The sequence below is a fragment of the Athene noctua genome, chromosome 13 (genome assembly GCF_965140245.1).
Source record: "Athene noctua chromosome 13, bAthNoc1.hap1.1, whole genome shotgun sequence".
Classification (NCBI taxonomy): Eukaryota; Metazoa; Chordata; class Aves; order Strigiformes; family Strigidae; genus Athene; species Athene noctua.
In genome coordinates, this window is record NC_134049.1 from 20,191,576 (window position 1) to 20,435,809 (window position 244,234).

Sequence of the window (244,234 nt, forward strand, 5' to 3'; positions counted from 1 at the left end):
AGTATGTATTTGCTGTTGGCACCCTGCTCCTAAGGAATGAAAATACCTTTCTGGTTATGATTGTAAAGATCACTGAGGTCTATGGAGGTAGCTGGAGGACATCTCCAAGAGATACAACATGCTCGCAGCAGAGCCAAATAGCAAATGAGTTAATTGGAAAGCAAGGGTGGGGTTTCTGCAGTATTCGGGGCTGAGAGGAGCACTGACCCAGCAGATCACTGCTGGGAGCGAGAAAGGAGGCTGTGGAGGTGAGACTTGGTTGTACTGGAGTCTGTTAACAATTTCTCATGGGCATTTAAGTCTTCACCAGGATGTGGAGCTGACCCCATAGGACAGGTGGTGGGTGCAGGCAACAGTGCCAGGGCTGTGTGGGCTTTGAAGGGAGGGAGCCTTTGCTCACAGCACCTGCGCTGCCACTTTAGCTGGCTCTTGGTTTCTTGCACTGCAGCTGCAGTATCCCTCGGCTATCAGCAAGCTCCTGGGCTGCAGCTATGCCTGAAAGGATAGTGCAGCCCTGAGTCTGAATTGGTTTTTTTGGTTTTTTTTTCCCCTCCCTGGAAGTTGCAGGGATAGAGAGGGGAGCAGTGTCCTTCACTCGCTTTCACCCTCGTCTGCTGAGGCCTTCCCTTTCTGGTCATGGGCTCTGTGGTTCCACAAAGACAGGCAGATTGATACACAAGGTACCTACAGGATAAACTAGGTCCGTGCCAGATGTAACAGTGTTCCTTTAAATCATAATCCTTCATGTAATATCACACTTAGTTGTCATAGAAACCATGGCATCACTAAGACTTACAGCTCTTGATCCAGCAAAACAGTTGAGCATTTGCTTTTAATATAAAGTATGTGCTTAAATCCAGTTATTTCTATGGCACTGCTTGTGTGCCTAGAACAAAGCTTAAACTTTAATTTTTTCCTAGATGAGAGTGATGTGGCCCAGTAAAACTTTCTAGTTGTTTTAGTTAAGTGAAAACAGTGTGCATGTTTCACAATCATCAAAATTGCCAGTACAGGAATGGTGTAAAGAGTCCAAACAGAAGTTTTTAAAGAGAATACATTGGAAATTGAATGCTTGATATCACTGTCTCTGCTTCTGCAACCTGAAGAAGCTTTAGAGTAATGCTTTTCATAATTCCTTCCAGTACTTAGGACATTGCACATATTTTAATTCTACTGATTCTTTGAAGAAAATAATTTTTTTAAATGACTGTAGAAAATATGGAAGCTTGATCACAATTTCAGTCTAACACAAGCATTCATGCTCCCAAATTAAATAAGTATTTTAATATAGCTGCTCACATGGTATTTTGCATTTTTCTTTAAAGACTCAGTTTATGGATTATGTATTTAGGAATTGCTGCTTTAATTTTAAGGTATGTTTTAGCACTCAAAGTGCCTGAGAAAAGTATAAAAATATCCTGATGTCTCCAAGAAAACAAACAAAAACTGGAGACAAATTAAGAAAATCCTACATGTATTTTAATTCAAAGATTTGGGGGCTTTAAAACATCTTTTAGTTGGGTCCATGAGTTATGGCTCTTGGAATAGGTATCAATGTTCAATATTTAATTCCTGTTGCAAATCTGTTTGAAAGAGAACATGTAAGATATTTCTCATTTACATTAACTATAGTCTTTTGTTCCCCAGATCATACTACAAACAAAATACTCGGGGTACCTGTTCAGTGACTAAATGTTGTCCTTCAGATAGAGCCTCATTCAAAGCTCACTGGACTTGATGGGCAGGTGTCCACTGGAGCTCAATGGGCTGTTTATCAGAATTAGGGAGGTGGTTTAGTCTATATATTCCCAGCTTGTAATTCATATTTATTGGTCCCATGAGTTTTATGGAGTTGTTGCTATTGTTCTGGCTGGCCAATTTTGGTAACAAGACAGTGAGAAGCATGAATTCAGCAACACCAGGTCCATTAAAAGTTAATGCTTTGACCATTTTAAGGAGATGATAACTTGACCTACCCACAACAGCTACAGCTGTTCTGCAAAGTTACGCAGTCACATCATCTGTGCCAAGGAGACCTGTTCTGCAGCTTTTCAACAGATGAAGGTGGTAGTAACTCCACAGTGAATTCAGTGCATTCATGATCTGTTCTGCCAGCAGAAAAACAGGAAGATCCCAAAGGCGTAAGCTTTTGTGGAAATGAAAGCAGAAGGTTAATAAATGTGGCTGAGTCACAATTCACTTGCAATTCAAGGAATGCTTGTGGACAAATCTTCCTGCTATTTAGTGAGCTCCAACAGCTGGTAAATGACTGTGTGTTTCTAAAAGCTCTTCCTGTAAAAAGTTGAAAATTTATGAATGGAAAAGGGGCTTGAAAATGTTACTGGCTCATCTCCTTGCCTGGAGAGGAAGGTATAAGCCTTTATATAACTGAAAAGATAAATCAATGAATATGCTGTTGATTTTGCTGATTCTAGAGTACAAAAAGACATAATCTCATCTGTGAGAACCTTTTATTACATGGCACGATTAATGTGAAGAATGAATAAGAATTTATGGTCAGCCGTATTCGTTCACAAGGCCAACAGCCACACAGAGGGACAGTTCCCCAGATGAGTTGTTTGGGTTAATATTACTGTATAAATTTACTTAACTTAATTCCAGGTCAGCTGTCAAGAAGCTGGCAATAGGACAGGGAAAGGGAACAGTAAACCACTTCTCTCCCCTATGGGGCTTATGCTCAGCTTTGACGGGGCTCACCTGAGCTGAAGAACTCGCACATTTCAGTGCATTTCCTGCAGTCCCTTGCAGGCGATGGATAAAATAGGATTGACTGTCCTGAATGCTTGAAAACCATTTCAGAGCATGGAAAAGGGCTGCTGCCTGCCTTTATCGGTAACTCTTATCTTCCGGGTTGTCGACATTACAGGGGCTTTCTTCCCTCGCTGAGCCTGCTCCTGCTTCTCCTCCCGTGTCGGGGCGGGCGGGCGGGCTGCCCGAAGGGCGCCGCTTGGCCCGGGAGAGCCCAGGAGCTGCAGGGACCGAAGTCCCTTTGGAGAATTGTTTTCTGTCTTCTTCCTGCAGGAGAATCGCTCGGCGCTAGGTGGTAGTGTGTGCCCACTGAAGACTGCCGGGGTTGCTGGCAGGACGTGACAGAAATGCTGGCTGAGCCCAGCCTTGTCAGGAGTGCAGGAGAAATCAAAACGGGGTCACCAGTGTGGCAAGACCTTGCTCTTTGAAACATCTGGGCCAGAGGAGGTTTCTAGGCAGTCTCTAATCAACATTTCTTTCCTACAGCTCACCTTATCCAGCTTGTCTTGCCACCACGAAATCACAGCCTTATCCCTTGACCTTCCCCATTGTGCCCACCTTGGGCCACCCTTTGTCCTTCTTTGGTGGCCACTCTTGGCAGCTCTTCTGCCCTACGGCGTTGCTTCGGCGTTGCCTCCTCAGAGATTTCTGTAGTCTCGTATGTCACAGTGGCAGGAAGCTTTGAGCTAATATTCAGGTTGTGTTTTCTTGTTCCTGGTTTAGTTTTATTTTTCTTGCTTTAATCCCCATCTTCCTCTGTATATCAGTGCTAAATAGTCCCTCTCTTTAGTGCTCGCAGCCTGCACATACTAGGAACCAGAAAACAAATGCAGGGCTGTGCAGCTACCTGTACTGTTGGTTATATAATACAGCCATGTGCTAATGCAGGAAGGGGATGATAAAGATCCTTTAACTCTTTCCCTCCGGACCTGCTCCTCCCCTCCTGTCCCTGTGGGAAGCTAGTGTATCCCTATTTGACTGTCCTTTAGTTAAAGTGCTTATATGAGACTGGTTCTTCAAGCCAGATAAATCTTCCTCAGCCAGGGTAGGGGACAAGTTAAGATTCTTGTCTAGAGAAAAAAATCAGCCCGGTGAGAATATTGCCACATGATGCGTGTCACACAGATGCTGTGTTGTTCTGAGGTTGCTCTGTGTTGTGACTGGAACGAAAGTGAGTCCAAGTCAGTTCTAGGATTGAGGGGTGTAAAGGAGGATCCTAATAGACATTGGCTGCATCTGAGAAGCTAGCTCTGGTGTTTAGTCCTCTTAAATTCCACCTCAGAAATCTGTCTTCCAAGTCCCACACTTTGTTCTGATTTTTTGATAACTTTCTGCCAAGATCACTGTTGCAGTATTCTAGGTGCAGTTTTCCCTTCTGTGTTTATCAAGGAGCTTTCCATTCTTTATGCAATGATACTGGCAAACACCACTTAATGTTATACTGACCTTGCTGTTAACTGCTTCTTGACCTTGTTGGACTGTTCAAATTTGATAGAAACATAGAGTAAAATATTATGTTCCACAAATTTTCTAAAAACCAGTGACTAACTAGGGGAAAGAAAGTATTCTCCCATTTTGAAATATTGGTAAGACCCCTGATCTTACCCTGTACACAAACCAGAGCTCATCTGCTCATACACAGAATATACTGGACAAAAAGACAAAATCTGATCTGTAAAAACGTTTTTTTAAATAGACAGATTGAAGTAAAAAATACAATAGAATATACCAAGCAGGATAGAATCTGAAAGCAGCTACAGCATCTGCTCTGTCTCCCCTAGCCAAAAAAGCCACGTGGTGAATGTGGGTGGAAATATGGAGAATCCTGTGGAACGTAAGAACTGTGGGGACATGGGGAGGAACTGGGAAAGGGTGAGGGGATTTATAGCATGAGACCAGGTGAGATGCAGTGTGATGGCGATATAAAAACATAATCTATAGGAAACCAGGATTCACTAGGTTTGTGGCTTATAGATGAAGGAGTTAGGGGTTTTTAATCCTTTCTGATTTTTGGCACCTCTTGGAATTATTTCTTCATCCTCATTGTTATTCAAAATGCCTCTTTGTACCATCTCATAATTTCATCAGTGACAGTCTCTTCTAGATCACTATGAAAGTCTTAATCTCAGCACTAACACAGCACTACCATGATCCATTTTAAGCACACTAATTACCTTTCCCTGCTCAGTAACTTCCATTTTTATTTCTTGTTCACAACTCTTAAGCCAATTCTCGAGCTATGTGGGAGCCATTATGTCAAGAAATGTGAATTGATGTTATATACAGACTTTGGTGATTCAGTCTTTCAAATGTTTGCTTAAAGACAAGTATGTTGGTTTTGCTACTTCCCTTTTACTCACTGATGTTGTAAATCTATAGGAGGTTCCCTTCCTTATAAACTCCAAGACAAATATAACTGCTTGTGAGTCTGTTATCCTTCATCTGTTTTAGTGGCTTTTTGTGCTTAGAATTTGCACAAAAAAGAAAAAGTCAGACTTACAGAACGGTAATTCTGGGATCATTCTTTTCTGAGGTTTAATCTTGCCTTTGATTCTCTAAGGCTGCTGTTTTCTGTGGCTTTTTCTTAGGCAACTCTTCATACTTCGTTTATATAATGGAAAAAATGTCTTATCTTTTCTGTCCTTCTTTCACCCATAAAGATACGTGGGTTAGTTTTCCAGATGTACTTCACTACTTTGGTTTTTTTCAGTGCTGTATTTTCCAAACTCGATTTTGTGCATTTGATATTTAAAAGTTATGTGAAAAATCCTATACCAGAGCTTGGTAGATCTTGACTAGTTGTCTATGGGCCCCTGTGACCTCCAAATCAGAGAATGATTGAAAATCGCTCATCTAAGTCACCAGTATTTTAATTCTTGTGACTACTGTGTGATCGTGGACAAGCATAGCCTGTCTTGTTGTGGTGATAGTGAGAAAAACTGCTTATGATCTGCACTAGGGAGCAACTTAAGATCTGAGATGAACCGATCGTCATAACAACCTTCAGCGTCAGCTCAAATGGATGTGCCACCTCTCACGCTGCTTCTCCAGGAACTGTGGGCCCTGAGCTGCCTTCCACCCCTCTGCTCCATGGCCCCTGTGAGCGTTCGCAGCATAGAGGGATGTACACCACCCAAAGTACTGGCTCTGACAGCTCCAACGGCACTTTGTCTGATCCCCTCAAGCAAGGCAGGTGTTAGGATAGGATGGAACATGGCTAGACACAGTGGAGTTGTGACTATTTCAGTCCATGACCAGGCTGTGAACAGGGCTGCTGTAGAATTGGCCCCAGACTCGAGGTGTCTTTTCTCTTCTCAGACAGCTGGGCTCTGTTGACAAACAGCACGAGCAGGACAAATCCCAGCACTGACACCAGCTCACTAGATAACTTAGATAAACTCTCTTCCTAGTCTGTGTCAGAAATAAAGTTAACTGAGTTACTGCAGTGCTAGACCATGTTTGGGTTCTAAGATTGTCTGTACACCCGGTTCTGCAATAACACTGCCTCCTAAAACGTGTCCAACTTCCCCACATACAAGATGAGGCTGCATCCTATGCCTGTTTTGGTGTGGCACTGGTAGGGTTAGTGTTTGTGCAGCACTTCAGACATTCTGTTGAGGGTTTGAACAGGGAGAGTACTGTCACAGGCACCGCTTTGTTCCCCAAAATCTAAACTTACCTACAAAAAGGAGTAAAAGTAAATGAGAAGCCCTGGACAATATGGTTGCTGAGATGGGTTTGATTTGTTTTCCAGGCTAAGTGATGTGGTGATGTCTGGCTGTGCTTGCAGAATGTGAAACAATAACTCAGACCTACCCAGTTCATCTTGGTGCCTGCCAACTCAGATGCCCAGTGCTGATATTTAAATATAGACAAAGTTAACTAATTCATGCCTATCAAAATAAAAAAGAAAGGGGATGAAGGGACTACATATTCAGCTGTGATTAAGATTGCATCTCAGCACTGTGAGTATCTGGCTGGGGGATCTGCCCATTTCCTTGCCTCCTGCTCCGGCCAGAAATGTATTTAGCAGGACCGAACCTGGCATCTGACCTCTGCTTCTGTACTTCCCTTTTAAGCTTCTGTGATGGCAAGAGAAGATAAGTTTGCTGAGCCCTGTAAGGCTCATGACCCTGTGTGGATCCCAAGGAAGGGGTGCAAGTCCTAGGAAGTCCAGGGAAGGTGTGGTGTTGTGTTCTGAACACTGTTCCATGCAGCAACCTCTTCCCTCACTCAGCTGGTTTGGAAAAATGATATCAAGTTTTCCTTTTTTTTCCTCTAGCTTGTTATGATATTTTATTAAATGGCATGCCTCAGATATGACTGCGTGGTTCCTTATTGCTTTCATAGATGTGTTTTATCTGTTTTTAAGAAGCTGTGTGAGCCATAAGGGAGAACACTAGGCATGTTCTCTCACTGTGCATTTTAAAGTTACGCACAAGGAGTTTAGTTTCTGATGCGTTCGTACGGTGGATTCTACAGGCTGCAGCGCTGCAAGGCTTTGATTAACATGGCTTTCCTTTCCTGTGGCACCCTTCTCCTAATATATTCATTCCCACAATTTTCATATGGAACAAACCCATCATTTAACCTTGTTTTGCAGACACTATTCAGCTTTTTACTGTTCTGAAATACATACTGTTCAGTAGTGTATATAAATATAGCCAGAAATACAAATCCACAAGGAGGAATAAAATCTTCACCAAAAGCCTATTGCTGTTTCCTGTATAGGATTACAGTGGCTGAGCAAAAACACCCTAAAGAAGGGACCTATTTGACTCAGTTGCTGACAGTCACAGGGATGGACTCAAAAGAATTGTAACTGAAAACTGTACTCTGACCATCCTGGGTAAAGCCAAGCTACTTTTTTTTTTTTTTTTTAAATTATTATTTTCTTAAAATGTTAAACTCATGGCCATATTATTTGAGTGCCTGCAGGGACACCTCTTTGACCCCTATCCCTGAACGGCTGGGCAACAGTATCACTATCTGTCCAAAGCTGCTCTAGTATTGTTCAGTTTTAAAATGCCATTCCTTAACTGTTAAAGCATTTAAAAGTAAAGAGGTATTTGAGGGACTAAGCAATCCCATGTCCACTTAATGCCATGCTTCTTGAAGCTGCATTGTCCAGCCATTTCACTTTATGCACTGCCATATGTTTTTTCTGAAATGCTTTGAAAGTTACTTCATTATTGAAGCAATGACTTTGATGCTCTGAGCTCAGAAGTTGATGTGAAAGCCTGGCTTTAGTGAGCAAGACAACTTAGATTGTATCCTGGAAAAGCAGGATCCTCTTGAATCTTTCTGCCTTTGCTCAAAATTTCAGGGGAGGTTCCTGACTTCTCCTTCTCTTTATGGGTGTCAGGTATTATTTGTCTTTTCTAGTCTCAGGTTCTGCTGCTACTTGTGAAAAAGTTAAGTATCTGTTCTACCCTGCGATCAGGTATTATCAAACTGCATCATCCATCACAAAAACCAATTTACACTTCCTCCTATCTCATTAACTTTATCATTTTCTTTCTCCTTCTGCTGGGGTTAGGGTTAAAAAGGATCTGGGCCTTCCTTATTTATAAAATGGCAGTTCCTTCTTTGGTGCCTGCCATTTCTCTCAGGAAAATGGCATCGGAATTAAACAGAAACACCCTTTCTAAGGGTTAGACTGTAAATGAGAGAAATGAGGTCAAAAAACAAAGTCACAAACCATTCTCAGCGAAACAAATTAACCCTCTGCTAGGCACAGACATTCAGTTGAACATACAGGAGCTTCACTCAGGGGTAAAGCTGGAAATACAGCCAACCTGGAAAAGGCATTTACAGGAAGAAAAAGGACTAATATAAACTCAAATTCATCTGTGCTCTGGAACATCCTTTCTTTAAGCCCCAAACAACTCTTGCTTTCATCAAAGCCTATTTATTCATTTGTCCAGAGGAGGCCACAAAGATGATTGGGGGCCTGGAGCATCTCCCTTATGAGGACAAGCTGAGAGAGTTGGGATTCAGCCTGGAGGAGACTCTGGGAAGACCTTATAGTGGCCTTCCAGTGCCTAAAGGAGGCCTACAGGAAAGATGGAGAGGAACTTTTTACAAGGGCATGGAGTGATAGGATGAGAGATAATATCTTTAAACTGAAAGAGGGTAGATTTAGTTTAGATGTAAGGAAGAAATTTCTCACTGTGACGGTGATGAGGCCCTGGCACAGGTTGCCCAGAGAAGCTGTGGCTGCCCCCTCCCTGGCAGTGTTCAAGGCCAGGTTGGACGGGGCTGTGGGCAACCTGGGCTAGTGGAAGGTGTCCCTGCGCATGGCAGGGGGGTGGGACTGGATGATCTTTAAGGTCCCTTCCAACCCAAACCATTCTATGAGTCTATGTTTTCCTTCTTAATGGCTCATTCTGAACTTACCTTTCCTTCAGTTCCCTTTGCCCCTTGCTGCTGGCTTTTTATCTCACCAGGGACAAGCCTAGCTGATATATTGGATACAGAACTGGCAGCAAATGCTAATGGGAAAAAAAATTTTGGTCTAAACTGCCTCCTTTTTTCTTGTCAGTTCTACCCAAGAAAACAATGAGGACTCTGCTGTTTTTTTCTGAGAGATTCAGCTGAGGACTCTTACAAAAATTGTTATATTTAAATGAAAGTGAGGGAAAAAAAACAAAGTAAGTTATGAAGCGTGTTATCTTCATAACAGAGAGGTTTGTCCAAAGTTCAGATCCCTGGAAGAGGAAATCTAGCTGTATGATAGATGGAGATAGGTTCCCATGATGCTGAAGATGTTCATGCAGGAAGAAAGGTTGAAAAGAACGGTGCTTACAGGCAATATAGATCAAGGGAACTTAAGAGCATCTAGTAATTACTAGAATATGATACAGTGCTCCTGAGGGTCTTTACCAGGATTGATTTCCTTTATTACCCAGAGATGTCAGGTCTTCCCCTGTGTGCATTCATTTTGGTCTTTGGGAGACTCAGGATTTCCTGAGTCATCTTGTGACCAATGTGAGATTCATGTCAAAGCACCATGGCAAGTCCATGAAGGGAAAAACAAGAATGAGTCAGACATGATGAACAACTCTGTACACCTCTGAAGCAGCTCTGGATTCCAGAGAGCAAGGCAGCCCCGATGTATTCTCAAGGTCTTATCACAGAAATGAATTCACAGGCAATGTCACAGCTTGCACAATGCCTACTAAATACAGAGGAGTGCAGTAGAATTTAAAGGAGTGGTGGCTGTGCAGCTGTGTGTCACGAAGCCTGTAACAAAAAGGCAGACTGAAGGAACTGGGGAAAGTTCTAGACCAGACTTAAACAATGTATGGCTTGCAGGGCACACCTGGCCAATTAAGCAATTTGTTTGGCCTGCCAGATGGTCAGGAGAAACCAGGTTTCGATCACTGGGTGCTTGAGAGGTTCTCATGCCTTCCATGCTTGCCAGCTAGCGCAGGCGAGGCGTCCCTCCAGCCAGCACATACGCACCTCTCCGCTGCACAGCTGCCAGAAAAAATGGGGCATCAGTTAATGGAGGGGCAGAGGAGAGGGAAGGCAGATGAGAAGACAGGGAGGACGAAGACCAGAGGTAGTGATAGATGCAGTTCTGGTAAGGTATGTCAAAAGGTGCAGTTTGAACTTGCTAAGCCTACCCACCTATCTGCTGCAGTGAGGTGTTCTAGGCCAAAATCCTATCGTATGAGGGAAAGAGGGCTGAGTCACCAAATTCATTCCTCTGTTGTTTCATGCATTGCATCATGTAATGCCTGACAAAGTCTGATTTGTTTAGTTTTGTCTCTGGTGTTCCCACAGAAAGGGTCTTCCAGGCCCTCCACTTCTAATAGGTATAGTCATAATTTTCTGCTGTTTAAGGGTAAATTAGCTATAAATATACTTAAATCTTGCCTTATCTCCCAAAGGTCTTCACCCTTCTTGTTGATGCATTGACAGACAAGTCATATTCACACTTTGTCTTCACTTTGCAGGCCATACAGTCTGAGCCAACACACAGTCCAGCCCTTCTAGGAAAGCCGAGTCGCACACAAAGCGTAACAGGAGCCTTTCAAATGATACCTGAAAAAAACAGGTCTTTCAACTCTCTGGACTTTCTGGTATCTTTCATTCAGAGTATTTAACCAGCGTCAATCCCTCCTGGCTTCTTTTGTAGCAAAGTGTGTTCTTTGCAGCTCTCTTTACTGGAAGGATAGGAGATTTCAAGCCTACAAATCAGTAAGACTTCCATATGCTTGGAGTTGGGCATGTGCATAACTGTTTTTCTGGATCAAGATTAGAGTTCTCACCACTTGACAAGATTCAGCTTGTGGTTTGTGAAGTGCTGCCAGTTTCTCTGGAATTAAAGATTTATATAAAATATCAATGTTAAAAAAAAAAGGCAAATCCCTATTCCAGGTTTGTATGTGTGTGCATGTGTGTACTGCATTAATTAAAAGCCGGTTGGGAAATAAGAAGGATACTCTGCAGCAGTATTGCTTGTATTGATTGAGGTAATCTCTTTATGCCATGTGGGAGCTGGTCCTTGTCAACTCTCTACAGACAAAACCAAGATGGAAAGCGACAAATAAAGGTGCAGAGCTAATTTTCCAGTGTCAGGAAGTGATAGAAACCGAGGCAGCATCTTTTGATCCCCGAATATAGCGAGACTTTACTCGCTACTTTACTCTGCTTTCATGCTTCGTAGTGCTTTTCCTGGGGGTAGAATGTTGTACAATTACAGAGGAACTTGAACGCAACGCTAACAATTTTTCTTGGCCTCTGTACTGCTGCTTTCCAGCCTGCAAAGATCGACACCAGGTTTTATTTGTATCGATCCGTCAGAAACGCCGGGACAGGAATCCCCGGTGTGCGCTGGCTGACCTCTAGGAGTACTGGAGGACTGACAGGACGCCGAGATGACAAGCGCAAACCCAGGCTGCGGTTTTTCTCAGCAGAAAAGAAGTGCGGTGAGGCAGGAGGACCGCGTGCCCCGCCGCGGGGCTGAGCAGGAGGAGGAGGAGGAGACACAGGGGTGAGCGGGCAGCGCGGCTGGGCCCCGGGCCGCCGGCAGCGGGGCGCCGGGGGCTCCGAGCGGCGGAGCCCAGGGCCGGGTCGGGGTCGGGGCGGGCGGGCAGAGCCGGGGCAGGTTGCGCGGCGCCCGCGGCGGGCGGGCAGCGGGGCCCGGGCCCCGGGGCGGTCACGGCGGTGACCGAGGGCGCTGGGGGCGGTCGCGGGGAGGCGGGCGGCGGCCCCGGGGGAGGAGCAGGGGGCCGGCCCGGCCCAACTGCGTGTGTCCCGGGAGCGGGGCCGGCCTAGCGGCAGGAGGGCAGGGCGAGGGCGGGGCGGCTGCGGGCCTGGCCCAGCCCGCCGGGGAGGAAGGGGAAGGGAAGGGAGGAAGGGGGAGCGGGCTGCGCTGTTGCCCTTTTAAGCAGCGCGGGGGTGCAGGAGGCTGGTACAAAGGCAGCTGCCGCCGCGCTCGCCGTCCCCCCGCCGGCTGGGGCTGCCCCGGCCTCCCCGCCCTCCCGCCATCTTCCGCCCCGCAGGCGCGGCCGGGGCCAGGGTCGGGCCGGGCTGAGGCGGAGGGAGGCGGCGGCAGAGCGGGCAAGGCGGCGCAGGCCCGGGCTCGGAGATGAGGCCAGGATGTCGGTGTCAGGGCTCAAGGCCGAGCTGAAGTTCCTCGAGTCCATCTTCGACAAGGACCACGAGCGCTTCCGCATCGTCTCCTGGAAGCTGGACGAGCTCCACTGCCAGTTCGTGCTCCTGCCGCCGCCGCCGGGCTCCAGCCCGCAGCCGCCGCCGCCGCTCACCATCCACTGCAACATCACGGTGCGGGGGCCGAGCGGGGCCGGGGGCGGCGGGGGGAGGGCCGGGGCACGGCCCGCCCTCGCCATTGTCTGCGGGGCGCGGGGAGGGGGCGCAGCCCCGCCGCGGGGGTGACTCAGCACCGGCGGGGGGGGAACACGACTGGGGCCTCCGCCTGCCGCCGGGACCGGGGGGGGGGCTCCGGGGCCGGCTCCCCACCCCGAGGCTCTGCGTTTCCTCCCCACCGCGAACGTAACAAAAGTTAGGGAGCGGGCGCCCCCGGCCGCCCCTCCCCGCCGAGGCCGGGGCCCGGCAGCCCCTCCGGGGGGCTCCGCCGGGGGAGCGGCGGGTGCGGGGGAAGGACGCGGGGCCGTCGCACCGCCAGCCGCCTCCTGCGTTGGGGCCGGGAGCGGGCAGCCGGAACAAAGGGCGTTCGGGCCCGGGGCAGCGGGGAGAGAGCCCCCGGGCCGGCTCCCCGCCGCGGGGCCGTCCCCCGGGGCGGCGGCGGGGGGAGCACAGGGAGGGGGGGCCCTCCCCGTCCGCCTGCCCGTCCGTGCGGCGTCTCGGCGGGGCACGGGGAGCGTTTCCCCCTTGCCCCGGGCGGTGGGGGCCAGCGCTTTAGTGAGTGCGCCACACCGCTGCGGCCTGGAGCCGGGCGGCCCGCCCTGACCCGGGCGGGGAAACGCGGCACGGGCGGGCCCGGGTGGCGGCAGGGCCTTCCCCGGGGGTCAGCCCCAGGCGCGGCGGGCTGGGAAGGACGGGGAAACTTTTCATTCGTGCTGTCATGGAGGGATAGCAGAGCGCCCCTGGTCCCCTGCCGAAGGGTTCTTTACAGTTGTTTTATCGTAATAGTGGCACTTAAACTTGGGAAGGGGCACGGGCAGCCTTGTCCAATCTGAGGATTTATACTTGCGGTTTGCTTCGGGACTTCTCCTTTCTGCGCTTTGTTCCCTCCCGCCCCCCCGACTTAAATTTGTCAAGGTTTTTTTCTTTTAAATGTGTGCGAAGGAAGCAGAATAAAATGGTCACTCTTGTGTGCCGCGGTAACAATCCTCTGTTTTAAAAAAAATCGAGGGCCTAAACTTGTCAAAGGATTTGAGTATATTGGTATCTGTGATTCATGTACATGAGAGTGCTGGAGGTTCGTTTTTATTGGACTGGTTGGAGTTATAAGTGAATTTAAATGCCTTACCGAGATTCAGAGGGTAAGAGTAGAGAATCAAAAAATTTTGCCTGGGTGAAAATGGGGTTAGTATGTTTGGGTTTGAGGAAGACAAGCTCTGAAGCTTTTTTGTCTTTTGCCTATAAAAGGATGAAAGTTTCAAACAGATAGCGTGGAGGTAGAAATAAGCATCTAAGTGTAAATATTTGAGTACTGAAAGGTGAAAGTGTTCATGCAAACCAGATAAATCCAGTAATCTTGATTAGATCCTTATTTCCCTTAAAACAGCTCTGTTAAATTTAAGGAGACTTGTTAAGAGGATCTTTCAGGTTTCACAGTTAATTGTCATGAGGAGTCAGTTTTGTGGTCATGGGACAGGTGTTTGTTTTACCGGACACTTGTATATGCTTGTAAGAGGTAAGATGTTTTCTATGGTAAAACAATCAAGACTCTTTGGTGTTCTTGTTTTCAGACATTATCTGTTAGACGATGGATCCTGTGACTTCCTTTAAATATTTTTTTTTTATTCAGTAGAGAGTGTTTCATTGCTGAGAAGTCTGGCTCTTTGTTTCCACATGAGATGATCTATTTCATAAGTCTTTCTCTAAAGAGTAAAATAAAAGATCTGATGATTGTGCACCTCTAGTTGCCAGTTGAATTTGATGGGTTATTTCTTTGTCAAGGGGCAGCTAGCAGGGAAGCCAGTAGTGAAGCCTGAAGTTTTTGGTGCCTTGGGTTTGTGCTGTCGTGTATGTCTACTTCTGAGGCTGCTTTTGACGTAGATGCTTTTGATAGTAAATCTTTCTTAACTTGCGAAGGAGTGTGCTCACTTACTTGCAGGTCTTTGGTGGAGGTGTGTCTCCTCAAGCAAGAAACAGGTTAAGGTCACTCTTGGCATTTTTATGTTATTAATGAGGAAACAGTGTCTGCAATCTGCTATTACAGTCTCTTGCCCTAAAGGTCAAGACGTCTTTCACATGCCATTAGAATTGTGGCATATGAGCTTGCAAAAAGAACAGGAAAAGAGCTGTTTCAGACCTCAGAGCTGAGACTTCTGCTTTGAAAAAAAAGGCTGTGTCTGAGCTTCTTGAAACTTCTGTTTCACAGTTGTCTGCGAGTAGCTTGGTGCTTTCCAATGTTGACTAATTTTTGGCTCTTTGAGGTAGGTGGCTATTTTCCCTACCTGTTAGAAATAAATGGTAGAAGGCAACCTGAAATACAGAGGTGGCTCTCTTGAAGCAAGTGGGCAGAAGATGACAGAGCCAAACAGAGAAAGCTGACCTCTGGGCTCCTGTCCTAGTTTTTTCACACGGGTATTAGAGCTCTTAAGTGTGACAAAAGTGGGTTTTCTCCGAAGTGAATTGAATCTCTTGGCTCTGACTCCTAATTGACTCTGTTTTGTTCTGTAGGTACTGTAAACTAGAAAAACATAAGTCTTGTTTACTGTGCTTCAGTGGATCTGCAGGTACTGTGGGAAGTAGAACTTCAAATGGCAGTAGTAGCATACAAAAGCTAGTAAGGATATAAAGTTGTTGATAAATATGTTTTCTTGGGGAGACTCACACTCTGCATCAGAAGCTGCTATCTTAGTGCTATGGATTTGCAGTGCAAATATGTAAATTCAGCTGTTTGCTTCTTCTAACCAGTTTAGCTCCTACAGTACTCAAGACAGGGTATTACCCTTGTTCAACTAAAGCTTACAGTAAATTGTACATCTGGAGACTCAAGAATCCTGTTAAGGGGAAGAGTAAGCACAAAGCTCAATAATAACTTTTTTCTTTGTGGTTCTGTTTACCTCAATACTTCACCTGAAGTGAAAGCTGTCCAGCAGTGTGTATAGATGCTGAAGTTACTGGATGGAGGAAAATCTGGTAGGGAAGAAAGCTTCCAGTAGCTTCTGCACTAAGTCTGAAAAAAGAGACCTGATAACTAAGTTGCTCTGATCTTCACAATGGATCTCTTTCTTTTCTCCAGTCTAGAGAGAAAGCAGAGGAAAGAGAAAACATTCTCCTGGAGAGGTGAGGGAGAATGTCTGCCTGGGAACTGCATGGATCTCCCCAAGTTTTCTAGACTAAATTCCACAGTTTGATCAGAAGTTTTCCCTGGAAATTCTTGTAGAGATGATTTTCTGATTGTCTCTGCAGTATGAGTTTGTAGAACTGTCGAAGTTAAGCATTTGCTGCAGCATCCTAGGAATGGTCTACCTGTGATACTGAGCAATGCTTGAAATAAAAGCAAGATACGTTTTTACTCAATAACTGTTTTGTTTCGTAAAGTGACAGGCAAGCTTTGTCCAAATCCTTCATTATTTCTGGTAGTCACTGATATTGGAATTTAAATGGTTAATCAGATTATTTTGAGAGACACTTTAGGGTGGAGTCATCCCTGTCAGAAACATTGCTGCTTATTCCTGAGAACTGTCTAATTATTGAACTTGTTCAGGCTGTGTACCTTCACATTCCCATTTCGTTATGCCAAGAGCAGTGTCTCTGTTCTGGAGTTTTATTTCTGTTTTTCTCAGATTTCCTTTTTATTTAGCAGCAGTATTCTACTTAAGTTCAATAAACCTTTACAAAGTATATGTATTTATCCTGGTCCTGTTCTCCATGCTTTTTGAAATACTTAGAGGAGTGTGTTTAGTGATTGTGACTTCAGGTAAGTGTCTTTCAATGCAGTTCATAGTTTCAGTTTGCTACCTTATGAGACTTAAGTCATAGTATTCAGAAGTGTATGTTAGAATAATTCGGTCTTTTCCTAGTTATTACAACAGAAAGGACTGATAATGGACTGCTGTAAAACATAGCGTATTTTTTAATATAATCTCTTCAGAGAGGAACTGAATATTAATATCTCTTCACCCATACACAGAATTACTACTGAAATTCTGTGTCCTCGGGTAGCACTTGAAGGTAGAATGGGGTTTGCACCAGGTCTGAGTGGGAGCAGATTTTGCCCCAAACAGCTACTGGGCTCTGATGTGCGGTGATATCCTTCATACATTAACAATTCAATTCAGGTGATATGGCTGACTCTAGTATACTCTTGCTTCTCTGCTGGAACGAAGTATCTTCTGCTTTTGCTGGAAAATACCCTGCTGCTAAATCGGAGTTAGAATCTGCTATGAAAGACTTGAAAACGTTACTGTCTACAGATAACTGCAACTGATGGGAGAAGACTTTATTTTCCCTTCTAAACTAGAATGGATGAAAAGAGATTACCTGTGAAGCTTTTGACAAGTTGGGTATATACAGAAAGTGAGTGTATTTGCACATACAGTAGTTCTTCAAAGGGATAAGATTTTAATATTAAACACACTCCTAGCTAATGCCTAGACAGCTGATAACCTTTCAAAAGGGTTATTTATTTGTACACAGAACTAACCACGTAATGAATGAGGCATTCCGTTCAAACCACAGATACCTTTTTTTTTAGATCACTAGACATTCTGTAGTGAGGTTGAGACTTTTGTCTTGCAGCATAAGAATACCAGGACTAATCAAAGCATACACAGCTTTATCTTGATAATATGTACTTTTCTAACTAAAACTGGATGTACTTGGTGTTTTAAAAAAGGCACTCCTGTAACCATTGTGAACCATAACTTATGCAGTAGAAATTGTGAAGTTTCGTGTTTTATGTAGCAAAAATAAAATATTGCAAAAAAGAGTAGGAGGAATCTTTTGTGTCTGGAAGACATAGGGCCTTACTTTCTGACACCACAACTTAGTTGTGCTATGTGTGAAAGGTTGTAACAAGTACTTCAGGACTTCGCAGGCAGTTGTTCTGTGCCCTCTATAATGTATGAAGTATTCCTAAAATATCCTAGAAAGCCACAGTGGTGGGCTTCAAATATAAACACTGGCTTATGTTGAGGTTTTAATGTACAGGAAATTGCACTTACTTCAAATGGGTTACTCATGTGAGTTAATGATACAATAATTTCAGAACTGGGACTATTTTGGTCCTCAAAAGAGCTCTCCCTGCACTTTGATAATTAAAAGAAGTTTATAAAAAGAATTGTATTCTTTATACTCAGCATGCTTCCTCATGTTAACTGTTCAGGAGGTTTTTGTAAAAGACTGAAAGATACCTGGTAATTTTTGTGTGTTTCCTCATATTCAGGAGACTAACTTAGAGCAGGGCTACTGTGTTACAGGCATTTATGGCGTGTGATGGATTCCTTTGTGTTGCCAGTGATACTTAACTTTGTGTCAAAATTGGAGGACTGGTAGTTGGTATTACAGAGACCTTTCTTACACTACAAGAAGCAAGAGTATGTACCACTAGTCTTGATTGGGGAGGGGAGGCAGATGTGCTAAGACTTTGGCTTTTCTGTCAAAGCTTTTTATCAATGAAATTAGAAGAATAAGAGAGTAGTGCAGAAAGTATTGTATTCTGGAAAATAAAGTTGCACTTGAAATTCATGTGGCATTCTGTCTACAATGGAACTCTGTAAAATCAGAAGTTATTAATGGAGTTGATCAAGTGTGTTCCCAAAAAAAGAGTAACTTCATTCTGTCAGATTTACTCAGTTTAGAATGAAACTACAGGATTTTTTTCTGTTATGCCAGGGGACATTGTATATTGATGACATGCTGATATCCTCAGCATGAATTAAAAATTGTAATTGCTAGGAAGAGCAAAGTATGTTTGTGTCCTGTGCACTCTGTAATCCTGCTGCTGCTTGCAGACCAGTAAAGGCTATGTGCCTTGTGAGGTGGCCAAAATTGAGTTTACTGGATTAAGGACCTGGCTGGCATGTAAAAATTCTTTACTGGGTTATTGTTAATCTGGATCATTTCCCAGTCTGGTTCACTGCATGGCTGCACAAACAGCTGTACCGTCACAACAGAGGGCACAGGAATGAGTGAGTGCTGGGGAAGACTGCTGAAGCCAGCACTGCTGACAGCACTGCTTGCCAAGCGCTGGCTGAGTCCTCAGCGGCACTTGGGATTGCTCTGTATGGAATACCTGAGTCGGCATCAGTCCAGTGGGCCTTTGTGAGTGTCTGCTTTTTTACAGTGACAGCTCAATAGAGACAATGGACCAGACTAACTGGAAGTAGTTTGTTTGTTTACTTGTAAAATTAAATTTCTTTCAGGGGAATGGAAGATACGAAGATGGAAACAGTTCTCTAAATAGTGTTACTTAAAAAAAAGGGGGGGGGGCAAAACTTCTGGGTAGGAACAAATGTTTGTAGAAGCTGATTAACAGAAATAACTATTTTAGTTATGCCTTGGTGTGGGCTACTGTTCAGTAGTGTCAGGTTGTTTGTCTTTATGTAGTTTTGAAAGGTTGTAAAACCCTGAATTCCTGGCTGAAGTTGATTTTTCTTTATAATATGAATGATAATATGCCATTTTTAAGACACGTGATAGTTCATGATTTAGGAAGCATTCCACTGTATTTCTTCAGCTGCAAGCTCTGTAGAAGTGAAAATGACCTGTCACCAGTGCATAGAAGACAACTGGAAAATTAAATGACTGATTATAGTAAGGGTGGGCTATTTAACATTTGGATCTTGAAGCTAATGTGGTCGGAATACTTCTCAGTTGATCTTTGCTGGAAACAAGCATACCGGTTAGTGTGTGATATGACTTACTGATTTCTCGCTTCCAGCTGTAGTCTTTTAAGTGTGGCATTAAAATAATAACCTTATGTGTTTTGTTTCTTTTTTGTTATCTCATGCATGCAAGACGGTATCCTGGTGTATTCAGTACTGTAGAGCAGTTAGTGCATGATTTCTTGTGACTTAGTTTGGACTGTGTTGTCCTTTTTCCTGGATCTCTTAAATTTTTAACACCTCTGAGAGAAAGAAGAGTTCAATACGATTGCAGATCTTGCAATAGCTTCTTCAGTGTGTATTCAGAAAGGCTGATGAAACAAAAGCTCTGTCAGAACTTGTATTAGTGGCATTAGAAAAAATTAAAGCGTTCATATGCAGTGGTGTTCAAGATACCACAGGCTTCCTTGAATTTTTGAAATAGGAAATAACTGTGGTAAGAGTGCGGTATTTAATTTATTAACGGTAAACATTGGTTGAAATCCGTGGTACTGAAATTTGGGGGGGGGGTGGAGAGAGAGAACGATTACAAAATTCCATCTAAATGGCTCTGATCTGAAGGGCAGTGGCTAAGCAGCACTCAGGGCAGCTGTGTACGTGTTGCTGTGAGGGCAGAGCTTGGGAACCAGGCGGGTGGTGGCTGGCGTGCTACTCAGGTGCTCAGAGCATAGAGCAGCAGGACCTCTGTTAGCAGTGGGTGAGAATGAAAAATCCTTCCATATGTGGATGTGTCTGGGGCACAGCAAATCTGTAAAGGGAAAAGGCAGAAAAGAGGAAAGTTGTTTTCAGAGAGGGGGCAAGGGGACAGTGCCTTTGGGGGGGGTGTGTGTGTGAATTTGAGTGCTTGGAAGACGTAAATTCCTGAGAGTAAAGAGAATGAGGAGGAGGGAGAAGCCTGGATTTTTGAGTGACAGCAAAAGTGACATCAGACTTTGCATGCTGTGGAGTAACTGTGTAAGTGATAAAGGCAAGAGCAGGTCCACTAAGAAACTTAATTTTTCAAGTTAACTTGGGGAGAGAGTGACATGTTGCAACTTATTTATAACTCCTTCTTCAGTTCTAGCTGTATTAGAAGCCATTTCTTGCTGCTGTGGCTCAGTGACACTAATGATACCTTTTCTGAATGTACTTATCTGTATAGTTGCAGAAGTAGGTAATTAATAACTCTTGATGGTTAAAATGAGTTGCTAGTTTGTTTCAAGTAACTGGACTTCCTTGAGGAATTTGGGCACTTAAGATACTGTGCTGCTGGTAAAGGAGTATTGCAGAATCAGATTTGCAAAATACCTTTCTCTTTAGCACATCCGTCTAGCTGCTTATTAGATCAACCATTGCCAGCTTGAGTGCATGTGTAATGCGTGCATTAAAGAGGAGAACCCCTTGTGGCTGAGGACTCCAAAACAACCATCCTCTGACAACTGTCAGGATGAGGGTACACGCACACAGTGGGGTTTTTGTGTGCGAGGAGCAAGATAGGTTGATCCGGCTGCTGTGAGGTGCTGTGGAAAACTCTTCAGTTCTAGTCTCAGCTCTACAACCTCCTTTCCGATAGGAAAAGTCTTCAGCAATGCTGTTCTTTGCTCAGTTTTCAGTGTGGATGATCTGTAATTTTGTTTCTGTTAATAGTATTGGCAAAGGAATGTTCCTTAGCTCACTTAACGGGGTTGGCCCTTAACAACAGTTTTCATTTTCAGAGACTGCACGCTTCTCTTGAACAACTGTCATTTGCTGTGCTGTTAGCTAGACCATGCCTAGTGTTAATTTAGGAGTTGTGTTTGAACATGAACATTTGGTGATTTTACTTGGGGTCCATATTAAAGAGTTCATCTTTTTTGTGAACTTCTTTGAATGGATAACTGGCATGCTGCATTATGACAGTGACCTGGAGAATAAAATATTGCATCCCAGTGAAGATCAATAACTATGTTTTTACCAGAAAGGTGCTGGTTTTGCTCTTATGCTCAAAGTTTGTATTTTAATTCTGTGTAGTTATGTTGTACTCAACAACAGATAGTCTGCTGCCTTCTGTTTGGTAAGGGGAGTAGATGAGGTTGTGGCAACTGGTAAGAGAGTCGGATAAGCCTATTTTTCCAAGAGTATTGTGCAGTTTCATATATTGGAAACAACAGTTGGGACATTTTGTGTAAATTAAATAGTTCAAAGAATGACTGGCTGTAAAAACTTATCTGAAAGAACTTGACCATAAGTAGTGTAGGACCTATGTTGCCATATCTTCATCCATGTTTGTGACCATTTGAAGTGATGTTTTGTGCCTTTGCTACTCTGGTTGTTGTGTTTTGTCTTACTCTAAGGTAATGACATTTGAGCAGTGAGAGATGTAAATGTGTGTACCTGCATAGAGACATGGAAGTAAAACAGAGAAGTAGCTTAGATCATTTAACTTGAAATTATTGGCCTCTTGTATGTGCCTGTTTGAAAGCATCATTTGCTTAAGTGTTTTCCAGGATTATTTTCTCTTAAAATGTTATTTTCTGTCTTAGATGTATCAAAGTAAAAAAACTGTAAGATTTTTCTAAGTTCAAGAGAATTCTATGGGCTTGGGTTGAACAAAAGAATTTTTGCAGATGAAGCTGCAAATTACAAGCTGCTTGGGTTTTGGGATATTTTTTACACAAGTGAATTGCCATTGAAATACTGTCCCTGTTCATACTTACTTAGCCATGCCGTGGTCACCATCATATGAACATTGACACTTGCAGATGCTGCTGAATCTGTATATTGCGAAAAGTGTTCTGTGCACTAGGCTTTCAGTTACTTTAAAAACATGCTGTAGTCCCTGTGCACTTGTACAGACAGTGGCTGTAGAAGGTGCAAAGTTGCAGACTGTTGCACGTGTGTCTGTAAAAAAAAAAAGTCTGATGTGACAGGAGGGGAACTACTTTGCTCTGCCCAAGAGGATGTCTGTTGTGAAGACAAAAGTAATGTCCATAACTGTTCTGTATGCTTGTAACAGAAACATTTCCTTGTGGTTACTTTTGTGGTAAATTTCTTCAATCAGCAGAACTTGCCTTACAGAGAATTATATTTTTGTTTGGGACAATTTGTGACTGTAGAGTGAATTTAAAGGCACCTGTAGAGCTGTGGTTTGTTATACTCTTTCTGTTCCGTGAGGCACATGCCTTTGACCCTGCCTTCTCTAACATGGCTGTATTTAATAACATAAATAATTCTGAAACAAGATACTCTGCTATACTTGTCTGATTCCCTGGAGAGTATGTGGGAGAGAAAAACCATGACCCTGTTAGTTGTGTTGTTTTAATGTGCTCCTGAAGGTACTCAGTTCTGCAGCGATGAGCTATCGGCAGAACCTACACAGAACAGGATTACAGGATTCTTTCAGCTACCTCCTGTAAAGGTGCAAGATGATTAAACTCTTGCAATCTCCAGGGGTCCAACCAAAGCGTGTCACTTCATCTGGAATTGTCTCAGTCATTAAACTTGAGGGTAGAATTGCAGTACTTTTCTGTGTTTGAGAGGTACATGTATTTTAGTTCAACAACTTGGTGCCTTAGCAAATGCGTGAGTTTTAGCAAGTATTCTCACTGAACTGAGCGTGTCAGGCTTCGATTTCAGGAGGAGCTTAAGAAAATTAAAGCTGATACAAACTTGCTTTCTGTTGTATAGAAACACTTAAAGATCTCCCTCTAACTGATCTCTAGTGAATAAAAGATGCCCTTCTGTTTATATGCGTTGAGCAAGTTAATAATGTGTTGTATACAAACTTAAAATTCAAAAGGAAAAGCAGTTTGAACTTTTCCCCTTGCTCATTAGAGGTGAGTAAAATTAACTTTGCTTCCTCCCTACCCACAATATTAAATGTATTAAATTTTATTTGTAAACCACCTACTGCATGCACTTCTCATATCTTTTAGAACTCTAGATCACTCAACTGTTAGATTTTTAATGAAATTACAGTTCTTTCGTATATAAAAGTGCAGATTTTTACTTGAACTTGCAAATTAAATGTTAGAATATTTGTAATATGTTCAATAACTCAGTCTGTACAACAGAGCAAATGATGACATCTGGATATTTGAAAATACAAATTTTTGGGGTTTTAGTAACTTGATTACTTGGATTATTTCCAATGAAGTTTCAAAAAACCTGAGTTGAAAGTGACCCTTCATGCTTTCTTTTTTAATTATAAAGAATGAGATGGGAAGGCAGGTGACAATCTGCTGACTTTGAAAGGTTCTTAGCCTGTAGATTTCACAGGCACTCAAGCACCTACTGGTAAAAAATGCTTACCTGCATTGTAAGCTGCCTTTAAAAAGTTTGGCCCCTCATAATGGGAAGCAGTCTGTCAGTTGTGCAATCACAACTAATACTCTTTTAAGAAGCTCTGAGTACTAGTGTTTTATGGTAAGCAAGCTAAACTTTAAGAATATCTTCTTAAGTCCTGATATTTTTGTTAATATTGTCTGGGGTTTTTTTTCTTTCCTCTAAAGGCAGATTAACACAGGTGAAAAATTCGCAAGTAATGAATGACTAACAATTCCAAATAATATGATATGTACTAAATTGTAGCTAATTGTGTAGTTTAATCTTCAGTATTTTTTGAATGCTTGTGTAAGACATGTATATGATCCCTAAACAGTGGGACCTGATTTTTTTTTTTAAGTATAATTCTGCTATTTAATTGAAATGAACAAATCTGGTAGTATCAAGATGTCTGCTGAGAGAAAGCCATTTATGATTTGAGGTCAGTTACTTGATGTGTGTTTATAGCTGCAAATGTATTCACCTTGAAAAGGCCTCTGAAATGGCTTGTTATTAGGATTTACTTCATTACCAAGATTTGTGTGAGCTAGAATGGTCTCTTGCTAGCTTTCTCAACACAGTTAAGCTGTTTAAAAGATCTGGGGGGTTGATGTTTTGTTGTTTGGAAGTAAACAAGGCTGGACAAAGAAACTTGGGGACTCAGAAGATGAAATGTAGAAGTGCTCTTATAAAAATCAGCTAAGTTATAGTTGTGTAAAAAGAACAGAACTAGGTTCTGTCAATTATAGAGATTTGGCAAAAACTTACAAACAGGAAAGAAATAGAATTGATTTTTTTGTTCAGTCAGTATGCTAAGGAGTTATAAAAGGAAAAACCCCATTTTTTCAATCTTAAGATGATCTAGAAATTAAGAACTGTCAGCATGTAATAACAATTTTAAATTATAACGCTGAAGATGTGTGCTTAAACGTGTTTTCCTCCTATTTGTCCATGACAAAATGGCTGTTGTGTACAAGGAGACGTGGCCACTCTTATCACCTCATAGCAAGCTGTGTGTACAGGTTGTTCTAATCTTAGGAATGTGAGCAAGATGGGTTGTTTTAATTTAGCAACTTCACAATATCAACAGTATTATAGTGATTTAGAAATAGCTCCTATAAAAATCTCTTGCATCAAAATTGCGTTGCTGTAGCTTTACAGAACAGGATAAAGATTGTATAACACTGAGTAAAACAGCCTTATTGTTAAGGATGAGAAAGCTTAGATAAGATATACTTAGATGACAGATTTCTACCCAGGAAGAGCTGTCTTTATGTGTTCCTGGTATCTTCTGTCACTTTTTGCCTTTTTTTTTTTTTTGATAACTAAAATTGTTAGTAAAATATAAGTAGACCCTCTTACAGAGGATGCAATGGAATGTCTGAACAGTGAGATCCCGTGTTTATTCTTCTCATACGTGGTGGTTTTCCTAAACGATCTGATAGGTTTTGAAATTGTTCCAGTGCCAGGAGTGCGGGGCTTTATTCTCTTTGTATTTTGTATGTTTATTAGTAGGCTAAATTCTTTCGCTGCATTCTGTTACAGAAGCTACAGAAGCATTTGTGTTGACAAAGCTCCCAATCTGTCCTGGTGTTAATACAAAGACTCTCTAGAAGCGATGATCCCATGAATTGTAATTGTATCTGGGTTGGCTGTAAACATTCAGCCTTTGTCCTCAGGCCTCAGTACATGCTAGGTGTGATGTCATCTCAGCCCGTCGTGTCTTACTGAGCAATTGCATTAGCTTTTCAAGCTGTACAGCGTGCATTAGCTTGTGAAAGCTGCCCAAATCTAAGCATTGTAGCCTTTGCTTTTACTTGTAGAGAGCAGGGAAATGTCATGTTATAGCAGTTACATAAAAGATCTCAAACGCTTAGTATGGGTGATACCTGTGCAGCTAAACTAGATTATACAAAACTGTTGTATGTCAGCTTTGTAGTGAAAGGCCCAAAATAATGTTGTGTTTTAGCCGCTGAGAATTAATAGTAAAATAACTGCTATTTTAGGGTTCCTCTTGTGAAATGTTGTCTTTGTATTTGGGAAGCTTGTGTTCCTTACATGAGTTAACCACTCAAATCCATCTCTCTATAGGATGCAGATATGGAAGAAAAAGCTGGCTTAATTCTCTCAACAGGATTAGCCTATGTGGAGTTCAGTTGTGTGACCTTACAAACCACAAGCTTAGTCTTTCATTGCATGCTATGGTGTTACAAACTCATGAGCTTGTTTATAGCTCAAGATCAGAATGTTTGAAGTTTGTGTGTGAATTCTGTATTTAAAAATATGGTGACTCATATCCGCGTGAAACTCAGCTGTTCCAAAAATAAGTATTACTTACAGATCTGGAGAAACTTAGTGCCATTTACTTTTTTTTAAGTTAAATGAACATACTTATTGGTAATTCCGAAGAATAAAAAGTGTTGCAGCAAAGTAGAAGTTTGATTGAACTTGTATTTTAATATTAAACATCTGTTGTGAAAAAGTTGGAATATGTGATTAAATATCCATATTCCAGAAGTCCAAACTTTGAAATATTTTCTGATACAGATGAGTGAATATACTCACACAGTATTTAAGAAAAGCCTTTCTGGTAAATGCATTGCTCCTATTCATGTTTCAAAAGCTCAAGCAGACTAAAAATTTGAATATTTAATCAATTTTAGGGTATAATAATTCATATGTGCTATACACTAATCATGCACGCAGTATCAAATCCTGGTATGTTTTCTCATGTACAGCAGGGCTTGCTTTCATTGCAAAATACGGAATGAGAGCAAAACATAAGGACTGTCATTCAGTGTAGAAGGCATCAGCACATTCAGGTAGCCACTGTAACGTATTTAAATACATAGTGGGATTGCTTGATCTTCAGATCTGCGCTATCAGTTGTGTCCCTGCCTGACAAAGGGTTTGCTGCAAGTTTTTTGGAAGAGATTTTTGTATAAGCCACCCAGACTGGATAGGTACTAATTGCAACCAGCAAATGTCCTACTGTGGGTTTGTTCATTAAATCCTTCATTACTAAATCCTGCTGGCGGAGAAAGGAGAAACAGAATTGTCAGGAAAGAATACAGATGTTTATCTTCTATAAATCACTGCAATTAATAGACTTGCTTAGACCTGGACTAACATAATTAACAAATGCTTGATCTAAAAAAAAACCAAACTAAAAATACCTGTTAGAAGAATGTGCATACACAGCCCAAATGTTGGCTGTATCTGGAGAATATTTTTATTCTAATGAATCTGAGGATTTTAACAAGCAGATGGCTCAATGAATCTTGGAAGGGATTTTGCTTGTTCTTTGTATTTGCTGTTGGGAATGTTGGTGTAATCTAAAGTCACAGTAGTAGTGTTTACCCTGTTGCCTTTCTCTTAACGTAATGAGCTGGCCAGAGAAGTTCAGGTCTCAAAAATAGCTCATTCAAACAAGTGTTCAGGCAGTAGGGCCAGTCTCCCTTCTGATGTTCCCTACTGTGCATAAAGATCCGGTGTTGCAGTGTAGAAGTCTTGATGTAAGAATATGGCACAATTGCCAGAGACTTTAGAGGCAGATTGAGTGAAAACTGTCAGGGATGTTATCAGTACAAAACCTGGAATATCTTTAATAAAGCGTAGCTCCTTAAAAAATAGTTTGGGAACCCAGGGGCAGCTGGGAATTCAACCATGTTTCTCCAGCAGTGATAGTGGTTAGTCTTTCAAGAGTGTCTTAAACTGAGGAGAAAATACACTTTTCCAAGGTACTGTATTTAGTAAAGGAAGAAAGTGATTAAATCACATGTAACTACGCATCTGTTTGCCTGCCTTAGCCTTAAAATCTGGGCAAGCTGAGCACTGGACTTTCTTGCCAGACATTTGAGATGTTAGGCCTTAGTTAATCAGGAATTAACTAAAGTCTCTGCTTTGTGTATGGTGTGCTTCAGAGCGAAGCTGAAGAATGTAAACAGTTTGTCTTCTCATAAAGATACTAGGAGTATCATGTATTCTAAGGTATTTTTAGCTGTGATTTTTAAGAAAATAAATATAAACTTAGGAGGGGATTGAGCTTGTTTAAAATTTAGGCAAAGGTTTCAGTTTACAGGTGGAAATGTTAGACTTCTGGAGCTAGAACTTCTTGGAGTGTGCTGCCAGGTGGGAACTCTGCTGTGGTAGTCTGTTTTGCCAAAGCTGATGCCTTTTGTCTAATCACATGGGTTCTTTGAGGTTCAGCACTTCAGCTAGAAGGTTGGTTAGAAAGTAAGCTTTGTATTACTAAGAGACAATTCTAACATGCTTATGTATTTCTCCAGTTTACAAATGAATAGTGTTCTGCATTCTAATAAATCTATGAAATGACAGAAGCTAGTTTAAATAAGGAAGGTCTGTTTTTTTTTTTTTTTCTTATGGGACTTGTACTTTGAGAGCTTGCTTAGGCTAAGTTTGCATGAGAACCACTAAAGACCAGACAACACTAACAGACAGGTATGATGTCTTCCTTGTCTGAAAGTTGGTAGTTGTCTTGAAAACTATAAAGCAAAAAATACACAATGCAGTCAAGAAAGAGTGTAAATTTGTAAGCATAGTGCACGTTTTGGAGTCGCCTATTAAAGTAGCAGTAGGAACCTTGACTCTTTAAGTATTGAAGGATGAAGCATGATTTGTTGTCTCTGGAATGAGAAATACGGAATTTTAAACTGCAGCGAGAGGAATGAATGAAAATTCCCTCATATTATTTTGTAATACCTGGGGATATGAAGATAATATCTGGGTGATAAAACTGAGGTTCAGCAATTTGTCCTCAGCTACTAGAATTTAATTGAATGGGTGAGAAGTGGAGAATGCCTCAAATAACTAAAACAAGAAAATCCAAACATGTCAGTGATACAGAGAGACACTTACTGCTGAGTTGGAAGCTATGTGGTTTCCACCATCCTTACAATGTTACCAAACCTGTGTTAGGAAAAAAATGGAATTGCTTGTAGAAACATCTAAACAAGAGGCAAGTGACTTTACCTTTCTGTAACAAGGCTCTTCCTAGCACATTTTGAAGGGCTGCATGCTGTGGCAGCTTAGTGACAGAAAAATCACTTGTCATGGATTATACGAGCAGTTGTGGGTCACATCTGTTCCGTATGTTGTATGTGTCCTAACCGTGGCTTGTTCTGGAAAATGGAGCACACTTCTAATCCTGTGAACCCATTTGATCTCTGTCACTAGGATGTGTTTGTGCACCTGCCTAACAAATCTAGGACTCCATTGATGGAAGAACGTTATTCTGTAAGCTTTCTTGATAGAGTTATATTGAGAAATCTTTCAGCAGTGGAAAGTCGTCTGTGAGCTGGGATGGTACAAAGATAAAATTGCAGATTTTTGGCATTGTGATCTGCCTAAATTAACTTGTCCTCCGAGGCAGGAGATTTGAGCCTTGTTGCTTCAGTCTGAGGGCCAGTGCTAGAACAGTTTGAATAATCCTATTTGAGGAGGAAATCTGAAAACTCCAGGTTTTGTTGTTTTCAGAGCTTAAATTTGGAAGAATCTGTATTTTTATGTTAAATTGGCATCAATACAGTTTTATTCTTTGACATGTACTACTTGTGATTACATTTTTTGGTAATGATCACCTGTACTGCATTTCTAGTTTTCTCCCTGCTCCACCTGCCCCCAGGGTTTTAAACTTCTCAACACTGTTTCTTATGTATGTCCATCATCTAATCAAGATGACAATAGGATGAAATACTAGAAGAATCAGCGGACTGGATTTCTTACAACTTCTTTTGTATTGCCTAAAAATGCTGTATTAAAAGCTTCTATGTTACCTGGCTTAGAAAGTAAGATAAAAGGTGATGTTAATACTGTGTTGTGAAATTTTTGGGGTGAATGAGTTTTAAAAGCTTTATGGGTTTTTTGTTTATTTATTTGTTGGGTCTTTTGTGTTGTTTTTTTAACAGGAGTCTTACCCCTCTTCATCACCAATATGGTTTGTAGAATCAGATGACCCAAACCTGACTTCAGTCTTAGAGCGTTTAGAAGATATTAAGAAGAGCAATACTCTGGTGAGCCAAGTGTTTTGGTTGTTTTGGGTATTTATTTAGCTTTGTCACATTAACAAGCAATTTAATTAGTTCAGTTTGGGTGTTATATGGGGGGATTTGTAAACACAAGTATATCTTCCAAAAAGCACGTGAACTTTCTGGTACTTAGAGGGGGCCTACGGGAAAGATGGGGGAGGATTCTCTTATCAAGGAGTGCAGGGATAGGATGAAGGGTAATGGTTTTAAACTAGAAGAGGGTAGATTTAAATTAGATATAAGGAAGAATTCTGTTCTTCACTGTGAGGGTAGACAGACACTGGCACAGGTTGCCTGGAGAAGCTGTGGCTGCCCCCTCCCTGGCAGTGTTCAAGGCCAGGTTGGACGGGGCTTTGGGCAACCTGGGCTAGTGGAAGGTGTCCCTGCCCATGGCAGGGGGCTGGAACTGGATGGTCTTTAAGGTCCCTTCCAACCCAAACCAGTCTATGATTCTGTGAAAAGTAATTCAAAAGATTTGAGTCAAGGAGGGGAAGAGTACTTAAATGCTTGCTTTTTAAAAGAAGTTAAGTTTCAGCCCCAATAATTACAGTTTAAAGTTTTCTGAAAATAATTAAACAGTGAAATGCATGAGAACCTAAAACTACTGAAGAAACCAGCTCTTCCAGAGTTTTCTTTGTACAAAGATCAATTACAGAAGCAAAAGTTTTCTGTTCTTGAATGTATGTTCTCCAAAACATGGTTGTAATGGTAACTGATACAAAAAATTCCTGGTTTCATTGAAGACAACTTGACCCTGATAGCTTCTGGTTCATCAGAATGTTCCTTAGATAGTGGTAAGTTTGAACAGTGTTGTGAGTTTGGATGATTGCCATTTAAAGTAAATTGTTGCACAGTTTCTAATGGTAGTTTTGTTTTTCAGAAAACTATCTGGCATTATATCTTACTTGAGTACTCTTTTGATGTAGTGGTAGGAGCTCTGTGTGTGTGTGTATATATATATAAATTCTCATTTTATATAGGAAAGTAAGTGTCTTTGAATATTTTTTGGACATAAGTTTCAGTACAAATATACTTTTTTCCATACAGAGCAGTATTGCGGCCTACTGACAAATTCAGTTGTTCCTCTCCAAATTCAGCTTGATGCATATTAAATAGCCCTTAAGAATAATCTTTATTTTAACTTTTTTGTTTATTTATGTATATAGGAACACATGCATGCACATGATGCATACAAAACAAATCAGTCTTGCAGAATACTGCTTATTGCTTGGATTATATGCTGGCCTTAGTATTTGCCTGCTTTGTGAAAATTGGGAATGTTCTTTCTCATGAAATCACTTACCTGTAATATTTACTGGGATAATGTTAAGCATATTTGACCTTAAATAAGGATGTGTAAATTTCTTTTTCTAAAGAGTATTTAAGATGCATTTGACTTCTAGCAGAAATAATTAGAAAACTAACAAGCAAGTGAGGGCCTTTATGGACCTTCCCATAATTAAAAACTAAGTGGCATTGCAGAGGAGCATTACTGTTTTAATGTATTGTTGTTGGATCTCATTACAGGAGACATACGTTATCAGTTGTGCATTTTCTGCTTAAAACCTAAACTTTAGACTAAACTACATGTAGAAGAATGTTACAGATCTCCTAGTCTTTGTGATTTCTGCCTAGAAAGACATACTACAGTATAGTAGCAGGAAATATGGCCAAATCAACTTTTTTCTTAAATACACTTTTCAGAAGGTTCTCCAGCTTTAAGCTGGTGTGGCTAGTAGCTTCAGACTAAAGGTTTTAAACAAGGTATTTCCTGTGTCTAACTACCTACAGGTTTGCTTGTAATAGGCTAGAAAGACTTATTGCAAACATTCATAGGATTTGCTGTCGTGAATTGCATATGCACGTAAACTGCTCACTGTAAGAAAACAGCTTCTGATATCAAGATTGTACTTGCCCATGTAAAAGCTGATGGGTTGATGTAATAGACACCTGTGGATGGCCCGTTGGTTTCTCAGGAATCCACCCTACATCATGTTATGCCAAGGTGAAGACAGATGGGAGTGGTTGAAGAGACAAATACTTGCATTACAAAGTCCGATTTCTCTGTTTTGTTCAAAAGGCTTGGTTTTGTGGGTTTTGGGTTTCTTTTTTCTCCCTACAACTTTTCCCTGTGCAACTCTCTCCCCTTCAAGGTCATTGGAGCAACACACACAGACTTCTTGGAATAGGGTAGGAAGGGATAAGGAACTACTTGTAGAAATACAGAGGTTTCTGATTTATCATGCCATGTCCTAGTAACTCAGTTCAGTTTAGACTTTTAGAATATTTCAAAGCAGTTTTAATTTATTGCAGCTAAAGTAGCATTTGTGCCATGTTGCTCTAAAGTCATAAAGTTATTGGAACAGTCAAATTTTGAATGGGAAATTGCATTGTACTCTTCCAGGAGCTCAACTGAGCACAGTGAACATCTGTTAAAAGCACTGCTAGCACGTGTACCCTGATGTAGTGTTCTTTGGTATTGCTCTGCCCTTTCTACTTGCTTTGTAACTTTAGCCAGGTGTCAGCTATTTGTGAAACTGAAGAACATGCTCTTCAGGCATAGAAGTTTGACAGGGATATATATATATATATAGATAGATATAGATATAGATATATATATATGGAAGCCTTGTCATTTGACATGGTAAAAGGAAAACTTTTACTATGTTGAAATCATGCACATGTTTACTGGAAAATTTTCTGTGGTTCTGAAACTGTGTTACCTTGGCATCAGCATGGTGCTATTTGCTATGAAAATTTGTCAAAACACTAAAAATGTTGAAAGATTGTAAAGAACATGATCAGCATTAGGTTTGGAGTCTTTAACTGCTTGACTGCTGATATTGAGCAAGTTCCAGTCAGCGGATGAAGGGGCTGCAGAATGTGACCCCTAGTGTCTCCTGAGCTCTTTTCCAGATCCTGAAAGTCAGCATCACATTAGACTTGGTAGGTGTATAGTTGCAACTGACAGCTGCCTTCTAGTGGTTGTGCCATGCAAAAGAGACATCCTCCAATTTCGTTGTTCTGTTTAATGTAATGGAAGTTATCCTTGCAAGTCTCAAACCTTACTTTCTGGGTTATTAAATACAGCTGCACATGATTTGGAGGTTTGCTTTTTAAAGGCAATAGTGAAATGAACTTAAATTCAAATGGGCAGTTTTAATTTTAACTCTCCAAACCTTGAAGGCTTAAATTTGATTGGAAGACATCAAAAGTGTAGGATTCCTGGCAGAAGTATGTGTACAGCATGGATAAGCTGCTGTCCCTAAGCACACTGCTTCTGTGTTAAGAATTTAGCTTTAGTCTCATGTGATGGTATTTCAGGCAAGAATGTTGGCTCTTGCAAACCACCAATGTGGCAGCAACTAATTTTGTACTGGGGGTCACGAAAGCAAAATGCAGGAAGAAGCTTTGCTTTATTTTCTGAAACCGTCCAAGGCTGCTGGATGTGCATGAGGCTAGTTACTGTCACAGACTACCTGATAGCTCAGTAGTGGTCACACTCCACAGGACAGTTATTTCTTCCCTGTTTCCTCTTATATTCTTCTTCAGCAGTTTCCTTCAGTGGTAGGCTAAGATTTATTGATTCATTTGTTTTTATATAGATAATAGTGTGTATATATAAGTAGATAGAAACATATAGAAAAATAAGTATGTGTATACTTACTGTACTTTGTAAATCCATGTTTCTTGGTAATCGGAAAACAAGGTGCTTCATAGCAAACCCGGCAGTATATTAATATCATTAAAGGTATCCTAAAATTGTTAATACTTTCATGCAGCAGTAGAAAGATCTCTTCATGCATAAAAAGGCCTCCTAATAAAGGTTTAGAAAATTTGTTCTAAACTGTTTTCAGATTTGTAAGATGTTAATACAGAAAATGTGAAATTCTAAGAGGTGTTTTTGTGCTCTAAAACAGCATTATGGTGTTCATAAGAGCAACCAAGTTCTTAGAACTCCTGAAGGATTAAAAGTTCTATTATAGATATATATATATTACATTTTAATGTTTTTGTTGTTATTTTTATATTGATTATAATCAATATCATTAGTTTATAAATTTGTCACTGTATTTGGTCACTTGAGCATTTACCTTATACAGGCTATTTATATTGCTCCTTTAATACCCTGTGGATTTTGCATTCTAGTTGCTGCTTAGTTTCTGCTTTAGGCAGTTTATATTTCAGGGCAACTATCAGTATACTGATAGCACACTGCAGCAGCAGCAAAGTGTGTGTTAAGCATTCATCTTACGTTAGCCAGGCATGTGAAATTAGCCTGGAAATACATTTAAATTATTAATACATGGCAGAAATCTGCTATCCCTTTCAATACAGTCTATTCATGTACCACTAACACATACCAAATCGTGCTAGGTCCTGCTTATAGCAGGGGGTTGGATCAGATGACTTCCAGACATGGCTTTCAGACCAAATTACCCTATGATTTTTTTGTACCTATGTTCAGTTCGTAAGGGATAATGGTGATGGTGATCCATGGCAGAAGGATCAAGGATATGAAATGAATTTCTATGGAGGAAAAAGCATAGCAATAAGGAGAAGGGTTGTAGAGATGGGGTCAGCTTCTCGCTCTGCCACCACGTTTGCAGGTTATGGAAACTGATGTCAAGTAAAACAACTTAGCTGTAAAAATGAAACTGCAGTTTGACAGTTGCATTAAGCTAACCCCAAAGTGTAGACTGCTGCCAAGGAAGGGGGTCCTTGCCCTCAACTGCACATTCCTGCCTTCCCCTTTATGAAAATTGGTCCTTATGCGCTGAAGCACATCAGGAATTGATCTGCCACGAAGCTTGTAAGCTGCTGCATGGTTGTGTGATCTCTGGTGCCAGTGCATATGAGAAGGTGGAAATGTGCTGCTGGAGGCAGGAAGACACCTCTTCAGGCACAGCCACTGTGCAGTTTGGTCCAGGTTCTTCAGGAGCTTGTTGCTTTCACAGTGCTTGTGTACCTCGCAGTGGTGCTCTGTTCTGAAGGAAGTGAGAGAAACTTGCAATGTGTTAGGTCCTGGATGCAAAGATTCCTTCTGAATTTCAATTCAGGTGACAGGACTTTTTATGGAGTAGAGGAAGCAGGGCAGGAAGCAGTTCTTAACTCTCAGCCCTTACTGTTTCTTTCTGAGACACATCTAATACTTGTGTTCATCTGCTTTTCAAAGCTTTGGACTAGCCAAATGCCAGTGGTGGTATTCTTCCCACACCATTTAGATTTTTTTGTATGCTTCACAACACTGGCTACACAAACAGATTACTGGCTTGCCTAGCTTTATATAGCTATGTGCGAAAAATGACAATTCCTGAAATTTTATGCTCCAACTCTCTGAGGCACTGTTAGTGCAGAGAAAAATTTTCTCAACAAAATGTGTAGTGGTGCACGTTTAAGCCTCTTATATGTGTTGAGAACAATAATTCTAAGACCTGTGACTTTATCTACCAACTAATGTATTGATTTATTAACCTGCTTTCTGCCTGCTAAGAGATTTCCTGATGTTTCAGACACCCAAGGAAGGTTCAAAAATGTGTAGAGTCTTAACACTGCTGAGAAACGTGATTGTTAGTGAAAGCGTGTGGCAACATAAACTATTACATTTGAGGTATATACTCACAAGAAATGTGTTGCTGATACACCAGTTCTTTTGGTATCATGTGCTTTATTTTTTGAGTTGAGGATGACTGTCACAAATGATGCAGAAACAGAAAAAGCGGTGTGATAGAGAACATTGTAATTCTTGTAATGCAGGCTGGTATGTTCATGGCCTCCAATGAGTAAATAACGTTTCTATTGAATGTTGAATTCTACTGGAGAAGGAAAAAGCACCAAAGTTTTCAAGTAGCATAAGGGCAACATTTTCTTATCACTGCTAGTGATATGGGCTCAGAAACGAGTTCTTAACCCTGGAGAGGCTGAATTTTCACTTGCAGTAAGGTAAGAGCATTTAAACTGGCCAATAGCAAGGCTTTAGACACGTAGAGTATTTTGGTGTGACTAGATTTTTCTTAGATGCTTTATTGTGTATTTTAAGAAATACAGTACACAAATGCCAAATAGTCTTGTAGAGGTGGTATTCTTTTGGGATAATATGGTCTATGCTGTACCTTGGGTGAGGCCACATTGCCTGAGTCTCCCTCCTTTATGGATAGGTACTTAAAGGGGAATGGGGGTTGCAACTCTTAAGTGTAACTACTAGTAGTGTGGAAGGATATGTGTACAGAAATGGCTATCTTGCATGCTACCTTCTACAAGTGGCAAGACAAGCTTCCTTTGGTATCTGGAAGAAAAGTCCATACATGGATATATAATTTTTGCAAGCTTCATCTAGGGTATTATTCTGCAAATAATGAAGTGTTGATAATTTTTCAAACGTATTGTGCAGTCCTTCCTTTGTTTTTCTGACACAGCTATGCAAAGACCTTGAAAAGTGAGGAAATGCGGTAGTACAGTCTTTTATGGTCTTGGCCTTAACTCGGAGGAATCTGAGGCTGCTTAGAGAAAACTAACAGCTATGGAACTCTACTTAATTAGCATGGTGATCAAGAGGCAAACAATGTTTCCCTGTTTTTGCAGAACTAAATTTAGTTTCTGGTTAGCATTACCCTGAATGAAAGGTGTTCCATATTTTAGAGTTAACAGAACACAGTCAATGTAATACTGATTTCTGTTTCCAACTTTCAGTGATAGTAACAGGTTGTGCCTCGACCTGGTACAAGATACGGGAAGCAGACTAATTGGGCTCTAGCTCAGAGCTTGGCTAGTTTCTGTGCCTTGTACAGTGTTTGTCTTGCTTCTAGTGCCTCACTTGTGTGCCCTAGAAAGGGATTCAGGATGTGAAAAATCAAGACTGCTCCTCCTTGTGTTTTTGAAGACATGATCTTTAACCTAGGAAACTGGAATGGACTACTTTGTCTCATGGAATATGACCATTTGATTATTCCTTAGTGATTCGTGGCTGAGGCACCTGTGCTGGGAATAGATGATGCTGCCATGGCAGATGATTCTTTTGCTCATGTTTTTTTGTGCTTGACATGAAGATGAATGGGAGCCATCTTTAATTCGCCATGTCCTTGGTTTCTCATTGTGAGGATTTTATTACAATGACTATGGAGAAAAAGAGGCATCTTTAAACTTTATTCCAATGAGTGCAGATTTAAATGCTATACACTGACTGAAAGGTCAGTACCAACATAGGAAGAAAATTCAGAATATATTGTTCTGTGCTTTGGCTTAAATGCATGTTTCCGTGTTTTCTTTTTTTTTATAGCTTCTTCAACAGCTGAAGCGATTAATATGTGACCTCTGCAGATTATATAATCTTCCTCAGCATCCAGATGTTGAAATGTTAGATCAGCCGTTACCAGCTGGACAGGTAAATTAAAATACTGTGGACACTTTCTTATGGCAATGAAGGTGTTGTTTTTTTCAAATCCAAGAAACATGATGGTGGGAATGATTAAGCCTTGGCTGAGATATGAAGTACTGTAGTGTTCTCAATTTGAATTTTGTTTGCAGAATCCATTTAATAATAGTGTGATAATATTACACAATTTACTTTGGAGTTCCTGTATCATTGAAAGGTGTATATGTGATACCAGTCCTGTCAATTTAATTCCCCCCTAAATGTTGTTCAAGCCAATCGCTGTGCATTCCTAGTGCTTCCCAAATTTTCATTTTTTCCAAAATGTAAATGTGATTAAACAATACTTGCTTTTTGTTGAAGAGTATATGTTTTACAGTGTGCACTTGGATGAACTACTGTTGATGTTTTCTTTCCTCTTCAATCCCTTGCAGAGACATGGGATACCAAGACCGTATGCTACTTTGGGTAGGGAGTATCTGAAGTGCCTTGTTTAATTTTTGTGCAATTGACAAATTAGGAGTTGTGAAGGGCTGTGAAATGTTCTGGTTAACTAAAATGTTTTGTATTGTGCTGAAAACAGAACTGGTAACTGGCGGTAACTGTTCATTTTTGTATTTTTAATAAGATTATAATACCTTCTTTTGCTTATACATGTTAAGATGACATGATTTCTAAAATCTCCTATAGTGTAACAGATGGTTTTCCTGTGGTGACAGTACTATAGTAATGACAAATAACTTGCTTAATTTTGGTCACGTGCCAAACAGTAATCCTATAGGTCTTTTCTCTCAGCCACCCACATAGCAGTGCAACTGTAAGGCAATAGGCCTGTAATATTAGGAAGCAGCCTCATTTGAAGAGCCTTGCTTATGCTCTGAAACTAAAAAACAAACTTGTGGAAGTTTTCTTAGCCTTATTATCAGATAATTTGTGGGTTAAGTAGGAGTGGCTTTAAGTCAGACTGAAGATCCATCTAGTCCCCTGTATTGTTTACAGCAGCGGCATTTCTTCTTTGCCAAAGGCAGAGTAAGCAGAGGACAACTGTATCAGAATGCTCCTGAGTCTTTATGCAGCTCAGACTTCCTGAGCTTGAGGTGGTATCCTGAAATTGAAAGCCATGAAAAATGAGCTCAATATATCATTTTGTATTTTATCAAATAACCTAACAACAGTGGCTATGTGATGACAGTAGTTGTTGCATAGGAGTTCCAGGTAGTGAGACAAAAATCCATTAAGTTTTAGAGGTCTAGAGTTTGTTGGGTTTTTCCTTTCAAGAGGTCTAGCATGTATATGGATTCTGGTCAGAGCTATGATCTGATTTCATGGTGAAGAGATCATGAGTTATAACCTGCTTGACTTGTTTATGGCGTTTGTCACTGTCTCAGAATAGGATATCCTTATTTGAATCGTAAGTTTCAACTTAGAACTTAATGTGAAATTAATTGTGATGCTCTATCTCTGCTTCATGCAAAAATCTCTTCACTGTTGTACTCCAGAAAAGCATCTTTGTATGTCTGTCATGTTAAACTTCAGTCCTCTGCAGACCTTGATAAGTGTAATGTTCATATATATACTGCTTTCTCTTATGATAGTAGAGTTCCTGGTTTTGAAAGAAAGGAACATATGCACAACTTATGCAGAAACCTCATTGTTGTATTGCAGAATGGAACAACAGAAGAAGTTACATCAGAAGAGGAGGAAGAGGAAGATATGGGTGAAGTATGTGTATATATGAGATAGTTGTCCTAATCTACTAGAATTCTGGCATTGTGCTCTGCATTTGCTGGCTAATTATTAAAGTAAACCGTAAAACGTAGTCTCTCCAAAGTTCAGTAGAAAAGATAATTAAAAATTTGGGTGGTTACCTTAATGTCAGCTTTCACTTCAACCACAAAACTAGTGAGATTTTCTTAAACCTGGATTTCAGTGTGAGCTTACTTGGATAGAGAGACCTGTACATCTGTTTGTGCTTTAGTCAAACAATACATAACACCGTGTGCCAAATCAGTAAGTTTGTGTTGTTAACTCCTATTTCAAACAGCATATGAACTGGCTCTGATATGGTTGAAAGTGCCTCCCAAATTGAAGCAGACTGGCTAAGAGTAAATTAGTCTGCTGATTCATTAAACAGGTGAGCTAATTTTTAACTAGGATACATTGAAGGAAATGGAAGGACATCCAAAACAGACATGCTAAACTTTAAGGGGTTTATGCCATGTCTGGCAACATGGTGCTTCTTTTAATGAGCTTTTTACTGTGTGAGAACCACCCCTTTCAATTACTTGTACTGCATGTTAGAATAGCTCTAAGATGCTTGCTTTTTAAACCACTACAGTAGCCTTGTTATAACAGACCTGACTACTTCAGATTTATATTTTTAATAAAGGAGGAGTGTAGTAAGAATGAACAACTCATTTTCTGAATAAAGGTCTTCCTTTAGAAAAGATCTAAATGTTGCCCCTGTTCTGGAGTTAGTTTGAAGCAGCCTATCTTATACCATACTTAGCCTGATCCAGACCATGTTTGTTGGAGCCAGAGTTCCTGTAAAGGTAGTATGTATTCTCCAGTATCCTGCTGCCACAAGGCTGTTGTTGCTTGTGGACTTGTAAGTAGCCTTTAGCACTCTGTTCAGGTTACTTAGACAAAAAAATTGTCATGTCATTATTTATAAACTGTCAGGTGGCATAGTGTGTGTGGCACTGGTATCACCAACTTGTAATCTAGTCCAATTTCTGAAGTGAAAAGCAGCTCACTGTTCCTAGGGCTGTATCACTATTTTGAGAAATATGAGCATTTTAAAGAACACTCAGTCTAAAATCTGTTACAGTTGGAGGAAACAGTATTGTCAAAGGCACCAGATAGGTGTGGTTTTTACTATGTAAGATATCCTTGAATTTGCATTTATGGCCAGGTTTTCCTGCCATGCAAACAGATGGTTCATAAAGAGTAGCCACAGGTGGAGCACTGCATATTGGAACATGTCTGATAGTTGTGTGCTCATAGCTTACTGGTGTGGCTGCTGTAGTGCTTCCTTTTTAATCTCAAGGCATTTACATCCTTCCCCTCCCCTCCACAAATAGCACTTGAATCACCTTACAGGCAGCTGTCTTAAGTTCAGAGTGCTCCTCTGCAACAGGAGAACCCCGTCTCAGAATACAGAGGGGAGGATTTTTCAGTGGCTTAGTCTAGAACTCAAAACTAAAATGTTGGCTTGTGCGATCAGAATACTTGATCACATAATTTTGTCTCACCCTAATTCCAAGTTGCTGCATCTAATCTTTAGCCGAAATGTTCACCTTGAATAAAAGTACATCTAGCTTTCTGATACATAACTTTCCTGAAGGGTTGCTGTAACCCTGCCAGATATGTTAATCATTGTTTGCCAGAAGTATAATATAGCTAGGATTCTAATTGAAAAAAGACTCTGCTGTTCAAAACATCTCGGAGACACCCTAACATTGGGTACTCTTGGATTCTTAAGCCCTGTTCAAAATGCCTTAACTTCTTGTTTCCTACCTACTTCAATGGGCTAATTCACTAGAATCTTAACTTCTTGTGGAGGTTTTATTGTGCTTGTTTCTGTAACCAGAAGCATGTTGTGAAATGTGGTCTCATTTGTATTATGAAGGCTCCCTACGCTTCCAGTGAATACTGCTGGCTGAGAGAGCGAAGTTAGAGCAGAACAGAAATGCCATCCAACAGCCACTAATACTTAGTGCTGTGCAGTATGCGACTGTATCCATAAATGCCCTTGGAGAGAGTTTCATTGAACGAAGATCACGTTAAGTTACTTACAGTGAATTTTCCTCTATCCTGTAGGACATTGAAGATCTGGATCACTATGATATGAAGGAGGAGGAACCAGTTGATGGGAAGAAATCTGAGGATGAAGGCATTGAAAAAGAGAACCTTGCAATCTTAGAAAAAATCAGAAAAAATCAAAGGCAAGATCACTTAAATGTGAGTTAATGATTTATGTTTTTTCTCTGTAATATTTCTGTCTGTAAAATACAAATCGTTTTCAGCAAATAAAGCCTACTGCTATGCACCTAGACATAAATTAGCATGTAGCTGATTTCCAACATATATAAGACAAACATCTCAAGTTATGGGACCTAAATAGCTCTTTTTGGTGAAGCTTGAATAGGCTAGCTAGGATTGCAAGGTCATTTAGTAACTGGACTCATCTTTCATCAAAAATCTTTGGCACAGGAAGTTAGTTGTCAGCCCACATCCCAGAGAGGCACAGAAACTACCTCAAAGCTCTCATCCTGGGGGAATGGCATCATAATTTTTGTCAAGCTGAGGTGGGGTATTCTTGGCATTTTAGATGAAGAAACATCTTTTAGTTTTTTCACTAGAGTCAACTCTTACATGCGAATCCAGGTGTCACACTTGTTAATTATATTTAACTGATTATCCAGAGGTATCTATTTGGTTGTCCCTCTGTCTCTTTCTCGATGCCTTTGTTACGAATAGTAGTCCTCCTTGCAGAATCAGCAGAAAGCATCTAGGTTATAAGCATGACTTTTGTTGCTGAACCCTTATTAAAATAAAGCCATATACAAAACAGACTGCATTAAAATTCATGGGTGACTTAACATACTTAGTAAACCCAGGAATTTGTGCTTTAAATCCACTTTATGCATGAGTTTGTTTTTCAGTATTATCTACACCATGTGGAAATTACTGACGGGTGTTGGGGTTTTTTGCCAGACATAAAGCAAGGGGCCTTCAGCAGCTCTACAGCTTTATTATCACAGTTTTGAGTGATCCTGCCAGCAGGCAGTTGTAAAAAGTGTTTGTTCTCCAGAGGCTTAGAAGTGTTTTGTCACAAGTGCCAAGTTTCAGAGAACCTTCTGCTTCTCAAAGGTGCGTGTAGGAGGGAATGATGATGTCACACAACCTTAATTTTATTTAGCCTGGCTTCCAAAGAAATCAAACTTTTGTTTCACAGAGGCTTAAAATGTGTAACGCATCTGTTCGTGACCAGTTTCAACCAAAAGTAAGGGTTCTAAAATTTCTGTAAGTCACCTGTACAGAAGGAAGGTGCTTGAACTGGTGCTTGCTACTGTGAGCTCATAAGGGTTTTTTTATATGTTGTTTGGCAAGTCAGCAGACATGTACATCGTGTCCAGGCACAAGATGTGCTATTTCTTATTAAGCTAATAGCTGAGGATGTGAGCAGTAGTTAGGTACAGGGGAGGGACCTGTATTTAGGGAAGGAATAAGATTTAGGGATTGGTATGTAGGGAACACCTGGATTTTTGCCTAAGGAACCACCTTTGTTCTAGTTCAAGAAAAATCTTGATGATTTTTCCAGTAAATAATTTCTAAAAAGCCTAAATTATATTTAAATTATATTAGATTCAAGAGAATTGCTGTAATGTAAACATCTTTTGATTTGTAGTGACAACTATGTATATTCAAAGTGCTCAGCGCTAACCAAGCCAATCCACTTCTAATATTGGATGCACTCCTGGTAGATCTAGTTATAAGACTTTTGGGAAAAGGCTCCTTTAATTAGTAGAATCTTGATTATTTTTTGTCATGAACTACTGACCCCAAATAACTAGTTTAGAAAAAACCTTCTTCCCTCTTAGTTACTGACACTTTAACATGGAAAAGAGTTTCAGTTTGTAGCCATCTGCTTTGCAAAGGAAACAAAATAGAAATGCTTTTGTTAGTTCTTCAACTACAAGTCTTCTGCTTCTGTCCCAGTGCTGTTCCAATATGACTTGAGTGCAAACCTGTCAAAAACACCTTAGACTTATGTTCTGCTGAAATAGGCAACATGAAATAGCTGGCTAGAGGAGACCGCTCTTTGATTTGTGTATGAATTCAGTAGTTACCTATCACATTGTATGATATTGATCACCTGTTTAAAAAAAAAAATAAAATAAAATTGAACAAAGCCAACCAGCCAAAAAAACCACCCCCAAACAAAAAGAAATCCAAACCTGATCAGTATTTCAGGCAAACATAAGCTGCCAAACTGCTTTTGCTGTATAGTCAAGTCTGTTTTAAGACTTGACTAATCATAAATACAATGGTCACTTAGTGGTTTCGTTTAAACTCAAATGTTTGCTCAGAGTTTGAGAAGATGCTTATTGAGATTCTGTATATTTCCATATTTATAACTCAGACCTACTGGTAAAGACTTCTTAATTGTTAAGAAAAAATAAGTCCTCCTGCAGCCTTGAAGACATGATCTGCTTTACCATCATTTAAAGATCTGGCAGAACTGAAGAAAGGCTTTTGTAATGTCAACATTCTTCCTTGGTGTGGAAAGCCTCTTAAACCTGCCGATTTTCTTTTGCTGTCTGTTCTTTCCCATTTGGCAAATACTGCCTTTCCTATTGCTTTTTCTGTCCACATCTAGTAGAGCTGAAATGAACACTGCTGTTTTTTTGTTTGACAACAGCAGATTCAACTTACATAATAGCCATTTCTCATGCCAAGACACTCTCGTTGACGCTGGTGCATAAACAAGGTCAGCTGAGTACAGGGAACAGGGTATTCAACTGCTGCTGAGGAACCATGGTATTTTTGTGGGTCACCAGAAATAGCTGTGCTGCTTAAATAATTTCTCAAAGGATTTGTGAGGGTTTACTTTTAAGTGCTTGAGAACTGGAAACTATAGCTGCACTACTGACCTAGGAAAGAGCTAACCTACTGGCACTTAAATGCCCCTTTATGCTGCCAAAACACAGGACTTTTAATAGAACCTGTTAAATATGATCTAAGATAGCGGAAGTTTGCTCAGTATCCTAACATAAAGCAAAATGTAAACTCTACAGCCCTTCATAGTGGGTTTTCTTAAAGGACAGTATGAGTTTCACAAACTTAAATGGAGTGGCTAAACGTAGTCTAGTTTTCACAGAAACTACACAGCACTTTGTATACTTCCTCTTGGTGTACTTTGTTTTCTCAACAGATGAAAGTAAAATAAAGCCATGCCACTTGCATGCTTGTTGTTGGATGAGAGAACGTGAAGCCTAATGTAGGGCTTTGACTAGTGCCTGATGCAACCAGAAGATTTTCAGTTTCTTCATATGTTTTTGGCCCAAATCCATGAGTCATCCTCTCTCCCCTTGGCTGAAATGCAGGTTGACGTTACGAATCATGCTAAAGGTTTTACCGTAGGAAAAGAGTGCATGCAGTCCCATTCTCGCATACTACTAACAGGTTAAAGACCTTTTTCTGCTGCTTAAGACTTTTGTCATAGGAGTTTGTAGGGTTTGTGTGTTTTATACAAGTTAAGAATATATATCTACTAATTTTGTAAATGAGTTTTCTTCCTTGGCAGTATCCCTAATCTTGCTGCTCTTGCCAGCATCAGGAAATAAGTGTGGCTTGCAGTACGGTATGTAACTTGGAGCAAGAGTTAATCCTCCTCTTAACATTGTAGTAACTGTAAAGAACCATTTGCTTACTGGGAGTAAAAAAAAATTCTTTGAACTGGAATCATTAACTTCAAATATTTAACAACTTGCTGCTGCTTGCTTTTCAGAGGTCTCTCCCCACATAGTCATTTTAGAGATTAATGCTTTTCTCATTAAGATAATGCTATTAGCTTTTTCTATTTCCGACTGAGGAGTTTATGCACTTTCCTTTAGAAGCCTCAATTGTCTCCACTTTCATCTTCAGATTTTATGAAGTGTAAGGTGTCACTTCTATTTTCAGTCTAATCCTTGAAGAAAGTATGAATCTCCTTTAACTTCTATGAATTAATGTACTTCCACACAAATACTGAAAAAGTTCAGTGGCCATAGAGTAAACTTGTTTTGGTTAGCTCTTTTTGGGTCACTTGACATTTTGTTATATTATCTTGGAGGAGTTTCCATTTTTTGTGTTTTGTTTTAGCAGGTAAATTTTGGTCTTGTGGCCGAATTTTCTGAAATGTATTGTGAATGAGGTTATTTACTGTACTGTTTTGACATGTGACAGTATTTTTCTGATCAGACAGAAAACAGACAATCTGGTCTTTGGATTTAAAACTGCAGTGAGCTGCATCTCCTACCTCAGATAACCCCTTTAAGGAGCAGACTGTGGTTATCTTTTGAGGAATGGTAGAGGGGGGGGAAAAAATCTCCAAAGGAGAAAATCTGAGGCTGCAAAACCTCCTATCTCTGGAGACTTAGTGCAGCAGACAGCTAGGGCAGTGGCATGTGCTGTGCTCACTTCTGCACAGTTAGGTGTGCCCTACTGACTTGTGAATGCAGAAACTCAGTTCTGAAGTCCTAGGTTTTTTTAGAAGTTGCTTAACTGTTGTAGAAAGTATTTTACTCATATTCATACAGTCACACTAAAATACTAGTTAAGGTTAGAAACACTTCCAAAAAATACAATGCCTACACTGACTTGGACCAAAGTTTCATGTTTCTGCCAGTGGCAGAAGCACATCCTTAGGGGGAAGAGTTTGAGAACAGGACAAGCTTGTAGTGATGCATCTCATGAATATTTTTCATGTCCAACAGTTTTGGCTCTGGGAATTCCTGTACCAGGTGTTTCTGTTGTTTGCAACTCTCAGCAATTGGCATGTTGTTCAGATAGATGTTTACTTCCTGTGGCAGGGATTTCTCCAGTTTAGCTGCTCATTGTTCTGGAGAACCACAAGTGTGCACAGGAGAGGATGATCAAGTGAGACTTTTTGTGCCTATTCAGTTACTTAATAGGAAAAAGCCATTTGGAGCTTGTCTGGCAATTCTGTTAACTACTTCAGTTTACAGATGAAACGGCTGTGTGTCTCTGCATTTGGCATCAACCCCACATGACAGATACCTGTCAGATCCCACCAGTTATTTCTAAGGCAGTTGTGACTGTAAGTCTTGATCTCACAACTGGAGAAATGGGAGCTCTATCTCCCTTGAAGTGGTAAGTCCCACTTTGCCAGAAGGATACTCAGTTATTTATATCTGAATTAAGTCTTTGAAATTATAACTTGCATATAGCAAGATATTATTGAAAGTTAAAGTTTTTAATTTTAGTGCTGTGCTAGTCAGAACTGAACTCACTGCTCTGCTATATGACACAGTGGTGTGATGCAAGTAGTACTCTCCTCTAAAATACAGTTTAACAGTAGTTATAAAAACCAGAATGAAAGCTTTGTGTTTCAGAGCAGTGGTGTTTGGTGTTAAGGTCACCATCAGGTATAGCAGTTAATCTCTGCGGGCTTCCTCTTCAGCTTCCTCCAAGGGTAGTTCAGAGCTTGTCAAGTAAACTCCTGTGCTAAACTCCTAGGTTAAGCTTGCTAGCCTCTTTCTCTTGATCAAAGATTACTGGCTTGCAGTCTATCAGTTCTTCAGAGTAGCAAGTCTAACTATATTTAATACTGCTCTATAAGGAGTGGGCAGACCAACTGGAAGCTCCTAGGAAACAAGGGTGAAAAACACTGTTACAGACCTAAAGTCTACAAAGGCTAGTTTACACACACTAAAACTAACCTTTTGGGATTTTTTAAATACCACTTCACTTTATCAGCAGTTATAATGGCACTGAGGAATAGAAGATACTCAAATTTTCATGTGCGAAGGTGAGCTGCCAACATTGTATACAGAATTTGGTAGCTTAATTTGGAAATAAAGATGTAATGAGGAAACTAGTTTTCCACTGGATGTCTTTAGAATTGAAGTTGTTCTTAAATTGCCTGTATTTAGAAATCGATATTCCAGGAAGAATGTAAGAAAAATCCTTTCTCTAAGAAATACAGGAGACGAGGCAAGGATATTGCATGGCTCTTCATGGAAAGCTTCTCTGAAGTTTTTCCTCCAGACTCAACACATTTATGAGTCTCAACCTTAACACTCACAGTATAGGTCTGAAAAACCACAGCAGTTGTACAGAGAATGGTGGTTAACACTGCGTTGTGTTAACTTTTTAAATGTATGCTAACTTTAAGTGTAATGCTTCCTTTTTCAGCTAATCTGCAAATAGTGGATATAAGTAGTATTAATCTGCAAATAATGTATATAAACAACCACTTTTTTTCCCATAAAACTTCATTCACTTGCTGTTACAGGAGGAGAAATCCCTTCTTTGTCTGATACTGCTCTACAGACAGGGGCTTCAGTGAATTGAGAAATGACTTGTCTGAAGCCCTATCCTTATGTAGCTTTTGTTTAATCAGAGGAAAGGAGTTGCCCTTTATTTGCATATTTAATTACAAAGTATGTTCTTCATACCGGTCCGTTAAGAAAAACTAGTGGAATTTCAGTAACCTGCAAATTAAATCCAGTGGAATATGGAAATGAATAGCCTGAAAGACTAATCTACAGATTATAGTGTGAAGCTAAGCATATTATATGATGCTACTGAACAGAGAAAACAAAGGAGTATATGGAGGCTTTAGTATCAAGTAACTATTACTGATATGTAAGACTTATTAAGAAATAATTTGATCCTACAGTTTAAGTCTATGTAGAGTATATAGTGTCACTGTTGACTTCAGACAAACAGGGATGATGTTTCAGGTATTAGACAATGATCACAGCTGCTTCAGATTCCTCTAGAAATACTTCTCTGACACTTCTGTCCAGAAAGGATCTGTCTGTAGATGTTCATAGGGTCTGAAAGGAAACTGCAGAAACAAATATCTTCAAATTTTTAGATGGAGTAGAAGAACAGACCTATAAACTCAGTACCTCATATAGAGAGGCTGAATTTAACTTTGTTCGGGGGGAGGGGGCTTTTTTGTGTTGGGGGTTTTTTGGGGAGTGATTCTCCCCTCCTCTTGCCCCAACCATACTTATGAGTGACATGTATTAGCCTGTATTTCAGTGGGAGTGACTGAAGTCCAAGCAGCAGCAGAGATCTGCACAGGCCTTATGAAAATAATCTACCTTTGGGAGACTGCTGGTGAAAGTCAAAGTTTCACAGGGCTGGTGTTCAGGGCGATAGCTTCCTTACCTTATTTCGAGTCCTTATTCCTTTTCCATATTTTAAATCTTGTAGCACTAATTTTTATCTGTATTCCAAAAATCTTGAATATAAAATGTTATTTCAGGTGGACTATATGAGCAGGGTAATTGTGTTAACATCTAAAGTTTAATATCAAAATCTTTCGTGCTAACTTTGGCATGGAATTGGAGAGAGTAATCTAGGTGCTTTGGGTGATCATATTATCTTAAATAAGTACTTCAGTTTTGTAAGAGGGGAAAGTTCTGTCCTCACTTTAAAGCTCAGAAAATTGGGACAAAATTTTATACCAAGGTCACAGAACTGTCAATGTTGGGAATGTATGCAGAGTACATCCAGTGCAGCAGTTGTTGATGTAAATTTTACTTGATAACTGGTGTGTTCCTTAGTTTGTCAGTAACTGGAGGTTTTTAGGGCCAGTCATATTTTAAATGCATGTCTCTTAAAGATCTTTTTGTTTTGCTTTAGTACTGTATCACAGGCTGAAATAATCAGGTTCAGAAATGGTATGCTAAGTTTTCTATCACTTTGAGATGCTGAGTAATACAGATTCTGCCCTGGTTGCATAAACCACAAGAACTATGACAAATCACAACAAAACATTTAGTATTTTAAGGTTTACTTACTTTAGTCTTCCTCTCTGTAGGTATTGATTTTTTTTCACTCTATTGCAATGAATGTGTTGCTTTTGTTCTGCATTTTCTAAATATTTTGCTTGGTCTTACTTCATCCAGAAGCTGCTGTTCTATAGTGGATGCTTCCCAACTCCTGTACCTTTTTTCATAACCAAATGCAAATATATTTCTGAGAAAACAGTAAAACCTTATGTGCAGAATCTTGTTCTTAGGATTAGTCTGCTCTTATGCACTGAAAAGAAGATTAAGAAGGTAAAAGGAAGTATTTCCCTATTAGAAATGTACTGTGGATGCATCTTGGAAATCAAGAGATTAAACTCCTTTACAGAAAAATGTGTGTTATACTTTGATTAAAAGTTTGTATCGCCTATACCACGTAGGAGTATATATTAATGTGCTGCTTTAGAGGGAGTGTCTTGTTTCTTTTGAGTAGACTTTGCTCACTAGAATATGTAACTTGTCAAAAACCTAATAGTAATATAGAAATTAATATATTTTTAATACCTGCTAGTTAGTGTAACTTTGTAAAGGAAATAAAGTTGTTTGTAAATACTACTTTTCACTAATTTGGAGTAATTTTTGTTTGTTACAGGGTGCAGTCTCTGGGTCAGTTCAGGCTTCAGATCGACTTATGAAAGAACTCAGGGATATATATAGATCACAGAGTTATAAAACAGGTAAAATACTTCTTATTTCCCTTAAAATACACTTTAAAAGAATTATCTTGGCAAATACTTCCTGCTAATCCCACTGTGTTTTGTTGTCATATATAGGTATATATGCGAGTGTGTATGCATGTATATGTGTGTACATATATATAAAAATACATAGATACATACATTATATATAATCTCATTCCATAAAGTAGTGTATTTGTGGAGGAAAAGGAAGTCAGGATATACATCCTCTAAAATGTTCTTTCTTTTTGTTATGCAAAGCTTCATATGAGAATTAACAGGATTGGTGTAACTAGGAGAATGCTCTTGGGGTGGATGACTACAAAGAACAACTCAAGATTACTCCTGTGGGACTTCTTGAGTTTTCAGAAATACCTGAAATTCAACTATCCAGGTATATAGGGCAAAAGCTTTCACCACTACCAGTGGGTAGTACTGCTCACAAGAATGTTTGCTGTAGAGGGATTTGTGTGCAACAACAGAAGGTTTTGTTATTATATAGGATTTAACCTTAATTACACTGCTGTTACTTTTATTATTTTGTGATGTTGTTAATCTCATTCTGAGCTCCATGTATTCCTTGGAATAAGGAATACAAATGGCAATAGAAAACAAGCTTGTCTTTTAGATTTGTTTGAATAACAGACACTGTTTAGCTTTAGGTAGGTGGTTGGCTGTTCTATTTGCTCTATATGAGGGCTGTATCTGAACTAGGTCAGCAAAGGAATCAGTATATTGAATTGTCTGTTATCGTACAAGAAATATAAATTACATAGGTTTCAGGCAAGTTGTATTCCTGTAGGTCAGCAGAGTAGAGAACTCCCATCACTGCAGCCAGGTATGAGGACCTGGTGCAAGCCAGGATGGGAACAGGAGGAATGCCCGATTAGAAAGTCAGTCTCAACTTTAATCTTCTATCCATGATTTTTCTGAACTTCTTCTCTAGTTTATTTCTAGTGGGCTTAAATTTCACTCAGTGGCTTTGGCATTGTAATTAGTGTGTAAAAGGACAGAGTTGGAGAGAACAGGCTGCTGTTTTGATTTCCCATATTTACCTTTTAGGTAAATAGTTTCACATGCTGAAGTACTGTGGACAGTGCTAAAATGTCTGAAGTATATATTTGATTAGGTAACCTAGTGTTGATTTAACATAGCCTACTTCTTTTAGGCTTTATTGCAACTGAGTGCTTGCTAGTATACCCTAATCACCATCTATCCAGTAAAGAATTAGTTTGGAAAGTCTAAGGTAGAGTCTAGAAATAGATGTGTATTATTTAATGAGGGATGCTTTACTACCCATGTATGGTCTTCAGGGTTTGTTTTTTGTGGTTGGAACAAAGATTGGGTATAACAAATCTACTTAACTATAAAGGCTGTATGGTGCTTAATCACATAGTGGTACTGCTGGAGGCACAACAAGGAGCCCCTATAATAGGTGTAGTTTGAAGTGAGGATTTGGGTTGCTTAATAGTGCCATATCTTGGCTTTAAGTTAATAACAAGTCTTAACTAGTTGCAGAAGACTGAACTCATAATGTAGGAAAACATACTCTAAATGAAAAGGAAAAGTAAACCTTAACTAAAAGTTGAGATACAAAAGGGTGAGTATAGTAAGTTACTAGCTTGTGACTCAGGAATATGTAAAAAGATTGCAATTGGATGCCTCCTGTCAATCTCTAAAATATGTTAATGAAGTGTCAAGTGGATGTTGACAGTATAGAACTGTTGGCAATCCTGGTTTGAAATCACTGTCCTACTGATATATTTATTAAATTTTGCCAGTAAATGATGCTGTTTGTTACAAAACTTACCTAGATTAATTCCTTATGGCTTCATGTAGTCTTAAGACTTGAATGAATTTAAATACCGGTTCTTCCCTGCACAAAACTACTGCTTTTATAGCCTAGTTCTGTCTTCTGTTGTTAGATAACTGTCACCATGTGAGCAGGTGCCTGGTTAGATAATTGGCTGCTTTTTTTTTTAATTTAATCTTATGTTATGAGTATTTGCTCCATGATCCATTTTTCCCTTAATTTAATTTCTTAGTATTAACACACAGAGTGAACCATTGTGAAACTTAAAGGTTCTGGTAACTGTGTTGAGGTAATTTACCACTCTTCATTTTTTGGAATATAAGCCAGAAAATCTAAGGCTGCTTTTTAGTTGCATAAGGATCTCTTTATTTAGTGTGTGTGAGGTTACAAGTTTTCAGGACTGACAGTAGGATGACACTGGGAATTCTGAAGTGAGTAATACTTTTAGTAATAGTGCTTTAAATTTTTTCTTTCCTGTTAAACTATTAAAAAACAGCATTAAAAAACACTGTCCGGACTTCCAACTATGGGTGTGTATTCAAGGTAGTATCCTTGTTTAGAATGAAGTTCCTTTAGAGATTGAAATACTGCTGTTGGAGGTCAAGCAACGGATGACTACAAGCTTGCTGTCAACAGGAAAGTTGCTTACCTACCTGGAAAATCTAGGTGAAGAACTACCCTTAAATACAAACAGAAAACCATTTTCTTATGAGCTAACAGAAGCAAAAAATACTCCAGCAAGTTTAGATATTCTGCTGTAAATTAGAGTGTCATTAACCTGTTTCTATAATAGGAGTCACAAGTCCACCAAATCAAGATGATCTCATTTCCAGATATGAAGTTGGAACTTTGGTTAGTTCATACGGGAGGATTCACAAATGTCTTAACATAATTTGGGGGGATAGGGAGGAACAAAGGATTTGGAGATACTAAATGAAATCTTTTCATATCTTTAGCGGTTGTATTGTTCATATACAGTGACTAACTCACTGCTTTTATCCAAAGGCTGTATGGCACATTTACTTCTAGTGTAATAAAGTTGCTATAAGTAAGACATTGACTCTATTTTGGAAGGAGTTGGGTTTTGTCCTACCTTCTCATCTCTTTAATTTTTTGCTTTGTTCATGGTTCTGTGTGCTTCCTTTTACTTCATCACCTCTATGGATGGCTTCTTAAAGGAATAAAACAAAAAATGTGTCTGTGAGGGGAACCTACCTTGATACCCTTCCCTACCTTATGGACCTCTCACAAACTGTTACCAATCAGATAAATTCTTCTTAACAGTAATTTTTTTCCTGTGCCTAAATTAAGAAAAAAGCATATGAGCTGCTTCCAAATAATGCCTCTTGACTATTAAAGAAAATCAAACAAAACTCCCCTCAGCTTTGAATAGTGTTGTTAAGAAGTGTTGTGGTAAGGCATTAGCTGTCTTTTTCTACCTGCCAATCCACAGAAATGTGGCGCTCAGATCACAGCTAACCCTTGCAGGAGGTTAAAACCTTCGTGGGAACAAAAGCACAGACACCAATATGATGGTTGCTACTTGTTCAACTTATTAGCTGTGCAGTTACTTTATATGTGCTCCTTAAAGGGATCCACCTTAAGCATGGCTGTGTTTTGGTAACGTTCTTCTTTGGCATGTTTGATCGGTTCCCTATTCTTCCCCTACATCGTGAGGTCTTCCAAGCACCTCTCCCTACATTTTCCCCTCCCCATGCTATATAGCTATATTTGTAATAATTGAAGAGCTTGTTGTTCTGTTTCTTCATATGTAGGGTTTTTTACTCCATTCCCTTTTTCCTTTGCTTTCTCTTTGTTCTTTTCCTGTATTCACCACAGCTGCTGTGTGATTCTCTAGTGCTTGCCCATACGTTGGGTCTGGGCGAAATGGTTCATCTAGTGAAAGATCCAAGTAGCCAAAAGCCACAGAAAATCTGCAAAAACTTTTAAGAAGAAATGGTTATTTCAGGTTTTATACATCGTGCAGGTATCCATTTAATTAAACCATCCTTTTCCACTGCGTACCCACGCCCAAACACTCTCAGCTACCAGCCCGATTCCCATGCCATCGCTCCCGGTTCCTTGATCTGAACCAAAGAATAGTTTTTGTTGCCTGGGTTGGCATAAAGTGTTTCCACAGGGGAGGTGTGGACTTGTCGCCTCTAACAAAATGATTTAAAGTATAAAGGGCGTGGGACAAAAAGAGTCTGCTGTTGGTCTATGGGTGTTGTCCCCTTATGACCTTCCCCCCTCCCCAGGCTGTTGTGGTTTTGCTTTTAGGGTGTGATGTGCACGTTCCACTATTGCTTTCCCTCTTGTACTCTATGACTGGTCCCGGCGTGGTGTCCATGCGCTGTTCTCCTGCTGGGCAAACATCTTGCTTTCAACAGTACAGGTTTCTTATCTTTTGCTGCGCACACTGTTTGTCAGCCCCTTGGCTTTGCAGGTGTTCTTCACAACAGCTACAGCCTGTTGTTACAGTGAGGCCATTCGGTTTGAATCGCTCATAACGTGTCCGTTGTTTTTTAACCAGTCCACGAATCCCTCTTGTTTTTGAGCGATCTAGACCCCTTTTATTGTTCAGTCCATCGTTTTCATAAAACACTTCCACACACAACATCACAAAAAGATTACAATGACCATTAAAACGGTTATTCCATATAAAACCAAATTCTTTAACCATCTAGTAACTGGTAACCTTTTAGCTGAATCATTATTAAATATTCTTTCTTCTTCGAGATGTAAACCTATCGTGTAAGCATCACTACAAAACCAAGTGTCATTTACTGGTACTGCTGAAGGAGTCGTGTTTTGTCATCCTAGCCTATATACATCCCCAGGCCTGATCTTGCATGCTGTTCCCAGCTACTGGGGGAAGAGAGCTCTCAGCTCTAACTCCAGTCAAAGAGGTCTGGGATGGGTCGGCAGCAGTTGCTAAGCCCAGGCAAAATGTCTGCTGTCCTGATTGATTTTTCCCTGCCACCTTGGCACAACTCAGCAGTTTCTTATCTATCTTACGAGGCCTGTTCTTCATCAAAGCTCAGCTGTTTGTCAGAGGCTGTGTAAGGCCAATGCCTCCCAGATCTCATCTTTCTCTGTTTTGCAGCGGCACCTGCAAGACTTGTTTGGGAGCTGTTATCAGTTAAGGGTTAGATAAACTTCAAAACACAGCATACTTAGAATAGTTCCACAGAAGGCTAAAACAATACAGCAGTTACAATTGCTAGTTAAAAAGAGTAGGCTAATTTCACTACCTATAAATAATGGATATGACTACTACAAAAATAAACAGTAAGGAAAATACAGAATAGCACAATTAATAGAAGTACTAACATTCAGATCTGCAATTGCTAGGGAACCCTGGATGCAGCGAGAATTTAGAGTACCCTTCCTTACAAACTGGAAATCCTATGTGGTGCATCCATCTGTAGGTGAGGCATCCAAAATCGCTGCAAGCAGGTCCAGCTCTAAATCAACAGGCCAAAATCACTGGCACTTTTCTTTGAGTGGAAACATCTGATTCCATCCTCCTGTTGGGTTCTACCCAGAGCCTGGCCAGCACTCCAGGGGGAAAACCAAGGGAGTTTCTAGAAATGTTAAATACTTAAGCTCTTAATATTGCTAACCAAAGAAAGTTGAATACACACATTCTTACAGAATTTCATCCTTATTAATAACTACATTCCATCTAAACTACATCTTTCACTAGTGACTAGTAAGCCTATATATCTCATTAAGGAGTTGCAATTACTTTTAACATTTTCTCTTAAAAGAATTGGCAACTGTAGTGTAGTTTGTTCTGTTGCAGTAGCAAACATTACCCAGACATTCTGCTTAAATGATCAGTTGAAGAGATCACAAACTGTCTGCACAGGGGCACTCACAGCACCCACAGCTGGCTCCTGAGTGCTGGCTGCCTCTCACCCTCAGGTGTGGTTGCACACACCTTGCTGTAATCACCAGGGACTGAGACCTGTGAAGACGCCAGCATCACCTCTTCCCCAGGTTATTAAGGAAAATGGTCCTTCCCAGTTACCCCTTTCTAGGTTTTTGTTAACACTTGAGCTTTGCTTTGGACTTCTTGTTGATCTGGTATCTGTGATGAGAAATGACACAATACTGGTGGCACCTGTAACACAGGGGAATGTTTAAAAGTTCATGACATATAACACCTTATTCAGCATTTTGTGAGGTGTAGATTGATACTGTGCATCTCTCCTTTTTTATTGTTGTAACAGACGCTTTAGCTTTAGTGAGAGTAGAGCATGCACCTAAATTCAAGACAACAATTAACACAGAATTACTGCCTCCCGTTAGAGGAGGTATTTTACATGTAACACTTAGAACCCTGAGCCCAAACCAACCGCAGCACCGATGACCCAGCGGGCGGGCAGTAGGACCCTGTCGTTCCTCCCCGGCCGCAGAGCTCCGCAGGTGCAGCGGCCGCGTCTCTCACACACACACACACACTCACACGGGCACACAGAGGCGGCCCCCACACTCCTTACTGACACAACACAAAGTGACAGATATTACAAATACGAAGACTCCATTAAGAACACACAAAGCCAGTGCTGCATGCCAGCGTCAGCACCTCCTCTGAAGAACCTGCCGCTTTTGCCGGGGGGGGCCGGGCCGGCGCGGTGCCGGGCTCAGCCGCAGGCGGCCGCTCCGCGGCGCGGGGGGCTCGGGGAGGCCCCGGGCCGCCGCCGCCAACTCCATACTGCGCCCTGACCACGGCCGGCCCCCGCGGACTCCTCCGTCTGAGTAGTCTCCTCTGAGAAGCGTTGCAGTCCCCTATGTGCATCCTTAGATGCATGCTGTTCGGCTTGGGTGGCGTTCATCAATGCATTTGCCTTATCCCAAGTCACCAAGTGCTCTGGATTTCCCAATTTTGCCTGCTCTGTTAAATCAGCTTTCATTAGAGGCCACAGCTCTGACTTCATGCGATCCATGGGCTCGGTCAAAATGCCGAGCTTTAATAATCTCTGCAGCATAGCTTTTAAAGCGCTCGACTTCATGGAAGTCTTATGCTGTCTTCCCCATATTTTAAGTACCTTGATTGTGGCCTCCATGGCACGCCGTGGAGTCTCCCGTCCTGCGTGGAGCTCCGTCACCTCCTGCCGTGTGCCGCCGACCACCGCTGGTCCGCACACCGAAATCACCACTGCCCTCACGTCGGGGTCACCATTTGTGGTGGTAAGGCATTAGCTGTCTTTTTCTACCTGCCAATCCACAGAAACGTGGCGCTCAGATCACAGCTAACCCTTGCAGGAGGTTAAAACCTTTGCGGGAACAAAAGCACAGACACCAATATGATGGTTGCTACTTGTTCAACTTACTAGCTGCGCAATTGCTTTATACATGCTCCTTAAAGGGATCCACCTTAAGCATGGCTGTGTTTCAGTAACATTCTTCTTTGGCATGTTTGATTGGTTCAAGCAAGCCACCCTAATGCTGCTGATGTTCATGAGGACATACAGGTACTATTCAGTTCAAAATTTGGGTGCTTGAAAGGTTAAGTAGTTTGCAGTTCTGTTTAGGCTCATTCTTGCCAGTTCTGAACTGTGCACATCTCTGAAGAACCCTTTTACAACTTCTGGTTTAAGTACAGTACAGCTCTTAAGACCAGCTTCAGGGAAGCTATAATATAAACCTTGGAGCTGAAGGACTGGTACATGAATTTTGGGTAAGAGCAGGACTTCTAGGGTGATGGAAGGAATGCAGGAATAGGGCTAGAGGCTTAGTGAATAAATAAGCTGATGGAAGTTCTTTTGTGATCTTCCATTATTTAGGATATTATCAGAATCCTTACTGTAACTTGTTCTGTTACCTGTAACAACTATTTTATACTCGTGTTAGGTGCCAAAGCTGTAATACTGAAAAGCTGCTTCTTCCAGTCTTCACTGCCTTTTGGATGTAGGTGGAAGAAGATACTCTGGACACGGTGGAATAGATGCATCATTAATGGGAGCTGACAATGAGCAGAGTTCAGAATGTCAGCTCTTTTGTTGTTACACCAGAGCAGTACAAGTTGAAATTCTTACAATTTGTGACTTCCATCTATACTAAGGGCAAGTCAGAAAACAGCGTCCTTGGATCTGGGAAATTGGAAACATTTAGTAGCTCCTTCTGTTCATCCTCAAACAGAAATGTGTGTTGTGTCTGATTTAGCTGCTGATTAAAAGGGACATTGAGAGCACAGTGAGTAAGTTTTCAGACCTATTTTGTTGTCCTAGACTTAGAAAAAATTGAAATCCTGATCTTGGCTGCAGTGCCCACTTGTTTGTGGCACTTGCATAAGGAGAAACAGTCATGGTTTCTTCACCTTGTTTACTGAGTTTTGGAAGGCTTTAGAAATAAAAGTGTCTGGACAGCTTGAAATGTCATCTGTCCTCCCAAGTACTAATGCTTAGAAGTTTCAACTGCAAGATAATGTATTCTAGAATAGTAAAACACAGAAATGGATACTGTAATTCCTTGGAGAGAATGGGGTGACTGCAGTCTGTTGGTTATATAGCCTTCAGAAATCTTAGGCAGATTCCCGATTTGCATATGTCTTCCAAATAATTCTGTCAGCAACGGATATGCTGTTAAATATTAACCCAGTAACAAGTTTACTCATAGTTTTTTAGTGTATATGCATGAATAGTCTGTGGGGGAAGAGATAAGACTTTGGAACATCACTGATACCATTTTTTCAATCTTGTCTGATGGTTAAAGATGTACTGCGTTTTCCTGGGCTGCTTGTGAACTTCTGCAGAGAGGAAGCTTGAGTATACAAGAAAATGGAAGATAATCTTTCATCCTTCCCTTTGATTGAAATGCGTAACTGTTGTTTAATGTGCTTGAAACAAATAGACTGCTGAAAATCACCAGCTGGCTTCCAGAGAGAACTGTCGTTTTGGTGTGTCTGTCTGGCACCTTTGGTCAGCTGTTGGGAATGGGCTTCATCCACTGTAGTATCTTCTCCTTGGGGGTTTTTAGTCCATACACTGTCCAGTGTCCTGTCGTGGTCTGCCAAGACTGACAAGAACCTGTGAAATATACTGCTGCATACTCACACTGTGTGTTAAGTGTTTTAAAATCGTATTGGTCATGTACTGGGTGTAAAATATACTGAGTACTAAGCAAGCTGGAGTTGTAGCTGTGAAAAGTTTGAAGGGGAACTGGGAGGAGGGAGTACTGGTTAGATGTCAGAAAAAACATTTTTATTCATGTTGAATTTTTTTTTATAGAAGTGAACGAACTTTTTTTCCTTGCAGTTGCTCAGAAGTGCTTCTGCTATTGGAGGAAGGATGTGCCTCAGTATCTCAGTAATCTTATCTATTGCTTACATCTACTGGCAGTATTTGTACTTAAAAGCAAAGAATGTTTTTGCTAAATTTTACCCTGTTACGCTTTTAGAGCATAATTAATTCTATTTAATATTTCTGCAGGGATATATTCAGTGGAACTGGTAAATGACAGCTTGTATGAATGGCACGTTAAGCTTCTAAAGTAAGTTATTAAAGTTTTTATATGTTCTGAAGAATCTATTTTATTATTGATGCACAGAATCTTATTTCTGATAAATGAGACTCTCTAGCCAGATCATACTAAGTAGTGGGTGGTGGCTACAATTCTGGTATACAGAAATGTGCACCAAGATTGTACTGTAGTAATTGAGCTGGCAAAAACCTAAACCCTCTTTGCACAGCCAATAGAATATGTATTACCTCACTTTCATTACTGTTCCATTCTCTTTCCAAAACTACTCCAAAATATGAATTATTTTTTTATTTGGTCTAGAATTTTTGTCTGTGTGGTTTTATTTTGGTTTTGTTTGTTTTTAATTTCAAGAAAATGCAACTTTTTGTTTCATTCAAGATACAAGAAGGGACAGAGCTGTCTTAGTGTCATTGGTTCTTTGTTTCTACAGTTGAGCAGACACGTAGGACCAAAACTTTTAGGTATAAAATAAATATGACTTACATAAGTACATAACTTGTCTTCTCTTACGTACTGCTTTTTCACTGTGTGTACTAGATGGTAATTCATCTCCTTGTGTCCATAGTCCAATAACTTTAATTGTGGAGGTATTATATTGAAATTATTCCTAGTAGTGGGATCGTCTGCCATCATCCTACACGATAACCTGTAGGAAGGAAAAGCCTATCCAAAGTAGGCTGAGTGGCTGCAAAAGGTAGCAATGGATGAAAGAACTTCCATCAGATCAGATATACCATGGTGAATAAGGACATAAGCTGTTTCAGCACTATAGTTGACCTGCTTGTAGGAATTCTTGCCTTGTCCTAGTGGTAAGACTTCTCACCAGCTGCTGAAACACAGTTTTGTTTCCTTCTTAGTGTAATCATAGGCATGTGAACGTTTTGAAGCTGAAAATGGCAGGAATGACGTATGTCAGAAAAATCTGTGCCATGTTACAGGAGGCCTTGTCTGTCGAGTGCTTCTGTACCAAAGTGCTCAAACCACTGTGCAGTGATGTGAAACCTCTTTTCAAGTGCTGTGAACAGGTCTGATTTTCTGCCTTCAAGAAAGAGAAAATGAAATGCATGCAGCAAATGGCTTCCAGAATGACTAAGAGAAGATAAGAAGTATTGTGTTTGTTTATCCCAGCAAAAAGTGTCTGAAAACAAATGAACTGTGTGCAGACTAGCTGAGGGGGTAAATGTCGGAGAGAAAAGGGCCCATTTGAATAAGGAACAGTATTGTTCCTAGAATTAAGTAACTCTGATCTGGCCTAGTACAAGCTGTGGCTGAAAGTGATAGGTTTCTAAGCTTTGGGAGATTTTCTTCTGAAACAGCATCCCATTGGTAGGATGGGGACAAACTGCCCAAGTAGTTCTGAAATGGGATCTGATAAGTTTTTGTGATTTCACCTGTAGCAGCAGATTGGATTTAATAGCCAGTCAGTCCCTTTTAATGTATGCTTTTGGCTTGCTGCAGGTCTCTTTTAAAAGCTGCTGGGGTGTCAGAGCCTGGGTGGGATTAACCCAGTAGTGTCTGAATTAATGTCTAGGCTGCTCACCACCAGCATTTTGCAATAAACAGTTGTTGAAATTCTGCTGAGCCGAAGCTGCTGGCTTTAGTACTTCTGCTGATGCAGATTACTTTTTAACAGCTGATACAGAACTAGGATATATATTCCATAAAGGATTCACTAACTGTGTACTGAAAACTAGATCACTGTAGTCTTCCTGTTAGTTCACCCCCCTCCATTTTCTTGAAATACACATTTTCGGTGAACTGCAGAGAATTTGCTGTTTTCAAATGAACAGGTTATTTTGTACTAACTATGTTCAAATAACACTTGATAGTTTTGGGAGTGTAGTGCGTTGCAGCAAGCTTTCACGCTGATCTTATGGCAGAGTATTTGCTTTGTAAAGGCAGCAAGAGTTTTCTACAGTCCACCTGAAATTACAGTTTGTAAACTACAAATACATAAAGGAGCTCTTTAAGAGTAATTACTATTTACAGGTAGTGAAAATATTAACTTCATCCAGGGTCTCCTCCCTGCTTCTTTTATAGGGTTGATCCTGATAGCCCACTGCATAGTGATCTTCAGGTCTTAAAAGAAAAAGAAGGTGTAGAATACATTTTACTCAACTTCTCTTTTAAGGTATGTGTCTGTGGGAAGAAATGCTGGGGTTAAATTTGAAGCTTACTGTAGAAAGTGACTGAGATGACCCTCAGCTGTTAAAGCTGGTAAAGATGGAGCTGTAGCATTAGAAAAAGAAAAAAATGCATCTTTTAAACTTGGCACCAAAGCTTCCCAAAAATTGCTTTTTAGTCAGTACTGTGGAAAAGTGATTTTTGCAGAACTGGAAAATTTTACCGCTTTAAAGTTGATTTGCCAAATAAGGCTACTGAAATACTTTCTGGTTAGGAAAACAGTATCACAGTATATTTCTTAACCTGTTTTTTGTTATGCCTTTCAGGATAACTTCCCTTTTGATCCTCCTTTTGTGCGAGTGGTATCTCCTGTGCTCACAGGAGGGTAGGTTTGAGTTGCCTTTATAGAAATTTTATTTTACGGTAAAAATGTTACAACATGCATTGGTTGCAGGGTTGGGTTTGCAGGGAACATTTTGAGGCTACCATGTAGACTTCAAGAAATTTCCTCTAAACATAGACATGAGCTGCTGTAGACCTTGAGTTTGATGAAGAGCTCAAAGTATGATGTGGAGACTTGCTTCTGAAGTTTTATGAGCTAATAGTAGGCAAACGGCTGGGTGCAATTCTTTGAATTGCTTAGTTCATGTCTAGCTTTAAAAAACTGTGCCTGCCATAATGTTTAAGAACTGGCCTCTTTGTGGATGGTTAACATCGTTGTTACTTCTGTTGTGTAGGGTGTTTTGAGTTGGTGCTTTGAAGGGGTCTTGGTGCCTGTGTTGCCTTAAAACTTGCTGTATATGTATAGTCTTACCTCTTGCTGGTAACACTGCCTTAAAGCTTTTGTCCAAAAACTCATCAAATGCTAATCCAAAAATACTAAATTTAATCAACACCGTGCTCCAAAAGTCATCTGAAATGTGTTTGAAGTGCTGTCCGTGGCACAGAACCTTGTATGTATCCATGGAGAGAAGATTAAATTCACCTTCTGTTATACCTGTACATTTGAAAATGCAGTCTGCGATAGCTTCTGCTGATTCTGATTTGATTTTAATAGCTGCATGTCTTTTAGCATTCAAGTAATAGTGCAGTTTAATAGCATTGATGAGGGTTGCTGTGATCAAAAAAGTAAACAAGCAGTACCAGACACCAGAAAACTCATTTGGATTCTGGTTTTGTTGTACTTGGACTTCTTTGTAGAATGAAAGTAAGAATGGCCCAGAAAGTTTTCAGTTGTCTGTTCCCTATGAATGTCATACAGATACATGTTGTTTGAATGACTTGATCGTAGGGGAGACTACATTTTTTGGAGTGGTAAATTCTACTCCCTCAGTCCAGGTTTTGTGATGACCGGGCATTCTGACTCTGTCCCAGTCAGCACAATGCATGATGAAGTGTTACAGAAATTATAAAGTGGTTTGTAGGAAAAGAGAAGTGAAGATCTGTTTTATCTCATTTGTCTACATCTTTGATTTATAGGTGCACCCACATTGTTAGGAAATGTGTTAAATTTCTTTACAGAAGTGAATTTGTTTGGGTGTTTTTACAACTACCTGTCAGTACTATGTATACACAGTGTAGCCATAAAAAGCAACCTTCCTTTTTTCATGGTCTGTGTACAGTTGTGTAAGCAGGTGTGCAGACAAGCTTGACCACTGATTTTAACTAAGTGTAGTGAGCAAAGAAAAATCTCTTTGGTCTCTCAATGCTAATCTTCTGTGTATAAGTATAATATGGCTAACTAGTTACAGTATATTACTGATTAAAGGGCATTTCAGCTTTATGTGAACAAGAAATTTAACAAACTAGCTTGCAAGAGCTTAAACTGCTGTGAACAGTTTATTTTTTTTTTTACTAACTGTTGATGTCAAATATATTTTCTTTCACATTTGTTTTTAGGTATGTCCTAGGTGGAGGTGCATTATGCATGGAACTTCTTACTAAACAGGTGAACACAGGCTCTGTTATCTGGACAACAGCAAAGCATGCTTTAAAATAATGAAAATAGGTGTTTCCCCTGAGTATGAAGAATCCCTGTGTGGAATAAATTATGCACTCCAAAGGGAACATGGTGGAATAAACCTCAGTCCCACAAGATTTGCCTTGCTGATCTTGTGTGAGATCTGTGTGTGATCTTTTCTGCCTTGGATGGCTTACAAGAGGTCTGAGGAAGAGGCAAGAAGTGAGAGCACATCAACTTTAAATTCTCCATATTTCTGAGAGGAAGCCGGTGTAAAGAGTGGATCAAGACACTTTTTTTTCTTTTGCAGAAGCCTCTGCACAAAGTCAGCTCTGGAGAAGTGAGGAACACAGAAGATTCTAGGCATAGATTACTTCTGTGTAGACAGAGTGATTGGTTTTCTTTTTAAATAAGTAAATGAATGAAGTATTTGCAGGCTATGGCAGAAACTTTTGTGAACCCTGGAAGGTAAAGCAATGCCAGAGACAAGCAGTAATTTTCATGGGAGCAGAATTGTCACAGCTCACTGAATGGCTTCATTAGATAGCAGTCTTTTCTACTTCTTACAAGAAGTTGTAATTTCTGTTGTGACATTGCTGGAAATGTGTAAATGCTGTAATAATAGAGCTCTTCTTGTTTCTGTCTTGCTGAATTTTGGAAATGTGTGATTCAGCCTTTTAATTTTTTCCTACAAGTTCTTAGTACTGTGTATCACTTTCCAGATTTTCTCTGGAAAATAAAAGTTGTTAACTGAAAACAAGTAGTTAAAACTAAAACTGTAGTGCAGAGGAAAAAAAAAAATCCCAAAGCACACATTCCAAAATAGATTTGCAAGGTGAGCACAAGAAGCAAGTACATGTGATATAGAAATATTTCCTTCCTCCTCCAGGGCTGGAGCAGTGCCTATTCAATAGAATCAGTCATCATGCAGATCAATGCCACTTTAGTCAAAGGAAAAGCCAGAGTACAGTTTGGAGCCAATAAGGTAAATGCGCTGTGTATATCACACAAATTACTGGTAGGCTTCCCTTTCTTTGCTGACTTGCATAGGAGAGGCTTAATGACAGAATTGTCATTGCAAATATATTTGCATTTTGATTTATTTTGATGTTTGATGCATGCATGAGTACCTTATTGGCAGTTAACTATGAGTTTGTTAAGAAATGATGAATGTATGAGGAGGATTAAAACCTTGGGATGGGCAGGGTGTGCAAGTAGTTAGACTTGTACTATCCCTGTACTGGCAAGGAGGGGAGGAAGGAGGGTTCAGAATTGGGCATCGGAAGGATTTGGGAATTCTGGCTCTGAGAAGGGCTACACATAACTGCCTGACTGCTGGGATCACATATGCTAATGTTAAGAAGTTCTTGTCTTGCTGGACTAAACACCTCCAAAGTTCCACGGGAAGGTGAAAAATAATACCATGCAAATCCTTCTGAGCTAACCATTCAGCGTTAATCAAAATCATAATTCAGTTCAAGTGTGCATGCTGGTAACGGACTGTGACTTTAAAAGACTTTGAAGTACTAAATGCTGGTTTCAAAGGATGTTTAAATATTTGAGTCAATGAGATTTGTCACTTGGATGCCAGTCTTTAAGTACCGATTCAAGGATTGTGAACTAGGTAAGATGTAAAAGTTTATGGTCACAGGTTCTAACCTGGTAGCTGGTCAGCTGAGCAAGACAGTCACGGTGGAGACTGCCTGCAGCCTGCCGCTCCGGTTACACGCACTTCCGACTTACCTCGGGTTCTCAACCCTCTGGGAGAGGAGCCTTTCCAGCAGCAGGGGCGTACAAATTACTGTCATTATAAAGGAGGAGAAATAAGAAAATAAGGGTAATTGTCTTGAAAATCTTGTGCTTCAAAGCCAAGAGAGTTGTAACATTGTGCATGGTTTTTATTTGTAAGCCCACTGTAGAGTTTCTTTGTAAAACTGTTTTTAAGTCTGGCATGTCTGGATGCAGGGGTTTTATGTTAGCTTTTTCTCCTTTCAGAATCAATATAATCTAGCAAGAGCACAGCAGTCCTATAAGTCACTAGTACAAATACATGAGAAAAATGGTATGTATATTCTTGCAACTTTGTTCTTGTCCGCACAACAACCTGGGAATTGATAAACTTGCAGTAAAACTTGGAAGTGCCAGAGTGTCTTTTGTTGTCTTGGGGAGACCATAAATAGTGTTTCCTTTTTCTCATCTTGCACTAGGCAGACAATAGAGGTTTAAAGTAACTTGACTAACAATCATTGCAACTTTTCCAGCTTACATGAATGTTCCATGTGTTCCAACTGTCGTTTGAAAGGTAGTTCAATTTCATTTTTTGCGGGTTGATCTAGGAACTTCATTGTTACTGTAGCTTTTAAAGTGTCTTATTTGTTGGTGAAGTACCTGTTGGAAGCTTGCATCTTTCCCTGAAAGGCTTTAGTTTCAGTGTAGCAAGACCTTAGTAGTGGTAACCGTTAAGGAAGAGATAAAGTGGGAAGAAAGACCAGAGACTCAAAACCACAGAAAGTCCAAGTGAAGTGTGCTGGCTGGAAAACCATGCAATAGAAATGAGACACACAGGGGGTTTTTTTACCCTGTTTGAAGTCAGTTAATGGTCTCAGCTGCATAAAACAAGTACTGAAGTGCATCGGGTATAATTGCATTCGTTGTGCCAGGATGAGAAGACTACAAATGACCTGAGGCTTTAAAAGGTTTAAGTGGCTTACATGTTATGTAAAAGTAGTCAGCAGAATTGGTACCCTGGTCTTGTGATGAGGGAGTTAGTCCCAGTTACTACTGCCGTGATGTTCTTTGATCACGGTTGGACAGGGTATCCTCTGGGAATTCATGGGGCTGTGAACATGAGAGCATGTTTCAGAGTGACTGTAGTGAGCACCTTGGTTTCCCTACCTCTAAAACTGAACATCATGCCTTCTCTACTGCTGGGAGGAAGATTAAAGATAATGACTTTAAAATGCTTTCCGATTTTTACGATATTTTGATCTTGCCATTAACTGAGTCTTTTGCTTTTTTAGTTTGCTACAAAAGCCAACATGGCTGTTTTCTTCTAGCTATGTGCTAGCTTTGACTACAGTGATTACTGCTGCGTCAGGAGCTGTACACAAAGCATTCACAGCATTTATTGCTGCTGCCAAAGGTGTCTAACTGATAGCTGCTACCTGTTCTCTGGGACAACATAAACAGACCCTGTATTCACTGTACAAAAATTTAGAGGAAGTTTTACAGTAGTGGCTGGGGAGTTAAGATTGGCTATCTGGAGGTGGCTAGAAAAACTATGCACACTTGATCAGGTATGATTCAACTGTTAAACGTGCCAGATCCTACTGAGACAAGTTACCTAACTGACATTTCTGAGCCTATTCCTACAGCAAGATTTGCAGAAGTAGGATAAACCGTTCGGATGCTTGTGCATGCCTAACTCTTCAGTAGGCAGGATGGGATTTGTATACAGATATCCCAGTGTAGTCATGTTTGTATGTGTGTGCATTAAGTGGCTTGAAGACTTGGGAGTTTTACCTCGATTCCATTTGGTTTTGTTAAAGCAATGTTCCTCCTTGAACAGCTTCCTATTTGATGTCCAGCTTGTCCGACTCAGGATAGCTGTGGCCGCAAAAATCCCCAGACTTGGAAGTACTCAGTTTTTTACACCCAAATCCTGGACATGTCACATGCTTTATCTCTTACTGCAGACCATTAGAGTTTAGGGCACTGGGTCTGGCTGAGCTGGCCTACTTTAAGAGGGAAGGAAGGAGCCAGATCAGGCTTCAATCTCCCACAATTTAAGAGTTAAATGGTAAGATTGTTTTGGTGTAGCAATGTTGGTACCTGACACATTTCTCTGTTCTCCCTAGGCTGGTACACTCCTCCAAAAGAAGATGGCTAACATTGAGGACTCTTGTATACCTGGACCAATGTCAACAAAACAAGCTCTTTTTTATGTTTTCCAACACACAGACTCAAGCTATGAGTGCCCCTATAACAGCTGTACTGAAGACTTTAGCTATTAGATAAGTTAGTGGATAATCTTGTCAACTGACACGTAAAGTATAAGTTACAGCCTTACCATTCCGCTCTTCTTAGGTATCTGGACTGAGCAGTTTGGGCCTTTACCATATTTGTTCTTACGGATTAGGCATATTTGGGCCACGCCCTCCCTTCTCCCTTTTTTTATTTGAAAGCATAAGCTCCCTACAGCAGGCTATCGACTTACTAAAGATCATTCAATAGGAGTGAGTTGTTCACACACTTTTGTGTATTTCTTACTTTTTGCAAAATGCAGACTGCAGAGACTTGCGTTGTATCGTTTCATTTAAAGCCAAGAAGTTTAATACATTGTTTAATACTGTTTTAGGAAATGTCAGGTCTTGCAAATCACCGTAGTTTTTCTGGTCAAAAAAGACAGCATTTGTAGTATTTCCAAATTAATGATATAGGAGAAACACATGTATGTTAAGTCATTAAACATTTTTCATGGCTGTATGAGAATATGAACTGTTTCTTGGAAAAGATGCTCTTTTTTTAGATTATGTTAATTTTTTGGTTTGTTTTTTTTTTTTGTCTTTTTTTTTGTTTGTTTGTTTTAAGCAAAGCAAGGCTGTGCCAATAAAACCTTGTAACTAGTCACTTCCACTGGGGCATCAGAACTTGCTGGGCTGTTCCTGCTACTTGTTGGCTCAACCTCCTTAACAAGAAGAGCCGCAGTATGAAGCTTGAAGTTATTTAAAATACTAAAAACCTTTTTAGGTGTTCCATTTTATTAACGGGTTGTTGCAATCATTTGTAAACTAATGAACTTATAAAGTGATTGGCACAAATTGAGATGAAAATCTTTGAATGAAAAATTTTTATATAAAAGCTACAATAAAGTACAAAAACACATCATCTGATTCAGAGGTTTAAGAAATGTTGCCATAGTCATGACCGTGGTTTTGTTATTGAAAGACTGATGGGAACTGTTCTTTCTTTATTAGGAAATGAATCTGGGTCTGTGTAATTACACTATGTTTCATTGCCTTACCTAAATCGATTCTATTTCGGTTGTAGTGCTAGTCATTAGGCCTTTGCACCCCTCTGGGGCCGAGCTAAGGGTGTGTACCATGGATTAAGCACTTTTTAGAAGCGCAGAAGCATGTTTTTGTTACGGTTTTTTAGTTGACTCTCCGATTTGTGCTCTCTTCTCTATCATGCACCCACGGGTCCTTGTGCGTTTGCTTCTAGATCCGGTTTTTAGGTCGAAAGAAAGGCGGGGAGAGGTTGGCGCCGCTCCCCGTGCGCATCGTTCGCGGCGTGCGGTGGGCGACTTCCCGGCCGCTCTGCTGGCGCGGTTGTAGCGCGGGGCCGCAGGCTGCGCGCCGCCTCCGCCGCCGCGCGGGCAGGCCGGCCCCTCGGGCGCAGGCTTTGGTTGGGGTTCCGTGTCTCACTGCGGAGTTACTTGGCAATGTACAGTAATTTGTAAACTTGCATCAAGTTTATGAATAAAAACCATTTTACGAAGCTCGCTGTGTCCGTGCTGGGGCGCGGGGCGGGGCGGGGGGGAGCGGGCGAGTCCTCCCCGCCGCCAGGGGCCGTGAGCGGGGCTGCCCGCCCGCCGCGCCGCCGCGTCACCGGAAGCCGGGCCCGGAGCGGCGGCGCGGGGGTGACGCGGGGCGGCGGGGGCGCGGCGGGGCCATGGAGGCCGCGGCGAGGGGCGGCCTCGTCCTCGGCAACCTGGCCGAGGTGGTGGAGCGCGTCCTCGGCTTCCTGCCCACCAAGGCGCTGCTGCGCGCCGCCTGGTAAGGGGCGGGCCCGCGGGGGTGGGCGCCGCCGGGGCGGGCGGCTCTGCCTCCGAGGTGGCGGCGCCGGGGGCCGGGGCGGCCCCGCCGACGCGTGGTGTGCGCGGTGTGTTGCAGCGTGTGCCGGCTGTGGAGGGAGTGCGCCCGGCGGATCCTGCGGGCGCGGCAGCGCGTCGCCTGGGTGTCGGCGCTGGAGCCGGGCCCCGCCGACAGCCACGCGCTGGTGCGCGCGCTGGCCCGCGAGCTGGAGGTGGGTGCGCGCCCGCGGCGGCGGGAGGGAGCGGGCCCGGGCCCGGCGGGACGCGGCCTCGGCGCCTCCGCGCTGCCCGGCGAGGTGGGGGCTGGCGGGGCGGCGGGGAGCGGCGTTCCGCGGCCGCTGCCCCCGCCCCGGAGCCGGGAGCCGCCCCGCGGGGCCCGCAGCGCCGCCCCTCTCCGGTCTGTTTGCAGAAGGTGCACGTGCTGCCGCAGACCGTGCTCTACATAGCCGACGCGGAGACGTTCAGCGGGCACGGGGAGTGCCACGAGCAGAAGAAAGGTAACGGGACCCCGCGCCCGCCCGCTCGGGGCGTGCCGGGAGGGACCTCGCTGGATATGGATTCCGGGGGAAAGCAAATCTTTGGCGGCAGTGGTGGCCGCGTGGTTTTACCGTCGTGATACAAACCACAGGTCGTAGGAGTCTGTTATTTTCCGCAGACGAGCTCCTGTCCCGCCCTCAGAGGGTACAGGCCCCGTTTGCCAGCGTCCTGCACAGCTCTTACCACCCCTGCGGATCTGCTGTTGCAAACGGGGCAGCCGCTGATGGGCAGCGCCGGTTAAATGGGACGGGGTTGACTGCTGGGTTTGTTTTCCAGCACCGTGCAGAGCAACTAATTTTTACTTCTCTCTGCTTTTTTTTTTTAACAGCCAGGAAAAGAAACAGTAAAGAAACAGCAACTGCGCTCGAAAAATTGTTGCCAAAGCGATGTCAGGTTCTTGGACTGGTCACCCCAGGGATTGTAGGTAGGAGGAAAACATGTGATTTTGTGAGAAATCAGTTTGAAGGCATCTTGTGTATCGTGCATCTGTTCCAGTGCCTGTTTATCACAATTTCATATGTTTTTGAAAGCATAGTCCTGCAGACTGACAGGAGAGTTCTCACAGGGATTATGTTTTCCCACCTTGTTCAACACTAGCTTAAATTTTAAGTTTGTAGTGTCTCTGCTAAGTCATGTGGAGCTTAAATTCTTATTTCATGTGATGCAGTTATAATTAAAGGGGTTGATTTAGTTGAACAGACAGCTTACTGCCATTTTTCCTAGCACCTAACCTAATGAATGTTTCTTAGCTTTATCTACATTTTTCAGAGTCATATTGGGACTAACTGTGCAGGACATTCTCAGTATGTACCTGTTTGTTATGGTTTAGCAGGATGCATATGCAGTAGCTATAGGAAATTCCCTTAGCGGTCTTTTTCTAGCGCTTCGCTTGTTTATGATTAGAACATTTTTTCCTGGTTTCTCACCTTAAATTCTCCCACAGCATCAGTAGTGTATTTTGATTGTTGTCAGTAGTATAATTTGATAATACCCTCCCAATATTTGTGTCAGTTTGCTTTATACTGTCATCATGTTTGTACAGGACTTTTCCCTGTTTCATTTGTAGCCCTTAAAAATCTGATTATGTTTGCGGACCTGCAGAAGCTTGGCAGGAAGGCTTAAGACAGCTATATTGCACAGTGCCTGTTTTCCAGCTGACTTACATTTGATGCAGCTGGGGGAAATGCCTAAATATATCCATGTCTCCTTGTCCAAAGCGACTTCATCATGATCTGTAGCCAGCAGGACTCCTACGTGCTTTATCTTACCAAAACAACAATATCACACCAGCGATCAATTAGAGATGTTGTTAGGGGAATGAACTGTCATGTTTTACATCACCTAAGCTGTTCTGCCTCTTTTAATCTGTGTTACAGGGTAGACGAAAGTTTACTGAACACAAGCTGTCTGGCTTTGTATCTTTGTAGTTACCCCAATGGGATCAAGCAGCAATCAACCTCAAGAAATTGAAGAAGGCGAAGCTGGGTTTGCTCTGTTGTTTCCCAAAATCGATGGGGTAAAGATTCATACCTTCCATTTTTCAAAAGACTTGAAGAACAGGGTCTTTGATGAAAGTAAATTTGCTGAAGCAGGTATGTCCTTGTTCTCCCCTTTATTTGGGTTTTTGTGAAGTGTTGTGCTGCTTGTTTAGGTGCCAGCATGGAAGCAACAGCTTCTGTGCTAACTCCATTCAAAGAGCACGCTGCAGCTGGTAGTTATGCATCTCTGTTCTTCCCATCTCTGGAGTATTGCATTATCTTGTGTATCGATCTCAGATTACCTCAGTTAGGTCCCAAGCTGTTCAGAGGGAGCTGTTAAGTTTTGAGCAACTTTAATTGGTTAAAAGTAAAGATAAATGAGTTTGTGCCGTTGAGAGTGGTTCCCATTGCTGCAGTTTAGAAACTTGTGGGGAGGAGCTGCTTCTCTTCTCCAAAATAACTTTGCATTTAGATCCTAAGTCAGGCGTAGCAAGGAAGGGTAGAAGAGAAGACGGCACATTTCAGTAAATAGAGTTTACGTTCTTCACGTTGTGACCTCAGTAGATCACTTCTGAAGAGTAATTTAATGAGGGTTTCTTGAGTCTTCTAGGACCCTGGGAGTTTCTGCCTTGGAATAAGCAGCTCGCTGATGTCTGTAATGTATTTGATTTTCAGGTAAAGCTATTTACTGCTTTGTGGTCCTTTTTGAATAACCTATATGCTCAGTTCTTGCCTGTAAAAGGACAGTTAAGACTGCCAAGTAAAACTGAAGGGCTGTGGTAAAACTCAGATGCTCTGCTCAAGAAGTGGAAAGCTGGAGGATGCAGATGCAGATGCAGTCGTCTTTTCTCTGCTAGGTTCTTTTCAGAAATTCTCACTTACATGGGGAATGCAGCCCAGCTCCTGAATGCCTGGGCAACTTGGGTCTTGTTTTCCCAACTACTTCAGTGAAAAGCCATCACTGAAGGTGTGGTGTATTATTTGAGGAGAGACTAGGATGGCTGGACTGCAGGGGTCAGGATTTAAATGTAAGAGGATTGGTGTTTGTGGTTTTGTTTGTAGGTCTGAAGAATAACCCAGATCTCCGGGTGGTTCTTCTGTTTGGCTACAACTCCTGGAAGTCTGGAGCGACTCGATTTCTTCATCAAATAGTCAATCCTTTAAATGAGAAAAGTATCATCCTGGCTGGGGGACAAGTGGAGAGCTTTACATCACTGACCTCTGAGAAGTAGGTAGCTTTTTCAAGACAAATTATAAAGAGATTTAAAATGGGAGAAACATTGAAGAAGCCATAGCCTTTTAGTTATCTCATATTAGGAATGCCCATTAACAGTAGTAAAATGATAATTATTTTTTTAAGACTATTAATAAAGTCCAACACAGTGATTTAGCTGGAAAAGCTGGAAGCTTTGTGTGACTGTGGTATGAACTGGATTCTGGAAACCCAGCTAGAAGAAACCCAGTGTGACGGAGATTCCCAGTTTCAGATCCCCTGTGTGTGTTTATTGCCATCTGTGTTTACCCTCTGGCTTGCAGATAAATTACCACTTGTTGGGACAGAGACCATTTATGTGAACGTTTTGTTTCTAGATCAGCCTTGTTTGATTCATTACAGAGCAGTAGCTGAACACGCAAACAGGCCGGGCCTGTGTCCCCGAGCACACCTAACACGCTGCTGCTGCTGCTGCTGCTGAGGGATGGGGCTAGATCTCACGGGGTCACCCCCTTCCCTCCGCCAGGCTCCCCGCAGGGCAGGGCAGGGCTGCGCTGCGCAGCCACCAGGGAGGGCCCCTGGGGCCCTCGGACTGGCGGGTGCTGGGGAGCGCAGGGCAGATGCTGCCGTGGGCTCCTCGTGCCACTGTGGGTCTGGGCTCCGTAGTAATACCAGCGTTTTTCTTGCATCTGAATATGTGCCACCTGCACTATTGCTCCAGATAAAGAGAGTTGACCATACAGTAAATTATTTTTAATAAAGCATGAGTAGTAAGTACTGAAAGCAACATGTCCTGGCCAGCCAAGGAGACTTAAAGCAGCATGACTCTGGAGCCATTATTGATAGCTGCCCTGGTTTGAGATGTAAATGCTGAGTATCTTTGCTTGTCTTAATTTTAACTAATAGTTTAGTTGGAATTACAGAGTGGTGACATACACTAACTGCTGAATTTGGCACGCATTTGAAAGGTAGGCTTATGCTTAATCCTTCATAATGGATATGAAAGTTTTTCCATGCGAAAGGTTACTAAAAAAAAAAGGTTGCTAAAATTTGAAGGCTTTGGTTTGTTTTTTAGCAATGTGTAGCTTTCAGGATGTTGGTCTGCTTTGAAATCTGCCTCTGCCACAGGAGCAGTGTATTCAGGCTGGCAGTGGTCCCTCTGGAACGTTCTCTAACGTGGTGCCTGTTGCCTTTCAGTAAGAGCGCGCAGCCCGGCGATGCCTGTGGTGTGGTCGGGCTGGCTTTCAGCGGTCCCCAGATCCAGAGTGCCACTGTGTTGTTAGACCAGGACGTAGCTGATGAGAGGACAGCAGAAGCCGCCATGCAGCGTCTCAAAGCAGCAAACATCCCCGAGCGTAACACCATTGGCTTCATGTTTGCATGTGTTGGCAGAGGATATCGGCATTATAAAACCAAAAGGAATATGGAAGCAGATGCCTTTAGGAAGTTTTTTCCAAACGTTCCCCTCTTTGGCTTTTTTGGACATGGGGAAATAGGATGTGATCGAATAGTTACTGGGAATTTCGTATTAAGAGAATGTAATGACATAAAGGATGACCTGCTTCACGGTTACACTACCGTTATGACTCTCATTCATCTTGGTTCGACTAAAGCAAACCAAGCGTAAATGTCTTTAATGCTTCAGTGAGCTGTTTGTTTCATTCCAGAAAGCTGAGAGGTCTGGAAGAGCGGACATCTTGCAATCAAAGCTCCTTCCAAAACATAAACATCATTTTGGTAATATTATCGAATCTTGTAGTTGGAATAGAGTTTAATGTAATAGCTACGAGAAAGCTTTGCATTTTGTGTAATCCCCTGTACACATCAGAATTGCAGGTAAATGATATCTGATGGAACTCTGCAACTGAAGAAAGCCTCTTTCTTCCAAAATGAGAATGGTTTGCACAGATGGCAGTTGGAATCCAAATATCAATGTGTAGAAAGAAACAGTACTTCGATGCACTCTATTTATGTATGTAAAACAGTCTAGAAAAACTACTGATGCACACTGAAATACTGATGCATAAAATCCACCATTTCCTGGATTTTATTTCAAGAGATGCACACCCTGCCCAGGCTTGAGTCCTATTTACAGAACCAAATGGTTTTACTAGATAATATGAGTTTAGGGAAAAATAACTAAGTGCTCATTAAATAAAGATGAAAATACGCAAAAGTACCTTGCCTTCTGTTCTTAGAGAAAAAGCTCTGATTTAAAGAGTCTAGTCACAAGCTCAGCTTGTCTCACCCTCTTGAACTGAATTTCAGTTGTCTTAAATAGCTGGTTTAGAGTAATATCTGATACTTTGTGTGTACCAGCAGTTTCAGTCTTAGCATTTAAGTTTACACAATCAAAATGCACTAGTTGCCTTTTCCATTAGATGCTCTTGTAGCATGATGCTCTCTGTTAAAAACTTTTTGAATCCAGAGGGCTAAAAATTAAGACTTCCTGCTATCTTTAAAAAGTTCCTTGAAAAAGGTTTTTTTTCTTCTTAGTTTGAAATTGTGGGCCGTACGAGATCTGGCTGTGTTCTGTTTATGTAGGGCTTTTAAACAAGACCTGTGCTTTTGTATGTTTTTCCCATGCTTTCACATCAGTCACCTGTTTTGATTGCTGCAGCTGGAATGCAGTATTGCAGAGTTCAAGGAAGTAAATTCAGCATAGTCTCAGTATTGCTAATAATATATTTGCTCCCTTTCAAATACTTTCTTCCCTTTTATTTTCACTTAGTAATAGAATGACAAGAAAATAAATCAATTTTGCACTGTTTCACCACACTTCTAAATGCCAAAGCAGGCAGCTGGCCCATTTTTGGTGGAGTAAAAAAAATACTTAGCTGTCTGTTTTACAACAAAATAACGATATTTTGCTTGAAATTTACCAGCTGAGACTACAGTTGGCACCTTTTGGCCCATGTTTAGTTAAAACCTTTCCTGAACTTGGTCTAACGAGCTAAGGTAAAGGCAGCAGTGTCCTGAGGGTTAACTCTTGTTTCAGTGGGTGCTGAGCACAGGCAGCACTTCCCCATGGCTGTGTCTGTGATGGGGTTTTTAATTAGAAGACAGTGGATGAGCAGTGAACTCCCAGTGGCCTTCTAGGGATAGATTAGTAAGCGTGGGTGTGACTTGAAAATGTTTTGTTACTGCATTTAGAAGGAAAGGTATTTGGAAATGGAGTATGCTTGAATTTTAAGAGAAGCCTCTCAGTGGGAGGTGGGTACGTGGTTTTTTTCAGCATAATGGGAATGTCATGTTTGACCCTTTCTGTCTGCATAAGCTACATTTAACAGGAGGCAAAGAAAATGTTTCGTTTCTGTAGCACAGACAGGATTCCTGTAGCTGTTAGCAAGAGTTAGGGCTAGTCAGCATCACTACTAGCATAAGCCCACGAACCGTAACTAACGTTTTGCTGTAGTAGAAGTAGATGATCAACCACGTGCCCTGAACAACAGTGCAAATGCCCAGAAGTCTCTGAGGACGCAGCTGGTGAGTCCAGCGAGGGCGCAGGAAAAGGGAGAGTGCTTTGAAGGGGCTAAACGTCAGCAAGGTCCAGTGGCTGCCCGGTCCTGTAGCTGAGGACACTTAAGAGGTAAACGTAGTACAGAAAAGACACTGGGGGAGGAACCCCAAGAGCCTGCACCAGAGTTCCAGGATCATCTCCAACCTCAGGGAGTGGGGATGAGCCCAGAGGACCCCAGAACTGTGCTGCATGGCTGGAACTGCTGCGCTGCCCCCCAGACCGTCTCACGTCTTCCAAGCGACGGGGAAGTGGTGTAATTGATAAAACTGCAACATCTGTGATTAAAGTGTTTTGCTATCCAAATTCATTTTGCCTCCATATTCATTTGCTCTTCAACCATGACAACCCCCGAGAGAAGCCAAAATGTATTTCTTAAAAAGTGCATGTACCAAAAGGCAGAGCTTGTTCTTAGTTGACAGGAAGTTTTGCAGTGCAATAGTTTATAACTGTCACTCAAAAAATAACCACGAGGTTTTAAAGTGGACAAAGTAAGTTAAATGAATATTCAGCAATTGAGGCAAATGTGAATAGCAGAACTGCTCTAAAGATAATTATCTGCAGTTACAGTGCTGATGGTAATATGTTTCCAGCAAGAGAATATAATCCCTAAGTGACTACATCTGGATTTTGGTTTTGTTAAGAAAAAAAGAAAACCTTCAAAGTCACAAGACCTGCAGGGAGAAGTGATGGTTTTGCTCACAAAAGGTAAAAGACATTTTTTCCCATGTTTTGAATATGAATAATGTTTCATGGCGTGTTTTTTCTTAAAGCATCTTTCAGGTAAGTGAACTGTAGGTTTCAGAAGTACAAAAACCAGGTAAGGAGTGTGATGCGTAGCCTCGTACTTGCACAACCAAAACAGCAATTACCAAACAAAGCTATTATATTCTAAAACGACTAATCCAAAAATCCCCTCGTTATAGGATGTTATTATAACGTACAGTTCTGAGAAAGAACCATTTGATAAAGCCAAATTATGCTATTTCACAACTGTACTGCCAGAAGGCAATTTCAGTTAAAAACTGAAGAAAACTGTAAAGATAGTGAACTTGGGTTTTGTTACTCTCTGTGTCAGATTTGGTTTGGCCCAAGTTAATACTGAAACAAGCTTTTTTTAAAGAGATGACTGAGTCATACTGAATCATGTCCCCTTGGCAGGGAACAGTGAACCAAGATATGTAAATGATGCAGCCAAACTTTGACTTTCAGCATGCAGCAGAGAAGGTTGATAAGAAAGTTAAACCTCAGACTGAATTTTGAAAAAAAAAAAAGTGATCACATACAATTCTTAATTAATTTTTCTCAAAACTCACTTGGTGTCATTACACCCTCTTAGTTTATTTTTGTCTTTCTAAAAACAGTACTTTCTACCAGAAGTAATTGTAGTGGTGTTCATTAGCTTTCATGTAAGACACTAACTTTGGTATTGACCAAAGTTTTCTGAACCCCCAATGTCTGGCCAAATGAGAGAAAAAACATTTGCTGTTCAGATGCCTATTTTATGACGCAGAAAAATAACATTAGAGGTCTGGAAGTTTGCATAGTTAGAAGTTGCAAAGATAGTAAACATGTACTTTTCAATGGTCTTTTATAGGGTCTTTTATATTATAATCTCTGAGCACTCTGCGAACATTAAGAAAATAATTATTTCCCCCACTGTTTGATTATTTTTCTTGATTATATTGTGGGGAAGATTTTTGTGGGTTTTTTACTGTAAGAGTCTATGGTGCATCTCTAAAATATCTTAATACAGCAGTTGTATTTTGTGCACACAAAAGCAGACAAGATAAACATTAAACTAATTACAAAGTTTCTTACGTGAGATTTTTCCTGTTCCTAAGCCATTTCTCAGGCAGACACAGGCTCCAGAAGAGGCTGTTTCAGAGGGGCTCTGGATTAGCCATTAGTGTTCTATCTAGGAATGTGTCTCCTGAACTAGAGGCTCAAAGGTGTGCAGCAATGTAAACTGAGCTCACTTCTGGTGGTGGTGTGCCTTGGTCCTGTCGCAGAGTTTTAGGTCAAACAGATACAAGTTCAAACACTGCAGGCCCCTTGTACTGATTATTTTATGCCTACCAGTGCTTTGTGACAATGTAAGGTATTTTTCTAAACAGACAACATGTAGCTACAGTGAAAAATGAAACTTTTTTTTTCAAAGGAAAGGCATAAAATAGGTTTGGATTGTTTGGAGATTATATTACCTGGATGCTTATGTTAGAATCATTAGCAGAGAAATAGCTAACTGGAATTTTTTTTCAAGTGCTTTGATAATTTAGGAGCAAAAATTCTATTCTCAAATCAATGGGATTTGTGCTTCTAAATGCTTTTTAAAAACAATTTACAATTTGCCATCATTACATTTCACAGCTAGATCCTCACCGAGATTAGCAGGTAGCACAAACTTCTCAAAATAAATGTTTCAGAGTGATTCACATCACTGAATCAGTGGCAGTCATGTCACCTTTTCAAGATAAATTTTCACAGCTATAAGAGTTAGAAACAGCTTTTTTTTAAAATCAGCTCTTCTTAGCTGAGTTGTCAGTATGGCAATAGTGAGAGCAAACACTAATCCCCTCAAAACAAGAACTCTCCTAGAATCTCCAGAACTGGTGAAAGTGACTGAAGAGTTTGAAGCAGCAGCAAATTCTGTGATGGAGAACATAGAAAACAGACTCAAATTGCAAAGCCCTATTAAAATATGCCACCAGTGAATGCTCAGTTATATTTTTTCAGCCCATCATTTGCCTGTACAGAAGTTGTAGTCAAAATATCATTACTTTACATGGAGATGATAATTTGAAAACAGTCTCTTTTAATGTACACTGGAAAAGAACGTTTAAATGTTACACAAACTGACACAGAGGTGAATTTAGAATGTTAGAAATTGGCGGTAGTTTTAATTTGGGGGATGAAAACAGCAATGTCTCCTTATTTCAGGTTCTACAGCTGCAGGTTCTGTTTACACACCCTTAGGTAGCTATAGAGATAATTCCTGGTGAAAGGTTTTGTGGACTATCAGTCTCAAACGTGGAACTGAGTGGAAACCTGCCTATCAGTATTCCACAAAATTTGTATTTGGTACTTTGCTATCAAGAAATGGATCTCTCACATTACATACAGATTATGTTGAACAGGTTACAATCACAAGAAAAGCAAGAACGGACTATGGATAAACACAAGCAGATAATGTTACATACAATAATGAAAAAGGTTTTGTTGGTTTTTTAAACATCTTTAGGCATGCACGTTTGGGTTTTTCTGTTTGCACATTTTCACCCAAAGTGCAGGAAATACTGCAGTGTTTTCTTGACAGAAGCACTTTTTTTCACTAATCTTAACCATGAAAAGCAAATAATTTATGTCTTGATTCTTTTGATTATTCCATATAATCTGAGATATAGGAATATTCCATCTCTTCATTTAAGTATATAAATGTCAACAAAAGGCATTATAACTGGGAGCTACAGTGAACATAGGCATCCTGGTAATCTAAATAACATTGCCAGAGAATCATAACACAATTTAGTTCTATTTTTTTTCCCAAACTTATACAGATATATCTTCATTAATATCCCTGGGTTTGAATATGGTCATAGTACAAGTGAAAACTCTTATCCAAACTAATCCACAGTCGTCTTAGTTTTTACTGGAACTAGCTTGATGTCTGTTAAATCTGAAAGGGTGCTAGATACCAGTGGAACATAATGGAGGGGGTTGGGTTGGGTTGGTTTTTAATGTAGAAGAGTTGGGTGTCCCATGTTAAATCCATAGCCACCTTTGGCTAAAGCTCTCCCTCTCCCTCGGCAGTCCCTTCTAGGGACCTGTCTCCTGATACAGAATTTGCTGGACACGTAACAGGATTTTGTAGCGTTTCAGGTAAGCTCACTGCTTTCCCTTTCTTCCTGGCCTCTGGTCAGTTCAGTAGCTCCGAGCTGGAACACTCACAACAGAAAGCAATGGCACAGACACCATTTCTTTTGTGATAAGTTCTCTCCCCCGTTTCTTCTTTCCATTTTCAAATAACTGAGTCATACTATTGGAACCCCTCTATTGCTCTTCAAAAATATAAGGCCAGGAGGAAAATACTTTTTTTTTTTTAGTGCAGTAAATTGTGAAGGGGTCACACAACATTGAAGGTGCCTTTAAAATGGCAGGCGCTACCAAATGGACTTCCCGTTGGTCAGCCCCCTTAATAGCTAACAATATAAATCAAAAGGCTGTGCAGCCCAGAGAAATCTTGTTTTCTTTGAACAACCATTTCTCCTTCTCCTTTCATTGTACATTGCCCCAGTGCTTGTTTGGGCTACTAATGAAAAAAAAGTTACATGCTTAGTAACACATAAGCAACCTTTTACTTAGGTCTATAGAGAGATTTTCTGCTAATGGCTGGCATTTCATTCTGCAAGTGAGCAAAAGGGTTTTGCAACACATTATGAAGATACCTTTACTAAAAGATTCTGGAAGGAAAACATGATCCTCGTTTAAAAGACTTTTTGCAATAACGCTATAATAAATTGTTGTGTAATCATATTAGTGGAGGTTCCTAGGAAACGAGTTTTTTCTGATTTTCTTTCCTCTATAACCTTTCAACTGGTGGAGGGGTAATTTGAAAGACATTAGATCTTATGTTTCATGCAAGCAGGAGTCAAGTAGAGAAGAGAGACCTTACTACTCATCCCTATGTATACATGGAACTCTTCTTTAGACTCCCGTGACTCCAACCACAAGATGTGATCCATTGGAAGCAGTGTTTCGTTAACTTTATTGCTTACAGGACTACTTGGATAATTTTGTAAGCAAGCATTGCTACAGAGTGGTGTATTGTTATATTAAATTATATGTAATGTTGGCTACCCCGTACTTTCTGTGGCATTTGACCACCTTAAAATGAATTTGTAGCCTGATCTCACTTTGACCTGAACATCATATTCACAAAGCTTGTGAACTGAAATAATTAATTTTAGCAGCTGAAATGTTCTCAGATGCAATGGGTTTGAAGCAGTCTGACTCACTAATAGGATTTCCTTCAAAGATAACATTGTTTCATAAATCAACTTGTTTGCATTTAAACATGATTTTGGTTTATTTATCCTCACATTTTGTACACACTGTTTCCCGAATAATGCTAACAGTGAATAACTATTCCATGTCTGTCTAGAAAGCTGAGAAGGTTCTAAGAAGAGTACCACTTCAGTCCATTCATTTCTGACACCTTCCATTAATGTTTCCTTGCTGAATTTCCATTTAAGATGACCACAAGCCATTTCCTTCTTCAATGGCAATAGTATACCAAACTTTAACATTATTAGGTCTGAATGTCTCATGATCAATAACACATGGAAATTATCTAACAGTAGTTGTCTCTGACTAATTTTCACTGAGGCTGTGCAAAGTACTTTAGGTAATACTGATTCTAGTGTAGCTGTCAGTACTGCTACAAAGCTCCTAAACTCTGTATTTAACAGTGGAGTGTCCCTGTGTGATGAAAAATCACTTTGCTCTTTCTTAGCCTTTAAAACAATATCAGCTTCCTTCAGAGTATCTGCTAAAGGTTTGAAGTCCAGAAAATAACATGTAAGATCAGTTAATTTGGGGAGAAAGTGATCTTTTAGTGCTTTATATAACTTCATCTCTGGATCAGGTCCTCTACTTGATTTGGTGCCTTCAGATTCTCCCTTCAGATGCTGAGCTTTAACTTGGACTTCTCTGACATGAGTCCTCAGAAGGTAATGTATTTTTCTGTTTTGTTTTCTAGTAGCTATTACAATACAGTTTTCTCTTCTTACCTTATATGCTGTAACAGCATGTCTTTTCTTCTCTGTTTTCCTGTACTTTTGTCTATGCTGATATAAAATGCACACTATTTTTTCTGACACTACAGCATGTAGTAGACACCAGAGGAATAAAAGCCTATTCAACATTTTCTTTACTCCTATATTTTTATACACCTCCAGATTGTTTATTTCAGAGATAAGAAATCTGTGTTCTGCATTTCCTCTTTCAGTTCCTGAAGTTTTCTCAATTAATTTTCTCCTCAGTACAACCTTATAAATCCCATATAATGAGCTGCTAGGTAATGTGGCATTACGGAAACATCTCTGATTTTTGCTGTTTTCAATCACCAGTGCTAGAAATGAGTTGAAAAGAGAATTGTTCAGTTCACATTTTCTATGCTTGAGTCTAACCAGACTGCCTCTTTGTGTTGTCAAGGCAGAAAGAGAGATGGACCATGTCATTTGGCCTCTCTTTGTCTGAGTAAGAGAATCCTGTAAGGAACCAGACAGTGATATATAATATATTGGTGTGATGAACAAATGGTTATGTGAATAAAACAAATAAATCTCTAGAGAGGGCAGCACTTGGCAGCACAAGACACCTACCTGGATAAAATTTTGTGTCAAGAACGGACGTGATAAGTAAAATTCCTGACTTCTATTACCTGAAATGCCAACTGGAAAATTTAAGGTAAGGTTTAAATCTCCCTCAGTAGTGAGATGTTCAGAAAAAAACAAGACAAAAATAAAACCATCAAAGAAGGTGTCTTGCTTAATATTAGGGATGTATACCAAACAAAGGGTAAATACTCTGCCTAGTAAACTTCTTTTAAACATTACCAATCTCTCTTACTAATATTTTCTTTTAATTTTAATTAAAATCTTGTGCCAGGAAGCTGGTCAATATGCTAGCAGTGGTACCTCATCCTCACATTGTCTTACTATTAATTAAAAAAGAAAAAAGGCAGTATTAGCTGGAGAAAGGTACTTTTTTTCCCCATACATCTGGTAAGTGTATCTGAAACAAGCCAAATTCTGGACATGTATCACAGGTATAAATTTGAAAACTATTGAATCAAGACAGTCCTCAACTCTGGGGCAATCCTGTGGAAAAGGATAATCCTGTCAAAAATTCATAGTATTACCTCATGCTAAAAACCCTGTGATTATCTCATATTCTCTGTGCATTGAAAAAAAAAAGTAATTCACATTTCCCATGCAGTAAAAAAATTCTCATGCTTCTACTTCTGCATTGTTGAAAACAGTAACTTGTCATGAAAAATCTCACAAAATTCAAACATAAATTATAGTGATTATAGTGATTTCTGTATAATTTGATACACCTTTAAAAATACATAGAAACTCTAATAAGTGCAACTGTTTCTCTTTATGTCTTAGTTGCAGTCTTCTCCGACACATAAGTAAGCCTCCTATTTCAGTCTACTTTCTTCTCTCATCTTGCTTACCACATCATCCTCTACAACTATTGTATTCTTAGGGTTGCTCTGCATGTTGTTTTCTCACCATTCTTCCACTCTAATGCTTTACTCTATTATTATTTCTGAAAAATAAACAAAACACAAACACATGCTTTGAATTAAAACTTCCTCCCCTGTCTTCCTTATGGAGCCCAGACATTTAACTTTAAATGTACTCACTGTTGCAGACATTGCTGCTTGTAGTTTCAACCAGGTTGGCACCACACTCTGAAGAGCTTGTCCTTGGAATAGAAGCTTTCCTGACCGTAAGAAACAAAAGACAGACACCAGGGAAGGGAAAAAGGGGAAAACAAACCACACACAGAATGAAAAAAGTTATCTGTGAAAAAGTTATCAGAAAAGAGACAAATCAGTTGAATGATGCTTCCCCTGAAAAAAAGTGACATGGATTTTCTGCAATTACTTTCTAATTAACACTCAACATTTTTGAGAAGCATGTATTTGAGGGAGAAGAAGAGATCAGAGGCAGGAACAACACTCAGAACTACATGGCTTCTCTCCTGAAGTTAAAGTTTGTTTGATTTCTCAGGTCTTTATTTAAGCAATTAGTAGATATCACAAAATTTAAATTATCATTAACTCTGTTAGCATTTGGAAGTGAAATATCAATAATGTGGTATTTTCCACACTTTCTTGAGGAACAGATCTTTTAAATAGAGCTGACCTCTTTCCCTTTCTTTTAATAGTAAATTAGGCATCTGCTCTCCTGAGAAGAGTTATGAGCTATTCTTCTTTCTGTCCAGTTTGTGTCCCGTGGTGATATAACTCCTCCACAAAATCTGTTGTCTTGGACAGCTTAAATGGCTTTATTCCTAGACCCTGTTGTTTTGGCTGGCTGAGTTCCTGTGCATCCTTATACACTTACCTTACAGGTAAACTGACATCTCAACATGGACTTATAAAAAAAGTACAGAAATCAACTGCAGATTTATTTTAGTTTTCCCTCAGGTTTTATCTGATCCTCTAAGATGTGTGCGTGGCATTCAGGCCTCTATTGTTTTTAAATAAAAGCTGGCTTATGTGGAATCTATACTAATCAGCTAACTTTTTTATTCTTCTTCCAGTAACCCTTGTACCGTGTTTCTGAAGAAAGGCAGCCAGATGGACCTGTACTGATAGGTGAATTGCTTGTAGCAAAACAGGCCATTTGCTACCTCAGTAACAATGTAATGGTAAGGATTTTTGCATATGTTCCTGTTTTCCCCAGGTCAAAATGACAGGCTTTATCAGTACCATTTTTTGGCGGGGGGTGTGTGTGTTTGTTTCAAGATAGAGAGCGGCTGGATCTGGCTTTGCTTTACCTCCATGCACTCTGCTCTGCTAACATGTTATGCAGCTCCTGGGCCTAAAGCTGCACAATCCAAGACAGTTTTTCAGTGCTAAATAGCAAATAGCTCTCATGAAATAAGTCCTGGTTTTAAAGATACAGATATATAGATATAGATATATATATGGATAAGTTTTACATTCACAGTGTAAATATTTTACTGTCTTTGCTAAAGTACAATTCTTGGCATGATGCCATATCTTCTAGTGAATCCCAATAGTTAGAAATAGCAATAGTTTTATGTGCTGAGCTTTTACAGGAATGTAGCAAACAGAACTGAGCATGCTCTTTAAAGATCAGGATTCCTCCTTTGACAGAGAAGCGATGTTTATCGCCTATGAAACAAGCTATTTCTGGAGAAAACTTGATAAAGTAACAGGGAGCTGATGTACTGAACTGGTTTTACACTATTTTTGGGTGTAGACAGTACTGGTTTTTATGGATTCCTACTACATGATATAAAATTGTTTTACAACTCATCCTTGAGGACACATAAAAGCATAGTCTTTTTTTGCAACAACGTTCCCCATCATTTTTTCAGGAATTAAAGCTACTCACTTTACTCCCTAAATAATAATATATTATCAGCCTGAGCCTCACTAAGCTAACTCACTACAGTAGCCTTTTCTTCAGCAGGTTCCAGCAACAGTGGGAGGTTTAACCCCAGCCTACTGTGCATCTTTTCCAGTTTTAAGTTGCTTTTGTTCATCACCAGTCCTTGACCACTTCTCCCGCTTACTTTCACTGTTACTTATAATTTGGTTTTATAAGCAAAGCAATGAAATCCTTTCTCTCCATCCTTGTATCCTGAATGGATTTACTTGTAGGAGCCTGAAATGCACTTGCACATGCCTGGTCCTGAAATCTGCCCCAAGCAGCCTGAAAGGAAGAAAACCTGGAAAGGAAGAGGGGGTACAAGTGATGACAGGGACAAGAAAATAGGGCACTGATTTCCTACATTCTAAAAGATTTGATGTATATTTTTAGGGATTTTTTTCTGTATTCAAAATTGCAGTTAATAACTACTCTTCTGCATCCCTCCAGATTGCATTGCTGTTTATACTAAAACCACACTAGAATCCTCTGGTGAAAGAGCCACAGAAATGCTTACTACCACACAATGTGGGGGAAAAAAACTGCTTTCTGCTTCTGGATCAAACGTATTTGTTTAATAAGGTGTAATAGTGAAAACTTGACAGCACAATATTTCTCTTAAAATTTGAAATTTAGTAAGTCTTGTCAAGAGGACAAGTCAGGGATGATGCAAACTCTCAGCTAACCCTTACAAGCCCCTCCCTCTTCCAGAATGTTATGATACAAGTTGTAGATCACATCTGGGAAAAAAAATATTAAAGACAGCTGCTTGCAATAATCCTTGTTTATGCAGCTGAAAAGAGGGGAGTAGATTAAAGTATCCACTTGAGACTCCTCTTATATGTTGGTCACTTCAGTCAAGAGATAAGGACTTTTAAATGTGAAGTGTTTCTTTTATAGATGACTTCTCTAGCAGATGATTGTGCTACATCAGCCTCTGAAACGCAAAGGTACGACAAGACAATTTTTAGCCAGTTACATTCTTTAGTATAAAGAAGTTGATCATGCTTTTATGAGATTTCCCAAGCTAGTCTGGTATGTAAGATAGGTTCAAGGGCAACTATGTTAAGACTGAGTTGCTGCCCTTGTTATCTTTCTAATAAAGATGCCCTACTACTTGTTCTGCCAGTTAGGTAAAGTTCAAGTAAATTCATTTCCTATATAGAAACAGAGTAGTTGAGGTTCATCTTCCAGCTGTCTAATAAAATATTTGCACAGACCTGTCACTGCTGTTGTTCTAAGCTTCTGTACTTTGCAATGCAGGACTCTGACCAGAGAACTCATTAGGTTGTGTCTCCAGCTTTTTCCTAATTTTACTGTATGCAAGGGGAAGGGGATCTTTTAACTGATTACTCTGAATTCTCTGCTCTCTGAAGACTTTTTTTTCTCAGAAACAAGCTTTGCTTCTAAAGAAATACTCTCTGTACCTCTGTGAGACTTGAATGAATTTTTCTTCAGTTAGGTAAAGCTGTATTTCAATTCTAATAACTTCATAGTAATCTGCAAATGTTCTTTAGTGAACAACTGCTGTGACATTCCACTGCTAAAACAGGATTACTTTAACTAAAATTACTAAAGTGGGGGGTATACTCTGCAAGTTTTTTTTATATAAAACTCTGTTTTAGCAAATACTCTCTATCTCTTCTAAATATATTCAGCTATGGGAAAAACTGGCATTCAGTGGGTTTCCATGACAGCAGCTGAGGTAAAACTAGACCAGCTATTCCAAAGGTCGCTCATTGAAAGGCACTGATCAGAGAGGTTGATTTGGCAATGTGATTATGGAGAGCAAAGAACAGAATTGCAAGAACCTTAGGGTATCATACCCAAGGAGAAACGCAGCATAGGAGAAGGAGGAAGAGGCTGCAAGTCTGTGACGGCTAAGAATTACAGGGGCTAGTCAGCTGACTCATAAAGGCATAAATACATATTAACAGTCTATAACAAAAGGAGCTCTTACAGAAAGTGCTATACTCTAAAAGCAAGAGGGGACATGGGAGGTTGACTTGCATACATAAATGCAGAGAGTAAGTTCGTTTGGGTTTGGTATAAATGTACTGATAAACTGTACTAATATATGTACAGCATCAAACAGTTGACTTAATCCCAGTAATTGCTTATGTGTTTTCATTTGAAGTCCTAATATGCCTAAAATGCTACTAAAACCAAACCTGCAGCACTTGCTCTCTAGCACTGACATTTTCATGATACTCAAACATGGATCATCCTGGATGAATGAGTTAGCCCTCTGATTTATTCTAGAAGTTGATTAATTAACATCTTCCTGGGATTATTCTTGAATTTGATTCTTTCCTTAGTTTTCCTTTTTAAACCAGGAGCTGCAAAGGAATTGAGAGCTACTGGCACCCATTGGTTTGGCTGCCAGTTCAATGCAGTGGAACAGTTGATCCCTAAGCACTTTATTAATTTGCTTCTATTTCTCAATCTTTGGACAACAAGGGTTGATTAATGTTTTAAAATGTTAGCACTAGCTCCAGGTAGACTGTACAATCTCTTAGAAATGGGTGTACTACACATATTTTTTACAAAGCAACTATAAGTAATAGCTTAGAAAAGACACTGAGAAAACTACAAGCCAGGAAGTAAAATAGTACAAGCCACAAGTTGAGACATCCACATTAATTATGCTGAATAACCATACAAACCTTATGGATAATTCATTACATACTTTTACATTCAAATAATTAGTACATGATTACCAGAAGAAATTTCTACTTGATTAAATAGCTTCAGCACTCTGAAGCACTTTTACCTGCAAAGGAAGTAGAATACTCCAATTACAAGAACTCCTAGAAGAAGAAGTGAAGCCAAGAAAGCTGCAAACAGGTCACCTTTTGTTTGGGACTTGATGCTGGGCAGCAAAACTTCCTCACAACGGGCTCCTGTGTAATTCTCAATACACCTGGGAAACCAATTTTTATTCGGATTAGATGGTAACTTGTCATCTAATAAGAAAAGCACAAAGGCTTCTTTTGGTCTTAAGTGGGGAGAGAAGTTGTTATGACATAACTCAAGCTTTATGTTTGCTTCACAGCAAGTTTTCTTACGGAATTTCCACTCGCCTTGTATTTCTGGAACAAAGGGAACTGGGCATGTTGGGCATCAAGTTTACATTCTGATCCATACTGCTTTAATATATTAAAACATATATTTCTTAACAGATGAAATGGATTAGCAATAGACTTCACAATGGTGTACTCTGCAGTTAAATCTGCCTCCTCCACTGGCAGATTTAATGAATTAAATCCACCTCTTTAGTGTTAACTCTGTCATCCTACTGGTTCCCACAAAATAGTCATGATTTCTTTTTCCACTTTCATGTAACCTTCTAGCTTTCTTTGTTGAAGAGATAATACTGTCAGCTAAGTAGATCAAGGAAACAGGAATTTATTGAGGCACACTAAAGCTTAAATTGCAAAAGTAGGTTATGCAGTGTAATAATTTGTGGTGAATGACCCTCTCGGAGAGATCTAGATATAAAGTCTTCTCTACTATGCTTATTTTATGTACTGAGCTTCTGAAAACTTCTGAAGAAAGGATTAAAATAATTTATTAGAAATAAATAAAATTAATGGCTTAGTAATTCATATTGAGTCAAAAATAGGTTGAAGCTAAACTAATCTTCCTTTGTTCTATATTTTGCACTTATTCTGCTAAATTTTCTTAAGGAATTTATTGCATTACAGAAAATGGAAAGCACTTCATTCAATAACTACGTTCTGCATGTATCTTTTATGTATGTAAATTTGCTTCTCTATATTTGTATTACTAAAGATCTTGCTCCTTCTTGCTATTTCTGGCACTGAAGTCATAATAATCTGTGACATAAGCAATTTCAGGCTCCAGCTGAGAAAAATGGGCTGAACTCCGTAACATACTTGAAGTTCTCAACTGCCATTGGCAGCTGCAAGGTATAATTTCAGATGAGGGATAAGAAGGCGGAGTGGGGAGGAACTGCCAAAAAAGAAAGATGTCTAGCATATCTAAATAAGACAAATGGATCACTGTGAGCATACCAACATGCATGCTTGATGTGAGTCCCAGCACTGCTTTCTGTAGATTATGGACCACTATTTCAGTACTACTGGTCTAAACCACTGCACAAGGAATTACTACCATTTCTTTTAATTCTTTGCCTTTGGAAATAGAAGATTTAGACACTAGAAAAACTATCATCATGTATTAAAGCTGTGCAACTGATCAAACAGCCACCATTTACTAGGGACAATATGAGACTTTTCAAAGTTACTATGTTTGACTGCTGGGAGAAGGAAGGGTAGGCAGACTGCTCTGATTGCTTGAGATAATGTTCCAGATATTTACTGTAAGTATAGTGGTATTTCAGTCGCCTATTTCTGAAATACTGTAGAATACTTTTAAGAATAGAAGTGTCATTTGAGTGGGGCATTGTTCTCTAGCAAGTGAAAGAGAAATGCTTTGGAGAGCTGAATAGAATAACAGGGATAGAAAATGGAATATAAAATTCATAGAAGTATTCTTGAATACCAATGAAAACCAGAAGGCTAAAATGATACAGGAAGAAAAAATAAATAGGGTTTGGCATCAAATTAATTTTGTGGAAAAGTTCTAGAGAATGAGTGTAAAGGGAGTAAGTCAGTAGCCTAAAGAGAAAAATTAAGCAGGAGGAAGAAAAAACAGTCCTTCTAGCTGAAGAGAACTGCACATAAAATTAAGTAAAAGGCTTGGGTTAGAGAACCGTTGTGATACAGTAGAGTTGGCACGAACAGTGCGTGGAAGCCATATTTGTGTTCTGCGAAAGACCATGGAAAAAAAATTGGGAATGTGATGACAGTGCAGCAAAAAGGTCACTGAGATTGTAGCCAATTTCTACTAAACAGGACCAGATGCTTCAAGTAGTCACAAGTCTTCAAGAGGGAAAGGAGCCAGAAGGCCTAAAACTGTAAGGGGAAAACTCGCCAGTATGAATCCAAGGTTATAGCAAAGGGAAAAAGACCCACACTTAAAAGCACGTACAAAATTTAAACATCCTGTATGTTGAACCTATTAACTCTTCCTGGATGTAACAAACCAAATTTTAGAATCATGTTTTCCGTGACTTGCCAGTTTGATAGTATCTGTTTAACTGTGTGCAACGGATTAGGAATTACAAAGCTGCCCATGTACTTTCTCTAGACTGACCTGTTGACACACTTGTTGAAAGTGATTCCATGCTATGTAGAAAATACTGTTGTATAACCTAAAAATGATGGAGGTGTTCATAGAAACAGGAAAATTGAGGTGAGGTATCTCAATTTAAATAAAAAAAATCATAGCTAATGTCACCCTAGCAACAGGCTCTGTTACAGTTAGGGCATTTCTAAAATCCAGATGTTAAACTATTGGCTTGCACAAGCTTTTATCATTAATTTTTCATCAGTGCTGATGTACAAACAGGTAAAGGACTATGTTAAATACAGAAGCAACTGATGTTATAAGGCAACCAAGAGAGGGAAATGTTTCTACTGTAAGTCCTTTCCTAAAATTGGTGGGGAAGAAGCTAAGCAGACTTCAGTAATTAGCAGTGGAACTCACTCAGATCTGCTTACCCTTTGCATTAGCAGAGCTCTAATAATTTCAGTGGAGTTACATACACAGTGACTGCAAGCAAGACAGAAAAGGAGTCTCTAAATAGCATGCGGGCTATGAACATAATCCAGACTGATGGTATCTACATAGTGTCTCCTAGAGGTAGTCAGTTTTATAGAGACAGACCTTACACAGTCCTACACACATCCTTAAAAGTTAGTAGCAACTCGTAGTTTATCTTGTTTATAATGAATGCCTAAAAGTAGAGTACAAGTTAAGCATGATGCACTTGCAATTGTTAATATGTAGGCAACTGTGCTTCTGCACTTGAATGAGTGAGTGCAAAAGACAGATAAGCCTGCTTCTAGGCTATAGTAAGAGGGAGTTGCTCCAAGTCTTGTGGTCATTAGGCCAGGTGTTGCTATTGCACATCATCTGCATGCTATTATCCTGCTGTCTCAGCATATGCTGTCTGTTGGCTTTGAATGGTTGCACTATGTAGCATTCCAAAGTTGATTTTTGAAATGCAAAAAAGGTCTTTCCTTCTCTAAGAAATTAGAATTTCTAGTTCAATCAGAGTTGAAGGACAACAGCCTTCAAATGTCTGAGGAAAAGCTGTGAGACTCGAAACTCCCATTTTCAGATAGCATCCAGATTTCAGCTTTCCTAGGTGCCTGCACAAGCACGCATACACGCCCACGCCTCTTGTCAGATGAGATGAGCCAGCCTTAACTGTTGTATACAAACTTACTATAGGAGCTGTACTGGAGACAAAACCCTAACATAATGTATGTTAAGAAATACAAATAAAAAAATCCACAGAATGTTCCAACATAGGCTGTTAACCAAACCTACCCATATCAGCATCAACACAAGGTAGAAGGAAACAGACCGCATTGGATAAGATGTCAGGAGATGACCAGCAGGTCTGCAATTATATTGATCCTTTGTAATCTAATTTGTAACTAAAATATAAGCATAATACCCCTCCAGTAACACAAGGCATTACTGCTGTCTTGTTTGCAGATGCAGCTCATGAGACAGCGCAAGTCTGATTTAGGTAAGAAGGTAAGGTTTCTTTCTCTTCCAGACTCTAAGGTGGGCATCATAAGCAAGGATCTGACAGACTTTAAAGATGGAAGTAGGATTTGAGTCAAATATGTACACAGACTCCCATTGTTTAGTAGTATACTGTAAGAGTCTTGACTTCAGTTTTCGTTTAGTCTTCCTTTAGGAAAAACCTGGGTGCTTCTTGGTATAAAAATTACTTGCATGTAATAAAAAGCAAGCTCTAAGCAGAAAAAGACAGCTGAAAAATTATCTGCTTGTCAATGCAATTCAGACTACATGGCTGATAGCTTCAAAATCACCATAATCTTCAGTCTGTAGCAGGCTCCCAAAAATTGTCCTAATCCATACACAAAGGCATCTAGTAAGTATGAAAAAGAATTTAAAGCCAAAGTGAATAAGCAATGGCAAAGTTAACTGGCAGCCCTAAGCAGGCTTTTTTAAAAGTTTTGTGTTCAGAGGAGTTTCAAAACTGTTACTCTGAGCTGTATTCATATACATAGTAAAGTAAAATTCATGCTGCTACCGTAAAGAAGTTGAAAGAATGGGTTATTTTCCCCTAGAACTCCCTTAGCTATGTGTTTATATGGCAAGCTTTACCATACCTTGCACTGATACTAATTCTCATCACTAATACTTATCAAGCATATAAGATAATGTTGCACGTCCCATTAAATCTTAATTGATTTTGGGGGGCTATATTTTTGGTTTGTATTTTAACTTTTGTTCCTGCCTTTCAAGCTAAAATCAGAATTGAAAAATACTAGTTGGCTGCTTTCTTTTCAGAAGAGCCTTGAGTATGCCAAAGTATAGTTTTAGAGGCAGAGAAAGAAGACAAGCCCGGATGAGTGGGAAGCCCTTCACTGGCAACTTGCAGTGTGTATATTCTGAAGGCTTACAGCACAGCAAGTATTTCACTCGTGGGATGTTTGAAAAAGGTAATGAAAAGACCCATCTCCGATAGAGAGCCAGACAAAGGTGGGGTATACACAAAGTGGCAGAAGGAATTTGCACAGGATTTACTGGATTAGTATAGGAAAGGTGGAGGAGAGATTGGATTAGGGTTGAAGCAAAGGAAGGGGAAAGTAGAGATATCCTTTAACCATACACTGGAGTTTCAGGGAGGAGATTTCCAAGGTCTGCCTCTGTCCCTTGCAGTACTTAGCCCGAATGCACTGCCCTCTGTAGAAAACGATCCCTTCCTCAAAAGGAGAGCATTCACTATTAATTTCTGTGTGTACTGCCCTCAGAAGCAGAGGAGCTGTGTTTGTGTGGTTGTATACCATCTGTATTTTGTCTGACATAAAGAAGACTCTCAGAAATCTGCCATGTGTAGGACAAAATGGAAGTACCAGAGCTTCCCCTCAGACAACAAAATCTTCACTTAATTCTGCACTGTGTTAATTAATGATTATGGGACAGCTGTGCATCAGGTGCTGAGGCAAACAGCTTTCAGCCTCATAATACACCTGAGGCAGCTGCTTTTCCATCCTTCTACATTCTGCTGCGTGTTTATTTAGTACATTTGAGCATTCCTAGGTTTGAAGCTCATCTTGTTTATGATGACAGGTGCGCCTTTGGCTGCTGAGAACAGTAACTCATTGTTAGGAAAGGAATGAGGGAAAATGGCAGCTGAGCAACTTCATGTTTTAACACACATCAGCTGTATTTAAAATGTGCTAATGTTGCACAGGGAAGGGGGGGGGTGTCAACTAATGTTTTGTTTCTATTAAATCTCTACCTTGCATATATACCCATTTCTGAATGGTAAAAATAACTGAAATTCCAAGAGTAAATAGTGGCTCTTAATTTGTTACCATGCTACAAAATACGTATTTGTAAAGAATTATGCAATTTTCCTAGTTACATTGTGAAATTACGTCTAATGATGTTGCATCAGGTACTCTGCACTAACTTTGCACACTTTAGCACAACACATTTGTGTAAATAAGTAGCATGTCAAGGCAAATGTGTTTTAAGGTATTCTTACAGTTTGTTCCTGCTCCATTTCCCCCTTTTAATCAATGCTGTGTAGTGACCATTCAGTCTTTGATTCTAAAACTGATTTTTCTGTTGGTGGGAGGTGATCATTTGAGAACACTTGGAAGATTTAGGTGGGATTTGGCAGAAACCTGCATCAAAGAAACTTTGCGCAACTGTGTGATGATGCCAGTCTTGAAGCACCAAATATTTTCCTGAATTCTGCTGAATAGTGATGCATTTTTTTCTGTTGTTTCTATTCGCATCACCGCTGATTACTAAGATATCTGTGTGTAAACAAAACCTTTCTCATCTATAATTAGCCTTCTCTGACTGATTAAAGAACATGCTTAGAATGAGGACATGCTTAAATAGAATGCTGCTATTTAAACCATATAACTTCATAATCAACCACTAGATACAGAAGAAAAATACTTGATAATTTAAATGCAATAAGATTGCCTGCATATAACAAAAATGCTCTTAAAATGTTACTTTTCTGCTTCAGCAGATTATAAAATCCTCTAGTACCTGAATTACAAATTACTTCATTTGGAGCCCTTTTAAAGTGGAAATTATCTACGCTGACTAGTTTGTGCTCCTGAAGAATGAATTGTTCTGAGTATTTGTTACTTTATATTTACAGTTATTGCATCAAATACACCTTCCTCATTACATAGTCTAGCAATAGTTGAGAGGGTGCTTCGAAATTGTGTAACTGATACTGTTCAGTCTCACCGTTCTTTTTTCATTTAAGTATTTTAGTATCAATAATATGGGATTCCTTCTAGAGGAAAAATGCATATTTCAACATGTTTTACTTTTTGTGTGTGTAGTATTCATTTTACATTGCATAAGCTTGCAAGGTTTAGCAGTTAGAATAAATCATCATCATACAGCGCTTCTGAGCTTTATCCTCACTTATGGATCTGATTCATTGTATGACATTGGACAATATGCTTAATGACAGTGATATGCTGTCCATGTTTTTCAGTGAGCATTTACCACAAAATTGCCTCTTCTCTCTTCATCTACTAGATGAGTTTCAATGTTTAAATTGAACTGTCCCAAACAAAAGAAATAAATAAACTTTAATTAGGCATCTTAGAAATTACTGTTTCCTTCTTCAACTGTTTCATCCAGTTATCATTAGTTATAGCTCAAGACTGAAGAGGGAGCAGAAGTTGCCACAGAATTAAAAAAAGGTAATGCCCTTAAGTGTATGTAATATGTGTCTGAATGCCTATTATTATGTTAAGTAAACCCATTAAATTAGCCATAATGTATTTTGATGAACAATAACTCAGAATTAGTAAATGCAGAACCATGATGAATTAGAATTTAATTTAGCATCTTCTCATGTCTTGGTAAATGAGAAAATAAAAGGATAGGGTGGTATTTATGCAGAAAACATCCCCATGCAAAAATAGGAATTGCTGCTTTTTCACTGTGCTTCATGGGTGTCAAAAAGAAGAATGATCCTATAAACAAATGGTGTAAGAAGTATCTATATTTGCTGCCTTGATGTTTCTTTATCAAGTGGTCTTTGGCTGTCATTGTAAAGTTTCCCTTTGAGTATTCAGTGAGATTCAGAGAACATAGTAAGTCTTGAATTACATTCTTTTTTTCCCCCTTAAAAGATTATATTCCATTTTGAGCCTCCTCATTTTGTTCGGGTCAGGCCATTTTGTTATGAGAATTTTTGCAATATAATTCATCTGGAAGAAAAACTGGAAATGTACTTTGTGTTTCTGAATGCCTTTCCTAGAGTCTATATTCCAAGAGGCAAAGGGTATTTTGTTCCTTTCTGTATTGTAATGAGGGGAGGAAATATGGCTCTAAATATAGATATCATCCTGAATGCATATGTAACAGTACTGTTTCACCTGTCAAACAATTATACACCAAGTATAGCTGTTTATTTTTCTCATATTGTCATGTCTCTGCAAGCTAGATAAGTAATCTGAGCATGAATTACTGAATGAGGAACAGCCATAGGTAATAGGTACTTTCTTTTATATAACATTTTAACAGTAATTTCTTAAGGAAGCAAAATGGAGAAATAGTCTGTAGACAGCTACTGTCCAATACTTAAAACAAACTTTAGTTTCACTGACCTGCAGAATGGACTGGATACAGTAGGAATCATATAACAAATCCCTCCATTTAGACAAAAAGATCCGTAAGTGGTGCCACAGAGTTCTTCATGATCTTAAAAATAGGACCAAAACAAACACACAGAAAAATAGACACTTATGTGTTTTTATCAATAAAAGGGTATCTTAGGTATACTTTTGGGGAGTGGCTTCCTTAAAAAAAAAAACCCACAACAATAACAAAAAACAAAACCCAGACCACCAAAACAAACCATCACACACAAACAAAACCACTCTATGAACAATAAGGTATCGGTGTTGCCTTCCAGGCCAGCAACGTACAGCACTATCTATCTTGCAGAATTGTTTCATGTAACAATATGCAAAAAGATCACAAATTTATCACCATATCGGACATGAAGCACCTAAATTATATGAATAAATGCAAAATTTCTCTTGCAGTGAGAGGAACTTACTTCATTTGCCTTTCGTGACCACAAACTGTACTGAGTACAGTGATTCACGTGGTGACCTATATGAAGTCTGGTTTGTCCTGTTCCAGTGGCTTAACTGGCTTCTGTGAGAGAATCGGAGTCAGTACAGGTAAACCCAGAACAGTGTCAGGTCTGGAGCAGGACATTCTAAGATTGCTCCAGGCTCTGTTAAGAGCTGAATCACAATGCAGTTGGACACCACCAGGTTTTCCCACCCCAATTCTTAACAACCAATAGAGGAGCTAGCCTATGAAGTGTCACTTATGTAGAAGACTGCCTGTTACAATGTCATTTCCACATATCTCAAAAAGGGTAACTCAGTAGGCTTCTTACATGAATTGTTAGTGTGTTAAACACAAGTAGACATTCCACCAAAACCCCAAATACGGTATACTAATGTTGGCACTCATGGCAGCAGTTGTCCATTTTATGATTAAAAGGAATACCTAACTGTACCCTTTCACTCTTTTTGAAAGCAGTTTAAATTTGGAAATTGGACTGCATATATTTATGATACATTTAAGGCATTGGTAACTCATTTTTATATTTTTATATATATTCATATATATTTTTATAATTTCTTTAATCTTATGAAACCACATGATTGCAATCGAAAGAAAAATAGAGCAGTCTCCTGACATCACAAGCGTGAGAATCATGTGTTACCTCACACTTTAGGTGTTGTTTTTGTTGTTACTTCTCCCAGAAGTTCTGAAAATAAGAATTCTGCTGTCTCACTATTTATGTATAGAAGACATGTTCTATACAAAATATAGTGTTGTTTAAGAGGAATCAAGATTTTAATTTTCTTGTTTGTCCTTCAGGAAAAAGAGCTAGGGGTTCCCTTTATTCCTGCAGAAAAAAAGTGAGAAGTGTGGCCATAAGACATTCTACCCTAGAGGAAGCTTCTACAGCTTTGTATATAAAATAAACCTGTCTTTTCTAAGAGATGCAGAAAAGCTTAGCTACTTCTAACTCTGTGCAACAAAAAAACTGTTGCATCCTGTGATACTAGACCATCACTAGTAATTCCACTCTCCCGCCTTTTCATACATTCTTCCATTTCTATGACAATATATTGATGTAGAAGTGTGAGTAAAGTCCTTATATTATTTTAAGACAAAGTCAGTTATACCGCAGAGCTCAACAGGAATTCAGTGTCATGTTCATGTTATCAGAGTGCTAGCATCCAAATGGTAACTGGATCTTTATGCACGTGTGCAGATAAATTAGGGAGCTGGAGGAGGAGGGAGGTAAGTCTGGAAAGATTGTTCATGTTTGACCTTGCTGCATTGGCTCAGGATGTGGCATAACAGAAATGTGTGTTCTGCCCTACCTTGTTATAAGTTAAATGGACATTTCTTTTAACTCTGAAGTGTTCTGTGCTTGACAATGAATTTACTGCAAGCTCACTATTAAAAGACTTAAAATTATTTTGCATAGGTAACAGTATAATTGCAAGAGGAATGAAATGGTAACAGAAAAAAAAAACAAGCAGGTTTTTAAATAAGAACTATAAATTATGATTTTTGTCTGTTCAAACACAACAGTGGAACTTCTGTGACAGTGTAATTAAATTGAAGGCTACATCCTTCTTTAAATGAAGAGAGGGCATTGAATACATGAACAATGGATCAAGATATTTATACAATTGTAAGAATCAAGAGAAAAAAAGCAAAACTCAACTTTGACCTGCTGTCAAATTAAGCATCTTAGGGAGTTAAATGTTGTTGGAAAAGGAGATGATAGAAGGTAGGCCCCACAGAAAAATCCCTTCAGACAGCTTGTGGAAAGCCTTCAAAGAAATTCTCATGAGAATTAATGAGAACTTGTTAACCTCCTTAAAATCATGCCTTATGGTTCTCGTTCTTCATCTTTATGCAGAAATCGGCCTGTCTCACATTGGCATAGTGGTAGAAGAAGAAGAAAACTAAATGCCTGAAGTAATTCAGGTCTCAGAACATTTGGGAGAATGATTCTCTCACTGTTATGGTGTGATCTGTGTATTAAGGACCAGCTCTGCAGCCCAACTAGACATTTTTGTTCTGGCAAAATACCTCAGGCACTCTGTCTTAGGCCTATTAGAGAAAAGTGAGAGAGGTGGAGAGAGAGAACAAAAAGTACCTAAGAAGCCTTCGAAGCCTTTTTGATTGTAATTACAGACAATTTCTCTATAGGCTATTTCCTTCTAGAGCTAGACTTCTTTTCAGTGCTAAGGGAAAAATGATAACCTTAATTTTACCAGTAATGAGATATTTGAAGAAACTTCTCTGTCCATGTAGATCAGGTGCCCCATTTTCCATCCAATTGTGCTTTTTATTTGTTCTATTTTATGTATTAATACTTTGCTACTACTCATTGGAAGTACCAGAGCAATACAGTATCAAGTAGATGACAGAATTATGAAGGAGAATAAAAGACAATTTAGGATGCTCTAACACTAAAAAAATGTTGGTAATTACTAGTAGTACTAGGGTTTGCTACAATACAGAAATATATATTATTGTACTTGATACCCATATACCACTTGTTACTGAAATGCAGTAGTTTGGATCAAATTTGAAAGCTACACCTCTGTACAGACAGGGTAGTATGAAAGCAACAGTTTATCCCTTTAAATTTATAGTGAGTGATGGGAAAGAGCATACTGGCGTAACAGAAGGGGTTCAATACAAGCCAATACCCGATTACATTAGCATTGGTGAATGTGTTATGATTTTTCATGAGGGAAATCAATACATTATATTAATCTAAAAATGCAAACTGTATGCTTTGAAAGTCAAATGTATACTACATTCAGAATACCACAATCAAGATAGAAAAGTTTAACAAGTGATGCGATGATAGGCAATTAAAAAAAAAAAATAATTATCTTTTCAATTAATACAACTGTAGAAACTATCAACATATGTTCTACATTATATATATATACGTATTTTGAGAACATAGCACACAAAAGTTACTTGTAAAAAAAAGTCGGGTTCTGCTGGGAGTGAAGAGGAATGAAACAAGATTGTTCTTTGTAATGCTAGACGCTGAATATTCAAAGCTGGCAGGGGTAATAGCAGCCTCTAAATGCACCGATTCTCAATTATTCTGTTTAAGGATATGCATGAAAACCTGTCCCTAAACTATCTTGTCTGTTTGCATTTAAACTTTTGTAGCCCTGTCCTATCTATTGAAAAGAAAAACAAATAAAGGCTCAACATCACCTTAACCCCCAAAGAACCGAGCCAGCCTTGATAATCCACATGTTGACTCGGCTGTCTTGCCTAATCCAGAGGATAAAATACTACAGACTGTCTAATCCTGACGTCTGCTAAAACAAAAAAAGGGGGAGGAGTGGGAAATGTTGACAGAAGATAAAGGGGCTGATGCATGCTTCCTCACTTATAAGCAACTTTGGACTGTATGCTAATCAATCATGAACTGTGAAATATTAGGATTGGTCAAAGCAAACATCTCCTTAGGGAATTTGTACCACTGACTGGTGATCTCTAGTTTGTTGACTAGGAAGTGATGACAGCCCTACAGAGCAGTTGTGACAATCCCAATGGCAGCTTGTTGAAATCAATGCAAATTTAATGAATTCTAATTATATACGAATACACATCCAAGTAAAGACTTGGAGGAAATTACCTGTTCGCATATTATTCCGACAACAATTTTAATTCTTGGTCAGAGGCTATTCTTCTAAAACGGCACCTAAAGACAAACATGTAAATTTAACATGGCGTTTTTAATCCTAGCAATTTTTATTCCATGAAGAAATAGCTATTGGAATGCATCTTTCAGCGTTGCTGCTAAGACGTTTGTTGCACTTTCACAGTTATATACTGTTATAGTGAATGTGAGTTCCATTAATTCACAGTTAATGGCAAACATTCTAGTCTACTGTCAAGTTCAGTGAACTCCTAAGGGCAGCCTACAGAGTAAAACCAAATTCACACTAAAGCACCTTTAAACAATAAATACTTTTTGCAAACTGCCATGCTTATTCAGAATAGTAATACCTGATGCTTTGAGGCAATCTAAATGTTTTTTTCTGGCTAGCTAATTAAATTGACATTTGTACCTTGAAAGACAGTGCATACAACTGAACCAGTCCTCAGGCCAGGTAAGATTTTGGTGGTAGAATTATTGCATTTCGCAAACAAGAACTTCCAATTTGTAATTTCTCAGAGAGAATGTGTGTGTTTCACTTGAGTGTTTCTCATGTTTGGAAGTTGGGTGAAATTAGTAATATAAGCAGTGAATTTAGCAGAACTCAGTAAGGTCAAGACTTGTACAGTTATTTTTAAAATAGGAATAGAAACTCTCTGTCTGGACAGAAACCAATCTTCACTTGACATTGCTGAAAGGAAACTTATTCTGTAGACATGCCAAGTCTATAACCATCTAACGTTGCTATATTCTTTTTTCCTGTAAGGTATAGTCAAGCTTTACCTTACTAAATAGGTTACTGAACAAGCCTAACATGATAGATCTCATTTTTTACTGTTTGCTCTTTTTTTCTTAATTATACTTTAAAGTGTACATAGAGTAAATATTTAAGCAAACTGTCCTATATTGGAAGAAAGACTCTTTCCCATTAAGTGATCAAATAAAAGAAATTATCAACTTTACCAGAAATAATTGCCTATACTTCAGCTTTTAGTAATAGAAAGGCAACTTTCTGTAGAGGCCCATTTCAAAAGGTATAATGCGTTGGTACTTACTGTATAAGCAGAAAGTTCTGTTTTTCATGGGACCTCAAATGGCTTCTGCAGCTCTTTAAGTGTTCTGTCCATATAAGAAAATCTGAAATGGCAGTTCCCTGTGATACTGGGCTGTAACAGCAAGGTCCCCACCCAAAGGCTGTCCTCTTGGGCTGTCTCACAGATATGCAACTTTGCTTACTTTGTGTACACAACCAAGTACAATTAGCATAGCACGTGGCACAAAGAAACGAACCAACATGATTCACTTCTGAATTAAAATCCTGGTTTTAAAAGAAATAAATCATCCTAGAGATGGTTATTTTTAGTAGTCAAGATTTGGATTCTGTATGTGCTGTTAAAAAGGCTTCAAATTTACATAAAGTGTAATGTGAGTGAGGTTACAACAAAGACAAACACGCATACAGAGGCCAAGTAGAGAATAGGGTAACACCCCGTTTTGCTCACAGAATCACTTGCGTATTCTTCTAGGGTTACCGGTACTACAATTTACTGCTGAATTCAAAACATTCACCTAATGTAGTATAGATAAATTGCATCATAAAAATATAACTGCAGCAGTCAAAAATCTGATTTAAATTTGTATTTTATTGGAGCAAGCAGTCCTTTTTAATTTACTTCACCTTTTTTCAGAATGTTCCACAAAATTGTATAATATCCAATAGCTTTCATAACAGAAAATATAAATAGAATATATAACCTCAATTTCAGACTAGCTCCTTTACCAGATTTAATTAGGATATGGGTCCTCAAACAGACAAAATAACTTGATTTTCCTACTGCGAAAAGGAGATCTCGCATCTCCTTTCCTTCATTGTATTGTCAGTATGCATCTCACTATCGCTCTGGCACTGCTACTGGTGTAGGCTGAACTTTTTCAGGAGATGCTTAAATCCAACGATCTAGCAGAAAATTCCTTGGAGGAAGCTGACAGTTTTCTACTGCATCAGTGTGTTAAACAAATGTGCTACACACTTCATCAGCTGTTTGGACTAGGACTAATTGTTACATGTACTACAAATTGTTTATAAGCTGACTGCAGAGAACAGGACAGTTTGAAGAAGGCTGTGGGGCTAATAGTTTATTTTCAAACTTTGTTGCCTGCAGATTCAAGGAAACAGGGAGTGGCAAAGGAAACGGGTGGAAATACTTCCTAAACAATCCAAGAGGATGTATATGTGTATGCATAATTCTGTTCTTTAATTTCTGATAATAAGTATCACAATTTGGGTCTAAAGATCACTTTCAAAAGAGATATTGCTGACAGCATTCACAGTTGTGGCTTTTTTTTTTTTTTTTAAGACTGAAAAGTAAATCATTAGGTAGTCATGGATTTATAACTAAATGTTTTTCTCTGGGGCGTTCGTTGCACACTGAACAAAAGTTGAAGTATGTATCAATGTCCCAAAAAGAATGATTTGGATTTGGACTCTCTATCTCATTAGAAAAGTAGGCTGATATATTGTAAAGAAAATTAAATGCTATAGCAGAAATTGTTGCTAAACTTGATTCTAAGTTGCTTATATTTATCTGTGAACTGAACTGGTACTAGAGACACAAAAGATCATTTGTGCGCCTACCTAAAACTTTCCAAACTCAATGTCTTCCTTTAAGACACTGCTGTAGACTGTGCTCACAGAAACTAAGAATCCAATTCTATGAATGCTCAAATGTTTTATCTTGCATGCATCTCAGGAGATCATGAAAGACTACTTTGTGTATCAAGTTAAGAGTATTTTAATCTGAAATTTAAAATACAGCCTATTTTGCTCTGTGCCAGCTTGTTGAAAAAACTTCAGTTCAACCCTTTTCCCCACATCTTTGTCATCTAAACTGATATTAACAATACATTGTTTGAAAGTACAGTTCACACATTAAAGTTAGGTCACCTGTGTATACTGATATATACTGATATATTAGTTTAACCTCTTCAATTACTTGAAAGTCCTGGGCATCTTTATTTTCATAGTCTGAATCAGTTAACAAGGGCTTCAGTTTAGGAAAGGATTTAAACCACATGTTTAGAGTTAACCATATCCTAAAACACTAAGTTAAAGCATGGTCAAGTACTTTGCTGAATGAAGCATGAGCTCCGTGTATGAATGTGTCACGCTGAATGCTGCAAATGTGATGGAAATACTATCTGCAGCAGAGAAACCACAGATTAAAGTGAGCCACACAAGAGAATTCATATACCCTTATGCTTCTAGGGCACTAAAACACTAGGGGAAAAAATACAGGTTTCTCTTTTTTGGGAACTCCTAGTGGATTTCTGGGCAAATTGAATGTTTGGACACAAAACTGCAGTGGGTTCAGCTCTTTAGCAAAAGTACATGGTAATATCTGGCCATACTGGAGGCTGGCTGGAACAAGTGTTTCCACCTCATTAGATTTGTCTTTAAATGAACCTGTGTGCTTTACTCTTCATATACTTAAATCAGAATCCTTATTGCCACTTATTTTTCTGTACTTTTAATGGCTAACTACTCTAAGCATGCATGAGATTCAGTATCCCCAGAAGATGATAACTGGAAGTATAATGAGCATCGGCAGATAAAAAGAGAGCACTGAATAATGATTTGGGGTTGGGTTTATGGCTCTTTGCTATTCAGACATTCTTAAAATTAATCTCTGTATAAACTCTCTCCCAAATTAAAGATCATTTCAGTCACATGGCTCTTCCAAATACACATTTTTTGTTCATTTAGATTAAATTGCACCTTACAGCTGTCTTCAAGAATGGGATTTTTTTAAATCCAAAAGAGGTAAAATCTCATTCTGCCCCAATACTGAGCTCAGATATTTGTGTCGTGAAAACACTGAAGGGAAAATATTTTAAAAATTGCACTATCTGCTTAGATGGCTAATTAAACATAAATTTCCTCCTGAGATGTGTCCTTGACATCTATCAAGCTGTTAGTAGTCTACACCTCTTATTTTCTCCAAGAGCCAGGAACTGTCCTGAAGTCTTGGTAAAAGGAGTCTGGTTATTTTCTTATCTAGATGATAACTTCTAATACCCTTACCATATGAAGCTCATAACCGATTTTAGCACAGAAAATCATCAGGCATCAGAAAAAAAACCATCAAACTGCCTGAAACAAATGGAGATCTCAATAAGGAAGAATTCAAGATGAGATAATACAACAAATTTGCATAAGAACATGTGTAACTCTAATTTACACACCAAAAATTTCTTTTAAGATGGGATAGCCACAATGTGAAGGAACTCTAACAAAAGACAGAAAGGAGGGAAGATGCCAAATAGTGCACAAGTCTCAACATGCTTGTGACTGACAGGTGAATTTTTTGAATACTGTTCAAAACTCCATTAGTGTTTTCTGAAATGACAACAAATGACTGAGACCTCTTGTCTTAGGCATACCTACAGGAAAAATTTAGGTTTATATTTTAATTTTACTCACTGAAGTATCTAGGATGAGTTATATCCTAAGCCAGCTGGCAAAACTGTTGTCATGATGTTGAAATCACAATTTAAAACATTACAGTAAATTTAAGGGAAAACTTTCCATTCCTAAAATTTCCTAAGTTATTGCAACCAACTGCAAATTCCCATCTGAAACCCCCAGTTCTACTGTATGAGATATTAATACAAAAGTTGGCAAAGCTACATTTCAGCTGAGGCTTCTGTCAAATGTAACTACTATAGTCATACTACATACTTGTAATTTTGAGATAGAGATTCCAGTCTCGAGCTTGTGGGTGCTTATGTGGGGGAATTAATAAATTTTAGAAGACACTTGCAGTAAAATAATCACTATCAAGATTGGAAAAAGAAACCCGACAATGCTATCCTTTCATTCTGTGTGCTCATTTCTTCTATGATACTTTACTTCCAAATTTCATCCCTAAACTCTCTAAGAATTAATCAACTGAAACGTAATACAACTTAACAGGTTCTCACTGCGTGATTAATTTTATTCATATCTCAGTGGTAGATACAGTGTCCGTCAGAATGTCAGCTCTCAAATGTCAGTAATCTCAGACTCAAAGATCAGAACTCAAAAAATGTGTATTACAAACTGGAATACAAGGAGTTGCGCACATGGGCATTTAATAAAATAGACCAATATCACTTAGATAATTTTGAAATACTAAAAAACATGTATCGTAACAGTTTAGATATTTATGATTACATGGTAGTCATCAAGAAGCTAATGTAACTGGTCTTCATAAAACTGATTTTGATTTTTTTAAGCTAAATATTTATCCAGACAGCAATAGCTGCTGCCAGCGCCAGCTATTCCACAGCAGCTCAGCATTTGGGAGGAAACTGTTAAAACGTGAATTTCAATCTGTTTTTATTTTGTCCATTTAAAAATATGTTTTAAACCTTGGTGGTTTTTTTACTTCTTTTTTTTTTTTAATTTAATTTTGTATTGAGTTAATTTGTTCTGTTTAAACCAGATCTTACCACGCCAAATGGGTATTCTTAACTCTGCTGGTGTAATCTTTCTCAGACATGCACAGGACAATCTGCTGAATCAACGTAATCTCTAATCTGCATCGTGTAATCTTGCAGTTGCTCTCTCCGCACGCGGTTATGTAATCCCGGTGTCTATAAAAACAACACAAAACACAAAACGAACAGGCAGAACTTTAAGAATAACGTTGTGTCAAAGCCGCGGCACGCCTCTCGGGGCGGCCGCCCGACAGCAACCAGCCCCCGCCGCCACCGGGCTGGAGCGGTGCCTCACCCCGGGGCCCCCTCACTCGCTCGCTCGCTCGCTCCCTCACTCACCCCGCGGCCCCGCACCCGCGGCTCCCACCTGCCCGCCCCGTGCCGGGGGTCGGCGATGGCGACACGGCGGCTCCTGCCGCGAGGGACCTACCGGGGGCGGGGGGCTGAGGGGAGCCGCGCCGCCCCGCCCCGCGCCGCCCCGCCCCGCCCCTCGCGCCTCACCTTCCCCAGCCCGTAGTACTCCAGCGCCCGCCGTCCGCCGCCGCTATTGGGTCGGCGGCGCCCACGTGACGCGGGGCGAGCACGCGCGCGCGCCCCCTTTAAACCGCCTCCTCCTCCCCCCGCCGCTCCCGCCAACCGACCCGCGCGCCGGCCCGCTGTTTCCTAGGCGACCCGGGAGGAAGGGAGGGCGCGCGCGGATCGCGCGCAGGCATTCCCCCTCCCCCCCCCCTCCCCTCCCGCCGCTGCCGGTTCCGCGCGGGGCGCGCGCCGGGCCGTCGGCGGAGCGGGGCTGCGCGGGCGCCGGCGGCGCGGGCAGCAGGTATGTGCCGTGCCCCGGTGCGGCCGTGCGCGGCGCTGGGGACCCCCCCCTCCGCCCTCTCCGCCTCCCGGCGCCGCCGTACGCCGCGGCGGGCCAGCCCCCCGGGGGCGGGCAGGGCGGCCCGGCGGAGTCCCCGCGCCGCGCCGGTGCGGCCGCGGTGGCGGACGGGGCGCGGGGAGCCCCCTCCGCGGTGGAGAAAGTTTGGCGGCGGGCGCCGCCTTCCGCCAACTTCCCGGCGGCGGGGCCGGAGGAGGAGGGGGGTCTTGGGGCGCCCAGCCGCGGGCCGGCCTGCCGGGGAGGCGGTGCGGGGGGGGCCGGCGGGACCGGAGCACATTCCCGCGGCGGGAGTCAGGCCGCGGGCGGAGCGGCCCGGGCCGGGCCGGGGGGGGGGGGTGTGTTCGGGCCGTGTCCGCCTGTGGCGCGGGGCCGCGGCCGGTGCGGCGCTGCTCCCTCAGAGGTGCGGGCCCAGGGGGTTACCCGGGGCGGGGGGCGCTGGCAGCTGGCGGGCGCCTCCCGCCCCGCAGCCCTCCGGCACCGCTTCTTGGCGGCATCCCCCGCGGCCGGAGCCCCGCGGGTCCTGCGCCCCAGGACGGGCGCGGGTGGCCAACTTCTGGCGTGCGGTGCCCGAATGTGAATAACCCCAGTAACGCCTTAGCGTGAAAGTCGCGTTTATTCTCATTTTGCGTGAAAGCCTGCCTAACGGGTAATACCTCTGCGATACGGCCGCTTGAACAATTTCTTCATTGAGAGCGTTATAAATCTGTAAGATGCTGCAGCTGTTCTTGGAAACTCTCCCTCCTAGAGTAGCATCTTTGTTAGCCACAACAAGAAAAGGATCAGTAGTTTCTTTTTTGAAGTTGAAATCCGTTTAGACTGCTCCTGACAAAGGAGTTTTTGGTATGCCTTCCATAAAAATGTAATAAACTTATTGGGCCTTTTTTGTTAGATCTATAGTGGTAAAATCTTTAAACTGTGAGGATTGATGTGCTGTAGCAGGGTAGCATGTCACATAACTTCACCGAAGGAAAATAGTATATGAACATGCATGGCTTCTATGTTTGTTAGCATGCTGAAGTTAGGAAAAGGATCTGTTAGATGTGTCTTCGGCAGAATTTATTGGTTTTTACGTGTGGGTTTGAGAGCAAACCAGTGTAGGAGCTCTATATTAAATAGAGCATGCACCTGACACCGTTGTAACAGCTGCAAAAGATTGTATATATAAAACGAGTAAAATGAGTAATGATGTAGGGGTATTCTACAGCTGTGAATGCAATCAGCAGGGAGAGCTCATTTGTCTGAGCACAGGGCACCTGTCATGTTACAGGCACACTGTCTGAAATTGCTGTTTTGTGATGTAACTGTCAGGAATCCTCATATTTTTTTGCAAGACTTACTACTGAAATTCGCACAAAGGGTAAGCAACCTGTATTTAAAGTGCTGTAAAATGTTATTACTCGAGGATTAATTGAGTGAGACAGTATTGTTTCTGGTAGTTCCTGTGAATATGCTGCAAGTTCCTGCAGGACACTTGTAAAAAGCTTATTAATAGCATGGTCATATTAGAGGAGGATTATAAATTAGACCATACAGTAGTAGCGCGTAAGTGCTTTGCAACAAGATATTGTGATTAACGTTAATGCAGCAATTATCTTGTATGGGAAAAGCTGTTACTTGATCTTGTGCACAATATGTGTATTGTGAGGCAGTATACCCTGTGCAGAGAAGGAAAGCAATGCTCCTCACTTACAGAGGATGCAGAACAAGAAGCAAGTGTATACTGCTTCAAACGTGTTATGGTTCCTAAACGCTGTGAAGAGTATGCTTACAGTCATTGAAGTGACTAGGAGTAAAGAGAAAGAGCCCACATTCCTGAAGCAATGCATATGCGTACTCATTCCTGTGTTTCTGAACAAAGTGGAGTTTTTGCAGCTCTGTCCTGATGCTACCCATTGGATTGCAAAATTGACTTGTCTGTGTTTAGTGCAAGGTGGGGTTTTTGCCTGAAGGGTGAAAAGAATTGTAAGTTGTACAAAAAGTTGATGTGGTTAGCAGGTAGTAACTATGCTAAAGACAACAGTGGGCAAAGAGAATATGTAGAAAGAGCACACATCAGCTATTCTAGCATCAGAACTGAAGTAGGAGGTGAGATGATGATCTTAATTCCAACCAGTTTATGAAAAGGTCAGTAAGAAAATTAAGATGTGAGCTGTGTATGCTTGCAGTGCAAGTACTAGTGCAAGCCTGCTACTCAGCTGAAATAATTTCAGACTGTGACTGACAGCATAAATGCAGAACATAATGCAGAGTGTAGCTGTTTTCGCTATCACCGTGTCTGTTCCCAAAGGTTAGTTAGGTGTGTGCGTGGTTACAGTTCTGAGGGTGTGCTGTAAGAGATGCGTACAGCTCATAATACTGCCTCTCTCCTGGCCCTAGGTGATGTTGTGCTACTACTCCAGCTTGGGTTCAGTGGTAACTCCCTGAAACCTGGCTACCTAGCAGCTTGCTGTTTTGTTTCTGATGGTCTATACGCTGCAGTTTCTGACTCTGCAGTAATATTGCATCACAGATTACTTTTAGCACAAAGGGACAGAACTAGCAAAACCTTGAGCATGATCAAGAGCATGGTTTCAGTGTTACTGCATGTGATTACATCCAAATTAGTATGGTAAACTGTGTTGCCCCACAAGATCCTGATGACTAAAATTTACCTAGAATATATCATGAGTATTCGTTTAAATTAGTTGCATTACCTGGCAATAGAATAACAACTGAATTATGTTATGTAGTATAAGGTGAGGTATGTTATGTCAGTATAGTGGTGCCCAAGTCATCTGCTTCCTGGACAATGGGATTATTTAACAGAAAATACTTTATCCTTACGAACACTGCAGAACCGATGTTGACAGAGTGAGCTGGAGTCCTTTCTTCCTTGTATGTTATCATCAAAAGCATCAACTAAGTGCTATTTGCAGAATCTTCATTGTTGGTATGTGAGAGAATGACAGTGATTAGATTCCCCCTTTTCCTCTCCTTGCTGGTTCTAGCCTGAACCGAGCTGCTGAAGCTCGTTTAGCATGCTCTCATTAGGGTTAATAATGTGAGGGGTAAGTCTGGAATCTGTGGTGTGGGATTTGGGATTTTTTGACTTGGGGAAAAAAATTCCAAACTCTGTCAATTCTTTTAGAAGTATTTTTAGTAATGTAGGTGGGTATGAGCCTACTTGGTGAAATTCCATCTTCAAGAGACAAATAATAAAAGTTTGTCTGTTATCACTGTGGGGTGGAACTTATCCATTGTGCATTCTTTGGAACTAGAGGCTCCTGTCTAAGGTGAATCAAAAGCTTTTTTCCACCAAATTTATAGATAGTACACTAGGGATAAAGACTGGGTGAAAGAACTTCAGTTTCTCTGTCATATTTCAGACCACATAATTGCTGGGTTTAGGATTTGGTTTGACAAGAGTGATGTATTAGGGTTTAATTCTTAATTTAGTCATACAGTTACAATGAACTCTACATCCATGTAATCCTGTTGAAATCACTTGTTTTGCATGAGTATAATGGAAGACAGGCCTTCTTGTAAGCTCAAGTAGCAATGGATAATCTAATGATACTTTTGTCATCAGCTAAGCATTATGAAATGCAATATCAGCTTATTTCTTGCTTCATTCAAAATCATAATATTTTCAGATTGAAGAGGTTCTCCCTCTGTCTCACTTTCATTTTATCTTGTCTGGGGTTCAGTGTTGCTTTGGTACATTTCAGCTGTAAGACTTTATTCATGGCAATTACTGTATCTTGTACCATGTGCACCTACAGCATTACACACAAATGAAGCTATTTTTTGAAATATATGTTCAAATATTTTTGTTGCAAAGTCAGACCTGTAACAGAGAAGCTGTCTGATTTAGGGTTATGCAGATGTAGTTCTATGTTGTGAGCCACCCTGTTAACTGAATGAGACTATGATTTGCAGGAAAAACAATATGTGATCTTAACAGTTAAAAAGAGGATTAATGCAAATGGAGCTGAAGTCATATGCTGTTTTAAATGTGATGCTTCCTAATTTTCAAGAGCTTAACTTTCAATCCAAATAGCCTTCTTGCAAATTAGTTTCTAACATGGAACATCTTAAGTGTTGTGGCTTTTACCTTTTTTTTAAAAAAACCCTCCAGTATTATATGAAGATACAAACTTCCCTTGTTGACCTTAACAAATCCCTAAGTGGGATTTGAGCCTTTGGTAGTGATTTCCAATTCAGGTAATTGCCTTACTTGGTAAGGTTGTTATTTGGTGAATGAGGAAGGACCTTGGGGTTCTGCGCTTTGTCTAGGGAAACAACCGGTAAAGTCTGACCCTATTTCATTTTACTTTCTGCTGTCTGTCCTGCCACTCTGCTTTTTTTGCTTCAGAAACCTGTCAGTGCTCCATAGCACACTGCTACTCTTCTGTCAGACATGCAAGCTGCCCAGCCCTTAAGTACATGGGGTTCGTGTCTGTTTGATTTTTTTTTTTTTGAGGCCACCAAATACTTGATTAAGAAAAGCAAGCAGGCATAGAAAACAGTTCAATTTAACTTGAATGGATTACCATAAGACAAAGAGCATCTGCTATTCCAGGGAACTTCAAAGCCTGCCTGCAAATGAGGCAAGTGTCAGAGCTGCTCAAAAAGTTGCAGAAGTCTTTGTAGTGGAAAGTGTCTGATATTGAAGCGTGCCTACCAGCTTTTTCCACTAATAGAAAATTCATATGTAAAAATAGAAAAATACAAATTTTATTGAAGATGGTGAGACTTCTGCTGTTGAATTACTTTAGTATTTTGCCAGAAATGCTTTTGTTCAAGTCTATCAAATAATTTCTTGTAGAAAAGTACACCATTTGGACTACCAGTGAATTTAGCCAATGGTACAAATTTAAAGAAAGCTCTTAAAGTAAACTAAAGAGCTCCTGTCTGTAATAATTAAAGTTAACAAACAGTCGGGATGTAAACATGAGGCATGTGGTATGTCTCGGCTAGCAAGCAATCTGTTATTTTTCTCTGTATAATAATAGCTACCTGGGTTTTACAACCCACACCTAGTAAATAATTACGTTCTTATCTGGAATTATAATATTAGACAGCTTTGAAAGCAACTTTTTAACAGGAAATTGAGATATGGGTCAAGGTTCACGTGTTAACTTGCATAAGTGTCTCAAAAAAACCTCCTGCAACCTTGAAGATTTTTCTTGCACATACTTACTGTTTTTCTTCTGTTACCAGCTGCCACCTTCAGAAATCTGAATGCTCTTTTTTCTGTCTGGTCTTAAGAAGGTCTTTCTGAGCAGGGAGCAGTAGTGTAATTAAATAGATATGTTTAACTTTGAAAGGTGTTATTTTTAGGACTAGCTCAAAAGGTCAGGTAATCCTTGGAGACATTATAGTATGGCCAGATTGTCTGCTCCAACTGAAGGAGCAATGCAAGACATAGGTAGCATGAAGGTTTACTTAAAAGTTTTTGACATGTTATTTCTGGGCAGGAAGAATTTCAGAGGAGGTTGCAGAGTGGGCCTAGCTTCTGAGCCTCTCGGCTTTTGATGCTGCATTGGAAGTGATGTCCTTGTTCCCTTCCCCTCACTTTCTTAGGGCCATGGTGATGCTGGGTTCTTTAGCCATGCTTGTACTATGGCTCTTCTTAGGAATGAAATGGGGTTAGATGTAGCACAGATTTGTACCTGCCTAACAAGGATTATGCTGGAGACAACAGCTGTTCCCTAGCTGCCCCCTAATCGTTGCCTTTGCTTCCCTGCGATTCACATCCTAAGGAACAAGGAATAGAGAAGTTTGTGTACACTCCTGATGGAAAAGTGTGTGTTCATGAATTAATGGGCATACTGCAGAGATGTCTCCTCACTCTCCTTCCTTTTTTTCTGATTCATATTTGCTCACTTTTCCACCTTTCAGCAAAGGGGAGCATATGGCGGTGTGCTGTCCATCTGGTTGCCACTTACTGTGAAATCATTATGCAGGCAAATTTGGCCCCATCTTGAATTTCTTACGTAGGTAAAACTGTTAATACAATGACAGCTGAAGTGTTTATTCTGAACTGTAAATGGGAATTAAGCACAGAGAGCAAACACAGAGAGTGCTTTCTGAATATTTTCAATCTTCTCCTACATTAAAAAAATACTTGTACTGTGCTAGTATTTAACGCAAGAAAGACTGGGACTTTCATTGTGCTGTGGACTGTTCAAGTATGGATAAAAGACTAGTCCTGTCCCAGAGGATTTGCAATCTAAATATATTTAAACAAGAACATTGTGAATGGTGATAGATGCATATGAAAACCTTATTTATATAGGTAATACTGTATATATGTCATTAAAAATTCTGTTGACAGTTTTGTATCCTAGCACAAACTTATAACATAGCAGATACTAAATTCATTGTTCATTAGTAGTTTATTTTTTAAAGTGATTAAGTATGATGCTTAAGAATCTTTGTCTTGTGCATTTTGGGTATATCCAGATACTTCTATTTATCTACATATCAAGGGTCAAACCTGGCAAAGAGAAGTCTTACTGCCTTTGTGTACATTTTCATGGTCATCAGATTTCACATTACTAATGTTGAAATCGTAATAACATAACTTCCTTCTAGTTATCTAATGGTGTACCACTGAAAAAAATAGTTAGGCTATATTTATACTATAATGCTCTGAGACTTTTACCTGCAGAAGTACCTCCTAAAGTACATTTTACATTAAATTTTATACATATGAAAGCTAACACTTGTACATTGTCTGAAAAACAAACTACTGACTGACAAAACATAGAAAAGCCCTTATTTTTTTAGACTGGAAGAGGTGGTTATAAAACCAGAAAGTGGGAGAGTCAGAAGCCAGTAATTTATTGGAAACAGTCTTCCTTGCATTTTAGATCAGGGATCCTCACTTTTGATCATTACGTGCATATTTATTGTGTAGGACAGTGCAGTGACCACACTGTGATACGAAAGTGCTTGCAGACGGGTAAGAATGCTTTGGGGAGGAGAGTGTGTAGAGTATGTTCACTGTGTTCTTTAAAGTTTTTATTTTGTTTTGAACAAATGTGCAGTCAAGTTCTTAACACAGCATTGGGGTTTTTTTTGCCTTTTTTTCCTGCAAGAGTCAATTCAACATACTGTAGATAGCTTTCTAGAAAGCTTTTGTCCTGTACTAAAACAGACAATGAGAAGGAAATTCATTGGAAGTTTTTCAAGAAAATGTGAGGTTGAGACTTGTTCTGCATAAACTGTTTTTGAATTATATTCTGTGTATTAGTATGTCTTCTAAGTATTTTTAAATGGAAATCCAACCCTCAGTACACAGCTGTGAAACTGGGCTGACAGTGGGAACAGTGAGTTGGTTTGGGAGAAGGAAATACTTGATGGCTTCTATTACAGTTGCATGACAGCTGTGGCCTACCTATTGATGACCGATAGCTGAATATCTGTAGTAAGTAGTGTCACTGAGGACAGCCAGCTCTGTTGTCTGAAACTGTTGTAGGGTCTGTTAAATCACTGCTGAGCTGCATCTTGTGCTACTTTGTTGAGAGATTTGTTCTCTGTGGAATTTTTCCCAATTTAAAAGGAAAAAAAAAAGGCACAGAAAAACCTGAACCTTTGGTTTTAGCCCCCAAATCAGAGAACTTCAGAGACTAGTTAGTGTGTAGGGGTTGGGTTTTAAATGCATGGTGTTGTATGACTTGTATTGAAGTCTTCAGAAATATGTATTACTTAAATATTCAGGAGTCTGTTGAAGGATAAATCTGTGATGGATGTAACTGTGACATGCTTAGATTAATGGTTATTTTCACCAACTTGGCTCCTCGTCATTGTTTTCTAATGTGAAAATGAGGAAAGAATTCCTTTAGTCTGCTGCTTGAGACAGAAATAACTGATAAGGCAGTTTCTCTATGGTCTTAGAAGTCAGGATCAGATCACCATAGTTACTCTTGAGACTAGTATCTTTAACTAGATCTAAATTTTTTCTAATGTTAAAGATCTTTAGTTTAAAGATATCGACCATCTTCATCTATTACTTTGCTGTGGAAAAGAAGTAATTGTTGTGCAGGTAAAATAACATGGTTCTAGTTAAGCAAGAGACTATACAGTAATCCTGAAGTGCTGCTTTTAGGCTGGTACCAGGCTTCATATCCTGACAGAAGGTAGAGGAGTTTTGATGTGTAAGTGGAGGTATTATTTGAAGTGTTGGGGAGGCCTGGAGTGCCAGGCAAAGGATTCCCTCAACAGTCAAGAGGAACAGGAGCTCAGAGCCTCTTAGAAGCCTTTGAATATTGGGCTACATACTGTCCAGTTGTAAGGTGCTTTTTGTTTTTTTAATTACATTCTCTTTTGGTTAAAAACGCTGGTCAGCAGCTTCCTTGTACTTTTCTGAAATTTGAGAGCTATGGAAAGAATCTTGGTCCTTTTTCCTTTAGTGGCTGGATGTTGCTCCCAATCTGAATGCACTGTTTCGGTCTGAAGATTAGGTAGGGTTGTTGCTTTTGAAGAACTTATTTCAGTCTAAGATCATTTCCCTTTTTTGGGGGGAAGGGAAGGGACAGGACTACAGTCAAAGTAACTGGTAGCCTGCCAAGGCCTGAATAGGAAAGCACTGGATACAGTGAGCTAGCAAACAAAGACTAATTGGTTATTTGTTTGATACATTTGGAAATGCAGCCAATTCTCAAGAGTGCATAGGTGACTGGCATCAGCTAGTATCTGACTGATATTTGCTGGGTTAAATGAAGAAAGTAATTATCTAATGAGAAATGATCCACATCCTCATCTAAAAACACTGTTAACTAGCACTTTCACAGACTGCCTTGGTGGAGAAATTTCACAGACTGAATGAACATGTGAAGTGAGCTTTCTTCTGCTTCATGCCTTCAAATAAGGATTATGGTACATGGGACAAATTGGCTGGGAAATACAGGCTTGCACAGTTCATTTTGTCAAGAGAGGGAGGACTTCATGCCCTAGTGCCTGTGTATTTCACAGGCTTTAAAAATCACTTTAAAACATTTGCTTTTTCTTGTTGGCTCTGTGGGACTGGAGCTTTTGCATCCAGGTAATGTCTAATGTAATGGAATACTTAACTGATTATGATGCTATCATAAAGCAATGCAGTGTTTTATCATAGAATGAAGATAGAAAAAGGGAAGGCCAGTGTTCAAAATATTAAAGTATAAAATGGAGAATTTGGTATTGGAGGAAAAACAGGTGGTGGTGCTCTAGAAGGACATCTGATCTTGGGGCTGTGTACTAGTTTTGTTTAAATGGTTTAACAAAGCACTTCTGTCTGAAATAGACTGTTTTTCTATTAGTTTCACTGGGTATATAAAGCATACTGCATGAACAGTGTTTGGCAGGAGAGGAGCATAATGTATTTGAAACCTTTAATTATATGCTGTAGGCAGCTCTGTCTAGGTCAAGAAGACACCATATTATCAAATAACATATTATAGGCATTCAGGACTTGCACAGTAGCTTGATTAATCATTGAATAATTGGTCTTTGTTAAGCAGATAATGGCACTGTTTGCATTCAGAGCCTAGGTTTGAAGTATATGACATACAATATTTGTATTATAAATCATCTGTTATCTAGCTGATGTAAGAACTTAAATAGAACAGAGTTCAGTGAAAGCTTTTACAACAGTAAAGACTGCCTATTCTACCATGCGTGTCACACTTCTTACTGTATGCTACCAGCAGTTCTGAAAGTGTTTCAGAGATTTTTAGGTTTATTGAATCTAGTTTTGTATGGGTGTTTGTCCACAGTGACACTTAGGACCATACAGACTGTTTAAACATAGACTGTATTAAAAACGAAAACAAATAAAAATGCCCTGAAGAATAAAACAGTTTAGAAGCTTCCCAAACTAAATAGTGAAGAAGTATCATACACTGTTAAGACATGCAAGTAGGAGTTACAAGAGAAGAGACATGTCTTTCTCTGTCACATACTGAACCTTATTTTACTTATCTATAGAAGAAAAGGTATTTCTACGTTTTGAATAATTACTTAGGCTTTTTAATGCTTTAAAATCCCAAGGTGGAATAGAAAATTATTGACTGCAGTGTCAATAGCTGGTAATTTTTGCAAGTATGTCAGAGTATGATCAAAGGTAAGTTTGTAGATCCCTCTGGGCACTCACTTATGTAAGCTCATGCTTGGAGGTAACTATCAGCTTGGTAAAATCTGCTATTTCTTCAGTACTCTGCTTTAGAGGGGCTGGGGAACAGGTGATGGTGAATGGACCTTTTTCCTCTAGATTTCATCCTGCTTGAGACAGGCATCTTAGTTTCTTATTCCCAAGATGGAGTTTAAAAGAGAAGCAATAATGTGATAAAATTATTGCTTTAAAGGGCAACAAAAGTGATCAAACCCACTCAAAGTAATGGTTTTATTGTATCAAGTGCAGCATATTCAGTTAATCAAAACACGTGTTTTATACCTGTGACTGTTTAGCCTGCAGAAGATCAGGCTGCCTTGCAGTAGAGAAGTTGTATTTTCAGTATGAGCTATATACCCGTTTGAGCTGTGATCAGCACTCTTTGCCTTCCCTAAGGAGATGGCAGTGATTGTAGCATTTATCATACATAAAGGAATCTGTCTTGCTGTATATAGCTGCCAAAAGACATGTGAAAAATAGGGACAAAGAAGGCAGTGTCCATGATCTCAGTAACCCCTCAGACAACAAAACGAAGGAAATCACTTCCCTACTTCTCACCCGAACCCCATATTTATCCACAGCAATAGTTATGTGTTAGGCTGATTTGGTAGCATGTCTGTAAAGGAAGCTGCTAGCAGAATGTTGCCTGAAATGCTGGGTGTAATGGTCTGTACATGAAACTGTTCACCTGTGCTTTGAAGACCTAAATGTCTAGGTGAAAACAAATTGTTGTTCACTCCTCAAATTGAATACACAGATTAATGTGGTTTACTTTAAAAATTATTAATTAAAAATGAAGTGAAATGATGGGCAAGAGTTTGAATTGTCAGTGTTCAAATCTAAATCTAAATGCGTACCCGTGTTGTAGTAAGAGCAGGGAGTTTGAATTATTTAGGATTGAAAAAAGCCCAGAATGTGTAATGCATGTTCTGCTACCATCAAGCAGCCTTTTGACTGGAGCAGAGACATGAAACCAAGGGCAAAAGTTCTCCTATTTAGGGAAAGAAAGATGGAGCAGACTGAAATGGCAGAGCACTTTTCCAAGGAGAAACACTGAATGTTTCAACTTTTGCTTTAGTCCTCTCCTTTATAACACGTAGCAGAGATGATGGATCGGTGATTCTGACTTGGCAAAATTAAGGCTGCTTTCTGGGAAATGCAGCAAAACAGCCTCAGAGGCTGCTCTGGGGATGCTTACAGATTTGCGCTTCTATGAGGAGTATGTGCCTGTGCAAGGGAAGGAGAAAGAAAGGACTTGCAAAACCAAGATGAAAATAAAAAACGGTATCTAAAGGTGCTGTACATGACCTGTTTTTCAATTCTCTGCTATGGGCAAGGAAGCTACATGATACTTAATTTCTAATGACTTTCCTTGTATCAGGCTAAGCATTCTCTTCCTTACACCCCCAGAGGACTGAACTACAAGGATTCTTGCGATTCAAGCATGGAGAGATATATATGTAGCAACAGCTACTGAATCTACATGCTGGACCTAGATGCTCCCCTGCTTGCCTATAATGGCATTTGGTGTCAAGTTGCTAATTTTTAATTTAATGTCCAAATGAAAAGATGGATGAAGATAGAGGTATGTCCGTAGCTTGAGTATGTGTATCCCTCATACAAGGCAGATGACAGTGTTGTATCCAAGCTTAGATTTTTATCAGTTTTGAGACTGCTTTGTGTTTGTTTTAGTGCATGGATAAATGCGTGTTTAAACTAGTTCTTATCTTTTCCCCAAGGTATAGTTTTGCATTTTTATAAGCATTTATAACTGGAGGAGGAAACCTTTCGGGCATAAGTATTTAATAAATTAAGATCTAGTAGGACTGTTCACTCTAGCATTCTATTTGCCTAAAATATCCTACAAGTTTTTTCCTTAAATAAGCAGGTAGGATCTCTTATTCTTTCCCATTTTGCACAAGTCTCAACACAATACCACTGAAAATACATAGGTCAGGTTAGAAAGAGTGTGTTTGCCTTGTGGAATTCTTGTCATTATCTAGAGTATGTATGTGTGGATCCTGTAATTTTTGTGCCTTCAGAGCTCTCATTAAGGTCATCCTGCTGCAGAGGTTAAAGTTTGATTCATACTTTACATCAGGTTTTTCTGGGACAGCCTCTCATCCCATTGATTTGCTGTGATATTTTTATGCTAACAGTAGCTAAAGGAGAAAATGTTTAAGGAGAAATATTTTGAGGATAGTAGATGTACTTTTCATCTTTTGGACACAAACTGGTACAGCAGAGGGGAGAAAAGTCAGCATAATGCGACCAACCATCTCTGAGCAGTCAGTTTGAGAACATCTGGAGTGTAAAATGCACTTCTTGAACTTTCATTGATCAGTTCCTTGGGCTGTCAGCCATAAAGTATATTATTAGATACTTGCAGCAAATCTTACTGCATGTGAAAGAATGCCAGGTCCATAGTTTGTCAGCTGCTGTTTTTCAGTAAGTAGGGAAAAAGGGTTTTGGTTTAAGTTAAATAGTTAATTTGCTGCTGCATTGCAGACTGCAGTTTCTACAGCTCTACCCGAGTTAGCTTTAAACTAGGCAGCCTAGCAACTAGTATCAAAGTCCAGCTGCAGCAGTGCTAGCTCAGCATGAGCTGCTATAATCCTTCTCTCTAATCTGAAGAGGAAAACTCTTGGCCTGGACACAGTAAAGCAATCTTTTCTTTTAGTAAGCCATTTCCTCTAAAAGCAGAGAGGGGAAAAATGTGGTTTTAATTTTTATGGTTTATGTTTAACTTTTTTTTTTTACAGGAACAAAGGGAGACATAGTAATTTAATGGAAAATGAATGGGTTGTCTCTTACACCAGTGGAAGTTTGATGCATGCTACAATTATGTATCACACTATAGCATGGGTATTCCCTGGGACTTTTGAAATAGGGTGTGCTCTTTCTGAAAATAGGATAAATTAGTTCTGCCCTATAAATGTGTGCTCTCTCTGCCATCTGCAGCAGCACACAACTTAGTGGTAAAATGCTTTAAAAGTATACAGCTGCCTGAACTGATCAGAAGTCATTGATTGTCTTGCTCCCATAGGAGTCAGAAGTGTTTTGCTCTTGGGTGAGGGTGCACTGCGTTTTGGTCTGCCTGTGCTTAGATTATTTTTCTAGTCTTTGGATGCTGCCTAACATGTCTCTGAGTATTCTCTGAAATTCATTACACTTGGTTTGGTCACTTGTCTGTGGTGTGCTTAGTAGCAGAGTGTTTCTGCATTACCAGATGTTAAAGGGTAATGTGCATTAAAAAAACCTATTTGTTAAACAAGTTTTTGAAAAAATATTCTCTTTGATTCAAGACAGAAGTTTCCCTGTCCTGGGGCATTCCCTGTTTCTCATGCTAGCTATCCTTCAATTTTTCCTAAAAGATCCAATGGTCAGTATCACAGTAAGTATGATAGGTCTGTTAAACCAACCTATATTTATAAATTAGTATATACTTGTTCAAAATTGTGTGATCTTTCTACAGCAAACATTGTCTCAGATTAAGTACTTTTGATCAGGGTTTATGTCACTTTAAAAAAAAAAAACACCACCTAAAGTACCTAATGTGTGTCGAAGCAGTATGCAGATAACAAAAGCACGGGCCAATTTTTCTTGTCCTGAAAGACTGTTCATTTCTAGGACCTTAAAAATCATACAATTCTGATTGTCACCTTGGTATCTTTCCTGTCTCAATCTTGCAGTGAAGTTTGCAGTGGATGCCTTTGACAACTCTCACTGAGAACAGGTGCTTGATACCATCTGAAAGCTTTCTATCCTGTATTTATCAAATGCTGTAAGCTCAACAGGTCATGTACCGTCAATTGTCAACTTCGTGTTTGAAATCAGTATACTGAGAGAGAGAAGGATAACACAAGAGAATAACAGTTTTATTAAGGACCAGTGTTTTGGAGCTATGAAGATTAGAAATGAATGAACACAAGATACTGCCTCTTCGTTATTAGTCTTTGCAGCAAGCAGTTTATCTCACTTCTACTGCTTATTTTTACAGTGTCAAGTGCAGTAAATCTCTGACTTGAGGCTGGTATGATCTTCATTCCTCGCAGATATTCTTGTTCTATTGGAGAATTTATATTGCTTTTGCATTTTTATATTTCTGATTCAAACAAGACTTTAAAACAAAATAACTTTTTGCAAGACTTCATATATGTATTTTTAAAACCTGACAACCTATACTTATAATACTGGAGGCTTTTCTTTTGCGAAGTGGCATTTTGCACTGAGTGTCAGACCAAAAGTCAGAAATGCGAGTTCTAATTCAGACTCTGGCACCTATTTGCACGTGGTCTTGGACTTTGGGTTTAGTTAGGTAGTATGTACTCATTAGTTCTACTTAAATTTTATTGAAAGTGCTAGTGAGTCTTTGGCTAGAGATTGATATGTTATTTAGCAGATAGTGATTGGGTTAGAGGAATGTTAGTGCAACGTTGATGTAAAAGCATTTCTGAAAAATTTCCAGCAGTTTGATCAGCTCTTCGTAGTTTTAATCTAGAAGTTAATACACATTCCTTGCTCTCATTTGTCTGTCTTTGGACACATTTTTCTGAGTTTCCTACCTCTTAGAAATGTTAATGACTACCCTGGTAGAGTGGGGTTTTTTATATTAATAAGGGTGAATTGATAAATCTTAACAAAATTCTGTGTTTGCAACTGTAACACACAGTTTAGTTTCAAGCAGGTGGCTGGGAGGTGGCTTAAGAGCAAGAATGTGTTTTATTTATAACTTAGCATTTGTTTAGTGACTTCCATTGCAGTATGGATCCCTTGCATAACATTGCTTGAAAAGCATCCTTTTATCTGATCAGTGTATTAGACAGGACCTCTGTATTGGATGTGGGTCATGGGACTTGAAGTACTAAATAAGATATTGCTAAAATAGAGCTGTGGAGGGTGGCAGGATGACTGCTACGTTGGGTCACACCGTAGTGGCCAAAGCCTTTCTGTGTGGTGCCTACAGGCAGAATGCCCTTAACTTGCTCTGGTGAATGTTTAGGAATCGCAGCACAGAACGTTGAATGATAACAAAGAACTTTTTGTGGACCAGGGTGGTTGGGTTGTCCTGGTTTTTTTGTGATCTTTTGTTTTAAAGAAAATAGTAAACAAAGCTTTTCCAAATACATCTGCTTTATCTGTTTCCTGGACTGAATTCCAGGGTAGCAGTCTGTTGCATAAACTTGTCCATTGTACTACATTTCTCCAGTAGACACTGCCGTAATACAGTAATTTTTTTGTGAACACTTATATCTCCTTTAATACGTGTTTGTTATAATTATTTATTACACAGGCAAAAGCAACTAGTCTGATTCGGCATTAGTGCCAGACATTTGAAAGAATAACTTTTCTCAGTTCATCTCCCCAACTTTTTACATCTGTAAATAAGCAGCCATGGCTCTATATGTAACAAGCAGCCTAGGTATTAACATACATGACTTCTAGTAGGAAACATATGTGAAGTTTTTATATGCTATTTCTTTCTTCCTGTTTTGCAATGATTTGTTAAGTATTGAATAGAACAATTACTGAAAAGTTTACTTCTGGAATTACCAGAGGAGTTGAAGCCAGGTCCCTGTCTGTGCAACATTTTCTGTACTTTCTTGCTGCATTGTCAGTGCAGCAGAAGCCTTGCTGGGCTGTGCAGCACCTCTGGGGTTCTTGGTGCCACTTCAGGAAGACCAGGTTTGAGGTGAGGGTCTCTGCATTGTTGTTAGATTGATAAGGCAGAGCAACTAATGACTGTATCACTGTGCTGTCTTGAGTTGTATGATCAAAACTTCTCTAAGGCAGGGAAGTACTTTTTTTCTTTTCTTTTTCTTTCCCCTACCCTCTCCTTGAAGGGAGAACGGTGGTCCGGGAAGTCATGGTTTAGTCCTGTGAAAGCACTTAGGCACCTGAAGTAGCATACAGGTGCTGAAGTCCAAACAGCTGAAGCAACATCACAGAATTAGCTCTTCTGTTTGAATCATAGCATTAATTTTATCTGCCTCTAACATACTGAAATATTGTTTTTATTGTTCAGTGTTTCTCACTAATGTTCTGCTGGGGTCTTAGTTGATTAACATGGTCAGTTGTGAAGATGCTCAGTTTTACTATGTGTCTTTAAGACCCTGATTCAAAGTACATTACAGAAGTCTGTGAAGGAATACAGAAGTAGATTTTAAATCTGAATCCCAGAGTATCATCTTCATTGCTTTACAGCATGGATTTCTTAGTATGTTAGCAGTAGCGCCAAATTAGTGTGCCACAGGGAAAACTGGTTCAGTGTTAAATCACAGTAAGATTAATTTCCTAGTGAAGAGTAAACTTTGAGCCCTTAGCAATTGAGAATTTAATCTCAAGCTTCTCTGTGATACTGACGCTATCAGTGGAAGTTGGCAGTTTTCTACTTTAAAACAAAGTGACTTTGTGTGTGGGTGTTCCTACACTCTTCTCTGAAATTTATTCAGTAGTTTGTGGTGCCTTCCATTTACTCATGTGACAATAGTATCAGTCCTCTCTGTTCTTGCAGAGTTTGAGATGAGGGTTGAGCAGGGATGGTGATGTTGTGTATTCTTGAAGGGAGGAAAAAAGATCAGTTTAGCATTTTTACTTTTCATGTGTGATATCTTGTATGACCAGTAGCGAATGCATTTTAATATATTTATATGAATAAGCAAATAGCTTCATCCTGCTGGAAGAATTCTGCATGCCTGTGCAGGGAAAACACTATTCAGCATTTTCAGAAACTACTACTTTTGCATACCTCAGTGACCCTTCTTGTATTCCATACAAAACTAATGAATCAATTACCTCTAGTAAAAAAGTTCTGAAAACCTAATGCTTGCTTTAAAGTTCCCCCTCCAATCAATAAAATGTGGTTCTGTTGTTTTTTTCTAAGTAGAAAAACTAGAGCTTCAAAGTTCCAAAGCATATATCTAAGTACATATAGTACCTGAAATTATTATTTTTAAATGGACATAATATTTTTTAAAGCTCAAACCCACCTACTTTAAATGCATAATGTAAGGTAGAAGTAAATGTGTAGTTGTTTGAGGTATATAGGGGGTAGATTAAGATTAGATACAAGGAAGAAGCTCTTCACTGTGAGGGTGGTGAGGCACAGGTTTCCCAGAGGAGCTGTGCCTGCCCCTTCCCTGGCAGGGTTCAAGGCCAGGTTGGACAGAGGTTTGGGCAGCCTGGGCTAGTGGAAGGCGTCCTTGCCCGTGGGGTTGGAACTAGATGATCTTTAAGGTCCCTTGCAACCCAATCCGTTCTCTGAGTCTGTATTATTTGTAGTTGTAAGTTGAACCAGACCTTGGAGGTGTTGGCTTTTTGCTGTATGAATTCTTCACCAGGCCATATCCTGGAATTTGGCTGCAACAGGTGTCAAACCAGATCCCATCCCTTCTCTCTCTGGGCATTTTGTTGCTCTGCTGCTTTTCATGGAATCATCTAGTCCAACCCTCCTGCAGTGAACAGGAACATCTTCAACTAGATGAACTTTTTCAGAGACCTTTCAAGTTTCTGCTTTTTCTTTCCCCTTTATACTTCTTAAAAAAATTGTGCTAGCCCCTGCACTGTAGTTGCTTCTTGCTGCAGGACAAAGAGCGAGCACTTCCCATCCTGTTTCCCTGTGCAGTGGGAAGAATTGTTCTCCTACCTGTGCAGTTCACAACAGACAGTCTAGGCAGACTCCAAACTTACACTGGCTGTTATGTCTTCCAGACCTCAGTTAGAACTGAGGGGGCAAGGTACAGACTTGGCTACTAAATGTAGAAATTACTGGCCAGTTGGCATGGCTGCATTAGGTGGGCTGCTTCCTCCAGATTGTATGTAGGACTGTCAGGGCTGGGCCTGCTTTAGTCAGTTTGGACTGAGTCACTCACCATCAGTATTTTGTGGCAGAAACTTGGCCTAGAATATGTAGCAAGTGCATTCCACCACCTGCTGAGGGAGCTAAGGTTTATACAGTTAAATGCACTAGCTGTACATCAAAATAATGACTATCAGTATGTTGTGTGCTATGATAAGGCACTTAACCCCAGTGTTCAGGAAAGATTTTTTTCTAGCCACAGACAGTACAACTATTGTGTCTGCATGCACTGTGTGAAATAACTTTCCTCTGAAGTACTAGACAGGATGAGAATTCAAGAATTTTATTAGCTGTTTGCTTTTGCAGAGTGAGGTTTATCCTGTACCCATCACCAAGATGAATTACTGCAACTATTTGTAAATTTGCAATCAAAACATTTGTTTCCAAAAGCTAAACTACAAAGCATAGTGCTGTTTGGGAGAAGAACAGTGTATTTCACATCAATGGGCTAATTATTATATAGTTGTATAGTAAGATATACAGTAAAGCTATAAATTCATGTGAATTTATTGCATTTTGTCTGGAAAGTTGCCCATAATACTTATCAGGAATGACAGAACATAGATATTTCTCAAATATATTTGTAGTGTAGTTGGTTCTTAGAATGAAATCATTATTTCCAGATGCTGTTTTTGACTTGTCTAATAGCTTGACTGGATTGAGTACCTGTCTATGTAGGTTTGTTTTGATTCTGTACTGCTGTTTGTGAGACACAGAATTGGTCTAATGAACTTTCTTCTCAGTTTCCTTCTTATATAGAAATATAATATTTACAGTCATAGTTGGTAAGATGCACTGAAATCCTCAGCTCCCAGAGATTTAATAAATGCCAAGAATTTCTTATGAGGTTTTCTTTGTACTTTCCCCCATTCTTTTTGTAGTGTTGCAGATCTTTTTTGTATTTTGGTTGACATTAGTTTCTCTAGAAAATGAGAGATACTTTTAAAGTTTTCTAAAGGTGTTTCAATCCAGAATCTATTAGGCCCAGGATTTTAAAGAAAATTAATAGCTTGAGGAAGAGTCTGAAGGCTGAAGTCTAGTGGCTGAAGGGCAGTCTTCAAGTTACATTAACCTAAGAGCATGGACAGATACTTAAGCTTGTGTTCATTAGAAGGTTAACCTCCAAGTAAGATGAGCAGCACATATTGTGGATGGAAATTAAAATGTAGTGAGTCTTAACCATTTCCATGGGACACATGGGGTGATCCTACTACTTTCACATGACTAAGACAGTGTCCCCTAAGACAGGTTGACAGTGAATTGAGACATACATCGAACTGAGGGACATCTCAGAGCAGGCTGACTCAAGTGTTTGTGTTACACTATCACTAGTGTTAAAAGCCTGAGTGAAATTCCAGCTCTGTCCAAGGAAATTTTGCTGTTGCTTTCAAATGGGCTTGTATTTTTACCTCAGAAGCCATTAGCAGACTACGGAAATTAAGTGCATGTGTGATTAACTCAAATATGATGAGAGAAATCCTGCTGGGTATCTATAAAGAACTAAAACCATTCATTCTAGCATGTTGGAAATTGTATTTTTTTTCTTTACTAGTCTAAAGAGTGACTGGACCCATCTTGCTTGGTTTGAAAACAAAAGACATGGCTGCAGGTTTCTGGTTAGTGGCTTTTCACTGCAATTCTAGGGAATCAGAAAAAGAGCTATTATAGAAGCAAAATCCAAGAATTGACTCTTGACAGATGCAAGCAAACCAAACTTCTTTGAAACTAAATGGGTACTTGATTTGCTTCCAATAGTAATAATCTGGCTTAATATGACTCGGTGAGGTTAGTGTCATCCACAAACATTTAAAATTCAGAAATTGAATTGTTATTAGCCAAGCAAACATAAACCCAACTTTGGGTTTCAAAATTAATATTTTAATATTTAATCCAAGGAAGATTTGAGCTATTTTTTTCTTTTGAGAAACTATTTTTGGCACAAAAAAATCTTGGTTGGGCTGGGACGGAGTTATGAAATTTGTCCAAATAATCTTCTAACCTTGTGCTGGCTGAGCCCAGAGTCATTTAGTTTCCCAGACTGGAAAAAAACATATGTTTTCAGTCCAGTGGAGCTGTTGATGCCAGGCTTGTTTCTATCAACATGTGCAGTGGTACATCACAAAAGCTAACTAATACTGAGCTTTCCAACTGTGAGCCCAGAAGCAGTATCAACCTAGCATGCTGCTGGAGCTATTTATGAAAGCCCATGGTCTCTGTTAGTATCCTTGTGCTGGGCTGTAAAGAGAGATCATCTCGCTAGGAGCCATGCCTGGTCTAAATGGTGCTGCTTTGTATGTGTAGATATGACCTCACTTCTCAAATGACAGCACCATCTCCAGCAGTTGGAGACCTAAGCAGAACAGGAGATACCGAGATGTGCAGTAAGATAGTGTAGGCTGGCAGCCTTGTGCCTAATGTTCATGTGAAACATCAATTTATTAAGCAGGCCCAAATGCTGAAAACTAGACAAATCTGTAAAGGGACCTTTTAAATATGCAATTGCTCTCTTATGTTGATTTTCTCCATTCAAGAACCCTATAGTGTGGGTATTTTTTCCTTCTGCTTTAACTGCATGGGGAAGCTATAGAGAACAACTGTTAGGATCACCAGTTTATTACAGCGAAATGGGGGGCAGTTTGTAAACTGGTAAGGTAGGTGGCAGGCTTGGAGTTACTGCAGAGTAAGAGATAAATGAATAATCTGTTTGCTGATTGAATGCATGTTCTTTATTAAGGAGCCATGAGCAAGCTTTCTATCTGGGTAGCCTTGATAGTTTATCCAGTTTTTTGAGATGCCATATTGCTCCTGTTATTTGCCATAATGTTAAAATTTGTCAAGCAGAAGGCCATCAGTCCAGAGAAGTACCTTTTCGTTGCACTGTGACGTTTTCAAGATTTACCTAAGTTGTGGATTGCTGCAGTACCTGCTGGACCTGTGCCTTTTCTGCAAAGTTGGTAGTGTATCACACCAACTGAATTTCAACAGTGCCAGTATACACTGTGTAGCATGAACTGGAACGAGAGCCCAAAGGAGCTGTCAGGACAGCACTGGTATATGTTGAAAGCATAGTCATGCAGGATTGTTTGCATGTCACAGGACCTTGCGTGTAGACCTGCTGTGTAGTCCCTGCAGTTTCTAGGTGAAGAGATAGAGGGACAGAGCATGAGTGGAGGCTTTTCATAACCATCCCAAACAGAGCAGCTTCTCCTGTTTCTGTCTGGAAGTACCATCTGCAAGCTCCTTGGGAGAGGGTGGACTTGACTGGGCTCTCCTGAGAGTTTGTATTAGTCTAGGCTCCCTCTGAAGGCTTCCTTTCAGGTAGTGTTTTTTGTCCTGTAGTCCAAATCTGCAGTACCAAAAAGGTTAAGATTTGACCAACGATCACGATGCATTTGTGGAGAGGTTATGGTTGTGTACAAGATTATTTTTCTCTTTTTTGGCCTGTCTGAACTTCTCTACAGAAAGTATGAGCTATATTTATGAATAATTTAGTTGCATGATTACATGCTCTTTTTTTTCCCCAAACAGCATTCTGCTTAATTTCAGCATACAGGATGATACCACAAGGGGATAGAATTATGGCTGCATGAGCAAGTTCAAATCTGCTGTTTCCTAATTTCTGAATGCCTGATTTTTTTCCAATCTAAATACTTTTCCTGTGATAGAAAATTTTTTTTCCTTTTTAATGTGATGTATTTAAAAACTGTACTGTGGATCCCTCCATAAAAAAGATGCAAAATTCAACATCCCCTTTTCCATGAAATAAAAAGCTCATATCTCTTGTACCTCTTTCCTTTTTCTGGTTACTTCATGGGAATGTTGAAGATATGAATAGAATGGGGAAATCTGCAGTGTTAAAATATGTATCAAATGTACTTGTTAAGGAAGTTAACTTGCTATTTGTTTTCTGTGTGACACTTCTGCATTAATAATCTTTTGACAAATCAATTATTTTTTAAAATAAATAAAGGAAGTATTCTTTATCTATACAGTCATATAAAGAAATACTTTATCAGACTCTTGTCTTAAAAGTGAATTAGGGAGGGTCAGTTTAATCAAAAGACATTTTAATTTTTTTATCACAATTAACCTGTTCCCCCATTAGGGGGAAAAAAAGATAAAACAACTTTGTTCAGTCTGAAGCAAGGCAAAGAAACCTCTCCTGCACAAGGTTTTCAGGGTTTCCCCTTCAGAAGTACAGGTTGCTGGATTTCTGAAGAAACATTTTTACATACGTGACCAATAACACTCTAAATGCAGATGTGTGGAGCTGGTTAAAATTCTCACAGAAGTTAAAACAAAAACGGTTGTCCAAATTACCAGGTGGTTATCCCAGGAAGCCTAGTTTCAGTTCTCGGAGAAATGCGACTTGAACCAGTCGAGATGAGTGATCACGTCATGGTCATGCTGATCCTCAGTGTGGTATCAGTGGTGTTAATCACAATAAATTTGTCTAGTCTAATTCACAAGAACTAAATGTAGCTACTCCTAAATCACACTTCCCCTTTCTCTTTGAAAGCTTCTGGGGTAATGTCTGGTTAGGTGTTTTTCCCTCCTCCTAGTTCAAATTATTCCCTCTTTCCCTTTCTCTGTTTTTCTGGATAGCTCCATGGCCTCCTTAGGAGTGCCCAGTAGGAACTGTAATAGCCATCATTTGCATTGGAGCTTTAGACTGCATAAAAATTTTAACTTATAGACTGATATAAACCAACTTTTTTTTTGCATGAAGGAAACAATTCCTTTATGTACTAAATTCAGAATAAAAAGCTCCAGTGTAAGACAGGAGAAAACAACCCAAATGGAAGCCCTTTTTCATTTTGCACCTCTTCCTGTTGCCAGTGAGCAGGGCTCAAGCCTGGCTTTGATTTGAATATTTCTGATCTTATGTATTTCTCTACCATGCTGTTTGTTTCTGTGGCTGTGCCCACAGTGCGCTGTCCTACCCTCTCAGTTTTGCTGACATTACTATTTCTGGAGCTGTACTGTGGCCTATATCAGGGAAGCCATCCTGCATTTTTATTTTTCTTAACACTTTTTAAAATGTTTTTGTTGTTGATTGGAATTCCAAATCAGTTTCCTGATCCAGTTCACTGTAATGGCCTGTGTGCAGGTGCATGGCTCTGGCATGGTCAGAGGAAGGATCAGAAACTGGGTAAGAATGCTGTTAGCTAAATGCAGGTTTTAGGCGCTGTTTCCTCAAGTGTGGCCTGTCGCATTTACTCTGAATGCAAACTGTTAGCCTCTCCATGTGTCTAAGCTGCTGTTGGGGGGGCTATGTGGAAGAAGTCAGAACATGTCAGAGCTTGGTCTTGTTGATACTTGTAAGAACATGAACTCCCATGTTTCAGTCAGTGTATTTTGTACAGAAGTCTACAGCTTCATGATAATACTCCTCAGAACGTGAGCAAGTCCAGTTAACACCTCCCACCTGTGTGGTCTTGACTTCAGCTCAGCTAAACAGGGTACAAGTTAGTAGAGACTTTGGTGCAATAGGCTTAAATTAAACCACCTGCCTACTCCCCACCCACTGTAGTGGGGCCACTACATTGTGGCATGTATTTTTGTAAGACTGTTTAAACTGATGCTAAAAGTCATAGTTTTCATGCACAGGTGGAGTACAGCTGCTTTTTTAAGGTTGCTCTTGGAGTTTTTGTTTTTTTTTCTTTTAGCTTAGAATGTATGTACACACGTGCTAAACTTTAACATATGTTTTCCAAACTCTGTTCTGTGTTTTGTGTTGTTTAAGCTGGACTTTATCTCCTTATTAGCAAGCTACAGTGAAGGTGTGGTGACTGACAATGGAAGGTTGATCTAAACGTTAACAAATTAACTCAGACAGGATGTGTGCTGGGCAAGGCAGCAGGATGAACCTTTGCTCAACTCTAGCGCATGACCCCACTTCCCAACCTGTGTGGTTCTGAGCCTAACCAATGAACTGTGAAGTAGTTGCCAGTGTCCCCACAAAGGAGGGGATGAAAGAAATAATAATCAAACAAAGAGTACCTTGAAAAAGCTTTGAGGAACTCTGGCCTGTGTAATACCTGTGCAAAGAACAGAGGAAAACTGAGGGACTTGGAATGCAGATACAGCACCTTTCAAGCACTTTGGAGGTCTTGCCTCAGGAATAGCTCAGTGCAACTGAGCAACTGGGTGCAACTTCCTTCACCTACTGCAGAAGGGTGAAGAGCTGAGTCAGCTTTGCTGAGATTTGAACTGTGATCCCCCACATTGTAGTCCACAAACTTGAGACAGAAAACTGCAGAAATATGCTTCCCATCAGATTACACTGTCCTCAGTACATATGAGACAGTACAGCAATCAGTCCAGTGAATGTTCCTGGGTTTTATACCACTTCAGAGCTTGCACTAGAAACTTTTTGGTACAATTCTTTCCTTTCTGTCATATCTCCTTTATAAATTAAGTCTGTTTAAGTTTGAAAACTCTGTTCCTTCTACAGCCATCTCACCTTGAAAACACACCACAGAACAAATAGAATTGCTGAACTCTCACAAAATGGGCATTGCTCATACTCACATGGCAACTCAGCATGCACCGTGTGCTGTTTCATCTCAGTTCCAAGAAGTGAAAAAAACCCCACCGGAGCTGTTAACTAATTGCCTCAGATGAGACTATGAGTGATGAGGATTTTTTTTGTCTACTGAACACTGACTGGAATAGGTGTGGAAGGGTCCGTATGGAAAAATTTCCACACTGGTGGTAGATGGAATACTCAAAGGTTGACCTCTGCCTCCTCCCCGTCTCTGTTGGTAGACGGGAGAGCCACATGATTGCTCTTTGCCTATGCTATATCCTATAGGAGTACAAGTGAGAGATAAATGCAGAAGAATAAAATCTCCCTGCTGTTCCTTGTTGCTTTTAAACACCACTCAGTTGCACAGAAATTTCCTGTGGAAGTTGGGAGTGGTTTATGCTGCTGCAAAAGTTGTGGGTTTTTAAGGAAGTTTTAACAGGTAGATGAGGTGGAGTGGATGGAAAGAATAAGTTTCTGCAAAATACTAGTATATGTTAAGACATTTGTGTTTCTTGCATAAAGCATAGAAAGAAGCATCAATCACAGCCATCCCTTTAGGATATAGATATACACAACCTATTAATGTCCATTTTGAAGGTTTCAGTTGAGCTGCCCTCCTATCGTACATGTTAACTACTTGTCTTTTTAATTAAGTAAATCAGCTAATACATCAGGCATCTGCACCAGAAATTACTCACTTTTTGCCACTTTTTCTCTCTGGAAGGCTCCACTGAGTCCTTTGGAGACTTGACTCCCTCTATCTCCTTTCAGGTCTCTTTCCACGTTACTCGTCTCACCTTTGTGAGCGCCTTATATCGAGGTAACGATCCCTTCAGCTAAGGCGAGTTGGACTCTGCTCCCTGTGGAGCCATCAGAGCTGTCAGAAGAGCTTGCTGTCCGACTGCAAGTTGCTCCTTCAGTCCTGGTGGTGAGCAAACTATCTGTAGAACTGCCAGCTCCAGTAGGAAAGAGCAGGTTTGGCTTATTGGTGTTGCCAGTGGTCAGATCTGGTTGAGTTGTAAAACATAGTTCTTTGTGAATGAAGCATATTTCCAGCTTAAAAAAAAAGAGTCTGATTTTGTATTCTGGAGTGGCAAATATTTCATGTTCATGTCCTGTGTGAAAGAATTGCAGTGTTGCTGGCCCCACTGTTATGACTTAAGTTCTCTCAAAATCTGGAGATCACTTTAAAAAATAAGGATTTGTTAAAATCTAGCTACACAGTTTTTGTCATTGTTTTGTTTTCTAAGCCCCCTTTGGGAGGGAGGTTGTGAGTATTAGCACTGTGCTGTCTCCAAAATAAATGGTGATTTTTTTTTTTTTTTACTACGTTAAGAAATTCCCATTTCTATATCTGTCTGCCTGTTCTCTGAGGCCAGTTTCCGTCAGTTTTATTCCTATTTTCTAAATCAGTTTTATCTCCATCTACCTTATATTCTCCAGGCCTGCAGATGCAGTTATAGCAGGATTCTCGGTTTCCTCAGTCTCACAAGACAGGTGACACAGTACTTCATGCCTTCACCATTTTCTCAGGCTAAGTGCCTAATTTGTTAAAAACTGTTATTTTGAAAAATGTTGTAAAATGTCAACCCCAAATGAGATTTTAGAGCATTAATTTTGCAAAACAAGGCTTATATTAATATTTTAGCTTTGTTGTGCTGGTAGGTGTAATGATTGCTATCATAAAGGTGTTGTAGGTACGGATTCACAAAATCCCTTCAAGGGCATGATTTAAACATGAGTAATATTAGGCAAATATTTTAGTATTTTCCTGCCTTAGGGATAGAATAAATAAAATAATTCAAGAGCTACGAAGGCCAGGGAAGAGACTCCCCCTGATATCAAATGGATGTTGAATCGTCTCTGCTGTATTAGGGAAAGTTTATCTGAAAAAAGTTTGCTTCTTACGCTGACTTTAGAAGTATTACAAGGTTATAGATAAATGGAGTGTGTATTTTTCTAAATTATGTGTATTTTTCTGTTTTAAAATCGGTCTTGTTTCTTTTCTTCATATGAATAATTAAATTGCTTTTGGCTGACTTACCTACCTGAGAAGGGTGATCACAGTGTAGACCCTTTCTTTTTGCATACCCAGGCACATTATCTGAAAAATCTGAGAATGTATTGACTACGTTTTACGTTATTGTAAGGTTACAAGACATGAAATAAAGCCTTGGAAATGGCTCTACAGAAGATGTAAGTTCAATTTTACTATTTGGTATCAAGTGGTCATTAAGAGTCGCACTGTTGCTACATTATGTCTCTGCTGCTGCAAATACTTGACTGATACTAACAATTCAGCCTGTAAGTGACTCCAGGTTAAAGTTTAGTATTAAGAACCATTTTTCATTATCATTAATTTTTTTTGGTGTTATTGTCAGCAATATTCTAATTTGCCAATGACTATTTCTGTTTAATTAAAATAACAGTATGTTTTTATGTTACTTTATTATTTAGCACATAATCTTGACAGTAGCTTAACAAAATCTCTCATGATATCTTTTTCTAAGAATTTTTGTTTCTTGGTATTCTCCAGTTTATGTTTTTCCAGCTATCAAAACCTGTGTATCAGTAGGTTTCATTCTCTTAAGTTTCATTCATTTGTTCTCTTCCATTTTGGTTGCCATGCATTGCTCCAGGATACAATACAAATGGAGATTTTGCCACAAGCAAATGTGGCACCTTTTCGAAATGTGTTAGTGGGTTTTGTTGGTCAAAATGTCATCTTGATAACAACCCATCTAGAATGTTTGACAACATGAATTAACTCTTGGAAGAGACTTTCTGAAGTAGTGAAGGGAGTCAGGAACACAGTTTGAATTCGAAAATGGGAGAACAAAACCCCAAGCTTCGTTGACAAAGCTAATGCCCGTTTCTATAAAGTATATTAAATTATTAAAAGAAAGATAAAAATATCAGTTGGCTTCCAGCAGAATTTGTGCTCCTGAAGCAGTGAGCTTTCTTTGAAAATCTGCTCCCATCTCTGATCTTGGTTATCTTTCTCAACAATCTAATAAGTTTAAAGCAAGACCTGTGTTCTTACGGAAGTACATATGTGAGCAGGTGTCCATGTGTAAAAGTAAGTCCACTGTAACTACAGCTTCCATAATATGGAGGAATTAACATGGAATAAAACCAGGTTCATTTTCAAGAGAATCATGGGGGAAATAAAATTATTAGGCAAATTTGCAACATGACAACAAATATCAGTGCAGCCCTTTGGAGTTCTTTTGACTGTGTTTCAGATAATGTTGTATTGCTTCTCACAGAGACCTAATCTTGGAAGGCTAGAACTTCTGTGCAGAGCAGCTGGAATTAGTTAAATACTGGAACCACTGCTGATTTGGTTGCATCCTCCAACATGACCAATCCTCAGTAAGTACCATGTGAGGATAGTTATAACTTATTTTAAACAGAAGGAAACAGGTTGATACCTATAGAAGAATGATGTGACAGCAAGAGGGTTCTATCAGTATTACTGGAAGGAAAAGCTGATACTTTGAGAAGGAGTAGTAAGATTTGGTCAGTTGTTTAAATAGTGTGAGTTAGCAGAAAAACCATGAATGCTGTAATCATGTTTGATGTGATATTAATGGCTAGTGGCTAAGAACTTGTATGTCATTATTTTCAGAGCCTTTTTTCTTTCCTGCCAGCAAACCTGTCCTAAAGCTGTTTGCCAACACTAGTTTGTTGGTTTGTTTGCTTCTCTATTCAGTCAAATCAAACAACATCTGTCATTTAGGCTGTCTTAGAGTACAGAAGGTAAATATTATTGGGAGAGGGAAGGCTGCACTAATCCAGTTTGCTGTTTCCTTTCTGATACTGGGAATAGGAGCATTGTATGCTCTTCCATGCAAAACTGAACCAGCTTGGACTTGTTAAGGTAAATGTCCACAGGATGGCACTAATAGTGAAAGTCAAAGAAAGAAAATTCTTGCTAAAATTAGCTCCTCCCTCTGGGCTTCTGATTTCAGACTGTTTACAGACAAATACAGTTCTGTTGGAAATGAAAGAATCTCATTACTTTCCGTTCTTAGACAAAGAATAAAATTAAATAAGCCTTTAGGTTGCTCAAATAGTACTTCCTTTTACCTGTACTTTCTGCCATAGGATGACAAGTTGCAGCCTTTCTCTGCCAGATGCTTGACATAAACCAGCATTTTCTGATTTTTAAAATTACTTTCTTGTGTAATGCTGGCAGCTGTTAGCTCCTCTTTAATTTAGGAATAATGTTTTCCATCTGAGAGGGTTAGTCTAATGGTGAGGCTCTGACCAATAGGATCTTGCTCTATCTTTTCACATAGAATTTTAGTTCCTTCACCTACATCCTATGTCCTTAGACTTAAAAGATATGTGAGTTAAGAACTCTTCTAATTTTTTTTTTTTTTCCTGGAAAAAAACGAACTGTTATTGAGGTTGCTTGAATAGCTAGAAGATTTTAATAATCTTCAAAACAAAATCAACAATGCAACTTCTGCAGTCAAATAACAGGGGGAAGTTGGGTGCTAAGCTCTTTTTAACTGTGTCCCTAAGGAAAAAGAATATCTTCACACCTGCTGGTGAAAACCTCTACAAGTAGCCTAAGACTTCTTCAGAAGTTGGCAAGCTCCCCTTGATGAAAGCTAAAGAAGTTTATGCTTGCATCTGCTCTGAATCATATGGAGCAAGCAGCTTTCACTGGGTACTACGAAGGATCAATACCTGCTGGGGCTTGACGTGCAAGCTCTCTTCTACAATGAAGTCATCCTTTGCATATACTAGATAATACGCTAACTGACAAAGCTTGAGTTTCTAGATAAGTAGTATCTTGTTATAAATGTGGAAGACATATACATAGTCAGACTGGTTTTACGTGCATGGAGTTCCCATTAATGTTAGTGGGGTGGTAGAAGTGTGCATGTTCAGATTTAGAAGCTGTACTAAGGATAGGTTAGATAATCTTTATAGAGGAGTCCATAACTCTTCTGAATCATTGTTCTCCTTTCAGAATTATTTTGAAATAACTTGTAACAGAATGTTCCTTTCTAGTTGAATGAAACAAAGTTGCTGTCCATCAAAACTATCTGAATATTGACCCACAGTGGAAGAGGGCTCAAACTGCATCCATTAATTAACAGTTGATTTGTATATAATGATTAATAAGCTTAGCTATTCATTGCTCACTGATCTAAGTTACAAAGCAGTGAGTTTTTAGTTGGCATAGTTACATGCCTTCTTTCTGTTTTGCACAAATATTTTGCTTTTGGGTTCATGCATTGTTTCCATATTTGCTTGTTTATAATGCATCAATTTATATGTAGTGCTTTTGAAGCAGATTCAGCAGAGTGAAATGCTGTTCTCCTTTGTCTGTGAGGTTTCTGTTGATTGCAGTGGGATCTATGAAAGACAAGTTTGCAGAGATTTGGTCTGTCCCCTCAGTGAAGACACTTCCCTCAATGACCTTGCAAAGGTCTTTTAAGTTGCTGTCTTTTTATGATTCTGTGAAGTTCTTGTCTCTAACTTATTTTTACTTGCTTGCTTATTTATTTATTTCTATTTATATGTGTATGGAGAGAGAGAGTGTTTTTTATTTTGCTTATCACATTTTCAGGCCTACAATAGAAGGTGGTGTTTCAGAAGTTGAGATAATTTCACAACAAGTGGAAGAAGAGACCAAAAGCATTGCTCCTGTACAGCTTGTTAATTTTGCTTATCGAGATCTACCTTTAGCTGCACTTGATCTATCTGTGGCTGGGTCCCAGCTTTTGTCAAATTTGGATGAGGAGTACCAAAGAGAAGGGTAAGTACAAAGGACATAATTTTGTTTTATAGTTTTAGATGATAGGAATTTCATGACTTGTAAAAAAGAAAACCTTGTGCTGGAGAAGCGCAACCAGTTGTCCTCAAACTCTTTTAAAAACCATTTTCACAGGATGGAAATTATCTCTTCTAATACAACTAATCTGTGGGGATTTGGAGCTCTTTGTAACTTTAAGTGATTCATAGCTTCTATTTAACCACAGTCTGGAAGTCTTCTGTTAGGCTAGACCCATCAGACAAGTAGAATGGCCTGGTGAAAGCTCTTTTTGAAAGGTGTTTCAGGATGACAGAGTTCGCTACTGTGATTCTTGTATATCTCCTGACTGAGAGATAATGACTTTGTACTGCTGATTCTTGGACAGATAGTGTGCTTTTCACAGAATAACTTGAATTGCATAGTTTGCTTATGTGAGAGCTTTGTTTTTGATAATGTATACATGTATTGCTCCTGTTCTTGTAGAACAACTGTTCCAGTTTTATTGGAATAAAAGATTTTAATCAGTTCATAACATTTGCCCAAACGTGACCCAGTTTCAGATTAGGTAGCATTGTTGTCCTACAGGACACTAGAAGTTGTTCTTATGCCTGGTTCAGGCTTGGAGTGGCTGTAGGTGGACTGCTATACTAAATTTTTTATGAAAGATTTGGGTCAACTGGAGAGAATCCAGAGGAGGGCAGTGAGAATGATTATAGGCTCAGAAAACCTGCCGTGGAGTACTGATTGAAATAACTGTGTTTCACGTGAAGGAGAGACTTTCAGGGGAGCTTATAAGAGAATTCAGTGAGTAAGAAACAGTCTGTTATTGATCTCCATGATGTTTAGGACAAGAAGTAAAAAGCTGGAATTGCAGCGAGGACAGGAATAATGAGGGTAGCAAAGTGCTGGGGTAGACTACTGGTGTGTATGGGGAGGAGAGGAATAGAGTTGCAATTGCTAGATATATTTAAGACTATACATTTGTCAGGAATGATCACACTACAGTTTAACATCCCTTGGGACAGAGATTAGGTGAGCACTTCTGCCTAGCCCCTCTGATTCTGTGATTACTGTTCCCTTGTGTGTTGCACTGAATGTATGTATACTCTGTCAATAAGATCCATCTAAAAGCACTTCACAGTAAGTCATATAGAGCTCTCATTGATGAAGACGTTAAAAGGCTTTATATAAGCATTTATTAACAGCTCAGTGTGTTTTAACCTGTGCTCTGAAATCAGCAGAGAGACCTGCTTGATCTCTGCTCAGCAGGTATTCTGTATGGTAGTCAGGAAGCAGTATGTGGGGAAGGCTCTTGCCTTTAATTTCTTTCCAAATTGGACTTTATGAGATGTCTCCAGAAAGTTGTTACTCCAAACAAGGGGAAATACATTTCAAGTAGGTTATATAAGTATGGTACAACTGTAACATAAAATACCCTGCGTAGCAAAAGAGGCACTTGAAAATTAATTTGAGTATGCAGGTGTAACCCTCAGGCTATTTTGGTGCTGAGTAAATACCAGTTTAGTTCAGATATGCATTTTTATATATTTTTATGATCTGAAACTCAATTCTTCACTGTGCCAAAGTGCACAGATCTCTCATTATAACTATTTGAGCAGCTCTGCAGTCTTAAGCATGGAAATAGACTTGTCATTCTTTTCCTCAGCAGAGATCTCTTCCTTCACACAGGCTTCTTTTGTAGCTTTATCGGTCTAAACAGAAATAAGGTGCCATCCAGACCTCCTAGCTGTAGAGAGGATTCTCTGAAGAAAATTCATAGCTTTAGTTTGTATCCCTTAGTGCATTTTGGCCAAGTATGTTCAGCTGAGTCCCAGGACTGCATCTGCCTTGTGGGAGCGGTGGCTTCTTCCTTTCAGAAGTGATGCCTTGTGAAATTTAGCAGCAGAGCTGAGCTCAAGAAGCCTAGCAGCAAAAGTGAAATACTGTCCCCATACCACCTCATGACTTGGTTGGGAATATGTCTGGTTTTGTGAATGTGGTGTAATTTCTTTTTCATGGCCTTGTTAGATGTGACTGGCTTCCGCCTGAGTAAGAAGGAGATAGAGTGGGTCAGAACAGTTTGGTACAGAAACTGTCAGCTACATCTCCCTTGTGTATAAAGAGAGGATATGGGAAGGGCAGTACAGGAGGTGGCAGAAAACATCTTAAGTCTCTGTAGTTTCTGCCAGCATCCATATTTGTAACTGTGAAGCTGTTACCCCAATGCTGCTGCACAGGTTGCAGGTGGAGATACCAGAAGATACTGCTAATGCCAGAAAGTACTAAAAGGTGGTGTAGGACTCATCTTCCTCTCCCTGGCAGTCTGCCTTTGTCACAGACTCCAAGTGTTACCTTCTGTATAGTTTTCCCAGAGAATTTCAGGGAAGGTGCCAACCTGTATGACCTGCACATGTTCTGTATGGCTCTGTTGTTCTAGATCTGTAGCTGATCTTGGCAAGTTGTAGTTGTTCTAACTGCAGGGCTTTGCTGCAGGAAGGTCTGGCACATCCCTGTGCTTGGAAAATGCTGGGTGGTTGTTACAACCTGCCATCTGTCCATGACGTTGTGATTTTCAATGTAATTGTCCACAATCCCTGGTTCCTGATGTGGATTGTCACTAGTAAATCTCCATCTCCGTGCACAAAGCAACAAGAGACACAGGAGACTAGAGATGAATGAGTGGGTGATAAAGGAGATTTATGATTTAAGGGTTTGGTTGCATGCACCCCAAGGCTTTCCTCTAACTTTCCTTCTTTAAGGCCAGCAGGTGTTCAGGGTCCAAGCACAAATGCAAATTTAACCTGCTTGGTAACTAGGGGACCTTTTTGTTTTGTCTGACTGTTTCTCAATAAACCCAATATTAATAGGTAACCAGGAATAGGTGCATCATAAGTCATCCCTCTCTGTGTGCCTGGAAGCTTAGATAGCATCAGACTACCTACCCCTCCCATGAGAAATGAAAAAAAAAAATTAAAAAGAAAAGCATAAAGAAAGGAGAATTATGGTCTGTCTCTTGCTAGACCATATGAAAATTGACATTCCCATGGCTTTAAAGATACTGGAATAAAAATCTTATTTTGTGCAGTTTGTCTTTGCTCTATCATATCAAATGCTCAGGGCAGTCAGTTCCTGTTGTCAGTGTTGTTGAAGGAAGTTTGTGGACAGTTGTGATTTGAGCTGGTTTTGTCAGAAATTTAGTTTACAGTGCTGATCCATGTGCTAAGCAAGAAAGGACAGACTGCATATTAGACAGCACATTAAGCCTGTCCCTGAAGTACACCTGTAAGTAGTGAAAGGGTAATCAGGCAAGAAAAACTGTTCCACTCTACCAGAAACCCTCACATAAAACACAGAATGTGTTCACTTCTAATGTGGGTTAAGAAAAAATTCTTTTGCTTCTGTAGACTTCTCAAACAGGGAAAGTACAAAGAATTTACATGATGAAAGTTAGTTAAGTTGGATGGAATCTGCATTGTAAATATTCTCACTCTTTCTAAATCATGTGGGTGGGCTGGCATTGCCTTCTTTGCATGGAAGAGAAGTAAGGTTCCTGTGGTCTCCACATGTGGAATAGGAGTGATTCCTGCATGTGGCTTGCTTCCTAGCTGCAGTGAGGCTGATGTGCCTCGTGTTAGTAGAGCTATGGGTCGTACCCTTCAGAAAAATGGAATTTTGTGATAAATGCCAATAATGCGTAACTAAAACATTTAGAGATTTATGTGACTATAGCAATCTCTATTTATAAAGCTATATCTCTTCCACCCTGTGTGGCTTGGTTCTCAGAACCAATAGGAGTGTGATGTTTATTTTGTTAGTTATTAGTCTCACTGATATGCCCTGCAGTTAACTTGTTAGAACCATCCTTAGATAACACTGTGGTGCTCTGTACTCTGTGCTTCGACATTGCAGAAACAATTGAGGCATAGGCTGGAGACATGCCAAGGAGAACATACAGTGTACACTTCTAACATATCTGTAACAGATTAGCTGATACTCATGTACAAAAAGCATCAAAGTTGCTGATTTTCTTCATGTCTGTGAATTTATTGGAGAGGCTGTGTCTGCATTGAACTTGGTTTGCATAAAAAAAAATATATGAACGTTTCTTTAAGGAAGCTAACCACCTGGAAAGCTAGGAGATTTTTAAATGTTAACATTAGCTTTAAGTGCCACTCTTAATTTCTTTTTTTTTTTTTTTAATCAAGTATTCTGTTTTCCAAAAAACACTTTCTCTCTTCTATTTTTGCATCAACGACCAATAAAAACGATGGGGAATAGTGGGAAAATTGGCAACATGCAGAACATGGTACATGCGTGCTTAGAGACAAGTGGGCACAGGGGAAATCTCTCCTTCCTGTATTTTCCTTAAGTTCCAGTTAGGAGGTATCATTCACAATAAATTATAAAAGAATTTACAGACGGTTGCACAACCAGCTGTATTTTTTTGTGAATATGCAGTTAGGCAGTGAGCCTGTCTCTCAGTAAAGATCTGTGTGTAATGGAGGTAGGAAGCAAGGGGAAAAAGATACACCAACTTTAAATTATTTGTTGTATTTGTTTTAAATTTTTATATGTTAAACACATTTGAAACATGGAGGTCCTTCAGATACTGTGTTTTACTTCAACAGCTGTAGAGGTTGGGAGCTTGTACAGTTAATGTGACTCACTTGACATTAGCTGTAAGTAGTCACGTTGTTGTAATTTAATAATTTATCATCTGTTCATGGCCTTAGATTTGCTTGGTCGCAGCTAGAAAGTGCATTAAACAGTAGGAATATCTGAAAAAGAGAACTTTAGGAAGGGATAGAGTGGGAGATAAAAAGGAAGGGAACCAAAACTGAACAGAGCTTTACAGAGATTCAGAATTTAACACCAGAAAGTCATGAGCTTTTCATTTTAAATTGGTTGCAAGCCTTCACTGATAAATGCATTCACCCATCCTGGGAGAAGGATGTCTGTTCCTTCAGTCTGTCTTCTGTAATTGCACCAAGTAGATGCCATTGTTTCTGGTTTTCATATTCATCTTCCAGTTTTTATTTTGATCTCTTTGAGGTATTTTACTTGAGTTTTCTACAAAGCTTAAAGATGCTTTAACTAAAAGAACTCAAATGGAGCAAGTTATAACATTTCTCGTTTTCTGCTTTTCTTGTCTATACCTGGCAGCATAATTAAAAAACAGTCCCTGTTCTGAAAAGTTCTTTGCGCCTCATGCAGATCCTGGAGCACATGACATTGATAGATGGTTAATAATGAGGTCCAAGCTCGAGATAAAGTGCAAAGGTTTTGGAGGGCAGAATTGTTTCATGTAGTGGGCAAGCTCCTTGTATTTACAAGTGTGACTTTAATTTATTTTTAGCTGCTAGCCACAGTCTGAGTCCAGAAGGATGGTGCAAAATCTTAGCAGCAAAATACAGTGAATGAGACTGTAGTGCTGATTTGTTCTTTGTGCAGTACTACATCACTGCTACTCTCTGTGCTCTGGTCCAAAACGAAGACCTGCACTGCAGCAGAAAAAGAATGTTCAGCACGACAGAACCTGTGGGGTGACCTGCTCTTCACTAAAGCATGCATGAAATTTTGGGCTATGTTACAGGGATGTTCAGTGATTTAGAAACTTATTTTTCTACACAGATCCTTTTAAGTGTTTATCTTTGTAGATGCTGTTTTCCAGAATAGCTCATTATTGTGTTTATCCTAGTACCTAAATCTTTTGAGTGTGTCCCAGTAATGTCTTTTATCAGTAACACCAATTGGTAGAGGGAATGCTACTGTAAGTAAAAAAAAAAAAAAAAAAGAAAAAATATTTTATTTTCTAGCTCAGTGATTTTCAGACTTTTTTGATTTGTAGATCTTTCTGTATTTTTTCCAACAGAACTTGCTTTTCCCGGGTACTTTTTGTGGGTAGAAGTGTAGTAGTTGTAGCCCACAGACCACTGTTGGCAAAGCTGTTGGGGAGCAGAAATGACATGGGTCTAATTCATCTGGTTTAACACTGGAATTAATTGTCTAAATTGGAGAAGGCATGGCTTGATGCAAAAACTGAAGGATGGATAAGCCATAGGACAAAGGGGAAATGTGTAAAAGAGGAATATTAGTCTGGAAGGAGAGTCCATGAAAATGTCAAGCAAATGCTGAGCAGCAGTCCAAAATCAAATCAGATGTTAGGATTCATTAGGAAAAGCAGTAGAGAATAAAAGAGGGGCAGGCCATTGTTGTGCCTCTCTGTATATCTAAGCTTTGTCTGCGTCTTCAGCATGAATGTAGTTCTGGTCCCTGTCAAAAAGGATATGGTAGATATGAAAGAACTGGAAAAGATTCAAAGAAAAACTGTGATCAAAGATGTGATACAATTTCTACTGAAGATTACTATGTAAGCTAGGACTCTTCAATCTGGAAAAGAGAAGGCTGACAGGAGATTTGACTGAGATTACAAAACCTGTGACACAGAGAGGTTAAAATAAAGTTTGAAACACACACACCCAACCTCCCAATAGAGGTGCTAGGGTATATTAATAGATTATGGCCACGTTCAAAAGAAAAAAAGAGGTTGGTCTTTGTACAGAGGGCAGTAGATGTGTGGAACTACTTTCTAAAGGATGTGTGGCTGCTAATATCTTATCTAGCCTTAAGGGGAAGTCGGACAAGTTTGTGGAAGAGAAATTCATTGGAGGTTACTAAGTAGAATCTAAGAAACAACATCTGTCTCAGGAAGTCACCAAGTTGAAAATAGTTGGATGCTGTGGGAGTTTTAAGCGGTGTTACATGTTTGCTGTGTTCTTACTCATCTTGAGATGTCTGCTCATGGCCGCTGTTGGAGACAGGGATACCAAGCTTTTGTTCTGACCTAATATGGCTGTTCTTATGTTTCATAAAGGTTGTTTTTGAACATGATGTTAATATTTTGCTAAAAAACTTAGCATAAAAAGGAAAAGTCTAATAAGCAATTTTCTAATGAGAAGAGTAATGTACCAGGTAATCACAGGATGTCTGTGAGCAAATGGTGTGATAGACCTATAAAGAAGGCACAAATGATCCTAGAAAGCAGAAAGTACTTCAGATAGAGCTGAGAAGCATTCACGTAATTAAACCTATTCCAGAATATTATGTACTGCTCTAGTTGTCTGTATCTACGTGCAGAAGGGACTACTAAGAGAAAACTGAGTGTCTGTTTTATGAAAAGCATAGGCTTTAATTAAATTACGTGAGTGGATGTGCCATTGCTGTGTATAAATGCATCATGGACGAAATGCCAGCAAGGGAAAAGAACTAATCAAGTTAAAGAACAATACTGGCACAAAAGCAAATATGTATAAACTGGCCATGTGTGAGTTTAGGCAGAAAACTGGGGGAATCTTTCATGCCATTTAAGCAACAGAGTTTTGCATCAAACTCCCAAGAAATGTCATGGGGTTTGAGACAGTAAAACTTAGGGGGGAAAAAAGGATGAGGGTGCTCTCAATAGTTAAACTTCTGTAGTTAAACAAAGCTTGTAAGAGAAGTTCAGGCAAGGGGTGCAGAGATCTGTCTGTTCCTTGGAGTTGCTCAGGGCTTCCAGCGGCTTCTGTAGCATGCTGTGAGGCTCTGCTGTCTGTGTTGTCTCAGCCAGATTTTGTATTGTTACTTCGCCTTTCTGTGTTCCTGTCACTTCCTGACCATGGGCTTTCTGCTCCTTCAGATAGTGATTTGGATCTCATCCATCCTTCTGTTTTCTGATCATAGCCATCTTGTGAGATGCAAACACTTGCTGTTTAGCCAAAAAAAAAAAAAAAAGACAGGGTAAGGTATAATGCAGATTTTGGGGTATTTGTTTACAAGACCAGAAAATAGAAACAGTGACAGCTGTTAACAGCTTGAACAAATTGTTTGTAGTGGTTCCTTACCAAATAAATACGTTAAACCTTTCCCAGTTTTGCCTTATGTTCTTTTTTCCAAGCTGTTTATTAATAAAGCTAGCAGTGATGATGACAGATTGGTTTTCCACAAAACCATGTGTGAAAGTGTCTTTAAAAAGAATTACCCCTGGTAAAGTTGCACTAAATATATTTTAATGTCTCATGACAAAACTTTACAGCCCTGTATAACCATCAAGCAAGAAATTCCCATGCTAGTACATTGATTTACTTCATCCAGGGATCGTAAGAAAGGTATATAGTATTCCTGTTATAGAGGCGGCGTAACTGAGATACCTAATGAACCTGTTTGAAGTCACACAGTAAAGTTGTCCTAAGTCATACCTTACTGGTATCCATATAGGGCATGGCATCCACAGACAACACAGTCAGGACACAAAAAGAAGTACTGAATGAAATAGGGCACTTTTTCTTATAGTTCCTTTTATTATTTATGTCCATCCTTTTCAAGATATAAGAATTAAAAAAAAACCAACAAAACCAACCATAAACCAACATCCCACAGCAAAACCAGGACTCTCATATACAGGAGTGTAGAAGTCGCAGGGAATGAGCTAGCTAAGCAGCACACAGGAATGAAACCATTCAGTGCTCCTTTTAGAGCACAATGGGTTGTTAATGTCAGTGGGTTCAGAGGACTTGGAGGAGGTCTGAAAAGAGGTCTGCTAGGCAACGATGTGGAGATGCTAATAATTGTCCATTCATAGTACAAGTGTTGAAGAAATGCACTTTTGTGTAATAAGATATGAAGGAGGTGTTTTTTCAGTGCTTAAATTTCAAACACTTCAGTGTCTTTGGAATGAGTTTATATATTTTTATGATTGATAAATAGGTGTAAACATGCAGGTGATCTGCCCTTGACCTCTTACATTGATTGCTTTTCTAATAGTAAACTGATAGTTTCATTCAGAAGCTTTTTGGAATCAGTGGAGTATTAGAACTGCACAGACAGAATAACTCCACATTCTTTAGCATTCTCTAAGTAATTATTAGCTTGAATAATGATTATCGTGGCTATATGTAATGTGTGCTGAGTATCACAGTTGATTTATTCTTACTGGTACATTTGAAAATCTCCACTACATAGAGCTTCTAAAGGCATGTACTTAGGCCCTCTACTGATCATTTTGAGAATAGGAAAGAGGAAAACTGCCATGCAATGTTAAAATGCTGGCAAAACAAGTCTTTTTGGAAAAGGGAAGACAAATGTAGGAAGAGAATAGAACTAAAAACTGTTCTATTTAAACTGAGCCGTTCCCTAGTGTTATTTTTAAAAAGATATAAAACCAAAACCCAAAATAACAGTTGCAGTAAAGACAAGTTATACTGTTTTGAGATGATGTAAAATAAAATCCACTAAAAGATCAAGTTTGCAAAGAGGTCCTGTCCCAATGCCTCTTCTTCCTTATGTTTTGAAAATACCTGTTTAAAATCTAGTGCATTCTGTGTTCAGGCTAGAACCATAACAAAGTTAAACTAAGGGCAAGTTCCTGATAATGACACTTGTCAAATCTCTGAAGTTTTAAGTCAGTTGAGGAGGCCTTTTAAGGTCAGGTAATCATGCAACCTGAGTACAAGTATTTAGTTGATATGCTTAATTCTGAGAAGCTGCTTGATGAGCACTGCTTATCACTTTCACCCTCATTTTTGAGTGTGAATATGTCAGGGAATGTTTTGTGATGTTTTTCCAAGTGTTTACTTTTGACATGAGTTATTGAGTCTAGAGCTATTTATTTGGAATTGATCAGTATCATTTTATCTTCTTGTATAGCATTGATTTCTGTGTATTGGTATTTTAGTTCAGATAGTGCAGTTACTGCACCACACTTCTGTATGCTTGCAGTTTCTTAAACCCTAATTAATAAATCATGTCAGCTCTTTATTAGCTAATGTGTATGTACAGTGCTTTGAAAATACGAACTGCCAGGCAAGCATCAGAACTTTCAGAGGTGGACCAGTACAAGAACATTATGAAACACTGTGATGAGAAATTATATGGTACTGTATCAAATTGAAACTATGTGAGGATTTTTAGAAGAGAAGTAGCAGGATGGGCTTTATGCTTCTGAAGTCTCTGCTGCAGTTATTCCTATTGTAAATATTTTCAAAAGAAAAAAACACTTTTTTTAATAACCCACTTGAAAATGTGTATCTGCATTAGCACAACACTAGTGCAACATTTACTGATTCATCAGCTTCATTCCAGAGTTCTGGTCCTTGTAGCCTCCTCACAGCTCCCTTCATGGTATCTAAACCTTCTTTTTCCTCCAAAACAAGGTGATCTCATCTATACTAGGTTTGGGAGCAGTCCCTGGTGTATTCTGTCCCCAAAACTGTGCTACCCCAAACTCTGGGAAAGTCCTTTTTGGCCTGGTCCACAAACAGATTGGTGAGAGTTAGACAAATAGACAAACTGGACAGCCTTGGCCAGTGGCTTGACACTTTGCCAGGCTGTGTATATTTGCTAGTATAGGTGTAGCTGTGGAGTCACTGAGCTTATTCTTCAGTGTTTCCCAGATTTCTATTGCTCTTTTCCATGATGTCATGGACTGATTGTTGCAAACTAAATTTGGCAGATCTTGTCTGATTTGTCTCATACTAGAACAGGGATAAAGGTTCATGACCGTAAAATTCAATGGTAGAGAAATTCTTAAACATCATTAGCTTCTAACCTAATAGCAGAGTCCTGCTATGCCTTGGTACTCACAGATGTGTGAATGCAGCATGTACATCAAAATAAAAACACATGAAAAATAGTAAGAGAGGAAGAAAACAGAAAAGTATGTATGTAATTAGGGTTGTGTTAGTGCATTGGAAGGCCCTTGACCACTGGTACACTCCAGAGGGTTGGAGAGACACACAAGACCCCCAGGATGAAGGTTTTTTTTGAAGTGTTTTTCTTGGTAAATAAACCAATAAAACTGAGTTTTGCAAAGTCTTTGTATGTTACTGCTGAGTGTATCCATAACAGCAGAACTTGTAATTTTGAGTTCACTGCTCTTTAGCTCTCTTCCTTTTTCACTTCTTTTCTTTTCTTGTTTCTCCTCTTAATTTTATTTCCTTAGATCTAACTGGCTAAAACCGTGCTGTGGGAGACGAGCAGCTGTGTGGCAGGTATTTTTGCTCAGTGCAAGTCTCAACAGTTTCCTGGTAGCCTGTGTAGTATTGGTGGTGATTCTTCTGACTCTGGAACTCCTAATAGATATAAAGCTTCTCCAGTGTGAGTAGGAGGATTTTTATTTTTTAAGTTTTGATGAAATAAAGGCTTAACTTGCTGGGAGATTTTTGAAGGGGGGAGGATGTTGGGGATTTGTTCTTTCCTACCATTTAAATGGTTACTAGGATAGGTAAGAAATGTTTTGTGGAACCCTGGTATAGTGAAGTCAGTCTCTTCCTTATTTTTGCTTACCAGATTCAGTAAAGGAAAAATTTTCAAAGGATACAAGCAGAGTGTACATGCAGGGATCTGCACATACTGTCATTAGTACTTGAAAAGGTCTGTCCTTTACAAACACACTCTGTATACGCAGAAGAAAGATCATTTGTGCATCATTAATCTCTGATACTTTTCACATTCATATGTATAGACAGAAGTGATGAACTTGCTAGGGTATTTGGTGCTGTCTTTATTACTTCTACTGAGTTGGGTAGAAATCGAAATTATGGTTTTCTATCTTGTAATGCACTGAAATGACACAGATTTTGATTCTACTTTTCTAACACACTGGGAATCAAATAATAGCTTAAGTGGAGTTTTGCTTTATCTGAATTCACTCTACACAGGTTCCACAATGGAAATTTTAATGCTGTTGTTTTGCTTCCTAATTCTTTTTTTTTCCCTACTGCTCTTTTCCTCCATTCCCCCTTTTCTTTTTTTTTCTTTATGATACAAAGCTGACATGAATGCAAATACCAGCTACATTTTTTCCTATGCTAAATGTTGAAGAGCAGCCTCTAACATCTCCATGCAATCTCAGATATGGTGAAACGACACTGGTGGGGTTCAGACAATCCCAAAAATGCAAGAATACTTACCATGAAAGAGTTATGGTCTGGTATCTTCTGTGGCAACCAGACAAAGGAACTTTTTATTCTGTTGAGGTCCTTTTATTTTTGTGATTTGTCATTTGATATTAGTGATGTTAGATTTCACTGTAAAGATTTGGGTATTGCAATTGTATTCAGAATAGTTTAGGAGACTTTATTGATAACTGCAGCCATTTTATAAACCCTATAAGATGAATAAATGACTAAGCTGTCTTTCAAAACTGTTGTCCACCATTCATTCCTGTCCATGCTGCACATCCTTTCCTGAGTGTGGTTGATCCATTATAGTTGTAGTTGTCAGTTGTCTCTGACTTAGCAATTTTGGCTGAGGAAGCCCAGAATTTGGACGAGTCTGTTCTGAAAAAATGTCTTGAATGCTAATTGTGAGTGTCAGTCCTTAAAAACTGAATGAGGAAGAAGCTTTCAAAAATATTTATTGAGGTGCCACATCTTCCTGTTTATGTAGAGAATTGTCAATTCCTGTAGAACCAAATCTGTTTCTGTTGATTTCTTTTAGATATTTAAGTTTTGGAGGCTTTCCTCTGGAAGCACCTGCTTTCTTACTGATTATTTTCTGAAGAATCTTCTAAAGAAGGCTTTAATTTCGAGATCATTCCTCCTCTGTGTCTAGTACATATGATACTCTTAAAAGCTCTGCAGCTTACAACTTGTGCATGAGCGATAGGTGTTGGGTTGAGCCAGGTGATTTCACTGTTCAGAGGCTGCCCCTACCTGTATGGATTGGTTCAGCACCTGAGAAAGGACCCATTCCACTCGGTTGCTACTTTGCATTTTAACTAATGATTTAACGCATTAGGCTTCTTGCCTTTGTAAGGTTGAATATCTTCTATTTTGTTTTAAATCAGATAAAGGCTGTCTTGGTGGGGCTGATACAAGTATTGCAGTTAAGTCATATGAGGAATGTGTGTCACTTACCTTAGAGTTTTAAAAAGCCATTAGGCCATAATTATGTTTTTCAAAAATGTAATTAGAGTTTTATATGATTCCTTATTCTATATGAAATCAACCAATGCACTAGGATATGTTATGGCACACTGCTGCCAGTTTCATTCATAGTAACAACTGCTAATCCACATTATAGACTGCAGTTACTTAGGAAACCTTTTTTTTCTTTTTTAAATGGTGTTTTCTTTGGCTGTGACATTTTGAGAGCATCATTTTCCTCTCATACTTTTAGTGCAGTCTTTGGTTGCAGCGTGCACTTCTCCCATACACAAAACTGCCAGCGATGGAGACCACATTTGCAAATGCGTAGGTCACACACATGAAAAGGACAGAGACCTTTTGGGGTATTTCAGCACAAGGCATATTCATATCAGAATTAGAAACCACAGAAAGCAGGAGACATACAATAGGTCTTTTATTATAGGTCTCTGTCCTATAATCAACTTTTTTAGTCCTATCTTCAGAGCTCTTCACATGCATTAACAAAATAATGTCTCAATACCTTGTGATGTTTTGCAAATGCAGAAATAGATGTATATTAAGTCGCTTGCACCTTGTTTCAAAAAAAGAGGGTCATGGCAACTTCTAAGCCCCACTTCTCAGAAATATGCCACTTCTTTGTCTTCAGTAGTTTTGGGGGAAAGCAACTCAGGAGAACATCTTAGCATTGTCCTCCCTGCAATCAGTTGCGGCAGGTGTGCCTGTAAAAGGCATTAGGCCTTCCTGAAGTGAAGCTGAAAGCCTCTGCTCCTGTCCATTTGGTTGCTGGATCAGGGCCCTGTCTGAGTACACACATAGCTCTGCAAAGAAAATGCACATTGCAGTATAGCAGTGCCTCGGTAAGAATGGGTTCAAGGCTTGTCCAAACCATGCAGTGAGCATCTGCTGTGTGCTCCTTGCAGAAGCAATCTAGTTTATCTGCCAGGAAATCATCATCAAGAACAACATTCTCCAAAAGTAAGTGCTGGTAGTACAAGCTTCTATAATGGCCACTCGGGGTTTGTCAGGATGTATTCCTCATCCCTTCCCTCCTGGATATTTTGAGGAGATGTGGAAGTGAGGGAAAGGGGGAGGAAGTAGACTGAGGTTGGCTGTACTCCACATTTTATACCGAACCATCATCTTCATGACTAAAAAGCATCTGGATTTGCATTCCTCAGGAGTCAGTGGTGTTCCTCAGGGGTTGGTGTTCAGACCAGCGCTATTTAACATCTTTGTCCATGACATGGGCAGTGAGATGGAGTGCACCCTCAGCAGGTTTGTCAACAAAGGAATCCATCCAGAGAGACCTGGGCAGGCTGGAGAGGTGGGACGTGCAAACCTCATGGAGTTCAGCAAGGCCAAGTGCAAGGTCCTGCCTATGGGTTGGGGCAATCCCAAGCACAAATCCAGGCTGGGCCGTGAGTGGATTGAGAGCAGCCCAAAGGAGAAGGACTTGGGGGATTAGTGGGTGGAAAACTGACTGTGAGCCAGCAACGTGCGCTCACAGCCCAGAAAGCCAGCGGTACCCTGGGCTGCACCCAGAGCAGTGTGGGTAGCAGGTACAGGGGGGGGATTCTCCCCCTCTGCTCCAGGCTCATGAAACCCGCCCTTGCAGTGCTATGTCCAGCTCTGGGGCCTCCAGCGTCAGAAGGACATGAACCTGCTTGAGCAGATCCAGAGGAGGCTATAAAAGATGATCAGGGGCTGGAACACCTCCCCTGTGAGGACAGGCTGAGGGAATTGGGGTTGTTCAGCCTGGAGAACAGATGGCTCTGGGGAGACCTTATAGAAGCCTTCCAGTACTTAAAGGGGGCTGTGGGAAAGGTGGGGAGGGACTTATTCCAAGAGCATGGAATGGTAGGACCAGGGGTAATGGTTTTAAACTGAGAGGGGGTAGATTTAAATTAGATATAAAGAAGAAATTCTTCACTATGAGGGTGGTGAGACACTGGCACAGGTTGCCCAGAGGAGCTGCAGCTGCCCCCTCCCTGGCAGTGTTCAAGGCCAGGTTGGACGGGGCTTTGGGCAACCTGGGCTAGTGGAAGGTGTCCCTGCGCATGGCAGGGGGGTGGGACTGAATGATCTTTAAGGTCCCTTCCAACCCAAACCATTCTATGATTCACTTATTCCCCATAGCATCAGACAAGCAAAATGTGAAGTAAAGCAGAACTTTTGGGCTTTTAGCTACAGTTTTGGGAAAAATTGTTTACAAGTTCAACAAATGTGAAATTCTGTTCCAGATGAAAGTAAAAGCTGAACAGCTTAGGTGCTTTGTTTCAAGTGATGTATCCAAATCATCACAGGGCAGGGATGAACACCTCCTGGAGAAGACCCTTCTCCTGGTTTTGTAGCTTTTCACTGCGTTTTTGAAAGGGAGTGTTTCAGAAGAGGCAAATTCAGATTCAATGTATGGGCTAGTGATTCAGTCTTTGTCTTAGTGATTTGTCTTGCACAAAAGCTTCTTGCTTGGAAGGCTTTTTCAAATTTACTGTGTTACTGGCGATTTAATTGCATGCTGTGCGGTAACATGTCCAGCACACTGCTACGGTTTAGTGCAGCATCAGAAATTGATTTTCTTTCCAAATTCTGGTTGCTGTATCTTTTTTGCCCACTAAGGGGCAGCTGGAGCCTTGTATGTCAATCGACAGCTCTTTGAAAAATAACTTACAAATAGCTTACAAATAGTTTCCATCTCTTGTTCTGCCACTCTATAAAGACAGTGTCTTAGGAAAGTTAAATATAATATATTTTGCCCATTTGTTTAATCTTTAAGTAGTTCCTCTGTTGCACCACAGCAAACCCTCTCTCATCAAGCCCCAGATGAACCTCAGCTCTGAGAATTCCAGTGGCAGCCTACACAGTTTTCTTTGTATCCTGATTTCATCCTACATCCCTTTCATACCCTTCCCTTTTTGATCAGTTTTAATTTTAAAATAAGATGCTTTATTTAGCACATGCCCTATATGTTCTTGGGACTTAGTTAATTCTGTTGGTCTTGCATCTCTATGCAAAGTCATCGGTTGCCTTCAACTTTGCTATTACACAGCAATTCTTTGAAACTGCAAGACCACATGGACTATTTTTATCTGTCTGCTGTAGGGATGTGTCCTGGTTCAGCTAGGATAGGGTTAAGCTTCCCCTCAGAGAAGGGGGAAAGGATCTCCAGCTGGGTTATTCATACCATGCTGACGCCAGGTCCAGGCTCCCGAGTGCAGGAACTTTTTCCTTGGTGGCTTTGGTGGTGGGGAGCTCATGGCGGGCTTGTTCCGTAACCATTGCGGTATTTCTCTGTATATCTTTTGTCTTGTTCACTGTTATTGCTGTTTATTGTTGTTACCATTGCTACTGTTGTTGTTCAGATTGTTTATCACACTGTTGTATTAAATTTCTTCTTATTTCAACCCAGGGTTTGTGCCTCGCTGCCAGCCTGACCGGCTGACAGTGGGGGAGGGGCAATGGCAACGTGGTCTCCGGTCCCGTCAGGGTTTACACCACCACAGCCTTTTTTGGCGCACCAATGTGGGGCACGAATTGGGTTGAAATAAGAATCAAAAAGGGACAGACCCCGACCAGAGTGTGTTAGAGCAATCTGTTGGCTGTAACTTTTCTGTTTGTATTTGTATTGTGTAATAATGTTTGCAATGCTGGCCCACTTGCTTGCATGGTGGGGCTGGATTATTCCTTATATCCAGTATATGATCCCAGTGCTGGCTTTTGTTATCGGTGGAAAATGTTTAAAGTGTCTTATGTTGTTATACGGGCTACTGACTGCTTATAATGCCTTTGTATCGCTGTGTGTGGGGGTGGGCTGGTACCTGTTTGCTGCCTGGGCTTTTGTTAGAGGTCTCACCCCCTCTATGGGTGAGCCAGGGGAAGAGATCCTCTTGGTTTTGGGGAGTTTCAATTATCGTTGGAGCCTGCAGGCCAGTGTGATTGCAGCACAGTGCTTTCTGAATGCCTGCCTGATTTTGGTTTGGGCCATGCGGCACTTCTCTAACAATAGCAGTGCCCGGAAACCTGCCCCGAGGTCAGATAATAGTGAGTGGCAAGGGGTGTGGGAAAAGATGGGCAAAGGCCTGAGTCAGTGGGCACCTCCAATGCTTTGGAATTTCACTCCTGAACAAATGAAGAGCCCTGAAGAGCTGATGGGGTGCTTAGAAAGGGTGTGTTACCAAGCTGGCAAAACCCAGGAGACATAAATCGCTGCAATGTGTTGGGGACTTACCATGCCTACCGTGTCCTCTTTAATACCACCCACTGCCCTCAAGGGGTAGAAAGGCCTACAGAACCTGAGAGTGAACTCACTGGTACAGTATCTGGGCCGGGGGGACAGGCAGAGCCAGTCTCAGTCGCCTCCACCAGCACAGCAGCTGAGCCAGAGAGCCAGCCAGTGCCGGTATCAGTCACCCCGATACAGAAAACAAAATATACCAGAAAGTCAGTTTGCAAAGTGAGGGGTGGGGATGAGCCAGGCCCATCATGGGAACAGGAGGAATGGCCAGAGGTGATTGTCCGGTCTCTATCACTGACTGAGCCGCAAGATATGCGGAGAGATTTTGGCTGCCTGGGAGGCGAGCAGATTTGCACCTGGCTGGCTGCTCCAATTCTGGGACAATGGAGCCGGTGCTTTTGAAATGGAGGGGAGAGAGGCCAAGCAGCTGGGATCTTTGGCCAAGGATGCTGGCATTGATAGGGAAATAGGGAAACAGACTCAAACCCTCAGCCTTTGGAAGCGACCCCTGCTCGGTGTAAGGGAGAGGCACCCCTACAAGGATGATATCCTATGTCAGCTGAGCAAATGGACCAACATTGAGAAAGGCATCCAGAATTTCAGGGAACTGGCTGTGTTTGAGATGATCTGTAGTGATCTGAATGATGAGCAGTCACCCATGGACCCAGATCAGGCCCCTTACACACACCTGATGTGGCAAAAGTTCCTGAAGAGCGCACCAGAAGCACACTCGAAAGCATTGGCAATAGTGTCCTGGTGGACAGACACACAGACCCTAACAGTGGATGGAGTGGTTGGCAAGCTCCAGCAGTATGAGGGAAATCTCCCTTCATCTCAGCATTCCTGGGTCTCAGCTGTGGAGGAACTGTCTCAGAGGGTCCAGAAAATGGAAGAGGGCATGTCCTACATTCCACCTGCACGGGCTGATGTCTTAGCCATTAGAAGTAAACGTTTCCCCACCCAAGAGAAAGGCAGCAGAAGGTACACACCATGAGGCACCCTGTGGTTTCTCCTCCGCGACCATGGAGAAAACATGAGGAGGTGGGATGGGCAGCCCACTGCCACCCTAGCTGCACGAGTAGAGCAGCTGAAAGGGAAGACCATCACAAAAGGGGAGTCCTCCAAGAAAAGCGCAGCTCCAGTGTCCAGTCAGAAATCCCCCAGACAGAATAGAATGGCAAATGTTATGTCTGACCCTCTTGAGGGGACCAGTAAATCATTCTTAGAAGAAGTGAGTGATGCTGAGCAGGATTAGAAGGGCCCTGCCTCCAGCCAGGTGGCTGAAAGGGATAATCGGATTTACTGGACAGTGTGGATCCGATGGCCTGGCACGTCAGACCCACAAGAATATAAGGCCTTGGTGGACTCTGGCGCACAGTGCACCCTGATGCCATCGAGCTACAGTGGGGTTGAATCCGTTTGCATCTCCGGAGTGACAGGGGGATCCCAACAGCTGACCCTATTGGAAGCTGAAGTGAGCCTGACTGGGAAGGACTGGCATAAGCACCCCATTGTGACTGGCCCAGATGCCCCGTGCATCCTGGGCATAGACTACCTCAGGAGAGGGTACTTCAGAGACCCAAAAGGGTACCGGTGGGCTTTTGGTGCAGCTGCTCTGGAGGAGGTTGAACAGTTGTCCACCTTACCCGGCCTCTCAGAGGATCCCTCAGTGGTGGGGCGGCTTAAGGTTGAGGAGCAGCGAGTGCCGATTGCTACCAGGACGGTGCACCGGCGGCAGTACCGCACCAACCGAGATTCCCTGGTCCACATCCATCAGCTGATCTGTCAACTAGAAAGCCAAAGGTGATCAGCAAAACTCACTCACCCTTCAACAATCCTATATGGCCAGTGAGAAAGCCCAATGGTGAATGGAGGCTAACTGTGGACTACCGTGGCCTGAATGAAGTTACGCCAGCAATGAGTGCTGCAGTGCTGGACATGCTGGAGCTCCAGTATGAACTGGAGTCGAAGGCAGCCAAGTGGTACGCCACGATTGACATTGCTAACGCGTTCTTCTCCATTCCGATAGCGCCAGAGTGCAGGCCACAGTCTGCGTTCACTTGGAGAGGCATCCAGTACACCTGGAATCGATTGCCCCAGGGGTGGAACCACAGCTCCACCATTTGCCATGGACTGGTCCATACTGCACTGGAGAAAGGTGGGGCTCCAGAACACCTGCAGCACATTGATGATGTCATTGTATGGGGGGACACAGCTGAGGAAGTCTTTGAGAAAGGGAAGAAGATAATTGAAATCCTCCTGAAGGCCGGCTTTGCCATTAAGCAAAAGAAAGTTAAGGGGCCTGAAAGGGAAATTCAATTCCTAGGACTTAGTGGCAAGATGGGTGTCGCCACATCCCAATGAAGGTGATAAACAAGATAAGAGCCATGGCCCCACCAACCTCTAAAAAAGGAGACTCAGTCTTTCCTGGGTGCTGTGGGGTTTTGGAGGATGCACATCCCGAACTACAGCCTAATTGTGAGCCCTCTCTACCATGTAACCCATAAGAAGAATGATTTTGAATGGGGCCCTGAGCAACAACAATCCTTTGAACAAATTAAGTGGGAGATTGCCCAAGCAGTAGCCCTCGCGCCAGTCCGGGAAGGGCAGGAGGTTAAGAACATGCTCTACACCGCAGCTGGGGAGAATGGCCCTACCTGGAGCCTCTGGCAGAGAGCACCTGGGGAAACCTGAGGCCGACCTCTGGGCTTTTGGAGCCGGGGATACAAAGGCTCTGAAGCTAATTACACACCAACTGAGAAGGAGATACTGGCAGCATATGAAGGAGTTCGGGCTGCCTCAGAAGTGGTCGGCACTGAAACACAGCTCCTCCTGGCACCCCAACTGCCCATGCTGGGGTGGATGTTCAAGGGAAAGGCCTCCTCCACGCATCATGCAACCGATGCCACGTGGAGTAAATGTGTTGCGTTGATAACACAACGGGCTCGAACAGGGAACACCAGCCGCCCAGGGATACTAGAGGTGATTACGAACTGGCCAGAGAGCAGAGATTCCAGGATGTCACCAGAACAGGAGGTGACACGTGCTAAGGAGGCCCCGCCATATAACGAGCTGCCGGATGAGGAGAAGCGATCTGCCCTGTTCACTGATGGGTCTTGTCGTATTGTGGGAAAGCATCGACGGTGGAAGGCTGCTGTATGGAGTCCCACACGATGGGCCACTGAAGCTGCTGAGGGACAGGGTGAATCGAGCCAGTTTGCAGAGGTGAAAGCCATCCAGCTTGCTTTGGATATTGCTGAGTGGGAAAAGTGGCCGAGGCTCTACCTCTACACCGACTCGTGGGCAGTGGCGAATACAGTGTGGAAATGGCTGCAGTAGTGGAAGCAGAACAACTGGCAACACAAGGGTAAAACCGTCTGGGCTGCTGAAGTATGGCAGGACATTGCAGCCCATGTGGAAAACCTCGTTGTGAAGGTGCGCCATGTGGATGCCCATGTACCCAAGAATTGGGCCACTGATGAACATCGACACACCCAGCAGGCAGACCAAGCTGCTAAGATCAGAGTGGCTCAGGTGGACTTGGACTGGTAGCGCAAAGGTGAACTGTTCATAGCCCGGTGGGCCCATGAGAACTCGGGCCACCAAGGTGGAGATGCAACATACAGGTGGGCTCAAGATCGAGGGGTGGACCTCACCATTGACACCATTGCAGAGATCATCCACGGATGTGAGACATGTGCCGCAGTCAAACATGCCAAGCGGGTGAAGCCCCAGCGAAATGGAGAGCGATGGCTGAAATATAGATATGGAGAGGCCTGGCAGATAGACTGCATCACACTGCCACAGACCCGCCACAGGAAGCGCCACGTGCTCACAATGGTGGAAGTAACCACTGGATGGCTGGAAGCTTACCCAGCACCCCACGCCACCGCCCGGAACACCATCCTGTGCCTTGAAACCCAAGTCCTGTGGCGACACGGCACCCCAGAGAGAATTGAATCAGACAACGGGAACAATTCTGAATCAACCTCATAGATGCTTGGGCAGAGGAACACGGCATCGAGTGGGTCTACCATATCCCCTACCACGCACCAGCCTCTGGGAAGATCGAGCGCTACAATGGACTGTTAAAAACTACATTCAAAGACTGGGACATGCATCTAGCAAAGTCCACCTGGCTAGTCAACACAAGAGGATCTGCCAGTCGAGCTGGCCCGGCTCAGTCAAAACCTCCACGTGCTGTAGATGGGGATAAAGTCCCTGTGGTGCGCATGAGGAATATATTGGGAAAAATGGTCTGGTTTAGTCCTGCGCCAGGCAAAGGTAAAGGCAAACCCATCCACGGGATTGCTTTTGCCCAAGGACCTGAGTGCACCTGGTGGGTGATGCAGGACAATGGAGAGGTCTGATGCGTACCACAGGGGGACTTAATTCTGGGTGAGAACATGCCGTGAATGATGCTGTGCCTTTGTAAACTGTTATTTTGTTATTGTTAACTGCTAAATGGCAGCTGGACATGACGCAGATGGTATAGAATAAAGGGGTGGATTATGTCCTGGTTCAGCTAGGATAGGGTTACATTTCCCCAGCAGAGAAGGGGGAAGGGATCTCCAGCTGGGTTATTCATACCATGCTGGCGTCAGGTCCAGGCGCGCGAGCGTGGGAACTTTTTCCTTGGTGGCTTTGGTGGTGGGGAGCTCACGGCGGGCTTGTTCCGTAACCATTGCGGTATTTCTCTGTATATCTTTTGTTCACTGTTATTGCTGTTTATTGTTGTTACCATTGCTACTGTTGTTGTTCAGATTGTTTATCACACTGTTGTATTAAATTTCTTCTTATTTTAACCCAGGGTTTGTGCCTCGCTGCCAGCCTGACTGGCTGATGGTGGGGGAGGGGCAATGGCAATGTGGTCTCCAGTCCTGGCAGGGCTTAAACCACCACAGAATAGTAGACTCACAAATACCCTGACATAAAAAGATAATTTTTTCTCTTCATTCCCTTATTCCAAACTTGAGAGCATGTGACCTTCGGAGTAGGTGTTGCCAGCAGTTTAGACACTGGACCCTTTCACCTTTCTGCTTTGTTTTGTCAGCAATGAAGGGAAATTTGATCAGAGAATTTCAGTCAAACTTACTTATTAAGTAATCTTCCAGATTTACACCAGTATCATAGAGCTTCATATGTCGTCTTGCAGCAAACTCATGGGTCTTAAGTTTATTTCATTTAGCTTATAAATAAAATGTTGAATCAAATGAAAACCTGATTAATGCCAGCGAGTGTCCGTGCAAGGCTTTAGTACTCTGTAAAATCATATTTTTAATAAATTCAGATAAGTTTTCCTGAGTATTCCTGCCAGTCAGTTCCTGAAAGGACTTTTGTTCAAAGTCACTCCACTTTGCAAGTGGAATAACTGCCTCAGCAATCTGCATGCATAAAGAGTACCTATATGGGAAGGTAGTGTGTAGAATCCAGAATTTTATAAATTACCATTTTAACTTATCGTTTACAGACTTCTTTTCATGGAGGAGTTTGAAATGCAGTGAATATAAGTGGTTTTAGTGGTCACTGTCTTTCTGAAAAAAAGTGCTTACAAAGGAAATAGTGTATCTTAACCAATTACTTAAACGTGAATTTTACTTCATTTACTGTAGCTTTCTTGTGTGTTCTCATAGAAACTTGCTTAAAGACAAAACTGCCCATAGGACAGCCATGTTTCCTGAAATAGTGTACAAAACCACATTGTTGTACAAATTCAGTTGCTGATATTTCACAAACTCCTTAAAATATATTAAGATTTGATCTTATTAACAATTAACAATGACAGTGGCATTTTTCTGTTGCTTTTCTCAGTATGGTTTTCCTAGAGTCAAACTTGACTCTGAGAGGAATGGGATCCAAAGCCAGTTGTGGCTGTTCATGCCACATCTGGAGAGCTGTACAAAAGTCTACCTACCTAGGTTATTTCTTTAGATGATAGAACTGTTACTTTGAAGCCTGGCTTGAGCACTAGTTTTTAGGTACCTGTTCCAGACAATTACTGCTCTTCTGAGCAAAACTGTCAAAGGCTGAATACAAGGAATAATGTGGGGGTAATAGAGCATTCTGTTTCCTTACGGAATTCTAACTCTGCATTTTTAGGTATACAGGATTTAGTCCCACATCTCATACTAAAGCAGTGCATGGAGTGAGAACATGGAGCAGTGACAGAGCATCAAAGACTTAAAACATGTATGTTGTTGCTTACCAGCAGTCTTATCTGTGAAAGCTCCAATGAACAGCTGCTGTGGCTGCTAACATGCTGGCCTGAATTAGGGTGAGCAGCTGACAGGGCTGCAGCTCCACGTCCCATTACATCCCATCCTCTTTCTGGTACTTGCATTACAAAATGTAAGATAGCAAGCTTTACCCATATGTAAGTTGTAGCAGTACTAATTGTATTAAATGTAAGTTGCATTCTGCTACTATAATGATGCTTCATTGTATTGTGTTAATTGCAGTTTCAAGTGCTTCACAGTTTGCAGGAGTAATTCACTGGATCAGCCTAGTCATCCTGTCTGTTTTCTTTTCAGAGGTATGTATAATCAAAGTCTTTCACCACATGCATAACTACAAAGTATTTTTACGCTGTCACTGGAATTAGCAAGAGGTTAAGAGTAATTTGACTGTGAATAAATGTATTGTAGCATAGTGTAATTTAAAAAAAAGTTAACAGTTGCTACTCAGCAAACTAAAAAGTCTTGTTTAGATTAGCACTGTTTGTCAGTTGCCTCAAATTGGTGAGGAAACATGGAAGATACTGTCTTACAAATGATCATTGGAAAACTACAAAAAGAAATAATAATCTCCGAATCACAACAGGTACAGGACAAGACTAGTTTTATCCATTTGTTCTCACAGAAATCCTATCAGTGTCACTGGGTATAAGCTATAGGAATAAGATATATTCTTCAGGAATAAAGATCCACAGGGGTTTTTTACAAAGATAACTGTTTTAAGAATGGAATTATCTCTTCTTACACTTTATGTAGGTAGTTTATATGTTCTAGGCTGCTGCAAACAGATGCAGTAAGAGAATGAAACAAATGGTGAATTTCTTTGCAAAAATTTGTATGAATGGAAAAAGCTGTAGCTGTGATATAACAAAATTACTGAATTGAGATAATGTTTTACAGTTTTCAACTTTATTCCAAGAAGTCATCATTGATATTGAAACATTTGACTATTCCTGAAATACTCCAAAATATTTTTAAGGCTGTGTTTTCAGGTCATGAAGGAACATCTTATGTTTGTTAAGTTGGAAGACAGCTTGGATTTAAATATTTTAAAATATTTTTTTCTAGTTCCATAGGAGAAAATATCATCCAAAAAGATGTTACAGTCTTTGTGGTAAATTTAGGTAAAGGTTACCAAAAAAAGTTAAAAAACAAGGAGCTGTGATATCTGCAAATGATTTGATAAATCACTTATGTTGAATTCGTGCTTGTGTATTATACCACTGCTTATTTCTGTGGTTCTATTAATGAAACACATTTCTTTACATATGCCACTTGTATTTCTACTCATAACAGGGATTTTCTAGCTGGTGTTGCCAGACTGTCAGGGGTATTTTATGAAAAGATTCCTTGATAACAGGCAGGGATCTTAAGGCTGCTTTGTATCCTAGCCTTCTGGTGCTGCAGTTATGCACATAGATAAGATTACTATCCCCATCCTTTGACCGTTATTGTACGTGTAGGATACATGTAAACTGACTGAAAAAATAATCTCTAAACAATTAAAAAGCTTTGCAGTCTCTTTCCTTTGTGAATTGCACATCCTAATTCTCAAAGACTCAGGTTTGCTATATGGAGTCCATTCCCTGTAAAAGAACTTTCCATCCTCCCCCAGAATTTTTTTTCATTGGGTAATAGCACCCTGCTGCTCCCTGTAGTCCTGAGCTTCCCAACAGGATCAGTCTGTAACTCCGCTGCTAGCAGCATGGCTGCACACACACTCTTGCCTGATCTTCATCACTTTCTGGAGCTTGTTTCACAAGAAACTTCTCCTGTGGGCCTCAATTTCCTTCTGCTGGAGTGTAGTCTCAAGTTCTGTTTTCATTCACTTGTACCACCAACCACTCTTCCTGACGATCTTCCTCCTGATGCAGTGCCTTGCTCCTGCGTCCCTTCTATAGTTCAGTTCGTATGCCAGCAGTTTTTGGTTGGTTGATTGTGGCAGTTCAGACAGATCCTCAAGGCCAGTACTTGTCTGTCTCAAGGAAGAAATTAGTTGTTTCAGTTCTACTGAGACAGAGTACCCACAGAAGTGGATGAACTGGTTCAGAAGTGTTTTGCAGGAAAATAGTAACAGAAATACTTCACAGAGCCAAAACTGGTTGGCTGACTCACCATCCTCACTTTGGATCGTTGGCTTTTCTGTCTAGCAGGTATTTGGAACTACTTTCTTTGTTCTCATTTTTTGTAAACTTCCTATCATTCACTTTATTATCTGTTTCTGTCTTCCAAAGTATTATCTTCCTTCACCTCTTTGATTATGGTTTGAATTTACACCAAACTAAAATGAGATCACAAGGCAGCCATGTAAAGTGCACAGAGAAGCGTAGATTTTTGGATATTGGTTCATCTGACAGTTCAGAGTCCTTGACTGGGTTAAAGCAAAGAGGTGGCTCCACAAAGCAACTGGATGTGCTTCAGAAGCCTCAGATCTGGAAGAGAATGAAGAGTGTACCTTTCCTACTGGGTTTGCTGGGGTTGGCCTTGTACCAGGTTGGTTTAATGAGCAACAACAGCACATCTGTTTGTTTTGAAATGTGTCTCATCAGAAGAAAACCAGAGGGTTTAAATTTTTTCTCATCCAAATCAAAACCTTTGATTTTTCAAGAGGTTACAAAACACTGCAAAATTGCAGATTACATTATTTTTTATTTCATCCATCTTCATTTTATTTACTCTCTGGTGCCTTTAGGACATTTTTTGCCCTCTGATTCCCAATACCATGAGTCAGCTGTCTTTGATTGGAATTATTTGTTGAGAAGATCATGTGTTATAGTGAGTTTTTGCAGTCTGTGACTATTTGTGCCAGGATGATTTTCCAGAGATGTGAGCAGGTTTAATTAGTTTGCTTGGATATAACAGTCAACTGCTGAGGATTGATTAGTCCTTCAGTCAGTGCCTTTTTTCTCAAAGTCAGGTTTCTACTGTTCAGAAAGGGTTGCTACCATAGCAGGTACCATGTTCTAAGTTTGAATTTACTGTTTATTCTGTAGTTTGGTTCCCATTTGTTGTAAGTGTGAATATACAATTCTTCAAAAAGGCCTCAACTCAGACTTAGAGAACAAATAATACAAAGTTGTAAAATACTTGTTAAAAACCAGAAAACTTTCTGCACGAAATCTGAATGCTTTGGAAAAATATGACTGATTTAAAGCTGGTGCTGTAAAGGCATTGCAAGTAATTACAGTCCCCTCATGTTGGAGTTAAACAGACTCTGGCTTTCTGCTTGGTTAAAATGAAGGGGACAAACATGCCAGCAGCTGGCAAATGCCAGCAGAACAGCTGCCAACAAAATTAAGTAGCTACTTTCACGGCATCTTCCTGCTCTCTCTACACTTGTGTTATAGCCATGAGCCTTAAAGGAATTTATTGCACTCCGTTAATTTTATATTTTCTGTCACTGTCTGTGACTTTCCAACATTGAAATATCCTTATTCAAGTGAAGTGCACATCAGCTCTTCTTGCTTTTTTCCAAGTTTGAACAGGATTTACTAGTGGTGTTGATTGTGTATGTTTGTCTCTGTTTACATACATCACTATGATTTGTCTGTGCACCAAATGTTACCCAGATGTTAAGACAGAAGAGAAGAGAAAGACACTGGGGGGGAAACCCCAGTACCAACAGCAAGGCAAGGCCGGGGTTACACCCTATCAAGAGGGCAAATTCAGCCTTGGTAATAGTTGGCTGAGAAAAGGAAGATGGGGAATGTCACAGTGTTTTGGTAAGTGGATTGGAGTCTGCTTGTGTTTTAATAGTCTTCTCACATTGCCACAAACATTTGATTCTGTAGCTGTTCTTCAGTTCTGCTTTTCCACTAAGATTGATGAGATTGCGTGCAAGAATCGAGTATTGATATTAGTTGTTTGCATTGCTCTGTATGTGCTTCAGTCAGCCAAGCACTCAGGCATTCTGCTAGCTTTCAGCACTTGAGTGTTTCCTTGGGAGCAACCAAGTCTTCTGATGTGCTTAAAGTTAGGCAGTCACAGAATTGTGACTTTTTTCCTGCGTCTGTGTCAAAGAAATGAGTTCTCAAATTGAGGAGAGTAAGTCTGGGGTCCTAACTGATAAAGAATTTGTTTCATTAGCAGTGGCTCACAAGCGCATTTTCACTTCTAGGAGGAAAAAAAAACACCCAAGACTTTTCTCATTCTTTGTTAAAAGGAAGTGTTCATAATAGTCTGACACTTTACTCTTTGTTAACAGCAATCCTTGGAAGGAATACAACCTCCTAAGGGAGACCCTACTGTTAGGGTTCTGTTAAAAGGGAAAAACATCCCAAATGACAGAACTAAGAGAAAATAATGTTTTTCCCATATAGATTTTTTCATAACAAATTTGTAATTTTATATTAGAAATTAGCTGTGTTACTTTTTTTGTGAGCTTCAAACAGCTGAGCAGAAAGTTAATAGTCTTCTAGTAATTCTATAGTCTTCTAGTAATTCTATAATTCTTCCATAAGCTGTGGCTTTTTTTCTGGATGTTTACTTTCATTCCATGCACACACAACTCTTCTCATGGTGCACAAACGCACTGCATTTCTGGCTGTGAATGTTTTGATTTTTAAGGAGTTGATTAAGGAGAATCTAGGAACAAAGATACGTATTTTATATACTAGTATAGTTTATAAAGGTAAATTCAAACTTCCTTCTTTGTTGGTGTGTAAAAAATTAAGTATTTAATACACTGTGAAATTTCTTTTCTAACCACTTTTCTTGCTTCACAAAAAAGTAGTTACTGGGAAAATATTCTTGTAGAGGTCTAGGAATTAAGCTAGACACCTTCCTGAAATGTCAGTCTGCCCATTTCGTTCCCAAGAACATCCCTGACTTATATGGTGTGCTCTATCAGTGCTTCATCTGTGCTTCCATCTCTTGATAGTGACAGTCTAGCACTTTCTACACAGTGCATTTCAAAGATAAGAATTAGCACTGGTGTAATCATGGCCAGAGGGAACTTCTGATGCAGAGTTGCTGAAGACCAATTTTCTATCCAATCTGCATTTACCTTATGGCAGTATGCTGCATCTCTAGTAAGACATTTCTACTCCTGAAAAGCCCTTTCAAATCTATTTGGAGTTGTCAGTTTAAAATTAATTATTTTTCTCTGTATTCTAAGAAAAAATATTATGGGAGAACTTAAGAACAGTTAGAACTGCAGTGTTTATGCAAAGGTGTGTTTGAATGCTGTATGATATCATAATAGTATTAGTGGTAGTCAGTGAAAAATAATATACTGTGTTTATGTCTATTAGTGTCACCAAGCTTTTGCAGTGAATTATTTCTGTGTGACCACATATGCTGATAGAGCCACAGCAGTTACAGAGTACAGTATGTGGGGAGTGTTTTGTACTGGGTAATACGTGAGATGAGGTCAGTAGTTACATGTTTCGTTTCACAGCCTTGATTGAAGAGAAACTATGTGAGGAGGATACCTGTGCACTGAAACAGAAGGACATCTCAGTTTAAAGATGCTAACGTTTTCCTCCATGCTGCGGTGGCCTGAAGATAGAGCACACTAGAACAGCTAATTGCAGTATCTCAGGACAAACACACCAGAAGATGGCAAAAAAAGAGTCGTTTAAGTAGTGAATGAGCTAAGACCTCTGAAGTGACCCAAACCAGAGAGATTATAAATTACAGTTTTTGGGTACAAGGTGTTCTCTCTGGGAAAGATTTCAGTAAATATTTGGTCTTATGAGTTATATCCAAAAGACAGAAGCTTAATCTTCAGAGGTTCTGTATAAGCCAGAGGTAAAGACCCTCTGTAACAAATAGATGAGTTTTTTGGCAGTGGAAGGAAGGAAAGGCTCTTCTAAAGACACCCTTTCCACCCCACTCCATCCTTTCTATCTCTTGTACAATCACTACCCTATTTGAAATGCAGAGTTGCTCTACTTTGCTGTCAGCTAAACCTGGTGGGCCAGCTTCACCTCCTCTGTTGCCTCCTTTTGATTTCTTTACACTATGGATGAATCTGGCAGAGTGAGTCACTGAGTAGTAAATTGTATATTAACTGTGCAAGCAAAAAAGTATTTAAAATTACCTAATGTACATTGCAGTCAGCTGACAAATGTAGCTAGCTCATGCAGGTTGTGGGAATTCACACAGCTGGCTCAGCAAAGGACTTGGCCAGGTTCCCCTACGAAATTAGAGAAAACACGCAGCATCACACAATTCTTCATAAACTTCACTGCAGACGGTTAATGTGCAAACAACTGTGTGTCACCAAGGGACACTGTCAACTTTGAAATTACATTTCTATAATTCTGAAAAATGATTTAAAAGTTTACTTTTACCTGGGTTTACTCCAACTTAAAGAACTTAACAGAAGTATTCAGTCATTTACCTTTTATTAGTGCACTGGACAGACTTTTATCTAATAATATAGCTTTTCTCAGAAAACAAAAATTGTATTTCTGATATAACTAAAAAAATATATTTTTTAAAGACCTTCTAATTAAAATATTTCCAGTCAAGAAATGTTAAAGCATTCCTTTTCAGGTACAAAAAAATCAAGCTGGTAGTGGCCTTTAACAGAAAAGCACTCACACTGATATTTATTGTTTGCTTTAAATATGTTTGTCCAAAAATGCAGAATGCCTGTAGTGTAATGCAAAACTATGTGTGTGCATTTGCTACAGTGCTGAAAAATGCCTGCACATCAGTAGGAAACAGAAGTGCTACTCCATTTTTCCCCTGTTTCTTATAGATACTTGCGTCTACAAATGGTAGAGTTGTGACTAACATTTATGTTTTGTCTGCGATGAATGTTACAGCTGCAATTCTCTTTTAATTTGTTATGCATTTTTCAGTTTGGTCCATGTACAGTGCATTGGAAGTTTCCTGGATTATTAATTTCTGTCTCTGTTTTTTTCAGATGCTTCTACAGGTTCTCATTTTTTTAAGTTCTGTACCGAGAAAGCACACAATCAAATGCACCATGTTATTTGTTTGAAAGATGGTTTTGATTGCTTAGGAAAAATACTAAAATATTGTTTATAAGTAACACCAATGCTTTCATTTCAGTCAAAGTATTTATTATATTGAGGGAGACTGGCCCAGTGAAGTCCAAATTTGCTTGGTTCAGACTCCTCTGAATAAGAGTTATGGCAGCCGCAGGGAATGTGATCTCATGCTTTGTACAGAGGGAGAGCAGAGAAAGCTAAACCTCGTTTGGAGTTGCCACTAGTGAAGACAGTAAGCGTATGGCACTTGTGTCTCCAGATGCATGCAGTTGTGATTCACTCATGGTACTTCCTTGGGGTGCCCAGTTTCCCCAGGGCACCAAGGAAAAGCTGCCTTGCATGGCTTTTGTCACGTCAGTGATGATGTGAGGGTTTTTTGCGAAGAGTGACAATGCTGGTGTGTAGCTTTAAGACCTTCCATACAGAACAAATGTTTTTAAAGCTTGACCCTCACTGGTGAGCAGTTTGTTCTGAAGAGTGCATCTCTCAGCTGGGGAGCTGGGTTCATGCTGCCCTCACACTCACTCTTCCTGCAGTGTGTCTGCCCGAGCTGAGAGCAAAGATGCTAATCACCAAGGCATTTTTTTCTGAGGAGGAGACCTATCTTCTAAAGGTAGCACCAGCCATTACTGAATTAAATGCCTGCCGCATAGACTTCCAGTCATTGATGACTTGTGCTGATTCACATCAGCAGACTGAAAATGAAAACATTTGTGCTAGCTTCCAGCCCTTGGAATTGCTCAGACCCATTAATATGACAGTAGCACTATCTGATTTAAACACTGCAGTGAGGAATTAAACGGGCAGAAAGGAAAATCCTTTTTTATGTTCCCTCAACAGCTCCATGTTAAATCATATTTAGGGTTGTGAGACAGTGTTTCTATTTTCTTTGTGAAGATATGCCTTATTATTTCAGTGAAAATACCTTTGTGCACATCTGTCCAAAGGAAGAAAGATTTTCACCACCAGTTACTGTAAAGGTGTTAAGTGTTCAGCCACCCTTTAGTTAGTTGCTCATTGACCTAGCACTTCATAAATGCTGCCTAAGCATAGGAAAAAGGAGGCAGATTGCTCCATGCTGTCACCAGGCTTGCTGTAGGAAGGGTGCCATCCCAGCCTTTAAAGAAGGTGCTGCTTTTCTTTGTGTTTACCAATGGCTGAGTGCTGTGGAACTTGCTGTAGTGGACCCCAGATTAACTAATATGGGTGAACTTACAGACTCATAAGTAACTGGTACTTAAGCATGTTGTGCAGCTTCTCAATGGGGAGCAAAGGAGGTGCTGACAGAGGAGCTGGGGTGCTTTTCTCTGAAAGTATTCTGCTCAGAGCCTGTGTTGAGGCTGCAGGAGTGCCTTGGTTGTACAGCAGCATGTGTACTTACATCTTGTGCTTACATCACACCACATCATGCTGGTGAATTTGGAGTCATTAAAGGATTTGAGGAGCTGCTGTTGTGCATCTCTTCCTCCACATAAAAACCATGAGCATACAGGTTAATAAGGAATTTGCTGTGACCCTTATTCCTAGGCTGCATTTGTAAAATGCTTTGGAAGTCAAACATTCTTTTTAGGAGTATAGACCAGCAGTATTAGCAGTTCTCGGTGTCTACATAGTCTCATAATTTTTTGTAGAGGAAAGAGCGTGCTGCATTTTCTCTTACGGCTAGTGGCTCCCTCTCTCAGCCAGACTTGGCCAGTGTTTCCCATACGCCATTTCTGAGTAAGCATTGTCTGGCTCACTTTCCTGCTTACTGATGGCATGAGGCTGGTGTCTGAAAGCACCATATCTCCCACAGCAATGTCTACCTCTGCAAAAGAGGATTAAGTGCTCTTATCCAAGTTTGGAGTGCCAAGGTAGAGCTCAGCACAGTCATCCTGGGCCAAGTGAGGCAATTGGGCTCGTGAGGTTTGGCAAAACCACACATAGGAACAGTACTGAAAAATCCAATGTTGTTCTGCAGCTAGTTAGTGTTGGTATGTTTGGCATAAATTCAGACTTGGTTGGGGTTTAATATATTTGTATTTGTAATGAAGAGGAAATACATATTTTTGTCACAGTAACTTTTTTCTGCACAGTTCTTGTCATGGTCACCCCTCACAAATAGGCCTGCTGAGCTCTCTGTCATTAGTACTGCTCTTTAATGTAGAAAGTAGCATTCTGATCATCTTTTCAAGGCACACAGCTGCAGTTAGGCTCTTCATGTCTGTAGTGTCTGTCAAAATCTGACCTTGATGTTGCTATTGGCAGAAAACATCCCTACCAGTTACGCTTTTATGTGAATTCAATTCCAATCATTAGTTGGCTGATTGATTTTTTTTAACTTTTTTTTATTGTGTCTTCTGAAAGCTGGGTTAAAAATTAGGAAAGGTGCCGTTGGAATTTTTTTTAATGGGAATTCACCATTGGTTCATTCTGTGTTCTTTATTCCTCTTTTCTAGCTACTGATGCTACTTATAGCTGGTTTGCTTCATAGAGGAGGATCACAGAGATATTTTTCTCCCTTATCCTATGACTTCTGGGCCGTGTACTCCAGAGTGGGAGAATAAGAGCCTCTGCTCTTCAGATTGATGAAATGTCAGTATCTGTAGGCATCAAGAGGGAGCAGTGCCTCTTTTCTTTTCTTAGAAAATAGTAAACACTGGCATATCAAAGATGAAAAGAAAAGAGAATCTTCCCCCTTTCCAACTGAGGGGGCCCCACAGTGGATCTTATATAGGCTTGGGTCAGGGGAGTGGAGTGGGGAGGGCTGGTAATCTAAATCTCACAAGTCTAAAAGTGAAATTTTAGGAGGGTGGAAAGACTGATGAACATTTGAACTTGGAACTTGTTTATGGAAGTTTCACTGAGTCAATACAGCGGTTGGAAAGCAATACCTGCTTGTATAATACAGAAATGTAGTTATTTCTAGATCCTCATTATTCAGAAGAAATGCATAATGCTTAAATAAGACAAAAAATGATCCCCTAAATAGATAAAGGACTAAAGGCTTATCTAAAATTACAATAACATTCATCATCTTTTTTTCCCCTGATCTGTTTTACTAGACTATTTTGAGGATTGTGGTCCTTGGCATATGGGATTACATTGAAAACAAAATAGAGGTAAGCACTCTTACTCATCATACAGTTTTCCAGGCAGACACAGTAAGAATATTAAGAACTGCTTTGGGTAGCTTTGTTATAGATCTGATGCAATATACTATCTTTTAACTCAGATAAATATCCACATTCTTTTCACTGTATGCATGTATACATAGCTGTATGATGCAGTCTCTTTTGTGGTGAGATTCAGAAGAGTGACATATTTGGAAATATTCTATTAAGGGAGGGCTTGTGGCATTTTTCCTTTGTGTCTGTCTGTTTTGTTGTTAGAGCTATGCTTGTCTTAACTGTTGATACTGCTACCCTGAGATAATGAGCAATATGAGTGAAGATTGTAGTATGACTTGTGTAACCCCATTCCTGTAATCAAGTTGAAATTAGAACTGGTTGAAAAATTTTGTGTAGTTTTCTGATAGAAAATACTGGTTTGGCAACCCCCCCAATCTTATTGTGAAATTATTTTTAAAATTAAATCTAATTACAATAAACACCGTAATTTGTACTTCAATTTAAAAACTAGGTAGAATGTGCATACTGTTGCAGAGGCAGATAAGGAAATACATGTGTAATAAATAACACATAATCCCAGTCTGAGCAGAAATCTTGATCAGGAAAATTGAAAGCTCTTTATTGATGCTGTCTGGTAAACTGATACTGCACAGGGTGCACCAGAAGAAAATCTGGGTTTTCTCAGAGCTTGTGAGTCTAGAGGCTTGCACGTTTTTGTAATAAAGTTGTCAATCTTTTAACTTGTTTTGCTAAAAAACTGAAGTGAAACAAATTATTTATTCAGAGATTCTTATTATTAAAGCTAAATGCAGTGATTTCTGATAATTCATTCTAGTAATTTGAAATGGAGTGATATTGTTCACTGCCCATCAAATGGAGGCAGTAAGAAGTGTTTCTTTTCAGTACACTGAATTCTTATGCTCAAATCTGAATGTATAGTGCTTATAAAATCTGTGTCCTGCCTCCTTATGCAAACCATTAATCAATGGTTTTTGGCAGCTGGGAAGGGTCTCAGTAGGAATGAGAATGTGGTATTCTGTTCTATCCTGCTAGGCGAGTGTAAGACAGACATAATGCTATTGCCAGTTTGCTCTGAAATGTATTTGCTTACGCATTTCTGTCTAATACTTTGCACAGTTGCCTTTTCTGATCTAATCCCAATGCAGCCAATGTCATACAAATCATTCTGAATAGTCCCAGTTGTCAAAATCCTTGAAAACCTAGCTGCCCCATAAAGGTGAGAGCAGGGAGTCTTTCTCTCTTGATGCACAGCCGTTCCCACACACGTTGTGTAGTCAGGACGTGGCAAAGAGCCATCAAGTCTCTTTGCTCCATCTTTTTCTACTTGTCTTCTTGATCTCTTCATTTAGACAGTAAGATCTATGGGCAGGGACTGTATCCTTTTTTGGGATGATATTATGCCAAGTAGTAGGTAATAAATACGAGTGATAATAAAACTCTTTAGCTGTAATAGCATTTAGGCTATCACTTCTGCTTGGGGATTCTGGCCAGTATTTCTAAATACTTTTCTCTCTCCCTGCCCTCCCACCACAGTTTATCTCTCCTCACCTCATAAAATGCACTAAGGAATTCTGTTGTGCTACCTAAAAAGCATGCAGCCTTTCTGTGGCTTGGCCACCTCTCCTGTCCCTTTCAAAATATGTACCATGACTGCATTTCTTTTGGGCAGAGTGGGAGCACTTCAAGACCCAAAGCAGGAATGACAAGGTTACACTCTTGAGGAAGGGTTTGAAAAAACTGATTTCTCTCTAGGTGTTTGATGGTGCTGTCATAATCTTGTCCTTGGCACCAATGGTGGCCTCAACAGTGGCTAATGGCCCCAGCAGCCCATGGGATGCTATCAGCCTTATTATCACACTACGAATATGGAGAGTGAAGAGGATCATTGATGGTGAGTGGCGATTCAGTTTGTGACTCCCAAGACTTACCTGGCAGGCTGGAAAAAAAAGATTTTAAAAATATGGAAAGATAGCTTGCCACCATTGCTTTCTTTCCTCTTACATTTTAAAAGCACTGAACAGAGTTGTGACTCCCATAGAGGAGAGTAGATCTCAAGTTCATGACTGTATCTCCTGTTCCCTAGGAGCCTTTATCATTGATTGGTTTGTTTTTCTGTTAGGCACCTTCACCTCCCCTATCCTGTAAAGTAAATGCCCTGACCTCCTTCCTGTCTCTTGCCACCAGATGTCATTCCTGATTCTGCAGAATAATTGCTTCCAATCTGCTTTTCTGATATTTGCTGCACCCTCCCCATTTCCATACAGCTAGCTCTGTCTTGGGGCTTTCTTTTCCAACATCTTGTCTGTAATACAATTTTTATGTCAGATTCCAGGAGCATTTTCTTACCATAGGGGTTCCATGCTGAAGGTACTCTCTGCAATGCTGGTGTGCTCTATGTACAGCATAATAATGAAGTGTGTATCGGTATTGTTTTGCACAGAGCTCTGTGGAGAGGCACTGGGGGGGATGAGAAAGCCCCAGCAAGTCAAGGTTGCAAAGAGCAGAACTGGTGGCTGTACCTGGAAGCATGGGCTTTAGCACAGGCTACTTTGTGTTCAGCTGTTGCAGGCATTTCAGGTTACAGGGAAAAGAGATGATAGAGGGATAAATGAAGGGTCACTTTGCTCATGTATGAAAGAGTCCAGTTGTTATTTTGGGGAAAGGTCATAGCCCTCTGATTGAAGTGTACAATAAAAGTTCAGGATCTTGTGTATCTTCAGAAAATACACAAGAATGGCAATAGGCATTGAACAGCTTTGCTGATCAGTCTGAGTTTGTCAGTGTTACGACAGGAGCAAAGTTTCCAGAGGTGTTCGGAAGGCCTATTGAAAACTGGGCTGTAGCATGAGAAGTAATAGAAGATAAATGCCTTTTTGTTTTTTTAAAATACCCTTCCTAGTCTGCAGTTTCCATTAAGGACTTATTTCTTGCCACAAAGTCTAGGAATTAAATGCTTAGGGCTCTGGAAGAGTTCTTTTCCTAAGGGAGCCATGCTGTTCAGGTTTTAGAGGGGATGGGCCTAACTAACCAGAAAATCCTCCTACCCAGCAATTCAAGAAATCTGTGGTACCCACTGTAAAAGATCTGTATTAGTGCAGCAGAAGCTGGGAAGAGCATGCAGGATGATTTTCAGCTCAGCCAGGTAAATGGAGGTCTGACAAGACAAGATCTAGACCCTACTGATGACATGCATTTCACATGTTTGAAATCCTTCCACAGGAGAAGTACTCTAGTGCTATTTCTATAAGAAATACTCTAGTTCTCTACATGCAAGTGGAAGGGGTGACGTTCTTTGGCCTGTGAAGGTTTTCCTTCTGATTAAAAAAAAAAAAAAAGAAATCACAGCTGGGTTACTTTAAGTGCTTATTTGTGTTTTCCAGCATATGTCCTTCCAGTGAAAGTGGAGATGGAGATGATGATTCAGCAATATGAGAAGGCAAAGGTTATTCAAGATGAGCAGCTGGAAAGACTAACCCAGATCTGCCAAGAACAAGGGGTAAAGTTCAGTTATGTCTTTATTTACGCATAGCTTGTCATGGCAAATGAAACAGTTCATGTACTTTGCTGCAAGCTAAGGTTTGAGAAGCATCACTAGGACTCCTGTTGTAAGGTGACTGGTCTCAGTGTTAAGGAAGTGTTAGCTGCAGCCAGGGTATTGTCAGCATGCTATTTGTCAAATAGCAGTTGTCTCCCTCTGCTGCCATGCTTGTGTTTTTTAAGATGAGGAAAACAAATGTGACCGATAGAAAAAGAATACTTCCAGTAGGTCATTTGTTGAATTAGTACAGATAGCTTGACATAATACTAAGAACATGCAAAAGTCGTTGCCATTGTTGGAGACTGCAGCTATATTAGGGCTGTATTCCTAGGAAAAGTATATGCAGTTGAAAGCTACTGAGTCTCTCTGCTTTAAATGCAGAAGGCAGCTTCCCTGTAGGTCAGTCAGAGACTCTTTTGGCAGATTCAAAATGTTGCAAGCAGAAGGTTCTAGTTGCTGGAAACAAGTAAAGATTTAAGACTCATCCCAGGCCCCCAAATGTTCAGTGATTTAGCCTTGAGGAGGTGAGCCTTAAAATATCTCAAATTAATATATTTACATGAAAAAGGTGTAAAACCACTGTTTGGGGAATGAGCTATGAGGTTTTGCAGTTTGCCTCATGCACGTGAGTTCTTGAGTAACCTCCTTTAAAGTAGAAACCAGAGATGTATGTTGAGGTCCAGTCATTCAAGTAACCATCAGACCACCACAGAATGATCCCCCAAGTGACTCACTCTTGTTTCAGTTGTAAGGGTAACTTGAGGTGTCCAAATAAATCCTGGAGATTTCTAGTTTCAGCTCCTCTCCCCACTTAGGTGATTTTCAAATACAAAAAGATGAGACCTGTAAGTCTGAATGGCTCAGTCAGTCAGAAAGTTGAAGGGCCTGAGCAGACAGGAAGAGAGGCAGTTTGTCCCAGAACAGACCAACTGCCCAAAAGCTGTATAATCTGAAGCAGGGATTTAGCTGCCCATCTTTTACCAAGGAACCTAAAATACTTGTGAAACCATCAGTATGTAGACTTTTTTATGGCTTTTTAGACTTAGTTCTAGGTCTCCTGTATCTCAGCCTAGGATTCTGCATTGAACTCTTGGTGGTGTTAGGCTGCCTTGTCTGTGTGATGAATTTGGAAGGCCACTGACAGCGTGTGTCATTTCATAACACTGTTTTGTTATTGTTAATGTGAGAGACTCAAAGTTTCAAAACCTTAGGCTTGACTTTTGCCAAAAATTAGTTACTTCCAACTATGTAAGTATCTTCAGTGGTAAAACTGCTGTCCTCTTCATGACAACTTTGCACAATGATATTGATTCATGCTTTGGTCATGGTTGTGAAACAAACAGAGAAATGATATATATACCCCATTTTACAGGGGAGACATTATCCTTTGAACAAATGCACTAGGCAAATGTGTGATTTCTTGAGTCCCGTTGCAGTATTTTGTCTGTCAGACCATGCTATTAGGCTAAAGTTCTTGACAGTCTTAAAGTTGAAAACATTCATTTTTAGGAAATATATAGCCAGATAACACTCCCAATCTCAACACAATTTTCAGTGTTACTGTTTCATAGTCTTTGAGTAAAGGTGGGCTCATTACCCCAAGTAGGCTTCAGGAGCAGCTTCTAATGCTCTCCATTCTGATACATGTACTCCTTACCTGCATGCCTGGCTTGCAAAATGTCTTAACATAGTAGCCCTAATCTGAGTTTTGATGGTTACAGCATAGCTGTATATCACACACAAAGAAATGCTGCATTGGTAGATGAGTAAATCTGTGAAAACAGAGCAGGTTCTTTCCTAGCTTTCAAGTGTCATCAGCTATGGAAAAATATGGACTATAGAAAAATGACAGCATACTAATCCCTCTTATTTTACTGTCACGGCTTCCTGCCAAACAAACGTCTCAGCTGTATAATATGAGGTAAATGTACTAATTTGCTACAGTTAGCAACATAAGACATTGACAGAAGTACTACATCCTTCCTTTATAAATTATTAGCTTCATAATTCAGTCAAGAACAAGTTGTCAGCAATATAATATTCACATTAACATTGTGTACAGTATCTGGTGGGAAAAATGTCTCTTAATGGTATTTAATGTCTAAAATTCTGCCAGGTTTTTGCTTTTTCATTTATTCATCTTTCCTGACCTTTTTTAAGGATTGCTCATTTGTGGGGTTTTAAGTGTTCGTGTCTGTGTTTGTGAGTGAAGGTTTCACTGCAGTAGTCTGGCTGCTCTCAAATCTGGAGCACCGCCAGGGAGGGATTCCAGTTTGCCTTGTCTGTGGGGTGCCACCTCTGGCATGGGCAGGTGGGATAGCTGGGAGCAGCCCATAGGGGTTGACCTGTTGCCTCAGGTATGTGCTGGGGCACACCAGTGCCAGCCCAGGTAGGAAGAATGGGCAAGGCACCGTGGTTACCTATATCCCAGCAGTGGATGTAGATACCGATTCATCCTGAGGCTGCATCTTTGTGACCACAGTGATGATTTGCATTTATTTAATAATTATTGACAGGGCTGAAAACATTCCTGTTAAAAATATTTCCCAGCACTTCTTTTTCTAAGATAACTGCGTTCAGTTTGCTACAGCTTTGCCACTTGTCGGGCAATTTGGATTAAAATTCTCAAGGTCTAGCATTTTCTGCAGACAAAATCAGTTTGAAAGTTTCAGACAAAATATTCATTATTTCTGAAAAGAAACTGGGAAAAATAAATAGCCTGCTTTGTTCAGGATTTAAAAAAAGTAACTGGTGGCCAGTTCTCGGAGAAGTCCAATGCCTTCCTGTTTTGATGCTGGTACTTAACACTTGACAGGCAAAAATGGAGTTCTTGCTTTAAAAAAATAAAAGCAGGAAAGATGCAACCTCCCTTCATCTTTTTGAATTCTATTTCTTTTGTCAGTTGTATATTTTTTTGGCCAGTGATAGAGTATCTAGGTAAAGTACATTTCCATTCCTGAATGACATTGGAGATGTACTTTTGCAAACATAAAAACTCTTTCCAGATGTTGATTTTTGGCTAGCCATACATCTGAAAACCAGAATATATTTTATAAATTATAGTTGCATGGACCACCACTTTGTTCTCTGTAGTATCTCACTGAAACTGTTTGAATAGTTTGCTGTTTTATTTATTCTCCCTTGGCCAAGAAGGAAATCATTAAAAGGGAATGGAGCATGAGGGCAGTCAAGGCAGAAAATACTGAAAGGGCTGAGATGGCTGTACAGGGCTTCACAAAACCTGAGAAACATTAACAGTCATAGTAATGGGCATTTCTAAAAAAGGGTAAAGGTAAAAGGTAAAAACATCTCACTGCAATTACTATCAAAAATATGAACAAGACTATATTGCTGATGGTATTATCAGAATAACTTAAGTTGCAAAACAAAGTTCCAAAGTTTCATTAACAATGCAAATTCCAGGAATCACCTTTTTTTCCTCTGGAATCACCTGTAAAGGAATTTCCTTTTCTGATAATAGATCTACTTATATGATCTTTTCTGCTTAACTTTCATAAGAGTCATTCAGCTGAGTACAGTCCAGCCAAGACTGTGTATTCAGCCTTATCACAAGAGCTTCCTTTCTGTCAGCTCCTATAGAATTGGGGTTTTCATCATTCTCAAAGCTGCAACAACTATGGAAGCTATAATTTCTTTTTTATCTTGGAATATAATTTGTACAACAGCTGCTGGTTTAATGGCAGGGCTATTTAGCTGGTAAAATTACCTATCGGAGAAATAACTTATGTTATCCTTTTGCAATAGTTTTAATTTATTTCTAACTACCAGTCATTTTCTTGATGAATGGAAGGCAGCCAAGGTCATACCATGTTTCATTCTGCCTGTAAATCATTAGTTTGCAACTGTCTCCTGATCTTTATTGTTACCAACAATGGCTAAACTAATGGAAATAAACATTGGATTGTATCCCAGTGGCAGATGAGTTTTAGGGCAGGGCATTCTGTACAGACAGCACTAATAGAATTGAGCAAAGTTACTGCTCCTGCATTAGACACAAGTAAGCTGCTGGCTAAAATGTTCACTGATCTCTCTGAAACTATGTCAGTCATGCTCTGTGGCTACACCATCAAACAGTAGTACTATATGATTCACTGGTAAGTCCCTTTTTAAATCTTACATGCATGTTGTAAAATATCAGATAGGTTGGGTCACGTGTTTTGTAAAACCAGGCATGTAAACTGAGATGGTATCTAGAGCACTGTCATTTTACCTGCTTATAAATAATCACCTGGTTCATTCTTTGAGTGAGGAAGTGCACAGGTGTGCCCCATAGTTCTTTCTGGTTTGTTTCCTGCCAAAATATTGCAAAGTTTATGCCACAAGAGGATGTGTAACAAATTTTGAAAACATGAAGTAAATTTACCATCAATGAACTTTATGCCTGAAAATCTAGTTACTCGTTCTTATGAGATGGTCTGTATCTCCCTTTTTCTTGGCAATAAGCGTATTTTCACATTAGCCACACGTATTACACCTTTATTGATGGCTTCAGCTCCCTCATGGGAGGGTGTAGCCAAGGTCTTCTCAGAGGTGTACCGTGACAGTACATAAGCTTGGAATGTGCCAAATTCCTATTAAAAATAACAAACATTTCACTAGGAGAATGGTCAGACACTGTAGCAGACTGCTGGGAAGGTTGTGGTATATGCAACCCTGGAGATAATCAAAACTTGACGGGACAGTTGCTTTTAGCAACCTGAGCTAAATGGACTTGCTTTAAGTGGGGTGTTGGTCTACGTGACCCTCACAGGTCCATTTCAGCCTGTGATTCTATGAAGTTTTCAGATATATTTTTTCCATTGCAAAGTATGTTAGGAACTTACTGATAAAGGAATCCACCAGAAGCTACCAAAGTATATGTAATTAAAGATAATGAATAATGAGGTGTCCTGGTAAATAATACCAGTAGCAGTCTCAAGTGGACCAGTGCTCAGTTTGTAATTACCTTGAGTCATGAGATGGTTCACCTTAGTATTCTTGATCACAACAAGTTATCTTCCCCATGACAGTGTTATTTGCCCACTGGCTCTCTGGGATTTCCAAGATTCTCAATACAAAGCTGATACTATGCGTAAGTCTTAATTTAAACAAATCAAAGCATGTGTATATGTGTATACCTGAAAATACGAAACAGAATTTTCTCAGTACAGCTGTCATGCAGTACTCTGTATTAGAGTGGCTCAGGTCTACATTCAGATAGCTACATCAGCTCCTACTGCAAGGAGAAATTTCATGTTTAACTTGGCCTAGAATTTTTACTTAAAAAGACTGTTATATTTTATACCTTTTAATGATTTATTTAACCTGCCCTGGACTGTATGACAGGCAGCCAGAGCAATCTCATTAGGTCTTTTACACATTAGAACTGCCTGAGGTCAGTGTTCAATATGATGTTCAATAGATATAAGCACCTACAACATAATTTGCTCATGCAGTCTCTCATAACACCTGTAAGGAACACCCACTTCTTAGAGTTAACCTTTGTTTTTAGTGGCTAAAAATGTATTCCAGCTTTTACAATATCATGGGATAATTTTTAAGTAATAGTTTTAAACAATTAATATTGAACTGATTTCTGGGTAGATGCATGCCTTTTGTGAGAAAAAATACCTGTTTCTTGTTTAATTTTTCCTAGATACTTTATTGAATGTCCTTTCATTTTCTGAAATTAATCCTTATGATAAATGGTGATTTTTTTCCATACCACCCAGTCCCTTTTTGAACATGCTAGAGACTTAGAGAGTTCAGGTTTGCATTTGGAGGCAGCATATTGTATTGGGTTTTGGCTGTGTCTGTGACAGAGTTACAGTCCTGCATCTCTGTGGAACACCTATGGATCCCTTTGCATCAGTAACAGTGAATGTGGGAGTGAGACAAAGACCATTATTACAGTGAATACCCTCTTTGTCAATAAAAAAAGTTACAGCTACACAGCAGTATTTAATTCTAGCTTTCTACTGTTATAATGACTACAAAGACATCAGGGCAAACATGAATGTGACCTGGAAGCTGACCATCTGAGGTAATGGAAAAGTGGGAGAGGTCTCTGTTAACCAAAGCTGCAGCTGTGTGATTTTGTAGGCACCATCAGTTTGTGCTGTTACCTTTCTGAACATCTCTGTGTGCTATTATTCACCTTGCACATGATGCTGTGCTGCTTTACTGTGCCTAGGAATTCAATCCTGATATCTGCTCTTGACAGTCTCATGTTCAGTTTGGATTTTAGACCAGCTGAACTAGCTCAGTGTTAAGAGCTGAAAGTAAGACAAGCATGTGGATTGTGTTTGCAGCTAGCAATAAAAGGAGGTTCATATATCACTTAAAAAGTTGCAAGTCCTGCGTACGCTTCTCATCCCTCAGGATGAGGGAAGTGTTGCATGAGCCAAGACATCAGGTCTAGGTTTCAGTTTCTGCTAGAATATGACATTTGTGCGATCTTCATAAGTGTTTTGCCAATTATCAGGCGTAGCATAAAGGACACAGCCAGCATAAAGATGAACCAATAACCAAACTGTATTTGAAACAAAAGGGTCAGTACATGGGTGAGCACTGGGGGTACAAACAAGTCAGATTATACATAATCGACATCAATCCCACTGACCCCAACAACACCACCACACAACCAACAGTGGGTGGAATAAAGGGTGACATGCAGTCTCCCATAGAAGGGATGGGAGACAACTGAGTCAGCAAACCAAACACATAAGACCAAGGAAGCCACATACTGAATCTCTACACAGCCCGTGTTTACAAAGGCCAGACCTGACTGGAGCCCAGTCCCAGGGAGGCGGGAGGTCCTTCCCCAACAGGGAACTCTGCACAGGGAGCCCACCTCACACACAGACACTGCCCCTCCTGCCAGGGGTCCCAGCTGTTATCCCTCAGTGGGACACCTGACCTTTGTTTCCTTACTGCGGGACCCCTGGGGCTCCTTTACCCAATGGCTCTGTCTGCCAGGCCACCGCACCCTGGAGGGAAGCCTAAAGGCAAACTCACCCCCCTTTGGGAAGGGCTGTGGGAATCACCCACATGTCAGCCTTAATTTGGGGCCTGGGGTTGAAACCCCAGCATTTCAATAAGCAGGTGCTTCGTCTGCTGCTGGAGGCACAAGCATGTATTACTGTCTTTCAAACATAAGATGGCAGCAAAGCCCCTTCTGGTTTTGACGTTGCCGGCAGTACTAGCTGTTCACCTGTACAACTGTGGTAGTAATTTTCTCTGTGGATTCCAGTTTCTCATGCTGTCTGTGTGGTTGGGATTCAACCAAGATAGTAATTCCCCCATATAAATAGGAAATAAAGAATTGTTTGGACAACGTGTAGTTGTCCAGTGTGGTGATCCCAGTAATGGTTGCAGACTGCTACTTGGCCAGGCATGTCCAGCTGGGTAGTTCATAGCTTGTTGGCAGAGCCACATTAAACAATAAAATTTATGAACTCATCTATTAAAAACTGGATGGTGACTGGGCATGGAAATTTTAAAGATTGGCAATAATCTGTGGATACTTGGAAATGCTTACTTTATTGATTGAAACATGTAAGCAGTCATCAGAAGGTCTGTCTCTTCCCCCATTTTTGCTGTAGTTCACTGTAGTAGGAGAGATTACCTCATGTGCTCCTTTTTCACATCTGTGAAATGCAGTGATTCCCTTCAAGCTTTTTGTTGTTACAAGGTTGAGCCAATCTTTGTAAATGCTTAAGCTGGTTAAACTGGGTGTCATGCAGAAATACGATTGTTGAGATGTCATTTAGGTGGTTTTATCTATTTGTGTTATAAAATACTTGCCAAATTTTTTCACTTCCATGAAAAAGAAATTATATCCTGCCTCTTGGCCAGAGTTAATCGTTTTAGTGGCAGTATTTCTTTTTCTAACACACAGGAATGATTTTTAAGGATGAAATGTAGAAAACCAGCAATGATGCCTAATTCGTATTGACTTTTAGTTTGAGTTAGGCAAGTAAATATGGTTAGGCAATCTTTTTTTAAAAAAAAAAATCACCAGATTTATTTTTTGCCTATCACGTTTGAGTGCATTTCTTCCTTTAAACCAAGGGAGTATTTGAAAGGGTATCTTTTTCCCATTAAAGATGAACGTAAGATATTTTGAGTTGTTTTTTTTTTTTATGTTAAGGATAAACCTAAATTATCTGTGTTGTAAATTTGGACTCCAGACAGTCTTTTCATGGCTTAATGACACATTCATACTGGCACCTCTGGTATGGCATGGGCACCTTAAGCCTCAGGAAGCTTATGGCTGGCTGGGAAAAGTGTTAGCACTACTAGTTTGTACTTCTTCCTAGCTGATAGGTTAACACAAAACCTACCATCTGGGATCTGCCATGGAGGTTTCATTGAAGGAATCAAGGAGCAGGGCTGTATTTTGATACTTGCTGATACTACCCAACTCATCTGACTGTCACTGCCAGAGGATCTTTGGTTAAGCACAATGAGCATTTCATGTAGCCAGCTGTCTGCAGCTGCCAGACCTCTGTCCACTGATTTCAAGGCACAGAAAAAGCTGTGTGCTGTGCTGTATTAGGTGGTTTGAATGTGATCTGAAAAGCTTAAACTGCCCTTTTGCTCTCTAGATTTGTGTCTTGCAGTGAGTCTTCCAGTTACTGTAGTTCCTTCCCTTATGCTCTGCAAAGCTAATAGTCTCCAGATGTGGTAAACTGGAATCCCTTTTTCTTTCCTCTTTTTTTTCTTCCTAAAATCTGTGGAAACTCTGCCTTGTTTCCTCTCCAGTTGTTTACACAAGTTGGAGGAACTGCTGGTGCTCTCCAGTGTGCCTGGGGTTTGTGCCTTGTCCAGTGTGGACCACAGTGGACAAACTAGGTCTGCTGATGGATTCCAAAATCTCACAGCAAAGTAGATTCGAGTCAGCATCTGAGGGGCAAGAGCCAGAACCAGATTAATGTAGCCTCCATGCTATTACACGCCAGTTTTCAAGCATCGAGGTGCTAATTCCATCTCTGTTGTAAATGCAGAGTGACAGGTGCAGTGTGGCTCGCCATAGCATCATGCTCTCGGATGGCTTTTCAGGCCTTGAACTATGGGAGGCCCAGCAATGCTAAATTTTAAATGCCTTAGCCTATTACTCGCCTCATTTGCTTTTCCCTCTCAGACTCTCTATAATTAGACATGACTTGGTCACTGCTGTACCACTGATCTTAAAAGGAGTTTTAAAAAAAAGGCAGCTCTGCCATGCAGCCCTATAGCCATGCTGGATGACAGAGGGGGAGGACAGTAGGATTTTGTAGTGCTTACATAAGGGTTTAGAGGGTCTCTGCAGCCTCCTCAGAAGAATTTTTTTCCTTCTTGCATTGTGGAAGACTTGTGGCTGTCAAACATAAGAGAAATATGCTGTGTCCATCAATAGGATTGTACCTGATAGTTTATGTCATTTTGTTAGGTGTCTGCTTTATAACACCAGTTATGAAGCAAATCTCCACCTGACTGCAAAAAGTTTTTAACTGCCATGGCTCATATATGAGGGGTGTGGCCAGAAAAGTGGCAACCTTCCCCATGGCTTTCTGCCCACCGTTTAGTACAGAAGATTTCAAGCTGGAAGAGGACTGTGGTGTCCCTCCCCCTTGCCCAGTTAGTAGGGGAGGATCATTTTGGGTACTGCTTAGAGAACCTCCCTCCACAGAAATAAATCATCGTTACAAAGTCTAGCAGGTTAGAGACGTTTGTTATGAACCTAAATGCCTGTTAAGAGTGGTTGTCTTTAAAGATTTCATTTGATTTCGCTGTTAGATCTGTTAAAAATTGTCCAAAATCATATCTTCAGGATGCACACATGTACAAAATAAAAGATTGTGAACAATGGTCCAGCTCACATGGGCTCTGGAAGAGCATCAGCAGCTTGGACTGTCATCCCAGCTCAACCACATTGTATTTGCTGTCACCAGTCTGTAGTGGTTTAGTGATGAAATGAGTAATAAGTGCCCAGCTGTAGGATATAGACTTCTGGCCATGCTTATATGACATCAGTATGTGGTGTTTTTTCCTCTAGTTTGAAATCAGGCAGCTGAGGGCCCACCTTGCTCAGCAGGATTTGGACCTGGCTGCAGAGAGAGAGGCTGCACTACAGGTCCCACATGTACTGAACAAACAGAGCAGCAACCGGTACAAGGTGGTAGCAACTGAAGATTCAGATGATGAAGCCACTGAGAACATCACTGAGTTGCGACCTCCACGAGGTGAGTGCTGCCTGTATGCTGCTACCCACTGGCACAGCTGATCCCTTACATGGAGTTACTGAACCCACTAAATACTTCCACTCTGCCAGTGAATTGGTTACTTTCCCTGGAGACTGCATTTTCCCATTTTTGCAAAGAGTCTGCTTTGAAGTGGCAGGAGCTGTTGTATCTACGAACAGATTCTGAAGGGAGCCAATAAAATGAGTCAGGAAGAAAATGACTATGATGTGCCTTCCCAGTGTCCTCGTGATTATATCCATCAAACAGTAAAGAAGCAGCAGCCAAATCAGAATTGGCAAAAGGATAATCACTTAGAGGTAAAAGCAGGGAAATTGAGAACATTTCAAAACAGTTTTGGTCTTTGTCCACTTGCATTTCTGTGGTTTAGAGAGGACTCATGCATTAACTGTGAAGTTTGCCTTGCCTAGAGGCTGTGCTCTCACCAGATTGCTTAAAACTGCCAGTGCTGGACAGCCCTGCTGTGCTTGGACAGGGCAGCTCTGGTGCCAGAAGCGGGGTGATGCGCTGTGTAGGCAGCTCCTGCTCAGGTGTCCAAGTGCCACGTGACTGTGGTGAAGAGCAGTCCATATCTGTGAGCTGTCTGTCGGGCAGGTCTGTGGTTCAGGGGAATATCAACAGTTATATTTACTTGGATCCATCTTTATCACACAAGTGCTAGACTGGAGGTATTTTTGGAAAAGATAGAGCGCTCTTTTCTGTGATCCCCCAACCCTTACAATGGAGTGCAGAATGTGTCCTGATCTCAGCAACATTTAATGTAATTCTCCAGAGGAGACAGCACTTTCTACCTTAGTGATATGTTAGTCTTCTGTGGACATCTTAGGTTGATTATTTTAGTAGATGAGCGGTCTGTGAATATGTCTGAATTAGAGGTTTGCATGGTATCTTTATTTTGGTCAAACTCCTTAGAATTCAAGGCACAGAAGTATTTTAATCAATAGGTTTAAGAGAAACAGCTCACCAGACATTTTCAAATGATAATCCATTCCACTCTCTACATAGTTATGAAAGCATATAGAAATTGTTTTTCTTTTTTCCTCTTTATAATATTGAAGCGCTAGCCACAGTTCAGCCATTAATTATTCCTGATTTGAAATTGTGTTTAAAAGCAGTTGAGCAGACTGCCCCCTAAAATGCATTTCTGCCTTTTTTTGTAGTATTTCAGAGGTTTCCCTAGTGGATATATTATAATTTATGCATGTGTTCCTTGAGGGTTACATTTGAAACTGGAGAGCGTTGTGCACATTATAAGGAGGCTTGCTGAAATTTTAGAGCTGTGGAGATTCATCTAAAAATTCTTCTTTCCAAGGTATTCATTCAAACATCCAGGTTAACATGATCACTTATTGTTTGTGTCTACCTGTAAAATGCTGGCCACATGTGCATCAAAGTAGACGCGAAATCTTCAGGATTGATTTCTACGTTCAGTTAGGTTACCTCATTAGAGAGCTTCATGCTTTTCACTGAAAAAAGATGCTCAGCTAACAAGAAAATATAAGAAAGCATGTTATGTATCAGGTAAGTTTTGTTTTATTTAAACATTCATATTGAGTATACAGAATTAATTTCTGATTCCCAGAAATCATCTAAAAATACCGGAGGCAATATTTTTTGTGCATTGTATCGTATATTACACAAAAAAACCTTTGTAGATGCATTGAGTGCTTGTCTTCAGAAGCTAAATTTGGGTTACTCTATTTTAACAATCGTCCTTTATATTGAATGAGGCAGGAGTTGGACAGAAAAAAATTTCCTGTGCCTTATAGCAAGGGACACCCATCTGTGGTAGTCTACATCACAGTGGACTGCCAACAAGGGGCCCAATTAAGATTGCATGGGGAAACCACAAGCCCAGCAATAACGTTCAGTACTTTACTTCACAATCCAGGTAACAGTCAATTGAGGAAGAGGATTTTGCATGTAATTTCCTGGATTAGTTTGCAAAGAAAAGAAGTAGTAAGCTACCAAGGCTTTGACTCCTGCACTAGCAGTGCTTAGATTACTGCAGGACTTCAGAACCTCAACTAACAGCTTGAGAAGGCAGCTACCCCTGGGGATGAAAGATCATGAGCCAGCCCTGCCTGGCTCTTCTCCCTCCCCATCTCAACTTGGTCTGTCTTCTCCAGCTCTCCCAGCACCAACTTGCACTCCCAGTAATACACGGACTGTTGCTGCAGCAGCCTTTGCCATTATCACTTTGACATGCCACCAGCATTTTCTTCATCTACCCCATGGCCATTGTGACCAGTACTTGTATCAGCAAAACCTAAATGTGGCACGTCAGCTGCAGGTGCTTCCATTTGCACAGTGTGGAAGGGGTGTAGGATCTCCCATCTCCCCGCCTGCTCAGGCATGTGAAATACACTCCTGAGACATGGCTCTGCACAGCACAGACAATTGAGATGTTTCCTGTAGGTCATTTCTGTATCTTCCCGCTTCTCTCGTGCTGTGGTTACACTGGCTGTGCTATCTTCAGGGCTTTCCACACCACTTGCTCTGCCTGGAACTGTAAGCCACCAGTGTTTTAGCTCCTGACTTTTGGGTCAAGGGTTATGTTTTGCAAGTTACGCTCTGTGTCAGACCACATTAGGAATTGCTTTGCACCCATTTTCTCTAAGCTGTGTTTTTTCCTTCTTAAAGATTCCAGGGTGATGACTGCACTTAATCGTTCTGTGTGCCACATGGCATTTGTGACCTTTGAAAAATATCTGCAGTTGTCTATTACGCTGACTAGTTGCAAGAGAAATAAGGGACCAGGTTGCTAATACTGTTAAAATAAAAGCTACAGTTCAAAGCTGCAATTCAGCTGTTAGGCAAAACAGGCTCTGATGTGCTGTTCTTTTATGCTCTGGCAGAACATTAGCTATATAACATTATATATAACATTAGCTATATACCTACATATAACAGCTGAGGGCAGGGTATGGCATGGAATGCATGTGCTTGTGCCAAACTTAACTTTGTCAGCCATCAAAAAGTCACTGTCTTTGGAGAACCCCAAATTCTGCCAAACCAGCAAGCTTGAGTTGGCTAGAGAACGTACTGCATGAAAAAATGGGATATTCCATCTCAAGCTAATCTTATTTCCCCCATCTGTATTGAACAATGGAAACATTGAGTGCAGAATACTTTACCACGAGGGGGTTATGGAATAAGAAAGCACTGAGACTTTTTACTCATTTCCCTACCTGGGAGTTTTATGGGATAGTGCATAAGTTAAAGCTCCTCAGGGGAAGCTATAGCTTGTACTCTTGTATTTACACTGGATTTTCTGCAACCATTTACTACAACCTTCAGTAAAGTCAGTCAGGTAACCCCATGGTACACGCTGCACTTCAGGGAATTTGTGTAGAGACACACACTGTGGCCTGCACCAGGAGAGGATTGCATGTGCTGGCTGATGTGGTAGCTTTCAGTACATGTTTTCACCTAGCTTTTCTTTCTGAAGATCTCTTTCTTTTTGTATCTGAAGTGCCTTAATTGGTGGTACAAGACTGGGAGAGGCAAGAGCTCTAGGCAGATGGTCAGTGGGTTCTGAAAGTGTCCTGTAACTCCCCAGATAATATTTCATGCCCTTTCTTGAAGGACCACTTCTTGAAGCCATACATCTGTAAGCTGTTTGTGGCCTGGTTGGTTCTATGCTAATTCTTTGAATAATGAGCTGATTGCTGCCTCACATGCTTCTATCCTCCCCAGAGCAGTTCACTGAGAGACCTTCTAACACTGTAGGAATAATTCTGTGGACAATGTATGACTATATGGTATTTTCTAATTAATTTGGCTAAGAAGCAGGAAATTTTTCAACTTTAACTTGCTCGGAACTGAGGTTTTATTTGTCTTTCCAAAAAATTGATCTCCAAAGCAGACAAACATGAAGGCTAAAACACAAGCTACAGGGTGCATGTCAAAGGATACCATTATCCACACCAGAAAAGATGATGGACTCAAGAGAAGGGCAGGACTCAGGAGCTATAAACACAGGGCAAAGCTGTGACATTTGCTGCACTGTGAGCCTTTACTTACTTTCTCTGCTTCAGTTTGTAAAGAGCTTAGAGTGAAAGCTGTTGCATGTGAATGCACAGCAGCATCGCTAATGATTTTTGGGACCATTGTGGTCAGCCTTTCTTCTAAGAGCAAGGGAAATAGCCTAAGTGCTGTCATCTCCTTTCTTCTTGGAGATGGTTACCATTTGATGTAATGGCAAATATTATCCTATCTGTTCATCTCTTTAAAGGAAGTTTTTACCCTTACTCAGTTCTTTCTTTGTACAGTGTATAACTGCTCATAGTCAGAATAACATCTAATGTTTTCTGCTCCTGCACAAATCATTTTTAGTGTTTGGTATACAAAGTTCCAGGCTTCAGGGAATGCCAGGTTCACAGTGCCCCATATAGCCATTAATACTTCCTTCCAAAATTTATTATTCTTTAATCTCTCCCATAATATATGAATTAGTGTCCCTAGTGGAAATTCCTCATTTTCCTGCATATATCATTTCAGTTTTTGAAATTCTACAGTACTGCTGCTCTACTACTACTGCTGAAATCTTATTTTAGGTATTCTGAGTCAAATCTCCATTTTTATGGGGTTAACAGTAAGTCTTTTGCTTTGAGGTACTGCTGCAATTTATCATGCTTGAAGAAAAGTAAAGGTTACTCTCCCCAGAGGTACCCACTGTTTTGTGAGAAAAGTGGGATATTGGGAAGGGAATGTGAAAAATTCTGGAGCTTCAGAGGGCTTCCCTTAAGATTATTCATTAGCTTTGTGAGAAGGCAAAGCAGGGCACTGGAACGGATTTTGTCAGTTGTTCCTTGCAAGGTAGTCTGAGCTGGTGGAACACTTTTAAACTCTTAAGCTGGTTTCTTTCATCATCATCTGTTACTGCTCTAAGAGTGCCCTGTTACTGTAGGACAATAGATTAAAAGTAGTTTATGGTTATTTTCAAATGTTGAGATGTGTCTACTTTGAAATCTACTCCAGGAAATAGTTATATCTTAAGTGCACTCTGCTTCCTGGTTAAGCTCCATGTATCTGTGGAAGAGTGAGGATTTGGCTTCTCTATAGATGCTTCTTTTAGGCTTTGTGGTTCTCTGCACAGATCATCCAGGCAGGAATCAAAGGAATTAAACCTTAAGCACCACTTACATCAATGTGTATGTAGTTAGTGAAGTTAGGCTCTTAAATTTCATATTCACCAAATGGGTGGGGTAGAAACTTTTGACTTCCAGAGGTGGTGAGCATACAGTCATGTGTGTGAGGTTGAAGTTGTCTCCCATCATTAATGTGAAGAAGTGTGAAGACATTGCTGACAGGTAAAGGAACACAGAACCGGAACGTTTTCCACTGTCCATGCATGCAGCCCCTTTCACAGTAATCTCTTTCATAAACAGATCGTGCTGCATGTGACAGCAGTGATGTATTTTGCTCTCTGCTGCCATTTTAACACTGTTCCAGCATCTCACTTTTCTAAATTATTGGAATTATTTTCCTAATTCTCAGTCAACATTTATTTGTTGCCAGTAACAATTTGTTCTTGAATCCTTTTGCTTCAATTATTCTTCCCCTCATGTTTACCCAGGAAATTATTGTTTTGTTGGTAGCCATATTCTTTGTCGACCTTTGTTTTTCTACACTCAACAAATGTGCATTTTGCAGAGACAGACCCAAGTTCCTCTGTGTTTGCTTCAGGCTGACTGTAACAAGCCAACTCAGATGTGGATCTGCTGATCCATATTCATAGAGAACAAGGTTGGAAGGAGCATTGAGAGGTCCCCCAGGCCATCCTCCAAAGCCAGTCCTCCATGCTGACACACAGATGTGTTGCATCTGAGCCATGCTCAGCTCAGCACACACTGCTTTTGTAGCATGATCTGCTAAAGTGAGGGCCAAAGCCACCCAGTTTGTTGTCAGTTAAGCATTTTGGTTTTCTGTCCTGATTTTTCTGTCCCAGCAGTATCTGCTGATAATGGAGCCTGTGCCGTATCCCAGGATTTCCTTCTGCACAACTTCCATCTCAGGTTGATTTCTGACTTAAAAACCAGACCGAATCGTTCTTATCTGTGGAAGCTAATTTTGACAGTTCCTCTCAAGGTGGATTATCCACGTGCTCAGGCATCCATCCAACCTCTGCAGGGACTGGATATTCGTGTGAATGGAACCGTGGTGTGAGTACTGCAGCTCAGTCTCACGTGGCAATCTGCCTTCATACGGAAAGCAGGGGAAGTCTCCTGGAAAGTGCCAGCTGGCTGTTCATGTTTCCTATTGGCACAAACTTTCCATGTTGTTAGAGGGAAAGGGAGAGAGACCTTCTAGGGCCAGCAAAGCAAAGGGGAAAAAACTCTGTTCAGGACATCTTGCACAAGACCAGAAGGGTGAACTAGACAGTACAGCACAGCCTAGGGAGCATGCGTATGCCTTGATGAATGAATACACAAGTGAGCAGTGAGCTGTGCTTGGACTGCTGAGAAAAGGAGGTTAGGTCTGGCTGAGAGTTTGGCGATGGTGAAGTTCAGATGGCCACGGTCAGACAGATCTGGATTGCCAGAGATTGCATGGCAATCTGCAGGGGAAAACTGCCTGGGAAAGCTGCAGCTTCACTAGGGAATTTTCCCACATGGATTGCCAGTCTGCTCTCAGAAACACCTATAGATGTCCTTTTTTATACACATTCTGTCTTCCTTTCTTACTGCACTACAGTGTCATACCAAAGCGTATCTTAGTGGATTCTACTGCAAAGTGTATTTTATGTTACTTTTCTTTCCCAAATGCTTCTAAGTGGTAGTGATAATTTAAGGAGAAGACGCCAGTGTCAGATAGCAGCGATGGAGATAAAAGATCTGCTTCTTTAGAAACGTCCTAGTAAAGATTGCTTTCTGGAAGAAAGTCAGGGTAAGATATTACTCTACTCTGATGATTCACATTCTCAGTGGGAGGTTACACAGCAGAAAAAATAACCTTCCAGTTCAGAAAATTCAGCTTTGATAGAGAGAAGGCAGGGATTATAGAACTAAAAAGAGAGATCTGCCTTGGATGGAATGTCATTTATGTGTTTCACCAAATTTATTAGGTTTTTATAGGGCCAGGAGAGAGAGATTACAACATTGTCTCTTGGGTCAAATGAGATTATATGGGACTGTACTCTAAATAGTTTATTACTCCCTGAACCATTTTAGTGTGTGTTCTAAGTCTTGCAGGAAAAAACCAGGCAGATAATTTGAAAACCTTCATCAGACAAAATCCAGTAGCTGTCAGAGAGATCCTGAGCAGGAACCGCATGCTTTTTCAGTAATAGAGATTTGGGTAGCAGATTAAGAGATGGGATTTACTACTTCTTGATTTGACTTTACTGTGCTTACAGCTTTGCAGAAGTGGTTGGTTGCAGTGTCAGGGAAGGCTAGTTTGGTTTTACGTGAGATAGGTAAGAGTCTGAGCAGCTTCCCAACCAGACATTCCCTTCTGTCTAGTGAAAAGGCCTGATCATGTTGGAGTCAGCCCTGCTGTCTGTTCGTGGTCCCATGTTACTCTGCTGCTTCACCTCTTACAGTTATATGGTTGCCATCTTCCACTGGCAGGTGAAGCAGTTCCAGGTGTCTTGTTTTGTCATGCTGTTTTGGCTGTCATTCACACCCCACACTAACTTGAGCAAATGAAGCTTGTGGACCATAAAGAACAGCCTGTTTCTGCTTGTTCCTTCTCCTGTCCAGCCGAACCTTCTCTCAGCCAAATTCCTCTACAGTGCTGCTGCGTATCTCCCTGCTTCCCATCGCTCTCGCTTTCCAGGGAGGATTGTAGAACCACCCTTGTTCACCACAGGTTAGGATGGCTTTTCACATGAGAAAGAGCTGCCTCACTCTTCCTGTTCTACTTTCTCAACTCACAATTATTGGATCTTTGTCACCAGATTTGTCACCACATTTCCTGGGCGTGAAGGCTTTTATTCATTACGTGTAGATGTGGCACGTGGGGATATAGTTTATTGGTGGACTTGGCAGTGTTAAGTTTATGGTTGGATTCTATGATCTTAAAGGTCTTTTCCAACCTAAATGGTTCTATGATTCTTCCTGGTGTATGTCGCAAGAGGATCCCCACCACCATCCACAGACCTTTTTCTGAGGTTGCCATTTCTAGGGGAAATAAGAGGGAAACGCTTTTTATTTCTATTTACTGCCAATTCCTTAATTTACTGTAAATACCATTTGGGCATCATTATGGCTAAGAACTTTTAAATTGAAAGTTTCTCTTCTGGAAATGGGAAGTGCAGCTAACATTGCTATGTATTTGAAGAGATGGGTTTATTTCTAGGAAAGGAGGAAAATTAAGTCTTCTGGATCCTGAAAATTCCAAAGTGGCAGAAATAAGAAAAAAAGTTTTTTAAAAAAATGGGGAAACTATGAAGAATGAAGTATTTCTTAAAAAAACCCTCCCTTTCTGGAGCTGAAACTAAAATATACTGACAACAGAAAACACTTATGTAGAATTAAAATAAGATAAGCAATCTGCCCCTCTTGTAAAAGCTGGTCTCCCCTACTTGCTCATACAAACTTCCTGCAGGCCACCAGCTGCAAATGTAGTTGTACTCCTGATCCCATCTGACTGGACATACCGAGCAGTAGGGATTTCATCTCATTGTAAGTACCCATAAAGCACTTGAGGAGTGTTCTACAGTAATGTGCAATACTGTACTTTTTATGTTTTATATGCACAAATAGTTGCTTTCAGATGTGTATTTGTGGCAATTTTTTGAACTCCCTGCTTTCAGCAATGTAGAATATGAGAGAGAACTGGAATTGTTTACAGCCTTTTATGCCCAAAGTAGCTGGGACTCCCATATGACTTAAGATGAGTTTGTTAATTGACAGTTTGCTTTAATGTAATGATTCCAAAACTTCATCTGTTGTTGAAATATTTATTCTGCTGTTGTTATTCCATTACTCTTTATTGGTTTTATTCATAAGAAACTATTCAAGGTAAAAAAAAGTTTATATTTTACATACATATTTATACATGTATCTTTTATTTATAGATAGATAAGCAGTGTAAAACAATGACATTAATAATGCCATCACAGCATAACATTAAAGTAGGCGGCTCTCCCAGTCCTTTGTGCCCACACGGTCCCACGCACAGCCAGGACAGTCAGTGGTTTTCCTCACCCACCGCTCAAAGGAGCGTGAGTGAGTGCATTACACATTACAGGATTTCCTTTTGAGATGTCTGGCACAGGCCTTGGCTGATAGAAAGAGCAGTCTAGATCTCTTTGTTAAACTGGTTTGAACGCAACTGATCGGTTTGAAAACAGTGCCCTGGTACATTCTGAGAGTTGACAGGCAGGTGGCCAGGGCAGTAAATGTATGCAGTCCTAAAGAAGACTTGATGTGAGCCTTGCTGTAAGACAGGAAAAGCAGATGATAACTTTTCCAAGTTGTATTCTGTCTTCAGTGAAAAGCACCTTGGCATTTGGGGCAGACGTTAATGAGAGCACCCCAGTCCCCCGGGCATTGCACCGACTGTGGCTGTGTGCTTTTGCCAGGTGATGAGGAGGGGTGACCCCACGTGCAGAACATGCCCTTGTCCAGGCCAAACCATAGTTCTGTTTTTCTCATTTCTCTGCTTAGAATTAGACTCTAAGCTAAATATGCTGGACGTGCATTAGCGAAAGTACAGATAAGCAGGTTTTTTCTGACTATAGCTGAAGGTTCCATGCCTGAACAAGAACCAGTATCTATATGGCCTGGCAGATTTGGTGGTATTCAGAAGATAAATTATGCATGATTGCAATGAAATGTATTTTAGTAGCAGATAGCTGAAAAGCCTTGCAATGTATTCCTAATTCAGCAGCATTGCCTTGAGCTACTCTAAGGCCTCTTTTTTAAACTCAGACATTAGCACAAAGCACACCTCTGACTGCAGGCATTTAAAGATCAACAAGGGCCAAAAAAGCTTTTAAGATGCAATGAAACCAGGAAAACAACCATGTTGCCTTTCAGTGTCAGGTTAGATTGCCTTCTTATGAGTGCAGCTATTTCAGGTACAGAGTGCTTGGTGGTTTGGGTCTTGTTGTGTGGAGAAAGTGTTCCCCAGAAAACATCTGTTTCTTTCACCTGCAAACCACAGTGTGCTGTGAAAAGGCAGGACTGTAGCCACAGAGACCCAGGGGGATGAAGGAAATCTGGCTCAAAGGGATGAGCATGGTTTTCTGAAACATGGTATCAAAAAGAGCACTTAAAAGAGAGAGTGCTTTTAGAGCGCAGCTACACCGCAAATTGGGCAGGTCAGGCTGCTTGTAAGCTTGAAATTCTTCCTGGACTGCTGATACTGTTTTCTTAGCAGCAATATTTGTGTTCTGCTCAGAACTGCAACAAGAGGAGTTTGTTATTTTCTTTTTCAGCGACTGTAAAACGTTCTGCCTTTCTCTAAGATCGCAGGAAATCTCACTGTCATCTGCAGCATCTAAAATCTGTACATGCAATATAGCTGCTCTTTCCCTTTTGTGGTCATGTCTTTGTTTTTATTTTGCCATTATTGAAGTTCAGATGTAGCTCTCATGTATGTACTACAAGTGTAGCACTACACCTCTCACTTGTAAAAATCTTTACAGTGTATTTTAAGCCAACAGATAGTGTAATGTTATATATTTGTATATGTAATATACAACAAAATAACACTATTCATTCTGAATGAAAAAAAGACATTATTCTAGAAGTAGGGATTTACACATTAAAATTACATGGATTTACAACCGCTAGAGAGCTGGCTTGTCCGGCTCTCTTTTTTGTTTCCCACAGCAGCACTTGTGCTGAGCTGGAGAGGCATTTCCACTTGTTTTGGTAAACTTGTGTGGCTTTTATTGGCCACGTCATCCAAGACAGAACAGGGGAAGTTTTAGCTGTTCTTCTGGAAACATACTGGATATTGTTCCTGCTTTTTTAAAGTCAACTACTTTCCACAGGAACAAGTTAAAAACAAGAAAAGGAATGAGAGAGTGCAGAAACACAGGGAAGCTGCTCAGGAGCAATGGTTATGTCGTTGCTGTTCGGTGTGGCAACAGCATAGGTCTCGGGGGGACTGCAAATGAAAATGAGAAGCAGTGTTGGGCCCACATGAAAAAAAATATTGAAAGAGAATAGAAATGTCCCTATAGGAGAAATGAAACCTGCCCTCCCAGTGCCTCTACCTGGAGAACCCCTTGGCAGAAGAGGGGATGGCTGCAGCCCGGTAGGGCGCAGGGTGCTGGGGCTGACCAGAGAGGGGTGAGCATTACTGCGAGGGGGAAGGCAGCTCGGGTCCCTCCCTGGAGGGTCACCCCGTGGAAGGAGCTCACTCCATGGTGTAACTGTACAGCACGAGTAGCTCAGCCTCTCAGGACAACCACGAGCTTTACCTTTGTGCCGTATGCGGGAGGGGAGGGCCCTGCTGCCCAGAGAAAAGCCACCATTACACTTGTTTTGTCTTGACCATGGAGCTTGTTTTCTTTGGAATGCAGAGTGCCTCATTCCCAGGCTGGTGCCCTAAAGAACTGCAGGGGATTGTAACCCCTGTTTTGGCTGCAGCCACAGGGTGGATGGGGGATGTAGCGTGTCACCTGGCCTTCTGGCCTAAAAATACACAGAAAGTGGTGCCCTGGGCAGTCACAGGGTGGAATTTCAATCAAATAAATGGTCTTCTAATGGCTGCCTTTTTTTCTTTCAGAGGATGACATGAATAATTACATCAGTCGATACTACAGTGAGCCTACCAGTGGTAAGTTTTGCTTGAGAATGTAAATGTGAATTGTGTTTTTGCATTGCACTGTGTGCTGTAAACCAGGTGAGACCAAACAGTGATGTCAAAATAAGACCTGCCATGGCACCTCGTGGTTTGCTCCGTGGAAATCGGTACCAAAGTAGTAGTTCTCTAAAGGTCAAAGGGCCCCGAGGCTGCTCCTGCCAAAGGCACTCGCAATAGCTGGGGCTGTGGGAGAGGCGAGTTCCCGGCGCTGGGCTGCCCCAGCCCGCAGAGCGGTTCAGGTGGAGCCGGGAATGAACAGCCTGGGCCAAGTGACTGCAGGGAGCAGGGGCAGGGAGGGGGGAGCTCAGCACCGCGCCTGCTGGGGGCCCTTCGGAGAGCTTCAGCCCAACGCTGTAAGGCCTCAGCCGCAGGCACGGGCTCTCACCCGGGCTCAGCTCCCGAGGGATGGCACCCAGGGCTCCCGCTGTGCGGGCAGGGCTGGGGCAGTGGCCCCGGCTGCCTGGCCCAGGGCTGCCCTTGCCAGGAGGAGGCTGAACAGGGAAAGGCCAGGGCAAGCCAAGCTGGGCGGGGGGTGGTGTGTACACACACCCCCCTTATGTCTATGCAATCTCAGGGCTATAATAAAAAAAGCGTATATCTATATAAGGATGTGTCTGTGTGTACACATACATACTATGTACATAAAATTGTGTGTATATATGCACATGAAACTAATGTATATGTATATCCTGTGTATATACACACACAGATACACATGTATATAGACATAAGTAAAAATATATGTTTATACACATATGTGTATAATGTATGTATACGTACGTACATATATGTATCTCCAAACATACATACATCCCCATACATAGGAAAAGATTTATATACATATAGAGGTGTGTGGATGTGCATATACATATAATGTATATGACTTTCCTATACAAAGATGTGTGTGAGAGGCAGTGTCCGTGTATATACATAGATATTTTATCTCGATACATAAATTAAAATCTATAAAAATTAGAGAGATATAGGTAAAAGGGTAGGGGCATATCTCTGTATCTATATCCCCATATATACATACACATGTGGAGATGCATACATATATATGGATGTATAAAGATGTGTAAGTATGGTCGTAAAAATATATATGTATATTGTATTAAATACATACGTACTTGTGGATACTTCCCTACACTGATATACATGGGGAGATAGATAGGTTTATTACAGGTATCTTCTGATTTTTGTCATGCTTATGAGATGTGTGCGACAATGTCTGTATATACATATATATTTTGTATGTATTCTGTATTATTTAAAATAGGAATGTCAGTATGTGTGTATATACAGGTATAATGTCTTGTGTATATCCCCATACATAAACAGGGATATACGCAAAGATGTGGATATGGATATGTGCATGTATAGATGTAATGTATTATATCCATATATATACATGGGGAAATACAGGTTTACATGTAATGATAAGTCTGTATGTGTGCATAGGTATCTATGTCTGTATAAAGACACATAAAGGGATGTGTGTATAATTGCATATAAATAGATATGTTGTTACATAAAAGTACATATCAAAAGGTGTGTGACTACTACATCACGCAAAAGCTATTTATGTGTGTGTATGCAGAGAGATATAAAGACACAGTTATTTATATTTTCTGTATGTGTAAAAATATATGTATGTGGGTGGGTATGTGAGAGCCTGTGTACATGCATATATAGTTTATATATAATATTTTGGAAAATACATGAGTGTATATATACCTATACATGTATTATAGATAATATATAAAAAATTAGTGTACATTTATAGGTATAATGTATTATAAATGGGGAAACTTCCCTACACACACAGACGTTTTCTCTATAAATATGGATACATTTTTAAAGATACGTATTAAATTCTGTATAGATGTGTGAGACTGTGTAGCTATACACACATAAATTATATGTATCTATAAAAAATATGTGTGTGCATACACATACAGGTATACAGTGTTATTTTTACTTGTGTCTATCTCTGGATATACATCCCCATTATATACATGGCTATATATATAGATATATGATTCTATACATAGGTGTATGTATAAGAAGATAGATGAAAAGGAGGGGAAGGTGTGGGTGACCATGTGTCTGTGTATATACATATCATTTCATACGTGTATGTGTTCACAGATAGGTACAGTGTATATCCCTATATATACATTCCCTATGTATACACACAGAGAGAGATATATATGGAGAGAGAGAAAGGTGAGCATTATATATACATTATGTACTATATATGGGGCAGACACACACACATTCCCTGTAGGGATAAATCTATATATAAAGATTAGGTGTATATAAAATGGGGGGGACGGGACACTGTGTCTATACACCTATGTATTTTATATAATATGTGTGTGCATGTGTACATTGCTCTGTATACATCACCATAATATACATGGAGATACATAAAAAGGTGTGTATGTACATACAATTTTATATGTATAGTAGGTATTACATACAATATGGATGTGTATGTGTGCTCAAGTACAGGTATAAGGTATTATATAGGTATATCCCTATATATACATTCCCTGTGTATATACAGAGTAAGAAATATATATATTTAAGAGTAAGTAGATGTATGTGTCAGAGCAAGTGTGTGTAGTCTATTTAAAGACAGATCATTATACACATTGAAAGGAGGACTCTATCCTATAGTATATGTATCAAGTATCTGTGTGTACATATGTATACTGTGTTGTAATGGGGCTCCTACCTCCCCCCTAGCTATATAGATAAATCTATCTATGAAGGTGTATATAAAACAGGTGAGACTCTGTAGACACACACACACATAGATACACAGTGCATTATTTATGGATGTATAGCCCTCTATATTCATCCCCGTTACACACATGGCAGTGTGCATAAAGATGGATCTACAGCTATATAAAGGGGGTGTGTGTTCAATTTAACGATAATTACATGTATTTAAAGGAGGAACTGTATACTCTAGGGAGGGCTGTGTGTGTGTATATATATATATATAAAAATTTCTGTATATATGTAGGTATAATGTATGATTGCAATGGGCTCATATATACACCCATGTATTTCCCATATCTATATGGGTAAAGCCATATATAATGATTAGGGGTATTATATATAGTCTGTATGTGCATGTGTACATACATAGGTATTATATGTAGCTATATATGCCTTCATATACATCCTCTTCCTATGCTAGGAGAGCTATAAAAGGTGTGTGTATAATCCCAAAGCGGTATAAATAAAGGGGGGGGGTGTTCATATATAGGTTCGATGTATTATCTATGTGTATCCCATTACATACATTCCCCATGTATACACACACAGAGTGAGCAATACATAACTATTTATGTAAGCGTAGGTGTGTGAGAGAGAATGTGTGTATTTAAAGGAGGGGGACTATGGACTGTGTGTGTAGTACATATATAGGTATAATGTATTAGATATGGGACCTGTATATATAGAGATAAATCTATGTATAAAGGTCATGTGTATGTAAAATGGGGGGGCGGGGTGGGACAGGAGACTCTGTATAGACACAGACACATATTGTATAGAGTGTGTGCACACACACACATAGAGATTATGGTGGTATTTATAGTTGTGTATCCCTCTATATATGTTCCCATTTTAAATAAAAGCCATGATCTCTAACTAAAGAGGGGGTGTTCATGTGTAAGTGTATGTCTATTCCTCTCTCTCTATCCATTCCTGATATACACACATGTATTTATATAGGACAGGGATGTCTTCCATTTGATGATCAGTAATTACATGCATTTCAAGATGGGGACTGTTTACTATAGTGTGTGTATCTTGAATGTCTGTGTTAATGTATTATAGTTGAAGCTTCATGTATGTACATATATATAATATACAGATGTATACAGTGCTATTTATATTAATAGCTCTCGCTATACACCCTCATTGTGTACATGGCTATATAAAAGATGTGTGTATCTAGACTTGGGGATATATATATATTTTAAAAGCTATTATAAATAAAGGGTTTGGGGGTGTGCAGGGAATGTGCTCATGTATGGCTAGATTTCCTTATCGATCACTTTATATACACTCTTTCTCTCCTTCCCCTACACAGAACAGTGTATGTATTTCTATATAAGGGGGCGTGTGTGCAGATGTATCTGTAGGGGTGTATACACAAAAGGTGAGATAATTAACGGGGGTGTGGAATCACAGCTATTTTTCACGCACATGAAGCGGGTCCCTCAGCAGCTGTACAGGGCGTGTCCCGCTCTCAGGGGCCTCTCTCTGCTCTCTCCCCTGCAGACAGCGGTGGCCCTGAGGCCGCCATCTGCGTGGTTACCACGGCCGCCATCGACGTCCATCACCCCAACGTCTCCTCCGACCTCTTCACAGTGGAGGTGCCGCTGCGCCTGGGCAGCACGGGGACCTCCGCCAGCACCACGTCGGGCAGCGCCTCGCGCTCCACCGCCAGCTCGGGCACCCAGGCCTGCAGCGAGAGCAGCCGGACACTGGGCTCCTCGCCGGACTGCAGCACGGCCTGCGAGGCGGCGGCAGAGGCGGGGGCCAGCCGAGCGGTGCAGGAGCTGCTCTCCTCGCTGTCGGAAGAGGCCTGCCTGGCGCAGAAGGGGCTGGATCCTGTCAACCTGAAGCTGCCCAGCCCCGCGGGCTCGGTGGGGGCCAGCCCTGACCTGGGCCACCGGCTCAGCGTCTACAACCGCAGGAACCAGGAGAGCCTCGACGTCTTCCAGCTCAAGCCACTCATTGACTGCCCCCAGGCTGCCCCTGTGATTGACGAGAAGTATGGGGCACTGGGGCCCCCCGAGCCCCGGCTGGGCAGGGTTCCCGAGGCCTAGGGCCAGCCTGCAGCAACGGGGACACGCTCGCTGTGCCAGGTGAGCGGCTGCCGCAGGCACGGGGGCAGTGGTGGAGGCACCCCCTGCACCGGCCGCCAGCCGGGAGGGCACCAGCACTGGGCCCTGCCCCCTGCCGTGGCCTCTGGGGCACAACAGACCTGCCGCCAGTCCACTGCAGCCTCACCGTGCGCAGGGGGACAGACAGACTGTGGCCCTGTCCTGCCACCAGCCTGGGGCCAGCCCACGGGTGCCCGGGAGCACCACAGACCAGGGCTGGCACAGCCTCACAGTGCCCAGGGCGGGGCAGAGCTGCAGGACAGCTTGGGCCCAGCCTGGCCCCCGCCCTCACCCTGCCAGGGGCTGAGCGGCCAGGAGGGGCCTGGGGATGGGAATAAACACTGACAGACAGACATGGCTTCCTGCTTCTATCCCTCTTTCATTCCCTTCCCATCCTTCCACCCACCCCCATTATGTGCCATCCCACTGCCCACCAAAAAAACCCAACACCACAGTGACCCCACCTTTTTTCAGTAAAAGTTCTTTATTTGCCCTTATTGCAACTGCAGTGCGGGGTCCATCACCATCGCTCACTTCTTCTTCAGCAGCTCCGTCATCTCTGGCACCGCCTGCAAACACCAGTGCTGGGGTAGCACGTGCTCTCCCTCTGACCCCCCCCAAACTCTCCCTGTGCAGCACCCACCCCCTAATTGCACTCCCCGCCCTCCCACCCCCCCCTTCTGCCCAAGCACACCACTCCAGGGGCTGTGGGTCACCCCAGCTCACAGCACTCCCCACTTCTCTCCTGCTGAATAAAGCCTCTTAATTATTTAAGAGCGTTACATTTCCATTAGGTGGAAATAATGCATTCGTACAAAATTTATTAAGGAAATTGTCTACATGGTGTTTCTTCAGAATGTGACTTTGTCTCTGGCTTACGGAAAGGCCCGTGCTCACCCTGAGCCAGCGGGCATTAGTTCAGGAATGGCATTAGGTGCTGGCAGAGTTTCTGCCCAGGCCTCTCGGCAGAGGCACAGCAGGCTCCTGCCCGTGGGCCAGGGCACCCACGAGCTGCAGGCGCCGTCCTCCCGGAGAGACCCACCAGGGAGTCCCTCACGGGCCTCAGTAAGGCAGCAAGCCCGGGCAAAATCAGAACTCCTCCTGCCACCCCTGAACTTTCATACTTTATGAAACTTCTTAAAAATACCTGCAAGCACCTATGTGTGGTTATTTCTCAGAATGGTTCAGGAAACAGAGTCAGGCTGCCTGTGACACCCCCACCCCCCCCCCCAACAAACACACATGACAGCTTCTACTGGCAGGGACTGAAGCTTGAGCATGAAAATCATGAACTCCTAAAGCAAATTATTTAACAAACCAACCCAAAGCAAACACCCTCACACAGCTGTCTTTAACTCCTCCTAGATTACATCATCTAAGCTCTCATTAGAGCTCTGAAACATTCAGTTACCCAGCGCAGCTCCAGGTTCAGCCTCACCTGAAATAAGTCAGCCACCAGGCCATAGTCTGCCACTTGGAAAATTGGAGCTTCTGGATCCTTGTTAATAGCAACAATGGTCTGTAAGCAACAGTAAAGCACCATGTGAATATAGATATGATTAACGTCTAGGGCTGGATTACAGTGACCCAAGAACCATGGGCTAAATTCTCCCCCAGCCCCTGGGAAGCACAAGCTATGGATCACAGCATTTAACATTTTCCCTTTCCACCTCAAAGCTAACCAAAGACAAAGGCAACCCAACCCCCAAACTGCTTTCCCTGCTCACTGCATACATCAGAGCTATCCTCCCCTGTTGAAAAGAATCTAGAAAAAATTGCTACAAAGGATTATCTGCAAGATCTAAACCATACTGTTACAGAAATAATTCAAAGCAGCATTCAAAACAAGTACAATAAAGCCATGCCTAAAAGCCTCTGTACTTGCTTACTATGGGATATATCATTTAGTTTGTCACACAGTAGAAAACCACAAATGATCAAAATCCCGACACAACAGTCCAGAAAATGTCTGTCTTGGTTTAAACTCTGCCCTACAGGTAAATCTTTCTGTAAATGTCTGTCCTAGCTTCCAGCAAATAAGCCTTGGTGTCCGCATCAAACCTCCAACAGGCTAGGGAGCACTCCCTAAAGGATGGGACAAGGATGACAGCTCCTAAACCAGGCCTGGGTCCAAACAGCAGCACTCCCCTAGTGCCTGCCCCCCTCTGCTGCCACTCTGAGTGCTGATTTGGGAGAACGGGACCCCTTCAGGCCAGCTCTAACCCAACAGCCATGTGATACAGGGAGCCACAGCTCACAGCTCACTCTTTCCCTTCCTCCACGGAGTGTACTTGTCCAACAAAATTAATGGCTCAGTAGTATACACCTAGTGGCAGTAACTCAAAGTTTGCAAATTCTGCATTTTTAGGCCCACAGAAATGTTTTTTTCTTCACAGGTCATTTGCATCCTGTGACTCACTACACAGAATGACCACATCATCTCTGTGAGAAGGAAGTCCCTACAGCAGAGCACTGCTGCTGCCCTCTTGCCAGCTCCTGCAAGTATTCCAGTAATACTTCCCCTGAAACATTTTTCCCCCAAGTTTTACTGTTTTTATTTCAGTTATCCCATTTGCAAATGCGAGCCTCCCCTGACAGTTCAACAGTGCAAAACACAGGCTGTGATACCCGAGGCTGTTGGCTCAATAAAGACTAACTGTACTCTGAGGCCCTACCAGGCTTTGCAGAACCACCCAGAGGGGCAGGAGGCCACGGGGGCTAACGCTGAGCACCGAGGCCAGCAGTTAGGGACACCTTGGGGGCTGCTGGCTCTGTCCTTATCCCAGAAATAATGAACACCAGTTGCTGGCAAAACTGTCTTAAGTTTTAGTTTGGCAGCCTCATCCTTCCCCTGTCTCCATCAGCTGAAATAACCTTAGTAAGATCTAGTCCTCTACCTCATCACTAAATCAGACTTCCCATGGTAAGAAGCAAAAAGCATCACCTTATTTGCAACAGAACATTGCAGGTTAAATCTCTTAGGAAGAAAAGATCCTGTAACCACCTCATAAGGCAATTAAAAATAAGGAACGAAAGCAACAATTCTCCAGGTCTCCTCAAAAGCTGCATTTTCTACCTTGCTGTAAAAGGACAAATAAATTATCTATTTTGCTTGGTAGGAAGCATCTGACTCCTTTGGAAAACATATCCTGAAGTATACAAGTTCACAATGCCAGATAATTCACAGTGCTGAGGGAAGCCAGGGGACACTCCAGAGAGTTCCCATGGCTGCATAATTCTTCATGTTTGCAAAAACTGGATCTTTTCAGTAACTACAACACCCATATGCTTTGACTAAAAGGAAAGCAGAACACACTTCAAACACAAATAAATAAAACTGAATTTTACAATACACAATTTGTTTACGCTATAAAAACTAAGATATAAAGGAGAAATTAAACTGTTAAGTATCCATCTCACATCGGCAAACTTTGTGTGTCCTTATTGTCTACAAAAGAACATCTCAAAATATCAAACATGGCATTGGAAAAGCCAAAAACCAGAGAGTTTGCTGTTACGGTACAGGACAATATTGCTGCTCAATATTTTTATATCAAAGGAAATTCTGGTACTTAAAGTAACAGATTCCCAGTATTGCTGGTAGTCTTAACTCAGATAAGGCAGGGGATAGATACAAACAGGGTCAGATCAAGTTTTAAGCAGTTAAATACACAGCTCTCAATGGCTGATACTAATTCCACCCACCCATCAGCACGGTTGGAGACTAAACGTCTGGAAACAAAGACACAGTGGGCCATCGGCAGAGCCCAGAGGAGCCGGGGAAGCACCACAGCAGCGCTGCCCCGCGGGCTCCACGCCTGCCTGTCCCTGCTGCCTCCCCTGGGGCTGCACTGGGACTAGAAGAGACTGTGGCACCGCCGCTCCACTCAGACCAGTGAGCATACACTGCTACAGGTACTACTACTCGTTCTTCTCAGTAGTGACCTTCGTATCCCTGCCCATCACTCATCCATAATTTCTAATTTTGGTTGGTTTTTCTCCACTGTGTAAACTAATGCTATCGCCACTTGAGTCCCTGATTTTAGAAGACTGAGGCCCCAGAAAGGTGCTGTATCCCAAATCCAGCTTACATGATTTTCTCAAAAAAAAAAAATTTGCCAAAGAACTGAACTGTAAGAAAGCACAGATCATCCTAGCACACAGGCTGGCTTGTGAGGACAACGACCATACACTCACTAGTCTGTCACTGGTTAAACACAAGGATCTGCCTGTAAAGTTTTACAAACCTGTTCCTCAGTTTTGTAAGCTATTCAAAGTTCTGGGTTTGCTTTCTGCCAGAAATCATACGTTCATTCCTTGGAAATAGAAAAGAAACATATATCCTTTTTCTGAAATTACTTGCGGGGAGGCAGGACAACCTACAGTTCTTGATGTTTGTCAGTTGATAGTATGATTCGGCAGGTAACTCTGTTCCTCTTGGCAAACACTGCACTGCGGACCAAACTGGCAGTTCCAATTTTGATTATTTGCTTTGGCAACTAATGAGTTAAACCTTTTAAATTTTACTGCCGTTTTATAATAGGTTTCCATTTGAATGGCTAAATGCAGGAATGTCAGAGACATCTTTTTACTTTATGGAATAGTAAGTTCATAATTCAAATTGCACATTGTTATGCATGAATTAATATGTCATACTCTGAAATAAACGCAAATGGAACTATTGTATAGAATTCAGGCATATGTGGGTTTGGTTTTTTTAAAATAAACAAAGTCGATTAGTTGCTTCTACTTTCCACTTTGGGTTGTAGAGCAATGGTTTTTCTACTGTGTTAGTTGTTTTGCCATAATACCTTCTCTTGGCAAGGCTTAAAGGGATAGCATGTTTTAAAGAAGCAGACAAACTGGCAATTTTAACATTTTAAAAAAATTGGAAGACTGGCTAAAGTACTGCTATAAAAGCAAGGAAGTCAACTCATCTCCTTCCTCAAAAAATCTCTGCTAGTACATCCATCTTTATCTACCTTGCTGTCTTTCATCCCAGCCAAGTGTTGGATTGCTCCAGATATTCCCACAGCAATATAAAGTTCCTAGAAGAAAACAAAAATGAGACATTTTTGGTACCCATGACACAGTTTCAGTCAGCTATCACAAACCTTACTCAAAATCAATTACATGCAGTAGTTTTCACATTACAGTAGTTTTCAATATTCAAGGCAGCTGATGATTGGTTCCCTTCCCCACTTGGGGACGCAATGTAACTGTAAAAGGAGAATCCCAAAGGAGCAGCTGGCAAAGACAGATGAGAAAAAAAAAAAAAAAAAATCTACATCAAACATAAGACACTGCTCAGCTAGAGGACAGGGCAATCAGTGTTACTCATGACCCTGGAGACTCCCAACACAAATAGTAAGCAAGATAACCTACAAATGGGCAATGCAGTTACCTAAGGAGAAAACCTAAGCTTTTTTGTTGAAGCCTCTAGGATCCTTTAAATAAGCTGAAATTCAGGTGTTTAAACCTTTTTAAAGTTTCCTATATGGCAGGATGAAACATTTCAGATACTGAAGTGGGCTAGTGGATGTACAGTTGTAGTGATAGTTTCATTTCCTTAGCCTGCCCCTCAATGTTCAGATGCCCTTAAGCTTTTCTTCCCCCATTCAGAATGGACTCCCTCACAGAGGAGAAAAGAAGTGCTTCCCAGGTAGGCACCAACATGCAACAGATCTCTACATTTTGGGGCTTGCAATCTAGCATCTCCAAAGAGGCTTACAGTCAAAATAGATACAAATTTATAGGCAAATAGATCTATATCAAGGGTTTTAATTCGCAACAGAAAAGTATTTTTTTTCCCTCGGGCTGAAAGTCATCCAGACTATAATCTACCCAAATCCAAGTGTATTTTCAGTTCTGTGTCAGTTTTCCCACCACGAGTCCAAGTAGCAGTCAAACCTGTACTGTTTAGCTACCTAATTTTACAGAAGAAAATCAAAGGCAGTACTTTTCACCAACTCATTCAATAAGAGGAAACTGTCACACGAAAAACTGGCTAGGGGATCACCTGTCAAAACCAATTAAAAGGTAGTACTTGTACGTGCTTAGAAATGATGCAACCTCAGATACTAACAGAATTTCTCTGAACAATACCAAGGTTAGTCCATATTTAAGAACATACAAATCTAATTCAAGAAATTATTTTGGGGGCCAAGGAGGAGGGTAAGAGGGTCACAAATCTTACCCGTGTGCAACTGAAGATGTGCATTACAGTTAAGTGGCTTTTAGCATGACAGAACAAAGCACAGCTGTGGAACAGGCACAGACCTACGGAAGAAGCTGGCAAATGAAGGTGTTCAAATACGGAGACCATGCAGACTGCTTCTTCTGTACAGGCCTGATAGTCATTATATCAATTAAAGAAAAAAGAGATGATTGCTTTCTGATGTTTCTGCAGCTACAGATTTCACCTATTACACTGGTTTTTGAATAGGAATAGATAAATAAGATTTATGAAGCTTTTCTACACTTTTCTACAAAAGCTCTCCCCTATAAAAATTGAAGGGGAGGGAAAACAGAGCAGGAACAAAGTATTTCCTATTAAAAAGGCTTGCTTTGAAATTGAAACACAGAATCTAGTCTGCATTTCCACAAAAACACACAGCTGTTGAAGACACTCAGAAATTTCTTAGCCTCAATAGCTTTTTACTGAGTAGATTACTACTGGAGGTCAATCCATTTTAACCACAGCTGCAATGTAATATAATATTGTCCATATAAGAACTCATGGTTAGAATGCAGTATTTTAATTATAGCAAATAAAAAAAACAGATGTTACAGGAGAAATTATTCTAACATCATACAGTCTTTAATAGAAGCTCTTTTTAAAAACACATTACTGTAATTTGATTTTTTTTTTTTTTTTAGAGCAATTCATTAAGTGCCAGTCATCTAGACTACCAGATACTCTTATCAGTCTGCTTAACTTTGTGAAGTTCAGACTTTGGACAGAATCCAGCTAACCAGGAGCCAGATGCCTATGTATATATTCTATTAAAAGCCAGACGCCTATGTATATAGCCTATTAAAATATCTAGGAAAAGACAAGGATGTTTCATTAAAAGTACATTTGTAAATCACCAGGCTTGTCTAAAAAGCCTTTATTATGCATCCAAGCCATGCCCTTCTAGGTTATGCACTTTTGGCTCTCTGGCTAAGGTAGTTGGTCCATTCAGTAGGCTGTAAACATGGTAGATCACTTCAGCAATGTTTTCATACAAAGAGCACAGGACAACATGTCTTATCAATAGTTCCATACTGTAAAATAGATTTGCCTGCTAAAGTATTAGCTGAAATCTATTCTACAATTTAGTAGGGGGGCCACAAAGGACTCACAAGGTCTGAATGATAAAGATTCAGGATTGTTCAGTGCTCTCCAAGGAGAGAATTCAATTGGTCATCCAGGAGAGGTCATAAAATACTCAGAAATTTGGATCTCCAAGTTATTTTCAGGCTAGTACTCTTGTTTTGATGTTTTCCCCAAAATCATTAACTTCTATCGTGCCTTTTGCTGAGCCCTACCACTTCTACTGTGTTAGGGTTCAAGAGTTGCAAGTCAGGACTGTAGCCCCAAGCACTATGAAGTGAGGGAGGAAAACAGAAAGCAGATGGGTACCACAGAGCAGCACCGCAGCGGCGTTATGCGACGTGCCTGCCATGGCAGCAGAGAGCACGTTAAGGTCTGGAAGGAGATCTCAGCTCTTCGGAGCTCATCCATGCAGGAGAACCACGCCAAGGCACAAAACCCCATGAATGAGAGTCTGGATTGCACCTCTCAGGTGTCAGCTAAGATGGCTTTACCCCAACTACAAGTTCCTGCTTTTTGGATCCCTGGAAGCTGCTCTAATTACTGCTGTTGGGTGGCTGATCCACAGCCTACAATTACAGGCACTTACATCGAAGCCCAGGACGTGGAGTGGCATTTATCAACTCCCTGGTGCTTGTGCGCAGACAGGTTTTCAGCGAAGGGCTGCTGCCAGCACTGTACCACGTGAGAATGGTGTAACAAACAGCACACAGACTCTGTACCAAAGGGGCTCACTGCACTAAAGTCCCAAAAGCAATTCAAGACAAGGAAAGAGAACGTTTTGGTGGTATAAGGGCATGGCATCAGTTTAGACAATTGTCTTGCCTTACAGAATCCTAATCTCACACAGGAAATAATGACTGTACATATGTCACAGCCACGCCACAAATCTTTATTTCTTATGAAGTGGACAGTGGACATCAACACAGGGGAAGGGACACCAGAGAAGAGAGCTCACAGTAAGAAAGAGCACCGTGCAGCATAGGGAGCTGAATGGACCGAATGGCCTAAGAGCATACAGAGCAGGGGGCAGGGAGGCACAATCAAGAAGTACTTTAATTAAAGATGTACTTTTGCAGAAAGGGCTTGGTATGTCAGCAATGGGAATGTGTGAAGATGGGAGCATCAGCATGTAATGTACCCATGAGGCTTCTCACAAGGGCTACAGCAGCAGACCAGCACAAAGGCCAAAAGTGTTTTAACTGGTCCTGACACACAATAGCCCACAAGACACAAGTGGGAGCTAGGACCCTGAGAGAGACCTCAAAGTTTGTAAGCACAGATTTGCATCACAACAACCCTAAAAAGCAACAGAATTCCCAAGTCCCAGATTTATCCTATTCAAAGGCAAGATTCCAAATCAAGAATCCAACTTATCATTTGCTTTTCAAAGTATTAACCTAGCCTTGTATTCTTTTTTCAGCAAACATGACCATGGTATGCCTTGTAGAGAGAGTCACTGTACACTAATCATTAGACTGAAAAAATCCCCCTCAGACATCCCCTGAAGTCCTATTTCTGTTTTAAATGTACCCAGCTTACATATTAGCATCTACAGCAAGTCCATGAGACCACACACAACTGGCTCCAGAACCCATGTAGCCAGTTACACGCCACTAGGGTAAATGTCACAAGAGTGCTACATGTAGATGTTTACAATTACCGATACACCAATGCAGTTATTTTCCTGCGCATACTGACTCTTCCAATTACTTATAGAATAATCTGTGGCATATAATATTACTTCATTTTTACCTATGAGAATATTTTAAAATGCCTTAGGCTGCCCTGGGGCAGTTAAGGTACATTTGCTTACGAGAACCACAAGAACAGTTTTTAGTTGCAACTGCTGCTATAAGAGACTACTGTGCATCCACAGGTGCAACACAAGATGAGGTAGTTACTTTACAAGCATGCCGTCAGCTACTATTGATTTTTATGCCAATTTTTGAATTATGCTGAAAACCTTCAGTGTACATCAATTTATCATCCTACCAGTGGCATGCTTTTAAACAAGCTAGTTTAATAAACCTCTCTGGCACACATACTCTTTTTAAAGGCAGCTCTGATATTTTATTTGCTTTGCAAGAGTGAAAGGACAATGAAATTAGAAAGAAATCTTTGTAATGAAAATTGCTTCATACAAGAAACTCCTTCCAATTACAAGCTATTAACCCAATAAAATATTTGCTGGCTTGACACTAGCTCATATATATTACACTGTATATCAAACAATTATCCAGCATGTACTACTTTGATGCAGTTGAATATGTTCCATTCAAGAAGCACATTACTGAACTCCCAACCACAGTTCTTTTTCACTTTAAGAACCTTTGATCAGCCAAGCTATGTAATTACTCTTAAGCGTGGTTAGGGTGTCTGCTGGAGTGCAGGGCCATACAGCAATTTTTTTTTTTCTTTCTCTAGGGAAAAGCACATCAATTGCTTTCAGCTAAATGCACTTACATATGAATATTTTAGTACAATTTAATGTTTCTGCACCAACCCCAAAGGAGCAGAGCATCAATTTGTGAACATAGTTTTCTTGGAGTTAAAAGCTACACTGGATAATGCAGGATGAAAGGGGTTGTCAATCCTTAGCTTTTTAGCAAGTCAGAGAAAGGTACTCTGTAAATTCAGTCCCAGCTGCATACAAACAGCTCTCTAAAGTTTGCCACTATAAAGCTACTTTTCAACAATAGTGAATTATCAGAGGAGATATTCCGAAACCAATTTCCCAAGCACGGTCAGTTTTCCCAATGCTACTCCCATCTGTTAGCTACCTAAAAGCCCGAACCATTTATCAATGAAAAGTGTACCTGCTGGTCTGTTAATAAAACCCACAAATGCAATGTACAAATAACACATTCCTACAAAGAAGCTATCTGAAGTTAGGAGAAATTAAGTAATGTACCATGTGTTTGAATAGACAAACTTTACTATCTCAATGCTCTCTTGTACGTGTAACAAATTAGGAAGTAACAAAGATCTTATCATCAATAAGCAAGGAGTAGAACATTTTTAAAGTGAGTACAATCAAGATGACAGGAGTGACACTTCTCATGAAGCTAAGGGAATTAGTTCATTCTGTTGTTTGTAATTTTAGCTAAGAGCCAGAGAACAAAAAGTAACAGAGATACCAGAATAAAATATACCTCGTTTCACTTTCCCAACACTTCCCCACAGGAAAGGGAAGGGAAGCAAAGCCTACCAGATACACTGACCTAAGCGAGCAAAGGATCCTTAAGAAAGCGATGGGAAGCAACACTGAAGAAGAGCCAGTATCCGCTTAGTGTGCAACGAAACCATGACTCACTCAAGCATTTGAGAGAAAACAAAACCAAGGCTAGGTGAAGTTTGCTTTGCCAGCACATACAAAGAACACAAAATACAGGAATAATGTAACCAATGTGATACTGCCTTTCTCCCTTACTGCTACTCCCGAAGCAAGAAGATGACTACTAAGTGCCAGAGCCACTCACTGCAGTGAAAGGGACTGCCTAGCAACATCCTGAGACATAGACAAGCCCTGAAAGCATCCCACCCTCCTGTACAAGTGGAGCAACAGGAACTCCACTGCTCTGTAGATCATTCTGCTCCTTCATGTATTTCTTGTGCCAGGAAATGCTTCCTTGCCATTCAGCTTTCTTTTTCCTGTTCCTAATTTCACTCCACTCCTGTGTTTTCTACTTAACACCTTAAATTGTTTCTGTTCTTCCGTGGCTTTTGTGCCTTCCAACTGAACCAACATCTCACTTGAACGTGCCTCTTTTTCCCTCTGTCACTTCCTGACAGTTGTAAATCTGCCTCCCTTTTGAAATTCCTGCAATCCATTGCACTCAGAGAGATCTCCTGGTATGAAATCGAAGCTTAAGCACTGAAGCTAAGCAGGTCAGTAAGTTTAGTCCTGGTGATCATACCAGAACAACAATGAATTCCTATTTGTCTTCCCCACCTGAGGTTTCTCAACACTTGCAATATCCACATGCACCTGCCTTCTAGGCAATCATATCACATTTCCAGCACAATCATTTAATCCAGTGTCAATTATTACTACATCATATATTTCCTAACCTCTGCCCTCCTGAGTTTTCCATCTCAGTTTCTTGTCGCCTGCTAGTATTTTGTGCCCATTGTTGAAAGTATCAAGACAGCAGCTACTGAACATATGAAAATAAGGAGTTCTGCCTGGCTACACTTTCCCTGCTGGATGGACCCTCTGTACTGTACCCTCCTCAAGAAGAAAACCTCGCAATAAATTCTGAGATGGTGAAGGTGAGGCTTTCTAGCCATGGTCCACTGATGGCAAACCCCAGATGGACACCTTGAGTCCTACGACTGTGAAATACATCTTACCTGTTGCCAGCTAGGAAAACCTACAAAGGAAGCTAATGAAGTTATAGAACAGGACTCTGAAAAAACACAGGCTTCAATAGAGGAAAAAAAAAAGAAAATAAAAGAGAGTGAACATTTAAACTCTGAAGAGATTAAATTAGAAGGATGGTTTTCAGGCAGCAGCAGATCCTTCACAAGGTCAGAAGATAACAAAATAAACAGTCTAAAATGACATGTATTTTCTGAGAAAAAGCAGCTCTCAGGGACACTGAGGTTTTATTTGTTTTCTGGGGGGAAAAAATGGAGAGCAAGATAATCCCAGTACAACCCCATCTTCCTTCAAAAGCTAGAGAAAATATAATTAGAATAGGACACAAGGGAAAACTTGGGGAGACCCATGGGAACAATTTGGGTGTCCAAATGTAGGTGCCTAGTGGCACTGTAGACAGTGTAGGATTTCCCACCTGAATCACAGCTGCCACTCCAGAAGGAAGTTTCCCAGTCACACAGAGGGAGACTGGTAACTACCAGTCCTGTGGATGTACTTTTTATCCCTCAGATAGCTAAAGTGGTATTAGACACCTATTTGTAGACATTCAATCATCCCCTATCTGCCCCTTCCTTGCAAATTTGTACTGCAAAGCTCACAGTTCAAAAACTATCAGAAGCTTCTCAAGGCTCAGAGTAGTTGCTTTCCTTTTGTCACAACAGTCAGAATTTTGGGGTTTTTTTAGTAAATTACAGAAGCTCATGAGAAACATTACATACTTCTTTGAATGTCAGAAATGTCACTAATTTATACCTAGGGTAAGGAAGACTCATACTGAACTCATACATGAAGCATTCATGTTCCATTTATACAAGTTTTGTTTTAAATATCTGAAAAACACTTACCCTCTTTCTTCTCCTCCCTCCTTTTGGTCTTGTTTTTTTTTTATTTTTTGTGAAGAAGATAGAAAGAACTGGGAAGATTTTTGCTGTGAAAATTAACCCCTGACTATTTGAAATTTCTCATCTAAAAATAGCAGTTACTCTGGGGTGGTGTTGCAAGGCTTGATTTGTGCAGGGAATTTGGTATTTTCTAACTGAATATACTTAACTAATACTTAACAGTAGGCACTCATGGGAAGGATATTTTTATCCAAAACCAACTAATTTGAACATTCTTACAAGGGGTTTTTTCTTAAGCAGAAACTACATACAGGGCTTAATCTAAGAACCAAATTTCATTTTTCTGCAGAACACCTGCATTTAAGAAATACTGAAAAACAACTGGCTTCTAATTTAAAAAAAACCCAACAAACAAAAAAACAAACTGCTAAAATGGTTGTCACTGATTAAAGACATTGAATATACTAAATTACTTTTTTAATTAGGAAGGTAACATTTTATATTTTAATATAACCACTTATGCCTAAAAATTTCCTTCCTTCCACCTCATCAAATAATACAAATCAGCCTTCTCTTACATAAGACAGAATGTTCAAACAGGAGCTGCAATCACCTAAAATCAACAGGTAAAAAAAGGTACTAACAGAAACAAAAATAGTACACCCAGCATTTTAACAACTGGAATAAAATTATATGCAAAAAAATGTTTACCAAAGATCCAGTCACAAACCAACAAAATGCATAAATTCCAACATGAACAAAATCTCGAAGTTTAGAGATCCAAGGCTATTTTAGAAGTGTTAGTGCATAGAACTAATTCTCAAACAGAAAGAAGGTGGAATTTGTACTCCTTAATTAACTTCGTTCTTTCATTACTTAAGCAAAACAAACTACAGTGGTTTCTTGACTGGCAATTTGTTCACGTATCAGCACTTCAGGAAGGTGCTGTGGCTGTGAGGTTCTCATGTCCTGTGATGCACTAGGTGGGCTACACTCTTAAAAACTGAAGACAGTCATGGAATTACTGAAGGACCAATGAGCAAAATTACCCTTCCTTCACCAAATCCTCAATCCCAAGCACAAGGGAAGAAATAAACTGATCAGTTAGTTTATTACCTGCTTACCCAATGATCAGCACAGAAACACTCCCCAGCAGTCAGACACAAAAAGTAGCAGTAGAAGCACCTCCCCTCTTCCTGAGCTTGGAACTAACTCTCCTCCCTCTGTATTCTCAAAAATGACCCAATTCTAGAGTCCTTTAAAAACAATGCATTCCAATCCTCCACTGAGACTGGGCAAGAGACTATTAATAGAAGGGTAAGAGCATACACTAAGATACTTTCCCATCAGAAACTAACAGCTGCACAGGAGAGCAAGTATGTCTCAAACTCCAACAGTTTCTAGTATCCAGGATTCTTCCCCTGCTTAAAACGCACACGCCCAGGAGGACACACACCGTGTCAGCAGGAGTTCAACGCTAAACACAATACTCAGGTCTCAGCTAATATAACTAATCAACATACAAAGCTGCTTTGCAGTTTTCCAGGTAAAACATCATGAGCTCTCCCTCAACTAGTGGTATCAAGCACAGGAAGCAGTCATCTTCTAGAGGATTGTTTAAATAGCCTGTATAATCTTGATCTGATCAAGAAAGTTCAGTTCTACTCCTCCTTTAAGTGAATATTGTCTTCTATGGCACAGAATAATTTTCTAGCTGAAGTACCAAAAAGACAGTGAAGTAGAATTAGGAATGTGAAGGTTAAGAATTTGCCTCATATTTAAGATCCCTATCCAGCACACTGAAAATATTAATTCCTCTAGTCAGCAACTCTGAGGGTTTAGTATCAATTCAACCTGCACTTTCCCTACAATTAACATAAAATATTTTCTATACTTCTAAGCCCCTGTATGCTGTCCTCACACATATTTTTAAGATCCAGAATAGCTGAACAATTTTCAAGAAGGGGCATATAATTCTCAGTACTCTACCTAACTCACTATATAATAAGTATTTATTAAGAAGGGAGATGAGAGAGAAATGCATCAACCTGCTGACAAAGAGATGTAGCACCATGCAGTTGTGTCAGTTAGGATTGTTTATTGACACCATAGTTAAAACATTCATTAGTCAGTCCTGACTCATGGCTATTTTAACAATGCTCTAGAAGATGACAATGATGACACTGATGTGATCCTATGATGTGGCTGTATGTTCTTCATGACTTCCACATGTTGCTATGAGCCATCTGTGGCAAGTTATAGCACTGTATCTTCATCAAAAAATAGCTTTTTTTGTTTCAACATAATTGTTTATATGCCCTTGACTCTGGAAAGAATGTTCATTGTTGAGCCTCAAGACACACAAACCAGAGCTGAGCTGTCTTCAAATTAGCATTCTCCACTTCATTAATGGGTATCTAGGCAGTGAAGAACTAAGGATGGTCAGTCTCACTTTGTGCCCTTTCAAAATACAGTTATGTGCCACTCAACTTACTCCCTGGTTTTCAAAGGTTTGGGTATGCAACAACCAGCTAAAGATTACCTCCTTATGAGAATCAACTCTGCCAGCTTTGGAACCTGTACTTCCCATATATGTTACAGTTGCACTTACTGAATTAGTGTTGATTAGCTGGCTGAGACCTACAGCTGCAGTATGCTGGACCTTATGCCTTCTATGTGATCAAAAGAAAGTGCACTCTATTTAAATACAGATGTTCCCTGAGCAAAGAGGAAGTATTATGCTGGGGGCTACAGCTGTCCTGTACTATGTCCAAAAAACTAACAATTACATACTGTTAGTTATTATGTATCTATGCACAAAAGAAAAATAGCACCAGAAAGAAGAGCTGGGGTTGCATTTACAATCTGTAAAGCCTCACAATTTCCCTCAATAGCAGAGGTTAATATCACCGCTATCAAGATTTTGGAAGGTCACAACATGGAAGCAGATGGACCTTAAGTCTTATCAATAGGTCTGTTTCTCAGAATCTGTTTTTTGTAGCACTTGGTTATCACAGACTTACACATTAAACACTGGTGTGCCTAGAAATAGCCCCACTTAGCCCTACAGGGCTATCATCAGAAGGGCTCTGATGAGGACTTTAAAAAAACAGCAGCAAACATCCCTATCCACATTTCAAGACAGAACAACTCAGAAGCATAAACAACAGACTCCAGGAATCACAAGTTCCTGTCCTTGGTATCTTCAAATACTGCTCTATCCTGCTGGATGTATTGCTGGAAAAATAATGGTCATGGTTTGAAGTTCTCAAATTTGCAGCTCTTCATTGTACAAAGGCAAAACATTTCAGATCCCACCAAGGCTTTGGACATGTACAGCTTTTCAGTATTATTTAAATTACTGTGATTTGGTAAATGCAGCAGTTGAAATATGACAGTTTTCTCTACTAAGTTCCAGCTCACTCTCCCTTTCTGGCTTCATCAAACCATCAACATGTAAAAAGTTGCTCTCTGGTGCCTTCTGTTGCCATACACCCTCATCAAAGAGAACTGCTTACTGAAAGGCTAAATGTTTACTCAATTATGCAGCTCAAAGTGTACATCTGACAGACTGCCATACCTGCGCATGTTCTCAGTCACAGCTCCCTGCTTATGTCCATGGATCATCACATCTCAGAACGGGCTAGTGCACGTTCTACCTACACTGAGATGAGCTACATCTGTAAATTTTTATAAGAGATGAAATACAACAATCCAATTATGGCTACCAAAACTTAAAAAAAAAAAAAATTATCACCTATAAAAAGAAACAAAAAGCAAAACTACCACATTTCCCAGAGATCAAGCCACATATTACACATATTAATATAATTTCAAGTATTATATTGGCAATGACATCTTTTAGCATATCAATGATGGCTGTTAAAAAACTAAAAAGGTTGAGCACGGGCAACTATGAAAACATCCAGCCTGCAAAAACATCTGACTAAACTGTCTGCAGAGCACTTCCAATTGACCCAAAGTAGAGTTTTACATCACAGCTTGCTGCTGTAGTTTTGCAAACACACGCTCAAGTGACCACACAATGGGCACACTAAGATTTTTCTGTTAGGCTCAGTATTAAGACTTAGCTAATTTCTAAGCATTTGCTTTGAATGAAAATGCATGCTAGAAAACATCACAGCTCTTTTATGAAAGATATTTCCATACTTACTGGTGCTACTATTTTGCCCGTCTGTCCAACTTGCATGTCATTAGGAACAAAGCCAGCATCAACAGCTGCACGGGAAGCTCCAACTAGTTGAAAGAAAATATTTCCAATGTTTTCTTTTAAAATATTAGCGAGCCAAATTTCTATCACCATAAAAGCACACGTATTTTACTGAAGAGTCCCACACTCTAAGGGCACGTATTTAGAAACTTCCCTCTTAAAAGCTCTTACACTAATCCCTCTCTATACCACTGGCTGAAACTTCCAAATACTAAGTGCTAATGCACTTCATAAGCAACAGGAAATCCTTACTCCCAGCACCAAAGGGCCATATATTTAAAACCAAGGATTTCAGTCTGGCATACTTCCATTATTTTCTCTTGTTGCTTTGTCAAAAGAGGATTTTCCCATAAATGTCTTCCCATAATGTTCCTCCAAGTTTGAATAGAACACATGTGCCATCTTATATTGCTGTGGAGCTCAAAAGTCAGGCACAGTCAAGAAAAATATCAAAGTAAACTTGAAAAGGCCACATGGACATTTAGTTAGTGAAGCCACCAATTTAAAAACAAAGCCATTCATGTAAAACTATACACTTATTATTACATGTGGAATCTAAAACTAATGTAGTTAAAATGTTGATGCAAACAGTTCCTCCTCCTCCCACAACCTTTACTTAAAATATTTTGCTGAAACACTGTACGTGGTCAGTTTTCTCCTGTTAATACAAAAGCACAGCAAAAAGACAGAGCCACTCAAACTATGAGAACTGTGAAAGGGATTCTGTAAAAGAACAGAATATAAGAATGTACAAAAAAAATATCAGCTCTTCGAAGTGAGCCAAGACCATTTTTTAATTTATACAACTTCACTTTTTGTTTGTGAGCTTGTGTTGTGTAGAATTGAGGAGAGAGATATTACAGTTTAGTATTTTGTTTCATACACGGGCATTTAAATACACAGTTGACCACAAGGACAAGACAAAACTTTATCTATGACTAAACTAACAAGTTTTTAATAATTTATTCAGTAGAGACATGAAAATAAAAGACTCAAGATGAATACTGGTTTTAATGTAACCTTTAAAAATATAATAGCCAGGGTTAAAAAACAGGAGGAAAACAAGTTTACCTGCAGCATGCAATTGATCTGCAAGATCATATAACAACTTAAAATTTTCACCGCTTTTCAGGCCTCTCCCTTAAAAGTTAAGAACAAAAAAAAAAAAAAATTAAAAAGGAGAACATAATACGGTTTAAGATTATTTTTATTGCCTATATAAACTTTCTGTATGAGTATTTGCATTTGCAAAGGCACAAATGTAAACCCGCATAGGGTATTTTGGGATATATTACTAAACTATTTAATATTTGGAGCTTTTGTATTTGCAGTTAATATTATTTCATGTATAAAGCAACACCACTCTGTCTAGTTTGCTTCCTGCACACAGCACCATCAGAATCATTCTCTGAAATCAGGGAAACGGGATTTTTTTTACTAATTTGTGCTCCCTCTGCTGGCTTTAGGTACAAAACTCTGTAGTGGGATAATTTTTTAGCCATAGGCATCCAGTAATAATCACAGTCCATCACTTTATACCTGAAAGCAGAATATAAACATAAATAAAATCATTAAAGTCATTACATAATAACGTTTGGACTGCCTGTAACGATTAGCAGTAATTTTAAACATGACAGATTTGTAACTAAAACCACTTCGTATTGCTATAATTTTAAAGGGAGTCACCAAATAGGACAACCTTCTTAAAAAGCCTGCTAGCATATGTTAAACTCATGTTTTGCCTCTTCATGAAACACATGTTGGGTGCCTTCCCACTGGCCCCTATGCCATATTTCAAAATTACATCATAATTTTTTTTTTTTTTTTAATGGTTCACATTATAGCGTTCTGCTACAGATATTATTTAATCAAGATGTACCATTACTTAAATGCAACATAACACACTTCTAATATTATCTACTTACCACCCGATACAACCACTTTTGCACTGGTAAGCTCTGGTCGATCGCTTTTTGTCAACTTCTGCTCAATCCACTCAGATAGACCAACAGGCGGCGGAGGGGTTACTGCATTCATCAGGTGAGGAAAAACATCCGCAAAGCAAAGGGTCAAGTGTGTATTTTCAGCCTTTTAAATACGAGCTTAAACTTAATGCAAAAGTTCACTCTATAAGCAATTCTACCACAGGCTTTTAACTACTACTAGTAATTGCTCTATGGTGCTGAGTGACAGGCCTCTTTCATTAGTTGTGTTTAAGTAACCTATAGTACAAGCCGCACTAAAATAAAGGGCTGTTGTAGAAGTAATACACTGGTATCAACCCAGCACAGTAACTGCGGTTCTTATTAAAAGGTTCTTATTAAAACAGGCAAACAAGCCAATTCAGTACTGCAATATGCATTTGCTTCCTAACATCCACAGACATTAGGAAATATAGGACAGTTGAGGGGCAGGTACTAAGCCACCCGAAAGAGTACAAAGACTGGGACACACACGCACGCAGCACATTACTAACGAGTGCCTCTGCTGGCTTTACAGCACAGACATAGGAAGGCCCACAGCAAAAAACAGCAGAGGTGGTCAAACACTGAACAGGTTGCCCAGAGTGGCTGTGAAGTCTCCATCCGTGGAGATACTCAAAGCCTGACTGGACACAGTCCTGGTCAACCTGTTCCAGGGCTGCTGGACTAGATGATCTCAAAAGGTCCCTTCCAACCTCAACTACTTTGTGATTCTGTGACTGGATTTCTCTATTATCAAAGCTACACTGGCTTCACTAAAATAGTAATTTAAACTGATTTAGTTAAAACTTATCTAAAACGACAACTGGGTGTTCTCAAATTCATTTAAACTGCTACTAATTTAGCTAGACGCTGTAATGGCCTCTCTCAATTGAAATACGACCGATTAAATCAAAACTGTGGATAGTCAGCCACTTTTATTTTTGCTCAATCTTGCTTTGAAAACCAATCTGGCTGTTCAAACAGCTGGAACTTTAAATAAGGAAGAGTTTCAAGATTGCAGTGGCAGAGATTTAAGCATCGAGTGAAACTGGCACAGATTCCTGCATGGATAATCTCTATTTCTGGCCAAAGAAAAAGCAGCAAGTGAGCAGATAATCCACATCTTCCCTTACCAGACATCACTAAAAAGTGCAAGTACTCATATTAAAAACATAAAGCTATCATTATGACAATGTTTGCTTTTACAAATAATTCTGCAAAACATCACCGTGCAGTGAGCAAAATCAACTCTATTACATAAACCAACAAAATACCTGAACAAATACTCACATTTTTCTAAACTGGCACTACCACCACTTGTTGGTGCAGCCTCAAAAGAAGTTCCCCGTACAGTAAATACTTTAATGGCTTCATCACATTGCACAGTGCAAAGAATATTTCCTAAAAAAAAAAAGGTCACATTATATTTCTAAAGAAGGTAATAGCAGACATACTCTGCTTTTTAAAATACAAATAAACTTAACTAGAATAGGCAATATTCAGAAAGTTACTTCCCAGAACTGCAGTTTTAGATGACTAAAACTTGAAACCTAGGCACTTCATAAATGTAGGTCACAAATATTTTAATTTGCTTTTTAGCTATATGTTTCTGAAGTATGATAACAAATCCTCTATTTTTAAACTATACAGAGTATTCAAACCATTTCTTATAAATGAGCTTTTAAATTTCAGAAGGGGGGGGGGACTAACTTTGAAAGTGCCATTCTTAAACACAAAATGTCTATAATTCAAAGTAGATCTTTTATTCTGTGCTGCATGAATTCATCAGAAGACAATGAGGCTTGCCCGAATTATCTGTGGGATTGTGTTTCCTCAATAATATATTATATAAGGTATTTATTTCACACTGGAGGCCACAGGGAACACTAAGAGAAAAATGCTGCAACACCAGCTATTCATAAACAAAGTCACCTTGAAACTGTGAACTACTGAGAAGCAACTTAAAAGTGCAACACAAAACCTCATTCTGGTAATGTAACTCAAAATGTAATACCACGCTGGTACACGTGGTACGATCTTGTACCGTAAAATTAAGAAACAGAAGCTAATGAGCTTATATCTAAATTAAAACACAGTGTCAGACAAGCATTAGAGAAACAAGACTGAAAAAATAATTGAAAATTAAGTCAACTAAATATTATAAGTAATTAGTTCAATGTCTTCATAATTAGGAAAAATAACCCTGTGATATCTTAAATCAGAACTAATGCTAGTCATATTAAATAAAGCTGGACAATTAACTTAATGCCTTACGTTTTACAAAATCTGATCAGAAGTACATTAACAAAGAAATGCAGTATGTATAAACGAGATTACCAAATTCTTTTAATTAGTGAGAGACCTGTTTTCTAACTGACAGTACCAAAATTGTCAGGATTACTTGCTTTCTCACACATGAAGCATCATGTCGATGTTTCATTTTTATGAACCACAAAAATTCAGATTGTAAAGTGCAAATTCCTATCATATTCCAAGGCTCTAACAACAGGATTATGTAGAAAAGTTATCAGTATTGGGTCCTTTATTGCACAAATACAACATAACTTTTGTGAGTACCCACCTGCATAGATAGTTCTCACAAAAGTGTCTGGTGACTGAATTTCAATAATGTCAGAAACAGGAGCAACATCAAGTTTGCCAGCCACTCTGGGAATAAGATTCTAGAAGTTAAAGATGAGAAGTTAGCAAAGAAAATGCTAAGTAAAACGTACACGGTCAGTAGAAGAATGCCTGCTGTTCCGATTTTAACTCCATATAATGGTGCCTGTAAGCACAAAGGCACATACAACTGTAAGATTTTTGTAGGGCTACTCATGTAGCTTTAGCAGTCAAATAAAATCCCATTACTGTAATAACATTAGACATTTTATGAGACTTACCGTAAGTAAACCCTTAATTCAATATCTTAAATTAGGAAGCTTATTTGCTTCAATAGTTTAAAACTGAATATAGATGCCATTTACTCAGAAAATTGACAATTATGGATTGCCGAGCTCTTAGCACTTCAAGAAGAAAAAAAAAAAGGATTTTTGGAAGCTAGTTACCAGAGACAATAGGAAAAAAAACCACACTGCACTCTCCCCCACAAAAGCCAAAAAAATATTATTTTTTAAATTAATATTAGAATATCTATTCTCCTTTGACTCTAGAAAATTACTTAGCACCTTTAGGAATGAGAAGGAGGATATAAGGGGCAACATAAATCATGAAGAAATTAACAACAGCAAGAGCTTTGCTTGCTTTTTGTTCCACTCCTAATCTGGTACAACACAAAGGGCCCGGTTCTGAAATCTTTACTCACATTAAGCACTCAAAAATGGAAGTATAAGCTTTAAAATAAAAGCTATTAACCTTTACTAAGACACCGCAGATCAAAAATAAAAAGAAAAAATAAAATTAAAAAAACCCTAAGACTTCAAGCATGTAAAGATTTCTCTCAGCAAAATTACAAGTATACAGATTGATATTGATTGGAAGTGAAAGTAGTCAGATGGAAGGCTGATGCCATTATTCATCCCACACCGGCAAGATTTCCAAAGTATCCTTTTTCTCTAATTTAGCTGCACCACAACGCTGACCAGACTGTTAGTGCTGAGGCTCTCTGCGTACTTAAAAGCACACTCCTTAAAAAGCAAGTTTTGAAAAACTGTATTTTCATTAAAAAACACCTTGGCTAGGACTTGGATCTGTGTTATTTATATATATTTACAGACATCTCAATGTACATGACTAACATCACAGATGCAATTCCCCCCTCCAAAGAAGATTTGCTTCCAGTAGTTCTGCACACTTTCATTTCAACACACAAATAATACATTTTTCATCTCAATTTACTGTCCTTTGCCTTGCAGTTTTTATAATGCTTTCAGATCACTTGATCTATCTTGTGTTATTGTACATTTTCCCTTATCTACATAGAAGTAGCTGGTTACCACTGAATATTTCTTCTACACTGTTCCTTTTTCCAAACCAGCCCATAATAAAACTCAGACATGAATCAGTGTTTCTAACTAATGACCTCTTAAGTGAACTACTGTAACATTTCTGGAAAACTCAAAACTGTCCACAGCTGACCTCTCTCAGACCTTTGATTCACACTCTTACATACAACAGTGTCTCTTTTCTACAAGAAATTTTTGATGCACTTTGATCTACTTACCTTCCCAAAGGCAGATGCTCCAGCGCAAATGTGGGTGTAATTAAATTTTTTATGAGTTTCCAAAATCAAGGGAGTCAGCTCCTCTGAGGATAAAAATACATTGCTCAAAATTTACAGCTATCTTATTTTCAATCCCAAATATAAATACCATTTTTTTTGTCAATAGGCAAGAACAACTCTCACCTGCTAGAAATCCCTTGTATACATCGTGCTGAGCCACCAGAACTTTTGCAACACCCTGCACTTTGCTGAGTTCTTGGGCTACCTATGATTACAAATGAATTATTATTAGTTTGTACTAAACAGGCACCACAAACAAACAACGTGACAGAGTCCCTGCTGCAAAAACCTCACAGCCTATAGATAAATCTGGAACACAAAGTATGTGAATTTCAAAATCAGAACAAATCTGATGGAACAAAATGCAGCTCTTCTGACTCAGAGCATAGTGCCTTATAGGATAATGAAAATGAATTTTGTAAATCAGAAAACTACAAAGCAAATCAAACATAGGAAAGCTTGCCTCCTGCATGCAGGATTACACTATGATCTCGTGATTTATTACAATAGCCGATAGCAATCACACTTGAGGATTATTGCTCAGTATTCTGATATAACCATCAAGAAACCAATCCTACTTTCTTTTAAATCGGTCAACATCTACCACACAAGCATACAATGCAAATACAAATGTACAGCAATGTTATGATCTTTGTCCAAAACTTAGGAGTAATCTTTTGTTTGCAGCTGACTCTCTGCCTACTGACATGATGTATATTTTCAACCCTATATTTATGCATTTTTTCCTTTAAATTTGCAGAAGTGAAGTCTAAATGATAAAAGGGTTGTTGCAGATCAGAGAGAAGAGGACTGACAGCAGTGTCTGGAGACCACATGCATTGTCCCAGAACTAGTGTAGTTTTACAGAGTTTGCTGAGTATCAGTTTGCCCTCAAAAATTAACAAGAGGAAATAAACAAAAATTCTGTAATAGCTCTACCGAATATCTGAGTAACTGGCTCTTTTGTCCTATCAATACAGATTCTTACAAAGAAACTTAAAAAACACCCATTCATTTTTTGTAATCTGCTTTTTCCCAGCATGACATACATTACCAAATAGACACCATATACTTAGTATGAAAAAAAGAACAAACCGATCATTCCCTATCATTTTTCTGCTGTGCAAGTGCCAAAGAATAAGAAATTCAAAGGCAGACATTATCAGGCAAACTTTTTTTTTTCCCCATTTTTTTGATCTAAATATTTGCTTCGAGGTCTTCACCTCAAACACCTGGGCCTCAGTTTAGAATAGCCACTGAGGTTTCTTCATCTCTTTGTGAATTAGCTGCCGTAAGTATGCCTCCTGCACGAGATACTACTGATTGCTTTCAGAATTCATAAACAATAGCCCAGTAGGAAAAATACTAGGCATAATTATTTGTACTTTTGCTGTTCAGACCAGAGTACATCACATTGGAATAAAACTGTCACTAATACACTAACTATATTGGCTAGATTTTGCCCATAGAAGTTAGACTAACAGTACAACAGCTAACATACAAGAAACTTTTTTTAGATGTGAGCTATAGTCAAAAAGCACTGATTTCAGAATTTCAGGTCGCAAGCCCATTCTCACTATGTTGCTAGTAGTTGACTAGTAAAAGCAAGATGCTCAGAAGCCCTATTTGTCACTGTGCTGTTTCATTTCCACTGGTTTCCATTTGAATGTGTGCAAACTTCCTTCCAAACTCTTGGCACCACAATATTTGTCTTTCAAACTTTACAGGGAAACAGTCTTTTAAAATAAGTTAATTGTCCTTCTAGTCCTATAAAAATTTGCTTGCTTAAGCTTGTAACAACTGATATGGATATTCTCCCTTGTGAAATGAAATCTATACCCGTATTTTCATTTCAGAAGAGCAGCAGTTCAAGCGCAGGACATTTCCTGCAGATTAGCAATTCCCAGCCCAGTTCTTCTTCACTACATATTATTTCTCGGGCTGACCAGGATGCTACCAAGTCTTGTTTCACTGCATTCATTATTGCGTTCATATGAAAATAGCTTTTCCTACCTTGTCACAGCTGGTACCAGCTACTAAGCAAGAAACTTCACCTCCAAGACGTTTTGCCGCAGTGATAGTATTTAGTGTAATGGGTGTAAGAGCCTCATTGTTGTGTTCTGCTATGACTAACGTACTCTGAAACCTCCGGAGTAGCGATGCCTTTGAAGAGAGAGAGACAGACAGGAGTTTGGTACTGAGCATTTAAGTAAAAAACTGTTCCTAAGAGCTTCCAATGCTTTACAAAAAGTTATCAATTATGCAAACTGTCAATTATACACTACTGTCAAACAAAATAGGCTGAATCTAGATAATTTTTATTAAGTAAGGCAGAATACATAAGGTGTTAAAAAAAAAAAAAGTATAAACTTGCTTGACTTCAGCACATTTATTACATGCTGTGCTTAAAGTAAAGCCTCCACAGGAAAATACAGAACAATACTAAGAAAAACTTTTTAATACATTCCATTTGAGCTCAGTTGATCAATTTAACTAAGTACCTTATTTAGCAAAGGTTAGACCAGCAAGACTAAGACACGAGGAACTCAAGGATAGCAAATAAATATTTACTTCTTGTATTTTGGGGGTTGCTGTCTTGATCTGGGTTTTTTTTACTATAGGTTTTAGCCAAAATCTAGCTACAGAAGACACTTTTAAAATCAGTTATGTATAAAGGCAAAACTGTATGCAGTGGTAGGGCGACAGTTAAGCAGCAAAGACTCACAGCCTGAAAACACACTAATAGAACTGTTGATAAGTATTGGATTCATATTTTCCTATATTCCATTAAAACATTTGGCACTTCACCAGTTAGACTACCACCACAATTTAAAGGTCCTCAAATAGTAACTTTGACTGATTCAGCATCCACACACAGATTTTCACTCCTAAAGCAAAAATGAAGGAAAGAAAAGGGGAAAAAAGTAAGGCAAAGTTCCACGAAACCAAATAAAAATATTCTAAGCTCTGAGACTTTCCTCTCTAAATTTCAGGTGAACCTGGAAAAAGTGTTATTCCTCCATGACTAATACTAGGTTAGGGGAAGGGTTTGGGGTGGGAACAGAAATACTATCCTTCAAGCCTTTGTTTATCCTACATAAAGCCTAGATCGAGACTTGAGTTACGATCAATGTAATATGGAACACATGGAAAATAAAATATATTCGTTAACATGACCAAGGCACAAATACTAACACAATGCTAAAGACTGCACAGACAAAGAATACTTTTTTTAAACATATATTCTGACCCCATCTCCCCTCACACCAACTATGCACTCACCCACTACTTAAACTAGAAAAGAAAGCTTCAGAAAATCTGAGAGGCCAAAATTTGGATATGAAATTCAATCCCACAAAGTCTACCAACACGCTAAACTTCACAGAGAAAACAAAACCCGAGGACTTCCTTGAAGCTAATCACAGGGTAAAAATATAAAGATACGGTTTTGCAGAATCAGAATTGTAATTTGACATTTTGATTAAGACAATAAGGATTCTTGTGAAAATGCACTGCATTTCTCCTTTTATGCTTAAGGTTACTTGCTATGATTAAAAATTCCAAGATCATTTGAAGCCAATTGCCAGTAACAAAATATTTATTGCCAATATAGATCAGACACCGTATTTTTGATTATGTTTCATACATCATTTGCAATAAAAATTATGACATTTTAGTCACCGTTTGAAGAATAAATCCATGCTTTTGTGGCAAAAAGCCCACTTTTCCAATGATTTATAGTCGTGTTGCAGGGTAAAGCGGACCATGCTCCTGAAAGACTCTGAAGTTTTCAGATTTCCAAAGGGAGCCGCATGCATTTTAAACACGCACTTAATTCTAACTATACTATGATCTTTTCCCTAAATAAGTACTGCACCACCAGAGGAGCTCTATATCAACGTGTCAAATGATTCTAGAATAAACCGAGAAATAATTTTTTTAGCCAAAAAAGAATAAGAGCAATGGTTGCTGCTTGAGCAGACTGGATATTACAGCATTGACTAGGTATTATTTTTAAACTGATAATCCCACCTTTTATATTTGTGGGAACTGCACACCAGAAGGTCACTTCAGGCCTACATGCATGACATTTCTGAACACAAAGACCAGATTTAAGATAAATTAAAAGTCACATTCTAGATCTTGGGTAAAAAAATCCAGGGTGACAAATAAGATTCCTGTTCGAATCTGAATTTTAATATACTAACATGTGTAATTTTTTTAATTAAACTAAACCAAAACAAAAACAAACTGATTTTTGGTTGTTGTAATAAAGATTCTGCAGTAAAACCAGAGGGTAATTCATCCACTCACATATGAGCCTGAAAACTGAGAATCTGCAATGAGTCAATGAATAGGACAGGTAGTTAATTTGATGAAGTAACTTGTCCAGCTGCATGTGTGCAAGAACTGCCCATTATTCCACTGACATAACTTCTCCACCTGTACTTGGGCAAGATGTCTACTTTGAAGCCTAGATAAAAAAGGAAGGTTGAGTACAAACCTAACCAGCTGACAGCAAGGATAAAAAGCACAATAACAAGACTCACAGAACAACCAAACTATTGAAAACAATGCCTTGAGAGGAAACAGCACGCAGCACTTGTGCCACAGAAGGTCCCCGGTGAAAACCAAACTCTGAAAAATCAGGCTATCCAAAGAAATCAATTACAGTTATCCTACAAACTTGAGCAATCAAGTGGCTTCTCAAGCATGCCAGCAGATTATGAACACATCTGCCAGCAACCAGCAGATCTGGAAATTTACTTCACCTGGGTTTAGATATAAATCAAAGCTAGGCACCTATGTTCCTCCTATAGCAGAAACATCTACATTTCCTCTCTGGTGGAAACTCCAGACAGCGATTCAGTTTATACTAAAACAAACATTAATGAAGGAAAACTGTCTGGAGTTTCCAACTCCCCTCACCCCTCCAGCATTTACTGTAGAGCAAATCTGGTCTCTGAATTCCAGACATCTCAAAATTGGTGAGATCAACCTAGATGTGCAGTATACACCAATTAAGATTAATCTATCATCTCAAGTTTCCTCAAAGCATCCTTTTGCTCCCATCCCAAGAAACTCAGTAATGTTTCCCGAGCAGAATGTGAAAACTTTAAGCATAATGCCTGAATTTCTAGACTTCAGACAAAACAACTGAGACTACTCACTGCTACCGTCCCAGCCAAATGTTAGAAATCTGGACACACCCTGCACCCGTGCACAGATAAACACCCACACGGGGCCAACACCCCATACATCCAAAGTACTCGTTCAGTTTGCACAGGTGATCTGCTCGTCACAGCAACGCCAATGCAAACTGAACATATATTGGTCTTTCAGCACATAGACAGGTCATGGGCAGGCCCAGCACTTCTTAAGCACGGACTTGCTGCTTATATGCTACAAAACCTGCATTAACAGCTGGAAAATCCCAGACAAAAATGTGGTAAATCCTTGCTTGCTGCTTGGTGAAAGTGATGAGCAGACAGGTATCACTGGCCACTTGTTGTGATGCAAGAATTATGCAATCGGCTCTGTAACACTTTGGCAGACACAGGAACAAAAAGATGGGAAGGTCAAAAAGTCCTTGCCAGGAAATCCAAGAGCTACAGCAGGCTGACTGTAACTACACAGCCCCATGCCCCAAATATGCACGAATATGAAACAGGCTCTTAGAAACTTCACTGAGGAAACCGTGTTTGCCTCCCGGCCTCTTTGGAGGAACTATTGGAACTTTTAGGAACTAAACCTCAACCGAAATTCACAAGGCAAAAGCACCTAATACATGGACCCACAAAGGTATCTCTTGAGTGTATTTTCTTAGCTGTAAAAGCAAGCCAGCCAGAAATTAAAATTTTAAAACTGCTTAGTAGGAATTATGTCTCTCACAAACACCCATTATCACTGGGCAAAATTCCCAAGAACTGACTTCAAGAACTAGGAATTGGGGTATTACTAAAGATAATGGACACATTCCTGCACAGCAAAGCAATGCCTAATTCCATTAATAGAGTCTTGTAGCTGCAAAACTTAGAAGAAAAAATATTTGGGAAGCTCATGGAGAGGAGGGTGCTCTAGGAATGAAGCTTATACTTCTCCTAGAACCTCCACAGAGATGTGGCTACAGAAGAGGTCTAAGAGACAGCTATTTAACTCCAGGACACACTAACTAGAAAAACAAGACTAAAGGCCCCTTGAACTGAAAAACTGCAGCAAAGAACAGCAAAAGGAATACACAAAACACTTACAAAAAGGATTTATTTAGTAATCACAATAAATATTCAAAATTACAAATAACTTGAAGCAACAATAGAAAGACGTGATAAACTTCTCCAGATATATCCCATGCAAACCATCAATAAAAAACAAAGCAACAATTCTGAAATATAGACAACACTACTGGCAGTGAACTCACTACATGGCTTATTTGCGCCTCTGCGCCAATTTTTTGTGTACTTGCAGTCTCATATTCCTCCTCAGTCCCCCCACCTCTAAGTTACACAACTCCAGTCTTTCCTTGCTGCTCATACTTGAGGTCTCTCGAATCCTGTTTTACTCTCTATTCACTCTCGAACTGCGTGAGTGTTAGCAGTGCTGGAGTTTGCTTTGCTTCTCTTGCAGACCACATTGTTACCCACACACTGAAGATGCACACAATGTTTTATTGACTTTATTTTGTAAATCTGTAATTTTAGATGCATATGGCTGAAAAACAAGGAGCTGACCTCATGTTTCCAGGACATGAAACTGAATTGTGCGGTGATCGTGAGTCAAGTATTATTTACATAGCAGTACCATATGTTCTAGGAGCTCCTGAGATCGAGACCTTTGCTCTGCAGCCTAACAACTAAAAGACATACACGATTACAACAATTACCATTTTTAGATTAAATCATGTGTTGTCCTGGTCTACCTTTACTCCTCTTTTAAGCCATTCTTAGTACCTGAAACCAATTAATACATCCATAATTCCTATTTTAGAGCTGTACAGAACTGTAATACCTGTAAAAGCCTTGTGAGATTTCAAGCTCTTTTAGAAGGGCTATTTACACACAGTGCTAGTGGAGGGATTGTCTGCTAGTGCACACTTCGAGATCGAACAGACGTTCAGGGACATTTCATGAATCATCTACTCCAATTAACCTTGAGTTCACCTAGTCGTTAAATTTGGTAACACAGCCACCATGACAATCAAGCAGCAAACGGCCTCCAAAAGCTCAGCACTCCCCCCAGCTGAGCAGTACGAAGGTCAACAGGGAAAAGCAACAAGTGTTTCACATCAGCTCCGTCCGCAGACTGTGACGGTTAAAGCAATCACATTTCTGCGGAGCTGAGCTCGTGTGAGCGAGAAACGCTGTGCTCGCCAGAAAGCCTCTCCCTGAGCCACTAACGTCCTTCTAAGAGTTTGCAGTAACAAAGTCCAGAAGTCGCTCCCCGCTCTAAGGAAAGCGCCTCTGGTCCTGTTAGTCCTGTACGCGGGTGGAAGAGAGCGAGTGCTCCGAGAAGTGTAAGGCGTCCCCTGACACCACGGCAGCTCTTCATGCAGGGCAACCGTCCCCAGCTCCTGCCCGCGGTGAGCGCTGTAAAGCGCTTCTTAAGCACCCGGCATCCACTCCCGAACTTTTACAGCCACGGCGTGGGGGAGAAGCGGAGTCCAGCGGAGGAGCTGGGCCCCGGCGGCGCCCGGTGCTCGCCCCCCAGACACCCCCTCGGCCACCGCTGCCGGGCGGGCCGACGGCGGAGCTCGGCCCCGCCCCGCCCCACCTTTGCCCCACTGGGCACGGGCCCGCACGGCCGGGCGGCGGGAAGGGAACCGGCGCCGGGCGCCGCGGCGGAGCTGCCCCCCCGCCCGCCCTCCGCCCCGGCCGAGGGGGCGCGCGCTGCCCGCCGCTCACTCACCGCCCGCCTCAGGCGCTGCGCCGCGGCCGCCCGCAACATGGCTCCGCCGCCACGGCCCGCGCGCTCTCGCGAGAGCCGGGCCGCGCCCCGCCCCGCCGCCTCATTGGCCGGAGCGGCGGACCAATGGGCGGCGGGGAGCGGCTCGTGCGGGGCCGGCGGTTACCGCCCCTCCCGGGCGGGGCTCGGCGCTGCCCGCACCTCGCGCTCGCGGGCCGGGCGGGCGCAGAGCGGAGCCGCCGCCGTTGTCGGGGTACGCGTACGGCTCCGGCGGAGCCCTCGAGGGGAGACGGGCCCCCGTCCGACCGGACTCGTCACCGCCACCAGCCTCCTCCGGCCTCCCTGTTACCACGAAGCGTTAAAGCCCTTAAAAGGGAAGAAAACAACAGGAAGCGGCGTTTTGTCTGCAAATGCCTGTGATCCAGACCAGATCCTATCCCAAGCCAATAAAAATGTGAAAAGAAGAGAAAAGCCTTCATTTGCGGCTGTGGAGCCAGCAGGAGCCTGGGAGGCCACAGGCAGCGCGGGCGGGCCCAGGGCTACCCCCCCTCCCCACGGCACCGGGCGCATGGCGGGAGCGACGGCAGCGTGGGGATGGAGCGTGCGGCGCCGGGGGAGCCCGGCGGCGGGGCACTGCCCAAACACCGCAGCCCACCGCCTCGGGCACTGCCCGAACACCGCAGCCCACCGCCTCGGGCACTGCCCGAACACCGCAACCCCAACGGCCCGACAGCTTCCCGGGCCGGTCAGGTAACACCAGCCCGGGACGGCAGCCCCTCGCAGGACAGATTTACAGCTGCCTCACCCCACCGCTGTGCTCGGCCCCACAGCACCAGTGGAGAACAGCTCAGTTGCTCTGAATAATTTATAGAACTTTTAAATTATTATTTATTATTTTGATTTCACAAAACCAAAGCAAGACAGTTTGTGCCTACACCTTCCATAGCACCAGGGTACCCCGGGGACAGGCTAGGACTTGCTGGTTTTTTCCATACCTCCAGATCTTTTTCCAGGTGGCATCGGAGAGGGATTTTAAAAAAATAAATAAATAAGTAAAATAAATCAATGAAACAAAACGTTTCAGGCCAAATTCACTGCTAAATTAAGTGTTGTGGCTCTCTGAAAACCTGGTGTTCCGAAGAAGCTATCAGGAGCACCACACTGAAGTAACCAGTCCGCCAGCCCAGGAGCCCCAAGCACACATGGATTTGGGACGTTTCTGACTTGACTTCCCATCCCGGAAATCGCTAGATAGCAAGCCACGAATGCAGTTTCTTTCTTTCTTTCTTCTCATCCTGAAGTGGTTTAGAGAAAAAACAAACAAACCCTGAATAATTATGGCCCCATCGGACCGTTCTTCCAAGAATAAGCAGCAATCTGCAGCGTGTCAGTGATTTGTTCTGCATTTCTGAGGCACCCTGCAGAAAAGCAGAAGGCAAATTGATCAGAAAGGCTCTTCGGCTTGGCACAGGATCACCTCTAATATTTATTCTGCCACATGATTTTTATATCAGATGCCAAAAAGTACTACTGCTTTACAGCAAAAGCTAACCAGGTCCAGCAGTGCAAGCATCTGAATGGACAATTTACTTTGTCTCAAATCTCAAATATCTCTGTAATAGAAGAAAAGCAGCTGTACTGCATATTCCAGCTTCCTAGCCCAGGAGCACTACCTAAACTCCCCAAGCCCTGAGGGAGGGCTGTGGAGGTAAGAGCTGAAGGAAGTCACAAACCTCCTGCAGGGCCTGTGCCTGATTATACAGATTAAAGTAGCTCCAGGGCTGCTCAAACTTCTGACCAGGCCTGGCGTCGCCCTTCAACCAGTCCCCCAAAAATGAGGAAAACAGAATGAGTATTTGGGGCTGCCTGTGCATCTTCTGGATTGAGCAAATGATCAGGTGAAAAAAACAGAAAATTATTTTCTTGAAAATGAGGGGAAAGATGATTTTGCTGGTCACAGGACCTCAAGATGGGTTTGAGAAGTGGATAAATAATTGAAGCAACTCTTCACTGCCAGTTTGAGAGATGGTTAAGGAGCAGCATAACTCTTCAGAGATACGAAGTTTTATACAATATAGGAATTCCTATCTGCACCTTGGGTAATCCAACAAAAGGAACAAAAAAAGCAAAATAAGGATACGAAAGAACATCATCCTGGGCATCCTTAACTCAGCCATTATGTCTTTTTAATTAATTACAGTAATTTTACTCATTAAAAGCATGGCACACAATTTCATAATCCTATTTTAAGATCTAAAACTGAGCTTCCAACATGCACATCTCATGGGGATGAAATCTTTAATAAAAGAAACCACACATGTACACGTAAAAACTCAAAGCACAAAAATAAATGAACTGATTTCATTTGAGTTTGTTTTTTAATACCTCAGACCAAAACCAAGAGTGAGCTACTGTCAAAATTGACCTAACAGCATCACAGCTCAGAATAAATTGATCCTTTCACTACATAGCTGGTTTAATAGCATATATCATATTTTCACGAGCAGAGTGACACTGCCACCCTTTAGGTCAGCTTTCAAGGTGTAGTCACCATTCCAGAGATGTGACAGGCTTTTTATTGTGTTTTCTGTTTATAATTTTGATTCAAAACCTCAGCAACACTTCAGATGCACATAATCCTTATTGAAACTGGCTTGATGCGGATTACACCCTGAAGCACAAAGGAAGTCTTTATCACTTATGGCCAGTGTTTTAGGAGCTTATAACTGTAATCAGGTAGGGATTATATCAGCATGATCCATATTAGCTGAACCATGGCAAAAAGCTTTTTTCTATTTGACCTTCCCACCTAGGGCATGACAATAATAGAAACGGTAAAACATGCAACAGGTGCCGCTGGAGGTGAAGTCACTGTGCACGGCAAGCAGAGGATAGTGCTTCGTATTTTGAAAGAAAAATTAGTCATTAATTAGTGGAAGCAGATCCTTGTGTGGTGCATTGTTATCCAGGATTATTTCATTAGGATCTGCTGACCCAATTTCTGAATTGGAAAGGGAATTACATTTTTTCACACTATTGTGAGGGGGGAAATAAATAATTTTTTTTAAAAAATCAGTAACACGGAGGACTCAAACTTTTAAAAATATGGTTGCAAACAAGAGCAGGTATTTGTACTGGTATCTCTACAAAAGCCAAATGAAATGAGAACCATCACAAATATGTAATCATGTCTCCACTAGAATCGGATTTCGGTTCCCTTCAAATACATAATTCCTAATTAAAACATATGGAATCCAGCTAATACAGCCTCATGACTAAGGGATTTACTGAAGGGCAGGAATTTTTTTATTACTGCTATGATGGTCCCCTCTGTCACGGGTCATCCCTAGCTTACTCCTCCTGCAATCACCCTGGGGATAGCTGACTCAGATAAATTAGAAGAGCTTCATTTGGGAAGCTTCTCCAACACACGAAAGGATTCGCCTCCTAATCTGTCAAAATCCAATAATGTTAAAGCAACTGCAACCTGCTTACGGCTCGGTGGGGCTCTCTGAGCCGATGGGCAGGACCTGTGGCCCAGCACCAGACGGCAGCAGCGAGGAGGGACAGGACAAAAACCCACCTCGGAAGCAGAAGTAGGAGAGTTCTCTGCTGGTGAAATACTTTGTGCCGAAGGGCTGCAATCTCTCATGACCCAAGTGGTTCAGCCACCCCAGGGTATTGCCCATCCCCGTGCACTCACCCCTTCCCCACAGCCACAAATATGGGGCCCTCCACACAACATGGGACATGTCTCCTAGGGTTCTGCTTTCTGCTCCTCACTGGCACAAAAATACATCTCAGCATGTCTGCCATTTGAGTTCCTTTATAATAAAACACCACCACAGGTGTGCTTAATGCTCTGCCCAGATCATCTTACAACCACTCACCTGTGTGTCTCGGATCAGCAGGTTGTCTCTCATGAGGCTTTACGGCAGCCCTCTGGAAGGGGACAACACCATAAGCCCTGTTTCCAAAGTGGAGGACAGAGGAGTGAGCTCCCCCAAAGCCACCCCATAGCAGGGACAACCCTTCTACTGATACTGAGCCTACAGAGCCACCACAGCCAGGTGTTTTCCCTTTCTTACAAACTCCTCTCACTTGCTAATCATTTCCGTGTGCCAATCAAGTAACAAGGGAGTCAGGGAGCAAGGTCACATCACATTTGCTGCATAGTCCTAGAGAATGAGATCACTGGAGGAGTTTAAAAAGCCCCTTCTTATGAGGTCACAGGCAAAAAAAGGACCCTCATAACCTCCTGAAATCAAAGGCTCAGGTTCCCTTGAAAGGCAGCTAGTCCTATCCAGGAGTGGCAGACGATGAGGGAGGCGGTGCAGGTGGGGAGACATCCCAGTGCAGACACCTGCAACGGGCATTTCGCAATCTGCCGCCCTTCTCCAGCACACAGCTTGCCTTGTCGCTAATGGGAGATGCATGTAAAATTCTCTGCTGGGTTATAGCAGCATTATTTTTTAAACAGGTAGCTGCTCTTTCTGCCCGTTACGCTGCTGGAGAGGAATCCAGATGCCACTGTATTCCCGCTCGTGCCAGCCCAAGCCACTCCTGCAGAGGCAGGGACAGCCAGCGCGTGAAACCACCCCAGAGGAACGGCCCTTTCCATGCCTGCAAGCACGTCAGGGAAAGTTGCTTTTTCCTTTTTTCCTTCAGTTTCAGCTCAGTGAATAACACTTCAGTGTAAGCACAGCAGCTGCAGTGGGCCTCTGTTTTCAGTGTTTTGGGACCTGCTTGGGTTTTGATATTTTTATTACAAAGCCTGTTGAGAGAGGAGCACTTTCTGATGAAGTTACCTGCAGCTTATGCTACCTGGTGATGAAGGCTAATGCACCTCCTGCTTGCCCTGTCACAAAGTCTAAGATGCTGTAACTTACCCGTTGCCTTTAATCCCAGAGATAATAGCATAATGAGATCCAGTGGCTGGGGGCTGAACCTAAAATATAACCTCAATTTGCCATTTCAGTGAAAGTAGTTAACAAGCAGGATGGCTTCTCAGGGAGCGGGGCAGCCTCTCCGGCACTGGCAGGCTACATCAAGACCAGATGCATCTCTGGGAGACATGACTGAGGTCAACCATAAATTAACAGGCTCACTGCGAGGGGAAAAAATAATAATACTGGGTCCAATTGCATGGTCTGGTATGAGGGAGGCCAGATGAGATGGACCAACGAGTCCTTTCTGCACCCATGAACTCTCTGAATCCTTCTTATCCGGAGGGGAAAAAATGGCAAGGGCTCCCTTTGCCATTTTACCATGGCTGACTCTTAATCAATAGCAGGGCTGGCAGTAGCTCTTGTGCAATACCACTTTCCCCAGAGCTGGGCCCTCTTCCCCTGCAATGCTCCCAACCCCTGCTGGTCTCAGAAGAATTGAGCCCAAAGCTCCACATAGCAATTCAAATGCATCACCAGACATTAGGCCACCGGGTTAACCACTGTTTAATTTCGTCACATTTGTTTGTGAGTTATGTACGTGCCTTTCTTTTGTCAACATCTCCTTTTAGAAAGGATATTGATTTTGTTTTCAAAGGCTCTCGAAAATAAAATGAATGACTACATTCTAAGGAAGAGTCATTTTCTCAACAGCTGTAAATAATTTATTGTTCGCAACCCACCCAGATCAAAAGATACTTCATCAACTGATGTGGCAAAATCTGGTGCAAGCTGCATTTCTATTATCTCAGATCCAATTAACCATTTGGAGCAGACTAAAACATAACTAGATCAATCCAGAATCAGATTAATATCCAATCCATAATCACATTAATCACAATCTGTCCATAATTAGCCATCAGATAATCCCATTGGACAGGAGGTGACATGCAGTATCCCATTATCTCATTAATTATCTATTTTCAGTATCAGACATTGTCCCCAAACACAAGGAAATGTTTTTTAAAGAAAAAATGAACAGGGAATTTTCCTTTTGCTACATCCTCCCCATGGAAGCCCCCCAATGGTTCGACGTTGGAGTTTTACAACATTTCTTTGTTTTCACATGCTCTGTTACAACCAAGAGCTGGGGTTTTTTTGAGAGATGTCATCTTTTAAAATAAAATATGATTATCTTAGGAAGATGGATAAATAAAACATTTGTTTCATGTGAACAAGTTTATGAAAGAAAAGAAAACCCTTCATCAAAGGTTTTAATGGTAACATGATAACAATAGCTTTGCAATGCTAAATCTTATTGCAGATGGTTCCTGTCCTTTTTTGTAATGTAAGTGAAATTGTGTTCCATCTGTTTTAATTTTATAATGGACTTAATCCATGGCTGGCTCTGAAAGAATCAGCATTTACTGCCTTTGCAATCTGCTGCAAACAAAAAAATTATTACCGTTTCCCCTTTCTAGAGGGAACTTGCATTTCTATTTGGGAGCAAAAACCAGAGAGTTGCTCCGTAGAGAGTGGGAAGTTCTGTTAGATGGCCTCACCCCGCGGCCAGGCAGCCCCTGCCAGCTCTGACACCAAACCCAACCGGAATTGCCACGAAAGCGATCGGAAACTCTGGACACGGGTGGAGGCGAGCAAGGAGCGATCGGTGTGGCAGGAGAGATTGCATTTGGCTTTGGCTAGCAAACATTTGCAGAGGTTCCAAGCAACCTGAAAGTGGTTTTCCAGAGGTCCCTCCTGACCTGAATCATTCTGTGATTTTAGGATTTTATGCTTTCCCTCACCCCCCCTCAACTGAACCAACAATTAACCTGTTTGTAAAGCGCGGTGGTATGGGGCTGGATTTATACCTCTTGCCGTCACCTGTAGTCATTTAAAAGTTTTTCATGTATCACCTAGAGGAGGTTCGGGGCTTTCAGCATTTCCCTGGCAAGTCCTTTTTGGGGGTTCTCTACTGAACTGTCTGCGCAGCGCTGCCCGCCCCGTTCCTACCCGCCTGGTGACGAACCGAGTCCGGTCCCCCCGTCCCCGCCTGGTGTCAGCGCGCTGCTCTGTGCTGGCACAGGTGTGCCTGCAGCGTGGCTTTGCGCCGCTTTGGAAAAGTCTGGCTGGCTCGGCTGTAACCTTTCTTATTCCTAAACTGGTGGGAGGTTTGGGAGAGCAGAGAGGACCCTGCCCTCGAGTGAGAAAAGGGTGATGCAACAGGGAGCATCCCTGCCAAGCTGCTGTATTCTTAGACATGTCTCATTCTCCTATCACTCTGACATTTTATTTTTGCATTTTGTTATTAACACATGCAGATACTGACTCACTCAGGACTCCGTGGATTCCGGCTCAGACTGAAGTCACCCTTCTGCACCCCCTTTCCTGCCAGGCGCCCAGGCACGGGCAGGACACCCAGTGCCGCCCCACGGCCATGGCAGCGCTGCGGAGCTTCCCGTCACCCATCTCACGGGGTCACCCCAGTCTGCAGAGCCAGCCAAATTTTTCCAGTGCCCCTTTTGCATTGCTCACCTCCCAGCTCAGCTCTGCTGCTGGCAAACGAGCCACGCTCACGGCAGGCGGCGGTCGGACCGCGAACCCTGACAGGCACCACGGCCACCCTGCCACTGCCACACAGGCGGGGGACACGCGGGCTCGCCCTGCCCTGGGGCTGTCATCGCCACGCTGCACCTCGGCACCTTCCGGCACGCAGGGGTGGGCAGGGCTGCCAAAATCCCCTGGCGACACGTGCCCCTGCTGAGGCGGGTACTCCCTCGGCTCTTGCGCAAGCTTAAATGTTTGCTTTCAACATTTGGGGGCCTGGAAGGCGTGGCAGGGGCTGTGGTCAGGCTGGGGGGAGTGGGTCAAACAGTCCAATGTCGGGCATTCAAATCATCCTCTCCCCCCTCCTCAGCTCCTGGGGGTTCATACCTACAGGGTGCCCGACCCGCACAAAAAGCAAGTGCTTCAGCTGGAAAATCCATCCTGCTTCCCTCCTCCGAGCAAAATGAGCACAGCCTGCCCTTCCTGAGCCAAAATTTAAAGTTCCCGTGTCCTTCCCCAGACGTACAGGTTGGTCTATGCCTGTCAAATTCCGTTTGTAAAATTAAAAAGTGGATTGCGTGGAGGGGAGGGACAGGACCAAAGCCCCCAGAGAGGGGCAATCCCAGTTCCAGCACGTAAAAGCTTTCATGGACCGTTTGAGCTGTGCTGAGAAGTCTTTGGGAATTTAAAACTGAGTCAAAGGCCGTTGAAGCGCTCTCTCTGTTTCCTGCTACTGCACGAGAAGCCCACGGAGACTGGGGAGAAAGAGGGAGGAAAAATGAATAGAAGGGATAAAAAAGCAACAGGAGAGGTCCCGCTGCAGGAGCAGCACGGGATCAGGTGCACGAAAGTGCGGTAAAAGACTATTTGTTCCTCTAATTTCAACTTGTGACGCGGCTGCTGCGCGGGACGGCCGCCCCGACGGTGCCGCGGGTCCCGTTCGGGTCCGTCGGGGCAACCCTCCCGCGCACACCCCCCAGCAGGGAATCGCTCCGCAGGCGCGCAGCCTCGAGCCGGTGTCCTGCGCGGAGCCTCTTCCCGTCTGCCGCGGGGATGCGCCTCCGCGCAGCGCCGGGGACCTGTCCCGCCGCGCCCGCCGGCGGGCACCTGCCTGCGGCACGCCGAAAGGCAGCGAAAAGGGACAACGAAATAAAAGACGAACGAGAGGGGAAAGGACAGGAAAGGGGAAATAAGAGAAGGAGAAAATAAAAGGCGACATAAACGTGCAGGAGAATACTAGGGAGAACAGAGGGGGAAGAAGCTAAAATGAATCTCCTCCTCCTGGCGCTGCCGATGCCGCCGTCCCCTCCGCGTACGGGGCCGGGGCGCACGGCGCCGGCACCGCGCCGGGAGGCCGGAGGGTCCCGCGGGCGGCCGCGGCTGCCAGGTGGGTCCCGCGGCTGCCCGGGGCGCCGAGGCGCGTCCCGCGCCGCGCCCGCGGAGGAGCCCCTGCCGCGGCGCGCGGGGCTGCCCGCCCCGTCCGAGCCGGCGTCGGGCCACGGCAAGCCGGGGCTCCCGCGGGGCGTCCGCGCCGCTCCGCACCGCTCCGCGCCCCGCCGCGCGCCACCGCGCGCCCATTGTTCCCCACGGCCAATCCGCGGGCGCCCTCCCCGCGGCCGCCAATCGCCTCTGGGGGCCGCGCGGTGAGGTCAGCGCCGCCCCCCCCCGGCGGCCGGTGCGCGCTGACATCACGGCGCGGCCCGGCGGGGCGGGCCCGGGGGGGCGGGCGCGGCCCCCGCCCCGCGCGGCGCGGGTAGTGGTGGAGCGGCGGCGCCGCATCCCGCATCGCGGCCGGTGCGCAGGGGGCCGCCCGCATGGTGGACGTCCTCCTCCCGCGGCCGCTCCCGGGCGCCATGGGGGAGCCCTCCAAGAGTAAGTGCCGCGCAGCGCGGCGCCGGGGTGGGCGGGGGGGCGGGCGCGGGGCGCTGCGGGACGCTGCGGGGCCGAGCTCCGCGCCGCCGCTGCCGTCGGGCGGGCCGGCGGGCGCGGTGACGGCGCCGGGAAGGGCTGCGGCACGGCGGCGGGCTCGGCCCGCGGCATCCCCGGTGCCGCCGCTCCCGTTCGTGCCCCGCGCTCCCCGGCCCCGCTGGCGCCGTTCCTTACCGAGCGCCGGTACGGTCGGCTGTCCGCGCTGCCCATCTCGCGTCTTTCTGCCGTTTCCATTCTTTCTCTCATTCCCTCTGCTTTTTCTTTTTCTTTCTTTCGTTCCTTCCCTCCCCTCTTGCTCTGCCCGTGTTGCCGTTTTCCTTTCTTTCTCTCTTTCCGTGTTTCGGTTTGTCTTTCTTGTTGTTAATTTCTCTTTCCGTTTTTATTTATTTCCTTCTCTTTCTCTTCTTCTGGTTCTGCCTGGCTTTATTTCTCCCGTCTCTTTGATTTCTTGTCTCTTACTGTTTTGACCTGTCCATGTTCCCGTTTTAACAGTCTCTTTCTGGTTTTGTTTCTCTTTCTGTCATTCCGTTTTTATTTCTTTTGCTTTCTTTCAGCTTTTCCTCAGCTTTTGTTTTAGTGTTTCCGTGTTTCTGCTTTTATCTCCTTTTCCGAAATTCTACTGTTATGTCTCCGTCTTTCTGCATTTATTTCCCTCGATCGAGTTTATGATTTTTTATTTCTGGCTGTATTTATTTATCTTCTTTCGTGTTTTCATCTTTTCTTTCTCTCCGTGTCTCTGTCTTTATTTCTCTTCCTATTTTGAGAAAACAAACAAACAAACAAACAAAAACACAAAAACCAAAACCCAAAACAACCCAAGACAAAAGGAGAAAACGTTAAAAAAAGAAGAAAAAAAGTGCCTTTCCCTAATTCCTGGCGCTTCTGCTCTTGCGCGTGGCTGCCCCTGACCGTGCCCCGCTCACTCCCGGCAGGGCGGCCGGGGCTGGCCCTGTGCGCGGGCTGCGGGGGCCGCATCCAGGACCCCTTCCTGCTGCGGGTGTCGCCGGACCTGGAGTGGCACGTCGCCTGCCTCAAGTGCGCCGAGTGCGGGCAGCCCCTGGACGAGACCTGCACATGCTTCCTGCGCGACGGCAAGGCCTACTGCAAGCGGGATTACAGCAGGTGACCCCCAATGCGCCGCCGCTCGTTTTTGTTTTTTTGGTTTTTTTTTAAAAAAAAACCCAAAAAGACCCCCAAACCCACCAAACCAAATCCCGAGAAAGCACAAAACCCCTCCACCCCAGCCCTACCCCACCCCGAATTTCCCCCAAACGAAAACCTGGCTCTCGGCCGCTGCCCGCCGCCCGGAGCCGCCCCGCCGGCGCGGCCGCGGGCCCTGACGGCGCCTCCGCGTCCCCGCAGGCTCTTCGGCATCAAGTGCGCGCAGTGCCGGGCGGCCTTCAGCAGCAGCGACCTGGTGATGCGCGCCCGCGACCACGTCTACCACCTGGAGTGCTTCCGCTGCGCCGCCTGCGGCCGCCAGCTCCTGCCCGGCGACCAGTTCTGCCTGCGGGAGCGCGACCTGCTCTGCCGCGCCGACCACGGGCCGCCCCCCGACGGCGCCGCCGCCCGCGGCCCGCGCAGCCCCGCGCTGCCGCCGCCCGCCGCCGCCGCGCACCTCGCAGGTACCGGCTCCCCCTCGGGGCGGGCGGGGAGGGGGGTTGTGCGGGGGGGGGGGGCGCTACGGCGGGCGGCCGCGCTGACGGTGCGCGCCCTTCCCCGCCCGCCGCAGAGCCGGTGCCCGGGCGGCCGCCCGCCCCGCGGCCGCCGGCGCACAAGGCGGCGGAGAAGACCACCCGCGTGCGGACGGTGCTGAACGAGAAGCAGCTGCACACGCTGCGGACCTGCTACGCCGCCAACCCGCGCCCCGACGCCCTGATGAAGGAGCAGCTGGTGGAGATGACGGGGCTCAGCCCCCGCGTCATCCGCGTCTGGTTCCAGAACAAGCGCTGCAAGGACAAGAAGAAGTCCATCCTCATGAAGCAGCTCCAGCAGCAGCAGCACAGCGACAAGACGGTGAGCGCCGGCCGGGGCGGGGGCGGGGGGTGTCCAGGGCCGGCGCTGAAGCCCCGTGGGCCGGCGCTGAAGCCCCGTGCGCCCGCAGAGCCTGCAGGGCCTCACCGGGACGCCGCTGGTGGCCGGCAGCCCCATCCGCCACGAGAGCGCCGTGCAGGGCAGCGCCGTGGAGGTCCAGACCTACCAACCGCCCTGGAAGGCGCTCAGCGAGTTCGCCCTGCAGAGCGACCTGGAGCAGCCCGCCGCCTTCCAGCAGCTGGTGAGCCGGGCCGGGCCGCCCCGTCGGGCCGCGGGGGTTGGCGGGGGGGGGAATGGGGGGGGCATGTCCCGGCCCGCCAGGCCCGGGCGCTGCGGGAGGGGGGACACGGGGCAGGGGGGTGGGGGGGGACACACCGCGCCGGGCCCTCACCGCCGCTGCTCCCCCAGGTCTCCTTCTCCGAGTCCGGCTCCTTGGGCACCTCCTCCGGCAGCGACGTGACCTCGCTGTCCTCCCAGCTCCCCGACACTCCCAACAGCATGGTGCCCAGCCCGGCCGAGACGTGAGGCGGCCCGGCCGCCCGCCGCCGCGGGACTTCCGCATGCCTGCGCTCCCTGCATGAGACACCCGGCCCCGGGCCGCTCCCAGAGCGCCGGACAAACGCCTTTGTTTTTTAATTATTCTTATTTAAAAACAAACAAAAAATATGTTACTGACGGCCAAAAAAGCACCGGGATCCTCGCTGCCTTCACCAGACCGGAGACAGAGCCCCCGCCCTGGTTATTTCGTTTTTTGGGTTTTTTCCCCTGCGGATTTCGATGTTTCTTTTCCCCAAAGAAACGCGGATTTCCCCGCTGGAGCCCGGCACGGTGACAGGCTGCCTCGCCCGCCGCTTGCGCCGGGGACGGCTTTTCTTCCTTTTTTGTAAGGGAAAAGAAAAAAAAAATATACAGAAGGGGGAGAGACTCCCCCGGCGCGCGCGCCTTCCCGCGGCCGCGGAGCCGGCCTGGCCCTCCCTCCGCGGAGCCGCGCCGTCCAGCCTCATCTCACGCCGATGCCTCTCCCGGGCCGCGGCGCCTGGCCTCGCACGATCGCTGGAAAACCGGGACACGGAAACGAGACTTTTTAACGGGAAAACCAGTACTAATAATGTTAAGTTATCAGTGGACGGAGGACGGATTGTTTGAGCCTTTAACGAACAAAAGTAAGTTATTGTTATTTATTGTCAGAGTCAGCGGTTGAATAGTGGGATTAAATATTTTGGACTTAATAAAAAAAGAGAAAAAAAAAGGAAAGGATTGAAACGAAAAACAAGGGGCGGGAGGGCGGCGGAGGGGGCTCCCCGTGCGCCGAGCCGCGCAGCGGGGCGGGTCGGGGCGCGGATCGGGGCGCGGGTCGGGCCGGGCTTTGCCAGCACGGCCTCCCCGCACGGCGCTAATCGGCTTTCCCGACCGGGGCCGCTTATTTATAGCCGGGGAGGCGGAGCGCAGGTTTCCCTTTCGGAGCAGCCCCCGCGCCCGGCCGAGTGGTGCCCGCACCTGCCGCCGTGCGGGGCCGCCTCGCCTCTTCCCCGGGGCGGCGGCGGCGAGCCCCGGTCCCCTCGCGTGTATCCGTCCCCCCGTCTAGACGCTGGCGGCGGCACCTTATCTGCCTTCGGCATCACCCGGGAGCGCGGCGCGGCCCTCCCCGGCTCCCGCTCCCTCCCCGCCGCCCGGGCCGGAGCGCGCTCAGGGCCGGCTCCCGGCGGCACCGCGGGCCCGGGCAGCCTCAGACCGCGGCGAGCCGCCCCGCGTCCCCATGCCCGCGCACTCGGGCCCGCACCCTCGGGGCGCGGGGGGGGGGAAGCTGGGCCCTACCCGAGCGCGACGGGCTGCGCGGCGCCGGGGCCGGGCACGGCTCCAGCACCCCCGAGGGGCTGAGGCGGCGGCTGTAGGGGACCGGCCCCCCCGGGGCGAGCTAGCTGGCCCGCCCGCCCGGCCCGCAGTTGCCGTCGGGGCGCACGGAGCAGCCGGGGCCGCGCCGGCGGGGGAGGCGGAGGCGCCGCCTCGGGCAGGGGCTCCTCTGCTGCCGCCGGGGCGGGCGGCCCCCCCGGCCCGGGGACAGGTGCGAAGGGGGGTCCCCAGCCCCGCCGCGGGGCCCCCGCCGTTACCTGGCTCCCGCCGGGTCGGGTTTCGGCTCCCCGCGCTCTCCCGGGCCTAGGCC

General features: G+C 41.2%; 6 protein-coding genes across 18 annotated transcripts; 4 read left to right on the forward strand and 2 right to left on the reverse strand.

The window, feature by feature from the left end:
* Positions 1-12,105: 12,105 nt before the first annotated feature.
* On the forward strand, positions 12,106-67,070 carry UBE2Q2 (ubiquitin conjugating enzyme E2 Q2). Of its 4 annotated transcripts, XM_074916708.1 has the most exons (13): positions 12,106-12,567; positions 29,477-29,581; positions 36,873-36,977; positions 38,631-38,687; positions 40,788-40,928; positions 49,113-49,197; positions 58,450-58,510; positions 60,542-60,632; positions 60,952-61,010; positions 62,525-62,573; positions 63,475-63,570; positions 64,581-64,647; positions 66,443-67,070. In XM_074916708.1, the coding sequence occupies exons 1-13, from the start codon at positions 12,382-12,384 to the stop codon at positions 66,472-66,474; spliced, it is 1,134 nt and encodes a 377-aa protein (XP_074772809.1). In that variant the 5' UTR covers positions 12,106-12,381; the 3' UTR covers positions 66,475-67,070. The 4 variants fall into 4 exon arrangements, with proteins under 4 accessions (XP_074772809.1, XP_074772808.1, XP_074772811.1 ...); XM_074916707.1 differs by having other exon boundaries at positions 64,581-67,070; XM_074916710.1 differs by lacking the exon at positions 36,873-36,977.
* A 1,168-nt stretch (positions 67,071-68,238) lies between these two features.
* Positions 68,239-75,443, forward strand: FBXO22 (F-box protein 22). Its single transcript, XM_074917452.1, has 7 exons — positions 68,239-68,362; positions 68,480-68,612; positions 68,810-68,897; positions 69,266-69,361; positions 70,365-70,529; positions 71,478-71,643; positions 72,826-75,443. The coding sequence occupies exons 1-7, from the start codon at positions 68,259-68,261 to the stop codon at positions 73,253-73,255; spliced, it is 1,182 nt and encodes a 393-aa protein (XP_074773553.1). The 5' UTR covers positions 68,239-68,258; the 3' UTR covers positions 73,256-75,443.
* Positions 75,444-77,940: 2,497 nt separating this feature from the next.
* Positions 77,941-105,247, reverse strand: NRG4 (neuregulin 4). Of its 6 annotated transcripts, XM_074917529.1 has the most exons (8): positions 105,057-105,143; positions 104,702-104,845; positions 100,267-100,330; positions 99,188-99,253; positions 95,076-95,169; positions 87,116-87,265; positions 82,581-82,660; positions 77,941-82,512 (listed from the first exon to the last, which is right to left on the reverse strand). In XM_074917529.1, exons 4-8 carry the CDS (start codon positions 99,195-99,197, stop codon positions 82,478-82,480), a joined length of 369 nt encoding a protein of 122 aa, XP_074773630.1. In that variant the 5' UTR covers positions 99,198-99,253; positions 100,267-100,330; positions 104,702-104,845; positions 105,057-105,143; the 3' UTR covers positions 77,941-82,477. The 6 variants fall into 6 exon arrangements, with proteins under 6 accessions (XP_074773630.1, XP_074773632.1, XP_074773631.1 ...); XM_074917531.1 differs by lacking the exons at positions 100,267-100,330; positions 105,057-105,143 and adding an exon at positions 105,191-105,247; XM_074917530.1 differs by lacking the exon at positions 100,267-100,330 and having other exon boundaries at positions 105,120-105,143.
* Positions 105,248-105,467: 220 nt separating this feature from the next.
* On the forward strand, positions 105,468-204,770 carry TMEM266 (transmembrane protein 266). Of its 2 annotated transcripts, XM_074917550.1 has the most exons (14): positions 105,468-105,509; positions 130,866-131,022; positions 132,190-132,290; positions 133,364-133,469; positions 135,685-135,873; positions 146,846-147,000; positions 159,465-159,538; positions 169,249-169,305; positions 171,088-171,226; positions 172,716-172,831; positions 182,913-183,099; positions 194,809-194,859; positions 199,192-199,781; positions 202,196-204,770. In XM_074917550.1, exons 4-13 carry the CDS (start codon positions 133,456-133,458, stop codon positions 199,740-199,742), a joined length of 1,533 nt encoding a protein of 510 aa, XP_074773651.1. In that variant the 5' UTR covers positions 105,468-105,509; positions 130,866-131,022; positions 132,190-132,290; positions 133,364-133,455; the 3' UTR covers positions 199,743-199,781; positions 202,196-204,770. The 2 variants fall into 2 exon arrangements, with proteins under 2 accessions (XP_074773651.1, XP_074773652.1); XM_074917551.1 differs by lacking the exons at positions 130,866-131,022; positions 132,190-132,290.
* On the reverse strand, positions 200,265-240,264 carry ETFA (electron transfer flavoprotein subunit alpha). Of its 3 annotated transcripts, none has more exons than XM_074917554.1 (12): positions 240,214-240,264; positions 224,792-224,941; positions 222,902-222,983; positions 222,719-222,801; positions 221,120-221,219; positions 219,829-219,939; positions 218,500-218,601; positions 217,646-217,714; positions 216,518-216,600; positions 204,782-204,847; positions 201,238-201,318; positions 200,265-200,368 (listed from the first exon to the last, which is right to left on the reverse strand). In XM_074917554.1, exons 1-12 carry the CDS (start codon positions 240,247-240,249, stop codon positions 200,330-200,332), a joined length of 1,002 nt encoding a protein of 333 aa, XP_074773655.1. In that variant the 5' UTR covers positions 240,250-240,264; the 3' UTR covers positions 200,265-200,329. The 3 variants fall into 3 exon arrangements, with proteins under 3 accessions (XP_074773655.1, XP_074773656.1, XP_074773657.1); XM_074917555.1 differs by lacking the exon at positions 240,214-240,264 and adding an exon at positions 230,681-230,770; XM_074917556.1 differs by lacking the exons at positions 224,792-224,941; positions 240,214-240,264 and adding an exon at positions 230,681-230,719.
* On the forward strand, positions 239,880-242,869 carry ISL2 (ISL LIM homeobox 2). Of its 2 annotated transcripts, none has more exons than XM_074917552.1 (6): positions 239,880-239,982; positions 240,972-241,161; positions 241,402-241,664; positions 241,772-242,055; positions 242,144-242,314; positions 242,482-242,869. In XM_074917552.1, exons 1-6 carry the CDS (start codon positions 239,925-239,927, stop codon positions 242,596-242,598), a joined length of 1,083 nt encoding a protein of 360 aa, XP_074773653.1. In that variant the 5' UTR covers positions 239,880-239,924; the 3' UTR covers positions 242,599-242,869. The 2 variants fall into 2 exon arrangements, with proteins under 2 accessions (XP_074773653.1, XP_074773654.1); XM_074917553.1 differs by having other exon boundaries at positions 241,402-241,631; positions 241,742-242,055.
* The last annotated feature ends 1,365 nt before the right edge of the window (positions 242,870-244,234 follow it).

Excerpts from the sequence above, each read along its gene's own strand:
- UBE2Q2 (XM_074916707.1), top strand. The coding sequence starts at position 12,382 with ATGTCGGTGTCAGGGCTCAAGGCCGAGCTGAAGTTCCTCGAGTCCATC. Across the intron at positions 40,929-49,112 it reads AAAGGCAAGATCACTTAAAT|GGTGCAGTCTCTGGGTCAGT; the intron begins GTGAGTTAATGA and ends TGTTTGTTACAG. Across the intron at positions 60,633-60,951 it reads TACTCAACTTCTCTTTTAAG|GATAACTTCCCTTTTGATCC; the intron begins GTATGTGTCTGT and ends TATGCCTTTCAG.
- FBXO22 (XM_074917452.1), top strand. The coding sequence starts at position 68,259 with ATGGAGGCCGCGGCGAGGGGCGGCCTCGTCCTCGGCAACCTGGCCGAG. Across the intron at positions 69,362-70,364 it reads GGTCACCCCAGGGATTGTAG|TTACCCCAATGGGATCAAGC; the intron begins GTAGGAGGAAAA and ends GTATCTTTGTAG. Across the intron at positions 70,530-71,477 it reads AAGTAAATTTGCTGAAGCAG|GTCTGAAGAATAACCCAGAT; the intron begins GTATGTCCTTGT and ends TTTTGTTTGTAG.
- NRG4 (XM_074917531.1), bottom strand. Across the intron at positions 87,266-95,075 it reads GTATCCAGTCCATTCTGCAG|GTGTATTGAGAATTACACAG; the intron begins GTCAGTGAAACT and ends TTGGTTTCCCAG. Across the intron at positions 82,661-87,115 it reads GTATTCTACTTCCTTTGCAG|GAAAGCTTCTATTCCAAGGA; the intron begins GTAAAAGTGCTT and ends TCTTACGGTCAG.
- TMEM266 (XM_074917550.1), top strand. Across the intron at positions 147,001-159,464 it reads AGATATAAAGCTTCTCCAGT|TTTCAAGTGCTTCACAGTTT; the intron begins GTGAGTAGGAGG and ends TGTTAATTGCAG. Across the intron at positions 159,539-169,248 it reads TGTCTGTTTTCTTTTCAGAG|ACTATTTTGAGGATTGTGGT; the intron begins GTATGTATAATC and ends CTGTTTTACTAG.
- ETFA (XM_074917555.1), bottom strand. The coding sequence starts at position 230,719 with ATGTTGCGGGCGGCCGCGGCGCAGCGCCTGAGGCGGGCG. Across the intron at positions 222,984-224,791 it reads CTGGTACCAGCTGTGACAAG|GTAGCCCAAGAACTCAGCAA; the intron begins GTAGGAAAAGCT and ends TTGTAATCATAG. Across the intron at positions 222,802-222,901 it reads ATACAAGGGATTTCTAGCAG|AGGAGCTGACTCCCTTGATT; the intron begins GTGAGAGTTGTT and ends TTTTATCCTCAG.
- ISL2 (XM_074917552.1), top strand. The coding sequence starts at position 239,925 with ATGGTGGACGTCCTCCTCCCGCGGCCGCTCCCGGGCGCCATGGGGGAG. Across the intron at positions 241,162-241,401 it reads TGCAAGCGGGATTACAGCAG|GCTCTTCGGCATCAAGTGCG; the intron begins GTGACCCCCAAT and ends GCGTCCCCGCAG. Across the intron at positions 242,056-242,143 it reads AGCAGCACAGCGACAAGACG|AGCCTGCAGGGCCTCACCGG; the intron begins GTGAGCGCCGGC and ends GTGCGCCCGCAG.